General features: G+C 42.9%; 10 protein-coding genes across 15 annotated transcripts; 4 read left to right on the top strand and 6 right to left on the bottom strand.

The window, feature by feature from the left end:
• Positions 1-1,836: 1,836 nt before the first annotated feature.
• mtpn (myotrophin) lies at positions 1,837-20,425 on the bottom strand. Of its 2 annotated transcripts, XM_029495338.1 has the most exons (5): positions 20,403-20,425; positions 12,943-13,027; positions 10,637-10,750; positions 9,595-9,678; positions 1,837-3,225 (listed from the first exon to the last, which is right to left on the bottom strand). In XM_029495338.1, the coding sequence occupies exons 2-5, from the start codon at positions 13,012-13,014 to the stop codon at positions 3,139-3,141; spliced, it is 357 nt and encodes a 118-aa protein (XP_029351198.1). In that variant the 5' UTR covers positions 13,015-13,027; positions 20,403-20,425; the 3' UTR covers positions 1,837-3,138. The 2 variants fall into 2 exon arrangements, with proteins under 2 accessions (XP_029351198.1, XP_029351197.1); XM_029495337.1 differs by lacking the exon at positions 20,403-20,425 and having other exon boundaries at positions 12,943-13,312.
• A 69,337-nt stretch (positions 20,426-89,762) lies between these two features.
• On the top strand, positions 89,763-144,864 carry chrm2a (cholinergic receptor, muscarinic 2a). The gene is made up of 3 exons (XM_029495616.1): positions 89,763-89,892; positions 112,094-112,214; positions 143,278-144,864. Exon 3 carries the CDS (start codon positions 143,319-143,321, stop codon positions 144,825-144,827), a length of 1,509 nt encoding a protein of 502 aa, XP_029351476.1. The 5' UTR covers positions 89,763-89,892; positions 112,094-112,214; positions 143,278-143,318; the 3' UTR covers positions 144,828-144,864.
• Positions 144,865-151,006: 6,142 nt separating this feature from the next.
• Positions 151,007-185,934, bottom strand: ptn (pleiotrophin). Its single transcript, XM_029495298.1, has 5 exons — positions 185,802-185,934; positions 161,326-161,420; positions 160,598-160,771; positions 158,052-158,213; positions 151,007-151,792 (listed from the first exon to the last, which is right to left on the bottom strand). The coding sequence occupies exons 2-5, from the start codon at positions 161,417-161,419 to the stop codon at positions 151,737-151,739; spliced, it is 486 nt and encodes a 161-aa protein (XP_029351158.1). The 5' UTR covers position 161,420; positions 185,802-185,934; the 3' UTR covers positions 151,007-151,736.
• Positions 185,935-203,017: 17,083 nt separating this feature from the next.
• Positions 203,018-205,834, top strand: trim35-14 (tripartite motif containing 35-14). 2 transcript variants are annotated; one of them, XM_029495066.1, is made up of 7 exons: positions 203,018-203,074; positions 203,274-203,731; positions 203,881-203,976; positions 204,047-204,277; positions 204,362-204,384; positions 204,466-204,584; positions 204,762-205,834. In XM_029495066.1, exons 2-7 carry the CDS (start codon positions 203,303-203,305, stop codon positions 205,304-205,306), a joined length of 1,443 nt encoding a protein of 480 aa, XP_029350926.1. In that variant the 5' UTR covers positions 203,018-203,074; positions 203,274-203,302; the 3' UTR covers positions 205,307-205,834. The 2 variants fall into 2 exon arrangements, with proteins under 2 accessions (XP_029350926.1, XP_029350927.1); XM_029495067.1 differs by lacking the exon at positions 203,018-203,074 and having other exon boundaries at positions 203,084-203,731.
• Positions 205,835-206,686: 852 nt separating this feature from the next.
• Positions 206,687-209,048, top strand: LOC115037192 (protein mono-ADP-ribosyltransferase TIPARP-like). Its single transcript, XM_029495693.1, has 5 exons — positions 206,687-207,525; positions 207,610-207,778; positions 207,908-208,099; positions 208,249-208,505; positions 208,601-209,048. The coding sequence occupies exons 1-5, from the start codon at positions 206,687-206,689 to the stop codon at positions 209,046-209,048; spliced, it is 1,905 nt and encodes a 634-aa protein (XP_029351553.1).
• Positions 209,049-209,208: 160 nt separating this feature from the next.
• Positions 209,209-227,901, bottom strand: tulp3 (TUB like protein 3). Of its 4 annotated transcripts, none has more exons than XM_029495079.1 (13): positions 227,820-227,845; positions 222,362-222,403; positions 221,999-222,041; positions 220,280-220,331; positions 216,260-216,422; positions 215,940-216,158; positions 213,231-213,364; positions 212,928-213,119; positions 212,706-212,818; positions 212,252-212,369; positions 212,056-212,154; positions 211,337-211,508; positions 209,209-211,170 (listed from the first exon to the last, which is right to left on the bottom strand). In XM_029495079.1, exons 4-13 carry the CDS (start codon positions 220,301-220,303, stop codon positions 211,037-211,039), a joined length of 1,368 nt encoding a protein of 455 aa, XP_029350939.1. In that variant the 5' UTR covers positions 220,304-220,331; positions 221,999-222,041; positions 222,362-222,403; positions 227,820-227,845; the 3' UTR covers positions 209,209-211,036. The 4 variants fall into 4 exon arrangements, with proteins under 4 accessions (XP_029350939.1, XP_029350938.1, XP_029350937.1 ...); XM_029495078.1 differs by lacking the exons at positions 221,999-222,041; positions 227,820-227,845 and adding exons at positions 226,918-226,952; positions 227,510-227,574; XM_029495077.1 differs by lacking the exon at positions 221,999-222,041 and having other exon boundaries at positions 227,820-227,901.
• A 283-nt stretch (positions 227,902-228,184) lies between these two features.
• On the bottom strand, positions 228,185-230,057 carry rhno1 (RAD9-HUS1-RAD1 interacting nuclear orphan 1). The gene is made up of 3 exons (XM_029495520.1): positions 229,922-230,057; positions 229,574-229,761; positions 228,185-229,368 (listed from the first exon to the last, which is right to left on the bottom strand). The coding sequence occupies exons 2-3, from the start codon at positions 229,736-229,738 to the stop codon at positions 228,646-228,648; spliced, it is 888 nt and encodes a 295-aa protein (XP_029351380.1). The 5' UTR covers positions 229,739-229,761; positions 229,922-230,057; the 3' UTR covers positions 228,185-228,645.
• A 144-nt stretch (positions 230,058-230,201) lies between these two features.
• foxm1 (forkhead box M1) lies at positions 230,202-235,364 on the top strand. The gene is made up of 9 exons (XM_029495397.1): positions 230,202-230,344; positions 231,321-231,790; positions 231,886-232,034; positions 232,373-232,564; positions 232,651-232,779; positions 232,955-233,014; positions 233,460-233,508; positions 233,669-233,841; positions 233,956-235,364. Exons 2-9 carry the CDS (start codon positions 231,322-231,324, stop codon positions 234,781-234,783), a joined length of 2,049 nt encoding a protein of 682 aa, XP_029351257.1. The 5' UTR covers positions 230,202-230,344; position 231,321; the 3' UTR covers positions 234,784-235,364.
• A 532-nt stretch (positions 235,365-235,896) lies between these two features.
• On the bottom strand, positions 235,897-240,516 carry LOC115036841 (cystine/glutamate transporter-like). Its single transcript, XM_029495219.1, has 12 exons — positions 240,147-240,516; positions 239,072-239,198; positions 238,880-238,995; positions 238,657-238,782; positions 238,461-238,560; positions 238,301-238,345; positions 238,075-238,198; positions 237,875-237,978; positions 237,695-237,791; positions 237,122-237,271; positions 236,837-237,014; positions 235,897-236,609 (listed from the first exon to the last, which is right to left on the bottom strand). Exons 1-12 carry the CDS (start codon positions 240,373-240,375, stop codon positions 236,545-236,547), a joined length of 1,461 nt encoding a protein of 486 aa, XP_029351079.1. The 5' UTR covers positions 240,376-240,516; the 3' UTR covers positions 235,897-236,544.
• Positions 240,517-241,778: 1,262 nt separating this feature from the next.
• On the bottom strand, positions 241,779-245,013 carry LOC115037191 (cystine/glutamate transporter-like). The gene is made up of 12 exons (XM_029495692.1): positions 244,794-245,013; positions 243,997-244,123; positions 243,811-243,926; positions 243,590-243,715; positions 243,394-243,493; positions 243,234-243,278; positions 243,008-243,131; positions 242,804-242,907; positions 242,624-242,720; positions 242,347-242,496; positions 242,072-242,249; positions 241,779-241,843 (listed from the first exon to the last, which is right to left on the bottom strand). Exons 1-12 carry the CDS (start codon positions 245,011-245,013, stop codon positions 241,779-241,781), a joined length of 1,452 nt encoding a protein of 483 aa, XP_029351552.1.
• Between the last annotated feature and the right edge of the window lie 19,626 nt (positions 245,014-264,639).

Here is a 264,639-nt window from a genome sequence, read left to right as displayed (position 1 = left end):
GTGGGAGCAGAGTTCAACTCAAGTTGTGCGTGACGCCTCATCTTTTCTCCTCAAAAAGTCTGATAAGGCCAACAAGAAGCTGTGATCTCTGGGAATATATACTTTTTTTTTCTTTTTTTAATGGGCCAAGAAATACATAGCACACGCACGGAGTGTAAACGTGCTGGACTAACGAACCCTGACCAGGATCAGTGCCACCGTGAAGGCTGGGGAATTATCCTGCCAGCCAGTCGAGCCGCTAAAAAGGCAATTCACTGACTAAATGAAAATGCATTAGAGAAGAGAATCATCTCACATTTATCATCAGCCTGAATCACAGCCTTTCATCTGCAGAGTTGGAGATTATTTGCTGGCTCCACGAAGACAAAGGCAGAAAAAAAAAAAAAAAATAAATAAAAAATCCTGTTCTTTATAATCAAAGAATGTCACAGTCAGCCGGTAGCTGCTTTCTCTGGGTTATTCACTTTGAAAGAAATGTAAATGAGCAGAAATGAGAAGGTGTTGAGGGGGGAACGCAGGGACACAAGGCTTTTTCTCCATGAATCATGATGTTGGTCCACGCAGCAGTAACCGATTCCTTTTTTTTTTTTTTACTCTTTCTGTGGGAATCTGCAAGCACATCCCAGATCTTCCTCGCCACGTCTCAGTCTGCAGCTTCCTGTCGGACCGGCTCATTTGACAGGACCTGATGCAACTACTCGCCACACTGATCGCTCCCACACGCTCCTACCCCCGTAAGTCTCTCAGCGGGTCCAACGTTACTGACTCACAGCGTTCAACATAGATGCACAATTTTCGGCAAAATTGAAGTCAAGATCACAAAGTTTCCAAATGTATAAGTTTGAACTGAACTGATTTTAACATTTTCCACTGTGATGCAATGTTGAGGCCATCTCATTTTATTTTGGGCTCTGACTCAACACCAGTGTGATGTGGTCTAAATGAAGGGCTGGAAAAAAAAGTATTTACTTGTGTACAAAGTTGAAGACGTTTTCTGGACGGTTTCTCTGGCGAACTTCGAGGTCACATTCCACTGAGCTTGTTTTTAAATCTGCAGGCAGAAGCGTGGTGTAATGCCCCTCATAATTAAAACGGCCGTTCCTCTTGGTTTATTTCAGGTTAGAGGAAAGGTCCTCCCGTAACACCTGAAAGTTAAAAATCACTTCCATATAACTTTCCTGCCACGTTCACAACAGTTTTGCCTCATGCGAGACAAGTTTCATTTGAGATGGCTTGAACGAAACAGACTAAATCAATACCAGGTATGACTCCTCCAATTTCCTGTGGATGGTGCTGCATTTTTCTGTATTAGAACCGACTGTTGTAATAGAACATGGAGCTTATTTGAATCCATACAAACCTGGTGGGAGTCAAAGTCAGTTTGTGATTCATAATGAAACAGCTTGAGGCGAGAGATTGGTATGACAACAAAGATTAGAGTCTGCTGTTTTGTTTTGTTTCTGTTTGGGATGGAGTTGCTCAAGTTCGCAAATACTGATTAGTACGCCCAAGGCGACGAGAATACCAAAGGTAGCATCTGTCAAACAGCATGATACTCCTTCTACTGGAAAATTACCTGTTATTGAGTTATTCACCTGATTCTATAATAGAGAATGTATCATCTCAGCAACAGTTTACCAACAGACCAAATAATTATATTTATATTATACACTTTTGAATGTTTTGGCTACATGTAGGTGGTGTTTATACTTGGAAGAATAACACTTGTATTACGGAAATGATTGTGACAGTTTCCAAAAATTTTCAGAATAACCCCCCCCCCCCCAAAAAAAAAAAAAAAAAAATATATAATAATAAAATTATATAAAAAAAAAAGATGTTATAGATATTTTTATTTCATTTTTTTTACAGACTTTTTGTCACAACAAAGTCAGCAAGAGCAACTTTTTTTTTTTTAATCCATTACAATGTAGCAATTCATCTGAAAGCAACCGAGAGAGGACAGCAACCATTTCATAGCGTAAAAGCAGAGGCAGTTTTGACATGCAGCAAAACAGGCAGGGCTTCTAACCAAATCAAAGGCAATGGGGAATATTAGCCCCCCCACCCCTCTTCACCATCAACTCTAACCACCCCCCCCCCCATTTACCCGTCATTCAGAGCTCCAACAGCCTATCAGTTACAAAATACACAGAGAAGCAGCAACAAAAAAATGGGATTCTTGCTGTGAAAGATTAGTCTTGGGCTGAGAAAAACGAATCAAGTTCTAAAACTCTGCGTTCTATTCGGTGACGTCAACATCGCTTCGAAAGGGATTCAGTAACAGATTTTCAAAAATTGCAACATTCAAGTCTTTCTAGTTAGCCAGCATGGTGATTGGTCGAAGAATACACGATATCTTTTATGCATTACCAACGCAAAATTTGTCAAAAACACCGTCTGATATGTAAGTGATACAGGGCTAAGTAGAAAAGGAAAATCTGGCCTCGTGACCTCTCTCACCCAACATTTCCAAAAATCTGTATTAGACTGGAGGGATTGGTTGGTCTATTAAAAAAGAAAAAAAAAAATCAAGGTAGAGGACGAGGCCACACGTAATGAAAGGTTAATATAATGAAACTTTACAGCCTTTCTTTTCAAACTATCTAGTATAGTACAGTGCAATTACTGATCATGAGATTCAGCCCTGGCCATACGATACTCACACTGAAGTTGTAAAAAATATTAACACACTACTGATCTTTTACCATGTCATTACTTTACAGCTTTAAGAGACAACTGCAAATGAGATGTATATTTAAGTGCTAAGCTTTGCGTTTACGTTATAGAGTTTGAGTTCTAGTCTGCAGTGTTTGAGGATCCAGGTATGAGAGCCCTCCCTTAGTGATGGTCCCTAAGGGGAGACATTAACTGACAAGTCCTTCTGTTAAATGGCTACAAACAGAGGCCAAAAGAAGAGAAATCCTATCCCAAAAAACTTGGGTAAAAGAAATATAAAAAAAATTAAAGGAAAATCACTAGACAGACAAAATGATCCTCCAACAAACAGACAAAAGCAGTGTTAAGACAGAGGTTGGTGGGGGTAAAAGGGGCGAGTCCGTCTTCTGTCAGGGGACCACTGCCTCCATCTCTCTGTCTGTTCACCCACCTGTCCAGCCACCTCCCACACTGCCGCGTTTACTTGAGCAGAGCCTTTATGGCGTTGCTCTCGGCAGCTTCCAAGGCACTGATGCCGTCTGGTCCTTTCCGGTCTTTGTCAGCACCCTGTGGAGAAGAGGGGACATGAATATTCAATATGCTGAGTAGGGTCATCAACACTTGGTCAGGAGTTACAGCAGGGAGCAGAGTCCTTTTTGAAAAAGGTGTGCTCGCCCCTTCGCGTATACATTTCTGCAAAGCTAAACAAGATCAATTTTTTCCTTTTCGCATGCTAATAATTCATATGATTTTTACCCTAAAACATAGAAAGTGTCACTTCAGAAATACTACTAAAAGAAAATCAATGAAAAAGTAAATGAAATTAAAAAGGTTATGAAAGAGAGGGTAGTGCTGTTCAGAGGAAGGTGGAGGGAAGTGCAACAGCTGTTGGCTCTGAGTCGCCCAATTGTCACTAAACTTTCATACCCTGCTAATTTACTAAAACTAAGTGAAACTTCCATCACTGGCATTTTCCAACAATACAGCCACTCAGCACTTGCCTGTCAGCCTCTCTTTATCCAGAGAGCACACACAAAACAAAGTAACAGGCGCTGAGGCATAAATCATTTGAATCTCTTATGACAGAATGAAAGTCAAAGAGATGAGAGTGGACGCAATCATTCAGATTACCAAGGACAAAAATGAAACTTAAAGACAGAGGGCTGAGACAGACAATGTGTTGAATGCACATATAGTGACAACAGATTTAATGGGTGACGGAGGAGTGGAAGGGTATGTGGTAGAGAAACGTCCCTTTGTTTGTCCTGCCAACTTTAGCCTCTTAGCAAAAGGCTTACAGAGCCACGGCAGAGAGGGTCTATTGTTGCATGGAGAAGCAGGGCATCAAAAAAACAATGTAACTCAGTTCAAGTACCTCACATTGTGTGGATGGTTGTCTGGGTGCAAATTCCATGCCACTGGAGCAACAGAGCGCATCCCAAGCTAGAGAGATTTACCAGGGCCGAGTGGTTTACCCGTCAGATCTACATCTCTAATGTGCCAGGAGACCAAAGCCAAAACTCAAAGAGGGTTTAGTCAGTTTGTAACATGCTTCAAATCTGTAAGATGTGTGCACCTGTCAACATTCCTGTCATACTACAGCCCTGTTGTGTAACGTGAACTCTGATGACTCTGGTGGCCTAAAGTGGTTCAACAAAAAGGTTTTACAGGATCATACATGCATGTTGCTTAACTTTGGAAATAACAATATTGCTTTGTTTTCAAGAATTAGAAAAAGCATACTAAAGTTAAAAAAAAAAAAAAAAAAAAAAAAAAAAAAAAAAAAAGTGTCAGCAACCCTAAAGCTCACTTGTTAACTCTTGGTGTCTTTGCTTAATTTGTGCTCAAATATACTGTTAAATAGGAAGTTTACACGTGTGCTTTAGGTGGTTTTCGTCTGCCGAGAGCATTCAATAATTAAGGGCACAAAGTGTAAAGTTTACCCACGAAGGTGGGTCTTCAAATCTCAGAGATAAAAATAAATAATCATCTTTACTATACCTGCAAATGCACAGAGGGTTACTTCAGTGTAATCTGTCTTGTCAGATACAGGTCAGACTTTCCTGGAGGAAAACCCAAATGTTTCTTCTCCAATAATGTTTGAATGTTCCTGCAGAAACATTGCTGAACCATAACTATCAATAATGATAAAGAATTTGTAGTGCCGGTTTAACTTTTGAAACTGCTGCTGACTCATTCCTATTAGGTACCTGATGGCCCATCATTATGCTCTCTGTAGTACCGGATACATGGGGGAAAGAGGACAGAAGATGGGAGGACAGGACTCCTTATTCTTCAAGCTCTGGGGATATCATTAGTAACTGGTTCAAGACCATACGTAGGAGCCTGCTCCACAGGCCTTGTTTAGATGGCAGGAAATAGCAGCGCACCTTGAATCTAGCCTTTTGAAGATCAATACTGTGTCTGTCTGGGAGCCAACAAGTCATCCATCTGACAAATACAATTACATATCCTGAGTATACTGCAATTTCTGAGGTAAAATTCTCATAATGATCATTCCCTTCTGCTCACCATACACTTATGTTGTCCTAAAAAGTATTTTTTTTTGGGGGGGGGGGTTGCCATGGGTGGATTCTTCCTGTGGGTATTTATGGTGGAGTTATAATAATAGCACTGGCATTACTGCTGCCTGTTACTGCCTCTCAGGATACACCATTAAATTCCCAATGGCCATCAAGCCCAGTGGCATCCTCCTGACACCACTTACAGTAATGAGTTTTCCCCAACTTGAATAATGACCCTCATGAACGCCTCGCTGTCCAAACATTATCCAGTCAACAAGAAGCTAGTGGCCAAGTGAGAGACAGCCTAATGAATAAGAATAGACTCCCAGGGTGTCTGCAGTCAAACTAAGATGCATCATCATCCTGCATTACGGAGTCATACAAAGCAGCATTGGGTCAGTGATGTCATGCCACCCACCTGCCAAGTGTCCATTAAGTTCTTATTGTGCCAAAAGTGAATAGATCTTAAGGGTCTCCCATGCTAAGTCACCAAATATTGTGCCAGAATGTCACTCCAAACCCATTTGAAATGCAAAGCTTAGATTGGACTCCTAACCTGCTGGCACCAGTAACACATTACTGACCCGCAAGAGGGGAAATTTTATCACAGCATGCAATATCTGGATTACATTTGGAAAAATACAAAAAATTGGGGGTTGGTATAGCACCTGTGGCTACAGGTAATCTTTAGCCTATCTCAATCTTCAAATTGCAAGGCAAAGCCGATTCACTGATAAACAATGACAGAATTCACCAACGTTTATTCTTCGATCAACTTCGTTATTTGTCATAAAAACGTTGATCTGCTAAATACGGCTTCTCAGGTGAAAAGATTTAATACGAAACGTAGTCGCGTTGTAGAGCCATGCAAAGTTAGAATGCTTTTGCTTGTGCCATTTTCTGACATTACATAAACTGCTGGAAAAATCAATAAGATATCTGCCACATTAATCATGTAGAAACTGCAGTCCGTGCAATTGAACAATCCAAGTACAGAAGGCAAGTAACGTTTTTTTTTTATTTTTATTTTTTTTATTTTATAAGCCTTTGTGTGTGACGCACAAAATAGGTTGTATGAAATCGGATTTCATTCACTTATTCTCTAAAGCATACTTCCCTGGACTCAAGTTATTTTAGTGACAGTATCAAGGTAATGTATAGAACATACATCTACTGAATCAAAAATAAAGAGGAATTCAACTCCTGTTGAACTCCAACATGTGAAGGTGATATCTCTTAGCCTGTGCCATTTAAAATTTAATTTTTCAATTCAAGTCAAGTCTTTATTTCGAGCATGATGGCAGCATAAAATAAATATAAAAAATTCTTGTGGACAACTGAGGGGGAAAAAAAAAAAAAAAAAAAAAAAAAGCCCTCTGTGGATCAAGAGCACACAGAATAATAAAAGAGGAGACCTCACAAGGTCAATTTAAAAGAAAAGGCAACAAATGGGAGCCGATGTGACAAAATAACGCTGCCTTTCCTCCGGGTCACTGGTGTCCACAGTTCCTTATAGAATTAAAAAAAAGGATGTATGTATGCCCATGTGTGCCCTTTTATTGTTGACTTAAAATGAACTGACTGGCCTCTGTGTGTTGTAGTCAGCAGCCTTGGTGAGGATTTCAGAGTTGGGTCACCCACTGGGGTTAAAGCAGCCTTTTCATAATTCATTGCCAACAGTAGCTTTGCAAACAAGTCTAGTAGGGACAGTGAGTACATGTGAGGAGCAAACCCAGGGGTTAGTTGTTAGCTCACATATTCCCGTCCCACAATAATACCTATTCAGATAAGCTCTGGTAATCTTTTTTCTCTCTTATATCACAGAAAGGCTTTTTAAAAAGGGTCTTCCACCTTCCCCAAGGGGCCTTTCATTTCACTGTACAGACGGTACTTGCTTATCTTGCAAAATTTAAGATATACAAACCACGGACATTAGACTTGCAGCAAGGGAAATGTAAGATGGAAATCACAAAGACGAAAAAGAAAGCACATGATTATTTTGGTGCGAGTGTAACCTAGTGAGATATTACAGCTTGTGGACATAGAATGTCTCATCTGGCAGACAGCCCAGTCTGAAATACAGCCTGCATTTCCTCGTCGTACATCTGTTTCCAAGCCGAAGCATCACCACCACTCAGATGAAAATCTTCATTAACAGTAATGAAAATCAATACAGCTTGTGGACAATACCTTATAGTGACAAACCAGATCGCAAGAACGAAAAAAAAAAAAAAAAACAACAGATCAAGTTGCGGTCGAAACAGTGAACTTGCCCGTGCTTCCATGTTGCATGACGTGCTTTTATAGCAAAGAACTTAATGACAGGCAAACTTAAGTTTCTTCCTGTTGGCATTGGCTGCATCCTTCAGTTTATCTTTCTGCCAGCAGTACTGATGGCCAGCTGCTGGCCGATTGATGTGAGGACTGAGCGTGTGGCAGTGGAGGATTAATGGAGTCAACGCCAACACGATAACTAAGCAGGAGTACCAGTGTCTCTCTAACCTTACACCAGTGTTTCACATACACACACAAATTTCCTCTTTTTAAACGTCTGCTTCAAAGTGCATGAGAAACTGTGAACTGATTGAAAAGTGTGTCTGAATATGACTGTATTGTGTGTTTAATGGAGAGAGAGAAAAAAAAAAAAAACCCAAAACAAACAAACTTCCCTTGTTGATAGTGTGGCTGAGCTTGTGAATGCCTCCGCCCCTCTTCCCATCATTTCATTGAGCCAGGATGATGCCACCATGAAGCCACTCTGTCGTGGAGCTTCCATTTACACTGCCTCATTTAGCCTGGCTGGGAACAGACAGCTGCTTACTCACCCTGAGCCCCCAAAAGATCTCCCTTCATCTCTGCTGCTCATATACACATCTCGGTTTACAGCAGCAGAACTGTAAAGCATGGAAGCCAGCTATGTGACATCACGCTGCTATTTACGCTGTGGGTGTTTTTCCCACTGCAGTGCTGACCTTATGCCATTCACTAACAAAAGGAAATAAAATGTATAAAGTAGAATAACAAAAAGAGCAATGATTAAAAAAAAAAAAAAAGACTAACTTTTCAAACTCGTTTGATTGTACAATGTTGACAGTTAATGGTCCGTACCAGCCACAAAGACAACTGATGGGGTATTCAAAGACAAGCAGCTATTGTGGGTCCCATTTGTATGACAGTCACTGTCCACACTACCAACAACTCCACTGCCGCCTGGCTCAATTAGGCTACAGAAAAACAGAGCTCCACCAGTCTAGACGGACAGGTGATGTGTTATTTATGTGCACGACTGGTGTGAATGTTCTGATAAGCAAGACATCCAAGAAAAGGCGCTGGCTTTCCAAAATAAAACCACTCCACCTATAAATGAGGCTTTATATTTGCAGAACTGCACAAACCTGTTTTCTGTCACTTTTATTACAGTATAGCTGTTAATCAGCTGCATTACTACAGCTGATGCCAGCTGAGTCTCACCAAGTATGCTTTCTCAGGTCACAGAGACTTTGTGCATGTGCTTCTTTCTGACAGAGGCAGCATTTAAGATACAGATGTGAGATAAATTACATGAAAAACCAACACAAAGGTCAGAACAGCGTCTAGTCTCTTTGGCATTGATCCCACACGTCTCTGACTTTTTATGACCACCATTCAAAGATATTCCCTCATCTGGTGTTTAGATGATTTGGAGAGCAATGTCCAACACACAAGTCCAATGTCTCCCATGGGTGTTTAATCGGGTTTCAGTTGTACAAGTGCATCCACACCTCAAAATGTCCACAAAGGTTTAATAGGGAATACAGTGGATTGTCTGACCATTTTTTTCACATCTCTGTAGACCAGTAACTCAGTTTTTTGCACCACTGAACTCAAATGTTTTCTTTGCCATAGGTCTACATGTCACTGTTACTACTGAATCTCCAGAAACCCAAGGTCCCAATAAAAGCCTTTCAGTCACTTGTCTTTTGACTTCTTGCTCAAGAGTTTTTATACCTGCATGACTAGATCTTAATTGGTTCATTATACCATATGTTGCATGTGTGTGGAAGCAAATGCACTCATTATGTTAGGTTTTTCCTGCGTACACTCTCTGTAGTTCTAGAGTTTAACAACAGAGAGGATGAGTTGGAAGGATGGGGCAGAGATTTACATGGAACAGGCCTGAATGGTGCTGCTTAAAAACACAGACACAAAACAAATGAACAGTACCAACACAGTATGTGATGTTGTATGAACATTCCAGCACAGCCTCCACAGGATGGTGTTAAAGGGCCTTTGTCCAATGAGTTACCTCATCAGCAGTCACGGCTCACACGGAGCTTCTGATACATCAACAAGCATTGATGGGTGAAGGACACCTGGACACTTCTGTGTGCAGATGGGTGTATTTGAAAGCGTGAATGAATGCTGTACCAACCTTTTCTAGAAGGACCTTGACACAGGGAAGATGACCCTCAAAACAGGCGGAGATCAGTGGAGTGAGCCCGTGTTTATCAGGAGCCTGTAGAAGGAGTGCAAAGTAAAGGCATCAGTGACAGACAGAAAACAAAGAAAAGCTGATTTAACAGTGGAGCGTAGGAAAATCCAACACAAGGGCACATCCATCTTTTCTTTTCTTTTTTTTTTTTTTTTAAATCAAAGATAAATCTGAAACTCCTGAGAGAGGTTTTTACTTTATCATGCCCAAAAATTATACCAGCTCACACTGCGGTTAAACACTACATTTATCTCTCGTGTTTCAGTAGCTGAGCCAGTTAACAAGAGAAATAGAGAGTTACGTAAACGCTTTTGGGCTTGGGAGGCCAGGCGAAGAAGTATTTCACTACAAATTTCACCTTCCGTCTCTGAAGACCAGACCTGAAAGTGCTGTGAAGATGAGTTGTTGTATTCAGGTGATCTAAGATGTACCTTTGCAAATATGGGTGCTCTGAGCATATGTAAGCACCTTGAAAACTTTTTATAGAACACTATTAGTCAACAATTAACCTTTTAGGCCTAGTAAATTGTTTCTCCAAAGTTAGTTTCACCCTTATGACCAAATAAGCCAGAGTTCAAATGCTAACCTTTGCTGCTTTGCACACACAGTTTTGAGTTACTGAACAGGCATTAAAAGTTTTATACTAATGGATGAGGGAGTGCCCAAATGAATGGATACTAATCAATTTAGTACTACAAGAGCAGACTATTGAGGCTCACAGTCACAATCAAGGTAAATGTTGGATCTGGCAAACCTAGACAACTACTAAGTGGACAATGTGTGAAACAGCACACACAACTGGTTTTACCAGACAGCCATATTTTGTTCAAACAAACTGTGAGCACTCACATAGCATCGAGCATTTCAATAATGGGTTCAGGTGGTGCAGGGATGCAGAAAGACACACTGTTCTTTTTTTGCAGACCAGGATAGTAGGCAAATGAAAGCAAAGATATGGCAATCTGGTTCTTGTGGCTCTTACATTGACATCAGCACCCTTAGAAATGAGGAACTCCACCACATCTGTTTGACCAAAGTCTGCAGCATAGTGCAGAGGCTTCCTCCCACCTTCCAGGGTCCGGTTTGCATCTTCAGCCTGAAGAGGAGAAAAAGTGCTTAAAATAATGCCAATGTTACAACAAGCCAACAGCACGCATTGAACAGAGATAGGAAGAGTCAATTTTATTTGAAACAGGGACAATCGCTGTTGACAAACTAGCAATGAAATTTAGTGTCTACGCCTTACGAGCACATGATCCTCTGCCCCTTATGTTACTGCTGAGGTGCTGTTAAACTTAAGATGGAGCGAAGTAACATCCCCGTAAGTATCAAGGTAGATTTTACTGAAATGTCTGACAAGGTACAAGTATATCTTGTTACACCTGAGCTGGGGATGACAGAGCTACCTTGGCCACCTGGTTCCCCTGGGGCCACATAGAGAAAATGCAATTCAGCTGACAGGAGAGCACAGAAAGAGCAAATGCCAGATTTAGACACCGTGCATCACATCATACTGATGAACAATACATAATCAGCAATATCTTCCTTCCCTGCTCCTAGTTCCTATATCCGAGTTAAATGATGAATAGTTATACTCTGACAGTTGCCATACAATTTAGACAACTCATTCATTGTTGCTCTACAAGTTATTAGTACATGTTATGACCCTGACTGTGTCATTGCCAAAGATGCCTATGAATTAAATGTATTGTTTTTCTTAAAATTTATTGCATGGACACAGAACTGTCTGCACACAATGTCTTCAACTTCACTACAAGCTGCCGCCATTCGCTCACCTTTACTCCAGACTACATTGAAGGTCAAGTACAACACACTGAAGACAATTCATTTTGCACTCATTCCCACTGAATGCATTAGCAATGATGGATGTTGATTATTCCTTGGAGATGAAAAATTCCTCCATCCAACTGCTGCAAACACAAAAGTCTGATCTGGCTCAAAAATCAGCTCAGTGATTTTTTTATTACTTATATTCAATGATAGTTAACAAGTTCCTCCAGGGCTTGTAAGGTTATCTCATACCTGAGTATCCTGAAATGTATCTGTCACACATGTCAAAATGAACAAAATTTAAAACGCTTAGTTTTGTGAAAATTGTCATTGTTGGAAATTCCTGCAGCTAATTTAAAATCAATTTCACTAAAATCTTGTTTGGTTGATGATTTTGAGTGAAGAGTGAAAAAGACATAACCTGACAGTCTTCCAAAAAGCTTTTAACTTAAACTAGAAAGCGTATGTGCAGTAAAAATTATAGACTAGCAGAACTAATTAGCCAACTTGATGTTTTAAGATATCATAGTAATAGTGCAGTAAATAAAAATCATACAGCTTTTGTTTAACTAAAAGATAATATCCAGTTAATGTTTACAATATCTTAATGTTGAGCTTGTAAAAGAAAATATGGCCTCTTCTTGCATAGGCAAGCACACAAGCCTTTACTGAAGCAAGAGACACTCTAGGCTGTTTAGTGAGATCAGTTTTAGCCTCAGAGCCATTTTTGAGTTTATGCCTCCATATTTTCCAAACAGATTATGCTGGATTGCATTGAAGGAGCCTCCAGCTGAGACCCCCGCCCACCAACCTCAGCTGCAGGCTGGGCCCGGGTGGTGTGTTAGCTCGCTAGCAATAAGCCAGCACCAGCCTGGCTGTGTGTCATCAGAGATACACTCTCCTGCTGACAGTCGGTATGGTGAAATAACACACGCGTTGTTAACAGCTTATTGTTGCTGTCTCCTTGTTGTACCACGTACCAGCTGATGCTATCGGTGGTTAGCTTACCAACAGGTTGCTCCGTGCGGAAGCAGCTTACGGCAGTGGCCGCAGTCAAAGCTGTTTCACGGACCAAACTCGCTGTGTTTAAGAGGAGCCATCATGGATCCGGAACCGAGACTGTTAGCAAACGGCTCAGCCTCCACCTGTTCTCCAGGTGAGAGCTGCACGGCACGCCGCTAACGGTGCTAACGGTGCTAACTGTGCATTATGGCTTCATTTTCTGGTCCATGACAGAGCATGATTTTTTTTTTTTGTTTTTTTATATATACACATACACCTGCACAGTGAAAGCCTCATACAGAAAACAAGGCAGCTTGTCACCGCTATCTTGCCTAACTTCACATTACTCAACTCCAGATACCGTTACCTAGCTAGCTAGCTGGTTAGCCCCCCGCTCGCCGTTAGTAACTTTAGCTCAAGAGCCTCTTGCCTGAAATAAAAATATAAATATTGCATTGCATGAACCGAAAAAAAAAAAAATTCTCATTGTCTTACCGTAACCAGTTTGGCTTTGACCTCATCCAGGTCCCCGGTCTTCAACGCCCACATCAGTTCTTTATCTCCCATCTTCCCGTGTCGGCTCCGGTGTCAGCCTGTCCGGTTATGTGCTGCTGGGCGGCTGTCAAGCTAAATGCTAAGCGGCGTTCAAAGTTAGCTTAGCCGGAGCTGGAAAAGTCTTCGTGTCGCCGCCGGGCCGGGGACGGATTTCAGAGCTCGACCGAAGACAAAGTCGTCTCGGAGCAGTTCGAGTTAGAGTTGACGCTTTGCTGAAACCCACCGAGGATCAACAGAAGTTCTGCAAGCCAAAGAAGCAGACAGGGATCCGCCTTTCTGCGAGTCTGAAGTGTTTCCGACGTCACCCGGAAATCAACGTTTAGGGCTGCGTTTAAGTAACACAGCGTTAAAACGACTGCTATTCTTGCTTTCTTTTTCTTTTTTAAAGAAGCACATGAAAACACGCGACCCGAGCGATAATAAACAATTAATGACGGTGAAAGTATTGATATTTCATATTATTTCCACTGTTAAAACGTGCGCGATCAACGATTTGGCTCGCCAAATGCTGACAGTTGGGGGAATTCCCACCTTTATAATGGGACGTGATGGCATCATTGTATTTCTGGGTCAACACAATGTCCAAAGCATTTTCTTATCACCTCATCGGTCCCTGCAGTTCTCCTTTCCGGGGCACACCCAGCTTGATACTGCAGTTTTAAACTTCTTTTTCCTGTTTTGCACTGTACAGTATTTCAGGCGCATACAAACGTACAGTAAATGTATCATCGGCTCCTTGAATGCGTGAGCGTTTGTGGAAACTGATTTAGAAAAAGGCCCCTATCATAACAAGTGTGAATGGGTGAATGCCTAAAGTAAAACACTTTTATGTGGCAGAAAATCTCTATGTAAATGCATTCTATTTAAACAATGTACATATTATTTTCAGATCTGTAAATGATAAAACACTTTAAGCTATGTGAAAGTTACAAAAGAGATAAACTAACCGTAGTGACCCAAAGCTACTTCACATATCTTGTTTAGTGACAGCCCACCAACACTTTCTAATGCATCTTTAAATAGCTATGACCACACGCAGTGGGTTTTGATCTTAGTACACTTGCTTAGTCATACACTTCCTTTTTTTTATTCTTTTGTACTTGCTGCTGGGCTTGAGCAACATTATTTTATTCTTTTTTTTTTTTTCAATAAAAGTGTGTGAAAATGTCCTCAGTCAACTATGTAGCCATAGTTCAATAGTTTTTAAGTGTTTGCCTATTTTACTCTTCATTGTTTGTATTAGAAATACAAGAAAATTCTGTCAGCCAAGTCAAAAGTAATACAAGCTAATGAAAAGCATTACAAGCAGGTTGATCTTTGCAGTCAACCTGCATTGTTTTTTCATGGCTATAGTTTAAAAAGAGTGCATCGACAACTACAATGAATGTTTTCAGACAAATTGCATTAAATCAAATATTTTGATTCCAGTACAGATCTTACTTTGGCAATTCTCTGCTGCATTTTCAGCCTAAAACTGTGCACTTCAGGTGCTGGTGGTTTAATAAATATTCCATGTGCATATCAGCATTGTAGATGAATCCATTTTAAAATACTAACACTGAATGAGTTCATCTCCTTCAGCTGTATCTATGTTTCACCTCTGAGCAAAGATCAGTGAAGTACATTTGTACATGCATATGTATCAGAGCGTGAGAGATCCTTGTGAGTGATGATGTTTTAGCTGCGTGAGGCATGCGCATCATTATTTGCAAGCCACTTTGGAAACAGTAGCATTCAGTGTCTTACCTGTTGGAAGCAATCTGCTCTTTCAGCTGCCCCTTGAAGAATTCTTCAATCAGTCCTTGACAAACAGTGGATCAGCAGCTTCTGAAAGACACACCAGCAAGAGGTGGTGGAAAAAAAAAACCAATCATTATTCCATCTTGATTTGTAAAGGTTGAAGGACAGAACAAAGAAGCTGAAAGCCATATAACAGCTTTTATTTTTTGCTACAGCATCACCGCTCATGCCTCTCTTGCCTGCTTTATCCCCTTATTTTCCATTCCAACATCACTCTCTCATTCAACCCAACCATATAGATGCTCTCCTTGCGAACTATAGGTGATGAAATGTTGTTAAATTCTCATTAGATTAAGTCAGCGGTTCCCTGGAAAAACCAATCTATCCAGAGGATGAAGCAAACAATAAAATACACCATTTCAAAAAAAATTTTATGTGGCACTATGAAGGGAATAGAAACTGCATTGATGATATTCGGGCTCTCTCCCGTCCTCCTCCTCATACGGCTCCCCTTTACAACCCCCCACCCGCCTCATCAGACACTTCCCTTACTCACACAAGTGTGTTCGTAATAAACTGTCATGCCAGTCTTGTACTCACACATGAGTAAGAGTGAGAGAGAGACAGACTGGCATGACAGTTTATTACGAACACATAAAAGAGTTTGATACCTGAGCGTAAGCTGCACAGTGTATATTGGAGATTTTACACAGAAAATGGTAATAAGGACAGAGGTGATTACTGCTCACACTTCTTCTGCCTATTATGCTAATGTAACATTGACTATGACTGAAGCATCTCGTAGAATGGGTAATTGCAAGTACATATGTGGCTTAAATCAATCGCAGTTTATCTATTCCTGCCTGCAATAATGATGCCTGCATACTAATGTACTTTGGGCGCCTTAGAAGTTTCTGCTTTAGTATAGCAATGTTCTTTAAAGAGGAAAAAGAAAGATCAAATAAGTGAAACGAAATAAGTGGATGGCATGATGGGATTTAATTTTTAATTTATTTTTTTTAATCTAGGCACGTCAGAGTGAAAGTTTTTTACCTGACAGAAATGTAAAGTAATTCTATCCACAGGCATGACAGCATGGCTTCCATTTTTCAGTCGATTAGCAGCACTCAGGCAGCAGATCTACGCTATGCTGGTGTGTCCATTAAAAAAAAAAGATCAGGAGGGGCTTCCTAAAACGAACTCTCTCCTGCCTGAGCTTTTCAAAACATCCCTGAAACTCGGAACACATACTAAGGGAACACTAAACCTGCACGGAGTAATTCATCAAAATAAAATAATTTATATAAAGAAACTTTGCAGGAAGTCAGTTAGATTTTAGATAAAACATAATTGAGGATTAAGACTGTCTGTTCTCCTTTAGGATAATCATTGATGTTTAAAAAAAAAAAAAAATGCAATAGTACATTCTGGGCATGAATGGAAAGAATTTTTTTTAAATGATAGCCAGAAATATTAAACTAGTGATGCTTCATTTAGAGATTTTGAGGCCTTTTAGACATTCTTACTTCACTACACACTACTTTGAGGGCAACACTTTACTTTCTGCTCTGCTACATTCGCTTATCTGACAGCTGAAATCGGTAATTACTTTGCACATTAAAACACATAATGAGCTCATAAAACCTGATATGTTATTTGAATTCAATGTAGTTACCAGTATGGAGTCATTGGACCAGCTATACTATTAAAATACTGCCTAGAGGAAAAGGCTGTAATCACATATGACACAATTCTTGCTGCTTGAACCACAGTTACCAAATTAATGTTACAATGTGAAAGGGAGCTAACTAACTGTAACTTTACTTATCTGCTATTGAACTTAATGGAGAAACCAAACTGCAACCGATGGTCCATAAAACCAGGTCAGAGATCGGAGGATGTTGAAGTGTGAGCTGCAGAATGAAATGATAATTCTGTGGGAATTCATCGCTATGTGAGACTTCTTTCACATCATGCGCTTGATTACTGTTGAAATATTAAAAGTGTTAAATACTCTATTTTTTAATTGGAATATCAACATGGCCAACCTTTTCCGGCTCAAGGCCCACTTGAAATCTGAAAAATGCCCACATCTGCCCCCTTAACAATATGGAGGCCAAGCAAACCCTTCAGAGCACCTTTCACTTTAATGATAACAATCACCCATTGGGGACTGAACTGAAATCTGTGGAAACGTTTATGGAGGTTTAATTGCTGACTGAAGCTTTGCTCTCTTTCCTCTTTAATTCGTTCCATTGCTAACAAGACAGCCCTTTTGATCGTTCATTTTGCATTTGAAGAAAACTGTATTTTTAAGCAATTTGAAAGAGATTATCATTGAGAAGAAACAATCTGTCACACACTCTTACTCAGTGTGGATATTGAGCAGCATTGAGGCAGACCCAAATGGACAAAAGCAAAAAATCTGCTTTCATGTCAGCAATTGCAAAGTCTGCAAAACATGAATGGCGACAAAGTTGCTTGAAACCTAATCAAATCTGAATAAAGAACCCCCGCACAGAAAAAAAAAAAAAAAAAAAAAAAAAAAAAAATCTTCCTCAAACCGTACAACAAGTTATGCAACCAGCATCACTCAATCAGCATACAAAAAACTGTAAAATAAGAAAATGGTCAAAAATTTCTTACAACAATTAAAATAAAAAAAAAAAAACTAATCAAATGAGTTGTATAAGTTTATAAATTTATTTGGTAAAACCAGAAAAAAAAACAACTTCCTGCTGCTACCAGAGAACAGAACCAATAAAAGCATCAAACCAAAAGAATGAGCTGAATAAAAGTAAATCTTGGAAAATATTTCTTTGTCCAGCTTGAAAGTAAAAAAAAAAAAAGGAAATAAATTGATTACTATCAAAAATAGCAAACAAAAATGGAAATTATTTAAATATTGACAAAATTTTTAAATCTAGTTTTTAAAATACCACAGCTTAGGTGGTTTCATTTTAGTATCCAAAAGCACACATTCCTTTTTTTTTTGTTCAACTCACACTGAACTTGTTTAGATCTTTGTTATCTCACTTGTTCAATGCAAAAGCACCATGACCAAGTTAGAGATGAAAGCATTCTCTGTAACTTCCAGTAAGACGCCACCCGTGATTGATATAGCCCTCCAACCGCTCAATCACAGGCGGCCTGTTGTACTCAAATATTACACACAGAGCAGATTTAGTTTCTAACTTGGGAACACATTATGATCGAGAGGGCGGGCATCATCTGGTTTCTCAGCTTCACTATTTCAAAATTTTTGATAAAGACAGAACAACTACTCTGATGAATTTGTAGTGAGGGTGAAAAAAAAAACAAAAAACCTGCAGTTTGGAAAACGTAATAAAAAGTGGTAACTGCAGGAGGGGGTGTTATATATTTTGAGGACAGAGGAAGCAGTGGTAAATGATTTTCCATCCAATAGACTCTTACGCTGTGGAGCACAACCTGAAGAGAAATTAAACCTGTCAAAGCCTGCAATGCAGAGATAAAGGAATATTATTTCATGAAGCAATGGGCAGTCAAAGGTGGATGGCTGCCATCACAAATACTCTTTAACAGAACACCTGTGGAAAAGTTACAGTTAAAAAAAAAAAAAAGGCTGTAAAAGGCTGTTTTAGGAAGTCAAGACACAAGCAGCAATTGAGTGACCTCTCAGGGGACTGAAGCCATCTGGGTCTTACTTCCAGCAAATTGACACCACTGATGGCTCTGAATATCCTATTTGACAGGCATGTGTGGCCCCCTGTGGGCAGACGTGCCTCCCTCAGACTCCACATGCTGCCTCCCTCTAGAGTTCAGGCTGAAGAAACAGCCCTCCATAACGGGAGTGTGGGCAAGAGGAAATAAGCAAGGCAGAGAACAGGACCTGTCTTCAAGCAGAGGAGCGGTGGCATGAAACATTCATATGCTCCGGCTGTGAGGACATTGTTGTCTGAGAAATGTTCCCTGTCACTTCAAGAAAGTGGATGGGCCTCGAACAATTCCCTTGTGTTTTAATGGAGCCGGCAGTGAAGCTGTTATCAGGAGGCTGGGGTTATTAAGGTGATTTTTGGTTCCTTATAACCGCTAATAAATCGTGCAGGTCATTCCGGTCATTCCTCCGGCTTTCTATTGTCTGCCCGTATCACCCTCCATCATCTGGACCTCACTTCCATCAGGGGATGCTGTCTCCGAACATCCATCACGCAGAGGTGTTGTCCACTACTGGCTGCCCCTGATCACCCCTGACTAGCACTGACTGGGGGCCTGTACTTTCTGTCGTAGATGTGAGCGGTGATAGGATGTGACAACTTTATTAGGCACCAATCAGGCGGCCGCAGTTTCATTCTCTGCTGGACGTGCGAGCGAAGCACGCCCTGAGCTGCGGTTTTCGTCACGGGTGGGATTCTCTCTCTCCTTATCCATCTCTTTTTATTCCAAGCCTCTGGGTCTTTCTCATCTGTTGTCTGCCCCCCTCACCATCTACTACAGGAACCTTCGGGGGACTGGCTCGGACTGTTGATCCCGTCATTGGCGGATAGTATCGAGCCCATCACGTAAATGAGGGCGCGTGCCAACGGGGCACATCGTTAGCTAGGAGTAACATCGACCTGCCCACGCCATGCTGAATATGTAACACTAGGCTGGCTGTAAAATACTTAATCCTCCTAATAATTTCTTTTGGCTGTCATGGATTAGGATGAATAAATCTGAAGGTAGCTTTGGTTTTAATGGCAATAAAGGTGTACAAGTATAAATAGCGATTTTCTATATCTCTAGTGTGTGCCATTTGTGTCAGGTTAGATGATTTATTTCAGCGCAGCCGAGAAAGGAGAAATCCCTTTGTCAGTATGTCACAGTGCTGAGTTAAACAGAGGGAATCCTGAGGAGATTATCAAAAGGTATGATCCCTAAACTACTGGCTCGAGAGCAAAACATGGAAATCATCCAACTTCTCTGAGAAAAGTTTCAGCAAATTGAAGTGTTCTGGACGGAGAGGAAAGGATTCGGCACCAACATTTTTCTCTGCACTTCAGAAGAGTCATTCACTCCTGCTTTGTTAACAGTTCATCCCTGGGGGGGTCAGGAAAGAAAGACGTGAGGACAGTTGCTCCTTCTCTTTTCAAATATATTCAAGTGAAAGTATATTGTCTCAAAACACGCAAGTGATAAGTCCTTTTTTTTTTTACACTTAAAGTGAAGGCATGTTCTATTTTCAGATCTTAACAGATGTTAGCAGGGCTTGTTGATTTCAGCTAAAGCAGAATATAAACGCCAACAATAATGTTATTCTAAGAGGTAAATTCATTGCCAATAAACACCAAGTCTGCAGTGAATCTTGTAAGAGATTTACAGCATACCTCGAGGATTTGTGATACAGCCATGGGGGATAGAGCGTCTTTCCTCTGCACTGCTTTCATCACAGCGGATAAACTTTGTTTTCCATGAAAACAGAAATAAATAAGAGATCAACGCGCTGAAGATCAAGAACACAGCCTCACGTGACATGCTTTGCCCCCTCAGAGGAAATAGCAAGCTGTTTTTGGTTTTTGTTTTTTTTTTTTTCTTTTTTCTGGCAGATTTCCATTTCATTTAACAGTGGCAAGAGGAAATAATAAGTTTTCCTTCTGTTTTCTTGCATCCATTAGGCTCACAAATGTTTAAATAAACAGCACAAACAAGAGATGAGATGCAGTTTTTCCCCCAACTCTACACCAGTGATGTGATTTTTTTTTTCCCCTTTTGGAAATGACTTCCAAAACCATTTGTTCATCCTTTTGTTTTAAAAGCTCAGTTTCAGCGATATTGGATTTGTAATGCTTTTTTCGTTGGGGAGAGACACATTAACAGTCGAAAATGATCGCTGTCCATAATCTGATCAGGATATTAGAAATGCTGAGGATTGGCACTGGGAATTTTTCACCCTGACCTTCACTTTGTCGTTCAGCTCAGTTGTCAGTATTCAGTGTTTTCAAATGTTGATTCTCCTCTGCTGATTTGGTGATGATTCACCGATCCAAAGACAGATGATGATGGCACAATAAAAGCGATAAAGGGAAGTGATTAGTTGGATAAGGACCATTACATTTAAGGAGGTTAATAAAAAGAGGTGCTATCGTATTTAAAATAAAACACCTTTCTCAACGTTGGCCCTCCCTTGTATTTCTGCGCAGCTAACTGAACATCTGTGTGTTATGATTGTACCGTAGAGGAGGGGCAACTCCTCCTGGGTGTGCAAATCAATGCTCGTCCATTTATTGGATGTTTCATCCGGACATATAAAACACAAGATGTGTGTCGCAAAAGTGTGCATGTAAGCAAAGGTGGACTTTTGCCCACAGCAGACTGTGGAGCTGCTTCGAAGTCTACGCACCCTGCAAGTAGCAGGAGCAGCAAAGCAAAAGAGCCGGAGCTGTGGCTGCGTGGAAGAGCCAGCACCCGAAATGAAATTAACCGGGATGAGTTCATTAGCAGTCGGCTGGTTGCTCGGGGAGCTTTCCAGCATGTACGTGTATATGCTACAGGCGATCCAGGTGAGGCAGATCTGCTGAGGCTCCTCATGTATTTGGACTATGCCTGTAAAAGCTGTCCAATCCAGGCCTCTTGGGAAAATGGTGAAATAAATAAAACTAGATGCTTTTTTGGAAGTATATGAAAGAATAATTGGAATTCAATGATGAATTGCACCTCAGAATGAAGCTGTGGGACCAAAGGTTATTTTCTCAGCACACTCACACTTCCGACAAAAAGATAAGAGCACATATTACATTTCCAATATCTGCGTGTGTCCCAGTCAGCCTTGACAGCGTGACATTGGCTCAGCATGCATAGCAGAAGGACCCCGAAAGTTAAACTTCAAGGACTTCAGATTTAATTTTATTATTCATATATAACACTTTTGATTTGCCAATGTCTAGTCATTTTTTTTTTATTATTTTCAAAAAGAGGACAGAGGCCCTTGTGACCTTTAATTCAACATTTAAAGAATGAGGAGAAGATTCAATAAACTATATGAACTAATTAGTTTGAATTCAAAATGCAACACGACTATGATGCCAAGAACGAGTGTATGTTACTGCATCATTATGCACGTCACCCTGGCTGCTGCCTTTCTCTTTGCTAACGTGACAAAGGTATGGCCTGTGCTGATGCTAATGTAAACTAAGGAAGTACATTCGATTTTGCAGCATGAACAGAAAATGGCGGCTTGATGCCGTTTGCTTACCGCCGCCAATAGTAAGGCGAGTTTGTCTATCAGCTGGGACAAACATTCAAGGAAACCGCGTCAGTTGAAAGAAGATATTGGTAAGTTTTGTTAATGCTACATAGCCAGCAATCGTATGAACAACTGCTTGGCCAAAGCTTCAGCCATTGTTGGATTGACAAGACAAGAGTTTTGACTACTTTCTCCAGGAACGATTCAAGACTGAATCAGTATCGGAAAGTGACAAGATGTCATGATAGATTCAATATTTTCAATACTAATTTGATCCATACATGGGAATGTTACCCATAAATGTGTATTCCTGTGATTATTTGTGTTTGATGATCGGTTTTTGTATCATTTCTAAGGTGATAGAAATATTGGACATTAGTATTCGAGGAACGCTTGGCAGCTGATTGACTTGCTTTGGTGGTACGTTCAGTAATGATTGAACACGGCCCTCTCATCAGCTGAACTTCAAAAGGTTGCAGTCCAAAACTCATCACCTCTTTGTAGCTTTCTCTTTTCCCTCCTCATCTCCACTCCCACCAATCTCCTGCTAAAGCAATCTAACAGGCTGATGCCGGAACAAGACTGAGAAGATTGCGGGCCATTCAGAGAGTGATTCCTGGGGAAGACTTCTTATCCCCCCCCCCTCACACACAAGCATCTACATTGGCACTCATTTCTTCATATTGTGCGTTGCGCTGAAATGATTATTAACTCAAGGTATTGGGGTGCATTAGCATGATAATGCACATGTATCTGCTTCTGCATGTATTTAAATGTACAGGTGAGGCAGCTTGAGGCTTTCGGTGTGTGTACATGGCATTGCTTTTGTTCCAGGGCCCGACTGTGCGCCTCATTTACATAAATGTAATTACCCGTGTGAGCGGAGGACCGGCTGCTGCCCCAGGTAACTATCAGATGAGCCCGTTTCTCCCCTCGTCTTCCTTGTTCAGATGTGAATCACTTAAATTGCCCAGGCCAAACACCTTGCACAATCTGGGAAAGCTACAACTTCAGAAGGCCTCCTTTCCTTAATGACACATTTAGCTGAATGCTGTCTGAGCTGCTTTTTTTGATGTTGAGGAGGAAAATTACAGCTTTTTTTATTTTAATATTATTATTTATTCATTCATATTTATTTTTAAATCGATGCTGGCCAAACACTTTCCCTCTGACTTGATGCATTACTCCTTGGTTGCTTCTGATCTGCTCCACTGTTATTTTCCATTGAGCGTTTCTATTAAGTGGGCTGGTGGCAAAGATAGGCCAGTTACAGGCCACGATGGCTAATGAGCAACACATCAGATAAATCATAGTCATGTACATGGCCTGAAGTTCCAATACCTTTCTGGAATTATTGTTTTTGTGTCACCAGAAAACAAAAACACTATTGTTCACTCAAGCTGCATAACATAGATGAGCGGGCCAGACTTAACAAGCTTGTCCCAGTTCAGCCTTCTCTGCTCATGACTAAACACTTACGGGAAAGAAAGAAGAAAAAATGATCTGCATCATTTTCATGGGAAATGTGTTGATTGGAAAAAAAAAAAAAAAAAAAAAAAAAAAAAACTCACTACACTTCTTTTTTATACAGACAGATATGGATGCAGATAACTTTATACATCCCCAAAAGGCAATTCAGCTTCTCCAGTCCACCGACCGCATACAACCATTCATACAACACAGTTTCAGAGTAGGAATGGAAGCTTGATATGGAGTAAGGGAGAATAGTACAAGTCCACCATGAATACACGTATATACGAAAAACTACCTGCTGAAACAAACGTGATCAAAGCAAAGGCAGAAGATCGGATAAAAACAAGAGTGAAAGGCTAAAAGGACTGAAAACTGCCCCAAATAAGTATATAGATGTAAATAAACAGACCCAGTATTCATAAGGATATTGCACAAACAGATTACATGACTGCTGTACTGCAATCATATGGAACGTGCAAAAACACTCTGAGGTCCAGAGCATTATAGCAAATAGAAAAAAAAGGACTTTGAGCAGCGACTGGTCTTTCTGAGAGGCTGTGTGTTACACCGCACTGATGACATTAATGCAAAAATCACTGTCAAGAACATGATCTTGATTAATAATACATTTTGCCTTTTTGAGGGCACGCTTCTCCCAGCAAAAGTTCAAAATCCTCCATTTGAGTTAAACCAACCCATAGAGGTAAAAAAAAAAAATAATAAAAAAAATATAGGGGTAGATTTGTTGCAGCTCAAAGTGGAAATAAGTCTGGTGTTCACCTTTGGAATGCAAATCAGGAACTTTCGACATGATTTAATCAGTTGGAGCATGACAGAGCGAGGACACTCATCATTTAGGGGCGCTCTGAAGATTGAGATAAACACTGGCTTCCCTATTTGCCCCACAGAATATGCCCACCCACTCTTAAAATGAGCCTTGATTCATTGGCAATGAGAGAGCTCAAATATTTACTGTGCTGTACAGATACCTGGAGATGTGAGAGGATGAGCTGATGAGAGGTAGACACACAGTCTAATTGACTGATAAATATGCAGGGACATTTTCCTCTGGAGGCTTGGGGAAGGTTTAATGTGAAAAAACAAAACAAATAAAACAATAAAAAAAAATGCTTTGCTATCAAAAGCCGAAGCCCAGTCATAGCAGCGTTAGAAAACTCAAATGCTTCCTGCTTGAGTTAATTCCTCTCGCCCACCCGGTCACCAAACACACCGAAGTATCTGAAGAGCTGAAAAATTATTCCCAACTTCTCCTCATTTGTCTCTGGTTCCTTTTTATGCATCTCCACAGTCTGAAGTGCGTTTGTGTTTCAGCACATCTCCACGAGGAGGCGGTCGACGTGGGTGATGGCTTTGTCTGATAAATTTAGCCGGATGAAAACACCTGGAATCTCCACTCCACACATACAGTACATATGCTGCTCTTCTGCAGGGATACCGCTCTCTACTCCCAAGCATCAATATCAGATGCACCTACGGGGACCAGCCAGGAAATGGCTCCAGGCTAGACCGAGTCCCTTCCCACCCATTTTCTATATATAAAACTGGCCTGGCATATAATGAAAAACATTACCTGCCATCAGGGCACATAACTCTACCAGCAGCAGATGGACGAGTTATGGAGTGCGAGCCAAAGAATGATCAAACTACACAAATAGTATTTTTACACCAGAGGATCATTTATCGTGGTGTTGAATAGAGATAAATCAACTGCAGCACTTTGTTTTGAGATAAAACTCCCAGAAATCACTTGATAATAGGAGATAAGGAGCCCATCGTGATATAAGTGAACCTGGCCTCACTGTTTTGACATTCGATTATCTGTGTATTTCTTTACACACACACACACACACACACACACACACACACACACACACACTAAGCCAATGCATATGTGTGTGTATGGTGGATCAACATGGCAACCAACGTGTAGGTATGAGGTCTCTATAGCGACAAACCTGCTTCCCCTCCTAAAGATAGGAGGCTTCAGCTCCAGTAATTCTCTGGAGAGAGCGTCTCCATCCCCCAGAGGTGCTGCCTTGTTCCTGATAAACAAACATATGACAACTGTCAGCACGTTGCCTGCCAGCTCTAGAATGCGTCTGCTTCTCCCTGACACCTCAATGTTCAATGCTCAATGTGCAGGCATCTCAGGGCAGAGCTACTAGGCTCGGTCATCTGCTTAAAAAAAAAAAAGCCCCTTCGGAGAGAGCCGAGGGCAAATAAACTGCCCGGGAAACAAATCCACCAGTGATGGATCGAACTAATACTAATAATTTCTGAGTTTTATTTTTGTACTCTGGCCATCCTCCAAGAAATAACACCATATTCTTTGAGAGGCAAAGATAAATTCAAAGAGTCAAAAGATCAGAGTCAAAAACAAAAGAAAGAAAAAACTGTCAAAAGCACTTCCATAAGAATTTCACCTGTGGTGATGCACAGTCCAGGGATGTTAATGAATGCAAATCAATCACTGCAGATGATCAGACATTTCAACCTGATCCTTTAACAGTTGCACAGATGATCTGCCGACTCATTTGAGTTGACAAATCATGTTATCATTTCATTTAGGTTGGCTCTGTATACATTATTGGCAGGTAAACATATGTATGAGGAGTCATTGGAATGAAATCAGCAGACGATAATTTTGCCACAAATGAAACTAAAGATATATTGAACAAAAATATAAAATATATATATATTTTTTTCTTCCTTTCCTTTTAAAGAAATGTCACACCAAAAAAAAAAAAAAAATCATTCTAGAAATATTTGGCAATGACTCAACTGCACTATAAAGTCTGACCTCAAGGCACTAAAGAGCAGACTGCAACCATATTAGCCTTGTGTAATGGATGACGAGGTATTTCAATGGCCACGTTTCAGCCATGTTTATGGGTCTAATGCAGTGGAGGCAAATCAAGAAACCTCTGACCGCCAAATGCATAACTAATAAAGCTGTCCTGGCATGCTGATCAATATGGATGGGATCCATTTTTATAATATCCTGGGAATGGGGCCAACTGGAATGGATCTGTTGCAAAGAAATGTTCAAGTGTATACACACCCTGGTGCTCCATTTTCCACAACGATTCAAGGTTTCAGTCAAAGCCCCCCCCCCCACGCCCCCTCCTGTTCCTCCCTCCAGGCAGGTGGCAGCGCTTGCATTGGATCAGCATCAGTGCTGCTCTCTCAGCATGTAGCCTGCGCCCTTTGTTGAGTTATGTTGATGCCTACGTAATGAGCAGGAACTCAAATCATGTTGAACACACATCATTCCCCGGCAGTGATGATGGGGGGGGGGGTCACACAGGGGGAGGGAGGGTTAAATATTCTACAGCGTGGTCCAATCTTGCCAGGCTTTTGAGAGTAATGAAGCAGCGCCACAGATCCGCCACATGCACCCCTTTCTCTACCACCTAATGAACGAATGAGCCGCGCCCAGGTGAAAAATGAGCACGCTTGTGCAGCCCCTTAAGACGAAAAAAAAAAAAAAAAAAGAGGGATTCCTTTCCATCGCAAAACATCTCACATTCCCACCTACTATAGTGTTCACCCCCTCCCCTCCTTCAACCTCTGATTTCAGTAGGGGATGATTGATTAAACTCAAAATGGCCCCCTTCCCCTCGTCTCCTTGAACCACAATCCTCAATCCACCGCTGCATCTCTAACTAAATTGGTTTGTGCTGTTGCAGTGGGCATGTGTTCACAGCTTTGTGATTTCACCTACGGAGACATTTATGCAACCCAGGTGCGGCGGCTCAGGCATTTCCCAGTGAAATGGAAGTCCGTCATCATTAGGACGCAGTCAAAAGGTTAATTTCTGACAGTCAGCTGACTCAGTGAATGTGAAACGAAACAACAGGCCGAGTCATCAGAACGCGCTGGCAGAAAAAAAAAAAAGTTTTTCCAACCAAATGTAGTCCAAAGCCTTTGAGGTTGTTTGTGATTTAGTTTGACCAACATAATATTAGAAAGCCTCTGGGGGAAGCATTTGAAGCAGCTAGGAGAGAAAAATCCAAAAAAATTGCTAGGTTCAGCATTCACACAAGCACATGGCCTGGAAAGTCAGTGAATGCCGTGCTTTGGCACCCCTCAGGCTCCGACAACAGCAAAATGCACACCAGCACAAAGCAGTTGGAGCGTCCTCTCCCCGCCATGCTGAAGTCGCTGACATCAGCGGGGAGGCCTCTTCATTCAAAATCCTGCCATCTAGAAACCGTCTGTGCTTTTTTCCATGCAGAAGAAGACCAAGAAGAAAGGGAGAGAGAAACCAGTTGACCTGAAAAGGGTCCTTGGCTCTCATATCAGCCCGATCACCTGGAGCTCAGGTTGACCTCACCACATCAGCTTCTTTCCCTTTGATTACCTCACAGGATCTGAGGTGTAACATTAGCTGACTCACACAACGTTCTTAAGCAGGATGGAGCTTCTGATAAGCTGAATGGGCTGCTGGATCAAAAAGAAAAATAAAAAAATATATATAAAAAAAAAATATATATCGTAATCTCATCTCCCATCAGCAGAATGAACACGTTTTTAAAACAGGTGACGGCTGCTGGAATACGGTTTCATGCAAATGAGACGTAGATCAGGCACCTCGGTGTATTAAATGCGGAAAAAAGGATTAAAATGATGCGATTGTTGTGAAAATCCAAAGTGAGAATCATTTCCTCATTGCTGAGGCACTCTGGGTCAATTGCTGCAGGTTTTTAATAACCCAGCCTGTCTCTGGCGAACATAAATCTCCAGCTTTAATATTTTCTGTTGCCTCCTAAGATATTATGGACTTGGTTTGTTTCTGAACAGTGACGCCATTTTTATTCCAACTCAAACCTCTCAACAATGAGACGAAGCTATAGAGTGTAAATTAAAGTATCGGCAGTTCTGGGTCTGGTGAATGAAGCCGATGCGCTTTAAACCTGCGTTATATCTAATTATGATCAGGGTGCAGCTCCTCTGGTGAAAAAGGGAGACTGGATACATTGAAGTCTATGGGAAAATACTTCTCACATGATTTATTACTGCAATAAAAGTTTTCCTAATGAGGTCTGCAGTCTAAATCACCAGTTTTGTTGCCTCTTCAGTACAACGAAATTTGATTTTATTTGATTGTGTGTTTTGTAGATGATGTGCCAATATGTGCTTTAGGGTGTGGCTACCATGTGATTGACAAACTGTACCACACAATCAGGACACAGTACAGAGCAGGTCAGCTCCGCCTTCTTCAAATATTGCTTCTTTTGGTTACAGAAAAACAAACTAAATGGAAAATCTAAATTACAAACAGAACCGAAACCAATGGGTGTCAACATAACATGACATTGTGACACACAACATTCAACAAAGAGTCTTATCAACACGGCCATACATAAAAACTCTAACTGCCCCCACAACCACGTATAGACAAAGTATACATATGTTACTGTGCGGCATAGTGAACAGCCCTCAGGTCCACCTCTGCAGGTCAACCAACTGAGAGCTGGAATGATAATAAGTCGGCCTCAGAGGGTCAAACCCCGGGGCTGCACAGAGTTCAGCGGACATCTTGAAAACACCCGTTAGCAGCTGTGCCACTTACAAACAGCGGGCGAACGGCTCGATGCTACAAGCAATTCATACGGAGCGGAGTTGTACACTTATTTTCGTTTACTCACAACGGATGTGCATCATTGGCCGTGCTTTGTTTGTTTGTTTGAACCTGTGAACCAGTGAAGTGCCCATCTCTCTCCCTTTGCTCTCGGTTGTCTTTGTTGCGGAGAAGGCAGATGACGCTCCTGTAAATGAGTTTGGGGAACGAGCGCCGGTCACAAGTGAAGAAGATGAGGCCGCTGGCAGATGAGGTCATTTTTCACCTGAATGAGAGCGAACCTCTGGGCCTCGTGGGGGCGCTCTACATGAGCGGCGCCCGACGTGAGCTTGTTTGCGCCACATGCTCCGCACGAGGAGAGGCCGTGGCTGATTTTGGCACATTTAGGCATCATATTCGTTTGATTACACAGGTTGTGCAGCAGCCGTGACCGGTGACTCATTGCTCACTTTCTGTGCACTTTGCAAATCATATTCTGTTGTGTATTAAAAATATTACACTGAATCATCCCTCCTAATTGCAAACCCTCGTTATCCCCCCACACGCCGGGCTCGGATGATATTATCATTCTGTGTTTGAATTAATGGGCAGCAACTGTTTTTAGCGGTTGCCAAATGACCAGATTCATAACGGACTAGGCCAATTATTCGCTGCTTTGCTGTGAATGAATCACTGTCTCATACATGGATGAATTCATTCATTCATTCATTCATAATCCAGCATTGTGGTAAAATTTCACATTAAAACTGATATAATTTGTATTCAAAGCCAACACTAAAGATCACTGAAAATAGTTTTTAAAAATAGGCCAACTGAGAAATTAAACATGCTAAGACTCTTTTTTTTTTTTCCCCAGCTAAGCAACATTTATGTCCTTTAGCAAATTTAGAAAATCAAAGAGTTTATTCAACGGATGAATAAAGACGAAGAAATAGTGGAAGGAACGTTTCTTCGCTTGCTTTGGGCTCCCAAACACAAGGCTAATGACAGCCTTGGGGAAAGGACACAGATGGCCTCGACATCCAAATGTCCAACCTCAACCTCTGACTTTATTGTACGGCCGACGCATTAAGAAGACAGGCATATCTTTCACTGTACAGGTTTTGATAATATAGCGGTCTGTAAGGGTGAGGGACTCCAGCCTTGGCTTAGAGGATGTACCACTGACATCCTTATCTGTTCCCTGGCAGCCCTTCTCGGCAAGACAATCACACTCCAGTACACCCTGAATTACTTTGAACAAAACAAATGGCATTTGCCATTCCAGGAGATAAGCAAAAGGGGGGCATGGAAGGAAATAAACAAACAAACAAACAAACAAACAAAGGGGAGAGTTAGAGGCAGCACAGAAGTTAATCTTGGTCCGGGGCCAGATTAACAGCCATGCTTGGGTTTTCTTGGAGAATAATGGAAAGGGTCCTGTCCAAAAAAGGAGGCACTTCTGGAAAGAAAAGCTGCAGAGAGTCAACGAAGAAAGAAATAACTAGGAAGAAAGAGGACGGGCTTTAACTGGATGAGTCCAGATTTTCATTTCATGGCCGGTGGGGGAAGTTGTGGACGTGATGCAGAAACTGATCTTGTCACTGTGCCTGTTATTCACACCACGGTGTACATATCTATTTCTATTTCATTTCAGCGCTGCCAACACTTTTGTGACTGACAGTTCTTTAAAGAAACAAGTGAACTTTTTTAAAAATTGAGCCGCCTGTCAACAACCATGTATTTCTTCCCTTTCACGCCCTCTCGTATTGTTGAGCCTTCTACGCCTGAGGTCTTTCCGAGATCACTTCGGGCCGCCAAAACGGCACCGTCCAATCATCACCTTACCGAGGCAGGCTTCTCTGTGAAGCCACAGGATGCGCGCTGATTAAGACCAGAGCAGTGACAGGAGGAGAGAAGTGCTAGACTTCTCTGCCGCTCTAAATTTTGAAAACCAAACAAACAAACAAACCCCCCCCCAGTGCATAGTTTGGCTGTCTGCACCAAGATGAAGGTAGACGGTGCAGGACTGTGCAGCAGTAAGTGAACCTGTCTGACATTTGCCATTCTTGTTAGTCATGCTGTGCTTTCTCAATGGAGCAGACTCGTATTGGTTCATGAAGAGTGACTGGCTGATCAATATCTTGTGCCAAAGGGATTGTGCATCTAAATACCCTTTAGATTAATTCCTGGAAAGTGCAAATGAACGTATGAAGAAGAAGCAGTTATCACTTCCAAGCTGCAGTTTGTAGACAGCAGTGTCTGGAGGAGATCATCAAATGTAATAAATGGCTATTAAATAATTTCACAATTTCACAGCATTATCTTACAACTACTAACTGACATTAAACTTCAAGATGGCGAAAACACCTGATTGCCACCCACCGCATTTTTAAGCTAAGCCCTTCCTTTAATAGTCTCACTGTATGGAAATTTGCATCAAATGCTGAAATAAATGTGTGCAAGCTTTCATCCTTGCACAGTAGGAGCAAGAAGCCAGATACCTCTGTGTCATGCCCTCTTGGACCATTTCTCTCTGTCATGGCCAAAAGGGCCTCGGCTCACTTACAGGTCAGCCCACTTGTGTTTTATGTTCCAGTATAATTTTAATCTAATTACATTTTTTGTCGGCTGTTTAGCATAATGCAAAAGAGCCGAAAGAGCACATTTATTCCAACTCAAAGATGGCACCGATCAGCAGTTTCTATATGAACAAAGAAAAAAAAAAAAAAAAAAGTTTCATTAATTAATTTCAAATGACATCTCCAAAATATTGTATTATTTCGCCCCAGTGCGCTGATACTCTGCAAAGCAGTTTCTTTAGAAGTGAACACGTGCCGTTACAGTTTCGAACCCCTCCATGTAACGATTATAAGAGAAAGTAATCAAGCCATGAACCACTCACTCACCTCCTATTACTCAGAAGATGATGGAGAACAGAAGGAAAACTGTTTTGTGTCTTCTCTCAGCTGCTGTCATAAATCAAAACGTGTGCCACGGCGAGCGGCTGTCAGCCAGGTCCAGCGTGGTAATTAACACACTCGTGCACGCTTTTGCTCTCGTGCAGAGGAGAGGATCGTTTGTTTCAGCAACGGCACGGACTTCTGATGAATCACCATGCGGCCATATTATTTAGCTCTGTGTGATTAAAGGAAGTTTAAACAAATAAACTTGTCCCCCATTATGGTTGCCGTTCAACTCTTTTCACTCTGCTCCCAAAACAGAGTTGTAATACACAATACCAAGCAGAATGAAAAATGCCTCAAATTAAAAAGCCGCGCCGAGAATGAATGCGGACATTGTGGTTATTGAAAGGATTGAGGATGTGAAAGCTGTTTGGGGAACCTCAGGGCGCAGCAAAGCAGAGGTGAGGAGTGTTGAAGTCTGAACAATTGCTTGCCTTCTACTGATTGTTCTCGTCCCAGAGGACTTCATGTTGGTCATTGTTTGCGAAACCAGCAGCACTGCTGGCCTTTCTGCATTTATATTGATGATGCGATCTTTTTCTCGGCAAGTAATCAGACCTGTACGGAACGTGATGGTGGGAGCAATACACCTTTTTACTTTCATTAGAAGAAGAAAGAAGAAAACCCTCAAAAACCTCTCGGTCTGATTTATGAATCCAATATCAGACCTCAGTAGCTGCTCAGCAGGACGCCTGCTGGGCTGAATAAGACCTGATGTCGGCTAACCTACCATGCAGTAATCGTCCTAATGCCACTAATTATGAATATTGTCAGCTGGTGAGTAGATGAAATAAGAGAATTACAGTTCATTGCTAATGACTTCACCTCATTAGGCCATTCATTAATTCCAGAAGAGGCACATTATGGGAGGGGGAACTTCGCTGCATAGGCATTTTCATGATGAGTCACATGAAACGGGGATTAATAGACATGCAGGAATGCACCCAAATACGGCTTTGTCCAGTCATCTTTGTATAGTCCAGGCAAAGGGATAGACCCAATTCTTGCCAAATTGAGGCTTAGGTTTTCAAGTTCCAAACCTGGGAGGTGCATGTGATTATACGGTCCATTTTCTTTTATACGCCGTTGCATAAAAAAAAAAAAAGTTTGGCAACATTGGTGTTTAATTCCCCATTTTACAAGCAGTCCGTAGTACAGTTTAGGATTAGTTGGCTTACATTAAATACCAACTATAAAGGATAAATGAAAGGTGGCCTTCAAAAAGATTTACCTCAAATCCAATATTCTTATGTCAGACTGAAAAACTGCTGAGCTGCTTGCTGACTTGCGGGAGTAAAAATATAGATGGATGCCACCGAGACAAGTTAGGCCCATAATTTATTCAAAAAGACTTATTCAGGAAAGCATTCAATTGATTCAATCACAATAACTCAGAGTGAGCGACTCGATTCACATTGACATTATTTTTGTGCGTCTCTACAGTTTCCACAGAGAACAGCACCATTAAAAGTTCCCATAATAATCCTTTTGCCACCCTCAGACAGTTCCAGACGTGGGGTCAGATAATTGTTCAGGGACTGCAGATCGCCTCAAGGGTCAACTCCGTTCCACACTCTCTGCATCCTTACACTCTCTTTAATTCAATTGCAGAAAGTGAAGTTAATTAAGTGATTAACACCGAGAGCATGGAGGATAGCAGAGAACAGGAAGGCTCCCTGATGGTGGACGGTGCGGCCGCTGACCTTCTCTGGGGGAATCCGTCTCTGCCTCAAAAAGTTGATTTGGAGTCTGCTGTGCACTCCAGGGCTGTTCCTTATCATTATTTACTTTTCCGTAGATACGGGCATATAGCTGGCGACTACATGTGGAGATAAATGTCAACAACGCTTGAAGCCGTTGTCTGCTTAAAAAGGATTTACTACAGTAAAAAAATCCGCATTTTAGATTTCACTTTTATGTGGAATTTGTCCCACGGGTTCGATGAATCCACAATCTGATGCTCAGTGAAGGGCTCCCGATGCAAAACCGGCACCTTAGTGAAGTGTGCTTAACAATCCTAAGGTCTTTTGATGTGGAAGGAAGTGGAGCGCTCTGAGGAAATCCTCACAAGTGTGATGAGAACACGCAGCCCCACAGAGAAAGGCCCCCGTGGGGTTTGAACTGAGGTCTTTCCTGCTGAGAAAGAACTGCTGTGCCAGCGTGCCATAAAATGACCCCAAATGTGAGCGTTAAAAACAAAAATGGCCTCTCGAGCTGCAGCGGTAAGGAAAAAGTTTCTCCAACCGGTTCGGTTAACACGATTTTACACATGCAGATGAAGATAAAGAAACATTAAAGAAATGCAGCTTTTGGTGTGTTTGTTCAATCAGGCTCACACAACAACAAACTTCATCATCTCAGGTGTTTGCTGCACACTACGGCCTGCCAAAGTGCGTTTCCATTTGTCCGCTGTCATCTTCATCAAGTGTGCTGCTTCAGGCCTCAGCCACTTCAACATCAAGACCTCCTGCATGGCTCCCAAAGGAGGGGGGGGGGGGGGTCACCCCAAGTTAATTAATTTACAAGGCTTTACCCCCCTATAAATAGTTCCTGCGACGTGTTTCACACCAAAGCTCTTGCCATACATATTTTAACAAGCATCTGATCTTTTGCTCCAGTTTCTCCGTCTCCCCTGATGGAGTACATTCACACTTTTCTTCTTAATTTGACCAAATATGTTGGAGCGTGGCCTCCAGTGAGGTTTTGATCTTTGCTGCCTCTCAGGCGCATCTAACACAGACTCTGCTTCGTCTCTTTGCTATCTTTGATTACAATGATGCATCATAATGCCAGGGAGAGGTAAGGTTATTGACTTAGATGTGCAAAAAGGGGAGAAAGTGGGTTGCTGGGAGATTTCAGCCCAGACACAGACACACAGATTGCGTCTGGCCTGGTGTCTGCCATCATAATGAAGTATCTAGAGAGAGGCTGGGGCGCCATTATACAGACAGATGTGAGGGACGGCGGCGGTGACACGGGGTGAACATGGGCAGTGCATCTGCAGTCCGCCGTCAGAACAGGATCAACCAAACTGGATGTCAGAGCTGAGAGATCACATTCACTGTTAGCCACACAGCTCCCACGGCTGGGAGCGCGAGGGCACGAGAGATGTCATCATGCAACTCGCTGCAATACTGCAGAAAAATGGCTGAATTCTCTCCGTAAAAACAGAAGTGCGAAGAATGATGCAATTTGCCAAATATATTTTGATTATTCGCATTATCATTCAGTGTGTAACTTATCAGAAGAACGGGGGGGGACGCCCTTCAATGCCACTCAGATAAGTCCACGACCATGAGGCTGGGAGGACACATCGGAGAAATAAGTTTCAAAAGATAATGTGTCTTTGCTGGAAGTCACGAAAAGTCTAAAAGTCAGCCAAGAGGAAGGCTAAGAGAAGAAATAGATGCAACGCACAAAGACGACGGACAACCTGGAACCAGACAAAGTGAAGACAGTGATTGAATAACTTTAGAGACAGGAGACAATGAGACACCGGTGCTGGACATTAAGGCAACGCAGGAAGTGACCTTGAAATGAGAGGGAGAGTCTGGGATTTCAAAATAAAATGGTTGACATTATGGAAGAGGAGTCAATAGATGCATCGAAAACGACCTTTAAACTGAGCTCTTCCTCTCTCACCGAAGATTATCTGCTTCACAGGTGGACAAATGCACAGAAATGTGTTTCTAAGAAGAGAGGGAACTCCTAAATTAATCCTCGATTTCTTTCATAATCACTTATTTATTCTAATGTGAAAATTCCTCCAGGCAAAACTGTCAGCATCTTTTCAGAGTCAGGATTTGATATAAAAAAAACAAACAAAACAAAAGCGCATTAACAATGATAATTCCCACAGCAGAGCCTTCTTTAAAAGCCTCCGTCAGGAAGAGAAATGTAGTCTTTGAAGGCATTATAAGATGGGATTCCCCATTTTCCAAGACTCCTCCAGCCGCTCTTTTCTAACGATGACTAATAAGACCCGTCCTTCACTTAAATGTACTTTCGGAGATGACAAAAGGTGCTTCATACTTTCCACCCCCCAATCACCAAAAGCCTGACATGCTCTCTGCGACTCGCCGACTTTGACTGACACCTGCATCATTCGGTGGAAAAATTCTGTTTAAAATGAGGCCTGGTTTACATGTATAATTAATCGGGCTCGTCTCACAGCCCAGGCATGGCAGGTAATCAATAATGGCAACCGGTAGCCTGGAGAGCAGCTGCCTGAAAATGGGTGACTTTGCACATGATGGGCATACGGCGCGATAATGACTGGGCGGCTTTCATAGACAGAAGGGGTGTATGTAGATAATAAGGCGGCTCTTTTGGGAAAAAGGCAAAAAAGGCAAATAGGTCAGCCTTTTATGATGTATCCTTATCAGAGACTCCCTGTAGGAGTCATTCTGAATCCAGACTTCGCACATGACTGGGTTTGGTAGATTAGGCTTTTTAACTGGGGCTCTCAGGATGGCTTCGCCTCTTGAGCCGAGCCGTTTCAGCGTACTAAAAGGACATGTGATGGGGCCCGCCTAATTAGAGAAAGGACATCCTATTCATGTTGACTCTAAGCTGGAGTGCTCAGGCCTCGGCCTCCTGTGATCAGGCTAAGTTGTCCGCGTATTCTGACACCTCGTCCCCGACTGCCCAAGATGAAAGACTAGACGTCTTGCCAAACTGCTGGAGTCTTACAGGGCGTGCTCGTTGGTCTGCTCACCGACTGTGACATAACTCGGGGGGTCAGCACGTTAACACATAACCTGTATCCTGTGGTCACGCCTCAAGTTTGGCATAATACAGCATTTACCCGAACACAAGCCAGAGTGAGGACTCCTCCAGGAGAAAACTTTAGCAGTTTAGCTCTGCATAAAAATGTTTTCATATTCTAATTTTGATATAAAAGGCTGGGCATGTGATGTGTGGGATACCATCTAAGTGGTAAATGTCTCATGGTTGTTGAGGGATTCAAACCAACATCATAGCGAGTGAGCAGCTGGAGTTGGTAGAAGTTTATGATGTGGACAAGAAGCACAGAGAGCTATAACCGGCTACACAGTGCACATATAACATAACTGCTCCTGGACAACTAAATACATTTAGAAAATGTTGTAATAATTATGTTTTTACTGCCCTTATGTATATCATGTACACACACACACAAAAAAAAAATAAATTATAAGACAGATATGCAACAGGCAAAGGGTAACAATGGGAAGCAGAGCTGTGGTAGGTCACCGCCCGGGGCGTTAATACACCGGTGCTCATGAATTAAAGAGCCAGAGTGAATCGCTCCCTGGTCACATGCAGCGGGGGAAACCTGATCTTCAGATCTACCGTACATACAGATGGGTGATGTAAAATCGATTGTGGCAGCACGTCAAAGTTGCTGACAGATCTCCAGAATGTCTTTCTTAAGCCGCCAAAATAATCTGAATGCACAGGCAACTTTAACGCCAAGTTAGTTCTTTGAACCATGAAGGGGATTTTTCCTCTTTGCAAAATCCAGCTGTACTTCCCATCATCATTAAGGCCCTTCATTTTATACCGTTGTTTACGTGTAATCCTCTCTGCCTGTAGTTTTTGCTGCCACGTTATTTTTATTCTTGGCCACCCAAAGGCCGCAGGAAATGGTTTGTCGGCTGAGGTTTCAAAGTGAGGCGCCCTGGTCGTCCTACTGTGAAATAATGTGTCTTCAGATTCAGTCTCTGAAGGACGCAGACAGAAAAAGGCTGTTGAATGTAGGATTTGGAGTTTCTTGCATATTTCGGTACAGCAACAACCATCTGCCCCGTTGGAGGACTTGTTCACCAGGTAAACAAACCGACAAAACAGAAATCTGATAAGCTAGGGAACACATCGCTCAAGCCTCCAAAATGTAGTTTTACTTTTCTGAGAGGAGCACAAAAGCCAATAAAGAGGTGCAGCAATACCTGCATTATTTGCTGAGTGCACCTTTTGACCCCTAAAATTTATCATGAAATATAACGTGAGATGAAGTTAGAGAGACACGAGGACGCCCTGCAAACAAAAGCCGCCACAGCAGCACATGAGAAACGCCGGAGCTGAGGGCAATATTGAGGGAGTTTTGAGCTGTAAATTAATTTCTTTGAACACGAGGTCTGCTCAAGGTTTTGGTTGATTCTTTCATGAATAAGAGAGAAGTTATTCAATGGCTGCTGTGCCACAGCAATACAGCCTACTTATAAAGGGAGCGTTTGAAGTTACATTGTGATGCTCTCTCATTGTTATTAATGAACCCAGTTCATTGCTCCTCTGGCAAAATCCCTTAAAATCAATCATTTTGCTTCTTTCTCCCACCACCTCCCTCCTCCTCCTGTAAACCAAACTCTGGTACAAAGAGACGAGAGAAAAAGTAAATCAGCTAATCAAACCGTAGCGTTCATTCAGATCCAATTCATTACTTGAGTCCATTGGGGAGAGGGATCTGTTGGATCGTGCAAGTCAGCCAAACTGCTCATCGCCCGCTAATAAACAGCGCTGCATGTGCAAGCGAGGAAGGATCGAAAGAGCTCGCATTCAGATCACAGCTGCCCTCGACCTTCGTTGTGGATGGCGAACGCCGTTCGGGCAAACGCTTGACACGCGCTGCTGTTTTAACCCAAATTACCTCCACGCTTGAGATCTCCCAATTGCCTAATTAACAAGGCGGGGAGAGTCTGAAGCCTTTCAAGTTCTGCACTTAAAACAAAAACCAGTGAGCTATGTGGTGAGCCTGCTCCTCACTTGTGCACCTGGAGGGAGGAAGCACTGCTAATGTAAGAAAGCAAAGGGTCATCAGAGCAAAGCAGCCCCCCCCCCCCCCCCCCTCAAAGCTGTTCCACATTTCTCTTTGAGTATTTCTATCTTAATGATATGCGAGGCCTGAGGATCCCTGAGGGGGCTCGAAGGTGTTCAGGAAGGAACCCGCAAAATGAGGGAGACTTTTTTTTTTTTTTTTTTTTTGGAGTGGTATTTGAACACAGGACACTGAGAAGGATTCAGGAATACGATCTAATGAGGTGTTGGGCTCGCCACCGCCATCTCCCCTCCTGTTGTGTGTTTTGACTTAAATGGCTTCGTAGGATTTAGATCAGTGACTCCAGGCCTTTTTTAGCACCCGTCTCTGTCCGAATGTTTTGGCGTTAAAGTGGACGTTAAGCAAGATTACACACGAGCAGATGCTGCTGCACTGATGTTCTATAGCTGTAATTGAATTTAGGCTAGTTATCCATTATTCCTTATCATTGCTATCAAATACATCTGTAAACGGTTGTTATTACTTTTACCTGCTAACTGGGTTATTGCTTTTTAGAGTAGGATATAACCAACCTTTATTACTCTCAGTTGCATCAAAACATGCACCAAAAACCACCTGTAGCCAATAACATGCTTGTTCCGCTTCAATCAGCAACACAATAATGCTGTATTCCTCCAAAACTGAAAATTTGTGATTATAATTTCCTTTAAATCATAATTACAACTGTAAAATAAGTGCAGCAACTCCAGAATGTATATCCTGGCAGGGAGCTATAGGTTCAGACGAGAACCTGTTGGAGTATTATCTGTTTGCATCTTCATCTGTGATTTTAAAAAAAGAAAAAGAAAAAAAAAAAAAAGAAAGGAGAGGAGTTGCAATAATTTCTCACACTTGCATCAAAATCATTGGATACCTTGTTATTGTACTCGAGAAAGGAGATGAAAATTGGAAATGTAAGCGAACAACGTGAGAGGAGAAAATAAAAGGAGCACGCAAAAAAAAATTCCCTTTGGGATTAGAAGTCGCATTTACAGAAGTCTTTGATGTCTAAGAACTTATGTTTTTCATTTATTCCCGCTCTTCATCTTTGCTCACAGACCCGACCTCATGTTATTCTTTTCAATCGTCACCTTCCACAGGCTGCCAGTTTTCTCCGGTCAGAGAGAGCTGGAGCCTGAAAAATTAGCACAACCAAAACCAGCCAAACACAGAAAGCAACAATGTGAGAAATGACAGATATCGATGCAGAATTCCAACTTATACCCCCCCCAAAGGATGCTACAGAAGAAAGGATGACTGAGAAGCAGCAGGAGTCTGAACACGGACGAGCGAGCAGATAACTGAAGGGAGGACAACTCGGCTTCTAGTAGCATTATCCGATGATCTCTGTTGTAGACACTGTGTGGTGCACACGCACTATCAGGGAGAGCTGGAGGTGACGGAGGAAAAAAAAAAAAAAAATGTGTGTTCAAATCACTGGAGGAGCAACAACCGATCATGAACTCCAGAATATAGAGTGATAGTTCAGTTTTGGCCTGTTCTGGTCTTCATTTTTCGGTTTTACTCACAGTCACAGAGACAAGACATCTAAAAATTAGATATTCTTTTATTTACGATCCGTTTTTTTATGCTGACCTTTAACAAACTAAGTTAAATTATGTCCCTCGAAGCAGGTGGAAAATATCACAGCAGTATTTTAGGAAAAAGGACATGCTGTCACCTGTGTTATAAATTAATGTCTCATTTACTGATTCCCCAAAATTTTCAGAATTTTCTATGTGCTGGCCTTAATTTACGATTCAGCTCTAATTTTACAGGTTTTTATGCACAAAGAGGGTTTTAAATGTTTAAACAGATTTCATCAAGGAAAACCATGTATTTTGTATTCTACAGTCTGAAGGATTAATCTGTTGTTGATCATTAACATTGCTGGCATTTTATTAAGGAAAGTGTTTAGAGTTTTCAGTGTTAAATCATGGCAACAATCAGGAATAAAATGCTTGGGCATGATGAATTTCCACTAACAGGCTAATTTTGTTTGTAATATTGCAAAACAGTGGATGGTAGATTTTATTTGCAGTCGCAAATAATCCAGTTTAGAAGACAATTTAAAGTTGGCTTTTGTTTACAGCACAGCGGTCCAAGCCACCACAACTGTAGTTTTTCAGAGGGGAAAAGGAGTTAATACACAAGCTGCTTATGTTTTAGAAGAAAAATGGCGCCTTTTGCAAACTGCAGGAAATGATGTAACTTAAATGTTAAAGTGCAATCTCCGAAAAGGCACGCATCAGTGACCCATCATGACAGGTATCATCCCCCAAAAGCACAGAGTGGGGATCGTTATGTCATTACATAAAGCAGGCCTCATGTGAGTGAGACCCGACGAGCAAAAGAGGGTGATGATAAAGTGGCGAGGAAATGTCACAGGGAGACTTTCGGTGACAGACCATCTCTCTATCTCTTCTCCACCCTCCCTTCTGCACACGCACAGCAAATAAATCCATAAGCGCCATGTTGGAGTGCACTGCCATTTTCTCCTGTCACCATCATTTTATTCTCCTGTTAATATTTCCCTGACTCCCTCTCTGTCTTTTTCTCCCGCAGGCCCTGGTTGCCAGATTTGCTCCACAAGCATAATATCCACCTGCTCCTGTCATACCGCCTGGCTTTTCACACCAACAGCAAGGTAGGTATGGGGGGGGCGGGGGGCGTAATTGAATTGCTCTGTGTATATAAATTTCTGTAATTACATTCGATAGGTTTATGTGAACATCTAAAACGTGCAGCCTCCTGAATGTGGAATGATGCACTTCCCATGAGCCTCTGCATGTTTCTGTTTCTGTTTCTGTACGTGCGATGGATCCGTTCCCGGCCTGGGATGCCGGCACTCCTAATGAGCCAACTGTTGACAAATATATGCATCACCACTGTGGGTCATACCGGTGACCTGGTTGGTAATGAGGAGAGAGGGAAGAATAGGGGATGAGGGAGAGGACAGAAGTCAGGCTGTTCTCTACTCAGAACGAGAGCTAAAATAATCTGGAGGTGTCACTGCAGGATGTGTTTGGTTCAGCTGATGGAGAGTCTGATAGGAGCGGCTCATCAGGTACGCAGAAACTAACAGGAGCTGTTAAAGGGAAACGTGAATTCACTAATGTAGAAATAATATGATCCAACAGAAATCAACATGTCTGCCGCCTGTTGTTTGTCCTTTTTTGGATTAGTTCAGGAGTTCTAAGCTTCAAAACGGCCGTCTTCATTATCAGTTATATGCTTTAGCTGTGCATCTAGCAGCTGAAGAGACAGATAATTCCCCTGGTGTAGACCAAAAGAACTCAAAGTGGGAAACTTTAACGTTACTGCAAGTGAATGTGATTATTGTCAAAAAGTGCTTCCTGCTCTGCCCCCAATAGTCAAAAAAAAGAAAAAAGCCACATCTCAAGAAAGAACTAATAACGTCATTTAAAAAAAAAAAAAAAAAAGACGTTTCCAGTAACTGCCATTTTTTTTTTGAGGACGTCTGCTAAAATTCAGCTCTTTTTATACTTGTTCATGCTTTTTGCAAATCAAAAGGGATGATTAAAATGAAAGTACAAAGAAAGAAATGACAATCCTCAGCACAAACGAGGAAAGCACATGTAGTATGATTTGAATCAGCCCATTTTATCGTGAAGAAATTGCTTTCCTGATCGATAAATATTTTCACTACATCATCATGGTGTGTGTGGCGCCGCAGCCCCAGCTGGCCTCTATCCTCCTGCTGAAGCTCCACACAAACCGCCGCCTGCCGATGGAGTGACACCTTTAAGCTTTAAGCTCCTCTTGCGTACGTGGAGAGCTTGTGAAAGTGCTAAAAGCGTGAGGTGTCTTCTAAAAGCATTGGAAGCTGACCTTGAAGCCATTAATGCACTAATTTGACTGATAAGCGCAGCCACCGAGTCATTATCATCTCTTAATCCTTATCGTCCCGTGACCACCTGATTGTGTCGCAGTGGCTGGTTGTGTTTGTGAGCAAATGGCGGACGGGGAAGGAGGAGAAGGAGGCGCTTTGAATAGAAGTACAGCTGCACACGAGGCGGTCCAATGTGATGCACCTTCCTCACCATATTAGGAAGGAGCAACGGCGACCACTTGATGCCAATTCGAGACTTGAGGTGTGCGTGAAACTGGCCGGGAAGCTGCTGCTATATTGGGATATGAATTGTCGCGCTATCTGGTCACATGAAAAGGGCAGTTGTGGCTGACAGACAGAGCCGAAGAGCGACACCACGCCAGGCATTGCATGCTCATGATCAGGCAGGGGAAGGCTGAGAGATGAAGGCCTTCGTGGGGGGTAACAGGTTATAAGCGCCTTTCACTCCCAAATGAAATCCCACCATCTCCACCTCTCTCCTGGGAAATGCGGTAAATGGCGTTAAAAATAGTCAGTTCTATACTGGGTCACTGTATCACACGCTGCTGCCTTCAATAATGCATAAACAAAGCTTAAAAAGGAGTTCCAGAGACCCCGTTATTGGTCGCTGTATGACAGATTGGTGGCCTCAATCATTTTCCCACCAGCTTCCCGTTCAAAATGATTAATACGGCATGAAATCAGAACTCGAATCTTCGCATACACAATATGAGGCAACTGTCAATGAAATAGTCACATTTTGCACATTTAATATACCCATAAAACGTCAAACATTTCCTTTCATCAAGATATGAGCAAAGAGTGCAAACCTGAATTATTATTCTAGTTGGTTTTCAGAAATTAAAAGGGAAAGCCAGCAGGGTTCATCCTCTGGGCACCATGAATGCACAAAATTTCACGCCTATCCCTTTAATACATGGGGCTCTTGTCTCTGTTGGGGCTTCTTACAGCCGAGCCGGCAGCAAGGCAGCGTGCAACGTACACATTTAGGTCAAAGGTAAAAAACAAACAAACAAAAAAAAACTAAACTTGCAGGCGTGGCTTGTTATCAGCTCTACTCTCATGCCTCGGTGAGAGCGGCTGAGCTAAATCGAGGGTCGTGACTTCATAACAATAACCATTACCAGGCAGAAACTCTGCGGACTTACAGGAGCAAGGTCAAACTGAGCTGCATTAGCAGGCGTAAGCTGCAATGTTATAGAGGAGCTTTCCACGAGTCAAGGTTGGTGGAAACACAAACACACAGTGGCGACGAGTGAATTACGGGTAGATCCTCTGGCCCGAGCAGCCGTGGCCCAGAGCTACCAAGTCATTACTGTAACGGGGAATAACGTCGGGAGGAGATTTTCACATTCTGCACAGAGCACATTAAAAATAAATCAAGCATCAGCAACACATTACTGTCTTTCTAATTAGCAGGTTGTTGGAACGAAACACTTTCCCACCACATAAATAATCTCATCTCTCCATCAGCTGCCAGAATTGTGCAGAAAATAAAAATCACACAAGGTGTTTGTTTTTTTCTTTCCTCTTCCATTTTCAAATCTTTTTGATGAGTGAACGGCGCCTAAATTGAATCCCGTCCTTCCCCTTTCCAAGTGCACGTGCTCGTTTTGTCATTTCTCTGAACGCTGACGCCATCTCTGCGTCTCCCGTCGTTCTGTTCCATTCAGGATTTATCAGGCCGCGGCGAAGACGCTCGATGCTTGAGTGGCCCTCGTCAACGGCTCTCTGCGTTGGCCGTACGGTGCCAAGAGACAAGAGCCTGAGTGATGAGTAAAAGGTGAGCGATATGTGCCGACATGTAGGATTAACACAGCCAACAACGTAATGTTTACAGCATAAATAAAGAAAAGGCAAGGCATGCCGGTGGCGATAGAAATAAAGCCTGTGCGTTTAGATCTTGTTGTCGCCCCTTGTGATGACAACTGAGTGCAGCTATTGATCAACAGGCAGTCTGACAGCTTGGCTGCAGCCATTAGGATTATGGAGGTGTAAACAATGAAGTACAAAAGCCGCGTCAGTCGGCTCCAGGTGCAGAAAATGATCGTCTGCGGGCAGGAGAGCAGGAAAGCATCAAAGCAACACGGCGACTGATTTTTACTGACAGTAACAACCAAACAAACACGCCAACAGTACGTCTGCAGATGATTTTTTTCAGTCCCGATGAATGCTACATATAAAAAAAACAAACAAACAAACAAAACAAAAAAACAACAACCACAAAAAAAAAAAAAAAAAAAAACGTTTCCCTCTCCCTGGTTGTTGCTCAGTGATTGAAATGTCTTTTATAAAAGCATGTAATTGTTGATTCCATCTCCTTTGGGCGTGCACTCCACTGCTCTGAGGGAAATGCGGCACTTAGCATGTATGAAATCATTCATGTGGTGATAAATGCTCCGGTGGAATCTCAGGAGCTGCTGCAGCAGCACTGCCCTGACTTCTATAGGTGGACTCCATAAGAATCACATGACCTTAATGTGTTCAATTTATGGCTCAGCAGTCGGCGCGTGCATAAAGGATGTCGAAGGTGTCACTGCACCTTCAGCTCAAGGCCTGCCGTTCAGGATGACAGGCTGGGTGTGTGTCAGTTAAGGCGAGTGTGGGTGGATAAACCTGCTTTAACACTTCATTAATAAAAGTAGAGCAGAAAGATGTGCTTGGAGCCAACTCAAAAAAGGCAGGTTTGATAGATTCAGATATTAAACTGCAGCCTGAACCCCCCCCCCCCAAACATTTCTCTACAACTGTTACTTTAAGGTAAATATATGTACACTGTTTCTATATTGCAATTGTGAGATGCGAGATTTTATTTGAAACTGGTCATTTTTGCATTTAAACGTTTGGAGAGTATGATAAAAATCCTGGTTCCTGTGATTTGAGTGTTTTGATTAATTTGTAGCCTGTGGAATTTTCTCACAGCGTTCAAACTTTCTGCATTGTGTTTTATTAATTTAAGGTTAATGGGGAAACTAATACCAGCAATCAGTACAACAATTCTGCTCAGAACGGACCGGTTCACCTTTCCTGGCTGGTGAGTCTCCTCCTCAGAGTCCAAAATCATATCCAGGAACTGGACAAACCCAGATATTTTTCTCAGGTAGGCAGTCTCAAACATGGAAAGCGGGCCAATAGTGGCTGATCAACAAAAATGTTAATAACTAATGAGCAGTGTCTCTACAGAAAAATAAAAAATTAGATTTACATACAACAACAACAAAAACACGGTTGGGGGAGATGGTAATATTAAAGCAGTTTAGAAATCACTAGCAAAACTACAAAATTTAGTTTTCACTCATTTTAATCTGTTGCTGTGAGCCTTTAAAGATAACATAACTGAAATCAACAATTTTGTTTACACAGGTTTCTTGAATTTGGAATTCCAGCCCGTAAGCTGGGCTACGTTTCAGCTAATGCCAGCGGGAAAACATTTCAAACCTGTGGACCTGCTTTCATAGCAGTGTGAATGAAAACGGTCCATTACTTCGACAACGCTGCAGCATTGTGACGTATTGTAGCTTCTCCTGAGGATTAGGGACCACATTATCGTGTCAGCTGGTAGCACACTGTATAATGGGATATAATAGAGAGAGAGCGGCGGGGGGGGGGGTTTGTTGGTGTTGTGCCATTCAAAAAAAAAAAAAAATCCTGCTCAGTGCCAGAGAGCCTCAGCAGCACAGATTTATACAATAAAAGCATTTTTTCCTTTACTGCTAGGGAATGAAATGAAAAAGGAAAAAAAAAAATAAAATACAATCACGAGGATGTTAGCTATGCACACAATCGGTCGGTCAGCAGTTGCAGCTGTTGACGCTGAACTGGCAACGCAGGGGAGGTAAAAATCTATCAACTCTCCAGCTAACTCCTCGGGCGCCGCAGCTACCTGTTTCCTGGAGCTTGATGATAATGCACATGGGTGTGAAGACGCAGTCACAGGAGACTGTGACGACAGAGCCTTTCATAATTCAGCCTCCATCGGCTCAGTGAGTAATGCTCAGGCGTGTCACAACAGTTTTTATTTTGTCCTCCGCATGACTCATCTGCAGATTGGCCCCACTCACGTTCAGAACAGTAGAGCTAATGGCTTTGATTGAGCGACTTGGGGGCAGGATGCTCCAGCCATGCCGAGCACTTAGTAACGCATCCATATGGAGAGGCATTTGCTGCTTGTTTTTCACCCCCCTCGACACCCGTTGGGGTCCATGATAGTATCAGTTGAAAGCTTTGAAAGCAAATACTGACACTACCCGTTGGAGGGAGGAGGACGGTGGGAAGGCTGCATAGAAGGAAAAGCGGGACAGGAGACGCGTCAAGTCATTTCCTCGCCCACCGCGGAGCTGCAGCCAGGACGCTCTGGTAACCAGATGGATGTACTGTGAGGCATATTTCACACAGCAGCCAGCCCAATGTGTTGGGCACTGCTTTGGCGATGCTTGGTGGCAACAACTGATACTCTGCTGTGTTGGTGCAGATGTGGATTTTATTGGTTAGCATATAAACAGGATTTTGACGTAAACTCCTCTTCGTCCATAAAGTGTGTTTTTTATTTGTCTGAGTTTCCCTGGCTAATCTCCACCCCACTCGGACTGGCTGATGACAGCCTCGCCCTCGCCTTTACCGGCCACTACAGCGGGGTGCGACATGTGGCCCAGCTCTACCTTTCAGAGTGGGCAGATGTCGGACACTTGGCAGTGCTCCGACATCCCCAGATTCTGCTGCTGAATATTTCAGACACTTCCCTCTCCCTCCTTTCAGGTTTCACATGGTTGGCTCCACTTTTAATAACACACATAATCAAGTGATAAAAACTGGGTTTTGACCAAGCCGCTGATCACTAATGAAGGTCACATCAATCTGCACTTTTCAGCTGCTCACAGCTCCTCTCTTCTCTCCCTTCCTCCTGCAGTGAGCGATTGTGTATTAAATCATTAACAGTTGTCCTAACAATGCACGTTCCCCCACGAGCCGGGATCAGTCTGCAGCAGCTCTCGGCTCCGCAGACACGACGAAGCAGAGAGTGCAGTAACGGGAGCTCATGAATAAATGAACCTGACATTTCACGCTTTGAAGATGCTCACCATCTCCATTGTTATGAATATTTTCATTTGTAACTCAATTATTTTCAAAAAGGAGTCGTGCCCCTGCCGACTCTCCTGCCTACTGACAGCCAACCTACATTCAACCTACAAATTTTAGCCTGGGGAGTTGTTACCAAGGTTAAAGTCACTGCAGCGTGTAGGTTTCTCCCAGTGCTGATATTTGACAATCTTTGCATTTATTGTGATAGAAGTTTTCTTTTACAAAAAGGTAAATATGTTTGTGACCATCATGAATGGCAACCAAAGGCTGCTTTGACATCAGTGGTCTCCAAAATTGATGCAATTTTCAAATAAAAAAGTGATATTATGCCAGATAGGCCGCTCGGTGCAACTGGGAGGGGAAGAAATGCAAATTGTTAGCGGCTTGTTATTCCTCGGTTTTGAAGAGGAGGGGGTTCCGTAGGCAGCTTCCTCTTGCCATATGCTCAGCCAGCTCAGCTCCGTCCTGCAGGAGCCACCTCAGCCCTGCAAGTCTGCAGAGGAAGTTGACATAATAGCCCAGAGTCACACATGACACAAAAACCCGAATAAGACAGAAACTCTGCCACAACTGCTTCCAGCTACAGAGGGTTTGTGTGTGTGTGTGTGTGTGTGTGTGTGTGTGTGTGTGTGTGTGTGTGTGTGCTGGTGCTCGTTTTGTCTGGAAATGCAGCATCTGCTCAGTCCTATTTTCTGAATCATAATGGCAGTGAGCTGTGTTTAGGGATGAGGCGATAGACACGGGGCAAGTGTCTTTTTGCTCCAATACATGACAGTTTCTTGGCAAACAGCAACCACAGAGAGGCATGAACTAAAACTCTAGTAACTAGAGGAAAGGCCTAATGTGTGATTTAAAAAAAAAACAACAAAAAAAAAACGTTAGAGACGAAGGCAACATTTGTTCCGACACCGCTGTAATGTTAGCTCACCGGGTTAGTCACAGCCGACCCTTATGGGTATTTCCCCTCTAAGGAGTTCAGCCACGGGTGACATTCAAGTGAGTGACTGAATCGACGTGATCTGATTGTGGGGCTCTTGATGAACTCTCAGGAAAGCTGGCTCCTGATGAATGCCCTGGAGGTGAAATGAAGATACTTTAAAGTCTGACAGCAACCAGACGATAAAATAAAAACCTGATCAGTCGAAGTAAAAGTCTGCAGACTGATTTGTAAGCAGGGCAGGGAAAGATAAATAAGATAAATAAACAGAAAGGATTGACTGTAAACCTCGTGACTTACAGTTCAGATATATTCCATTTGGTGTTGGGTTTTTTTTTTTTTATTAGGTCTTTTTATCTCCCTTTGCCTCAGGAGATGCTACAGTGGACCCAAGAGCTCACTGCAACTTAAGGAAATACATGCAAACATACAAAACACAAGCGAAATCAGGAAATACCGCAACACTTTGACATCACACATGCTTTAAATGCACAACTAAGCAGAACTACCTGCTGCAAGCACAACACAATGCCGACACGTGCCACAAGTTGTTTTTCAAATTCTCACAACTCAAAGTATCGAGAGAGCTCATCCAGGTCCATCACTGTGTTGTGTCCACCAGTGAGATTCAGAAATCTCTATTTGCAGAGTTTTTTATGCATTTGCAGCACATCGGCAGTCAAATGGATGATGTTTTGATGATGCGTTTCATTGCACTGGGCAGGTTCACCAAAGAAAATGCTGCATCCTACAATTCCCACAATGCCAATTAGCATCTTCCCCTTGTAAATTAAATATGTACAATCGGCCTCTATAAAGAGGACTCTCCAGGAAGTCTCTAGAGTCACAAATCAGGTGTCTGTCAGAGCACATTGGTATCATCACAGCAACATAATAAGGGGGCTCCCTGTGAGCCGGATTGACAAACTGGATTTTGACCTGTCCCCAAGATAAATATGCTCTGCCTAGAAAAACAAAATCAGACGACAGACTGAGCAAACACAGGCAGAGCGGCGAGGTGAGGAGTTGAAACAGGTGTTTGGTTTGGTCTGTTTAGTTTTCAAAAACATAAATCATGCTCAATAAGAGCAAATACAGCAAGGACGTGACTTTGGACTTGGCACCATCAGATGCAGAAAGGAAAGCGACCTCCAGTGTTTTGTTTGTTTGGTTGTTTACTGTTGTGACTTAATCTTTGAAATGGCTCTGGCCACTATATAAAGACCAAATTGAGCGGCATGTCTTTTCAATGGAAAGGCGCTCTTAGGAGAGCTTCTTCTCAAAAACATGCATTGAAAAGTGGGAACTGTGGTGCAGAAAGCATACAGCACGGGCATTTTCTGTGCGCATGTTCGTTACCTCGGGCTGCAGCCCTGCGGATGGAGAAAGGAAGGGACAGTCATGGAAAGTGAGGTTAAAAGGGGCAAAAGAGAAGGAGGGCAAAAGCAATGATAGAGGTGGCAAAGTGCAATGAGGTGAGGTTTGAGAAACACTAAATCATTCTCAGGGATCAGTCGCTTCGCTCGCCATTGCTTTTGTCTCTCCCTTGAGAATAGTTAAAATCCAGAGCGTGACCTGTTCTCGCAGTGTTTTCATAAATAACTCTGGCGGTCAAAAAAAAAAAAAAAAAAAAAAAAAAAGGTGTTTTACTGCCGGCTCAGTAATGCACACCTCCCCGTGTCAACGACCGGAAAGGCCGTACTGTACCGCCATTTGCTGAAGATGGCGTGGAACGTGTCGATGCCATTAAAGGGAGAGCTGCTGAAACGTAAAAGGTGAAAGTGGCTGAAGTGAGGACTTTCAGTATTGGACTTGCCGGTGACAAACGAGGAGGAGATGGAGGATTTAAAACCCTTGTGGGTCAAGGAAAGACGATTACACCCAGGATTCATAGCGCGACTTTGGGGTGGAGGACCGCCGGGAGGTCGACACTTGTTTTGGCAAAGTGCTTTACAGGTCCTGGGGAAATCACGAGCGGATACCCCAGCTAGTTGGCTCACCTACCAAGAGCGGCACGGACAGCTCAGAGTAATCTCCCTTCTTAACAACCACAACGTGGATGAAGGTGAACTGTAATGAAAGTGGAAAAAAATACGTGGGACTTTGAAAAAGCAAATTTCACCCAAGGCAGAAAATCCAGCTCCTATCTGAAGCTGAACACAAAGGATTAGAGGGGTGTGTTTCATAAGGAAGTACTATCACAATGCTCATGTGTGCACATATGGGTGAATGTGTTACGCTGGACAGATGTGTCGAAGGAGAAGGAATTTAGAGAGAGAAAGAAAAAAAAAAAAAAAAAAAAAAAGAAGCTCCGAGGTTCAGATGAAGAGTTTTTGTGCGGAGGCCAGGTGGCAGATTGCTGCAGTTGGGAGATGAAAGCGGGAAGAGGACCACTGATCTCGCTGTACAGTACAGCGCTGCAGGAGATGGATAGTGCCTGTTTCTTCTATTTTCTCCCTCTCTCTGCTCCCTGCTTCACTCCACCATGCCTGTGAGCGAGTGATGCATCAGGGGTCAGGCGTGGTTGGGCTGATGGGAGGATCAGAGCAGGCCAGAGGAGTATTTGGAAAGAATGCCAAAAAAAAATAAAAAATTAAAATTAGGATCCAAGAACAATGTTGCTCAATGCGTCTGCTATTAATGTATTCTTAGTTCTTTTTATACTGAGCCGGTGTAATATTTATAAAAGATGCAAGGTAAGAAAGCCAAGTGTGACCTTCGACCTTTTCCACAGAGCTCTTTAACACTCCGCTGCAGGAAATCACGACGCCCCCCTCACCTGCACTCATTTGCATACCTGCCTTCACCATCTTGCATAATCCAATAACAAATGAATGACGAGTGGTTTGGGGGGGGGAAATCACCTTAAAGGTGACAGTAAAGAAGAGAAGACGGCCATTTGCATTGGTGATGAGTTCTGGGGCATCTGGCAGGGCAGGTAGTTCATATTTTGTGTATGACGGTGGATGCAAGTTGTAAAATCTCAGCTGGCATCCAGCTGTTCACTTTACCTCCCCCATGATGCGCCTCGTATCTTTCAATCTCAGGTGAGCTGACTGACATGTATGGCCCACAATCAAACACAAAAACGACACACAATGCTACATTTCAAAGTAATACATTCAAATTCAGGAGAATTTTGTATTTTTCCTTAATTAAACAAGACAGCGAGACAAGGCACTTGGCTTCTACTCTTGAGAACTATCTGGTTTGTATCCAGAAGACAATTTCCTTAATGAAAGTAAATTTATCATGATAGCATTAGCATAAAAATGCGAAAGGAGCACCGTCATTAAGAATAACTCAGAGCACTGCTTTAAAAACAATCTTCAGACACTGACTTGAACAGTTTTGGGGATTTTCTTTTACCATCATTTTGTAGGAAGGGGAGAAAAGATGGGAAAGGCTGGGACAGAGAGACGGGAGAGGACATGCAGCTGGAAGGGAGTCAAACTAAGTACTCTGGGTATCTGCACACATGAGGTATGCACCCGAACCACTTGGCTGCAGGGCTGAGCCTGAAGCAAAATTCACTCCATGATTTCAGAAATTATGTCCAATGAAAATTGAATAGTGAGAATCTGAAAAGAGTTGGTTTTTTTTTTCCCCCTCAGCATGTGCTCCCAGTGAGCAACTTTCATCAGAGCGCAAATTTTGCCAAGGCCGAGGGAATCACTTAGGCAAAAATACGGTTTCCATAATAAATCCACCAAGAGTGAACGCTGAATGAGTCCTTTCAACATTGATACGATAATTTCCTTGAAAAGAGTGCTGGGTGACTGGACTTATTATTTTCTTCCAGCTCTTGGGGGGGGGGAATGCAACAGCTCTTGGGGGGGGGGGGGGGATGCAACAGCTCTTGGCTGTTTCTAGAAGTCATTGTATGAACTCATGAAATTCATGATCCCTCTCCACTGACTCACAACTATAGCGGCCCTGGGGGTCGGCTGACAAGGCCTGTCTTTACAGTGTTACATCACAGCAGCAGAGGCAGCAGCGTGTGCTGTCTCTCTCTGGGGAGCAAGCATAAGACAAAGGAAGAGAGGGTGGAAAAGATTTAGCAGGAGAGATTAAAATCTCTCAGGGTGGGTGAAAAAAAAAAAAAAAAACAGAAAAAAAATGACCTCTTTGCTGTTCAATACAACAAAAGGTTGGTGGCGGACTTTATTATTTATATTCTTATTTACAGGCTGCTTTGACATTTTTATCTCCATTCCCACCAGCCAGGCGCAGTCAGTGTGACCTTGGTGGAAGAATTCCTCACAGTTAAACTTTCTGCATCCAAAATAAAAAAAAAAAAAAAAAAAAAAAGAAATAAAATAAATCACAACTTTGCAATTATGTTTTTGTGATGCCAGGACAAGAAACTGCGCTCTGCCATGCGTCGGCCTATTCCGGGGAGAGCCGAGGAGCTTGTTACACAGCTGAATAACTAATACTCTTTATTGTCACAGGAAAGTGAGCGCCAGAGATGAGGATCACCATTGTGCTCTCTCCTTTTGTGCATCTCAGCTATTGTCATCAAGCGGTAATTAGCAAATAAGAGCTGTTAACACGTTGCTGCACAGTGCTAATGAACATAAGAGGTGTTAAACCACAGGAGAAGCAGCCACAGCTGCGTATTGGAGGTGGATGGTGAAACGGCCAAATGGCAGTGTGTATGTAAAGTGTGCTGACAGAAGCAGAGAGGCCACACACACTTGCAGAAATGGCACATCTGATTGGACATCACAACAACGGACGATGTAATGCTGCTGTAAAACGCCTGTGTGAGCTTCAGACTGGTGGCTTATGGGTATTCACGAGCCGAGCGACCTCCCGCAGCTTTATGGGATGGTGGTGATGTGATTTGAGAGGCGCCGCTCTGATTGAGACGCTAACTTTTGCGAGCTGCCGCCTGCTGGAATGAACGCCTTTCAGGGAAGGAGAGTGGATGGCTTTTGGGACATGGGAGGGGAGGGGAGGGGTGAGGAGGGGGAAGAGGGAGGGGAGATAGGAGATCTGCCAGGTATAGAGGGGAAGCAAAACAATAGTGCAAATGAGGAACAGGGCTGCCGGGTAGCTGACAGAGAGACATCAGTCCTTGGTGACAAGGACAAAAACCCTTATCAAAGAGCTGCACTCTGCAGAGACAGAGAAAAGGGGGTGGGGTGAGCTGCAAAGAGTTTGTTTTCCACCCATGAAAATCCACTAAAGTCTCTGCCATGCCTGGACAGTGTGGATTTACTCTGGAGCTGCAGTTTGTCCAAACAGAGCATCACCTTACAGTGAAACCATGGTATGTTCAACGTTCCCTGAAATTGTGGGAAACAGTCCCCCCCCTTTTCTTTTGTCTAAATCGTCACTGTTTTCACTATTTGTGCTGGTTCATTTTAGCACTGATGTGAAGGAAGTTTGCACACGTGGTGACCTGAAAGGAGGTGAGATTATTAAAAGTAACTGTCAGCTGCACACGAAGACCTATTTTTATGAAATCCTAATTCATTTTAACGCGGTCCTGAAGGGGTTAACAGCTCTGTATATCTGGGTGACTCATCCTAATGGTTAGATAAGCTCTGGGATTCGTCAGACTGCGTTGAAGGAAATATTCCTGAGCAAGATAAATTTTAATGTAAAGTCACGTTCCGTGTTTTTAAATGCAGCCGTATTCGGAGGGCTCCCTTCCATTTTGATAAATGAACACATTTTGTGAAATGCCAACACCAAGCAGCACATCTACTAATCACACTCAGAGGATTTCTCCACATATCCAGGAGCACAGGTACCACTGAAGACCTCACAGAGGTCCACATTGCCCCCCCACCTCACCCCCCCATCAGTATTCTGGTTGGCTCCTCCGCCACTAAACTGAAGACCAGCGAACACTCTGTAATCTGCTGTGAAATGCCGAGTCCTATGAAGGAACCATCTCAAGCGTTCAGCAGGCGACGGCTGTCTGCTCCTTTTGCTAAAGTCAATCTCCCGCTTGACTCTCCTTCCCTGCTCTGATGGATGTGTGTGTGTGTGTGTGTGTGTTACAAAGAAACAAGTGCACACCTACACACAAGCAGGTGGAAATGCCTGTGCACAAATGCACAAACAGAAAATCTTGTGAGTCATCCATGCAGGGATGGTGCCCAAAAGGCTGTCAGTGTGGGGCCAGTGGATGGTGTGTGTGTGTGTGTGTGTGTGTGTGTGTGTGTGTGTGTGTGTGTGTGTGTGTGTGTGTGTGTGTGCGGCTGGAGGTGGAAGGTGGGGGTCTGAATTTCTCTGGCTGAAAATGTCCCCCAAGCTCCCATGAGCAGGTAATTGATCAATCTGTGGATGTCACAGTGGCTTCCAGCAAAAACAATGACAGGTTGTCAGAGAAGATCTGAAAAAAAAAAAACCAAACAAAAAAAAAAAAAACAAAACAAGAACAGCAAAAAATAAATCTGATTTTTATTTTTGCAGCTTCGGTCATCATTCCTGCAAGTTGGGGCAACGCATGAACTTCACACCAGTGAGACCGATCGTTGGGGAGACCATGCAAAGTTCATGAACTTGCAATGTGAAACTAAAAAACTAAAAACCACAACCAAAACTTGAGAAATGAATGTCGTTCCACATGAGGAGCCCCAGAGAGCTTTAACACTGTTTTCTGGGGCTGCACCACGAGGAGTCGGGTGGTGAAGCCACTCGGGGGGAAAGAATCTGATTGTGGAAGTGAACCTGGGCTGAAACGCCAGCATAAACGTGGTTATGGGACCGCTTGTCACAAACCACACCTACCCTCCGAATGTGTCAGTGCTTCGTGGTGCGTGATCGCAGCGAACCCATCTGTTCTTTAAAATCTACTTCACCTGCCGTGCTGTTTGTTCTAGAGAGTCCACACAAGAAGAGTAATAATAAATAAATGGCTCATGACCTGGAGTGTGTATTGATTTATTGCCCCGGCGTTATTGATGAACGACTTGTTGTCGTTCACTTGAGCATTTTCCTGCAAAGTTTCAGCTGCCACATGTTGGACAGAGTTTTTGGCCGAATTCCCCGTTGGGTGGGGAGGAGAAAAAAAAAAAAAAAAAAAAAAAATCCAGCAGGGTCTGAAATGAAGGGTTTAGTCTGAGTAGATGGGTTTGTCAAAGACAGAGAGATAAACATTCAGAGAAAAACATACATACAGGGACAGAATGTACAAACTATGGAGAGGATGCAGCTTGTGTGTGTGTGTGTGGTACGGATTGATAGAGTGTGTCGGAGAAACCCAGGGGAGAACAGCAAGACAGCTGGATGGAGTGGAGAATACAGTCTTAGATTCACAGCACAGCAACAAGCAGCCTCTCTCTAAATAAATAAATAAAAAGGCAAACAACCCTACAAGCACCTGAAAGCTGACAATCGGTGCTGCAAATACACCGCCAGCCTTTAACCCGCATCCAAAGTCAGGGCGGGACAAGTGAAGCCAAACACCTGGAGGGTCAGCATAGGTGGGGGGGGGGTTCTTATTTCCAACATGAAAGCACTGCTGAGTACCACTATGCTACACAAATCCTGCCCACCCTGGAGAGGGGGAGCGTGCGCAGGTCAGCCTCTGCTGACCCAACAAAACTCAAGTGAAATCAGCCAATCGTCCGCTCTCACCCGTCACGCCAACATCAAAGGCCATTCCCTGCGTTCACGCCCCGTCCGACTCGGCCGTCATTCTCACCGGGATGGATAACTTAAGTCATGTGATTGTGACTACAGGTGAAGGCGTGACTTCAGTTCACATCCAGTTTAATTCAAGATGTCTACCTAAACCCAAAAAACAGAAAAAAACAACAAAAAAAACAGAAAGCAGCAATTCAGAACTTCACTGGATAAAATTTTTTACACACAGGCGGTATTCAGAGCCACTGACCCAAACAAAGGAGGCAGAAATAATCAATAGCCACACAATAACCCTCTACTGTTAAATTGCCCAGGAGACGGCGTTGCTGCTATAAGAACCAGTGAAGTTATCGTTTAGAGAAACTAATCCACAATCGAGGCACATGTGATTTTGCTCACCTTCTCTGTCAGCAGCTGTTGTGTTCTCAGTAGTGAGACACATTTAAAAAGCACATGTGAGCAATTACATAATCTTGCAGAGCTTGTTGTAGCCTCTTTTGATATCTAGCTGCTCAGACAAGGGCACTTTCCTCTCCTCCCATGTTTCTAATTAGCAGCGGCTGTGAGGTGGCCTCGCCGTCGTCATTAATCCTCCTGCAGAACAGCGCCGGACCCAACAGGCCGGCGGGGGTCACAGGTCACCCACTGGTGGCCCTCATCTGGCCTGTTCGGTGTGCAGCCCTGGGGACTCAGCATGTTGCCTGGCAGTGAGCAGCACCCCCCTCAGCTCTTAGCTGGCTGGTGTCGGCTTTCATGGCTCTGAAACGGGCACGTTGATGAAAAAGGACATTTCATTGCACACAACGCCCCCCCCCCCCCACTGTGGCACTTTGTGTCTCCCACTTTTGCTGCACTGATAAAACAATTAATTTTTTTTTTTGCCAGCTCAAATTAGCTGTATATGAGCATAATTTGTAAGAAGCAGGACATGAAGTAGATGCTTCAAAAGGTTTTTTTTTTTTGGGCACCATTGCATATACGCTGTCTGCTTTGATGAAAAAAACAAACAAACCAAAAAAAAAAAAAAAAAAAACACATGCTGCAAGGGAGGGAAAGACAATATCACAGACAGATGATGTCCTAAGTCCTGAGCCCTTGACTCGCACAATAAAATCCCTGCAACGTCCGAAAAGAATAATCAAGAAATGTCAGAACATTTCGGCCTATGGCCAAAAAGTGAACTGGTGAGTGAGCAATAACAGACAGATAAGCGGGAGGTGAACACTGCACCCGAAAGCAGGATTCAGGTGTAAATCTCGGGTTTATGTGGCGTATAAAAGGAAGGTTGGAGAATGAGATTTGAGGCTGGTATCTGATTCTGTGAGGCAGAGACTGAGCTGGAGGGCTGAGCTGAGGCAGCCCCTTTGCTGTGAATCTGGACGTGGGGGGAGAAGGGGAGCGGAGGAAAGCTAGGACAGAGAAACAGAAGACAGGGGGGGGGGGGGGGGGGGGGGGGGGGGGCATGAAATGAAGAAATGCTGACAGTGAAGCTGAGTGGAGGGAAAGGAGAAGATGGAGAAGGGACCAGAAGCACAGGAGGCTAAAATTACAGAAATATGGTTGAAATATGTCCAGAATATACTAAGCAGGAGGCAGTATTTTCTTTAACTCAGACAGACTGTGTGTGTGTGTGTGTGTGTGAGTCAGCATAGCCTGAGGCTGTACCCGCTGAGAACAGTTAGACCGGCAGTCAGACGGCTTGCTGGAGACAGATCAGCACAGACCAGGACAGATACTTGAATATAAACCTCGGCAGCAGCGCAGCCTATTTGCAGCAGATACTCACTCTCACACGACTGCAGTTTTGTCACACAAAGGACTCATAACACGAGACCTGACCGATTACGCTCATACCTAAAAACACCATCCACTGTCTGTCATGCAGTTAAAGGGGGGGGGGGTGGTAAGGAGAAGGCACAGGAGCAGCAGATGGTGTTTTTGCTTGGAGGACTATCTGTGTGTGACACACAGAGAGAGAGAGACAGATAAATTCCTGCAGAGGGTCACCAGATCTCCAAATGCATTATTAAAAACTTGTCGCAATAACACCTGTCCAATGGCTCCAGTGAGAGCGTGTGCTCTTTGTGTAATGAATAATTAGAGAACAATTAAACACTATAAGGAGACATAATTGGCCCGAGTAAATGTCAGACGCATTTGAGTGGACTGATGAAAGGTTTACGTCAAAATTCACATCAAAAGGAGCTTTTACTGAGAAAAAGTGGGCGTCTTGGACGAACCGGGGAGTTGTTTATTTCAAGGTTCTTGGCTCATACGGATATCGTGACGCAGCGCTTCTTCGGCATTATAAATCCCTTTCATTTAATACTTCTTAACTAACCCCTTCTTTGTGCTTAATCAAATTCTGCCCATTTTGGAATTTACTCTCTCAGCACACCAACACGTGGTTGGCCAACTTTAGAAAACCAAACAAAAACAAGTGTCCATAATATTCGTTTGATTAAGCATGTGTCAGACTTAGCCTAGTACACTAAAATGTCTTAATCTATTATACCCAGCTGCTGCCAGCAGGCAGAGTGTCTGTCTTTCTTCTCCAAATTCAGCAGCTGACTTCATCTGTGTGTGGTTTGCCGAACTGAATGGCTGCTATGCAACTGTAATTGGTGCTCTGCATCATCGAAAGCTACCCGCTGCCTATCGGAGATTTGATTAAACCCAGAAGTTTGAACAGTCTGTGCAGCACCGATGAGCAAATCACTAAAGTTGCACCGGCAGTGAGAGTTCTAACGGGCTCGTGTCACTAGCTTTTGCTTATTAACGCTAACGTTTTGAGGATCGGGAAAGTCGTCTCGTGGAAAATCCAAAACTTGCTGAAATGTTTCACTGGAAATAACCAACATCATCCCTCTTGTGGTGCAAGAGAAAGTGTCAAATAGCCGGACTCGGCAGGCTTCATCCTGCGGGGATCATGAATGCAGGAGCTAAGTTTTCTTCCACGTCATGAAGAAGAGTGTTGGAGGATAAAGGGGAAAAACTTTTAGCTCCTGCTGATATTGGATCAGAAGTCAAAGGATGAGCAGGTGAGGTGTCTTCATTCCCTGAGTGCCACTTTTAAAAAGGTTATCATTTCTTATTTCCATTTTTTTTTTAGGCCTTCTGTAAAGTGAGCTGGTTTCTCAGATGTCGACACTAAAAGAGCCGTGCACCGACACTGTAATGGGCAATAAATAATAACTGCCATCACTGCTTTGTTTATATTCAGTTTTGGCCCCCCCGTAGTTAAGATGTGTTCTCAGGATTCATCTAAAGGGACTTTTATCTGCTGATTTTGTGACAGCTTGGCTGAACATCACTCTCTACTTGCCCTCTCTTCTGTCATAAAGCAGGCATCTGTTGGTGTCATCCATCGAGGCCAAACCATCTCGTTCCACCTCACAACACCATATGGTCCAGTGTAAGGATTTTATACAGAATCTGGGAAGTGTTCCTACAAACGCTGATTTAAAAAAGACATGACATTACAGGCCGGCCGCCTAGACGAAGATTTTATGACCGTCTCTACGAAGCCAAATGAGATAAATGTTCGCTCTAATAAAAATCTAAATAGCGCCATCTTGTCTTTATTTGAAGATAATGCTGTGCCAAAATTCCTCTGAATAGAGTAAAAAAAAAACAACAAACCTGTCTTCTTCTGCTGTGAAAATGTGAAAATGGAGTGCGAGCAAGACGATACAAAGTGGAACAAAACAACAAGAGCAGAATAAAAGTTGACTTTAGAGCTCCGGAGTAAAATAATATCAGGCTACTTGTTATCACTGCATCTCTGACGCCTGATTTAAAAAAAAAAAAAAAAAAAAAAAGGACACCAGCTACTATGTTGGGTTTGGCACCGTCAGTGGAACACGGTGAGTTGTCACAGTGAGGAAGTTTAAAATTGGAAAAACAAACTCACCCAAGACTCACGATGACACAGAAGGTAAAAGAGCAAAAGTTGGACTTAAAGGCACTGCTGAGTGTGAGCGGCTGAACGGTTTATAATGCTCAACAGCATTCTTTGTTTCTGTTGTCGCTGTATCTGATTTACTCCCAACTCTCAATTTTATTTACTGCAGACTGAGAATCTTTTCAGGAAATTCAACTTAGTATCTGTCAAAACAGGAGTGCTGCTTCACTTTTTCACATTTCAACTGTTCATTAATTTTTTCTGGCTGAGAGCAGACACGAGCGGACCCAGACCAATCATCTGATACCATGTACTAATAAACCGAGCATGTCAAGCCATTTACATTTTTTTTTTTGACATCAGACTTTGGCTCTGCTGGGCATAGATGAATTCTCACGAACATTCATTTCTTTCCTCCACAGTCCAAACTGAAGTTTTGAGAGCTTGCGGTATGCAGCTTTTTCTTTAATGCCACTATTAATGGATCCCAGTGGGCTCACTCATATCCCAATAGCTGAGGCAAGATTTTTATAAACAATACATACGGTGGGTGGGTGGGTGGTCATTTCTACTGTTACAGGGCACAAATTAATGAGTAAAGCATAGAAAAACCAACAAATGACCAATCATCCATTGCGAGAACTGTTTGCATTCAGAGAAACGGAGTGTCCTGGCCCTGCTGAGACCCATTAATGGTGTCAGCTCGATCAAAAACCTTAATGTGAACTTTCTCAAATCAGGAACTTTGGCCATTAAAATTGTTAGTTTGGGAACTTTTGGTCCACTTGAGACCAAAACAACCACATCAAAAAAAAAAAAGCTTTGAAATACACCTTACCTTTACATCAGATACTGCATCATGTTTTAATCCATGAGTGCTTGGAGGCGGTCAGGCAGTGTTAAGATTGAATCCAAAAGTAAATCCAACAAAGACGAGACCCAAAGAGATGCACCAGGAGGAGGCCGGCAGAAAACTGGAGCCAGAGCACCGAAAGCTTTTTCCAACCAAGACCAAGACCGGCTGGGTGTGTTACCACGAGGGCCAACAAACTGGGGAAACCTGAAGAGCTGAATGGGGCTTGCTTAAGTGCAGGTGAGCCAGCGGCTTGATTGCTTGAATGGGAACAGGTGAGCTGAAGGCGGAGCCTGTCAAGCAGAGAGACTCCGCCCACCTTGGGACATAAACAAACATGCCACAAGAGGGGAGGGGGGGCGCAAAGGGACACACAGGGGAAATGAGGGGGCTGGTCAGCTCTGCCGATCCATTCTTTCTTTTTCTGTCCCAATGATGTCGACATGTCAGTTTATTTCTTTCTACTAAAGTCTTGACTCTATTCGTTTTTGGATACAAATCCTCCTAAATCATCCAATGTGGATGTTCCGCCCTGTCAGGGTGCACATCAGAGGAGGCAGAAGAGCTTGGACAGAAATAATTTTGGCTTTGCAGAAACAGAAAAAGGAAAACTGACCTGCAAATGTTAGAATGTGTAGATATGTTTTCAGTGAAACAAGAAACAAAATGTTCCTCTTCTACTAAAAATCAATTCATCAGTCAAAAAGTATTTCTACAGTCTGCAACTGCAACTTTTTTGTATTAAAATACAGTATTTACTTCATTTTTATGGATTGTTGGACATAATGCATGAAATACCTTACTCATTATTGCCTGAAAATATTCCCCGGGCTCATTTGTAATGTTCCTCCTTTATCACTTTAAATGGACTGGACTGTATATCCAGCTTAGAGTTATGAGAACTCTCTTGTTTCTTCCGTATAATGTATAACCCCGCAGCGCCCAGGCAGAGAGATTAATCTGTCAATTCCCACCATATCAACCTTCACCTGAATGTGGACGGAGACTTTTCAGCAGAACATCGCTGCAGGGGAGCTCCCTGACCGCTTGGCCTCCCTCCATGTGAGCCTTTAGGCTACGACTGCTGTTAGCCCGGGCTGATACGGAGCGCTCGGTGTCCCTGCTGGACAGGAGACAGACACTTCATCCATCGGGTGAACAACAGTTGTAGTTGTGCGGGGCAATATGTTTTCCTTATGCGCCTCCAAACTCTGCCAGTAGCTCTTTGGACTCGGCCCTTTTCAAACACGAGCTGTGCAATAGTTTGTGTTTTGGTCTCCTCCGACATCACACAGTAAGATTACAACATCCTCAGTATTTGAGATCAGTGTATTAGGAAACAGTGGCCTGACATCAAAGAAGAAACGCCCGTTTTTGTTAACTCCTGCTAAATGTTCCTAACCATTTCATAATTTATTTAAAAGAGCAACAATTCAGCTAAAGGCTGAAACCGACCTTCACTGAAAAAAACTAATTGCTTCTGATAATGCAACAAACAAGCTAAAACCTAAATGGGAAGCACAATGGAGCAGCGCTAAAATAAATACTTATAGACATTATAATCCCTCGTGATATTAGTTACTGCAAAGAAAGAAACAATTCAGGAATGTGTTGCACTGAATGTTATTTTATAAAGTAGATGATTTCTGGTTATATCATCGGTTTATGGTCAAACCCGCTCATATACCATTAAGTGACTTTGGCCACAGCTTCCTGTTTCACCATGATGCTCCTCCTGCACTGTACTTGTATTATTCTTAGTTTAGGTGACACTTACTGACACAGTGAAAACAGGAGCATGTGAGGTAAGGCTCAGACGCCATCACAGCTCAGAGAGTTTCAGGATGGATAAAAAGATAAGTGGTGGAAAGCTTTGCAGATCAGAAGTGGGGGGGGGGAGAGAGAGAAAAGCATTTAAAGGTTTAGAGGAGCTTTATTTTTTCCATGTGTGTTTATGTGCGCTTCTCTTTTAAAATTATTTCCTTAATATAAACTTTAGAGATCTTTTGGGCACAGATGCAAGATTTAGCTGTCACTGCACTTCACCAATTGCCATATCCACTTTACAAAAAGCAGAAAGCAGAAGCCTGAGGAAGATGAAACAGCCGCATTTCTTTTTGTGGCAGCCTTATTTTGAAATTGCTCACAGCTGACTGGAATACAGCCACTGCAGCTGGTTTCTGATGTGACTTTTGTCGAACAGCAGCCAGGTGTAACTTGTGGGAAATGGGAATATGCCTAAAACACCTGCCAGATAATTTTATGGACCAGCATGATAAAATAAGTTGCACAGCTTCCGAGTGCCACTCCAGCTTTGAAAGCGCCGTTTCCAAAATAAGTTTACTGTCTTGAGAGTCGTATTTTCGCATCTCTTTTTCTAATTTGCTATCAGAAAGTCGATTTCCAGCGCTTCCTCTTAATAAACATTCACTCACATGCCTGCATATGTCCCCTCTCCTGCTGCAGACATTTATTGCTCATTCAGGAAAGTCTCTCACCTAATGCCCCCCACTGCCTTTGTGCCGGGCTTCAACATTTGATGTCAGCTTTGTGTTTGTAAACCCCCTGCTTCCAAACTAATGGATGAGGTGCTGCCTGATGAGCTGTCTTGAAAAGAGCTGTGCAGTGGACTGAGCCAGCGTGTCGGTGAAATCAAGATAATGGCCTTTATCTCTTTACCGCTTCCCTTAATTGCCAGATGTCCGATGACCCCTCCCTCCAGGTATGCTCGGCTTGGTCTCCCCTGCTGCCTCCAGCTGAGGAGAAGATGAGCCGTGAGCTCTGTGCAGTCTCTTTGCATCAGCAAGTGCCATCAATCAACGAGCTGTTGTGTTTGCTTGCTGCAGAATGCTAATTTGAAATGGACTCTCTTAAAGCTAAGAGTCTGTATACGTCTGTGAAGTCTTTTTTTGTTTGCCATCACATTGACAAACAGAAAGGAATATCCCTTCATCGTGCTGTGAGGAATAAGTGTGTGTGTGTGTGTGTGTCTGTTTGGAGGATGTGCTCCTCAAAATGGAAAAATGAATCACTCAAATAGGAGGAGCTTCATTTAAGTGTTTCAAACCTAATTCCCTGTTTGTTCTTTGGAGGGATGCAACTAAAACAGTATCGGATGCTGTTGCTAGGAGACACCAGTCGTGGCCCACAGATAAAGTGAGCGACGAGTGCTGGCAGCGACTTCAGACCAGTATCAGCGGCACCGTGAAGCAGCAGCAGCATTTGATGGATGGAGACAAAGTGTGTTAGAGCAAGGTTGAGGAAAATATGCAGACGCAAAATAATAAAAAATAATGAGGACAAGAAGCAGATTCGAATTCCTCCGCCGCTGTTTAATGTGGCTTTGTGCTTCACATAAATCGCGCTCTACCTTTTGGAATTTGAACTTTAGCAAACCAGACAAGCATCTCGGCCTTTGATGCACTGCCTCCCAATAAATTCTTCACATCTGGCAATCAAATAAGCGTGAATTATTCAGCGTTACCAAACAATCCACACATAATCATTTGATTAGTTTTTCTGCTATCATTTTGCTCCCACATTCTTGGATGAAGATAACTTCCACGTATATATACATATATTTTTGTATGTATGTATGTATATGCTTGATTGTTCAGTTGTTCATCTGATTTACTTTTTTGTTTGCCCCCCCAGCAGATATTAACAGCGTTTGCTTTTCTCCAAAAGGGCTCATCTCATTCATCACACGGCGACTGTTGCAGATTGTTGGAGAGAACAAAAAGAAACACACTTATCTGCGGCGCTCGATATATCATAACCAAACAGAAACATGACAAGATCTGCAGGAGTGATTTAGATGTTTGTCTTATAGAAAGAAAGGAAAAGTTAAACACTGAAAACAAGGCAGAGAAAGTTGGGGCTTTCAGTAAATATCCTCTTGTTATTAATTGGATGATTAATTGGATTCATGAAAGGACACTCGAACCATACCTCAGCTGGAACATGCCTCTGATGGCACCGGCATAAAAATATAATATCCATAATACATCTAATAAAGTTCAGACGGTTTATTTTGCAGTCTGCTATTATGGTTTGACGGGAGTTATTTTCCTGCCAGTGTCATCTCTGTTCAGTGGATGAATAAACAGTCGAATATCTGGTTTATCACTGAAATAACAACATGATGAAATAAGAGTTCACAAATCCGGTCAAAATGCAGCGATGGCTCCTACACTTAGTAAGTTTGTGTGTCTTGTCTGTCTGAATACAGCGAATGGCTAAAACCTGTCATACATTTTAACACATTACCTCTTTAGGAACATTTAAACTGACAATTCAGATGATTTTGTCTACATCAGTCAGTTTTTCACTTTATTTTGAATGAATTTGTGTATTTTGCCGGGATTGTCGCCACTTGGCTTTATACTTTATACTAATCGTTTCTGTATTTTCTTTTCTTTTCTTTTCTTTCAGAACAAATATTCAGATTGTGATATGTTGTTTCTATTCTATTATTGTTTTCTTCCCACAATAGATGAAAATTTTCTTGTTTGGAGTTAACTGGTGCATGAACATTTTAAATGACAAGTAAAAGAAAAGACCATTAGAGAGTGTCCTTCTGAGTTTAGATCACATGACTCCTTGTTCTTTGTCATTGGTGGCGATCTCACAAATGTTGATCACGATGGCGCCTTCTCGCCAAAGGCTCTTCCTCTAACTTCCATCTTGTTTTGCACGTAGCAATGGAGGTTTATTCTTTCCTCTCCTGGAATAAGTTTCATTTATCTGATGAAATCCTTGTGACAAATAGTCAGGCAGTCCGCGGCAGCAACACAGAAAACCTTTTACTCAAAATCACAGCACATCAGCGAGAAGAAGCCTCAACAGTCATGTAAAGAAAAATTGCACTAACTAGAAAATAAAAAAAAAAATCCCACCCCCAACCAAAAAAGCTAAACTAAACTTTTGACAACAGCAGCAGTTATTGCGGCAGCTGGAGAATGAAGCTGCTAATTAAGTGGAAGTGTGTCAGGGACACAAAAATGCAGAGAGACACGTCAGTGCAGGTGAGAGGAGACGAAGGGAATCAGCTTTTTCTTCACACTGTTGGTTTACAGCTGGAGCTGGTGGAGCTGAGGAGCAGACAGCTTTGGCACTGAAGACAACAGATTGATCTTATGGAGGATAAACAGCATGATTTATTAATAACTTTATATGATAAGTAGAGAAGCAGCGTACTGTAACAATTAACAGCACAGCCGCAGTCGTTAAATTGTGGATGGACGCGTGCATAATGAATAAGAACATACAGGTTGCAGAATGGATCAGATGAACACTGTGGATACTCCCCACTTCTGCTTATCATCCTCTTAGGCCACTAACGTAATTTCTCCACTATCAATTATGTATATATAACCTAATTGAAATCTCTGTTGGATATTACTCTGCGTCCTCAAATGTTAGAGCCACACATGCACAACTTAAAGTAGGTTGCCTCCTCCTGATGGGACATTATATATATATATGCTTCCTCCACTGGAAATAGAGGCCAGGGTGTTTGAAATGAAGGAATGGGCGTCAGTGAAGTGATTGGGAGATTCCTTTATGGACCAAAAGGTTGGGTATTTGTCTGGAATTAGAAATGAGATGTTATCGTCTGCGGACGATGACAATCTGAGAAGTTGCTTTGGAGTAATTTGTAAAAATGAGCGCACCGTGGAGCTGACTAAGCAGCCTTAGGCAACACTACCAGCAGGAAAAACAACAAGAAAACTTTAAAAAGGAAGTACACCGACCTAAACAGGATGAGAGTGTGTTATTTCTGCGCTCGGCGGCTGTAACACCGTGCATTAGGACCCAAAGGTGCCACACGAGTGACGCACCTACATGACCGAGCCCTCAGGGGCCATCTCAAACCTGCTGTCCTTGGTATCTAATAACAAGCTTCGGCAGCCAGTCAATCAGGTGTCTTACCAAGAATTTGATTACCCAGTAATTGCGCATGTCGACCAAAATGTAATTTAATATCATAGTGTGTCTTTATTTAGCAATTAATTAACATAGCTGCGAGCAGAACACCACGCCACCAGCCTCCCTGATGGCCCTGCTGATTTATCACTCAGATACTGTTATCCACTGAAATCCTAACCCTTTTTTCCCTCCACATCAAAGCGCCATCTTATTAATTTCTTTTGGGATCCCTCATCTTATTGGTGTCAAACAAAGTTAGATAAAAAATTGATGGCGAATCGTGACAGTTTCAGCAAAGTAGTTTATGAAGACCATTAAAACTGAAAGAACTAACAAAAAGAGAGATCAATTGATATCCACTTGCAGCTGTTTAAATTTTTCATTTTTACTTAGAATAATCTCATGAATGTATTTCTTTGTCACTTCTGACAGCCATTATTTCGCTTCTTATTTTGACAGTTTTGGTGAAAAATAGTGCGTTCCCTTGAAGGAACAGGTATGAGGCTGGCAAATCAGAGCTCCTCTCCTCTTCTCTCCCCAAAGATGTAATCGCCTGTGAGATATTTAACAAAGCTCATTTTCTTTTGCAGATAGTGGATCTGGCATTTTTCTAACCTGCAAGACTCTCTCCAGAAGATCAGCGGAAAGCACATCATAAATCTTCTTATGTAACTTCCCTTTCAGATAAACAGCACTCGGGGATTTAGGCAAAACGGGCAACTTTCTCGTTCCTTACATTTGAAGGGCGACGTTGGAGCCACAATACAGCAGACGATAAGAGGCGAGACGGGAGGCACTATCAGTATTTACAAAGGGGAAGTACATACTGTGTTTGGAGATGAACATATAGATGCATTTCTAATTGGCCCACTGCAGACACCAGGGGCGTTTGCATGCAGCGAGGCAGCCCTTCAGTAGTAATGATGCTGAAATGATGGATGTCGAGGCTGGCAGCGAAGATAAAAAGCACACAAAAAGATGTAGGTGAGAAAGGAGCGGCGGAGTCAGGGGAGGGAAAGCAATGATAGATGCTGTTTGGGTGAGAAATTAAGATAAGGCGGCGGATGCATATCAGTTGAAACACATTTAACAGTGAGAATGAGCCAAACTGAGAGCAGCATGTTGGAGAGACTCAAAGCAGTGCAATTCACAACTTTTAAGAGATATTTGAAGGAAAATCATCATCATTCAGGAGGAGACAACTGGGACAGATGTGAGAGACAAGGGAGCATTATTCCATCAGCAAAAACGACATCAATGCCAAAACTAACATACAAATAATTCACAATTTGCCAAATCACACTGGACGTGTCAAAGTTTCCCAGAAATCAATTCACTGTGCCGCTGCAAAGGACCTTTGAAAATCTAAATTAGCAGCACACTCAGGCCTATTAGCATTTTTTAAAGGAAGCCTTTTCTCCAGCTGAGTTGAGCGTTTCAACACATCTGTGTTTTGCGTCTTATTTTCTTATGCAAGAAGTGTATCAAGACTGTGAAGCGTTGCAGCCAGACAGCAGTAGAATAAGCCAGGAGGTATTTGTGAGAGTCTCCTTCCAAGTTTAAACAATCTATATTGAATTAATCTTCTCCTCAACCCCACCCTCACCCTAAACCTTTATTTTATTTAATCATGGGGCGGGTGACTAATAACGTTTCCGGGAAGGCAGTCCCACACATAATGAAGTCCCTCCTGTCTGTTAGATCTATGCAAGCATCACAGAGTGGAAGTGGAGGCATTTCTTGTTCTCTGTCTGGCACACTGTGTGCGATTTGTCTCATGAAATACCAAATAAAGTTTAAGGTATATCAGATAATTTGACATAAGGCAGGAAATAAAGAAGAGAGATGGGCAGTGAGGTCCCTGAGCAGATCCGGAGTGGAGCGCTGCAACATTGTGAGAACGTGCTCCCAGATTTCTTCCACTCAGAAGCAAATATGCAAGCTGTCAAGGTTTGGTATTAGTCCACCAGAGGTCCAGAGATCAATGCACGGCTGCAACTCTGATATGAATCGATTTTCCACAAATAGCCAAAGGACTGACTGATAAAACATTCCAATGTGAAGAATAGGCCTTTTGTCAGATCATACAAAAGGAAGCGATCCTATCAGTAACAATATTTTAGCTGCTGAAATGCCCAAATATGCATCCACAACTATAATGAAATGTCAGCAGCTGAGAACACAGCGAGAGAAGGTGACCCGACCCCGTGGCCGATAATAACACAAAAACCTTAAATCGACCAAACTCTCAGGCGAAAACCTCCCGGCAGCTTTTGCACATCAGAGAAAATTGTGAATATCAGTTTTAGAGAGCTGGAACCTCCACGTTAGCACATACAAACAAACCCTGAGATATTCTATACTAAGGAGCTAATGAAAATGAGATCTGCATGCAGAGGAGAGGGAAAAAAAAAATCAACTTTTAATCTTTTCTCATTACTCTTAACTGTTTCAATCAGAGCTCATTGATATCGGGGACGAAGCTCCAGCGACTGGAAACGTATTCGATGGGGGCCTGAAGAAGAAATGTGTCGGTTGTTCTTATTAACCATATTATTGCATGATTAGGTGTGAAATACGACAGAGACCTGGATTCTGATGAATCCTCCAGGAAATCATGAGTAAACTGCAAGAGGGTATAAACAGTTAAAGTGTAAAAATCTGTTTTAAGGCCTGTTCACCTAATGCACGGCTCTCAGTGCCTTTTCTCTCCCAGCTGCTGCTGTTCTAACAGCCTGAGCAGTATTAAAAGTCATTTCGAGCTCAGTGAGAGCAGCTTTACATGATACTTTACGCCAAAGAACAGTAGAGGGTGGGGATAGTTAAAGCGCAAGAGACAGCGGATCAGACTGCGCATTTGATCAAAGACCAAAAATATTTGAATTCGAAGGAGGAACAGATGGGCAACATAATAAACTGAACGCAGCGTTAACGGCAAATGTTTTTGCATCCGTTTAGAATTTAAAAAAAAAGAAGAAGAGAGAGAGACACAAGAAGAAGGGTTTAACGAGGGAAACAGAAATAGAGAAAAAAAAAAAAAAAAATGGCCAGTCACATCTATAGCCATCTGTGCTGGCTATAGATGTCACCGGTCTTTTTTTTTTTTTCCCCTTTCATTATTGAATCCTGACACTTCATTGCCTATCAGTTTGTGCTTTGGCTCTGTGATGAACTGGCGACCTGTCTGGGGTGACCCCGCCCCCCGCCCAGAGTGAGCTGGCTTGCTGCGACCTTCAAAGTGGAATGGTAGAAGATGACTGATTGAATGAACAGCACTGTTTGCGCTCTTCTTTGTAATCACCATCATTTCCCTAAGCGCCTGCTGCTCCGCTTGCTCTGTTTGTCTTCATTTCTGACATTTCTATTGCGTGGCGTTCGTTTGTCAAATGAAAGTGGCAACATCTTTCCGAGCTACGCTTCAATTCCATTGTCTTTGTCACTTTAGATCATATTATTTGTCATCTTTATTGCCTTGAGACAGCTTCCTTAATAAATCCATTGTCATACATTTCTGGGGCACAAACAAATCATCCCGTTTACAGCTTTGATTTTCCAGCAGCATCCTGGACAAACGAAGCCCCTCGGGTCAAATTCAAGCTGCCTCTGCCAGCCTGTCCTCACAAAATCACTCTGCCTCATGTACCGGACCTCAAAGTCCCTCAGCGTGGATGCAGGAGATGCAAAACCTTCATCATGGAGCGCCACGTTATGCTTTTTCAGTACATATCCTTCTGTTTTTGACTCAACTCTTTCCAGTAAAGTTGGTTTGAAGTTGAAATAAACACACACTTTTTCAGTGTTTGGTCGCTCAGGTTCGCACAAGCAATCCAGCGATGTAATTATGCCTTATTAAGAGCTAGCTTTATTAACTTCCATGAATATTTCATCGCTGTCTTCCATTAACGAACACCAGAGAGATGTGAGTAATTTGAAACAGCTGGTTGAGAGAAAAGCTACAGTGTTTAACACTCACGAGGGTCCCCAGCATCCTGCACGACTGTGTCTGCTGTAATAAATCAATTAAATTAAAGTGGAGCGACGCTGACAGCTGAAACTATGCTGTAACTTACATGTTTTCCGCCGAGAGCAGGCCCGACAACAGAAGTTTTTTTTGTTTTTGTTTTGTTTTGTTTTTGTGGGAAACATCAGATATCAGATGACTGTGTTGTGAAAACTTCTCAGAACAGAATAGAAAAATTCCTCCACGGTCAGTTCTGGAGCCGCTTTTCTGACGGTTTAGATGGCAACAGGTTGATAGAAGTTGTGTTTCCTGACGATCTCAGGACATTTTAGCACAATGAATCTAAAAGGGCAACAACTACAAGTCAGTACCAGGATTCAGGTGTTACAGATTGTGGGGCCTCCCTAAATGTAAAAAAAAAAAAAAAGAATAAAAAAACAAGAAAAAGCTTTGCACTTTTAATTTCACAAATATTAATATATTAATGGACTGCTCTGTAGAAACATCAACAAATCAGCTTCGTTACTTTGAAAAAGATCCACCACTAAGAGTTTTATGTGCTGCCAAGAGCGAAGGTTACTTTGCCCTTGTCCAAATCCGTACGCCAGGCGGTCTTAATCTGGATCTGAGGACACCAGCACATCATCGGTCGCTTGCTTAAAGCTCACTCTTTCTCCGGCGTTAGTCTGATGTTAATATTCAGTTCTTATATTGTTTACATCGGCGACCTCGTTTTTGGACTCTCATCTGAGCGCTGGAATCAATCAATCAGTCGGTCGGGTCCAAGATACACACAAACGTATTACCAATTCAGATGATGCTCACTTCTCATTCAAAGCCGGAGGGCATCCAGTTTTTATGTGATGTATCCAATAAACTTCTCTTTGCACAAGCCCCCCCCCCTCCTCCCTCCCCAATAACTTCCTCAATAACAATAAAAACGCAGCGTACAGACTTCATGGCCTGTGACATCACAATATCTGGTTACAGTACAGGAAGCTTTTCATCTCCCTGTACTGTTTTAATGTGCAAATATTCTGAATTCTTTTTCTGGTAAACAAGCCCAAGGGGAATATATGCGTAGATAGACGACATATTTTCTTTTATATGTGATTCTACCCTTTTTTTTTTGGAGTTATCTTATGTGTGGGTGTAAAAGACGATTATTCTTAATCATTGCTCTGCAGTTCCGTTGCATTGCCCATTTCCCTCAGACACTAATCACGAATGATTAGCTGATGGGTTCTGAGATTGGTGTCACAATTAATACATTCCTAAATTTAACTCAAAAGCACAGTTGGAAACGTTGCTGTTCCCTGAGCTTGCTTCATTACTCCCCGTTCTTGTTTCTGGCTCGTATAGAACAACACGTAGGTTCCGTTCAGTTTCGTAAGAGGAAGGACTATTCTGCCGACAAAAAACTGTTTTAGAGCCGAAAATTTTGTCAGAAATCCTTTTAGCAGTGGGACACGCTGGCTCCTGTGGGGATTTTATTGGATGTGGTCACATTTTATGGTTCGTAACTGTCGGCAGGATAATAAAATGAAGGTTATGTTGATTTAAAAGCTCATACAAACGTTTTATTAGTGCACAAGGTCAGTTCATTCCCATTGGAAGGGAAACTTAATTTGTCCCTCGGTGAACGGAGGCATGGGGCGGCATAGTGGTTAGCGCTGTCGCTCCACGGGTTTGGTTCCCGGCCTGGGGCCTTTCTGTGCCTGTGTGGGGTTCCAACCCCCCGTCCAAAGTGAGTGGTTGTTGGTCTCTGTGTGTTGGCTCTGTGATGGAGTGGCGACCTGTCCAGGGTGACCCAGCGTGAGCCGGGATTGGCTCCAGCTACCCCCGCGACCCGGAAACGGAAACGCAGTAGAAGATGAACGAATGAGCGGAGGGAGTGTTGTTTTAAATGCAGATTAACCTGTGTTAGAAATATCATTAGGTTTCTATTTCAGGTGGGGACGTGCTCCTTCTAACCACAACACTGTGCTTCCTCCTGCTCCGTGTTGCTCCCGTTTGCACTGTGTCCTGTGAACAAGCGACGCTCTTAAATATGATTCCTTATCCGCTCGCCCTATTGAGTGAACCCGGGTGCTCCTGGATCGAGAAATTACAAGTAACCCCGAGGCGAGACGTCACAGATCAATGTGAACTGCTTCCGATTCCCGTGGCCTCATAATTTTGCAAAGCAAGTGATCAAGAGAAGTGATCCAAAACATTATCAGGTTTTTTTTTTTTTAAACGTGCAGCCGGGTGAGATTCAATATCGATTCTCCACACAGGGCAGCCAGAGATGAACGTGCGTAAAGACATTCCCCACATGTTCCATTCACACTAACATCAGTCTTTTAAATGGAGCTCTGCAGGATTCTGATGGTGTATGTATTGATGTGCAACGAATATAAAAAAGGAACACCTACAGCATTATAGATTGCCCTTTCAGTTCAACTCGATTTATTAAAACAATAAATATATTAACAGGGGTTTTTCCCCACACCCTCAGACGAACATGTTAACAGCTGCCAACCATGTACAATAACACATACATGCCTCATTACAGAGAAAAGCACTGCCGCCACAGTTTGTCAGAGATTTAATCAATGAAGCCCATTCTTTCGTTGTTTTCCAGCCCTTCAGACAGCAGTCTTGTAAATATCAGATAAACGAGATGCTTAAAGTCTTGACGCCGAGGCTTTCAACCGAACTGACGTGTTTAAAGTTTACATGCAGACGCAACAAGACACATAAACCATCTGAAAAGAGACTGAAGAGCGATACAAGGAGACGAGGAGTCCCCGAGCGCCGACGTCGAAGCCGCACTGTGCCTGTTTCATCCTTTATTATTGTGGTAGTTTTGTGATTTGTTGTCATTTGTGGCAGAAATTTCTGTCTCTTTGGTCTGGTTGCAACCCTTCCACCAATTGGGACCATTATGGGTCCCCTCAGAGTTGTTCTTTAGCAGCTTTGTGTGTTATTATGGTCGCTGCCCAGCTGTTTTCAATCTTTTTGTACTTATTTCTCCATCTCTTTATAGTCACTTAATATACATTAGCAGTCATTTTACTTCTCATTTGGTTGCTTTGCCTCCTTCAAGGCCAGTACCTGACAGGGCCGGCTCAATAATTCAGCCATGGCTATGAGCAGTAATGATGCTCCCATGGAAAGAATTTGTTGCTTTTGCGTCTTCTTCTCTTTGTGTAAAGTCAGAACGCGTTAAAAAGATAGAATCATTTTTAAATGACTGTGATGGATTACACGATATTTTCAGTGTGTGAAAGCACCTGAACTGGTTCATGCTTTCATGCTCTGATAAAACTTAGCTTTGTGAAGAGTTTACCGAAATTGAATTTTGATGAATCACACGCATGTGCTCATCTTTTGTGCTTTAAGATGCAACCAGTCGAGTGCAATCAATAAAACACCTCGTTCATACAGAATAACAAATGAGTTTCATGTATCTCTTTCTGCTGGACACAGGAAATCCATAAATTTATCATACCTTTCGCTTTTGTTTTCATTACCTTTTTAAATAACAGGAAAACTAAGTATTTTTATGCACAGAACAAAAAAGTACAGACCATTAATCATCAAACTGAAACCTCTGGCCTTAATTGCTCCTTCTGCTGTTCGCCTGCGCCGGCAATAGCAGCTGTCACAACGGGACAATATGCGTGAGTGGATTCCCATCAGCCCTCTCTGCACACGCGCTCGGTTGGAGAGGAACGACTATCCGCGTCCCGAACTTCATTTCGGGAAAATTCATAATTACCCATCGACTCCAAAAGTAAGCACAATGGGCCTCTTGGTGCTGCAGCTGTTTGAGTACATGGATGTAAACTCGAGTGTCAAACACGAGGGGGGAACAACGCCATGGCATTTCATTTAATGACAGAACTCTTAGTATTTTACAAAAATTCATTTGGATGTTTGGAGCAGTGTTTCACTGTTCGTACTCAGAGATAGAAAGCTGAAAACATTGACTGGGATCCATTTTTTTTTACCCCAAGCTCTACGAATCTTAAAGCACTTAAACAGACGCCGCTTCTCTTTTTAGTTCAGCTGCCTTAGAGCCAATCACGTCTGTTCTCCCCGTATTTTCTCTTTTACTGTCCTTCACACTCAGCGGCTGCAGCACAATGAGGCCATCACTGCAGTGCGTTAATGTGATATTATCCGCCCTTATGACAGGCGATGACCCGCGGGGAAACCCCGGCCTCGTATGAAAATATCGCCGTGCACATAATGTCTCCAGGTAATCGAATCATGTCTTACATTGTGTGCTCAGCCTTCGTCCTGTGCCATGTAAATATTCATTTAATGGTTTGGAACGATGTTAATGTGTTTAGAGCATTGGGTATGACAGAGCTACTGACCCATAGGGTACTTTGTAGGTGGAAGTAGGTTTGCAGGAAATGTGATGGTGCCAAGCCAGCGCTAAGGGAGCAGTTACTAAACGTGAGCATATGTAGCTGATACAGAAATAAACATGAGGTGAAAAGAGTGTATTACTTTTTATGACAAAGTAGCAGCAAAAGCTTTGAATGTTGAATTTAACGGAATCGGGAGCAACAAAGATCGTGCCGGCAGCGTTACAGTTTAAAACAAAAACTGTTCCACTAGTTCAGAATTTTATTCCAAAAATAAGACAAATAGGATTAAACTATAACTCTAACCTGAAGCAGTTTGTGTTATGTGTGTTAGGTGCTGGCTGGTTGTGTTCTGTCCTTTGATATTCCAACAATGAGGACGGTGAGGAACCACTAATGAAATGCCAGCTCGTTACATTTTTTATTTTTTTTATTTTTATAAGTGGATCCTTTATGTTTTTTTTTTTTTTGTGGGGCCTGCTCAGGACAGTCTGTAAATCTGCATACTGTGCAAAAAGGGTTGTCAATAAAAGTATCACCCTCCAGATGAAGTCTGACTTTTGAATGCCTTTTTTTTTTTTTTTTTTTCAAGTTTTCAATAAAAGTGGATAAAGCCTGTTTGTTGAGCTCGAAGGTTACTCTCCTCATACCAGCCACTCCAAAGGCAGCACACTCTATTCTGCTTTGTCATCCTGTCAGCATCGAAACTCAGTCACTTCCCATTTTAGTTCTTGAAGCCTTTTTTAATGCTCACAGTTGATTTCAGGTCTCTTTGTGTGATCGTGGATTTAAAGGAGGTTTTGCTTTAAAATTTCTTGATGCAATCTCTACCTTGATTTGCTGTGAAAGCGCCCGAAGGTTTCCTGCTGTTTCAAGTGTGAACTGCCTTTGATGGATATATTTAAATGAGTCCACGGTACATTTTTAATTAGTGTGTAGGATTTGCTCTAGAAAGCAGAGGTGCACAGAGACACATGGCTGCAGATGGGACCCAATCACTACCAAAAAGCTCTGCTGAGGAGCCAACAGTCTCTGTGGATCACAACAATTTTCCTCTCTAACTTGTTAAATGAGACCTGAAAGGTATGTTGAGTGGGTGTGCAGAAGAAAGTGAGAGTTCCACACTTTGAAATTAGATAAGACTCACTGTTGACTCCTTTTGTAAAGCAAGACGTGGCATTAACGCCACGAAGAGACTGGTTCTCTTTGGTTTTCATGGCTTGGCAAGATAAATAACTAAATAAAAAACACCAAAGAAGGGAAGTGTGAAGAGTAGAAAAATGCTATTTGGAAATGTGCTAATGGGAAACAAAAGTATTTAGCAGGAATATGGAGCAAGATGAGTTTTATCAACTTAACACCTCATCTCACGTAGGGACATGGCAACACAGAAATCTGCTGCTTTTGAACAAATATATATTTTAATGAGGATACGATGTCTTTTTCAGGCTGTAGATGTAAGAAATGAATAACGTGATGATATTAACTGTGATGCTTGTGTGTTTGCCAAAGTACAAGGGGGGGGGGCGATCAGGTGAAAACACTGCAGGGAAACTGAAGTTATTTAACAGGCTGCCTGGATTATGTTCAAATAAAAGGCAGTGTAATTTAACACATTGTGAGAAGAAACATGCTGCTGAATGAGTCAGCTGGAGGGTGAAATAAAGAGGCTGCAGAATCTGTGCATCGGCGTGCTGTAAAATAAATACATAACCAACGCTGCGTAATTGTTTTAAAGTGAGCGCTAATAGCTGCATATTTGATTTAAAAAAAAAAATCCTATTTTCACTCACAAAGAGAAACCGTTTTTGAGAAATGCCAGCTAATTTGGCATTTGATCAAGTGTTGAGAGGCTGAGTGGCTCGTTTACAATTGGATGATATACAATAAAACTAAAATGACAACAACCAAACAAACAAACAACACACACACAAAGTCACAAGACACAGCATGCAAACAAACGCAGCATGCAAGCAGACACAACGATAACCCCCGATTTAACACAGCGACAAAAATACGCCTGATGAGAGGTCGGACAGAAAGTTATTAAAACAAAATAAGTTAGTTTAAGTGTGTTTAGGCACACTGGAGAGCAAAGAAGGCCACAAACCGTGATGCTAAAACTGCTAATAATAATTAACCGAGTAAATCATCCCAGTCCTTCTCTCCCAGTTTAACCATCGTGAAATCAGCTCAAACTGCTTCAGGCAACTAGCTTCACTTGGCTGAAGCTCTTTTCAAGTTAGGGAATAATTAAGCAGCATCCTGCTGGAGAAACGTCATGAATCTCACACTTCTGAGTGAATTCTGACAACGTGATTGCTGCTGTTCGTAATATTCTGATGTTACGTTCAGGCACCATCTTGCACTAATCAGATGTCTCATTTATCTGTCAAATTAATTCTAACATGATGAGCAGCACCTATAGAAAAGGGATCATTTCTGCAAAGTGCTAAGTGATAAATGCAAATAGTTTGATGTCAGCAAATGTTCTTTTTCCTCAGTTGTGATTATATATGTTGCACCTGCAATTCAATTTAAATCAGAAACTACATTATCTCAGGACATTTCAAAGGATGAGATGAACGCCTCTGTTTTCATTACAGCATCCATGTTAACGGGTGTCTCAAGGTCAAGGCTAAATCTGAAAGTTTCTGTCAAAAATACATTTGAATAAAATAACAGCTGTTGGTGCGGACACACACACACACACACACACACACACACGTATGTTCAGCGACGTGTAGCTGCATCGCACAACACGCACAAGCAGGCAGTGTATTCCCAGTGCGAGACTTAACTATTTTAGTGAGATGGTCAAAGAGGTAATATTGAATTTAGCTTCTCTGACAGCTGCAGAGTACTTGAGCCTCAGCTGTCTGAAAGATAGCTCATAAGAACCACCTTTGTTGTACCAGGCCAGAGCCTGAGCTTCTTCTCTGGGGTAAGTTAGAAAGCTCAACGGTGAACAAGGGATTGGAGAACCATCTTGTTCGCGTCTAAACTGAGCCCAGAAAACAATGTGGGACTATTGTGCTGCAGGCTGGATATTTCTAGGCCTTACAAGTTAATACTAAGTCAATTAACCCTGACTTTGAGAAGTCAAATTGGTGCAAAATTAAGATTATGAAAAAAAAAAAAAGTTCTTGAAGATTATTAGATGTGATGTTCAGCCAGTTGAAATTGAGATCACAGAGGATAATTGCCCCGTGATCAATCAGTGGTGCAATAACCAAAGAGTCAGATATTTCCCTGAGGAGTTGTTGGAGGTTAGAGCTGAATGGAGTCTGAATATTGGACCTCACAAACATGAGTCCAGATGAATAATAATGCTGCTCCTGATCATCTAAATGGGCAGTTTCTTAAGATTTCAAAACGCTTATTCCTCTGATAAAATAATATCCTGGTTCCTTTTTTGTGTTGTCACTTAGTAATCAATATTTCAGCCTTTTTTTTTTTTTTAAACAGTGTTATGGCTTTTGGAGCTAATTGGTTAGCACGGCAGCATAAATGGTAATCCGTTTTTAGTTTTTAAAATTAAGAACAAAACTCTGAAGAGAGGGCAAAAAGTTAAAGCAAGAAATTATAAAATTGGATTGCACCAAAAAAAAAAAAAAAAAAAAAAGCTTTTTAAATTATAATCTACGTGGCAGAAAGTGTGTATTTGAGGGATGATGCCAACCTGTTCGGCTGTGAGACACATCGACATGCTTTCAGAAATGCCCCCTCTTCGGTGGCGCCAATGAAAGTGGGAACTGGATCGATCTCCTAGCTCCTCCAAGTGTCTCAAGTATTGAGTGGTCCAACTTTATTTTTTTCTTCTTCTCCCCCATGAGAAACTACTTCGCTGACTCGGTGCAAAGTCGGCGTGTCTCGTTATCTCCCTCGCCGGACCCAGAACAAACAAAACTCTTGTATAAGTTTACAGCCATTTTAAACATTGACGTATGGGGGAGGAAACAGTTTCCCCACTTGAATAGTCACGACACAAGCTCATTAATAGCCGTTGCTCTTGATTTTATGACAGCTACCGTTTCCCAACTTGCTCTGTACTTCAGGTATAGTTGCAATGTGAACAGTGTTGACTGCAGGTGAGCAATGAGTAAAGGAGGAGAAGAATAAGGTGATGAGCACGGGGTGGGGGGGGGGGGTAACAAAAAGACGTCAAGAGCAGAGAGGAAGTGTGGACGTGCTGGAAATGTACCAGGAGACAATAGGCGCTACCAATTAACTCGCAATAAGAGTTACGACTTTCACTTGAGCTCTCACGTTGGCTTCAACCTTTTGACCGCTCATCTATAACTTAGAGACCATTAAGTGCCTCGCAAAAGTAAGCCTCTCATTATAATTGCTTTAAATATTCATGAAATCCTCACAATCAACAGTCGCTTTTCTCAACAGGGTGGGTCGTATGTACAGCTGCTTTTTTTTTTTTTTTTTTTCTATCATTCAAAATCTATTGACCAGACAGCTCTCAGTACCTGGCGCATCTCCAAAAGCGGGATATAAACCCTAATGATCTTAAAACCCTAATCCTCTCAAATGTTGGCCCCCGTGGGCTTTGATAGCAAGCTGTTGAAGTCCTTCATGCAAAACAGTAGCTCGTAATTGTCCTCCATCAGTTTCAGGGTGGTGGTTCATTGCTCACGACATGTACGACAGCCGAGCTTTTCCCACTTTGACAGGTCAAAGTGAAAATTGAAAAAAAAAAAAAAGTTTAATGTCACCTAAGAGAAAAAGGTCAGCATAGGCAGCTCTGACCTGAGTGGTTCAATCCCCGGCTCCTCCTGATCATAATTTATTCACAAGCTGTCTGTCAAATGAATTAATGCACACATTAAACCTCTTCTGCTGTATGATCTGCATCACTGTTCATTTTCACGCTCAACATTTTACAGTTTCCTCAGATTCCAATAAAAGAGGTTGGCATCAATTCGAGCGACCAGAAGATTGACAAACAAGGAAGTTTTATTTTCTAAAAAATGTGGCACACCTGAAAGGTCTCTTAGTACGTCCTCAAGAATCTAAGCCAAGCTAGCAAGCGAGCGAGTTTCCTTTTGACTTCAGGGTATTTGCTGAATCTGAGAGGAAAGTTTTCTAATTTTTATTTATTTTTTTAAACCACCATCTCTCATCCACAACAGCTTGTCCCTTTTTTAACAGAGCGAGTCCCTTTAGAGCTGTGCGAAGGCAGCAGGTATGCTTTCCATCTGCGGTGTCTAATTTCAGCGGCCATCTTTGTCAAAGTGGGATTACTCACACCGTTTCCACTGCGGATACTTGATTATAGGTACACAAACTTTGGTACGCTTGTGTTCTACTTTTGATTTAAAATAACACGCTCACATCACAGCTACAGCACATTATCAGCTTCCTGTCGCTGCCGATGTCATCGAACTGCTGTATGCCAAAAAATACAAAATGATCTTTTCTTTTTTCCTTTCAGCGTGTCGGCTGTTTTCCAACTAGCTCTCCTCAGAGATTTCTGACGCGCTGCGAAAGAGCATCGACGCTATAGAGCACCTCTCACGTCTCAGGGAGACTGTAGTCACAAGGACAGCTATTGTTTCCTCACATCCGACACACACGCTTATTCAGACACCACAAATAAGATCCGCTGTCTGTTGCCTAATGAGGAATCAGGAGGCGTCCATGTGAATCGTAGTCAGCAGGGTGAGTTCAAAAATGCAATAAATCCTCTCACTTTTGGAAAAAGAAAAGAAAAGAAAAAAAAATGGGATTAGTGCCGACTGTTCAGGGCCGTGGAGAATGAATCTGTCTCTAATTTTGCAAGAAGAGGTCCACTACGTCTCTGTGATAATTTGTGGTCTCTTTATAACAAACAATTGCTGCGTAAACTCAGTTAGAACTGCTGATCTTTGTGGTAGTTCAAACACGATGCAATAAAATTACAATCCAACCATAAATATAAAACATACAAGGCTCGAGTATCTCCCTGATCCCTAATTAATTGTGCTGTATGATTTCCCTTCAGAGTTTGTCAGTGATACTTAATGCTACCACTCAAATTTACATTATAATTAGTGTACAATAAAAGCTGCTCCCGTCTCCCGTCCGTCCTCTGGTGGTTTCTTATTACCCTCATCGCAGTGAGTGATTTAAAACTCAACGCTGGGCGCCAGCACTCCTCAGCAGCCGTTCTTCAATTACGCTGCCACTGTCTGTATTGCTGAACTTCACAGTGACCATAAAAACCCAACAGCGTTCCCGACGCCATCGAAAACAAACAAGAACTCACAACTCACAAGAGGACAAGAACTCACACAGACAATGTTTTGTTTTGTTGACCTGCACCTGAAAAAGTTACAGCCGCTGCAACACATGGTTAGCTATGGTGAGTATTGATTTCTCTGGGGATAAATTACTGATTGTTTGTTTGTTTGTTAGATATCTAAAATGTATTTTATTTGTTTCTGATTTAAGGGCAGGTACACATGTTGTTTAGGGCACAGGAGGATTTTCTCTAGGTCCTAAAAATTAAGTTGTTGCTCTCCGAGTAGAAAACACTCTTTGGTTGAAAATGCTGAAGTTTTCCAATATGTATTAAAAAGACTTAACTCTTGATTAAAGCATTGACCTACGACCCGAAATTTCCTCTCAACAAAGCCACCCGTTCCTTTCATGACAGATATGAAACTAAGAAAGGAAAGAAAATTGCAGAAGAGAATTATGTTTATGCTGAAATATTAGCGATTCATAATTTTTTTTGACTGAATAGCTTTCGGTGCCTCCTGGATTTGGTTTTCTTACCTACAGTTTCCTCTTGTGACATATTTTTTGTTCATCGAAAGTAAAGTCTGATTGGTTACGCCTAGAAACGCACCGAACTTGGATAAGATTTAGGGCAAGATCTCGAGATGACTTTGACCTCCACTCGAAACCACAACCTTTCGCCATTTGTGTACTTCCAACGGTATAAAAAGAAAATTGTTGCCAGGCCACAACAATTTCCATTCGAATCCTAATTGGGGAAAAACTAATTTGTAGTACATAAACGTAACCTCTAACAGGCCGCGGTTATGAGGGCATAGCCTGCTCCTGGATGCCTTCAATAAACAAAGACAGAGATGTATCATCATGGACCCATAATCACTGTGTGGTTCGTCCTCAGTCTGTTAAATTAGCTGAGTTCTACCCCCCCCCACTCAGTCGCCTGCAATAATATCCAATTTCTTTTCCAATGTCTTGCGCCACTTGGCATAATCAATTTCAATTTCTTATTATTTAGAGACAAAAAGACACACGCTTGGCCGAGGATCTTTGACGTGCCGCCGTTTTACTACACATCTCTTCATATTTGCACCGCTGACGTGAAGCACCCTCTCCATCTCGTCCTCCACTTCACATTAGCTGACGGAGCTCGTCGCGGGGTCAGATTCGATTTCGAGAGCGAGAAGATTGGAGCCAAGTCAAGTTGTGTTGTGTAAACACAGCCATTTGATGATACGCTTCACTGCTCCCATTTCTAGCTTCTTGTTTTTCCCGGATGTGGATTTGCTCTCGTGAAACTGCTCTGAATTGGACTCCTAACTTAATGACGTATCAGGAGCAGATAAAAGTGTTGATGCTCAACTGTGCCGACAAAAGATTCAGTGAATAATTCAGTGAGAAACTTTTTTCAAACATCTCCTGCTGCTGCTTGCACACAATTTGCATACACACAAATTGTTTTTGAAGGTTTTTGTAGCATTTTCAGTGAGTGAATCATCCCTAACTGATACTTAGATAATGTTCTTGTTCCCATCATTCATGCTTTTTAATGCAAATTACACTTATCCAGGGACAGTTAAGTTAAAAGGGATAGGACAAGACCAAAAGTCTGAGAAGAGACACATCGAATTTTAACTTTTAAATATCCCCTTCTTCTTTAAAACATGTATTTTGAGTGTTTGCCTCTCAGCTCGGAGCACCTTAAGGTCAAATTGCGTCTTATGGAGCATATTGATATCAAAACAACTGTCACATGAGTCAGTGCAGAGGAGGGCTTTTGCTCTTTGTGAGGTTTTCAGAGGCTCCAATAAGCTCTTCACAAATACAAAAGCGGTGTCCTGTTATTGTCCCCTCTGTGCAGTCACAGGTGGAGGCGCCGTTTAAAAATGGAATTTGAGTATCTTCAACAAAACAGACCAAGAGTAAAGCCAAAAGACAGCTTGCGCAGCCAAGACATATAGTGTTTTTTTGTTTTTATTGTTGTAGCAAAGCGAGAGCTGGACCACTTCCAAGTAAAGATGAACAACCGTTCATGTGATGCAGCTGCATGAGCTCAAAAGTTTACAAATCAAAATGAAATAAAAGTACGGTATGCTTGGATAATCACTGCCTGGTCCTTTTTTTCCCAATCCAAGCATTAGCCGTCCAGGTTTTGGAAGTAATTCCAGCCTGTTTTTCTGTCACACCCTTTCAGACCTCAACAGGCGTGTGATATAAAAGACACAATGCACATCTTCTTTCACTTATCCGATTCCAGCTCACTCAGGGCGAAGGTGGGGTCACCCTGGACAGGCCTCCAGTCCATCACAGGTCCAAAAGACAGACCAACAACCACTCACCACAACCAACACCTACGGACAGTTTAGAGTCACCAGTCAACCCAAACGTGATGTCTTTGGACGGTGGGAGGAAACCGGAGGAAACCCACGCAGGCACAGAAAGGTGCCAGGCTGGGAACAGAACCTACAAACTTCTTATTGTGAGGCAACATTTCTAACCTAACTATGCCGACCCTTTAGCCTCTGATGCAAATGTGCGGATTAAATTCGCTCTTTTCGTGGGTAATTTTAGTTTTAGTGGTTTTTACTGCAAATGGTATAGCTCCTCTGAGATTTGTGCGAGCTTCAGGTCCACGAGGCGTGACGCCGAGGGTCCAAATCCTGTTGGTCTGCACCATTTCAACAAAGCTCTGCTGCACATCTGCACTCCGCTATAGCATTCATCTCTGTCACAATTACCCGCACTTATTTAAATAACAAAAAACAACAACAACAACAAAAAAACATTTCAGGCAAATGAACACAGCGCTCATCTAAAGCTTTGGCACAATCAGAGGTTGCGGGCTTATTCTCGAGTGTCACCATTAATGACAATATTCATGCATGCAACACCTCCTAGCAGGGGTTTTGATGCTTTGTCCATCAATCCATTAATGCCATCACTTCACTTAATTACCCTCAATTAAGACTATAAAAGAATCGTTGCAAAGAATTGCTGATGAATAAATTTGGGAACATGAAAACATTCAAATGGAGATTCTGAATTCAAGGCGATTAACACCGTGCATCATGGATAAGCCACCTACAGCGAGAAATCGTGAGCTTAAAGTGACAATCGACAAGAAAATACAAGGCAGCTCAATCAATATTTGAAGGTTAATATCTGCTCAGTGAACCACAATTTAATAAGTGACCTTGTGGATCCTGAATGATTACAGCCTCACGTGTTGCTATAACTAATCAATGCTGAAAGACGTCAACCGGAAAGCCTTAGTTTTCGAACACAATCTGCTTTTTAGCCTCCTTTGTCCCCCACGAGGTGCGTGCAATGAATCAATTTCATTCACCTTTTATGGCTGAAGTAAAAGCAGGCGTGCTTGGCCGCAAGTCTGATCTGAACTGCCCAATATCATCAACAACACGATCTGAACACGCAACAGGAGGTGGGGGTAACGTCGTTAAAGGTGCGTTTATAGATTCTCTTTGTCACTTGGACGAGGTGGAACTGAAATAACGACCTTAGAAACACACACACGTATGATTTGCATAGAAAAGTGATGCGCCAGCAAGCAATTGCTGTTTGGCTTGAGAGAAGCCGACATTCAGGCCTGTGTTTGTACGGATGGTGAGTTTGAGTCAACCTCCTTTAAACTCTTGTTGCAACTCCAACACCTACTGAGGAAGGAATCTGGCTTTTTATTGCCCCGCTCCCATATTATACCTTTTTTGGTTTTTCCCCAGACGTACGATACTAGTTTTGTCGTTCAGGGCCTGCGGGTTCTATATACCTCTAGTTCAGCTGCCGTCTGTGTCTGAAAGCAAAATTTATGGGGGAAAAGTTTGAATTGGGTTTGTTAGCATGAGTGAAACCTCATCCATTTCTCAAATGCTGATCGGTGGCACTGAAAAATTGTGTCTCCAGGGGAAAAAAAAAAAAAAAAAAGAAAGCTCTGTAAATGCTAAGTGTCACCAAAAACAAGGGGGAAAACATGAGACGCAGATGGATGTGGTGACAAACATCTTTGGCTTTCCAGTCAGGGCGTGTCCATCAGCAGGTTGGATACCGCTGAAGCGGTGGATCTGTCACGCTCACGCCAAATACTAAAAGCTCAGCAGAACGTACGCAGACGGGGGCCACCAGACGTCTTGTGAAACATTCAAAATGCTGATGCATACAGAACGGCCCACTTCGCTTATTGTTGTGCCAAACAGCAAACAGCCACGAACCAAATTAGCATAGCAGGGGTGACCAGGACTGAACAGCTGCGTCTGAGCTTTGACTGAACTAAGCACAAAGACACAAAGAGCAGAATGAAGACTTTGTCTTCCCGCGCTGAAATGTGATAGAGACGAATTGTGACAGTTATTTGGCCTGTCCCCTTGATCTCTTTATTGATTTGTGCGTATTGTATATTTTCCATTGCTGCCTTTTTCTTCGGTCTTTTATTCTCGCTGCTCCTGAGAGGACCGTGGAAGCATCAGCGACTTGCCAAACCCGATGAAGACAAACTGGTTCATTCCCTCAATATTGCCGCACAAATTTTCCTCTGAGGTCAAATGTTAGTTGTTGAAAATTTCGAAAACGTCATTTGGCAATGAGATCAAAGTATGACGTCCAAGTTTGAAATTTACAAAAGAAAAAAAACAACTTTTGTAATTTTAAAACGTGAGTCAGCAAATTTTAAATAAAGTTTTTGAACCACAAGTGCAAATTTTTAAGAATTTTCCACGATCCTCCGGAGTTTCTGCTTTATTTTTATCGAGCAATCAAAGAATCAGCCTTCGTACATCTGCCGCCAGAAGACTTCACGAAGGACGCCGTGGCCGAGGGCTGCTTAGGAACACCAGCAGAATTATTTCATCCTTCTGTTTCATAAAATGGCACGTCTGGATTTCCAAAAGCAAGTTGGAGTCTCTCGACAGTTGTTCCCGTTGATTGACAGTCCGTTAATCGATAGGCACTCTAGACTTCATCGTGCCTGACTTGACGGTTGTGAGCAATTTAGGGAACATTTGAAAAAGAAAGTACGGTGATAAATGAATGTTAATCAGGATTTTAACTGGAGATACTTGGTGAAGAGAAAACACGACTCTGCTGCTGAATCGATGCTTGTACTTTTAGTGCCTTTATTAAATGGAGCTGTTTACCACTTCACCAAACTGGACTATTCTCCTGCATTTTATTATCAAACACTTATATAAAGCCACCATATAAAAAAAGGGGCAAACATAATTATGTAAAAAAATCTTCAAGAAAGTGTAAAATAACATTTAAAAAAAAAAATTATGTATTTCATAAAGAAAGGTGAAATACAGAGATTTGCATCTAAGTTTTTTTTTTTTTTTTCACCTGGCATCTGAAATGAAGCAAATTAAGTTCCAAGTATTAAAAGATTTTTTTTTTTCTTTTTTGCCAATTGCACAACAAAATAAAACCAAATGTGGCTTTTTACGGACACTTAAGGAACAGATAATATTATCAGTCCTTGTCCTAAACATTAAGGCTCACGCAGCGATATAAAACCTTATTAAAAATTAAATGAGTTGTGCTGTGTTATTACCGTTATTACATTTTGAGATTTTGGTTGGAGTTAAAAAATGAAAATCTTGTCAACGTATGATTGACAGGATTGGACAAACTCTTTTTTCAAACAATTTATTAAAATCAGTCGCACACAGCAACAAGTGAGATAAGCTTTTTCTTCCCTCGTGAGATAAGGAGGGGAATTTAATGCATAAATAAAATCCAGCTGCAACAGAAGAAACAAGGGCACATCGCAACCTTGACAGGTCTCTGCTGCCAGAGACGACAACTACATTAATGCACAATTTCATACACACACTTTGATGTACCTGCCATTAACGGGAAGGAGCAACATGCCTCGCTTACATTGCTAACAGGGAACCCATTAAAAAAATGTTCCTGAGGTAATTGCGGTGCACTCGAGCCAGACTCTGGGGCTTTCCAATTCATCAGCATGACAAAGGTGAATATAAAACACATAGGCTGCTCATGGCCATTTACAGTGACACACACTGATACAAGTGACGAACGCCATAGTGCTGATACCGTGAATCGTGAATACAGTAGGAATAACTATAGCATCTGGTAGGTGCTTTGACTGACACACAACACGTTTGTAGGCTCTGGCCATCAGATGGGATTTAGCAATGAGAACAGACAAGTGTTATTTTGCTGCTAATAACATATCGGCCTCTGTGGAACCTTTACATGAACCGTTATTCTCCATCCATCCATCTATCCATCATCTATACAGCTTATCCATGTTTCTTATTGGGGTCTCTGGAGCCAATCACCGCTGGCATTGGGTGAAATCACCTCAGACAAGTCCGACAAGGCCGACATTAAACATACCGAGATAAACAACCCATTTAGAGTCACCGCAGCTTTGGACGGTGGGAGGAAGCTGGAGAACCCGGAGAGAACCCGTGTAGGCGCACAACTGCCAGTCTACATTCTCTGAAAATTCAAATATCTCCTCTTACTGTTAAATATGCAACCTCTTCACGTCACAGCACACCAACTCAATTCAAACTCCTGTCGCCACATTCTTAAATAATTGAAGTACAATATAGAGATATATTTCTGGTAGAAGGGGTTCCCAAAGCCCAAATAATAGCACTAAATTTATTTAATTGACAGTTGAGGTTCAGAGGGGCACCATTCAAATTGGGCCTAATCACATAGAAGTCTAACAGTGATGGGATGAAATCTTGAGTGACAGTGTTGTGAAGCGGATTTTCTCTTTTTCTTATTAGGACAGATTCATTAAAATAAAGCGGATGTTGGCTGTCTATCAAAGCAGGGAGTGGAGCTGTGGGAAGATGGCTGATTGGTTTACGGGTAAGAAACTGGCTCCTTCCTGTTTGCTGATGACCTGTTAAGAGGCAAACACACTGACACACACACACACACACACACACACACACACACACACACACACACACACACACATACACTAACAGGGAGAGTCAGGTCTTCTGAGATTAACTTCCCCAGTAGATGTCAGTAAAACAACCTAATCTACTGTTTACCCCCCCACCCCCACCCACCAAACAATCTTTGCTCTGTGGGAGCTTCACAAAATAAATACCAAATAATGTCAAACCACTGTAAGCCTTTAATACCAGCCGCCCAGTTTTCAAACGCAGCATTGAAGTAAATCAGACAGGAATTCACCTTTCAAACAAGACTCCGGCGGGTAAATCTCAATAAGTGCAAGTCAGTCATGATAAAGGTGGGGGGGGGGGGGGGGGGGGGGGGGGGGGGGTCGCTCCGTTGTGTTCAGACAGGAGGAGGAAGGAGAGCAGCTCAGGACGTACAATGTACAGTATATACAACATGACACAGAGCAGGACTTGTTGGCCGTGTGTTCAGATAATCAACAGGCTGCTGGCGGTGGCCGAGTCCATGTAAAGGGATAAATCTTTAGGATGTGATTCATAAAAGCGCAATTCTTCTTTTTGTCTACTTTCCATTTAGAGTTAGAGTCAGGAATGTATTCAGCTGAGTGTAAATGTTTGGGGTGATTTATTCTGTTCTGCTCCCAGATACTCAGAAACTGATTTGCCTCCCTCCCACCGGCGGATGGACCCACCTCCCCTCCCCCTCCTCGCCCCATTTCACTGGAAATGGGATTATAAGGAATGAATATTAAATTTGCAAGACTTTGGTTGGGCTTGTTCTGCAGTGAGCTCTGGGGGAGGTGAGTGGTGGTGGTGGTGGTGGCTCCTGAAAACGACCCCCACCACTCAGGGCTTCGGATCTGCGCTCTCCTCGGTGCTGAAACTGGAAAAAGGCTGCGTAAAGCTGCCCCACAATCACCAACTACCCCCCCCCCATCAGTCCCAGTCCTAAACAGATCACACAGGAAATAGAAAGTTTTGTGTCTCTTCTAACATTTGAATGAATTGAGTCCTATTCATGAAATTATATTTGAACAAGTGTGCACGGGGGCTAAATGAGGGGATTGTATTTGAATTGAATTGAATTGGTGCACATTATATTTCATTTTATCTTAAAAGCACGTGTTGCTGGATTTTTGGTAAAAGCTGCAGTTGGTTTTCCCCCAAAAGTCTAAAAAAAAAGGACAAATAAATACTGTGATTATTGTCAAAGAAAGAAGTGCCTGCCTACTTATTATTGCTCTCTCTCTCCCTCTCTCTCTCTCTCTCTCTCTCTCTCTCCCCTACACACACAAACACAAACACATACACACTCCCTCCTCTCTACCTCTCCACTTTCTCTCGCTCAGCCGAGGCGCTCTCCGTCTCCAAAGCCCGTCTCCAGAAGAATGTCCTCAGACTGGCAACCACGGTGCGATGAAGCGGACCAAAAGACGCCACCAGCATGACAGTATGAAAGCAGGTAAGGAGGAACACACACACACAAACACACAATGTGAAATATTGGCTGTACACAAACAAACAAACAAAAGCGTGGTTATTTGTGCAGCTAGCAGGTTTTACCTGGAGCTCCGTCATCAGGAGACAGAGCGCTCCTGAACGGCAGCTTCTCGTTGAGATGTCCTGCTCGGTGTCGGGGATCGAACTTGAGACCCCCCCCCCCCCCCCTCAGAAACGGGACAGTGTGTCTCTCTTTGACTGTTGCTCCCGCAGCCGGGTCCACACCTGTGCGTAAAAAAACAGCCAAAACATCTATAAATCGGCAAATATGAGAGGACACTGACAAAATCAACCAAATCATGTGAAGAAAAGGTGTAGAAATATTTTAAGGTGGGAGGCTTTGCATTGGGGGGGGGGGGGGGGGGGTGACAGGGCAGGGCGGGGGGGGGAACAAACGAAATGTGTCATGCTTGTTCCACAGATGCTTGTGCCATATGGCGCATCGTGCAAAGAGACCCGAGAAGCAAGAACTTCATTTGTTCGTTATCTCATGTACTTTATCCCCCCCCCCCCCCACACACCATCACCACCACCCCCCCCCCCCCCCCCCCCCCCCCCAGCTGATTTTCTAGCAGGATCAAACCCTATCGTTTAAGGCCATCAGCAGTTCTCATTTTTCAGCCAATGCATCCATTTACCCGGAGTCTGCGCGCTGCCCCCCCCCCCCTTCATCTTTCTCCCTTTCTCAACCTACAAGCGTCTTTCAGAACTAATGTTATTTTGGAAATAAACGCCAAAGGAGGTTGTTTGTCATTCCTGCACTCCGTGGCACATGAACGCGCTTTGGCTAAACGCGCCCCCCCCTTCCTCCTCCTCCTCCTCCTTTCTTTCTTTCTTTCTTTCTCAGAGCAGCTGCTGTAGTTTCTCGCTGTCTTCCATCACAAAGCCAATAGCTACACAATCGTCAGATTCCCGGCATCTCGTGTCGCCTTCCTGGCGACAGAGACGATCTGCGTGAGTCTGTTTGTCGCCCGGAGGCTTTTTTCCTCCGCCGTCTCCTTCCGAGTCGCTCGTCCTCCGCCTGGTTTCCGCTCAGGAGGCTGCAGGAGAAGAAGAGGACAGACCGCACAAACACAAACAAACAAACAAACAAACAAACAAACAAACACAACGTTGTCATGCCGCTGTGGGTTCGTGTCAACAGAACAACGAAGTGATGTAATCACACACACACACACACACACACACACGCGCTCCTTAAGAATGAGCGCTGATGGCGCTCCGCAGTCTTTTCGTGCGTAAAAGCGCAACGCGGATCTGAGTGGAGACGGCAGGTCTGGTCGCTGCAGCTCAGCTGTTTTACGCGCAGACTGATTCACTGAAATCACTTTCTTCTTCTTCTTCTTCTTCTTCTTTTATTTTTTGGATATCGCGCAGTATTTTTTTTTTTTATTATTATTATTTTTTGCTCAGAAATCCACCGGAGGACTCCAAAAGAAATTCAGAGGTAAAGCTGCTTATTCATCACACGGCTGTATGTCTTCTCTTTTTTTTTCTCTCCCTCCTTCTTCTACCAGAATCAGGTTGACAGTTTCAGTTAGAATAGTTTATTCTGCGTCTGTGTGAACTGAAGCGCAGATGTCTGCTCCTCCTCTTGCTTGGCACCGTGAATTGCTCTGCTTGTGGTAGCTGGGTGCGGAATCTGGTTTTGGATCATTTTCTCTGATGTTATGGAAGAAAAAAAAAAAACAAAAACAAAACGATTTTTGTCATTTCTGAGGGGGAAAAAAAACTACAGGTGACGTCATAAGAGAGAGACGACGCAGGTTGTGATTATTAGCTGCTCGGGGTCGTTTATGAACACTTCCGTTACGGCTCACCTGTGGCACTAACATCTGCATGGAGGCTTGTCTTCATTTGACATTTGCTGTTGTGTGTTTGTTGTGTGTGTGTGTGTGTGTGTGTGAGTGACAGCTGTGGCTCGACCTTGATTAAGTCGCTGGCAGTAATTGGTTTTCCTCGACGAGGTGGCAGCTAAACAATAAGGGACTAATGTCGCCTTTAGTGGCTTTAATTGTGCTCCCACAGGTGGTGTAGGTCGATGTTGTTCTTCTTGTTTGTTTGTTCTTGCATATTCAGAGCGCAGAGCTGCAGTTCAGATGATCTGGTGGCGGGTCAAAGAGGAGAAGATTGCATTTTTTGCTCAGTTTTGGTTTATGGAGATTACACTGGAGAGGAGTCGGTGAGCTGACCCAAACTGGGTTAAAGGAGGAGATAAGGTGTAGCAAATAGGATTTTTTTGTTTGTTTGTTCTGGCACCTCATTTCTGTGTTCCAATGGCTGAACTAAAGGCGTTACAGTGGAGCCATTTGTTTGCCTGTAGATAAAGATTTTTGAAACCTATTACGTTCCAATAGAAAACACAATTTGCACAGCCACTAGGAAAAAAAAAAAAATTCAGGTTTCATAAATCACTCCACACAAATCTTTGAAACCACAGCTGGAGATGAAGAACCACCCCAGGCTCAGTTAATAGCGCCGTTTAGTGAGAAAGTAAGATATGAAGTTGTGTTTGTGTTGAAGATTCACATTATATTTCTGTTTTGTTGTGGAAAACCTGATTATGATGGTCAGAAGGGAAATCACTACACTCTTTCTAATTTTGCATTGTGTTAACTAAGCAGCATTTATTTCTCTTTACTACTCCTGTTTGGGCTTTTTTAGCTTCATGTCATTAGAGGATCATTTTTGGGAAAGCACTTTGTTTTTTTTGTTTAAGCAGTGCTGGAGACAAAACTGAGCTCCTTGTGAAGTTGATCATCTCTCAGTTCTACCTTTCCCTGAGGAAGTTTCCCCAGACTTGTTGTGTCCTGTTTGACATCCTGATGTTGATGGATGAGGTTTGGATGCGCCGGGACTGAACAGTTACTCGATTGTGGTTTCCCATTTTCTGCCAACTCTGCTGAAGGTTTACTGAGTGCCAGACGTGGCTTTGTTCTTCTTCCTCTCCCTCCACCCAACTATTGATGCTACATGAGGGATGCACTTATTATACATTGTGTGCAATTTACCACCAGGAGTGCCAATGTGCTCGAGTGGGAGAGCAGATCAGGGCATGCATTGATTCGTAGCTTCTGTGTGGCCGCAAATTATACATAAATATTTCCCATCGGCATGTTGGTTAATGCAGAGGAGAGTGAAGTGACGTGCGAGAGGAGCTGTGTGATTAATAGACTGTCTGCCAGTGACGGATCACTAAAGCATTTCCACAAGATATAAAACTTCTTGCAGATGAAGCAACTCTTGCCCTCTGTGGTGAAAACGCGACAGGTGGACAGGTGCGATGCTCACTTTCTGATTTCTGCCTTTTACATCACACAAGCAGGACTGAGAGAAGGGGAGACTCACCTAACATGGGTGCACTCGGGTAAAGCTGCGTTTTTGGCAGGGAGTGGGCGTCCGTGTTAGAGGCGAGGTTGCCTTTGTAAGAAGAAGAAAAAAAAAAAGAAAGTTAAATTTAGCCTGTGGGGTGTCTCATTCCATGGACATAATCTCCTCGGTTGTAGAGCGGCTGCACAGTGCATATTAGTGAATCTGTGTAGCTGGCACACACAGAAAGGAATGTCTAATTATCACGCTTTCAACCGCAGTAGGCTCCCATATTTGCACTGAGCTCCTGCTCTAATCGCTTTCTTTTTCTGTCATTACACACTTATTTATTTGTTTATTTATTTTATTTTGCAATTAAAGTGTTATTTATTACATTTTTGCTTCTGTGTGGATGAGGCAGGAAGTGGGCCGCGGCGCCGGAGAGAACTTCTAATTGAGCAGAGACGGAAGAAAGGTCCGGCTATAATGTGTGGAAATTTGGTGGAAGAGATGAAAAGGGATTCTGTGAAGGAGCTTTTATGTAACAGCGGGCGTGCTGTGTATGTGGGGATGAAGGTGATGCCGGGGATAAAGACTGGATGAGGACACGTTTGACTCATGCATTTATCTAAATGTGGTTTTACGAGCTTAAATCCACGTCAGTGCACCCGCACAGATTTCCACACGCTGATACTGAACCTCCAACTGGTGGTGGTCAATTTAGTGTGTGCTCCTTATCAGATGCTGAGTGATTGCAGAACTTCACAATATGAAGTGCCACCGAACCGCAGCACGAAGTGGCATTGATTGGAAAGGATGGGAGGAGGGAGTTTCCTCCTTAAGGCCATTATCTAGCAGACAGGGAGAGTTAGATGAAACAAACCAGCGTAATTGCATTTATAACAAAAGACTTGAGATCAATGGAATAAGCACTACTTACAGCATTGTGTCAGCGTATTTCATCAACATACAAATGGATCCGGTGACCCTGTAATTATGAAATCTAATCTATGAAATCAGCTCAGCATCTCCCCAAAGTATGACGTCTGCGCGGTCCCACGTTTCTGTCTGATCCAGAGAGCGCCTCTCAGTCTGAACACAGCGCATCTGAACATTTTGACATGCAGATGATATGAAAGAGACGTGTTTCACTCCAGAGCCCAGCTTTGATTTTTTATTTTATTTTCTGTGCATCAGAAAGGAAGGCAGTGAAAGTTTATTTTGCCTTCCTGGCAGCGGTGGTCGTCACAAATAGGCCTCAAAATATCCAAAAACCAGAACGAAGGGACTTTCAGGCCACATGGGGGCAGCAGAAACGATCCTAACTGCAGAGTTGACCCATTTCAACCCTTTAAGTTGGTATAAAACATATTAGACACATATGTGAAGTAAGCAGCATTAGCATTCATTTGTAGTTGAGTTTCTGCCCCCCTGATGAATCAAAGTCAAATGTGTTTGCTGCAAAGTTGCTAACTTCGCTGTTTGATTCCAGGCAGCTTTTATTTGTACTTAGATGGACCTGTAAAGCCTAAACTGAAAGGGAAAAATGTCTGAACTAGTTTGGAGATATTCCTAAACCCCCGAGTTGGCCCCGGTTTAAACATCTTCACACAACCTGTTTATATTTCTGGAGTAGGACATTTTTTTAAAGCTTGTCAGCATTTTCAGACGGTCGTTGAGACATTTGAAAGTTTAGAGTAGAGTAACTATCTTAAGTCTAGACCCTGTAGTCTGTTTGGAAGTGGAAATTTATCAGATATAGTTGATACTGAAGCTTCAGCCTCATCACAGTTCTAGTATTTAGATTAGAAAAAGGGTCGCCACAGTGATACTGAGTTTACGATCATTTAGATTCGCTAATTTATTAGTGAGCGGAAAATAACAGCTATGAGTAGAGCTGACTGTTGCGCCTTCACAAAAAGGACCAAAACATCAGTCATTGTGAAACTCTGTGCAGCGGCAGCAGCAGTTGTTGTACTACAACCATCAAAAATCTCTGGAGATCCCTTTGTATGTGCTTTGCTTCCAAAAGCCTCAGGTGTTGCTCAGTCTTGCCGCTCATCCAGCAATAATGTCGGGCAGCCATTCCCTGCTCTTAATTACTCTAAGCCTCAGCACCAGATAATTCCAGCCAGCTACTTCCAACTCTGGCTCAGCTTTTATCATCGGCTCCATAAGACATTCATTGTGGCTGTCTGCTCTTGTCGGACCTTGTCATGGAGGGGTTTCTGTAATTACCAGCAGGTCTGATTCCTCTTCATTGAGAGATAGTGAGATATGAGACCAAAAAAAAAAATACAGCAACATTTATCAAATAATAAAAGTAGTCTTTGCAAAGTTAGTGATTACTTTTATCATTTTTGTGCCACAGCTTGAACAACTTTTTTGGGGAAAACAGATGCTGCTTTTTGTGGCATTTCTGAAGCAGCCCTGTGTGACGTTTCTCTTCCTGTGGGCCATGAGCGCTAACAAGCAATTAGCCAAAAAGGAAGAGCGCCTGGTATTTTGGGGACACAATCTGAGCTTACACTAGGGCTGCATTCGGTCTTTTTGTTGTTGTTGTTTTTGGCGAGCGCTTTTGCTTGTTCTGGGTGACAAAAGCCAGAGCTGATACCAAAGAAACGAAAAAAACATTGAGACAGATACTCAATGCCGGAGGGGGAAACATACGACTGATTTTCTTTTTCATAAGGAAGCCCATAATGACCAAACACCCCCAGCGTGGCAGCACAAGCAAGAGCTTGAACTTCCCAGCGAGAGTTTGGAAGATTTAGCACAGATTACGCACCAGCGCGTGTGATGCATTCAAGGCAGCCGAGCGTTAATCTGTCCATTTTTAAGTGCAAGTCAATGAGCTGCTGGCAGCTGACTTCTATTTGAATGGGCAATAAAAGTCAGAACGTACTCCTGCAGGTATTGCTGTCCTAATTACAGGGCTGCCTGCAGCTGATAAACAGGAGTGATTGCCAAACAGAGGCACCTTGTGCTTAATGCTGATAACGAATCACCTCTTGTCATTGTGCTCGTCTTATTTTGCCACTTCAGTCCAGACTTTAGCAGCTCAACATACGCCGGACTGATTCTTTATGAGTTATAAGTGATCAAAACTTGAAGTTAAATCTGTATCAGATTATAATGCAGATTACATGATTCATTATTAAGGTCTTCCTTATCTGAGGCCTGGAGATATGACTGGTGCTACGAAGAAAATATGCTTTGTAATATCCTTATATTCCAAACGGGAAAGATTTGCCAAAGTTCCCATTTAGCCTCTGAGCTGCATTTGATTTTCTCTGACTCACAGTTTGTAAATGTCCCTAAAACCAAAACAAAACAAAACAAAAAACCCCTCATCATTCACATTATAGACAATTGTAGAATAGATGAGTGGAATTTAAAACGCACAATTGCCAAATCTGTACTTAATTTCTTCTGTACTCACAAGCTCAATCATTATTCTCCACAAGGAAAGCCCAGGGACACATTTTACTTAAAATTTTAAGAAATGTGCTCCCTTGTGACGGACGCAAGTTCATTAACCCAAAGCCGGCAGTAAAAATTAAACGGCACATTCACTCTCATTTTATTCCTGCATTTGGAGATATCTCTCTACGAGGCATTAACAAGGTATTTAATTCCTGTCCATTCCAAAGAAAGGGGGAAAAAAAAAAAAAACTACAGAAGTCTAGCTTTCCTCCCTGCCCTCGTCTTGATTATCACTCATTTTCAGAAAGCGTGTGGTGAAGAGGAAGAGAAAGAAAATGTCTTCTATGCATGCACAGGAAAGACAGCTTAAAAAAAAAAAAATTGTCTTGGCAGCCTACACATTGTGCTGAAGTGTATGAAACAGCCTCCCTCTTCACATTTCCAGGCAGAAAAAGACGTGTGTGTGCGTGAAATCAGAGCTGAATTAGAGCTGCTTCGGAGACAGATGGCTTGACACGGAGCTCAATACTGTGTACACACTCAACAGATAAACACTGGCCCTGACCCTGGACACTTTGGATCATATCAAAAACAAAAAACAGATACACGTCTTTCCCTCCACGCCTGCAGAGCTTGGACTGTTATGCATCCCATCCCGGGCCAATATTATAAAGCACAGTGACAATCATTGTCTGTTATTGTTATTAGATCCTGTGTCAGCTCTCAGTTTATTTCTGAAGTGAAGACCTGTTTATTCCCTCAGGTGTGATCGGGTTCATCCTGTGTTTCTCTAAATGCCCCTCAGACCCTGTAAACTGTTAGTTTTCCTTTATGCGGTCAGCCGGTTTTCGATTTATGGACTCTGTCTCCGCTGTCCTTTTTAAAGTAAACGTGAGACAGAGCGCAGATAATGGCTGTAAATACCACTGTCTGCTTTGATGGCATTTGGTGGATGTCCCCCCCGCCCCCCCCCCCCCCCCCGTTCCCTTCCCAATCAGAAAAGACAACTGTCCTGCTTTTGCGGCGCCTCAGGTGATGGCAGAGGAAATCACACTATTCCAAGTCGCACAGGAAAAAAGGGGCTCATAAAATACTTCCACAGGATAAACATGACCAGGTTATTTAAAGAGACAAAACATAGCCTGAGATTACATGTACGCTCGATAAGTGCAGCGCGGCTGACGTCTCGCTTTCTCCCCTCAGGCCTCGGGTTGAGAAGCCAGTGGACGTCGTATTCCGTCCACAGCTTTGTACAGATTCATGGTTTTGCTTTGACATTCTCAGAGAAGCTCCCTGAGGGCCCGTGTAACTTGTTCCAGGTGAATGATTTGACATTTTGGAAGAAATTCCACGCAAGAGGGAAAGTGGGCGCTTCTCAGGTGAACAGAGCTTGTGGACGCAGACTGTTTGGGGAACTTGTGGGGCCTCTTCTGCATTCTGCACCACACGCCAGTCGACTTCTGTAAATTTCTCAACCAGTGTTTTTTTTCTTTCTTTTTTTTTTTTTTTTGTTTTGTTTGAACCTCTCTGGCCTCCCGTCGAGCCGGCTCGCTGTGTCAGAGCGAGGAGCCCATTTGAAATGCTGTTATTTGATTTGACAGGAACAGGACTGCCGACGGAGTCCAGAGACTACGCTGTGTCAGTGGAACACAAACAGACTGTGGGATGGATTCACTGTGTGAGGCACCCGCCGCCCCTCCGTTCACACTCTGATGGCCCTTTTTGACAGCCCTCTCACAAACAAAGCAGTCGCAGCAGAGCAAAGACACATCTGATCCTGCGTTGTTCTGCTATCACTGAGTTTTTTTTATAAGCAGCATCCAAGTCCTTCTTTTTGCTCTTAATTAAAGAGGCCTAAAGTCACCTCCAGTGGTTTAACTCCTCCCTTTTGTTGTGAGGATGTCTGTGGGATTGGGCCCCAGGGAGTCTAGAGTCGACCCCAGCTAACATTAGGTGGAGGCAGGCTACACCCTGGACAGAGCTGAACCCAGAACCTTCTTGCTGTGAGGCCACAATGCTAACCCACTGCTGCACCGTACCACATTCACCCCTACCCACGGTGTTTTGCTTCCTTTTGTGGCTGAACGTTTCACGAAGCATCATTTATGTTCGTTCACCTTGATGTCTCATTTCTGCGCTGAAGTAAGAAGCTGACACGAACTCGGTATCCAATCCAACAAGATCTGTGCAAACAGACAAGAAGCTCATAGTTTTAGCTATTTGAACAACATCGAGGTGTGTATCGGGGGCTCCTGAGTGGTAAAATCAAACTGCCAATTCACTGAGTCTTTAAAAATGCACTTTTCAGCTGCACAGTCTGAAAGCTCAAACATGGACCATACGTCTCAACAGCTGTCTGTCTCCACTTTGTTTGTCAGCCAGGAAAGCCGTACGAGAGACAAGATCATCCCACTTTTTTCCAATTTTACACAGTTTTCCAGTCCAATCAATACTGCCCAACATGGTGAAATCAGAGGGGTCTCATTCCCCAGACGCCTGATAATTCGAAGCAGTTAGCATAGAGGACGGGACCGGACTTTCAATTGGTTTGGTGTCTTGTTTTTCAATGAGACTCGGGGTTGATTTTCTTTGTTCTGAAAGTTTAAAGCAAAGCACTCAATATTTTTTAATGAAAATATCATACACTGGAGAAAAGAAATTAAAGCCCCCATGTGGACAGGGTTTAACGGAGTTAACTATTTTTTAAATATGCAGAAATTAAGAAACAATTATTTAAAAAAAAAAAAAAAAAAAAAAAATTCAAATGAACTTAAAACAAAAATGAAAGACTGAAATAGAGACGACCTGGGTCGCATGAAATTGTTTCCCAGATTACAGATGACCCTTCAAACTGTGCTCCTCAGTGAGTGCGATAGTATTCTGATCCTGAGACTCACACAGTAATTAGGGCTGTATTAAAAAGACAGCTGGACTGGAAAGGTCAGCTAGTTTTCACACTATTCATTGTAAGACAGAATATAGTTTCCACAGGTGCCCAATCACAGTGACTAAGGAGTAATTTTCAGTCTGATCCAGATAATATCCCACAAAAAAATGCAAATAAAGGTCTAAAAAGAGAGAGAGAAAAAAAAAGCTCAATTATTTTGGGAAAAGATGAAAATATGAAGCATTGCATTCATCTCTCTTTTTGTCTCTATAACTCGTCTTATTTTCAATTGCTGAGTTTGCAAAAGCTGTAAATGACAGAAAGTGACGACAAGAAGAAAATACTATAAAAACTTTAATACAATAGATAAGTGATATGACCTTGATGTTTCATTTCGGCGCGTCCCTTGAACATTATCGTCCCCTCATTGCTTTTTTCTTCACAGACGAGCAGGGCAGGAAAGTTTCCTGCCCTCGGACGAAGTTCCTTATTAAGAAATACATTTACCTTCTGTAGATAAACGAACGCAAAGCTTGTATCGTTGCGATGCTATCTTTAAATTACACTCTTATGTGCGTAGGCGAGCGGGAGCATCTCTGGCGTAATGAAGGCCTTGCTGAACGACCTCTGCTCAGAAGTGGCTGGAAGTTGAACGCGAGTGTTGGAAGAATCATCTCGTCCTCGAGGTCACTCGCTACTTACTATAGATGCAGACGCACGGAGAGAGAGAGAGAAACAGATAACAGAATAGCTCACTTTGAGAGCTGTAAATCATCAAAACTGCACACCAAACAAGCATAAAAATTACCCAGCCTCCTCGTACGGCCCTGTCGTGGTCGTACCTGTTAATTGCTCTGGGCCATTAGGTAGCGAGGTCTACCTCCAGGTCCAATTTGATACGTTTTCTGCTTCACAGATAGAGACATTTGCTCCCAAGAGAGCGGCGCCATCATACATGTTAAATAATGATAATGATTCCTGCAACCCAACAGATTCATTACGGCCACCATCTTGGCAGGTATCACATTCCTGGAATTAATCCAAAGGGAACTAAATCCCCATTCCTCCTCCAGGAGTTAATTGCAAATCACGGTGTCACTTTTCATGGTGCTGCAACCGTCCCCCGAGTGCAGCTCGTCCAATTATCTGTTGGCTGGTGATTTATTTGGTCACTTCTTTTCTCCTTCCGTCCTCATACCAGCATCCTTCATTCACACCCCCATCTTCCCCCCTCCTTCACTTTATCATTCCACTTATCCTATATCACACCTCACACCTCTTATTTTCCACCTCCCTCCGTCTCTGTGTGAGGACGCTTCAGAGCAGTAACGCTCTGGTCCAACCTGCTGGGGCTCAGTAATGAAGCTGCTGCCCTAGAAAAGCCGCGCTAATGTTGACTTTGGGATCAGATTCTGCTCTAAGACACATAGGATGGACAAATGAATGTGCCAATTTGAAGCGACTGAGCTCACTAAACGGCACATATAGATCCAACTCGGATCTGGGAGCTGAAATTCTCTGCAGACAGATTATGGATTTCAGAATATAGAAATTCAAATGAACACGGACACATGGAGGAAAAAAAAAGAGCTGACCAGTAAAAGCATTTTGGGTCATGTCTAAGTGTAGACGTGAGATGTGCTAATCAACAAGTATTGGCTCATCCATCTGGTTGTCAAGCATTGACAAGCTGTCTGCCTACTCCTGCTCTGCCTCTCTGACCTCCCTTAACCTCCTCAGTCCCGGTCTGACAGACAAGGATGTGTTGCGTTCACAGAGAGGTGTGTGCATCTGTCCATCTGCCACGTTGCTTAGCTGCATTTACATCTGAGGACTGCTTTGCCAGTGACCCCCTCGGCTGACGTACACTGGCAGACCAGGGAGTTTCCTCCCTGGCCCGCCGTCCCCACGTTTCTCCTGTCAGTATCTGTCTGTCTGCAGCCTGTGGAGCAGCCATGCATGCATTCCCTCCATCACAAAGATGGTCTGTGTCTGATATTCCCACCCGTGCTCCTGCAGTGTGATGTGCAATCCATTTAAACAGCTGAAAGCTATATTAAGCCTGTTTGAAGTGTCTCTCGTGGCCTGAAGCCCCTGCAGGACGTTGGCCAATTCATCCAATTAACACAAACAACTTAAAACACATGCACGTCCAACATTCCTCAGATTTTACATCACAAGATGAAAGTTGAATTTGCCTAAAGTCAAAACCGCAGCTGCAAACTTACTTCATCTAACACACTGAATGACTAGAACCTTTGTAACTGGCTACATCATAGATAGACAGATTGATGTCATTTCCTGCTGGATAAAAATCTTCAGGTTTGAGGCTGCTTGAAGAAATACAATGAGAAAGTGGCACCCAGCTGAGATATTTTCAAACACTAAGAAGATGCATCAAATGCCGTTTTCACGTTTTTCATTTTCTACTGATTATAAAGATACAGATTGTGCCAACTTCAAGAAAATTACTGCTAAAGATAATAAGAACCTATAATGTTGTTTTTTTGTTTTTTTTTTGCCAAATCAAATGGTTTCCTTTCAGCCCGGTTGCTCGGCATCAACCTGCAGTCCGGGGGTCGGGAACGGCAGCAGTAGAAGAGGAGCAAATTGCCATGAGCCGAAAGTAACCGAAAAAAGTCCTTTGACAACAGTAATTTGGAAGCACTGCTTGCTAACACAAAGAGTGTTAATGTGCAGTTGCACAAATGATGGATTCCCACAAATTGCAGATATATCAGGGCTCTCCAGTTCTCGTGCACCAACTCCCGATGTGCTCTTTATTTCCCTCAGCGAAAATGACCCACAACCAAAATTACCTCATGTTGAAAATTGCAGGTTGCATGCAAATGAAATGAAATGCATCTAAGATTACTGTAGTTGATTTAAAACCAGAAATATATCTGCTTATGTATGTCTGAACTTACTTAAACCCAGGATAGGTATAAGGCAGACCTTTAAAACATTTCAGTGTACCAGCCTCCTGTTGAAACCTAATTTGGTTATCTCACTAAAGCTGCAGTAATGTGTAATTCCCTGCATCTTTTATTCAGCTGGACTGAAAAAAAAAAAAAACAGCTGTTGAAATGAGGTAAAACGTCTGGGGCCTGTTTCACAAATGATCGTTCTCACAAATCGCAAATAAATGCATGCGCTCATTCACGGGCCACAAGTGTAGCGGTTGTTTTGATTAGCGAACTCGTGTTTAAATTAACAGGAGAGAAAATCATCCCAGGTTGCAGATCGCAGCTTGCGTGCTGTAAATTTGGTGAAACAGTTCAGAACAAATGCGGATAGGCTTTATTTGCAGCAGGCTATGTTTGCAATTCAGTTAAACAGCATTTAGAAAGTCCCACCAAATGATGAAATGTAGAATTTGAGAGTGACCAATGCGTTCCTGCATAAGAAGACACCAGGCAACCATCTTGGAAAAGGGGGCGCCAATTTTGCTCTGCTCTCCTGACACGGACGTTTTGTTTGTTTTTGTAGCAGTATCAGCGGAATTGGCACGTAAAACTCTAGCTGTGGCGGTGCTGCTCGTTCTCCGGCACTCGAGGCTTGGAAAGCTGCATCCGTCATGCAAAGATCATCCCCACCCTGCCTCTTTGAAGTGTCGGGTTGGATTTGGTGAGGCAACACGGCTTCAGCCACACAATTTTCCCCCAACTGAGAGACACCAGCAAGGCTAAATAAATAAATAAATAAATAAAATATTCCGCAGTCACGGAGCGGCTTATTGAAAAAGGCATCGAACTCACCTATGCGTGAAGGATGTGAAATGTTAGGAGGCCAGGTGTAACGCGGCCAAGTCAATCAATTTCCAATTATCCTCAGTCATCCATAATTCTTCATAGCATGTAAGTGGCTTTTTAATCTTTTCGTACAGGAGGTGTGCTTAACCCGTGCACCCTCTGTGAAAAATGTCGAGTGCAGGAGGAATTAATTAAAAGTGGGAAAAGTGTCTGATGGAGAACGATGACATTTTTTTTTTTTTTTTTCCTGGTGAAAAATATAGTCCATTCATTTTCATTTTAATCTGTGTTTTCAAATCAGGATGACATTTCCTTGAGGCCCATCCCATCCATTTACAGTTCAGGGACCCCAGAGATTTATACTGTCCTCTTACTTGCCCGCATGAATTATTTATTACAATTTAATCTCTCAAGCGGAACCCAAGAAACTCTGATTGGTATCAGATTGTATTATGTGGAGATGCAAAAACCAAAATGCTGTGTTAATAAATTTCACTTTTAGCCCTGTATTTGTTGCAAAGAGAGCCTCAGATCGACAGTGATGCATTGCTCAACTCTGGAGGGATAAGAAGGCCTGGTTTTCCAAGTAAAAGCTGTCAGTTTGCTGAGTACGGACAATGTGATTGAACATGTCTGGTGGCTGCTTAAGCTGCCTCGATGTGCCGATTGATTAGGTCGTCCCCATCGGAGACTTCATTGGCTCGTTGCCCGTTCCTGGGGGCCAAAATACACCTGCTTGCCCTGTCACCTGCTAAAATTATGACATCATGAGGCCCCTCATCAGGCACCGCCATTGTTTTGAAACGAAGGCACATCAATTTCACAGGCTCCACTGCCCAGCTGATGATTTGTGAGTGCTATTATACCTTGAAATTGCTCCGGAAAATAGCTGCAGTGTGAAGACAGGAGTTGGTGACGGAAAGGGTGGTGCAGGATGAGCACAGACAGGCAGCGGGGGCGGGGGGGGGGGGGGGGGGGGGGGGGGGGGGGGGTTGCACGGAAATGGTTCGTTGGTGTACATAGACAATAACAGTAAAAAGCAAGGTCAGAATATGTTTCCATGGAGGAACTCATTATCACATCAAAGTTTTTTTCAGGCACTTTGAAAGCACTTCATAAACTTCACATCCAGCAAACACTAACAGACTTAAGGCGTAGAAGAAGGCGGGGTGGGGTGGCGGGGAAGAGTGACCAATAACCTAGTTACAAAATCAGCATGCAATCACACCCCCCCCCCCTCGTAGGGAGAGCGAGAACAGGTCCAACTGCCATCCAGCTGACAGCAGAAGTTTTCATTTCCGAGCTTGACTAATTCATTATAAAGCCATTTGAGTATCTGAACTCTCCGTTGTTATGACTTGAATCTGAGAAAAAGAAACTGCTGACTGTTTGAAATAACAATTTCAGGACCTGACCGCATTGGAGGCGTTAATGCAAATGCAAAAATGCATCTCTTAAGGAATTTACCTCACTCCCCACAACGCACGAGCGATTCAATTTGTCTGAAACTTCCACCGACTTTGCAACTTAACAAAATAACCAAATCTGTGATAAGAAATGCTCATTAATCAAACCGTCGCAGCAATGCAACCGAGTCCGCCATCTATTTCCTTTTCAAGAATTTTTAGGACACGAAGCCGTGCGGTAAACAAATATGTGACTGTTTGAGGAGGAGAAGCGTCGCCGGCGTGCTTTCTTAAGCTGCAGCAGCACAATACGTGGTCAAATGTTAAAGTTATCAGTGGAGTGCAGAAGTTAGGGAGCCTCTTCGCCACTCAGCTTTCCCCACCTGGAATGAATGATTTCAATTCTCCGGCAAAGTCCTCCGAGACATCGCTCAGTCATTCTGCCGGCCCGAGATAAAGCACAACGTTCAAGAAGAGTTAAATAATCAATTCCAATTACATGTCTCTGTATTAATCCAGAACATGCTGCTGGGTGGCACCTCCCAAAGGTTTGCAAGTTGATTTGTAAAGGGATTCGGTAAATGGTCCACTACCTGTGACAAAGGTTATGTAGCAATTCATAATAAATATTGGATCAGAGCCTTAATTCATTGCTAAATCATTTGAATGAATATATTCAAAACTGAATCTTTGTTCAGAAATGTGACTTCAGATCAACTCAGTGACTGAGAGCTCCATCTTGTTCCTTCCCAAAGAGAAGAAAGATGACGAGCAACATAAATGTGTGTAGAAGGGCCGGCGTTTTCGCCCCAGGTGTCATTAAGTCAGATCCTCCTCAGCCATCACAGTCAAATGGCTCCAAGTCCACAGACATGAAGCGAAACTCCCCCCCCACCCCCCCTGCTTTTTCATTTCGCTGTGACAGCTGTGTCCTGTGTGGGTTAACGTCATGAAACGTGGCCTTGGCAGTTGTCAAAATATGTTAGAGAAGACATTAAAACTTCATGACACGATCGCCCTTTCTGCGCTGTTATGATTCCCCAAATGGGATCAAATGAGTTGCTTTTAAACAAAGAAAATAAAACCGGACAAAACCAAAACAAAAGTCCAACTACAGTCTCTGCTACAGTTGCTATTTATCATGTGAATAAATTTATGATGGGAGAAGGAAAGGAAACTGCTAAATCTGTGCTGATGCTTTGCAGCAATTTGAAAAACAAGCCTAAACTTGTTTTTGACCATTTCAAACTTTGTTTATCAACATCACAGGTTCCTTTTTTTAAAAATTATTTTCACGTTGAAATGCCCATCATGGGGCTGCTGACATGTTGTCTGAATTCGGCAGTGCACGCTTCACTTGCTCACTTAGAGGTGTCAGTGAACTGTACTGTGCACTGGTAAACACCATACTCATTTTACCCCATGGGAAGAGGCAATACATTTCACACAACAGACTTGTATGGGCTCTGAAGTGGCTCCCTGTGCTTCACTGCATATTCAGTAACAGCCACATTCCCCTCTCAAACATGAACGTTAGAATTTCTGCTGGACGCCGTTGCGTGCAGATTCAGAAAAGACAAGTAAAGTACACGAAATCCCCAAAACTAACAACTCATCAAAGGATTTATCTGTTTGATTCAAAAAAGCTGCTGAAACCACGTCAAAGTCATACTTTCTTCAAAAAAAAAATACTGCTCCTAATCCTCCAATAGGATTAAAGTGATGAGGAGTGGTTTGGAATGTACCTCTGAGCTGTTGTAAAGCCAGATGGACCGTCCCGTGAAATGGATGTAAGAAGGATGACAAATTTACATCAGAAATGACAAATTAAATCCCTTCTCCTGCGTGTGAGCTGCCAACTGAAATTTAAGAATGACCACAAAAACTTCCTAATATCTGCCTAATCTGGCTTTTCTTTGCTTTTCTTTGTCAACACATCTCCCTGCTGTCAGACGTCTTGTAAAAAAGGAATCTACAATGGAAGTCTCTCACACAAAAAAAAAAGGAAAAAATATATTTATAATATTCAATAATAAGCTTTCAAATTCACAGCCAGACATGCATGATCAAAAACCCTGATGACATTTTGTGAAAGGTCCAGCAAGCTGCCATCGAGGTTACTGTTGAATCAAAGCACAGTGGGATTTCATGTAATTCTTGTAAAGTGTGGCGTTAACCTTTATGTGATCCCCACCAAGCGTTTATTCAGTTTATTCAGAGTTGGATAACCTTCGCTTCGTTCCCTCTGAAGCCACGTCCTGAACTTTTTGGCCCACATTCCTTTCTATCCTCTCCTGAGATTCTGAGCTCGGCTGAGAAAGTGATGAGTTCCACCGAAGACACGATGACCCGAGTCAGGATTTCCATGCAGAGGTGGTGCTTTTTTTTTTTGTTAAGGGGCTACAACTAAATTGGTCCGCTTATCGTTTATGTGCAGGGAAAAAGTTATGCAACAGATTAATGTCTACACCTTGCACATTTTCTGATGCAATTAAAATCTCTGAATCCACATCGCACACATAACCGTAATCTCAAGCGAAGACTTCTCCATCTGCATGTCTCACTTCACCAGCCCTAGAGGTATAACAAATTCTTGCAATGCAGCGTATTTGTTCTTTTTGCCTTTTACTCACAACCTGGCCCCAATAAACGTGCATTTGTTTTAAGTTAAAAAAAAAAAAAAAAAAACAGCGTGAGAGACTTCTCTGTGGCGGCAGCCTGGTTAAAAAAGCAGCAGCAGCTTGAAGTGCGGTGAAGCCTCAAACTCATTACAATATCATTATAGTCTGATGATATCTATACAGAGACCATGCTGTGTTATTCACAGAAATTAATAAACATGGCAGTGATAACCAGCACAATTGCATTAGTCATGAGAATGCATTTGGAAATGTGAGATGTGATTACGGATGTTCTGTTTACATCCTTAAAAAAAAAAAATGAATGAAAATAAGAAAAATGACAATGACTCAAAGTGAGAATGAAGACAAACTACCTCACCGCGTTTACATACTATCAACACAAAGTGGCATTTCTGACGGGAGTCCAAGCAACAAGTTGGCCCGGTGAAGCACTATTCAGTGTTACAACGTGATGCTGCCGACAGGCACATTTTTAATTGCAATCTTCAATTCACATTGTGAGCCGGTGAAGAGTAGCAAAGAAGAAGCAAAGAAAATGGGAAGTTATTTTTGCAGGGTTCCATTTGACATGCAAAGATAAGAAAAACAGGAAGAATGATAAAAAAATATCACACCTCATTTTCTACGTGTAAATAAGAGCAGAGAGAAGTCACAGCCATGAAAGCGCGAGTCTGACTTTAGAGGCATTCAACAACAACATCAACAACGAGCTGAACAATGCTAAAATAATGACTGAAAAAAAAAAAAAAAAACAACTCAAAAAAGATTCTGACAGATTCTAAAGCTGCTACTTCACTGCTAATAAATGGTTTGTTTCCACACTTCACACTAACAACAGACAATGCGATGGCAAAACCCGCTAGTGCACTTTATGCAAATGACCTTGCTCGCTCCCTAATGAGCGCGGGTGTGCTGCAGCAGGAGAGAACCTTAGGAGGGCAGACGGCTGTGCAAATATCTGAGTAAACTCCCCGGTCTAATAACGGCAGCCTTCCGCCCTGAGGTTAAACAGACCCACTAATCACTCACCTTGTTTGGTTTAGGCTCTGCATTCATCTGGGTATCACCCAGAGCAATGGCCGTGCTGCTCTGCCTCCTCTGTCTCTTAAGCTGGAACATTTGGCCATTTATATATATACACACATATATATATGTATACACAAACACACACACAGGCGTAGAAACAGCCAGCCACTGAAAATAAGAGCGATGGACACATCAATGGATTTCATAAATGCTGCCACTTGTTCTTATTTAGATTTCTTGATCAATCGGAGCAGACACCCATTACCAGCCGACCGTGCGCACAGATCCGTCATGTACAGTGGAAGCGTAAGTCTTATATAGTTTAAAGCGATGGAGGAAGATTGATGCCTTGGCCTGTAAATGGGCTGACTGCCAGCCTCTCAGATGGTTTCACAAACTAGCCTTTTTATCCAGACAACCCTGTCTCCTATTCCCCCGCTTGGATGTTGGCTGAGAGGAGATAATGAAGAGCCGGTGTAGATGTCCACTGAGATCTATGACCAGGTTTAAACTTGAGGCCCCCCCCCCCCCCCTCACACACTCCTTCCAATCATAATGCTGATGTTGCAATAAAGCAGCAACCCACACTTGCAGGAGGGCCCCGGCAGAAGCAGCCAGGGGACACCAAGTACGAGGAAATTGCATTACAGACGTTCCCCTCGGAGTATTTAAAAATGGAAACACTAGAAGGCTTGTTTTATTGCTTGTGCTTTCGACGAGGCTTCTCCAAAGTGCTTCCGACAGTTCGTAGCAGTGTGAACATGTTTTTGTTATAAGACAGTTGAAACGGCACTCTTAGGGGGATCTCGTGGCGATGCACAAGTCATCAGACATAAAACAGCAATCTCACGGAGGGGTATCTTGAGGTCAAGTTGTGATAAGTGAAGATGTGATATAAATGGTTTCATCTCTGTGGATATCAAATTTTGCTTGGTGAGAACCTTTTCTAATTTTCCCATCACACACGCCACATCGTTCTTCTGTCTACACATCTCTGCTTAATAGAATTTTATTATATTGCCATTTAGAGGTGATCCACAATGAACCATATTCATAATAAAAAGCCATTCAAAATGGGCCATAAAGTGGCTGAAGCCTTTCCTGCAATCTCAATATGGCCTACATTTAGATCAAGTATAGCTCCAGGCCTCCTGATGCCCAATGTCCATTTGTTCTCGTGAATATTAAAAAGAAGCTATTTTCATTGTTTTCCACATATAAATGGATCTCAAAAACATCTGTGACGTCTTGTAATATTTGGCCTTTAATGACCAGAACCCAAAGATATCCAGATCACCATCAGATAAGAACGAAAACGGCATTTAAAACCGAGAAACTAAACTTCTGGAATTTAAAAAATATGATCGTTTTTCAAATGCTGGATATATTTTTAAAACCCACAAAAACAAACAACAACGGCTGAGGCTGGTTGAGCTGGAAGCTGGCAATCATTTCTGAGCTGGTAAACTACAAATCTCCTTCTTCATCTTTACGGGGCTTAGACACATTTCTGGACTTCATGGTCTGTGTAACATCTGAGCTCGAGTTCACCAAATGCTAAGTGCTTCTCACTGATGACGGTGTTCTGCACAGGTTGGTCATTTTATTCAATAAGAGGTGCCCCCCCCCCACCAGCACCACCACCTCCTCCCTGAAGGCTGATGTAATTTATCTGAGGTTAAGGTGATGGAGTGTGGATTAAGACGGCCGCTCGGGTCAAACTGTGCCCAGGGAGAACACACAGTTCCTTATAACCTTGGTGGACTCTTTTTTTTTTTTTTAACCATCACACACAAAGTCAGACGCTCGGCGCAGAGGAGGAACTTATCTGAGATCATGCCCCCCCCCGGCCAGTTAGTGTGCAGCACATCTCATCTGTATGTTCAGCCTTACAGCACATTTATTCAGATTGCTCAGATTTGCTTGTGGGGAAATTAACTGTCGGTCGTTGAGGGAGATTGAAAGTCACGCACAGGGCTGCCTATTAGGTATTTTAAACTCTTATTACAATCTGACAATTTTTCTGAATAATTTTCATCATGAAATGACGTAGCAAAATTGCAAGAAGCCTTCAAATTCTCCTATTCACGCACGATTAGCGCACTTATGTTTGTGCACGGTCTGATCGTTCTCAACGGGCCCTTCCCATTAGCATAATAAATGAATTTGAGCTCTAGAGTCAAAGATCATTAGGCAGATTTTCACCACCAGGGAAATCATCTGGACAATGTACTGTCTAACTACGTGAGACAAGAGCGATGCGTCACTCAGGCTCAACATGTTTCTGCCTTCGAGCCCTCCACTTGCTCAAAGTACGCTAGTTGTTTTTGCGTTCTGTCACAATGACCTTCGTTTCCTCACGGCGCCTGCGACTGAGTGGGGGGGGCTCTGTGATTAGTCATAACACTGAGTGGTGTGCTGTAGGAAGAGACGTGTAATGTGCCCATGCAGCAACATGCTATAAACACAAGTTTGTTTGTTTGGGATTTTTTTTTTTTTAATCGTGACACCACATCTGTTCTCCAGCACACACTGGCTTAGTGTACTAAACACCGCAGCCTCGGGGTTGATCCCTTTTATCAGCTGCTCCCGCCCGTCCCTCAACTTCTTCAGGTCAAGTTATTTTTCCGCCTGCAGTTCAAAGGCAGCGGTGACATAATTTGGTTCTTTGCTTCATCGTATGCTAAAAGACGTAAACACCGTCTCGCTAAGAGTTGTTCTTAATAAGCACGCGAGGCTTCGTTAAAGGGATTTCTCCACAGGCCGCTCCCCCCCTGAAATTTACATTTAAACATGAGCTATGCTTGTTAGTCGCTCATCTGGAAATATGAGCTGCAGCACAGGAGAATAATGGCCTCAGAGGGCTGTCACTTCCATACAGTGTGCTGGACGTATAGTGAACTTAAGCCACATTCATTTACATTGGAGGCAGAGCCACCATCATTTTCTTTGATTGTCATGCAGGAGGTCTAAATTATGTATACCTGGTGTTAACAGCTCTACAGGGATTGTGGACTGTTATTTACGGAGTGAAGACTGACACTTAAGTCCCAGGCCAGCATCATGATGCCTTCACACCCCTGAGGAATCTCGGGCACGTGACCATGGCTGACTGGAGCTGAATCCCAAAGAAATACAGCGATATCGGATGCTCTTTGTTCACTGCAGTCTTTCCTGAATTTTGACTAACCTTGACTACATCCATTCCTGAGCATTAGAGGAAATGGATGACATCTTAGGGAATAAAGCTTTTGCCAAAGTTTGCGTGAGATCAAACGGCATGCTTACATTCAATATGATGCCACAGACAGAAAATGGGCAGCTGCTGTTCTGCCATCTCTTGATAGAGCCATCGAAGCGCCTCCCCTCCCATCTTTACACTAAATCTCCTCTAAATCTCGGCAGGAGTGCAAATATGTATGTCTCTAAAATGTATTTTCAAATTTATTGAAAAAAATTGCAGCCATTTGTATGCTTTGTTTCTGTGAAACAGTCTGAATTAGCATCCAGAAGTGTTCACTGCTAGCCCAGCAGCCTTGCCATGAAATTAGACATCATTGTGTTCACAGGACAAGAGGTTTTTTTTTTATGCGTCCTCTGAGCAGCGTTTCTCTCTCAGGACATACCGGGTGCTGCTGTAACTCGATTGGAAAGAGACGAGATGCATCCACTGCTCATTCTGACTGACTTCTCCTCTTTCCCCCCCCTCACACAGTGACCATGGTTGTTAATCATGAAGCTGGAGCCCGTTACCTCCTCGTGTCAACATTGACGGCACACACGCTGATTATGCCATGCTAGTGCGAGAAAGCCCGACGGACCTCTTAACACCTGCTGTAAGTACCAATATACTCTGACTTCGAGTGTTTACTCACGACACTCACACCAAGCAAAAGCCAAAAAGATCAAACTCGCCCTCCGCTCTGATTTCTGAATGAGTCTTTGCCCCTTTTCTGTTCCCATACCGAGGCATCGCACTCACGCTCTGAACACATGGATCTCACCTCTCTTTAGGTTTGGTTTGAAAACAGTTATATCCGACTTGGTAATTCGTTGCCAAGTGGCGGGTTCACATTAATGCCGCCAAAATCTTGGCAGATCAAAATTTATGTACACAAGCATTTTTTATTCCAACTGCAGTCATCATACAGGAAATAATGTGTTCATTATTAGCATGATGTTTTTATTACATGTTTATGCTGACACTTTTGTGCGTTCAACGCTGACTTTGGTTGTATCTTTGGAGACGATTAAGATACAAGAGCTTGTCCTACATGATACTAATGAGATCTGGCCATGAAGTGAAGACTGAACATTGACGTTTTTTTGAGTCAGGAGGGAGCAGAGAACCAGGTGGGTGGGGGTAATGCATGAGGAAAATTCAGATAATCTCAGGTAAGTAGCCATTCATCATAATCCATACTAAACCGACAGGAAATACTTTATATCCAGTATTTAGCTGTTACCATTTCATCTTTACGGTGCTGCTGATTCTGATTTGAATCATTCATCAGTTTAGGTCCAAGATTCTTACTGACTGATTTCTCATTTGGCTTTCCAAAGTCATAAAAAATTATATTTCTTTTATTAACAGGAAAAAAAGTGGAATATTGAAAGGATACTTTTCTCATTCAACTTTCATTGAGGCATTGTAAGAGGGGATGGTGGAGACCAAAGCAGAGCTTAGGAATACTGTTGCTGGATGTTTTGGGGTTTGTGAAATGGGCAGCTGGCTTCAGTTCAGTCTCGTTTGCTTTATAATGTTGATTAACAGTTTATAGACCACCTAACTGCCGCAGTATTATTATATGACCATTTCTGTAGTTTTTGCATTATTTTCACTGCGGTATACTCAGCTGATGCTGAATCTCCAACCAAAAAAAAGCGCTGAACTGAATACACCAAGCTTGAAGAGCGGGGAGATTCATTAGTAAATCCTTCCCATCCGTCTCCCACTTCAACATATTTGCATGTTAGATCTGACAATATGCATCTGAGGCCGTTTCATGTTCACAAGTTTCCAAAGGCATCAGATCGGCTGTCAGTCCGTCATGCCAGACAATCTCTACAGACAAAAAGGATGTCATGTATAGCAATGTGCGAGCACTTGATAACAACAACCTCACTTTTCGCTCACTCTGGGAGTGTGTGTGAACATTATCAGCAGACATGGCAACTGCTCACACACACACACATACACACCGCTGTTTGATGCAGTTCCACCAACAACACTGTCAAGTGCTCTCCCTCTTCATCACAGGCAACGCTGTCCAGAGCCATATCTCAAATAGAGTTTCAGCTCTTTGAACTGAGATTGTGTGTGTGTGTGTGTGTGTGCCTGTCTTCCTCTCTCCCGCAGCATATCTGTGTCTCCCATTTGCATACGACTATGTATCTGGGTGTGCGTGCTCTTGTGTTTAAGTGACTGTACATTCATCTGCCCGAGTGTGTGTTTGTTCACATAACAGCCCCGAAGGACAGTCAGGTCACTTCTGTGTCAAGCCAGCCAAATCCCTGGCACAGATTAACAGGAGAGGACAATGCCAGCCTTTGAGGGCAACAGCAGAGGGGAGCAGTCGCTTCAGTTAGGAGGCGGCAGCCCGACCACCCGGCGCTGTGCTCACCCTGGCTGGCTCCAGATAACACGGTCGACACACATACACACACACACACACACGCTCAGACAGATAGGCACAGACACAGACATGCACTCTCTCCGCACACCCACTCATAACTTGGTACCTAATACATATGCAACAGCGAGCCAAACATCATCCATTAGCTGCAACAGGGGCCTGAGCGGCACGCTCCAAGTGTCAAATATACATGAGGGACTGGAGTTGTGCGTCTCATAGTCCTCCAAGCAATTAACACAACCATTTCCAGGTCCGAGCACCCAGATGCACAAACTTCTCCTTGGGCTTTTTGAATCTTTTAGGGAGACTAATTTACAGGTACCCTGGCCAGGGGCTTGCTTTTATGGATTGGAGCCATTGAGAAGGAGACAGCTGGGCATACAGTGGGAATGGTCCACAGTGATGTATGGGACCGTGGGGACGACACGGAGCTGCAGCCGCCGTAGAGGCTGTATTTAAAGATAGGGAGCTCTCTCAGTGACTTTAGTTTAAATTCAGGTTCGACTAGTTGTGGCAGGTTAAAATAATTCACACTGTAGCTGTTTCCAGAAAAAGAAAAAAAAAAACTCGAGGTAGAATCTTGATTCATTTATCGTTTACGACATACAAACCCGGGATTTGGGGACTCAACTGTAACAGAATTGCACTGCTGATCCTGCAGAGATGTTGCACAGTGTGGTGTCATCTTCAATATATTGTAAAGCATGTAATTCTGCCAAGATTTTCTTTTTCTTTTTCTTTTTTCGGCCGTGTGTGTAGCTTCTGCAGATGTTTTTAGCCTCCAGTCAGATATTGACTGAAATGTTCAGCCTAGTGTGAGGAGAGTGGGGGCTGGTATTCAGAGGCGTTCGGGTTTGGTGGGGAAGCCGTATTGATTGCACTTAAAGTGACAAGATTGAGGAGGCCCACTTTGACACGTTATCCCTACTGCCGCCAACAGACAAAACAGGGACCAGCGGAGCAGCGCCGATGGATTTCTGTGATCGTGAATGGCCTAAGACCTACGAATCAGTCGGCCGAGCTATACGATGCTTGAAAATAAGTCAACAATTTTTCATGGCACTGTGTGTAATTTAAGGACTGGCGGCCTATTTCATTTAAAAGGACAAGTAAATAGTGTGGTAATGAATAGGCCTCATGGACATACTGACAAGGTGAAAAATCCTCACAGCTCTGGCAATAATAACGCAGCGTGTAAAGCACATAGGCTGGCGGTGTATTTAATGTGGCAGGCATTGCGGGGAGCCCGCTCGGGCATCCATGGGATTTTTGTCGTGCATAATTCACCGCCGAGGCAAGAAGCTGATATAGCCTCTCTGCTTCTTATGATCATCCATCAGGTAGAATAGCTTTTTTTTTTTTTTTCTTCTAACATTAGCCTGTCAGTGAGAAATAACGAATGTAGCCATGCAGAGCAACGCATGATTACAAGGTAATAATGCCCCGAGGTCAAAGGAATGTGACCTCATTCAGAGCGGCTCGGTGAAGGGAGCAAGTGAAATACTTGTCGCACTAGATGAAGAGTCACTGGGGAATGGCTCATCTTCATTTGAGGAGGCTGTTGTCAGTCCCCCCCCCCACCACCACCACACGCACACACACACACACACACACACACACAAAGACACACAAATACATTCAGCCAAGTGCTGCTGTGATGTCTGAAGATCATCGGGACTGCATGTTTGGTATAATTGAAAAGATGCAAATTTAGCCGTGGTGAAAATGGAGGGGGAAGCCCGGGTAAGGGCTCGTGACGACGGGCCCTCCAACTTGGGTCGCCTGGCCTTACCAGAGCGCAGCCAGGACCTCTGTTGTCATGGCAACAATACTGGATTCAACCTCGAAAAACCACCCGGTTATGTTGAAGAATAAGATTGCGGTTTGGGTTAAAGGTTGGAGGACATTTGTCGTCATGGTTACAGTATTAAAAATGTCATTAAGGATATTGACTGGCCATCCACACACCCACGGCCTCTGACTGTTGCTCTTTGTACGACACCCTCCTCCTTTCTTTAGCACAGCAGCTAGAAGAAACGCGCTCAAGTGTGATTGAAAACGTCTGTTTCTGGTGGGCTCCTTGACCACAGTGAGAAGGGAAAAAAAAAACAAAACATCTTTCCAATAGTGATCGGGCTTCATCAAGCCTCAACATTTGCTCTGATTGATATTGCACGAATCTATCAAGAATAATCTCCCAAGAAATTGCACTGGCCCTTTTTGCAGAGAGTCTCATCGAGATATGGATGCACTCACAGACTGAGTGGGAGTGAGAATGGAGAGGGAAATTGAGGAGAAGGAGAAGCATATATATAATATATAGTCATATAGGTATGGTGACAGCTGGGCAGAGGAACAGGAGAGCAGAAAAATTAATGAGTGCACAACAAGAAGGAGTAATTGAATGGAAGGTTGGGGGAGGAAAGCAAAAGAAAGATTGACATGTTTCACTGGTAACACTTATTTTTTTTTCCATCCTCCTGTTCTCTTTCTTGTGTGTAGCCTGCAGGTCTCTGGTTCCATGTGCTGCACAGCCAATTACCCATGAAAATAAGAGAGGGAGAGCCACTTGGAAGCCATTAAACACACACAAGCTGAGATGTGGATTCACGTGAAACGGCGAAAAACCTCGTCCCGATATATCCTAAAAGGCGATTCTTTTGTGAAGGAAGTCACTTCTTTATCTGTGTAATTTCGTATCACAGCATTTAATCAAGGCACATTTTTTGTAGCCTAATATTGTGTTAAGTGAGAAAAAAAAAGCAGCAGCGCTGACGCAGACTACTGGCTTATTTTGTGATTCTACTTTATTTTTCTTCAGCTGACATACAGGGAGCGTCATGAGAGGAGGCTCTGCACAAGCAAACACAGCATGGCATGTCGTTGCAGCAAGTGTTTGCACATGTGGTTGTGGGCAGGAGGGGGTGGGGGGTGTGTAACTGAACTGTGAGATTTAGATGGTATTGTTCTTCGCAGGGGAGGACTCAAAGGACATTTTAATGAATGGAGCTCAGGGAATGTAGCGGGACCGACTGTCACAGCAGAAGGAGAAATATACTGGCTCTGAATTATTGAAAGCAATCTCTGCACTGATTAAACTCTCTAAAGGCCCCAAAACTCTCCACACTCGCTGAATTACAGCCGATTGAAAAGTTCCAGATTATTAGAATTTTGGTTCCCAGTTCATATTGGAGTTTTATCTAAACTTTTTTTTTTTTTAAAACACAAAGCTGCTCTACATTTCATTCTCTTTGATTAAAGAAAAGAAGAATAAAAAAAGAAAAGTCCTCTCCCCTGAAGACCAGAGCTCAGCTTATGACCACTGTTGTCAGCAGGACTGAACCAAGTGGCTGAGAGGCATGTCACTGGTTGATAAGTTCGATCTGACAGCACTCTGCACTCTGTCTTTGGCAGCTCAGCGTGCATCTGCACAATGCTGTGCAAATATACTCTCATAATTTTTCTCTGCTTAAAATTCCACCTTTGACACATTTTTATTTGTTACCTACATTTTCCTCTCAGCTCGTAATCAAAACACGGGAGGCCCCGGAGAATTTATGTGCATATATTCATCTTTAATATTATGAGTATGAATTTCTCTGACACTGTGATATATTTTAATCATCTAAAGGATTTCATTGATTCAAAGGCTTTTTTTTTGCAGGCTGGGATTAGAAATCCTCGGCTGAATGCGTGTGGAGCAGCTAAACGCTGCAAGTTTTCAGCGCAAGTGCTCGGAGAGTTATGTGTTTTGTGTATAGCCGACTAAGCGTAATGAGTGTCTGACCTGGCGTGGATCAAGTCCCTTCTTGGTTTTAATTAGGTTGTAAATGTCAACACGTGGCATGAACCCTCCTCTAACTCCATGTGTGGGCAGCCCTCGCTCCAACGAAGGACTGCTGTTCATCTTTTGTCGTACATTGAGTCACCGGACAATTAAGAGAATGTGAATGACTCAAAGGCACGGCCAAGAATAGCTGCCCGGGGTGTCTCACACTTCCCGACTGCCATTCCTCCCAGCATGTATCACAAAAGAAGGCAGATAGGCGTCCTGGCAACCACCAATTAAGGCCACATATCCTTCACATGGAGGGCTATTGGTTAATCAAAGCTCTGAGAATAATGAGCTAAAGTAAACAGTAATTAGTGGAACCAGGTCATTGATTACAGTTCTGTGTCCGACCGGTCCGATGGGAATATCTAAGCAAGAGAACATCTCCAAATATCTACTTGATAGCTACATGTGACCTGACAGCTTATTCTGAACTGTCATTCATCTTCCTGAATTTGCTTCAAGTATTATTCATATTGCTTTCCAGTGGACACATATTGCCAAATCAGGCTGCGTTCAGAGATGGAAAATCGATGATGACGCCTCTGCAACCGAAACATACATTTTCGCTCCAGCATTTATTTAGTGTGTGATGATTAATCTAGTCATGGGGGCTGTATCGGCAGCGTGAATTATGCATGTCGTATAGATTTTTGCCCTCTGCATGAGTAAGTGTGAAGAGGGAGAAATGGCTGCACAAGCTGCAGTTGCATTAGGCAGACGTCGGCGTGGACTTGAGAATAGCTGATTAGTGGAAGTTATTCTGATATGAGACATAATTGAACCGTCTACCAGGAGGGAGCCGCAGGGGTTAACAATACGAATCAACAACATTCAACTGAACAGTCATTAGCACAAGTAGAAACAGTGTGAAGTCTGTAGAACTTGTGCAAAGCCTGAAATGCGTGTGTCCACTTGCACGATTTCATTGACTTTGCCTCTGTCTGCAATTCACCTTAAAACGAGAACATTGCTGAGCAAAAAAAAAAACAAAAAAAAGAACAAGTGACCTTCGAGACCGTGTTTACATCCCACATCTTTCCAACAGTTGATGGCTGTCTCTTGAGGCAGCTGTGTTAAGTTTCCGAGTCGAACATTGAACAAGAGCTGCTAATTCAACTGCACAAGGGAGACACTTATGCTGCTGGGAGTTGGGGAGTTTACAGTATCTTAGAACCAGCAGAGAAAGACATTAGCACCGGGCCAGTCACGCTGCAATGACAAAAAGGTATTGAATTATCGAAGTATGGTGTTTGTCTGCGAGGGGGAGGGTGAAGGCCATTGTTCGTGGTGGCTGGTCAGCGTGGACGTGAAAAGGCCGTTACCATTCATCAATGTAATCATTTCAATAGGTGCTCTCATAAAAAGCGAGACGTTACCTCCTGGTGTGTGCGCACACACACATATAAACACGCTGCAACATATACACACTCTCCCCATCATGAGATCTGTTTATGTGCCGGTTCAAGCCGGTGACAGAAACGTTGTCTAGATGCCAGAATTTGCATACATGCTGAGTCTAGTCGGTGTGTGGGTAACATCAGAAATGCAATTTTCTGGGTGGCTTGTCGCTCTTCAAGTTCGCAGCTCTGTGTGTGTGTGCAGCCTTTAATTCCTCTTCTGTTGACATTTCTCACGCTTTTGACTGCCGGTTTTAAAGTTTGCTTCTGAAAAGTATCGACCTCCAATAAAAGAAATGCACCACTAAGAAAACCTTTTTGTATCAGTCTTTGCTCATAACCCAGAGGGCTGAGCAGGAAAGTGCCACTTTTATATTTTTTCTTTTTTTTAAACGACGAAGTGACCTTCCAAAACAGCAGCGTCAGGGAAAATAGAGATAACTGAAGATTTTAGAAAAAATAAAAAACATCATCTCAGTTATTTTCCACGTATTGTTTTCTGCTTTTAACTCTTAATGGCTCAATGCCATGCTTTTCCAGATGTGGCCAATAGAAACACTGAATGTCCATTTAGCTCTATGTCATATATGCAGCAAAGCTGTGGTGGTGAATGAGTTTGGAGGATATCTGGAGTTCACCTCCGGTGGGCTTTTATTTGGCATAATCTTAATCCTTAGAGCAGTTGCCTTTTGCTGATTGTAGGAAGTAAAAGTTGCCTGTGGATTTTGTAGAATATTTCAATACCGTCATTGCCGAGTGACTGGGTTGAGATCCCAGATAGCGAAATAAATGAATCCAGCTTTTTTCCCCCTCTAGGTCCGGCACACAGCTGGTTCCATGAGATTAGCCGAAAAAACTGTAAACAGTGTGTTAGATATAACAATGCAAGTGGAAGAACGTACATGCAAGGATGAGCCCAATGCAACCTGGTTGGGTGAGGCGGTTTTATCGACTTCCATCAACTCTATGAGCTTAGTTCTACTGTGACCTCATTGTGGCTGATGGTCACCGCGCTGGCTCTGCTCTGTGGAGGATTTAATGGGCCATTTGGGAATTTGTCATTTCATGGGTGCAAATTCTAAAAAAATAAAATAATAATAAATCAGAACATTTCAGATTTCATGCCAGGTTACGTGTCCTGAGCTGACTATTTCATCCAGTAGCGTACCCAAAACATCCTTGTTCCTCTGACATAACAGGGAAAGAAGGGATGTGTTCCAGGGTCACATCTGGCTCCCTGTTATTTTGGATCTAGATATTCATTCATCTGAAAAATATGTCAACCACTGGAGTTAATGCTGTCTCTGAGGCCGAGTCAAACACATCAGTGACAGTCTTTTCTCAACTTTTCGCTCCACATAGACAAACCTTGGGCTTCCCTTGTTAGATCAATGTTTTGACATGAATATAGCCCCATAGAGAGTCTCAGACACCCTCTGTGTTCAAAATGTTCAATTTATGACAGCCCTTGTCCCCATGAAGGTTTCGATTCAACACATCAATAGCTCTCAGTAATTTCTAAACAGAATGAAGGAGTAGTCAGGGGGGAGTCTGGAAGAAGAGACTACATATTCTCTCACAAGCAGCTCGTTTTTGTTCGGCTGCATTTTCGGTGACAGGATTACTCCCGGCATGGGGACCCACAATAAATGTAACAGTTTTTGTCTTTGCTCTCTGCCGAGGGGGGGGGGGGTGTGTGTGCAGCCTCAAAGCATTTCTGCAGCACATTCATGGGAATAAAAGTGTAATGAAGGGGCTGAGATACAAGAGTCTTAACATGGCGCTTTTTGGATTTTCGGCGCATGTTCTCTGCCCTTTCCCCCCCTCGTTTTCTTTGAACGCGGTTCCAGAGCAATCCTCCAGCTGTCTGATGTTGGCACACAGCAGCAGAAGGGGGGGGTTTTAAATCTGCAGCCAGGGAGCTTCGACAGGGCAATGAAGATATTTGGGCAGGGAGAAAAGGGTACACGTCTCCATCCTGAATGTGAGGTGTCAGCGTTTGATTAATACCTGACATCGCTGTGTGTTCCGACTTGGTCAGGCTGATAAACTGAGAGAAATTGTTGATGGATGGCCACCTTGCGGTGAGATAAGGCCAATCTCTCTCCTTGGAAAACAGACCATACAAAAACTAGAGATTTCTATTTTGACATTAAAAGGCCTTGGATGTATCACACTGGGGATCTTATTGCCATCCTGCTGCAGTGGGTGCACTGTAACAAAGATGACCCTGACTTTTGTGTACTCTTTCCTGAAACAGCTCTGGCATCAGCTGACAGATGGACTCGTGCAGCTTTCGGGGGCGCAGATTGCATTTTCTCGCAAAACGATGAGATGCCAGGTAGCGAGTGAAACATGTGCGACGGCTCATTTACGTGGCGACCCAGTGAACGTGCCACGTGCCCCCTGAATGATGAATCAGGTTGTTTGTGTTATTTAGACACCAGAACTACAATAATTCCCCCCTCAGAAATTAACTATGATGGTTTATATATGATCAGAAATAAGACACAAGACATGAAGAATAAAAGATTCATAGAAATCAAAGGACTAAAACTTAACATAATATATATATTGCACAAGTTTCTGCTAAAATAACATGCTCACCCTGAAGAACTACTTCAAGACTGACAGTGAAGATATACATGTCACCTAGATAACACTTGTCAATTGATATTCAGACAGCCTAATCGATAGTGTAGATGGATGATGATTAGGAGGCTAAGCATCAATTACATGTGCAGTGGTTTCAATTGGGAGTGAAAATAAACTTATAGAAAATAAAAGAGTCCCAAATTACTCCTCACCTCCCGACTGACGAGCTCTCCAATCACACAGCACCAGGGAGAAACTCTCTGGTTCCATGAAGAGATAAAGGGAATGCTGCTCACACCAGTGAGATCAGCAAAACGTGCCGGTTCAACGTGTTACAGTCAGTGGAAATTTACCTCAAGAGGCCGCATCATTCACTTTGGTGTAGCCACACGGAGCGCCTGTTAGGAAGGTTCGCCGCATCCTCCAGGTGGTTACGATTGATTTTGAGGCAATTCTCGGTGGATTGAAATGTCAACATCTATGTGACGTGATGAACTATTAAATGGTGTCCCACATGGGAGAAAGCGATAGCAAAAGGGGGATTTGGCTGTCATGTTCGATTCTTACAAACTGATTGAAGTGAAATCTTTACTTACAACTTATCACTCATTTCCCAATAGGCTTAATTTATTGTGTTTAGTTTTTTTTTTTTTTTTGTGGGGGGGGGGGGGTCGTTTTTTTGTGTGTTTTGTGGAAGCAAAGAGTGTTTTAAAACAGGAGCTGGAGATAAAACTGAGCTAAAAGATCATTGAAATTCCTCCCTTTTAGAGCTGTAAAGATGTGGCCACTTTTTAGGTCGCAACTTTCTGAAACACACGCCACGCTGTCATCACTCAGCAAATCAAGCGGCACTTGACTGCGCTTTGAGCCAGGCAGGGGAGCAGATTGAGAATGGCTCACTGGAGTTCACCTTTTCTAATCTCTGTCATACACCTTCCTCATCTTCTCGCTGTAATTACGGGCCGCATTCACCACGCTTGATTTGGCGGAGCTGGTAATCGTATTAAGTAATCCCACCACTGAATTGTAGCAACAGGACATTGTTCAAGAACTTTTTTGTTAAGATGCTTAGGCTGGCGCCGGGCCAAACATAGCTCTATTCCACTGCAATAATTTCTTCCCTTTCTACTGAATGTCAGTTCACCTTGATCTGGTCTGAGGGTGTCGTCAGCTCCAGTCACAATTTATAGGCTTTTCATAAGCTGAACAAAAGGCTGTGATAAAAAAAAAAAAAGGACAAATACTCAGTAAAATGTCTTTTAACCTTCTTAAAGTGAATATTACTGATGTTTCAGTGCTGGCTTTACTCTATAGTTTTCTTCACTGTCAATTTCATCTGTGATGGTAAAATACTTGTACCGGAGCTGGTGGTGTTGACAGCAGCAACAGCTAAATTATTAAAGTAAGGAGACAGTTAATCTACCAGCGCCTCATACCGCATTCTAATATTGAGAGATCAGCTACCAATATTAAGATTGAAGCCCGATGAGCACACAAGGTGGGACAGGAACCCCCGTGGATCTAAAGCCTGGTGGAAAATGAAATCTCTCAGTTGAATCTCATCAAATAATGTGAAGATGAAGGTGGAGATAGAGGAGCTGGGGGCTGTGCACCATGTCATAAAAAAGAGTGAGCCTACAGCCGCTTACAGCTGGAGAGACCAAATGTCGCAGCCTGATTGGGTCCCGTCGGCCTCCACTACAAGGGGGTGAAAGCCACGTGGACAAGGAGTTACTGTTGTCTTTCCAAGTAGCTACTGAGCAGGGAAATGATGTATTTTCATGTTAATGTCCTTCTTCTTTTTCAAACATCGGTCATATTCAAGTTTTTTATTTATTTATTTTTTTTTTTTTTTTAATCGAAGGAGATGCGTAAACATAAGAGCATTTCCCAAAATGTTAAACTACTTCTTTAGTTACCCTCTGCATGTGCATGCAGTGAATACTTTCCTTTAAGTGTTAAAACAATGGCAGAGGGTAATTTGAACATTTCTTGTGATTCCTGCACAGTAGTTACTGGCATGAAACCACAGAATGATCAGAAACTGCTTGTGCTGTCTGCTTGTTTCCCCCCCGATGACTTTGTGTTTCAGATGCTAAAGTCTTTTGGGTTTGTCTGATGCTGCCTTGGCTGAGGGAGCAAAGCGTTTTTAGTTAATTAGATTTAATCCACATTGTCCACTTTGGTCATTTCACCAAACGCCCTCCCCTCCTTTTGTTTGACTCTGGCATAATGGAAAAAGTCACTCCCATTTCAAAGAGCCATTAACCCACAGCCCCATTCATCTCAGCCAATCCAAGGCCCAGCTGAGAGGAAAAAAAAAAATTCTGTATGATCGATATCCAGCGGAGGACATAAAATACCATCAAATACACAGTTCAGACACATTCATTTTCCATTGCATGATTTTGTGCGACTACATTTGGAATGATTGCATCTAATCAGGGTTACATCAATAGCAATTATTGTTTGCTTCAGAATGAATTGTTCAGGTGTTTCGTCATGCAGCAGTAGGGGATTTATTTCGTGGCCATACTCAGATGTGACCCGGGACGTGTTGCATGTTCTGCTGCAGCCTAAATCCGTCTCTACACCAACTATAAATATAAGCTAATAGAGTGGTTGTAAGGTGTTGATGACGGGGCTGGAGAACAGCACGCCTCTCATCCATCTTTGTCACCGCTAGTTCAGTCACTGTATGTTAATTTAGCTGGGATGTTTGAATAGAAGCGAAACTTTTTTTTCTTTTGATAAACTGTAGCTGTCCGCACCCTGAATAATTCACATGGCAGGCTGATGGGTGACTTAAATCATTTTTTGGCTGTCACATTAAAAATCGCAGGCCACGGACAGAATCATATCATAACCGCCCCATAATCTCGAATTAGAGTTGTGAATGGGACTGTAAAATTGCCTTCTGTCTGTGACAAAAATGTTCCCAATGGTGGTAAAGCATCATTAGAGGTCATTTTAAGTCACATAATTTTTTTTTGGATATACATTTTGCAGTTGAGACGGAATATTCCCTCTTGAGGAAATTTATATTTCAATAGATTTAGTAATGGATGAGTTTGTGTGGAACAGCTAGAGATATTTGCAAAGTTATACGTTTTAAACGTAAAAGTTGAAAGTTAATATTTCTCTAGCTAACCGTGCTGTGCTGCTCATTACCGACTGGCTTTGATTCTAAATGCTCGAGCGTAAACAGCTACCCAGCACAGCAGGTTTGGTGTTCCAGGTAAACATCCAGCAGTTTGAAGTCATTTTCAGCTTTAAATTTCCCATATATATATATATTAAAAAAAAAAAAAAAAAGGGGTGGGGGGGGTAACATTTTATTACTGTCTCAAATTATTGAAGCAGTCTCTACAATTTTATCAGCAGGACCATACAACTGTACCAATTTGCCTCAAACCAAAAAGGAAAAATATGCATGGCTGAACTTCTGACAATTACATCATTGAAATCTGTAGCGAGAAAAGCATTTTCGGATGACGGAAGCTGGCAGTGGAGGAAGACTTTGAGGAGCTCTCTGTTAAGAGTGTGCACTGACCCATTGCTGAAGTCTGGCCTCTATGGCTGCTCACGACAGCCTTCCAAGGCTTTCACGCATAAAGACAGTGTTTTTATTGCTGCAGGGGTCATTGATAATAGTCCTTTCATGACTGTGTCTGAGAGCAAAGGGCCGACCTGGTGCGCGCTGTCCACAAGGTTGTTCATTTTCAGATACGCACACACACAAGCAGGAGGATGTGCAACAATAAAGGTTCTGCACACACACACACACACGCCAGATCTTAGTTAAAATTCAACGTGCAAATTTCCTCAATACCTTCCTCATTCCCTAAGAGCATCTCTCCATATGCACAAGAGGATGGCAACTTCCAGCCTCTGATGCAGCTGCTAATCTGGGGCTATAAATCAAATTCACAAAGCCACTCCCCTCCCTCAGAACCGCCACATAAAGGCGGCGTCGCTGAGTGTAGCATACTGATGCCAGTCCCTTGGAGTCTAGCTGCGGCCGTCCAGCTGGACCGGCGCCTGGCAGTGCTTCTGCTCGCTTCCTGCCATTGCGGGCACACACGGCGCTTTAGCAGTGGCTTATCAAACCCAGAGCGCCATGAAAGCATGAGAGCATGAGGCCTGCAGATTAAAAGCACTCAGCGCTCCATCACTGCAAGAAGAAACACACAAACACCCTCAATAGATTTGACAAAAGTCATAGCTCTGGGTCACTGCCAGATGGAATTAGCATTTTCATTCTGTTTGCCTCAGCTGGAAAAAAGAATTTTTAAAATGACGAAAATTAAACCAAAAAGCTATATTCACTCCACAAACTATGAGCGTGCATACAAATTTGCAGAGGTTAGTCACATCTGTTTGATACGTTTCATAGATGCAACTCCATTTGAATCTTTTTTGTTTTTTAGCAACACATTAACCAATAACTTGTCCTCAGTATTTGTTTTCTTTCCATTATAATGTCCAAGCAGAACACGATTAGCATCCCCCTCAGTATTAATTTCCAAAAACCGGGAAGAAGCAGCAGAAATGAAGTTGTTATGCAAGAGGCAGAGCAGAAAACAAGCCTTTTAGCTCCTGTGTGGCGGCTAACTCCTACGAGTCCGGCAAGCTCATGGGGGAGTAAACAGATCAATAGTCCCACCTGAAAGAGGAACGCTCACCTCCGAGCAGCAGTGATCAGGCAGATTCTCCAACCTCGCCTTTCAGCTGCAGCCTAATGACACTAATGGGTAGAAATGCTCTCAGAGACCCTTTATTACCCTGATTAATGCCAACGACCTGAAATATAATGTCCTTATCTGATTAAGAGATGGACACAGCTGAGCCGGGGGGGGGGGGGGGGGGGCACAGAGGGGACAGACAGAGGCAGCAGACTAGTAGAGATGTTTTTGCTTCTTTTTCAGCAGAAGAGGTTTATGGTCATGTGACAAGTTCTAGAAAATTGACCTATTTCCAAAGGCACTGCTGAGACTGATAGGAAGACTACTTGAGCTGGACCTCCTGGAGGAGCTGCAGAGTTATTGTCTCCATCAGCTTTGTTCGGTTCGTAACAAATATACTGATCTGGCACACACACTGATTTTGTAACTCGGCAGAGTTACACAAAGCAGAAGGGCATTTTATTCCTCTTAACACTTCCATATTTTTATTGCACAAATTGTTTTTAGCTTCTCCTCTGCCTTTACTGATGCTGTGCTACAGTTCCACGAATCCTCAAAAATTAGTGTACCTTTTGAATTTGGCCATTTCTTGAAAAGGAAATACCTTATTTCACATTCACAAACATTTTTGTCCTCATGATGAACGATTCAACCTGAGAAAACACTCAGTGCTTACGTTACAAATTAAGTGTTTGGAGTTTGCGATTCAGTGAGCGATGCCGTCAAGTGGCATCATGAGAATTGCAGTATTTTTGGAGCTTCAGCCGTAGAAAGTAGTGAAAAGATGCTCAATGGAAGTGGAATACAAAACATTACTTGGCTTTGCTTGAGCCTTTCTTAATCAGACTGATTAGCAGACATGTAAGGAGCCCATTATTGGCCTAAACTGTCCGATCTGCAGATCAGTCTCAAAGGCAGTTTATCCATCTAAACACTGACAAAATCGTGCAACCAGGCTTGTTTAGTCACAAGAGAGCAATCAAAGCTCTTTATGTTCCCTCATTTTAAGGATTTCATAAAAACAAGACAAAAAGGCACAATTTAGCTGTGAAATTTCATATGAACTTGGATCACCTAAAACTCAGTCACGACCGCTGGGACAAAACCTCCAGTGACTGATACAGAACTGCCTCCCGCCCCGGCTCACTGTGAAACAAGAATGCCACTTTTATTGTGCGTTTGTGTGTGTGTGTGTGTGTGTGAAGACCACACTTCATTTAGCACTGCTCCACAGGGGACCCAGCAAAACTCACACAGACACACAGAGAGAGAATGCACAAACAAATCAAAAGCATTACACCAAGCCAACACAACATAGGAAGGGTTTTGTTTTTTCTAGAGGGTTTGTAAAACCCCAATTATCCTCCTCAAATTAAGTGTCTTCCCCCCCCGTTATCCTCATTTCACCCCATTAACTCAAATTTCAGTTTATCTCATCACACCAGCTTTTCGTTTTGATAAGTGCATGGAGCAAATGTGCTGCTCTCAATCTCCAGAAACACAAGTTATCCCATTTTTAGGTTTAAAAAAAAAAAAAAAAAAAAAAAAAAAAGGTGTCTTTTAAGCACACAAGCGTTTCCATTTCAAGCCCTCTTCAGTCTGCAAACACGGCCCAGTGTGTGCGCACCGACTCCTCAGTCAACGCCTGCAGTCTGAATTCATTTGACCACACCCACCGCTGTACAGCTGCAGGCACTCCACTCAGCTGACGATCCAATTAGATGCTACGAGCTACCTACAGAGTTTAGAAGAGGTACAAATCTATTAAATTTAGCAGCAGCAAGTTTCATTCAGGAAACAGGCTTCTGAAGTCACTTTTTTTTAGTATCTGTGTAAGAAAAATGTTTAAAAGTTAAATTTGTTTGTTGTTGAGCTAATTATGCATGATTTTAATGTTGTACAGTCTAAAATCACATGGCTCTACTCAGCATGTTTATATTTATCTCTTGATGGTCTACATTTCAGTTTGGGGATAGTATTTAACAACAATCCATCATTTTTGTTGAATTTGACGCACAAATAAGAAGATGGTGAGCTCAAAAACTTAACAAGAGTGCTATTTGATATGAATAACTCCTTCCACGTTTTATTGAAGGCTTTGAAGAACAACTATCCGAGTTAGGGCTGAGGATAGTTTGGGGTTTAGGGGATAGTTTCACCTGGTCATGGACTCATTAGTTTGAGTAATAGACTGAAGCTCACAGAATAATGTAGAGAAGCATTTCTTTTCACTATGATTATTCCCAAATAAGTCATTTCTGCCATTAGAGCTGACATTACTCAGCTTAAATGAGTTTGATCTCATCCCTCCATTTGATAGATGGCTAAAGATTTTTTTAAATTCTTGTCCTGAGTGCAATAAACTTATAAACCCATTAAATAAATGTTAAATTACTCAGATTACTATCATTCAAAAAAGTAAAGAACAAAATTAACAGGTTTCTTTTTTAATTCAGACATATTTATGATGTAGTCTTAATTGTATGTTTTTGTTTAGAGGACCACTAAATCTCTGGTCTGTCTGCGTGGGGACCGGAGTTGATAGAAACCACGTGGGACGTGAGCCACTTCTTTTGCTTTTGTGGCACCTGGTTTAGTTGGAGCCACTGAACTGAAAATACCTGACACAAGTTGTTTTTGTAGCTGCCTGTACTTCCTCCTTAGGCCGGTGAATCTTCCATATTGCTCAGACAGCAAATTATACCCATCCTGCACAATCCCTTGTGAAACTTGCAGCTTAGGTCGAACCGGATGCGTGCGTTGTGAGCCTCAATCGGAAATCTCTTTGACTCCACAGTGGCCACAATTTTCCAGGTTGACATTTCAGTTGAATGGATAGAAAACAGGCCATAGAAACTGAAGGTTACAGGACAAAAATAGGCAGGGAAAAAAAAAAAAAAAAAAAAAAAAAAAATCTTCAGTGCTTCTGGGTGGTGTATTGAAATTGTGAATTGCACGTTGGAAGTATAATCCGGGTCTTGGAATCCACTAGCTGGATTTTAAATGTTGTTGTTGTTTGGCTGCGTGGATTCCAGCTATCACAAAGAATGGCTTCCTGAAATGTGATATAAAAGTTGAAGGAAATAAACCCGAAGCCATCCCAGCTCCACTATCATCCATCTCTACCAATGGCTACTGGGGAAAACAAATGCACCCTCCACCCCAATGGGATGTGAATCCCGCCTTTATTTTTTCTGGCAATAAAACAGTATTGTTGTGTGACAGGCAGACTCATGGGAAAAGCATTCTGAATGTCATTACATTGTGCAATCATAATAAGTTAAAGCAAATAGCCTTGTCTATTGCCGGCTTCACGTGAACTAAATGTTCAGCTGAGAAAACGTACTCATTTCCAAGCCCATTTTGCTTTTGATCGTAACGAAGGACTCAGCGCAGAAGCAAGAGTAAAAGGGAAACACAAATAATTCAAATCCACTGATGTGAAAGCTGTAATGGGGCGAAATATTATTTTCAACAAACCAAACAATGCAATTTTCACTTTCAGAGAACATGATTATTTTTATTTATTTATTTTGCTACAAAGACCCATTTTCTCCCAATAACCCAAACAGGAAAAAAAAAAAAAAAAAACTATTGCCAAAAGCCTTTTGAATGAAATGGCATGCAATAGTGACAGTTACATTACAGCACGCTGTCTGAAGCTCTCTTTGCCTGTTGGTGGTCTATATGCAGATTATGCAATTTATTTACAGTGCGTATGAGCAAACATGCAGTTAATGAAAATTAAACAACATCAAAGGAGTAAGTCACACTGAAACGTGTGACGTTGTGGAAGAGATTCAAGATCTGTATAAATGAGTGAAGGAAACAAGATTGTTCAGTGTAACCGCACAGAGCATTGCACATTTCTTCCCCTCTTAACATAATGAACTGCTACACCGGCTTCTTCTGCTGCTCTCCACCTTCTCGCGCTGATTGACACCATGATGGCAGCATAATGGTACACCGAGACAGATTTTAATCTAATTGCATGAGACGGGGACGTTCGGGCCCTTTCACTGCAGTCAATTATTCCTTTTTGTGTAACAAGCAGCCATCTGATTTAAATTATAACAAAGGGGATCAAAATTTGCCCCCTGTTTTTCTTTTTTTTTCCCTCTTCTAAATTATACACCATGACAAAGTTTGAGCAGACACGTGGAATGAATCCATTGGAATTAATCCGAATTCTCCATCATCACTGTCACACTTGCGTAGGCATTCAAGCGCCCAGAAGCTGTCTGTGCTCAATCTCTGTTGGAGGCAGAGTTTGAAGAGAATGCTTTTGGATTTTTGAGGTCAGATTTTCCCCCATTAAGCTGGAAAAAGCTTTATCCAATTTGTAAAAAGGACATGTTTTTGGCATCCATAATGATTGCAGAGATTTCCAATCCGAATTAAAATAAGAGCATTTCCTGTTCACTTTCACTTTTATTCATTTTTTTCCTATGCAACAATACATAACTGTACGTTAACACAGTCGAAAACAAGTGTTGTGATATCACAAAGTTGCCCTCAGTGTCTGTGTTGTAATCTAAAAAGATGTGGCAATCACACTTTCTCCAAAATGAGCCTTTTAAATAAGAAATCTGGTGTAATGGATACTTTATATCAAGAGTGAAATGATGCAAGTGAATTTGTTTCTAAATCAAAAGGTGGACCAACATCAGATCTATGTCTGCCTCTGTTTCATGGCTCTGAACAACTCAGTGATTGCTACCTGTTGGCTGTTTATTCTCTGTCTGCAAATAATCCTTTCAATGCATCCACACCAGCGTCATTAACTCGTACATTTCATCATGTCGAGGGAACAAAACAATCCAAACAAAGATATGTGTGCCTCAAACAAAGTGCAATCGGCATTTAACTTGTCACCCATCAATATGTTTTTATGACCACAGGCAGCATTTAAAAAAAAAAATAAATAAACACCATAAACACCAATCTAACCAAAGTAAAGCAGATGGATGCCATCTTTATTGACTTCACAAAAAAAGAAGCCTGATTTAGTATTGTGTCAATCTGTCAGACTGAGTAAATAGCAAAATTCTCCAATTTGCATGAAAAAAGAAACTGAGGGATGTATGCCAGTTGTTGACTGTGTTGAATGAGGGTGGCCATAAAAGCAATGGTGCGAATGTTGCAGCTAAATCTGGCAGCAGAGACGTTTCTTTCCAATTCGGCTGATTTCTCTGTATGCTGCCTCTGTGCCTGAGGCGCCGATGACTCCACCAAACAGCAGACTGAGTAAGATGTGAATACTGTGTCATCAAGCAGAGGTACAAGTGCTCAGGCGGGATCGTGGCCCAGACTAAAAACTTCATCTTTGCTGATTTGTGGTAAAAAAAAAAAATAATAATAATAATAAAATAATTGCAAACTGAAGCTAAACTGTTGCATAATAATCTCTCAACATTTTGTAACTGCGTTGCAAAACGCGCAGGGTTCGCTGTGTTGCAGGACAGAAAGTGGTCCAACTCTACACGAGTCCCCGGTGCAGCGACGAGTGCTGCAAGTTGTTGGTCTGTCGACGTGTATTCGTATATCATGCCGAGTAATGTGGCATAATCTTGTTTGGAGCAGCGCTGCCAAAAATTTAATTTAGTGGGAGCTCAAAGGCACTGCAACACTCGGTGAGTGACAAATTTAGTTGGCCTATTAACATAATTTGGCTGAATGTGGGCATAATTCTCCAAATTACTATGGTACCACTAATGTGTGCCACCACTGTTAGTATGCATGTCTTGAATCGGCTCATTTGGATCCTCATAACTGAGTTCACACTGTAGTTTTTCAGGGGTTTGATCAAATCTTATGAAATGAGCTCTAATCAAAATGGATTAAGCCATGGACTTTTTTTTTTTTTTTTATTTTGGAAGCAAACTGTGCTTTAGTGCAATTAAAATCCATTACACACTACCTATTTTTATCTAGTCATTTAATTAAACGAGCTGTCAGTCATTTATAAACAGAACTGTGCCTGTTTAATGCCCATTCCTCTACATGCTGAGCTATAAAATTAGTAATTAGTGTTACATTTAACCAGTTACGATGTTTACAACGTTTGCTCAGTCAGGTTTGTGGATAGCCGAAGTATCCTCATGTGATTGACTAGCACATACAATTACCATCACACGGATGTCGGTACATATGGAAGGATGCCTTAGGGCAAAAAGGAAATGAAGGAAAACACTCAGCTGGATAAGTTGTGTACACAGATGATGGTTTAAAGGACCAACTGTTGTTGAGGTTTATATAAATGATGTATCCACTCAGTTATCCAGCATAATGGAAAAGTGGGTCACATATTGGCCTTCTCTATGGATTGTTGCTACAAGCAACACAAACATCAAAATTAGCGAATTAACAGAATCAGAAATGACAGCATGTTCCCCTGGGCTCATTCCCTTTCGGTATAATGTCAACAAAATAGCGGCAGGTCTGCTAATGAATGTTCGGTGCGAAGGATGTGATTGGCTCTAGGCGCGGTGTTTTGATGAGACGTTGGCTTTGGTGGACTGATGTTGTTCCAGCAAAATGTGAAAGATCAATTAGCCCCGTTCATAATGGGGGAGAGCGGCTTTCTTTTCAGGACAAAAGTCCGGTGGCCATCGTCCCCTGCAGGAAGTGAGATTTTGAAAGAAAGGGGGAGGACAAACTGAAGAGGGCTAATTACATAGCTGAGACCTCTTACCTTCAAACACCATTTTTTCCTTCCACTTTGCCATAGAAATTTCACAATGGTGGCCTTGTTTGGGTGGGCATTCCTGTCTTAACGTGTGTTTTGGCCCATTATTTTAAAGCCGTAGCTTCATTAGAGGGACAGAAATGGTGTGACACATGCAGCGAGCACGACACAATGTGTTTCAGTCTCCAGTGCTCAGAACAGAAAGACAGATGTCTTAAATAAAAATCAAATATGCCACCTCTCGTCTTTCAAAAGTCTTCTTTCCAGTAGCAGCGGTATCAAAATGTCTCTCTTGTCTCTCCCGTGTGGTCCTGTTTTCAGAAAATTAAGCCCTGAGATGATCATTTATCTTTTTTTTTTTGTTTTAAACTTCACAAAAATCGTTTAACTAAGCGGTCGCCATTATGAATGGTTATTCCAGGCGGGACAGCCTCTCGAGGCAATGCAAATAAGAGGAGGGCACATAGTGAAGCTGGAGTATTTAATATACAACATGTATAATTGATGATAGTGGCTGTGAAATATAGTGGAGATTCGGCGGGGGAAGCTTATTAGAATTTTACTCTGGAAAGAAGCCGAACGGTGGCCTCCAATGTGTCTTTAAGGATTTTGCATAAATTCAAGCTCTAAACTGGAGTAGCAGAAGTTGATGTGAAAACAGATTTCCATTTCAGAAAGGCCATTGAGGTGAAATATCAAAAAGATGACAAATTGACGGCCATGTTATTGCATTAGTCCACTATTAATTTCTTTTCATCAGCAGATAAATCAGAGCCAGTGACAAAGGAACTGAACCAAGAAAGCTACATAAGTGGGTCTTGTCGAAATCGCCCGTCTCTGAGACAACATGGCTTGACAGGCCATCAGGTTTGAATGCTTTCAGTTTTGGATGATGGTGCATCTGTTATCTGGATCAAGGTTGACTGTCACGGATTAGCATCTGTCAGCTTTATTTCCAACTCCACTGATAGGCTTCAGATTAATGCCAGGACTGCTGATGGCCACTTGTGCCTCGCTGCGGCGCGCCGCGTTCCCCGTCTCATCTGACACAGCCGAAGCCGCCTCGTTACAAATGCGAGACAGATCCCACCACATGTGCACAGCTGCAGAGAGCCTTCATACGTCACTGGTCCTCTGATTGAAGGTCCCATCAGGCCGCGCTGAAATAGGCAGTTTGTAGTTTCCCATGTTTCCCTTGTTCTTTATAATAATAAAAATAAAAAGAATTTAGGGGCAAGAAATTGCACCAAACTTCGGCAGACACTTTTACCCAAAGCAACACTCAAATTGATGGCCTGACTAAGAGTCTCCATAATGTTTGAAGATAAAGAGAGATGGCCCCACTCTGTAACCATTGGGGGGAAGGAAATTCTTGGGCTCCTGGGTTTTTCACAACCTTGGCTGTGGCACGCGATGGACAGATGATTTTGAGATCGACATTGCGATGGAGAGATTAATTAGCCAGCTTGGACCGAACTTTAGTCTTGAAGTTTTAGTTAAAAAAAAAAAAAAAAAAAAAGTGGCTACATATGAGAATTGGGCCAACCCTGAAAGGATGTCGATAGTTGGGTATCATCTGGGTAAGTCTGTTGTTCCCCCTGAATGCTGCTCTGGATTAATGTGTGCTGTAATGTAAATCATTTCCTGGCCTACTGTAACATGACAAAACTGGAACAGGTACTGTAAATAGAACAACCTGTCCAAGGGCAACATAGCTCTGCTTTTTATCACTAAACTCTGAATCACAGGAGAAAGAGAGCGGGGGGGGGAGGGTGAATACAGAAACAATGAAGTAGAACAAATCCAGCAGACACACACTTTATCTCGTTCCCTTCGCCTTCCCTGTTTTTTTCCCCCCATTTTTGCTATCTTGCGCCATCTTAATGAGCACCACAGCTTTCTATCGAAGGATGGTGCCGGCGTGATACATCACAGGCAGGACACAAACGAGGGAATGAGGACAGGACGGTACCGGGGTGACAGTGATGGTGGCAGAGTGATTAGGAGTCCTTAGACTGACATGCTGATGCAGAAAGTGTGAGCAAAAAGAAGCACCATCATGCTGGGCTGAGGCACCTGTCGGAGGCTGAAGGTGTTTCAGCTTTTGTTTCTTTGAAAGTGGTCAGTTCTAAAACGTCCCCTCAAGTTTGAGTCAAGATGACAAAGAGCGTCTTCTGAGCACTGACACCTGATTAGTCCCCCCCACTTATTTTTTTTTTTTAAATGCATAAATAACAAAACTTAAAAGGCACTATGTGTCCACAGATCCAACCCAAGCACAAAGGAGGGAGAACAAACCAGAACAAACCAGAACATCTGTAGAATTTGAAAGAGGACACCGTTACAAGGAAACAGGAAACTGCAAAGTCAACCTCCAGTGCTGAATTCATGAAGGTATCCTTGAGACAGGACTCAGATATAATGAGACTCAGGCCCCAGAGGGAGCGTGTGTTATCACATGACATTTCTTGAATGATCCTGATCTACTCAACGTAAACTAAAGCACTTGACACCTTTTTCGATGGTGTTAAACCTTTATGAGGGTGTCACATTCAGTGAATGACATTAACAGGCTTATGTTCTTCCCCCTAAACACACTCTAGTCAAAAGGTTTAGTTATAATTGCTCATCGGCCTGAGATAAAATGTCTGGTCATAAAGTCAGTCAGCACACAGAGCCGGTGGCGCGATCAGAGCCACTCACTGCACCGAGAGTCTGAGAGCTCGGTTGCATAACGGAGCCTCATTATTCAGAGGCAACGTTGCACCACATTAATAGAAGGTGACCTTTCCATTTGTTTGCAGCAGATGCTGCTTCACATTTTATTTTTACTCCTCTTAGCTAGCCGTTGCATGCTCTCCACCAGATCAAAAGTGAAGTATGTCTATTTCTGTCGCACCTTGTCTGTCCTTTTTAAATTTCCATACTAGGTAATGTGACACTACACACTTTGTTCACCGGTGGCAGCTGAGAGCAGGGCTTAATTGAACAAAGCCTGTGAGAGGACGCCCCAGAGCTGCACCAGCAGGGCTCTTCCTCACCTGCGTGAGGTGATTACTGAGCTGCCACATGAATGCAGAGGCTCGGTGGAGAGTGTATCCATGTCTGTGCTCTATACGAGATCAGTAATGAGCCGGCAACTGAGGCTAGCAGGCCGTCTCATTGCCATGCATAGTACGAAGGAGCAGGGACAGCAGGGGAGCCCCAGAGGCAATATAGAAAAGGAAATGGGATATATTGTCACTGTCATGGGGGGGTATATTGCGTGGGAGCTGTTCTTACCAGATAACAACAAAATGGTAAGACGCCATATTGCCATATAATGTGGCGCATGATGGTGTTCCCAGGCCGAGTGACGCTCACCAGCAGCTCCCTTTTTCTTTGGAGACGTGTGAATCACAGCCTTGAGCAGAAAGGCATGCACTGTATCATGCAGGAAACAATCAGATGTTCTATTTTTGCCCACATGAGACACAGATTAGATAATCAAAAGTGTGCATGTTTTTATGGAAATGTCAATACATTTATTCCAGCGCAAAGGATTTCTCCACGGCACACATTTACGTTATTCTTTCAGTGGCACGCACACACACGCTTGTCTGTTACGAGCTGGCAATGTCCTGCAGCATTTCACCACCAAAATGACTCCCCCAGCAGATGTTGGTGTACTGCGTCTGCCTGTTGATTATAACTTGTTTCAGAGCAGCTGCAGATGCCTTTGGTTGCCTAACCAGTGACAAAAACGTTTTTCAGCCACCTGTGAAGATTTTCCACGAGGACAAAAGCAAAAAGAGACGATTTCCAAGCTGTAATGTTTCCTGATCTGCGTTGGGGTTCAGTTAACGTGGTGCCTTGTTCCTGGCAGATAATAATAACATTATTTTTAGATTAAGTTTATTGATATTCACAGTATATTTGTACTCATATTGGAAGCACAGCCAACTTTAAACTATAATAAGACAATGAAACTCTCCACTGAGACTCAGACTAATGAAATTGTATTAGGTGGTACACAACTCGTACCACTGCTTGCACTCTTGAGAGGCAATTATGATTAGAACTATGGAAATGCGCTAATTAAAGCCAAATCAACAGAGGATACATGGTGCTGGGTTTTCTTCTGTCTTAGGTTAAATATTTTGCTTGAAATAAAACGTTCGGTGCAAAGTGAGGCAAAGATGGTGAGCATTTGAGTAGGTGGAGCGACTGTCAAGTCGTATCTGCTGCTTTAAAGAAAGTGACTCATCTCTTTTACCTTCCCAGCTTGCTTCAAAACTTTGAGGACTGAGCTCCAGCATTTATTGCCTCCCAGAAGGCCGTCAGCTGTGGTTAGAGCTTTCCATTGACCTGCATCTGTTCAAAATAAGTGACTTGGCTCTTGTGAGATTGTTCAGTCCACGCTCAGCAAAAGGCTCAAAGCTGCTTTCAGTAATTTTTTTTAAGCTTCAAAAGAAATGTGGTTATCTAACAGATTTTTGTTTCTGGGGTTGAATGTCGCAACCTACAGTGAATCAGGAGTCGTTGGCCGAGCTGCCTGGCAGAACAGCAGAGGTCGTATGCGACACTGTCATTTTTCACAGATGGTGTGGAGGCCGCCGTAGCAAAGTAGCTGCAATATCACAACACTGATCTGAGCATTCTCAGAAGAGGTGAGGAGAGGGATGGGGGGGAACGTATCTGATAGAGGGCACCTTAAAGACGTCTCTGTACGGCTGAAGATAATTTGCGGTAAATCAGTATGAATTCAATTTCTATGAAGTGGCGTTTAAAGGTCACAGTGAAAGAAATGTAGGCCTCTCACTATTGAGGCTTGAGACAATTCATACACAGAAATAAAGAGGGAGCCGAGCAAGTCACTTAGTTTTCATTTTGATTGGGATCTGAAGTGGGAGGAGTGCCTGGCCAAGCCCACGTTCATACACCCCCCTTCCTCCGTTCTTAATCAAAATTATATGCACACCCACTCACACAAACAGCCATGTAAATCCTCCTGTGTACATTTTGAGCTCATTTCCCCTCACTCAGCACGCAGTGACACATGGCCACCTACAGGTTCTCTGGGGAATCTCTGGGTAGTTGACTGTTTGCAGATTATCACAGCTTGTTTTTCTGCCCGCCTGAATGCCATTTCCTGCTTATTAACTCCCCATTAATGTCCCGACACAAGCGCTGGCAGAGAGGTCTTAGGTTCGAGGGGTTTCATCACACCTGCAGAATGCTCCAGTCTAACTTATGAAAACACCATTATCAGTGCCACTATCCATCCATGAATCAAAAACAGACTGGACCTGAACTGAAATGTCTTTTTTAGCTCACATCACTGAGGTGACAGAAAATGCGATATGATAGAGACAAGCAGCCAGGACCACAAGAAGCTCAGACATCCACAGTTAACCTGAAGCACTTAAGCAACTGCTTCTCTTATCATGAAAGGAGACTGAAAGTTTTGGACCTGTTCGGACCGTAAAGCTGGATGCCACTGACCTGGAGCAGGCGCTGACTGCAGGGCTGCGAACGGGCTGGGCCATCCGGGGGAGGGGAGCAGAGAATAGGCGAGGCCAGGATCAGAAGGCTGGTCAGATTTCCAGGTCAGAGACAGTCACATTTGGTAACAGGAAGTCAGTCCAGAGAAAAATGATGGCAGGTCTCATGAGAGCTAAGAAGACGCTGGAAAGGAGGCTGCAGGCAGGAGAGACTTATATAATTATGGTGATTAGGACCAGCTGAGTGCAGCAGGTGAGGGGAAGAGTCCAGGTGAGGGCAATTATCCTGATGAGGTGGGCGTGGCTGTGAGGTGAGGTGAGCAGAGTCCAACAGGGACTGTGACAGAGACAGTTGTGCTGAACTGTATTTCTGAGGTTCGGCCTATTCTATCTAACCCACTGCCATTATGATCCATTACCCAAACAAGTGGCTGAAAATGGTTGGCTAAATTATTTTGATCGCTGTCTGAATAAATATTCATGCAGATTCTCTACAGGCAACTGTCAGGACCTATCCCTCACAGTTTGATACCCTTGAGACAGTGGAAAGAGCTCAAGGAAGTGATTATTATTATTATTTTTTTTTTGCGGCCTTGTTTCATCAGTGCATAGAGACGGTGTGTTTGTGTGATGCTTATCAGAACCTTTTTCATTTCCTGCCAAACATTGCTCCAAATATCTGTGTACATTTTCTTTTCTGTGCATCCGTGTGTGTAGCTCAGTGCTTTGTCAGCCTGCCTGAGTGATAGCCCCGCTGGAAAGCAGTTTACGCTCACTTTGGATTAAATGAGCCAATATTTACCTAAGCAAGCAGTTAACCTCCGAGGGGAGCCCAAAAAGATGCGGGAGATTGTCTCAGCCACAAAAAAAAAAAAAAAGCATCCACATCCATCACTATTATTATCACATTAAATTGGAGGTGTTGTATTTACAGCACCTCCTTTAACATTTGCCAGAGATGCACATCTGTGTTTTTTGTTTGAAGCAGGAAAGGCTTGATCTGAGGTTGAGCGCCTCGTGCTTTTGTCCTTTTTCTTCTCAAACTTGCTCATATCCACGAGCTGTAACACCGCTGAGAGGGGAGAAAATGGACCGCCACCCCAGGTGTACTGAATGCGATGATTGCAGGTTTTGCATTCCAGCCATGCTTTCAGACAACCAGTGAATGAAGAAAGGCCTAACCCCGTGCACACTTGTGGAGCCGCTGCAATGAAAATGTATGTAATCATCAAAAGCATGGGGCAAGTGCCCAAGGCTTCACCTTGGTTGAGTGCGCCAAGAAATAAATGTGTATCAGGACACAAGGGAGCCGGTTTAAGTGCAACTGCACAGCTGCCGCTCTTGGTAACAGTGTGTCTTATATATGTGCTTGAAGCTACATCAACACCTGTTGGGCTGTCCATGCCAAAGCCAGTGACCTGTGTAAAAGGATATATTTGTTTGAAATAGAAGGCACTGCAGTTATTGTGCTTGAAGCAATATCCAATGATTGTTTCTGACTTTTTGTTCTGTTTCTTGGGATTTGTCCACTGGACATCTGGCCAGCCTGGACTTTGCAGCAAAAGACAAAGAGAGGACAGAAGTTTTGGAGAAAGGCAGAGGACTGGTCCCCTCACTGCTTCCCAGAGGGCACAAGCAATTTTCAGCTCTAGTGAGCCAGCTCCAGAAATTCCTAAGTCTGAACACTGAACAATGCTCACACTCATTTATTCACTTCCTCCCAAGGCAGCAACTGAAGTGTCTCAAGTTTCCAACACACATCAACAAATCAACAAACAAACAAACAAAAAGGCAAACTCAGGCTTGTGAAATCTACTCACACGCAATTAACTGCGAGCTTCATCGTGAAAGACTGAAACCACGATGCCAAGTCGGGTCTATTGAGTGTGCTAATTTGTCAGGAAAGAAGTTCACCTGTTGAGATAATGATGAAGGTGTCGCTCAGGTCCTGACTGGGCTCCATCAGTCGCACCGGCACAGACCGCTGTCGCACTGAGACTTTTGGGCAAACTGTGTGATGGATAGCCGGGTTAAACCTGCCTGTTCCTGTTGAACCAAACTCCCTCTATCTTCAAATAAAGAAATTTTAGGGCGAAAAAACCTGATTGCAAAACTTTAAAACTGCAGTTGAATTAAATATTAATGACTTTTCTGCAACAGCTTCCTGCTAATGTGACGCTTTAAAAATCCAGACTCCCTTCAGACCGTGTTTGAAACCAAATGGCTGTCCACACTGAACTAAAAAGGATTTGCACATCTTTAGTTGACTCCAGCCGGGGCACGGCTTTTTGTTGTGTTATGGCAGAGATTGCAGGTGTGGCACGAGGCTTATGGCAGCAGGAGGTGGACAAAGAGCAGCGAGGGGAGTTAACTGACTCCACTGTGCTATGACCATCTATGCTGATCCACTTTACTTCCCTAATCCACTTGTATTGTATGAGCCACAAGTGTGTCCCATTGGTATTGTTGGTATTTTTGAATATAAAATGGTGGACTTAAACACTTTATGGGGATTAGGCCAGCTTAGCTCCATGGCTAATGCAATGATTAGGGATTTCTGGCACAGCAGATAAGTGAATGCTCACTAGTTACTATGTAACTGCGTTCAACTGTTCAAGTCCTTAAGCCAAAATGGCAAAGTCTTGGACAAGATGGCTCTGCAGCTGCACTACTGCAGCTACCCACGAGTTTCTAACTGGTCATCAAACAAATCTAACAATGTGATCTCAACAGGTGTTAGTCTACATATGTTTTATAATTAAACTCCAGATGTTGCCTGAACTATGATAAACGGATTGCCCTCAACTTTGATTTGATGAAATAACCAAATCAAGATGCCCCCCCCCAAGGATTTGGATTTAACGTTTCAATGAAGTTTGATTAGTTTTTGTTTCTTTCCCAAAACACTGAGCATGACGGAAAAACTGCAGCAGCCCTCTACCATGCCAATATTTATGTCAAACTTGAGGCATGAAAAGCCAAACAAGTACGACGTTTAATCTGAACTCAGGCATCCGATGCAACTGCAAAGAATTTGGAAGACGCGGAGCAGACAACCTGCATTAGTCCAAATATCAGAACTGAGCAGTGTATGAATCAAAGCAACGTCTACCACAAAGTGTTTAAGGTAAAAAGAAGGAACTAGTAGGTCACTTGGGGATCAAACTAATTTTGCTGTTTCGGGAGGATTTTCAAGTGCAAGTCAGAAATGGACCTTTGAAGATAAAATGCCAGGTCCAATTTTGTCAGTAATTCCTTTTAAAGTTTTTAGTGAACTCTTGGTAGCGTGGACCGTGCAATGAAGGAAAAACTGACATAGAAATGTGCATCAACTGCTAATATGGCGGTGTCGGGGTGGAGAAAAGCACAAAACAAAAGAAATGGAGAGGTGGTATTTGGTCTGAAGGCTTTATGTGTTCGAAAATGTATCTGTCAAAGTGGATCGGCAGGCGACGCCTCGAGCGCTCTGCGTGGGAAAAATAAGCGCCATGCAGATAACAGCGGAGGTGCACATGCTTTGAAATGACAGGTGGTTGTTGTTGTTGTTTTTTAGACATCACCTGGATTAGTACCTGAAGGAATTCACTGCCTCTGTCAGTTTTTAATCATCCTTAAAAGTCTGCTGTTAAACGAGTTTCAAACTCAACATTTGGGAACAGACAAAATGAATCTTACAAAACTGATTCCTCCAGCAAGTAAAAAAAAAAAAAAAACCCACAACAAAAAGTCCTCCTTCCATTGATTCATTTGTAATCAATCATGCTTTATTTTAAACTTTGTGACACCACGCTGAGCCATCGCTGTAACATCCTAAATTTCATCACACATTAATGTCCTCAGGTCATGCAATCTCTCTCTTTTTATCTCTTCGCCACCCCCCCAATGAAGCAGGTGTCTTCTGGAGCGATGTTATTTACGCGGTGATGATGGGAAAAAAATCAGTGCCAGATATCTGTGCTTCTAATTACCAGTCTAATTGGTGTATAGACGAAATTGTCAGTGTTGCTTTTAGACTAAAAGCTGATCCGACAGAGAAAAGGTCGCCGATTTAGAGGGGTGTATGTGCGTCGATAATCTCTGCTCACACCTTTAGGCATTAAAAGATTGCAATGGATTCTTTTTTTTTTTTGTTGTTGTTGTTGTTGTTGCATTTGGAAGGTTTGTGGTGTAATGGAAGACTAAAATAAGTAAAACTAGATGATCCAAAGAGACGATGTGTCATCAGTCACCATTGTGCTCTTTTATTTGTTTGGTGTTATTTCTTTTCTCTTTCCAATTCTTTAACAATGTTGTTTTGTTTTATGTCGTTGTGTTAAGTTAGTAAATCATCACTAACAACCGCAATTCTCCCATAAAATCACTGTTTGGACTTAGTGAACATGGAGGAGGCTTGAGAATGTCATTGGATTTCAGATTTCTGGCATTAAACAAGACAAGCAAGTGTTGTTGGCATTCAACGTTCTCATCAATCTAAATGTTTTCTTCTTAACTGAGAAAAGTCGACCACAAAAAGCTAATTTACATGCTTTTTAAAAATCCGATGCACTTCGTTACAGATCTTCTCTTTTGTTCTCTTTCAGATTCCATCTTAGTAGGAGGTGGCACCAAGAGACCAAATGCCATGGATGTATTCAATTTCACCTACTGGAATGCCTCTGAAGGCAACGGCACAGAAGCCGTGGAAGCGAATGAAAGTCCCTACAAGACAGTGGAGGTGGTGTTCATCGTGCTGGTGGCCGGCTCCCTCAGTCTGGTCACGGTTATCGGGAATATCCTCGTCATGCTTTCCATCAAGGTTAACAGGAACTTACAGACTGTCAACAACTATTTTTTATTCAGCCTCGCATGCGCTGACCTGATTATCGGACTGTGCTCCATGAACTTGTACACAGTCTACATTGTGATAGGCTACTGGCCCCTGGGGCCGGTGGTCTGCGATCTGTGGTTAGCCTTGGACTATGTTGTTAGCAACGCGTCTGTCATGAATCTTCTCATCATAAGCTTTGACAGATATTTCTGTGTCACCAAGCCCCTCAGCTATCCTGTCAAAAGAACCACCAAGATGGCGGGGATGATGATTGCTGCAGCCTGGGTTCTGTCTTTCATCCTCTGGGCACCGGCCATTCTCTTCTGGCAGTTCATCGTAGGCGGGCGGACGGTGCCCGAGAAGGAGTGCTACATCCAGTTCTTCTCTAACGCCGCCGTCACTTTCGGCACTGCCATCGCCGCCTTTTACCTGCCCGTCATCATCATGATCCAGCTCTACTGGCAGATCTCCAGGGCAAGCAAGAGCCGCGTGAAGAAGGATAACCGAAAGCCGTCGGGGGCAAACCCAGAACCTGCGTCACCTGGCCAGAGGGCGAACAATACGCCAAAACCCAACAACAACAACATGCCAGGTGAAGACGCAGGGGGGTCACAGAACCAGAATGCTGAGGATGGGACCAGCCAGCATGACGGGAAACTGCAAAACGGTAAAGGACCCTCCTCAAACACCGCTGAAGGAGAGACCGACGGCGATGACGGGGCAAGAGAGAACTGCGCTGCAGGGGAAGAAAAGGAGAGCTCCAACGACTCGACATCCGGCAGCGTGGCTGCGTCCAACCAGAAGGACGAGGAGGCGGCGGCGTCCACAGCCAACTCCATCGTCGAGCCCAGCCAGCCAGCCCCACGTCAGCGAGCCAAGGCGGGCGGCTCGAAGCTCACCTGCATCAAGATCAAGACTAAATCACCCAAGGGTGACTGCTACACGCCGTCCAACGCCACCGTGGAGATCGTCCCAGCCACAGAGCGGCAGAATCACGTGGCGCGGAAGATCGTCAAGATGACAAAGCAACCTCCCAAGAAGAAGAAGAAAGCGGCGCCGTCGCGGGAGAAAAAAGTGACACGCACCATCATGGCCATCCTGGTGGCTTTTGTCGCCACCTGGACTCCTTATAATGTGATGGTGCTTATTAACACCTTCTGCTCCAGCTGCATCCCCACCACAGTGTGGACTATTGGTTACTGGCTGTGCTACATCAACAGCACCATCAACCCGGCCTGTTACGCCCTGTGCAATGTCACTTTTAAAAAGACATTCAAGCATCTCCTCCTCTGTCAGTATAAAAATATAAGATCGGCCAGATAAATAGTGGCCAGAGCGTACCAGTGCCCGTGTGTGTGTGTGTGTGTGTGTGTGTGTGCGTTTGTGTGCCATTCATGAACATGTTTGTGGCTGTTTGAGAAAGAGGTTCGTGAGCACGAGAAGGACTGCAAGAGTGTATATGTGTATACAGTCCATCATTACTTTTTTCAGTTCTTCTCTAAAGAACCGGTTGTAGCACTCTACACAAATTCAACTGATGTTGTGTTGGGATGTGTCGTGCACAAGCAGCGTAGATAAGGAAGGCTCTGAAAAATTCAGTTTCATTCGTTGAAGATTTAAGCGAAACATAAATAAATAAATACATAGAAATCAAAGTACAGAAATGAAAAAAGAGGGTGTGTAAAGCAGAGAGCACTTGGAAATATCAATGAGCTGATTAAAAAACAGAAATAAGATAAAGAGTGGAGGAAGATCTACGCTGTACAAAAACAAGAAAACTTCAAAATGGGAAAATAGGGCTGACTGAAATTTCCAAACCGCACAAGGTTGAAGTTCAGTGAAGATACTTGTAGATAACTGTACATATCAGTGTACATCTCCATTTGTGTGTGCACATGTTGGAGTGTGTCGGCTGGGAGTTTGTGTGTGTGTGTGTGTGTGTGTGTGTGTGTGTGTATCCTATGTGCGTCCTCTTTCTTTCTGTCCGTCTCTGATCACCATCATCATGACACCTCCAACCAGCAGCGTGTAGATAAATGGCCTCTGGCACGGTCACATCGGCGCCGGAGGACGTCCCATCAGCCGGTGAGCCCCCCGTGGGAGTAAGCTGCCATCAATACATAATGCTTTTTAATTTAATTATATTTTAAAAAAATATATATATTAAAGCGACGCTTGTCACGTTTCGAAAACAATTGGTCACCATCGGTCATTTCACACTTTAGCAAAACAACTAAACAGTTTCTCTCTTTCATCGGCTGGTGGTGTTTAACCACGTACATTTAAGTTTCTGCTTTCAGCCCAGAACAGCTTAGGAGTGAAAAATGTGAAAAAGTAAACATCAGCAGCAACCCGACCCCACATAAACTTTCCTCTAATGAACAAAAAGTATTTTTGTACGGTTGACAGCTGAGGAAATGTTCTCTTTTTTTCTGATTATAAATTTATACTATGTATACTGAATGTCTGTGCAGCAGAGTTTAGACTCACTGCAGATACCATCAGATCAGCTTCAGAGGAACATTTTAATATTTTGGGACGTAATGATTTACTTCTCATGTCGACAAAAACCTTATCTTAGCATAAAGACTGCATACAAAGGGAAACGGCTAGCGTGGCTTTGTTGAAAATTAAATCATCCACCTGCCAGCCTCTCTGAAGCTCCCATTTTTGTAATCAATATGGAACCTGAAGTGCACCGGAAATAGAAATAGTCCCCCATGAAACCCAAGCCTTGTTTTGAGAATTTGGATTTTGTTCGGATTAAACTTTTATGGATAGAAAACTTGCTGAACACAACCTGTCATGCACCATCACAACCGCGGAAAACCAAAGCATTGTGAAGAACAACAGATACCATCCAAACAAAATTTAGAAAGAAAAAAAAAAGACATGACGTGAGATTGTTCAGCGAGGCTCTTTGATTCGCCCACATCACTTCGGCTTCTCCTACTGCTGAGGGGTTGTCTGGTTTTTATTTTATGGTGGTTATAAAGATATTTATGTTTTCTGTCAAGTTGTTTGCCCACTGTGATGATCCCTCCTACTCGGAGCGTAAAACAGGTGGCTGGAGCTCAGAGCTGAGGTTCGTGGGCAGGCGTGTTCCTGCTTTGTGTGTGTAAGAGTGGGAGACATCGTTTTATCTGGCTGATTAGCGAATTTAAAGACTGAGGACCTGTGTGTGTGTGTGTGTGTGTGTGTGTGTTTGCTCCAAGAGTGGAGTTTACTTCTGATCACAGGTTACTACCTCGTGATTTAAATAAGGGCTATTTTCTGCGTCTTTTGCATATTTTGTAAACCATTCTGTTATTTTTGAAAATCAACATGCGAGATAATGAGTTCCATGAAATCATGTTCTTAAATTGAAGGTGATAAATAGTTGTGATTATTTAAATGAAAAAAAAGAAAAGAAAAGAAATTAGGAAAATATCAATTAAGCGTAAGATATGTTCCTGTCATCCATCATGTCATAGCATTAGAGTCATCGGATCCATTACTGCGCTCTCTCGCCACTCGGAGTGATCAATATGCAGAAGCATTTGCCACGAGGAGGCTTGTGCAGTGGCTGGTGGGGGATGCTTTAGAGAGAATTACGCCCGCACTGAGCAGCTCCTCGAGGCCGTTTCCTTAAAGAGAGTATTGGGAGTGATCCTATAATGAAAGCTCACCATGAGGCTGATCAGTTTATAGAACGACACGGAACACCTACATTTTAGATTAAAAATGGCCCACTTACACGCTCATGGGCCACGTGCTCCACTTAGCGCTCCACTCAGTCTGGAGTTCATGAAATGTAAATATCGCATGCACATTCATTAACTTGTTCTATAATTAATAACCTTTTTTTTCCCCCCTCTTTGTCCTGCACTTCCTTCCTTCCCGCTGCGTTGTACACCGTGCAGAATGAGACATCCTTGCATTTGCATTCAGATTCTGTAGTTGTGTGTATGCTGACATTTACATTTCCTTGTTGTAACCTACAGCAAAATCATAAATGTTAATTCGAAATACCAGACGTCCAGAAGCTCTGGCTGCCTCTCCATTAGCCTTTTCCCACTGCAACTCCACTTGACTTGACTCTACTCTTTTATTAGTTTACCGTCGGGAAGTCCACGATAGCACCTCAAATCACCTTCCCTGAGGTTTAAAGTAAACTGAGATGACGCCAATAGGCCATATGAAAGTACGTCAAAGATAATCAGCGTTGCTTTTGTGTGAGTTAGGATGTTCTGAGCGTAGCCGCCATTTCGAAACGGCGTCCAGTGTTGAAGATGCAACAAACGCTCATTGAGAGGTCACTGCCTGGCATGAAGAAAGTAGGACAACTCTCTGATCGTTGTTAAAAAAATACAAAACAGAGAAAGCAAAAGACAAATCAATCAGTCATGCAATAATTGTCAGAAACTGATTGTCATACATCAAGCTCAGCTGAAACTGAGCTTTATTTCCCGCAACTGGCGCGTGTACGTGGATGGTCCAAATTTATCCATCCGAGCCATTACAGCCATCCGTCACAGTGATAAATGGAGCGATGTCTGTCTGACATCTGTCACACATCTCGGTAGTGGGGAAAGAGCTTTCCAGAATATCTGATTAATCTTTGCTAAGCTGTCGTTTGAGTGATACCAGCAGGGACAGTAAGTGGCCCGCAGCCAGAGCGCTGGTCCGGGAGGTCCCAGTTCGAGCAGCTGCTTGGGTGTTTGATGGAAGGCGATGGCAGTTTATCACCTGCTGGACTCGGGAGGAGGGCGAGAGGCTTTAAAAAAAGAAGACCATAAAGTGCTTACAGTAGTTATCTACACGCCGTGCATTAATAACATCAAGAGCTGTGAAGTTCCCGTAAAGTGTTCCTGTCCCGCCGCCCTCGTTGACAAATTGTTAGATGGACGAGAACGCAACGCTGTTTGTGTATCAGGTCATTCGCTTGTGCTGATATTCGACAGTAAGGGGCAGGTCTGGCTGACAGACCCCCGAGGTGTTTGGCTTTGTACGTATAAAAACAGATAAGCCTGCCTTTTGTAGTCATGGCGACCGCGGGGGTCGAGAGGGTCGGGGAGGAGGTGGAGGGAGGTCTGTCGGTGACAAAATCCAAAGCCTGGAGGATCACGCTGCATGTGGACCATGTTTGGAGAAATCACAGCTGTTCCGTGCAGGTCAGCCAAAGGTTCTGCTGCAGGAATCTGACCGTCCCAGACAGAACCTGCCGCCTGGCGTAAACACAGCCCTTCTTATTTTCACTCCATCTCATTTACCCCCATTTACACGTCTACTCAACAGATCATGATGTGCCGTCAGAGCTAACTGGGCTCCTCTTCATACGGCTTATGTCAAAGGGCTACGCTCCTTTTACGGAGTACATACGACACGTAACATTTATGGAAGATGGCTTCGAACGTGAGGTGTTTCTCTCTGGTTTCACTCCTTCGGGCTGTTGCTGAGAATAATCTGTAGGAGTTAAAACGCAGCAGCTTTGCATGTGCTGCAGGATGGAAAGTATATATAAGTATATATACACATACACACATCGCCAGATTGTACAGAGCAATTTGCAGTGCCTTAGTCAGAGTGACAAAAACAGATTGCTCTCCTATCCTAAAAAAGAATCTCCTGGTGTATCTTTTGTGTGTCTGTGCTGAAGGTTGTAGTGCTGTATTGTGTTTTTCAGCTCTGAGTTCCCATCACTGTAATTTCCATCTTAACAGCCAAATGTCTGATCTCAGAGGCAATCAAAGTTTGGGCTGAACAATCTGAATCATCATCTCAATGCCTTTTGAAATCATTTATCAGGACCCTTACGGTGCACGGTCCCAGCAGTGACATATTTCAATAGTCTCCTGCAGGCGCTGAAGGTTATTTTGGTATTTTTCCACCTTATGTGTGTATTTGTGTGCGTTTTCACATTTGTCAAATGGGAAATTGCCCTCCCCTGCGCAAACCCCTGTGTGTCTGTCATTATATCAAGACCAGTGTTGCCATTTGTTTGGGAGTGTTTGTGTGTGTGTGCGTGTGCGTTCAGCTCGTTGTGTGGTGTTTTTATTTCATCCAATTGGCATCCTCGGCACAAACACATCAGATTGGACAAAGTATCATGGCACACATCAGGGAAGATGTGCACAGTGTGATCTAGTCTATTTCTCAGCCATCACTCCTTCCTCTTTTAAAAAGTGCATCAGGCGTCCAAAGACTCAGCTTTGTGTGGTACCGGAATAACATTAAATACATTATATTGTACATTTTCTATCACATTTTATAAACCTGTTTCTTTTATCGTTGTACAAAGTACAAATGTAGTATTACAAATTAGATCACGATTCTCCGTGTACAGCCAGAAAGTTTCTTTTTCTTTTCTTTTTTTCAAATAAAAAATGTAATTTAAAATCTATAAAGAAAATTATGACTGATGAAAGAGTATAATTACAAAAGGTGAAGGTATAAATATATGTGCATTTCTGGAGGCATGATTTGCTAAAAAAAATTGATTCTTGTCTGGAAAATGAGCGACTGGATCAAGAATTTTGAACTGTGGAGCAGCGGCTCAGGAGACTTTTGCAACTGAAAAGAAGAAAAAAAAAAATGCAGGAGCTGGACGAAAGCTAAAAGTAGTTTCAGTGTGAGCCAGAAGTGTAAAGGCAAGGCCTTCACTTTGATTCCACCCGTACATTTCGAAGGCTTCACACTTGGAAAGAATCTGGTCACCTGCTTCGATCTCACTGGACACAATTTATAACTTTTGCAATTTGCAAAATTTTTTGCTCTTTTTTTTTTTTTTTTTTTTTTTTTTGACCCAATCTGAAGTTTAAAGGGTCATGATGAATAAAATAAAAATAATAATAATTTAAAAAAAAAAAAAAAAAAAAAAAAAACAATCAGTAGCCTGCTGCAAATGTTAAATGTCCATACAAGTGTTCATTTTTCATTTGCTTCTGTACATAGATGTTCTTTGTGTAATCACTCATCGTGGCTTGTGGCTTCTCTTGCAATAGGAAAAAAGAAAATAAATGAATTTAACGGTCTATTGTTTGCTTTGTATATATCTAATATGATAATACATTATATGTAATTCGGATGCGGTACATTTGGAATGTACATACATGTGTTCAATAGCTACTCTGAATGTTTCCCCTCCCCTCTCTTGAGAAATGCCCCATTTACCCCCCCCCACTATGATAATTCCTGTACAGTAAACAATGGTATTGATTTCCCCCTCACCCCTCCTTTTTAATGCTTTCTTGATTAATTATTTGTTCTGGACAATGAATCTGAGTGTTACTATCACTGGCCACCTATGACGCTGTAAGATGAACTGCATTACGTGGTTACATTGTGCCATATCCTCTCAGAATGAAGTTCAAATAAAAATATATGAAATGTGTTTGGAGTTATTTGACAGCGAGGAAGCATTTTCTGGGGATCGCCTAGCTTTTTATTATTATTATTATTATTATTATTATTATTACTTTCCTTTTTTGGGAAATGTGACAAGAAATGTTAAAAAGTCCAGCTGAGGACTACAACAGTGAGGGCTTTAATTTTTATAGGAAGGATGTGGGGGGTAAAAATTGGGGAATAAACAGAGCAGCAGGAGCAAAAAACAAATCAAATTAACACAGAGTTTGCACACACGTAGAGCTGACAGGACTCGTGCTCATGTTTGTTCTTAAAGGAAAGGAAAAGACAGACAACACAGTGACAAGAGAGAAAATGCTACAAGCAACTTGAGCCGCGTGAAAAATTTCAAATGCACAACTTTTTTTCTTCTTCTTCTTCTTCTTCTTCTTCTTCGTTTTTGTTCAAATTAATGAAGTGAAGATGTTTAAAACTTCACTTTGAAGAAAATGCTTCATTAAATCCAAAGAGTTTTCCAAATTAGAGCAAGGCTATGCGACTGTAAAACAAATCCTATCCAATTTGCTGTTCTCAGAATATAATCCTAGAAACAACATCATTAGGTGAAAACGCTAGTAAACAAGTTTCCATATTCATTATTTGCGCCTAACACTGAGTATTACATCTCCTATCGCAGCAAAAAAGTTCATATCAGGTGCTAGAAAGAGAAAAACAGTAAAACATCTTGTGACTAAAAGTCGTATTTCCACTGGTTTGTGTCAAAGCTCTATTGGCTCCTACTGTAAACCTACAGGACAAACAAAGAGGAACCGTGTAGAAACAGGGCAGTGGACTTTTCTTTTTTCCACCCTCTTCTTCCTTCCTCCCCCGTGACAAACAACCTCATCAGTCCATTTGGGCGCGCTCTCGCTTCTTGCCTTCTTTCTTTTGTTTCTTTGCATCTGTGGGAACAGAAAAGGAACAAAGAGTTACAAACCACGGCGCCAACCTTCTTTAGATTTTCCCATCATCTCCACGAAGAGCTCCCCGTTCGCCGCTTCGTGTTGTAAAAATAAACAGTTTTTAGTTGAGTTGTTTTGCCAGACTGCAGGTTTTTAGCACCTAAAGCAGTCACGTTCTCTCCCGGGGGGGATTGATCCGGTGGCCTGGAGTGTGTGGCCCCATGAAAAAGCAACACAAAACACCTTATCAACTTTTCACGACACTGTATTGGTGCCACAGTCCACGGCTTCCCTTTTCTGCCCCCCAGCCTCTCCTCCGTGACGAACAGGGAGGAAGCTTGACGTAATTGGCTATTTAGCTCCTGGAGTGTCAATCTGCCGGGATGTTTCTGTTTGTGTCTCACTCTCATTATCTGAACACACACACACCTACAGACGGGCGGCGAGTTAAAGGAAGAAGCTGAATAAATGAGCTCAGTCCAAAGAAAATGTCCTTTTTCCTTTTTGTCTCCATTTTGATTTGAAAAGGTCACAGCTAAGTGAAGAGACTATGGAGACAGTACATAAAGCCTTTGATATAACCCGAGTGAAACCCTCAGTGTCCTTCAGTCGACACAGATCAAAACCTGTGAGAGATTTTGGTGTGACGTGTTGTGAGGCAGCACATGGGAAGGAGCACACTGCCCTGCTCCAACACACCTGATTCGATTGATCATCGACTCATCAAGCTCAGCTGCGGTCTGACGAGGAGCCTCTCATTTCACGTAGTATTTCTGTGCCTCCTTTTTGCACCCCTTCTTCACAAGTTGAAATGAAAGATGAGAGAATTTTACTCACAAATGTGTCGAAATGCGTGTTTGTGAACATTTCTCCTTTGCTAAGATCATCGTCCACGAAGGGATGGCCAATTCTGTGGGTGTGATTTTCAACAAGACATACATAACCTACCAAACATAACCCTCCATGACCTTCAGGTAAAAACAAAGTCAGTCCAGTTTTCTCTATTCTTCTGTTTCAGTGTCAATAAAAGGATGCTGATATTTTCCTGTGTGCTCAGTATACTGGATCATGTACTTAACAAATCCATGTTTATTTGGGTTTGTAGATGCTACTAATCCCCAACTGTAAGTGCTGTTCTCACACAAGCTTTGCAGCTTATGCCACTCTGAACAGAGATGTCAGCCCAGCTAATCCGTCCATCCCTCCTTTTTTTTTTTTCTAAATCTATAAACCATAGATTCTCAGACCGGGAAGGTCAGATTTGATATACCATGCCTGAAAAATCGAATAAAAGGACAGTAACATATGGAAGACAACATCTCTGTGTATTTTTAAAGAAGTTTGATGATACGAGAATGCCGATGCTTAAATCCCGTCTTAACACCGCCACAGCTCACAAATTCTCTATTGACATGCCGCCAAGCAGTTCAGAGTCAATGAGATTTCAATTGACTTTCCACCTTTTAACATTCTGACGGGGCCCTTTGAGGAAATCTTTGAAATTTGTTCTTGCAAACTTTCTACTCCGTGCAAACACGGAGATAGCACCTCCGTGCCGTTTGTTTGCTTGTTTTCGTTTATTTCAGTGTTTTCTCAGGCTTCTTCTTCGTCCCTCTTGTGTTTTGTCAGCATATTCTGCTCCTCGGGGAGGGAGTTGGAGGAAAAGAGGATCCATCCTTTCTCCGTTATAGCTGCTTCACACATGAGATGGAGACTTTCAAACCAGCCAGGAGTACTTTCTGCTGCCCTTGCACACTACGTGACGCTGCTCACTCCCCTCGTCGCCTCCGATACACACTCACTGCTCCAATCTGCCCTCAGCTGAATTACGGATTTGTTCCAAGTGGAGTTTAAGAGGCGACTCTGACGTTTAATCAGTGCTTGAAATTTCGCAGAGTTCATTTACTCAAGTGTACATATGCATAAGTATAATTTCAAGCTTATGTTACTTTATATTTACAATATTTGTTACTTTGCAGACTATTATATTCTAAATATGATGTCACCTAATAAAAATGGTGCACTACTTTTAATTAAATCAGCATAATTAGTACTCTTGCCTCGGAACATTTGGCCCATAAAACATAAACACTTTTACGTCAGTAAGGACTGCCGCGTTCATTTTCTCATATGAAAAAGTGTGTTATAAAACTGTGTCACTTCTATTTTCCAGATGACCTTTTTAAGTCACTGACTATTAACTGCAGCATCCTGCTTTGGCTGCACGTCGTTCCCCATCCGCATCGCCTGCTCGGCTCATTTCCTGTTGTCTCTCGACCGTGATTACTAATGACAACATTAATGCCCTGCAAATATTGTGCTTGAAAATCTATGTATTTAAAAGTATCGATGTAAACTTGCAGCGTAGTGTGTTACTGTCACGGAGCGGCTGGAGGCCGTCCCAGCTGACTTTTTGGCGAGGCTATGCTGCAGACACGTTGTCGGTCTAATACAGGGATGATGTCCAGATACAAACATTTTCACGCTCACACGGAGCTGCAGAAGGAAGAGTAGTATCCATTTCGATCCTAGAATCTTTCACTGTAGGTTCGTCAGTGCAAATGGACAAAGTCTGGCCTTTGCCTTGCACTTTGACCTGAGATCGAAAGGCAGACATTTTACGAAGAAAAACGTCTGCTCATAAAAAGTCATAAAATTAAGCATCAAGAGCTTCAGTATTTGTGCTGCAGTTTGGTCGATCAGCAGCAAACTTCAAACTTTGAACTTCCCTTCTTAACTTCTGTGCCGTCATCAATCTATGACATGGTAAAGCACAAATATCGGCTTTTTATAATCGTAATGAAATAATGCGTAGCTGTGAAGACGTGTGATTGATTCAAAAGCCGGAATCACCTGTCTGTGCAGGAGGAAGGAAGGAAACAAACGGGCTCCAAACAAAGTTAAAGATGCCAAATTTATCCTGGACAAAGCTTTTGGTTCAGCCCGAAATCAACTCGGGGGACCTTGAGGTTTCCACAGGCATTCATAATGTTTCATTTCTGTCACCGTTTGTTCCCTCTTTCGCTTCACAGGGTCTGTGTTTCACCTGCGCTAGACAGCCGAGACACACATCTGCATCCCGCATCGCTCCCGAGGCGCCTCGTAGCATTGTCTCCTCCAGAATCCGCAAATGACAGATGCTGCCTCCATCACAAGAACCTGCTGCAGTCAGGGGAAACCTATCTCCCAAACCCAAGGTGGCTGCTCAGAATTGCAGATTTGGCCGGGCAGATCTCTGCTCCCCAGCCTGGGGTTAGATAGCCTCTTCTCTCTCCGTCTCCGTCACTCTGAAGCCAAACATTTCTGTTTTGTCTCCTAAGCCCTCTGATCCCGCTGCTGTGGACTGTATCTCTGCCATCCCCTGAAACACACGGGAAAGCATACACACCTCATTGTGCACAGCACCTCCGTCTTTCTTTACCCGTAACCCCTCTGCTTCCCGGGGCTTATCTTCCAACCGGCAGACGTGGGAAATCACAGCTCGCCTCGATAGCGGGTCTCTCTTCCCAACTGCCTCCCTTCATCTCAGCCACTGTCATCCTCGCTCTGCTTCTCTTTCGCCCTCGGCTCTCACACCTCTTAGCCTGTCATTCCTCATCCACGCATCCGGCCCTCATTAGGATTGATGCGCACAGGTACACAGCACTAAACACGCCCGGGAACTCTCCCCACACACACACACTTTTCCTCCTCAGATGCTGATAGTAGTTGAGTTTTTATTTGCATTTTTTTTTTTTCCCCAAACACAAAATTTTCATGGTCTACCTCCATACGGTGCACGTGTATCGGCATAATTAAACAGAAACGAAATGAGAAAAGCAGCATGATGTGGGAAAGACGTTCCTGGATTTCTGTGGCACTTCTCAAATGATTGATTCCCCGTATTTGCAATAAAACATCAGGGCTACGTTGGCTGTAGGTGTAAATGTGTGATATATTGGAAACCTGTCTGCCGTTCTCACCCACCGTAACCCCGCCAAACTCTGAACAGCATAAATCGATGTAGGAAATGTGCAGATTGATGAATAGATATCAACCATCATCCAAATTTGACAGCAAAGCAGGTTATTTTTCAATGTCTAGTACAGACATGTAATAAAATATACCAGCAGCGATGTTACGATATATAATAACTATATATTTATGTTATCGCTCACAGATTCATCTTCTGGATACACAGACAAAGATAAGTGCAGTTACAGCTCAACAAACTTCCCATCTCGATGTGCCACTGTCGTGCAAAACTGAGAACTTTATACATTCCTCCTTCATGAAAGTAAAATCTTCAGACAGACAGCGGAGCAGGCAGACATGACACAGCTGGCAGCGGCGCGGCTGCAGACATCCTGTCTCAGAGGTGTTTACGCAGTCTTCACTGCATAATTTGGGGATTCATCTGACTCGGGGGTTGCTCGGCGAAGCGACAGTAAGGTTAAACAAACTCGGCGTGTGTGCACGCGTCATCTGCCGAGCGTGAGAAGGGCGCCGTTTATGACCGCTGGCAGGACTTCTGCACTCATTGTCATCGTGTTTGGACAGCGTGGGTCTATTACTTCCTTGTTTACAACATTAACAGAGGGCATGGATATATATTCCACGTGTGTCCATTTGGGTGTTTAGTAGCCTCCAATTAGCTGAAATCTTACATCAAATCAGGTTTTCTGAGGGAAAGAGGAAGGACTGACTTCAGTGACTTTGACATGACTAAAGAGAAGTAAAAGACTGTAATTACATCTGAACTGTGAGTTAACCTATTCACCCCTGCTTTAAGACTGTCATTCGCCACTTCAGCTCGGCACTTAAGTAGGTGGATTTCCATCCTGCTCACGGTGGATTGAATATGAATTAGACTCACAGCCGTCATCGCCTGACATGAAATCATTTGCGAGGATTTGTTGGATTTAGCAAAGATGCAATCAGCGTGAGATGTTGATAAACATCTACACAGCAATTACAATCGAGAAGACAGAAGTTCACTTTCGGACCCCATGCATAAGCTGACGCTGATTTAAAAATCTGATTTTGTTGTTGTTTTAACTTATTTTTAAAGATGGAACAAACAAACAAAATGACACAAGACATTACAAGTTTGTCAGTGGGAGAAATCAGCAGAGAAACACGGACGCCCGACTGATAAACATCCCTTCAGCTAGAATTAATTAACAAACCAACTAATCTAACCTTCCAGGGAACTGTTTGCAATAATTTGGCGGAAAAAATCCTCCCGCAAATTTTCAGTTTGCTTCTGCTTTTGATCCAAACTGATCTAATGTCCTGTAAGCGTAAATAAACACATTTCCAGCGGTCACGTCATTCCACAGTCTGTCTGGTTTATGTTACAGAGTCTGTGCACAACTCGACTTCTTTCTGTGTGGCTGCGCTTAAATTTGTACGTTATACTTGGTCTGCTCTTGGGTGAGTTGTGATTCCATTAAAATCTTATTGAACAAGAACAAACCGTTCGGACTTGCCGATGTGTTCGGCAGGTCACACAGAGGAAATAAAACAGTTCTCCAAGCACATTGACGCATCAAGAGCTCGTTTCATTGTTAGTCAGAAATGCATTGGACTAATTACACCATAAAGTTTTTTTAGTTATTCACACAGTATTTGCATTTATAGAGTTATACAACAGTTTTGCTTTGTTCCTTCGATAGTTTGGGGTTCATCCATACGGTGAAGACATCGGCTGATGTATATTTCGTTTCTAAAGGAGCCCTTTGTCAGTTTTGCTGCTGCTACATAGCCACTGTTTGATTTGAGAGCTGTTTACCAACCAGTCTAGAAGAAATGTGGAGGAAGCTCCAGACAGAAACCAGAAAACGTAATAGTAAATGGATCCACTGCTTACGCTACTTCATGTCCTCACCGACTGTCTGTTCTGTCTGGTATTAGTCTCAAAGTTCTGGAGTCACGGAAAATAAAAACCCGTGGCTGCCTCTGAAACGGAGGCTGGCTGCTTATTAAACTATGTCTCATTTTCTATTTCTATGTACGCTAAATACAGAACATGCGACATGTGGGTGTGGATTTTGTGCAGGATAATTTAAGTCACTTGGCCAGCCTGAGGAAAGCAGCGCCAGCATCAGTATGTTGCCTCTGAGCGGAAAAATCATTCATTTACAGAAAACCTTATGCTGCTTTTTTTTTTTTTTTTAAGACATGGTGATTCATCAACAGGAATCCCGCTGCTGCTGACAGCCGTGTCCGGCGAGGGTTGCACTTTATCTGGTGATGATTTATCCCACTCAGGCTTTACCTTGCAGCTTGGTCTTGGGGATTTTCCCACAGGGCTTGGTGGCTGTGACGGTGGCGGCGCAGGTTGCATCCATGAGCGCTCGCTTCAGAACACCCGTCCTGTTCTTCTTGCCCGTCACCAGATCGCACTCCCCCCACGCCTGGAAGTCGTACTTGCATTCTCCTGCAGAACACAAGAGGGTCAGATGTTTTTGTTTGGTGAAGGAGCCGAGTTAAAGGGGTGATTGAGCAAACAAGCTTGTAAAATAATGAACGCCTCCTTTTGAATTTACTTTAAAGAGCGGTCAACTGCAATCAGCCAGCCTGATGAGTTAAATCACGCTCTTTCAATGCCTATTTGATGAGCAGTTATAGTTTACTCGACTGTTATTTCCCTTTCGTCAATACAAAGTGTCCAGAGATCACCGGTTCAACAAAAGACCCCTGACGAAGGCTGTATAGCTTTTGGCCAACAAGAACAGATGGCACTAAATGGTGTCGGTCTATATATTTCCCATATGATGAAACCTGCTAAAAAATGAACGTAATCAAAAGCAGTCTGGCTGCTGCTCGGCCTGAAAATAGGAGAGATACAATCTCTGAAGAAGCACCGTGGCGAAAACACTTTAGGCAGCAACTCAAATAAATTTCACGTGCGCTTTCATTTGATATTAAATTCACCTTAACTCAACCCCTGAGGATGCAGGATAGCTCCGGAAAATAGCAGCAGTGGTTGATGTATAGTATGTTGTAGAAACGTATCTTGAAGAAGCGCATGCGTGCCAGTGTGCGTTCGTGCGCTGTGGCCATGTCCATAATATCTCCTTCCATTATTTTGTTGCCACTCTAGCTGGGCTCTCCGGAGGCCGTGACACTCATTCGTCAGCTTCCTCTCACATGAAAAGCATCAAACCCACTGTCGCACCTCTGAAAGCCCAGGGTGCTCATCAGAGGAGAGGACGGGGAGAGAGAAAGGGGTGAGGAGGCCGGGGAGAGGGGGCGACGGGGCCATTGTTGCAGGAATCCCATCGGGACTTTCTGAGCATCCAACTTTCAAAACCCAGCCTGCCTCCATTCCTGTAATTTGTCTCTGACAGAGAGCGTCCTTTCGGGCTCGGGGGGATTTGGCAGCATCTTTAAGGCGTCACATACAAGATGTTTAAAAAAAAAAAAAAAAAATGGTTGTAGAAAAGCGAACACGCCTTCTTGGCATTGACCCAACATCCGAGCAGATTACCATATGCTGCTGCAAAAAGGTCAACTTTGAGAAGCTGTCATTTAATCTACCATCAGCTGGGATTTTACTCGTGACTTTTTTGAGCCACGTTAGCAGACTGCATGATTATTTCTAGAGTTTACTGCGTAGAAACTCATGAGCAGGAGTGTTTACTAAAGAGATGCCCTCTTTTCTGGGTCATGCTGCAGGAAACCCAGACTCCATATCATTGTGCACTCATTCCTATTTTTAGCACAACAATGTTTCAGTCTGCATTGCTGTGCCATACTTTTGCAAGTTGCAAAAAAAAAAAAAAAAAAAAAAAAACCAACAACAACAGCAACTATTTGGGCTACGTGCTGCAAACTGAAACAGTTAACCTAATTTTCAGTTGTTTGTTTTTTTCAGGATCTTTCGGGGTTTGATATTATTACAGTGTAACAGTTTTGCCAAATGGGATGCCAAATCTTTCCAGCTCCAGATCTTACAACTGCACTCAAGAGAAAAACCCCAAGTTTATTCCAAGTTTAGATTTTTTTTTTTTACGGTTTTTTGTAAAATAATACCTTGAGCCACCTGATGTTGTTCCCGAGTGCAGTATGTTCACCTCACCTTCAAATCTGCTCAAAAAATTCTCTTCACATCAATGATAGTCATTTCTTACTGAATCCAGATTTAGCTTTTAGGATTAAACTTTTGGGTCTTTTCACACCACTTTTTAACACATCATGTGGGTTGTGAGTAACCAAATGTTGCAGCATTTATTCAACTGTAAGAATTCCAAATTAGAGTTTTGCAGATCTCGTCATCTTTTACACTTGTCTTTTCTCATGTAACTTTCCACAGGCGTTGAACTTACTTCCTCCTCTCCCAAACTTCTGCTGTCGTAATCTATATGGCTGGAAAGCGGGACCATTATTTCCTGCAGCAAGTTCATCACTCATGAACAGGCTTGTTGCAGAGCAGCAGGCTCCGTGCCTGACAGGCCTTACTGGGGGAACAAAAGTCCCTGAGGCTTGTCAATGCAAGACGTTTCAGCTGGGAAGGCTGCAGACACTCAAGCCCCAAAAACAGCAAATGGTGAAGCATTATTCCTACGATTTCAATGACAATGCAAGACGCCGCTGTTGTACCTCTGATTAGCAAGCATTCTCCTTCCTATTGTGAAAATGGGAGCATTGTTTGTGTAAATGACAGGCTGCTATACATCATGTGGAGATGCTGGTTGTGTTATGTGTAAACAATGATTATGTCGATTCTTCATATACCAAAAAAAAAATTAAATAAAATAAAAACTGTATTCCCCGCAGCGCATCTTGTTAATATTCTGAGCCTTAATATTCCTCCCACACCTCCAAACTTCTTCTTCCAGTTGCAGGGGATCTTGCAGCGTTGGGTCTTGATGGTCTGCTTGCAGTCGGTGCCGGTGCGCGTTCCCTCCCTGGTGCCGAGGCCGCAGTCGCCTTCGTTGGCCACGCACACGCTCCACTGCCACTCCCCGCAGTCCGACTTACGCTCCTTCTTTCCTGCACAACCAAAACGCACACTGTCACACTGTCACGCCTGGAAAAGGGGATCAGACATTTGCAGTTTCAGATCACGTGTCACACCGGTCGAACTCGTGTCAGGTCTGAGGTTCCCATTCATCGTTTTTATGAAAACAAGACATGAAAGAGCTCCTTCTTATGCAATGTCAACAGAAGTACTTACTCTTTCATATTCTTTCAAGGCAGTTGTAATGGGCTTAGGTGCTAGCACTAATTTCCAATGCAAATGAACAATTTCCTTTGAATTTAAATTAGGCTAAATGCTGTTTTCTTTCCCCAAGAGGGATTTATCAGGCTTATTTTTCATTTTTTCGCAAGATATTGCTATTTGTTTCTGGTAAACTCTCAAAGGACACAGCTTACTTTAAGGCCCCTTGGCATAAAATTTTTTTTTTTCATATGTTTCTAAAAGTTGTCTCTAGTTAATAAGTTTTTAAGAGAGTCCAGCCTGTTGGGGAGGATGTCACCGTGTGTCACTTCAAGTCTTCTTTTAATAACCATGATTTAAAGATGACAGAAACGGCGAGGCTCACCTTGTTTCTCCGCTTTGCCTCCTTCAGCTGCCATCACCGTCAGCACCAGGAGCGCCAACACAGCCACCCTCGTCCACTGCTTCTGTCCATTCATCCTGAAAGGCAAAAAAAAGGCGACTGCTGGAGAATCGTCACGTTTCTCTCAGTGCAAGCGAAGCCTGTTGAAGCCTAACTTTTCTACTTCACTCTCAATTAATGATTTTCTTGTATTTTAAAACTCTACTTGGAGAACTCACGACTTTTGGGAGGAAAAGAAAGAAAGAGAAGTTGAACCTGAACTTGAACTTGACACATTTGACTGATCAGAATGAGGAGCGAAAATCCAATAGTTGCCTCCTGAGACGGAGGGAAATAGCCTGGGGAATTTCCTTGTCTCGTCTTGTGTCATTTGCACTGTGCTGGATTCCAATATGAACACTTTGATTGTCTTTGCTGCCACGACGCTGTCAGTCACAGGCATATCCTCTGTCAATCTCTGTGAAATCACGTCAGGGGTAGATGGAGTCGACGTATGATTTAATTTGTCGAAACTCTTTCCCACCTCCTAAAACGATGCACTAAATTCTTGCATTGCACAAGGCTGCAATGTAAATCAGCTTTTGTCGAAGATATCGGTCTACCTTAATGCTGAAGGACTGACAGAATCTTTAATGCTGCAGCAGCTATGGCCTGAGAGTTGGAAATCACCCGGGTTATATTGTTCTCTAACAGTTGGGAGCAATATCGGCCTTATTAAAAGGCGTCCTGCGGAGAATTTGACAAATGAAGCATTCCCTGGTCTTTTACCAGCCTGGATAAACTCATTTTAAACTATGCTGAGAGAAATTGCTATCTGCTCATGTTGAGGTTGTGGTAGAGAAAAGTCGGACCTGTGCATCTCTAATTTAGGAAAGGAAATGAAGAACCCAACAACCAACATACTAGAAGGTGCAAAATATTTCAGAAACATCTGCTTTTGTCTCGACTTCTCCTCTGAAAGACTTCCTGCAGCAGACAACATTCTGTGAGAGGAGGATTACTACGTTTGACTCCAAAAAACGTGCCTCGGTGCTCAAATGATCATCTGGCAGGGAAATAGTATCCATTTGTCATTTTTTAATTGATCTCTATCCCATTGTGTGATGAACTTGTGCTCCAAACTTTCCATTTCCCCCGTTAAAGAAATTGCATGAGTTAAATATGTCTGTGAAAGTTAAATAAGGTATTCACACCTTATATTTAACTGTTCAATGTTATAGCAGTAGATTTCATCTTGGATTTATAATGAGCCCTGCGGGCAGCACCTCCACTTTGTCTGGCAGGAAAAGTCATTTGACTCCTTTACAGGATTGATTTTGTACTCTTCTGACTCTGCCAGTGCAGCCAAACCCTGTTTTGATTAAACACTTCACACTTCATCATCCAGTTTTTATGTGGACTCTTTTTCCCAAACGATTCATTTCCACAACCCGAGAACAGGAAGGGGGGGTAAAAGAAGAAAAAAAAAAAAAAAAAAGCATTGAATCCCGACTGTATGAAGTGCATACAATGAGTTCTAAGAGTTTCAGAGAGAAAACCCAATGAAAGCGTCACGATAAGGATCATTTTCCTAGAAAAGGCATTGTGGCCCATTTGAAGATAAGAATGTCTTTTCCGCAGGAAGTCACACAAAGCGATGGGCTTTTGGCGCAGCACGAGAATCAAAGGAGGCGAGGTTGATGACTTGGAATGAGCGCCCCATGCAGCAGAAGACAGCTATGAGAGTTGGATTTGAACTGAGTTAACCATTTCATTTGTAGCCACAAATCAACCGCTGGGCAGCAGGTTTCCCCTCCTCCTCCCTGAGGTCAGTGAATTAAATGGAAGTCTCCCATGTCGTTCCCATTTCTGGAGCATGACAGCACCTATAGAGATGACTGAGTGTTTGGGAGCATTCAACTGTCAGTCGGCGAGTGTGTGCGTTTCCTGTGTGGCGCAGAGGGATTTCCAAATTAAAGGATGTCCACTTGTGCTTTTCCGTAAACGCTCTGCCTCCCTCAGCCCACGACTCGCACTCCCGTCATTTGACTAAACCTTCGAATGATTACAGACTTTCAATGCAATCCTTCATCATCGAGGTGGGTGTTGAAAATGCACTTTATCTTTAGAAGATACTGATGAATATTGTAAAATTCTTGGACATATTTCAATGTTCTCCTAAAGCTGATACCCGAGCATTCGGGCAAATGGGAAGAAGAGTCATCAATCACCGCTCAACTTTTTCCCCAGATTCTCAGGGAGATACTTGGCGAAGTGAAGCACTTCAAATACGAGAAAGTCATTTACTGCCTTTTACTGCGAAGTTTTAGAGCAAGAACATAAGTTTGTGAATTTTTTCATGAAGTTTCAGTGCCTTTGAGTACGTCTCCCAAGACGAGCGCCTGGCTGCAACTGGACACTGTTTTTAAAATTGCAGGTCAAGTGATGACCTGGAACTTATTAAGAAATTCTGAGATACACATCAGGCGCAAAAGAAATAACTAGAAACATTTGAGTCCTGAATCCTTTAATACCTTAACAGGTCTCAATGAGATATGGACACTTGAGTTCAGTGACTTAATACAGTTTATATATTGACATCCATTAAAAATGACAGATTTATATTCTAGGTTTTCACATTCCACAAAAGCGATTAATAAGTACAATAATCAGCTGAAATGTAACAACGAAATTAGATTATGTCTTTGTAGCTTCTTTGTATTTCAGTTAAAATGTCCTTTCGCCCGATAGATAAACCTTCCGTCGCATATTTGTGGCTGAAAAGCACAGCGGCTGCAAATCAAGGTGATAAACTGAGGCTGTGCAAAGATTTGCCGCAGGACTTTGCCACATTTTCTAGTTCGCTTTTTATTTCCCTTCTTGCAGAAAAATAAATCTGCATCTGTTTCGATTCCTCATCATTGTTTTAATGAAGGGGATGGAGTGGCAGTGCGTGCTCATAGGTAACTGGATACACGTTTCTTTTGCAACAACTCTCTCTCAAGAATAAAACTGATATGGAACTGAATTAATGAACAAGCTAAGTAAGATAAGTATCTTTTATCGTCTTGAGGCCTATTTTCCTCTGCACGTCTTAATGAGAGAGTCACATGAGCCATTTAGCAGCTGCCGAGAAGATCCCAGGAGTGAGGAAGACACGACGTGCGGAGGTGGGGGGGCCGTGACTTGAACTTTAGAGGCATCCAATGGTCAGTGCGGCTCATAAGCCAGCGAGAATCCGTCCTATCAAACCCTCCATTTGCCTCATTGATCCAGGCACATCTGTGGCTTCTGGTGAGGGCAGCGGAGGAGGAAAGCCAATAGTGGTCGCAGATCGATGGACCTCCAGTGACTCCCTGTTTGCCTCGGCAAACACACACACACACACACACACACACATGCACGCACAGGCAAAATGATCCACCACTCTGGAGCCTCTAGACAAACACCAGATGCAAAACGCTCGCCATCTCTCTCCTCTGTCTCATTAGGACTGACATTATTCCTGCCGAGTGCATAAAGGGGAGTTATTTATATTATCTGATCCTTTCGCCTCTGCCTGATGCACAAAGGCAGGAGGCAATGGTGCAGGTATAAAACAGAGAGCAGGTTAATGAAACAGTTATAAGGTCTGAGAAATCGTTTGGTTTAGTTGCTGTCTGGTTCACGAGAAAAAAGATTCCGAACATTGTTGTTCTGTGGAGGACAGCGTTTATTTACTCAGTTTAAAACGTTAACCACTCAAAATCAAAGTTCTTAATCACGGAAATATCTGGAGAGCAAGCAGTTAAGCAGCAGACCCCTGTGGTGTGCTAATGAAGAATGCAAATATTATTATAAGACATGTGTATGCTTCCAATATCACTTAGCTGCACATGAATTATACATGTTTTGTTTTTTTTATAACTCTTTACCCCTGGAGGCAACAAATCAAAGAACGAGGTTTCCCTGCTGCCTTTGACTCAATGCAATATTTAAAGTTGTGCTAATGGGAAGTATAATCCTTTTTTAACATTTGTTTTACATATGAGCCTTTAGTCCAAATGGGTATTTGACTTGGGTCCTGAATTTCATTAAAGCACTTTTGGCAAAATAAAAAGCCAAGACAAGACGGAAAGAAACTTTAAAGTGAAGGCAATCATTGCTTTCATAATACAAATGCAGCGGAAACACGGTGGACACTTTCACGAAAACATTATTTTAAATATTCAGCTTCAGACACACAATCGTACACAGTCTATAGTCCGTAGCAAAGATGCCCTTGCTTGTTTCAAGCCGCAGACTTGTCTTTACGATCACAGTCAATGGGAACTCCCAACAACCACTAGGAGAGTGGGCTCGGTTACCCATGTTTGAGTGTCATCATTCGAGCTGTACGAAGCGTGATTAGCAGAATGGCAGGTAAAGCTGTTAGGGGACCTGCCTGACTGTTCAGATTCAAACAGCCTGCAAAAAAAAAAAAACAAAATGGGGTCTGACAGCAGGTCAGACAGGAACAAGCCACTACCTATCTCATCTGCTAAGTAAAAAGAGGGACGGCAGCCAAACGTGTTCCATGACGTAAGGCTGATAGGCTGCACAACAGGACAGCGAGAACAAAAACATAACTTCTCATGTACTTGGTGCACAAAGGAGAGAGCTGTGTGGCAAAACATGCTGCAATAAGCATGCATCATCTTGTGCAATAAGCTTTTTTCCTCAGCTCTCCCTCCAGCTTTTCCGCCTTTTTTTTTTTTTTTTTTTTTGTTACCGCCGCTTTCAATTTTGGAGCCATGATTTGCATGAATCGGAAGGAAAAAGCAGCATCCATTTGATAAACACTGGTCTCCTGTGGAAAAAGTTCCTCGGGACATCGGTAGCTTTATTTCAAAGTGCAGAGGTGGACCTGGACTGACTATGCCTGACTGTCTCTCTGGTATTCAGAAGGTAAACGGGCCAAGCGGAGAAACAAGCACATGCAGCAGAAATGGGGCCAAATAACACAAAACACAAAATCATTCAATCTTATAGTGAATGTTGTTGATTCTGTGCTTGAGCAGGTGTTTGCCAAACAAGCATATCCATAAAACAGGAAAAATAAGCTTTGGTGTGTTCTCTCTGAACCTTCGGGCTCCACATCACATCCATAGATGCTGTTTTTCCTGCTTTCTGGAGACCATTTTGGGGAAGTTGGAGAGTGTCTATTCCATCTAAGCCAGAAAACAAGCTCTAAAACTTGAAAGCTGCACTAATCAATATCTTTATATCAACAATGGATCAAATGACGAAGCACAATGTGAAAGGGGGGGGTCATCCGTGGCGACGAATGTGCAGGGGATCCTCATCGCGTGGCCGTGTTTTTCATTTACGACCCGCCGTTTCACAGTGTTGGTTCACTTTTACCGCTCACACTCATCAGCCTTGTTTACAGCCGGAGCAGACGGGTGCTTCCAATGAAAAAAAGCCAAGATGTACCGACTTCATGCCGCCTGCCCACCACAACTCGACAGAAAGACAGAGTGTGGAACTAGCTGGTCAACATTTCGGAGATGGAAGAGTCTGATTTCTTCCCCCCACAGGTCAGTGAGAAACCGAGACAGAGCTGCAAGGAGAGCAAATATTAGCCTTATATTTCAAAGCTAGCCAGTAACACAGTGAGTACCAGCATTTCGTTGTAGCACTTGCTAATATACAGCTTGTGTTTCAACCAAAAAGTTTAAAATGCTATTTTAAGCGTTCTTGCTCAGAGAAGTATTTAAAGTGATCAGCGCAATCACCAACACAACGGACTTAAAGACTGTTGGAGAAATTTGGCGCAATGCTTCTTAGCTCGGAGTTAAGATCATCTTCGTTTCATGTATTTTCTTATTCTGACTACAGTGAGAGAACAACAGGAAGTAAGGAGAGGGGAACGACGTACAATGAGTCGAACCTGTTAGACTGGCGCAGCCATCTTTTGTTGGATTTGACCTTTTCTTATACAGTTTTGGTTTGGACCCTTGTTACTTGCTAAACTTCTGCTGATGTTGGTTAGTTTGAAAGTTCTCTCTCCAGAGAATTGACAACACCTGCTTGGAAAATAAAACAGCAATAAATTGAGTTCAAAAAGCATCTCAAAGCTTCACCCGGATGAATGTTTCTATTCCCGTTCTGTCCTTCCTGTAATTTAGAAAAACAAAAGAAGGCACATTTTATTGAACGATTTCTTTCCGCGGCTTCACTGCTCGTCTTTCATTCCAGACAGAGAATTCAGAAATATGTCCTTGGTAAAAGACGGGCAGAAAAATTCACTTCAGTGCGGCTTTCCCATCTCGGTAGTTGCAATTCAGAGGAGAAGTGAATACCTCACTGAGACACAGGGCATATTGAAAGGATTTATGTAGGAGCTTCTCAGTCTGTGTTCCTTGAAGTGAGCTTTTGAGATTCAAGCACAGACGAAATGAGAAGCGTATTGACTAGAGGACGCGGGAAAGGGACCGGCATGTAAAGCACGAGAAGTCAGACACACAACCACAGAATGCAGCAAACAGCGGATTACAGAGCGAAGGGTCCCAGCGTACAGAATATACCGGAGATAACTGTGTGTTGAAAGCTGAGAGCAATAATACCTCCGGCTTAGATAACGACCACCACTGAAGAAAAGTGAATCATCTCTCGTGGGGCGGTGGGGGACGCCCCTTAATTGAGGCACGGCACCATTTCTCGTGCGTTTAGGTGCAGATGATTAGAGGAAAATGCCACGCATTTTCTGACTTGTGTTCTGTAAAGGTCAAACAGTGGGGGAGAAAGTGTGTGGAGAGGGTCGGCCCCTGCTATCGCTCAGAACAGCCCCGGGGGAGCCACGCATGTGCGGTGATCAGCGTGTGCGTGTGTGTCGTGCGTTTCAGGTCACATGTTGAACGCAGAGCTCAGTTTGAACTGCGTCGTGGGATGACGGGCTCGCTTAATGACAAAAACACAATAGGAACGATGACAAATAATAGCTCAGCGAGCACACCGGAGCCGAAACCCTCTGAAATTGAAGACTTCAGTTTATGCATGAATTCCTCCATTACACTCATCATATTATATCAACTCCTCCAAGCACCCACTCAGTAGTTTATCCCCCGACTCATCTCTCTGCCCCCTCTTTTTTCTTTATTATTAGCACTCATACGAGGATATTATGGGCCCCACGCTGTCACAGCTACAATGAACTCCAGGTTATCAGTTACCCTCCTTTTTTCAGGAACAGATGGACCACCCTTCACAAATACAACCCCACTTCCCTCATACATTTCTTTTTTTTTTTTTTCTTTAAATCTCAGGCTCTATACATCTTCATAACATTTTAGCCACGTTTTCAAAGAAAAAGAAAAAGGGCTTCACCGAGAGAGCCAGGGGTGTGTGTGTGGGGAGGGCTGGATTAAAACTTTCAACAAGGGCCTCTCTTCACATGAGACAGGTTGGCAAAAGGAAAAAAGAAAAGGGCTTAAGGGGTAAACATTTCAAACAAATGTAAAAGAATGTTCTAATTTAGGACACAGCCGACGATGGCACTCAAGTGTGAAAGATTACCACTATTGAATTCTAAAAAGTTTGTTTGGAAGTTTTAACAAGTGGTGTGCTCAAAGCAGACCAACCCCTCCCACCCCCCCACCATCTGTTTTTTTTATTTTATGGGGAAGGTTAGATGTTTCATCACGGAAAGTGGGACCAAAATAGAGCCACATTTCACTATTGTTTTGCTCTGTTGGGTGGGAAAATATTGGCATTGAATGGTGAAATTACTGCTCGTCTTTCTGACGACCCCCCAGGAGCGCTCCACACTTTAAAAACACTGCTCTGTACAATGTGCCTCTGAATAGATTGCATACATTTGAAATAATTAAGAAGGAGCAAAAATCAAACAAATGTTGAGCTTTTGGTTTTGCGTCTTCGTGGAGGATGTTATTTTGCAGAATCATGGGCTGGCGATGCACTTTGGGAAATATGCTGAAAAGGGAGCCCACGTGCTGTGAATATTTGGAGTCAGCAGATCCTGATTTTTTTTCCGATATAGCTGATATGGCTTTCATGCTCGCACCTATTTTCCTCCTGCCCATTAATCTCAATTCCTCTCAGCGAAGTGAGCTACAGCTGAATCACCTGTGTGCAGGAGAAGTCTAATCACAAATCCTCGTCCCTGTGCCTTTTTTTTTTTTTTTTTTTGGGTTGCCTTTTGCTGGATTGCTGGAAATAGCCAGGCTCATTCCCTTTCAGATCCTGGCTGTCTGGTGGGTGGACCTGTGCAGTCTGACCCCCTCCCCTTACCCCTTGGCAGCTGCTGACAACCTAGAAACTGAGCTCCATCCGTGAAGCCCCCACGCTGTTACCATCAGCACTCGCCGCCTCCTTCTCACCTCTCGGACTCCCTCACTCTCTCTCTGACTTTCCAAAGGCGCCAATTCTGAGGTGTCTGTCTAATTGAATGGGCAGCATCTCTCTGTATGTGTGTTTGCTGCAGGGATTTACTTAAAGCATCTCTAACTACGTGTCCATTAAAGTGCGCTGTATGAGAAAGCCTCTGCACACAGCGTGGGCAGTTTTGTTTGTTTTGTTATTCTCACCCTTTGATTAAGCCATCCTCCCTCCTCCTCTCTCTCCCGCCCTGTCTGCCTCCCTCTCTCCTTCTCTCTCTATTACTCAATAGAGATATACATAGAATTTGTATTTCTGTCCACTTGAGCGCCGCCATGTCTCTGTGTATTTAATTTAGCTGGTAAACAGGCTGTGGAAGTCGCAGCAGAGGAGCAGTGACAGCTTATTAAAGAGCCCGGAAATCACAAGTCGTCTTCAGCCTTTAATGTGCCCGGATTAAGATAAATAATGCTGTAGCAGATACGCCTGCCAGTCATGACTCACTCGCGAATAATACAGTGAAGATGTTGCGTGTGAAAAACATTTTGATCTATTAAGTTCAAGTTCGAATCCGAAAAGTGCATCATTCAGCAGAGTCAGATATATGTGTTCATTTCCACGCCATTTGTTCCCTTCATGTTAAAGAGAGAGTCCAATTGAAATGTCTAGAATCTTTTTCCTGTCTTCAGGTACTTTAGAATAAAAGCAGCTTTCGAATTCAGCTGGTTGATGGTTTGAACTTTTAAATCCAGTTCAGCATCAAATGAATTATAAAAACTGCAGGTAAACAAGCACAGACCTGCAGCAGCGTTGTCACATCAGTGTTTTTGTGGATTCCACAAGAATAAATATCTGTCAGTCAACTTCCAGCCCTTTATTGACTGCTGCTTTGTTTTACTTGTTCCTACTCGAGGAAGGTGACGAGCCTTTTTTCTTTTGGCTTTAGCAAGAACCGCAACGTCCACAGAAAGTTTTCAAACTGCTATTGCAGCATAATCCACTTGTCTTCTCTCCCTCCATCCTCCACACTCAGTGTGTTTCTAACGCTCACAGTTTTGCCAAAATGTGGTTGAACTCATTCCTTCCAGCCCAAGAATCTCAGTCACACTTCTGCAAAGGTCCACTTTACGAGCTCCAAATGTACATTTCATACATTTAATTCAACCGCATTCCCTGCAATGAGTTTTTATAGACTCAATCTCAGTTGAAGACAAAAATATCATGCCGATAACTCTCTTCTACTACAACATCACCGAAGTTATTCAGGGTATCTTTCTTTGCCAAATGTTAAGTTTGGGTTTATGTTTCTGAAAGCAAAAGGCACAAAGTAAAATTTCAGACTAAATAACCAACAGCTCAGGGAAAAGGTTCAGGCGTCTTGGTCAAAAAAATAAATAAATAAAATAAACTAAATAAATGAAAAATATTTTTCTGAGTACTTTAGTTTGAGAAAACAACTTTTGAACACTGAAAGTGTTTCTCAAACCCTCCAGTGAGGGAGAAGTTCGGCTCTGATTGTCGTACAGTTGAGCCAAAATGCACAGAGCTGCACCAAGTAAAACTTTGACTGACTGACTCTGGTGAAAAAAAGACTGCGTGTCACGTCCTGCTTTAAATTCTGTACACAAATCCAACTTGGAAAATTTGAAATCTAAAAATAAGTTGAAACTGTCTTTCTGTCACAGTCCCTGTTGGATTCTGCTCACCTCACCTGGACTCTCCCTCACCTGCTGCACTCAGCTGCTCCTCATCACCAATCAAGTCCTTATATAAGCCTCTCCTGCCCGCTCGCTCCTTCTTAGCTCTCATGTGAGATTTTCCAGCCTGTCTCTGCCCCAGAAGACTGACCTCACCTTCTCTCTGCTCCCGGCAGCCGTGTCCCCCACCTCCCGTTCAGAGCTGCGCAGTCAGCACCTGCTCCAGGTCAGTGACGTCCAGCTTTTGGGTCCAAACCCAGAACCTGTTCTGTACTGTTCTTCCCTGCGTTAAATTTCTTCATAGTTATATGATCTCAAACATTCTCTGGTTGTTTTACCAACAAACCCAAAATTTTGGGTTACAAAAATCACTAATTTGGGGAAACGTTTACTGTGACGACACTGAGCAGAGGAACAATCTGATTGAGGTGTAGAAGAGTTTTGTTTTTTGTGTGTGTGTGTGTGTTGTGCTGCCTCTAAAGCACCGATTTAAATGATAATGCCAGCAGGCTGTTTGATGCACCGCTATAGTCTGCACAGTAGGACCTCCCATTCCCCTCCACACATTTCATCTGGCTCATCAGTGAGAGGAGATATCGCTCATCCTTTGGATTTACCCATGATTCCAGCCTCAGATAACCTACATCTTAACACCTACGCAGACGCCAACATTTCCCCACAGAGGTTTCCCACCCCGCCCACAAAAAAAAAAGGCAGGCATCACGCTGCGAGGCTGAGAGGGAGCACAACTACAGCAGCCAACGGCGAGATAACGGCACCAGGTTTAGCAACGAACATGCTTTCTGAGGGGACGATCGAACATTATTATGAAAATGTCGCCATATCAACGTTTTGTTGTAGTGTAAGAACTTTTGATTGTCCGACCTGCTGAGTCTGTGAAACCCACAGACTGGACTAAACTGCTCGCTGCAGTCACAAAGTAATATAACCTTTGCCTTTTTTTTTTTCCAAACACATCACAGCACCTGCTAGTCTCTACAGACAGATCCATTAGAAAAAAAAAAAGGCTTCCTGCATCAAGTCTGCAGGAAATGAGGATGAATGTTGTTTGTGGTAAAGTCAAAGATGGAATAATTTGCTTTTATGTTTGCCACCATCTGGGATTTGTCTTTGCACCGTACTGAGGTGGAAGATGTGAGTGAAGCTGTCAGAGGATTCATTAATGTTCCTCTGCTGCCGCTCTTCCTGCAGAATCTCATCTCCCCTTTTGCGTCTCTTCTGAGGGGGAAGCCTCGCTGACAGTGGCGGCGTTGGAGCTCGCCAGGCATCCTAAACTGTGCTGTCACCCAGACACACGAGCGAGATGAGAGGCTCAGAGGTGGAAAAAGAAAGACAATAACTGAGAAAGTGGAGGCGGGACCCTGTTTATTCACTTTAGCAAAGCAAATTGCGGTGGACAGCTCTGACAGCTCGTCCCACCATTTTCAGATGTGACGTTGTGTTTACAGTATTAATGTCACTGGAGAACATCTACAGTGTATTTCTGTTATGTATATATATATATACCTGCATTGACACGGCTTCTCTCTTGAGCCCACATGCTGTGATTCAGCGGTGCTTGTATGTGTGTCTGCTTCTTGCCTTCCTGAAATAGACATTAGTGTTGCAGGCCGACTCAGTGTTGAGGAACACAGATACAGGATGGTTTCTTTGTTTTGCTGGAACCACACGCCTGCCAGCAGCTTGTGTGGCACAGCGCGATTGCACGTTACGAAAGAGGCGAGGCGAGGCGCTGTAGTAAATATCTCCTCCAGGCTGATTCTCACCTCAGATCACACGACGGCAGAGAGAAATAGTTACAGCTCAGCATCCACGGGACACACGTCACCCCCTCCCCACCTCGCCAACCCCAGAGAGCAATGACCAAAAAAAAAAACACCTATTGATTTTAAAATAACAATAATAGTTGGACTCTACTGCCCTGTGAGTCACAGCATTGCCTTGATATCTGTCCAATTTCAGGGATGAGTGCAACTGAGTGAGTTTTGGCCGTTTTTAATCACTAACCTGTTAGATTTGGTGCGAAGCAATCGTCAGTGGTCGTTTTAAACACTTTCTGTCAAGGACACCAGTGGGTGACCCTTCAGTTTGCACCAAACGCGTCCAACACCTTCACCCTTTGCGACAGTTAGAGCATGCACCATCTCCAAACCCTCCCTCTGATTCTCATCTCGGGCTGGTTTATAGTCAGCAGGTGGACGACCCGCAGAGAGGCGGGAGTTTTGGGTGTCAGTAACGGTGCGTCTGTGCTGCTTAGGTTGGGGATTTGTTCCTTCTTGGCAGTTTTTCTTTGACTTTATTTATTTTTTTGGCTTTCTTCAGCTTCCCCTGGCAGCTTGTCTGAAAAGTGAAAGATAGTCCAACAAGTTGAGGTGAAGTTGGACTGGAATGTGAAGTTGTTGTTTTTGGCCTTTCCAGTGTTCATGAAATCTGGCTGAATGCGGAACGTGTCAGCAGGATTGTGAAGCTCTGAAGATATCCAGTCCTTGAGTTTTTAAATAAACCTGTTGGTGTGAAACGGCACTATAAGTATCTTTATATTAATTTTGATCACAGTTTTCTGGAGTAACTGAAAACAAAATTTTCGTCTCTGCACCTTGCTGTTTTCATAAAGATGGATGTAAATGCCAGAGGTGGACCCTTAGACCTGCATTCTGGCTCATGACCATCAGGGGGCGACCCCACTGGTAAAAATTTATTTGTTTGACTTGAAATCTATGGGAGAATGCTCCAGCTTATCATCTCGGGCACTCGCCTAATAATTTGATGGTCTCTGTAACTTTGTTCAAGTTTCAAATTCTGGAAAAAAAAAGCAGGATATGCTTTAGTGGCTAGTTTTACATGGCGACCTCAAAGCGTGATGTCATGTTGATCTGTGCCAGAAATGCGCATCACATCACCGTTGGCAGACAAAGATAAATACATCTGATATCCATGTGCCAGACTGAAACACTCACAGTGAAGACCTTCATCTGAAAACAGTCAGTGGTCACTCCTAAGGGCTGTGAACAACTTCAGCATATTTCCACTAATCAGCATTTGGCACAAACACCTCATTCTAAAGAGGGAGATAAAGATTAGAATTTCCCAGTATTACGTCAATTCTTGTCAAGAACGAGTGAATAAAAGAGAAAAGGAGCTCATCTCTGATGACCCAACTGCTGGAAATAAGTCAGTTTCTTCTCGATGTGGTTCTGTTGTGGTTTCTTGATTTCACTGTCAGTAGAGGGCTCTCATGATCTATCCATAACCCTGACCTCTCAGCTGCCCTCCACTGGTGTAACTGTATTTAATGCCCCCCCCACACCACCTCCATCAGCGTCCTTTCATGGCGATATCGAGCAGTGCTTTCCTCTCTTTCTGCTGTTTGCAGCTCGAACAATACTGAAGATTGCCTGAACATGTAGCTCACCTCACAATCAAACACTGTGTGTGTGTGTGTGCGTGTGTCTTTGTTTTCCTGCTGCTCAGTCGCTCCATCGATTTCTTTGTGTTTCTCCCATTTTGACAGAGTTAAATGATGTGTGTAGTCTCCTCTTTGGTGTGACCTACATGTGAAGGTCTTCAACCCCTTCCTCCCCCATTTCTGTTTTTTTTTTTTTTTTTAAATCCTTTATTTGCAGTGTGGCTGTCATATCGAACGAATGACCTCATCAACTACACACTGGCCTCTGCTGGGTGAAATAAGTTATTGCCCAAGGAAAGGAAAGGAATGGTAGAGATGGATTTTGTGGACGGGGTGCAGGGGAACGCAGGATTATTTCCCTTTTCTTTACAGATGGAAGGTGTCAGTTGCGTTACAGGTTTATCTAAAAGCACTACACATGTTGATCGGTAGTTTTGGAGTCTTGCACCAGCACAGAACTGAAAGGAAAAGTATTTTCTCTGCTGCTGTTTGTCCTCTCATCCTCCCAAAACACCCTTTTTTTTTTATTTATTTATTTTTTTTTTTTATCCTGCCTAAATTGTTCAAATATGTTAGAAGTTGATCAAACAGGAAAGGCTTTCAACCGACAGCTTCCCCTCCGTGGGCTGTTTGGAAATCCGACACAAAACCAGGGAGAGAAGAAAGGCCGTTAAAGACGAGTGGACCCGAGCAGCCCTTCAAAATTCATTCAGTCAAACAGCCATTAAATACTGAAAGCACCACAAACCCCCGATACGTCCCTCAGAAAATGTGCCAAACTGGGGAAGATAGTTAAATAAGAGACATGAGGGCTTTACTTGCTCTTTATCTTTGCCTCCGTGAGACTTGATTTTATCAGTGAATAATTCACCAACGTGGTTATTTTACTCTTTAGTTTATTTTTTATTTAAAAGAAACTAAAGCGTTTAGTATTTGCAAGGTTTGATCCTGTTCTCACAAATTAGATTTTGACTGCCTTCAATAGAAACTACTGTAAAGCTGCACTAATCAATTTCTTTGATTTTTAACAACCAGTCAAATGACTGCATGTAAGATAAAAGGGGAAATGACAGAATTATCACCAGAGCTGGAGTTCATCGCAGGGTTACCATCTCTGAGCTCATTGTGTTGGTTTTACTGCTTTAACTTCAGCGTAGTTTCCAGCCCATAACTGCTTTTATCGACTAGAGCCTGTTTCACGCCGCCCACCCCGCCACCCTTCGGCAGAGAGACGAGGTTAGCGACGTCCTCGTCGACATAATAGAGCAGCTATGCAGTGAAATATTTTCACAGAAGCTTAAAGCTAGATTCTCTTGACGTCGTTGAGGGGCCTGAAACTTTTTTGCATCCTTCTCTCAAACAGTTGAACTGTTTGCATTGTGCTTGGTGGATGGCAGGATAATTGGGAAATGACAATGGGGAACAAACTGAATTGAACTTTCCTAAGTTTTGGCAGATGCTGGCAGAAGTTTGCATTCTCCTTTTGTTTTAATTTAGTTTTGATGTTTTGCTTGACTTTGAAAATCACAGATTAATTGTAAATGTGAGACGAAACGTCACCTTTACTTATTCATTTCCACGGTGAAGTGACAGAATAAAATACAATTAAGATAAAAGTGGCTACAATTAATTATTATGACGGGTTCCTGGTGTTTCTTACATTTATTGTGCTGCTCATGGTTTGTGCTTGGAATATAATGACCAATTTATCTTACTTTCATTCAAAGTGCGGCGACTAGACACCGTGGAAACGCTTCTACAGCAGACTGCTATTTTTAACTTGTTTTCACCAGTTTTCAATGATAGTGTCACTCAGTTCCTACTCTGCTGGGCTCCCAGAAACCCTCAATGAATCAAACATAGCTTGCGACACGTTATATTCCAGGAGCCGGTGACAGTCTTATTTCCAGACATCGTGGAAGCAGGGGCAAAGTTATTTACCGAGAATGGTGGACAGAAGAAGATTGAACATCCTTGATCTGTCAAGGACGTGACTTTTGGCTGAGGAAATCCTTCACTTTTATTGGATTGTCTTTGGGGCCATTTGGCACGAGGAGATGGCCAGCGTGGTGTGCTGCCCTCATCAAGCACTTTCTTCCCCTGCTAAGTTTCCTGGAGAGATATAAAGTCCAATCTATAACCTGTAGAGTCTGGAAGCACTCAAACAGTCCTTCATTGAGTCTGGCTTCTCTCTGCAGAGCGAACTGCTGATCCGTGACTAACAATCATTAGACCTGCTGGTATTAGATGATGCATTGTCTGGTTGTCAGTCACTGTTTTTAAAAAAAAAAAAAAAAAAAAAAAAAAGACGGCAAACAACTCAAGCAGTCGGCTTTAAAACATTTCTGATAACAGCTGGATGAAAATGAATTGAACACAAATCTTGCCATAACACCTGACTTAATAAACATGTAATAACTCTGTATTGTGGCATTGTTTTGTGGAAAAAGAACAGAAAAAAGAGGATAATAATTAGAATGTAATTGGTAGAGAGTTCTCAGGGGGGAACAAAACAGGCTGCGCGTGGATTTTTGAGAGGGAGTTTTAAATGGAGAGCAGTCACCGAGGAGGTCACGTGCACCCACCGCAGAGATCCACCGCCTGAGGTCCTCTGACGTCAGCAGGAGAGGCTGATGGGAATTCAATACACAGCATTCACCACCACCTAATTTATTCCACAATAAAAATCGGCTGCAGCTCGTTTGTCTGCAGCACCATCGACGCGGCTCGGGCCAATTGAGAGTCACTGAAGTTCGCTGGCAGATTCCTCAAAGCTAAAGAGGTTTGTGAGAATCGGCTGTCCATTTGTTAAATGGAGAACAGTTGAGCAAAAATAAAGGCGGGTTAAGAGGTATCTGCTGCAGTGGTGCAATAAAATAGGACACTGAAGGAGAGTGGAAGCATCTGTAATGTAATGTAATAACTGATTTTCACTCCTTGCAAAAATATTAGTGTTTTCCAACCACATTCATTTCTTTTGTTGGTGAAGTCCACCTCTCAGATCTATTCTGTTCCCATCACTCTGCCTCTGCAATAAGCTATTTCTATCCACCAGGAACGCAACCCACCACATTTCTTATGTGCTGGCTGCTGTTATTGTCTACATTCATCCGCACAAAACACTATTTGCTCCGGCTTTATTTACCAAACCACAACTGAGGAGGTGCAATATGTGACACAATTTCCAGATAAATAAGAGGAGCTCCATTGTTGCTGTGTTCACGGATACGGTCGTTCCCTTCCCAAAAACGAAAACACAACCAAGAAGCTGCCGCTTGGATGTCAGTGGCTCTTATGCGACTCGTCCGTGCTCAGCTGTGGGGTCAAGCGGAGGGAGGAGGTGGAACTGGCTCTTGCCCTCAGTTACAGCCAAAGGCATTAAATGTGACCTTTCACCTTGCCACTGAGCATTAGAACAGTTAGAGGAAACGTCGAGCCCTCGTGTACGAACGCTGCAGAGTGGGGCAGGCCGGCTGCCTCCGCTGACAACCTGTTTTACTGTAATGTGTGTCAGACAAGCCTCTGCAGTGAAGGTAGTCTCCCCCTCCCCCGGTGAAAAGAGCAGACAAGTGCCCAAAAGTGACATCCAGTTAATTTGATAACTCGAGCGCGGGGCTGGTTGTCTCTGCAGGGTGAACAGTCAGTCGATTTACAGAAAAGTGCAACTGCCCCCACTGAGGAAGGAGAAACGAGACATTGGTGGTGGTGATTCCTGGAGATGAATGTATCAGAGAATTAAAAGAGAAAAATAACGAACGCACAAAGTGCGACAAAGCGTTCTAAAGTAAAATATTTTAGCGTTAGTAAATATATTTCCTCTCTCAGCCTTAGTAAAGCTCTGTGAGACAATCAAAAGAGCGGGATTCATCCTCTGTGTCCTGGTTGGCTGGACTGACTGCTTCGCTGTGACATCACAAAGTTACAGAAGTCCCGACGGCTGGTTTTAGGTTTTGTGATGCAATGTGATCCTCTAAGTCAGCAAGCAGTTTCTTCTACTGATGAGTAGAAATTAGTTTGAGTTCACTGTAAAGTGAAGGGGAATCAAATGTCACGTTCTTACGGTCTGCCGGGAAAGTGTGCTGATTAAAGTCGCACTCAGCCAAGGGGGGTTCAGCGCCCAGATGTTTGAACCCAGTTGGCAGTATCGAAGTGACATCACGTCCCTGTCACCACGTGAACGACCAGCAGACAGCAGCAGAGGATATCTAAAGGTCACCTGGATGCATAATTGTACTTTTCAAAGATACAAAAAACGGAGGAGGTTCAGCGAGAAAGGGTGTTTGTGAGAGTGCTGCTCCGTGGACAAGAAGGAGCCGCCAAAAAATAAGAACAGAGCAGAGGGGGGTCATCACATCTGCTTTTGTATCACTGTGACAAAAATACCAGAGGGTGGATGTGAATCAGAGACGTACTAATTCATTAAAAGTCCCAAATGCCGTCTTATGTGGGAAGCACCGCTGATGTGCTTTAATACAGAGTTACTCACCCTCCATTAATTATATAAGCTTGCCATGTCCTCAGGAAAGTTTTTGCATATGAAGATATTTGATGCACTAATGGAGGCACGGCAGAGACTGTGTCAAAGCCTCTTCATGTTTAATATCTGAATGCCAGCTGAGTACAAGTTGCCGCCTCCCCCCGGAGCTCAGGGATTTTTTTCTAGATTTTTTTTTTTTTTTTTTTGGGGGGGGGCTGTTGATGTGTACCGACTATCTCAAGGGCAGAGAGATGCCTCTTTAACCTTAAACTGCACGAGTTTTTGGTACAGGGGCGAAATCCAAAACACTCAGAGAACTGAACAATACGAATTCACATTGTGTTGTTGTTTCTGTGCCGTCCTCTTCTTGTGTGGAACAGCATGTGAAATGTTGCTCTACCAGCCCCGCTAACAACACTAAAGTCCCGCGGAGAGAGAGGGCAAGGCCACAGCGCTGGCCTGGTGTTTATGGTCGGACGGAATGTGAACTCCGGGTGAGAAAAAAGGGTGGAAGCTATAATGAGGCGTCCCCCCTCTGCTGGTTGTTTATTTGGACAGACCGGCTGTCTCGGAGCACAAGCTGTGGATGGAATACTAATGGATATGACTAATGATTCTCTCTCACGCCGCTCCCTTTCTCCCGATTCCTTCCCGCTCCGACTCCCTTCACTCACGTCTCCGTCACTTTTTTTTTTTTTTTTTTTTGCCTCCCCGGATGAAAGTTTCAACTCTTAAGTCGGGGAGTCGAAATGCATAATTAATCGAGAACTGAGGGGATAGGTCCAACCTGTGTGGACATTTGGGAGTATTTAGGTGTTACTCCTACCCTTACTGATCCTTGATCCTCATCACTTATAGATGGGTGGACAGAAAACCATCCTTGGTGACTGCATCCATAGTGTGGGCCCTATTTAATCCTCCCCCCATCCATCATAGGTGTTTAATTCTCCAAATCATACTCTCTCCAAAAATGTGGCGCCTGAGGGGCGGAACAGGAAGAAACTGTCCACTGGACCTGATTAAAACCTGCTAAGATTTACCAAAGGATTAGACACCCCCTTTGGCACAAGCAGGCTGTATAAACTGTGTGAAATAATTCAGGAATTAAGTAGTGAGGATTTGGTGCTCTAAGCAGCCTGGCAACCACAATTTGGCCTAAAAATTGAGCTGCAGTAGAGAAAAGGCAGATATTTTCTCTCCTAAACTTGTCATTTTGGATCAACTTGAGAGTAATATTAAGAAGTTGGATCTCTTTTCGTGTGATCTGAGGTTGACAAACTACACTTAATCTGATAATCAGAGAAGTTCCTCGCCTCGGTGCAACGTTACCATTTGCAATCCAAGTGGGATCGGAGTAGAGTCAATAAGTGGCAGACGGACTTCCACAGTGATGCTCACCATCAATTTAATCTTCCATTCAACATCAGCGGCCACAACAACCCCCTGTGAGTGGGAGAACCTGCTGCCGCCAGTCTCTGAATGCTCTTCTTATTTCTTCTTGTAACCTACGGACTGTCCACGCTGTACACTCGGTAGAAGTAATTATAATGTTGCCAATAATTCTGCAGGCTAGGTTGGATTCACTCCGGGCTTCGAGGCGGGCACAGAGTGGCTCTAAATAAAATGAGGTTGCATTGATTGAACCAATAGATTACACCATTTAGGCGGGGCTTTGGCAGCGTATTGGCTGTATGTTATGTAATAGCCCCCTCAGGGTTTACCTTTGAGCCATTTAGCAACAGTCTGCATTGGGGGAGAAAGTTTTCCTTGTCGATAACGCGGCGTAGTTTTATTTTATTTATTTATCACCAGGAGAAAGATTCACAAACCAGTGGCTAAATTATCATTATTAAAAAAGGCTCTATGTTCATTGAAATCTCCCTTTTTGTCTGAGTTCCTGTCTTTTTCTCTCTTTTTCTGACAACACGGTGCATGAGAGAGACAAAATCTTCCCTCAGTTCATTAGAGGAATACAAACACTACCCATTCCCTTGTGCTTCACACTCCGAAGCTTGGACACACACAAATTAGTGGTTGGGGAGCTGAGGATGCAAATTCCCTGTATGACATTTGCTAAAGATACACAACTGCTGCCTCTCTGTCCGAAGCGCCTGCCTTGCTGCACTGCAATCGCCGTTTAATGTGTATGTGTGGAACCAAATTGCAGCCAAGCAAACATACGAAATTGCAAGTTTTAGCTCTGTAAGTACACGTTATACCAACTTAAAGCTGCTGCCATCAATATTTTTATGCTACAAATAGGTCCGATGATTATGTGTGATGTGAAAGGGGTTGCTTGTAGTGACAGACCTGCAGGATGCATCACCCAGCCCTGCTCTGTGGAGCTTTTTTCGTCCCTTCAAGCTCATTTTTTCAGAATCAGGGAATCTCCAAAAACCTGCCCAGCACCAAACGGCACACAAAGACGACGTTCTACTGCAGTTAACTGTGTTCGAGCTCTGATGTTATTTCCATTGGGAGATGAATGGCTGAGCGCTTCTCATATTAACTTTACAAATGCTAATGTGTTTGTGGTGAATTTGTTGCTTCCTGTTCTGCCCCAAAAACAGACAACCTAATCAGTGCAAAAAAAAAAAAAAAAGTAAATTTTTAAGATGCATAATTTTGGCTTGCAGCCAGAGTAAGAACTATGTTTGTATGTTGTTGTTTTCATTTGTCCTCATAATTTAAACCACAAAAATGTGTTTCAACTTTTTATGAGCTGCACTTTATCTCTTGCAGCTAAATATTTCATTATTTCGGTGCGTGCGTGGGACCTTCACCAGCTCTCCCTGGAAGCTAGTTTGTCGATCTTTGACTGAAATGGCCTTGTGAGACAGGGAGGGCAGTGCTACACTTCGGTGACTATCGGAGGGGAACAAAAGACAGACAAGATGCAGGAGGATGGACAGGGGAAGGGAAGCAGGTGGTGCTGGGAGGAATGAGTTGAACGAAGGATGATGTGCTTTTGCTGCCACCTCACCAGAATTATGAGGCTCTGGAGGATTTCTGTGTAGATCTCTGGAGAGATGGGAATCCAGATAGGTGAAGGTGTCCCACCAGAAAATCAAGTCAAAGACAAGGTACATGAAGAAATGAAAGAACGGCTCAGCCCATTTTTGGCAGGATTCATCAGTTCTTCGTGATGTGATGCAACACAAGCTGGCAAGTGACAGCGCACATGCATGTGGGCATTCCCTAAATGAGCGAGACTCTCACCGAGGCCAAACCTGAGGTGCCAAACCCAGAGAGCCAGGGGGGCAACGGCCAGCACCATTCAACTGCCCAAGACGGTACACGTGGGAGCAGGACAGGAGGCCCCCCCCCCACCCATCCACCATCCAGCCAGCCACCACTGCCAACCGCCACCACACATCATCTCCCATCCACCAGATGTGCCAGAGGAACCCTCACGGCCAAAGAGACCCACCTGGGGGCCGAAGCAATGCCACGAGGTACTGGCCCCACGCCCATGACGCACAAAGACCGAGGAGACCGCGGCAGAGGGGAAATCTTCCAAGCCCCAGGAACAGTCGCAGAGAAGAAGCAGCGAGCCATCGCACACAGGACAGCATGCTGTGGGTTATGCTGTTATTTTCATTAGCAGAGATACGGCTCACTTAAAAACCAGTGAACGTTCACTGTGACAGAGTGCACGACAACTTTGAACTTGGCATTAAAAGAATTTTTATATCTCGCAAAGGATGTCAGAAAGCATTAGAAAGACATATCAAATGGTCCCATAATCTATAAAACGATTTTTGGCTGTGCGACTGTGTTGGACACTAATGAGCTGAATGATTACAGTGGAAGGCCTCAGGTTATCATTAGCTCTCGGAGGATCAAACATCAGATCAAGTGAACAGCAGAGCGGGGAGAGACAGGCCACAATTATGTATTTGTTTTTCCACAGGAAAAGTATAATTTAAGAAAGAGGGGAAATAAGCACCTTTTTTCATTTATGCTGCGAGGATGTTGATCATAAGGCGACTGAGGGATTCACAACATGCCTCAACACTTGTGTGCTAACACAAACCCTGACTCGTGTATTTGAATTCCCTCACAACAGGCATTAGTGGCCCCGTCAATGGGCTTCCTCGCACAATGGGAACCAACACCACACAAGAGGAACGTTCACTCATCGCCAGCTTAGAGGTTTTGCAGACAGCTTTGATTGTCTCGCCCATGCCTGTAATGAGATAGCTGCTTGTTTGACGTCCACATGAGAACGTTTACATTTCCACACATGGCTATTAACCCGGCAGCCTAAAAACGGGTGAGATTTCAGGGGCAAGCTCAGGCAATGTGATGGTGAGAGCCTCTGTATTTTCTGAATGACTGGGGGATCGGGGGGAAGGGGGGTTGCATCACAACTTAATCAGCTCTTGAATGAGTTCACAGATAAGACTGAAGTACTTATTTGCATGATCAGAAATAAAACTGAAAGAAACCAAAATGATGCACAAGAAAATCATAATTATGGCCGAAATTGAACCAGGAAGTGAGTCTGTAAACTGTGACTGGAGGACATGAGAAAGTAAGTTAAAAGAAGGAATAGACATACGGGAGGGTTTAGGATTCAGTGTTCAGCTTGACTTGTATAAGGAATTGACACTTTGGTGCTTTGCAGCCTGAATGATTTTCAGAATTGTTAAGAAAAAGCTGCAATGCACCTGAATCATCCTTTAACTGGCCACTTTAGGCGTTCCAGCCCACTACACAACAAACTGCGTAATGATGTTCAGAGCTGAATGTAAGGTAGGATGTTGCCCTGACAGGCCTCTCTCCTGGCATCCATCCCCTCCTCTTTTCTTCTACTACCCTCTTTTATCCTGTCCTCCCTTTTTCTGTGGAGGCCTCCGACCCCATCAAGGCTCGTTCTGTTCATCCCACATGTGAGGGGTCAGTGCGTACCCCACAAGAATAAACCAGCCACTCAATGTGAGGATCTTTGTGTACGTCCTCATCCCCCTACCCGCTTTTCTCTCTTTCTCTCTCACTTACTTGTGCCCTATAGATGAGAATTGGCTCCATTCACAGCGCTTCCCTCCCCCCTGGAGTGAACTTCTCAGGGCCCTAACAGCGCAATTCTATGCCTTATTGCTCCGGCTCCTCCATGGAGAACAGTCTGGTCAAAGCATTTGTGAGGACACGGACGGAAATGAACTGGCTTTGTGCTTAGTCTTGACATATAGGCAAGATCACGTGGTGAAGTCTGTGGGGCAGAGCATTTAACAAGAGAAAAGGGCAGAATGTGTAAAATGTCTCTTAAAGGCCTCCAAGTAGCCATCTTGGAAGGAAAATGCCAGGACCTATTTAGAAATGAAGCAGTGTTATGAGTTTGGCCCTGCTGGCTGTCATCCAGCTTAATCCACATTGTGTTCTGACTTCCTACGGTACCAAAGCTGGTTTCTCAAGCTCATCTCCACCTCGTGCTTAATCTCCCCCTGCTCTTTCATTAGGACCACACCATGTGTTGAATCTAAAGAAATGAAGCGGACACCTCATTTCGAGCAAGAATGAGCCGCAGAAAGCTTTTGTCCACGGCGGGAATGCCCGTAAGACAGAGAGGGACAGTGTTTGGCCTGACTCGGGTTGCTACACCCGGGCTGGAGAAAGCCATGGCAACGGGAAGCAGAAGGTCTACTGGACCACATAGCGCTGATACAATACGGCCGCTCGGGGTTTGTCATTCCAGTCAGGCCTGACCCAAATTACGACATCCTGGGAAAAAGTGGCCCACTTCAACTGGCACACATGCACAGACATGCTTAATTGGGCTTGGATATATTTGACTGATAGCGATAATAAACAAAACTTATGGATGCTTGAAGTCCCATCACTGAGGAGAAAGGCCCTGTTCATGATTTAACACCGCAGTCCGTAGCCCAGGGCTGCTGGATTATTGGGACTTTCCGATTGTTTACCCAATGTGTCTACAAGCTTCTTTCCCATCTGCGGTTATGATTCTCAGTATTTCAAGCTTAATGGTCTTTTGTGTTTTCATATGTTTATTATCTCTTGTCAACAGCCCCGGGGAAAAAATCTGCTTAAAATGGAAAGAGTAACAAAGAAGCGATTAGGAGCGTGACTACAGAAGCGTTTCACTTTTACTGTTGCATGTTTTACCAAAAGGCAAAAAAAAAAAAAAAAAGTCAGAAAAATGCACAAATGCTAAACATTGTGTTGATCACAAGTGATTTTTTTTTTTTTTTTTTTTAACTTCACCAAAAGTTGTTTTGTGAGTTTTTGTTTTGTTTTACTTTTTTGCTTCTTTTAAAGCAGAGCTGGGATTAATGTTGGCGGTTCTGCTGTCATGCACGACAGATACACGCGCACCAAAAACGGCCTTTCGTGCTGCACCGTTCATTCTGCCCAGAATAAAGTTTAAATCCAAACTTTTTTTTTTCTTGCCTGGCTTCCCGTGTAACCGCCTCATAATCACATCACACCTTCCCCAAGAAAAAAACGCAGCAGTAAGTGTGCACCAAAAAAAGAAAGAAAGAAAAATCTTACTTACTTTATTTTGGAGGTCTGTTAGTTGTAAATCAGAGCTTGAAGAAGTAGTTTCTCTAGACTCTTTTCATCTGCTCCTCTGCCCTGCTGCCCTGCCTCTCCAATACTATTTCTCTTTGTGGGCTGAGCATGCGATAGCTGTGTAGTCTTTTTTTTTTTTTTTTTTTCCTTTCTTTCATGCGTGTGTGTGTGTGTGTGTGTGTGTGTGCGCGTGTGTGTGTGTGTGTGTTTTGCATGGGGTGAGGGGAGGCTGGTTGGGTGGGTGTTGAATGCTGGGTTTCCTGACTCGTGATCAGGAGCTCATTACCCCCAAGGTCACTCCAGGGACGCCCCTGCCTGGCACTCTCCAAGACACCGGAGAGAAGATGTGAGATGGAGGATGAGAGTGATGGGGAGAGGAAGGGGAGAAGAGCAGTTAAGAGCTAAAATGCCTGGGAGATCCGCGGGGACGGAGGGAGGAAGTGCTGAGAGAGAACAGATACGGACGAGATACATATAAACAGAGAGGTGTGTGTGTGTGTGTGTGTGGGGGGGGGGTGTATGTTGAGGGGAACTGATCCAAATGCCAACAGAGAGGCGGATATATTCAGGAGAAGCGAGCAAACACACCAGCGGAATCCGACTGTTTGAGCCGCGGATGAGCCAGCAGAGCGGACAAGCTGGGAAAAGCGGCCCAGTCAAACCATAGAGTTATATAAAAATGCCATGTTGATCCGTGGAAAAGTGAGCCCAACCGCAGCAATCAATAGTGTATTGACAAACACCAGCTGGGCTCTGGATTCGTTTTTCAGCTTTTCATATTCTGGAAAAAAAAAAGTTACATTTACAGTAAAACTGAAAGCTCTCTTGATCTGAAGAAGGCTGTCTGCGTAAGTGAAGCGACCAAACTAAAGCGAATCTCTGACAGGGAGTTTTATGATGGCGCCACTTTTTACAGCACGTTATTCTTTCCTGTTCTAACACATTAAAAGAGTCCTTAAAAGCTACCACAGCTGTAACTGTGTAGTTATGTAGGAATCCGTAAAGCTGTGCAGGTCTAATTTATTTTCCCCTGCTGTGTAATTCATTATTGATTCCATTTTCCAAATAACTTACCCAACAATGATTTTCTGTTTGACCAATGGATTAATTGGCTAATTACATTTATTTCAAGCCTAAACAAAATACCAGTGTTCTACTTGATCTGAGATCTGAGTCCTGTCTCATTCATCACCGTAAAACAAGTCGATGAGACGAACGGTTTTAGAAATGTTTAAAAAAAACAAACAAACCCTGAAGGCTTCATTCAATAGTTAAATTTGAATATAGATAAAAAAATCATGGGTCATAAATCAAATCAAAACATCATTTAGCCTTTCTTCGACACTAGTTTGTGCTTTTATCTCTCAGGTCTCCTTTTTAGAGGCGGTGCAGCAGTAAGTCGAGGTTGTTCTCTCAGCAGATGGTGGGAGATGACCCTGTAGAGCTGGAACTGGCGCTCTGCCACAGCTGGACAAACCTGGATTGACAGATTACAGCGCGCACAATCAATAAAGTGCACCATTAGCTGTCCACAAAGCCCCTGCACGGTACTAATGTCAGACCGCCTCTGTAAACTCTCCATAGTCCGCACGCACAGAAATGGCCTCATATTTCACGTTATGAGGCTGTCGTTCCTGGCTCGGGTTATTGACTGAGTGTCTGGCATGGATTTCATTCAGCAGTAAAAAAAAACAAAAAAAAACTTCACAGCTCACGATTATTAGATACCCCCATTTCAGTGCCAGTATCAGTTGTTAAGCTGCTATTCATACGGCAATCACAATGTCGTTATGCACCGTTTGAGTACTTTAACGGTTATTTATAGTTAACAGTGTACCCAAAAGTCATTGTGATGAAGGCTCAGCATTATAATTATAATCAGTCTTCATTAGTCAACTTTGTTCAAGTCTCTTAAAATCAAATCTCCCAAGTATACAGGGTTTTGTGTTAAGGAGGTAAAGCACCATCTACATTTCTATAGTTTCCTGGGTCAAGATACCAAACCCCCAAAAATCCCCCAATATATCATTAGTGCGTGAATGGTGGAAAAGCACTCTGCATGGTCGATGAGACCAGAAAAAGCGCTTTATAAATGGAATCAATTCACCATTTGCAAGCAAATTGTAGGTCTTCAAAGTCGCTGAGCGATTGTCCATAAAAATGATACAGTTTGAATCAGTTTTCTGTCAAAGCTGAGTTAAAGGTTGGTCTAAAAAGACTCAACAACTTTCAGATTGATATAAAAAGTGGTGAGAAGGTGAGATGAGTTCAAGTCGAAGTGAAGTCCATAAAGGAGGATGAGGCATGCACTTAGAATACCTTTTGCAAAGAAACTTTCATTTGAAAGCTATCAAAGGGAAAAAAAAAAGGCAGAATTTATGAGCAATAGTTCAGCAGCAGAGTAATTGATTAGTTATCAGAGGGGCCTTCTGGATATATGTTGCATCTGCCCCTGAAATCTATGTAATAATAATCATAATAGTAAAATATTTATATCGCTCCTTTCAAAACAAGTGGTACAAAGTGCTGTACAGCAAACTGACAACCAAAGTCAACTAGAGTCTCAGTTAAGGCAGAAACTTTTTTTTTTTTTCAACTAGGTCAAGAAGTTGAGCAAAGCTGAGAAGCTAAGGATCCCTTCAGTTTTTATAAAATTTCTAAATCGGTATTAAATTGTATTTGTGCGTGTGCCTTTAGCTTTAGCCCATCGTTCATACCTGCTGCCCGACCCAGAGCCATCCTGATGCTCCACACGTTGAGCATCATATTGCACTGTTGAAGATTTTAACATCAGCCCCAACGATGGCCAGTAATTAGTCTGACTCATACTCCCCCCCGCCCCACTGATAACAATATAGTATTTCACTGCCGCTGTCTCAGATTCAACTCATTAATAATACATTTCTTCCATTTGCGTCTCCACCCAGCTCGACTCTAAGTGTGTGATATGCTTTAGCGCCATCCACAAGGAGCGCCTGCAATGATATCATTTCCCTCGTTTGATTAATTACGATGTAACAAAGGATGGGAGTAAACAGAAAAGATCTTTCATTGTGCTGAAAGCACAATAGGAGCTCCACAATATACATGCCGTTTGCACAGATATAGAAAAGTTTGAGTGAAATTTGATCTTTTTATCAAACCCTCCCATTTTATTTCTTACTCATCTTAAACTCGTCCCCTGTCATTGTGAGGCTGAACAGAGCCCGGCGTCGGAGCCGCTGTTAAGCCAAACTAACCCTGTTGGTTGAGCATGTCCAGTGGCAGCCCAATAAGAAGACGCCAGTAACTCGGCCTGTCTGTGGTGAGCGTCTGATGAAACCAAATGAAATCAGCCTGTCGAAGTCAGGCGCAGCATTTCTGGCCGTCTTTCTAATGTCTTTTTGTGTGTGTGTGTGTGTGTGTGCAACCACAACTCCATGGGCTCTGCTCCTCCATCCCATCATTCTCTTACACAAACACCACAAAGCATCTGCACGGATGACAGCGACAGGAAATGGCAGAAAACTAATTTTTCCATGTGTGAGATTTTTTTTTTTTTTTTTTTAACTCCAAAGCAAGAATTCAATTTGAGCATTGTGTCTGGAAGGAAATGGAAATCGAATTTATAGCTGTTAGAAGAGGAGAGAAACTACAAAAACATCAGATCAGTCAAAAACAGTTTAGATATGAGATAATCACATAAACAACATATTCCAGAGGCAGCGGGGAAACATTTGCATGTTTTGGTTTGTTTTTTGGCCGCACACTTCATTGTTCATACGGAGATACAGTGTGAGGACAAAATCCAGGAACAAAATGTCGTGACTCACAGAATGTACCCTGCTAGGCTGCAAGTCATACGAGACGCAGGACGGAAAACACACAGCTGAACAGCTGCGGGGCCGTGGCTCCTATTTAAATCTGTATTTAGCTAAACGCTGCGCGCAGCTGTCCGTCAAGTTTATTCATATCGCAAGTTTTTGTCTGAGAGCTTTGCAGCACGGGACTGACACAGATACGATACTATTAATAATAAAACCCTATCAGGAACAAGTGAGGAGTGAGTAATGTGAGGACAAGGAGAAAAGATATCCTTAATCAAGACTGACAATATACAAAAGTAAAGTATCCTGTATGAAGTTTCATCACCGATGCCATGACCGTGGTGGCAGCTCATAAAGGGGAAGTCTCCTGTCGTAAATAAAGGCAGCTTCGATACAAACCTGCTACATCTGAGAGAGGGGAAGAGGTGTCTCAGCAGTTATCATGTGATCAGATGGCTCTCTTCGTTCATGAAACAGGAGTGGGCGGTGGGGGCCAGATTCAGGGCAGACCAACAAGCTGCTAAACATCACTTGACTATTATCGAGGTCAGTTAACTAAAGGTCAGAAAAATGTGAGCCAAAGAAAAGAAAAGATGGTTTATACAGCCAACAGGCATGATTAGAATGGAAATCCAATAATTACTTTTATTTTAGCTCCATTTTGGTCTCCTCCAGCAGCTGCGTTGATAGTGTTGCCTGTCAGGCAGTTAAAACCAGACGAGTAGCACACAATGTCAAGCAGCGATGTTTTGCTGAAAACGGGCACAAAATGACTCAACAAGAGCAGTGAAAGTAACATTAACACAACTCAAGTTGTGGGCAAGAAAACTATAAAACATTGAGCTAACAGAGTTGGTCATTAATTCCCAGTGGGCCGCTTCCTCACTACATATAATCATCTGATCAATTGTTAATGTGAAAACACAGCAGTGCAGCTCGAAAGTCTTTTTTTTTTTTTTTTTTTTTCTATCCTGGCCGTTTTGTTCAGTGGAACTGATCAGTACAAACAACAACCTGTACTCTTACATAACTTAGATTAACCAGGCAGAAGCACAATGCAAACGTCTCGGTAAAGTCGATTCCCATCTCCATCCAGTCCTTATGAAAGCACAACCTTTAGTTCATGGCTCTCATCTATTGAGCTTCAGCATGAAGTAATGAACAGTATCCCATTATGCCCATTTCATTTCACAAGAAGCTCAGTTTCATTAATAAACCATAAGCTCTTGGGTGAATATTAATATTTATACATCTATGCTCTAGCTAATAAAAGTGAAGAGATTTTTACTTTCCAAAGATCGTCGTTGGAATACAGGCGACATGTTTTATTGTCCTCTTGATGTTGTTGTTGCCAACTTTGGGCGAGATGTTTGTTTGTTCGGTTGGTTTTTTTGATTAAGGATAAAGCAACGAGAGAGGTTTACTGCCAGTGCTCCCAAGTCCACAGCTGCATTTGTTATTCAGGGCTTAATGCAGTATTTAATCTCCATTTAAAATCCATTTGATGCTAATTACTCATCATACAGTTTCGGCGTCAGCAGTGCAATTGGTGAAAACCCATTGATTAGAAAGATAATCAGACTGAAAGTGAATGAATGCCGTTTCATTAGCCCGATGCTTTTATATGATAATGTAATTCCCTCCTTTTGGAAAGCAGGGATTCCTTGGGATCTTAGAATTTATGAAGTCTCCAGCTACACTCGGGTGTCATAGCGGAAGCTGCTGTCAGTCAAACAAATGGAAATCTGATACAGTACAGGGTTCATTTTGCTGCGAAACAATGCATGCAAAGTTTATTGGCTGAATTTCAATTCGACTCCAACCAGACAAATCAAACATGCCCTCTCCTATATCCAGTCATGCTGGACATCCCGGCCTCGACGCTGCAGAACTTAATTTATGGCTCACAATTAATCTGAAGGAGCCAAAACCCTCCAACGTGGCTGGCGGTGCGTGACGGCGTTGGCGAAAAAACAGCTCTGGTCTGATTCGTCTCCCAGCCAACAGTCTGGCCTCCGTCGCTCAGCGTTTATCTGCCTCCATACGCTTCCCCCCCAAAAAACTCATTAATCTTTAATGGCTTAATTCTGTGTTCCCAGTATGGCCGGCGCATGTTCTCATTAATGGCTTTTCAGTCTTATGCTATGGAGCAGAAGCAAGATTATAAAATGTCTGTTTCTTAAAAAAAAAAAAAAGAATAAGTAAAAAGGAAGCTTAGATTGAAAACGGAAAATGTACGTGATCCTTCTTGTGATTATTTGATGTCGAGCGCTGCAGATAATCGAGTGTGAGATCTGGCAGGAGGGATGATGACAGAAAATGAAAATGCATAAAAGCGAGTCGCAGTTCAGACAAAAATTAAGAACTTGTGAAAGACACTGAAAGACGGGGCGAACCAAGTTCAAAGAGGGCGACGGATTCTCCGCTGCTGAAGAGTTCGGCTGCTTGGTAATGATGAAAATATTAAGACGGTTTGTATTTGCCAGGTGAGCAGGTTGTGGACCTCAACAAGAGTGCAGAGTGATCGGTCTCAAAACAGAACGCAGCCTTCTACATTTCCTCCCCTCTCTAAACATAAAGTACACTCCTCCGATATCCGGGGGGGTCCGGGAATACAACAATCCCAACTTTGAGTTGTCAAAACAACCCAAAGCCTCTGAAAATGAAGTGTGCACTTCAGTGTATCTCTCACGCATGTTGCACAATAGCTTCAGGGCCAATTAGGGGGTGAATTGTTTTGAAAATACTACAGAGAAAGGACGAAGGCGGGGGAAAGGGGAAGTGGAGAAAAACTCAAATGACACATGATCAGCCCAGTTCTGCAAAAGTAAAGTTTGTGCTGTCACCCAAAGAGAAAATTAAAAAAAAAAGGAGACAAAGAAGGAGGAAAACACAGCGCTTTGTACTTGAGCTTGCAGCGTCTCAGAGTTCCCAGAAGTTACCTTTAACAATAGGATTAGCGCCAAGCTGCGTAGCCAAAAAAAAAAAAAAAAAAGACGAGGAGAGGGAGGATGAAAACTGCCTGGGATCGCTGCTATCACTGATGGGCCCTGAACCCCCCGAGGGAGCACGTGTCTTTCTGTTTGATTTGTTCTGTCATCTAGTCTGTAGCCAGTTGGCCGGGGGCTGTTTGCTTGGCACCGCGCCGCCCTTTTATCTGCCGATTGAAGGAAGGGAAACAGCTCTGTCACAAAGCAGAGAACCTTCCCCACCCGTCCGCCTCCTCCTCCTCCGAGAAGCAGCTCGGTCCCCAGGACGTCGGGTCGTGTTGCCTCATACCTGATACCGCACGGCCGCTTGATGATGAAGGTCCCGTGGTGGGACTGCACAAATTCGAGCGTCTAATTCTTCTCTCCGTTTTATCCGTGGTACTTAAGCGAATTTAGATAGAAGTCAATATCCTCATAATAAAACACCTCTGTCTCACTTCAGCTGATCACTAGTTGTCAGTGTTTGAAAAGGCCTGCAGTCCCAATCAATAAGAAAATAAATTACAGCTGGAAACCTCGCCAGAGGGCTGAGCAGAGAGGTTGAGCCACAGCTGCAATTCAACTACAGTTCCCTTCTTGCCAAAAACAAACAAACAAACCATAAAGAGATGGACAAATACTCTCAGCAATGAGATAGCATCTGTGTGACAGGGGCCGTATGCAAACACGACGGATTTCTCTCCACGTTCGACGCTCCCAATCTTCGAGGGATTTAGCAACACAGCTAAAGTAGCAGTTAATGGCAACGGGCCCCTCGGCCTCATTTCTCCACTCGCCGGCTTCTCTCTGAATCAGCCGAGCGTGTAAACAGACATCAGCTTAGCCTGGCTGCGGTCCTGCCCTTTGCAGGTGCTCACTGTCAATCCAGGAGGTGGTAAAGTAAATAAAAGTCCATCTGACAACACAGCTCGGACCATCTGCAATCAGCTCTGTAGACCGCAGGGTTTACACTCGGCCTTGGTAACTCGCACTGTAGCTCTTCATGCACAATATTGAAAGCAGCACAGGTTAGCAGACTTGTTATTAAACTTGAGCGTCTACCTGCACTATTTGATTTTGAATCGCTGTAAAAGGTGATTTAGTCCCATCGGTGGGGAAAATGCAATCAATCCCGATTAAATGAGACTCACTTGTTTGCAAATGAGAGGGACAGTTATCGGCGTCGAAGACTTCGAAACGGGAATGTCCAGCTCAAATCAGGGACCAGGCAAAGTAAACTCTCTTCAAACAGGGACCTGCAGCTCGTTTTGATTAACATCCATTTTTTATGAAACAGCGGCAGCTGCAGCTGCAGCCTCGGCAGGAGCGAGCTGCAGCAGTGAACAGTTTGTCACGGATGGAAATGGACGTTCTCGCAGAGATAAAACGTGAGGGTTATCCACTGCATTGCAGTCATGTTTGCTGTTCACTTTTTATCCATCAACAAGCTATACCACAGTATTCTCATTAGCAGGCTTTAAATGTGATGCATTACAATGCAGCCTCCCGAACAGTTTCCATTATTGTAATTGGAAGAGTGGGTTCATACGTTTAACTACAAAGCTATATCTTTAACACATTTTTTCAAATCTCTTCTAAAACTTTGGTGTTTTTTTTTTGTTGTTGTTGTTTTTTTTTTTAAGATAAGCCTTTAACTTGAAGAGAATTTGCATCAGGCGTATGAATATTGATCACAGGCATTAAAGATGAACCAATTTGAGCCATTTGCATTCATAAAGTCAATTTATGACCGGCAATATGAGGAAAAGCACCCGAGCAAAGCAGCCGCAGTGGTGTGTGCTTCTTCGTGTGTTTTACTTCGCAGACCGCACTGATGCCTGTGTTAGTGTCTTCTGTCATATCAAAGGAAATGAGGGCGAGTCTGCTCCAAAAGCAGCTGTGTGATTTCCACTTAATGAGGTGAGAAAAGCACCCAACTTTGAGCAGGTAAAGCCGGAGTGTTGACCTTTAACATCCCATAAGCATCAGTCACAGAAGCCTGACAGACTGCAAACAACTGACCTCTCACTGGCCGAGATCATGCGTATCACTCACGGCGAAGAGGCGTCAAGCTGTCAGCGCAGAGAAGATATTTGGGTGAAATCAATTAGCCATTCATCTAACTACATCAATCAAATAATGTCTCTTCAGATTTACTGCAATCTAAATATATTAAAATAAGAATATTTGAAACACTTTTAGTAGCTTGCATGTACAATGTGACATTTATTATAATGCAATTTGAATCTGAGAAAAAATCTACATTGAGTTTGGCGTCATACCTGATAAACTGCAGCAGGAAGGCGGAAGTCATTGACTGTGAAAGTGCATTTTAAGGCAGCAGTATCACGTAGTAGTAAATAATACCTGTTTATGTTCCAATGTGATTCTCTGTACACTTTAAAGCGTCTTTTTCTACCCCACCTCTCTGCCAGCGTCTTGGCAGTGTGACTTTACACAACATAAAAGATTCCTTTTTACGACCCATTTGCGAACGTTATGAAGTTCGCTTTTCAAAAGCTACAACCGGCCTCCATCGATGTCACAGCACCGCGTAGCTGCACGCTGATGGTCCCAAGTGCTAAACATTCAATAAGACGGGAACTTCACAGAGGGCGCCGCGTGGTCAGAAGCCCGACAAAACAATTATCTCAGCTCGTCCCCCCCCCATTGGTCAGCTGCCTTCAACATCATTGTTTTCATCAAAATCGAAAAGAGGCCTGACTGAATGCAGCTACGGAAAACTCCTGCATCTTTGGATCGATGGCTGATTGCACTGCCAGCTCTGGTTTAAGCACCTCCCATCGAAAGCCAGGCGCAGCGAGTCGATACAGATGGTTCCCGTATTATAGGTCACGTTACAGCCATCACGTTAACAGAATGGAGGCTGAAGTCTGAGTTATTGTGCACTGTTCATAGTAAAAAGGCTTAGCTTGCTGCCATGCAGAGAAACTCCCATTCTGTTATATTGAGGAAGCAAACGTTGCTCAGAGCGGAGAGTGGAACCCCCCCGGCTTCAAATAGATCTGACATTCATCAGATTTAGGCCATCGCCTAGTTATTAATATTGAAAAGATAAAATGACGGACCACAACAAAGACTTCAAACACGGCATTGTTCGGTCTCGCCCACGCTAAAACCTGTGATTTTTCAAGTTGAGAACTCAGCCAAGCTGCAGGATAGTCTCATTATGCAACCGCTATCATCAAATGCACTCAGTCGGGGCTTCGAATGAAGAGTTTGCTGTGTCTTCTCTTCTTGAAAGGAGCCGCCTTGATAAAGAAGGGTCTCTTATCAGTTTCTCCTCTCATTCTACAATCTGCACTTTTCTACACCATCTCCTCTCTCTTTTTTTTTTTTTTTTTTTTCCCTCCCACTTTCATAAACACATTAAAACATGTCAAGACATAAAAGTCATTAGCCCTTGTAGTCTGGCATTTAAAGGCAGCCAGTTCTCTGAGTCATCTGGGGACACCATCCTCCTCCTGTAGAAATGTCAAACTAATAAGGTACAAACAGCCGCCGTAATCCGATTCAGTGTACGTCTTTAAGCATGAGATGCAATCACTTTATTCAGCCCTCTTGTCTCCCAGCAACATGTCTGTCTCTGAGTCTTTTCTTCTAACCTATACATGAGGGAGTTAGGAGGGAAACTGTGCTCGTTTCTGTTGTTGTTGATGTTGAAAGCCGGCTCATTTAAAGTCAAGGGAAAGCGTCTCTCTCTTCTGACATTTGCAGCAACAATCCTATCACAAGTCTGAGGAAAATAGTCGATCTCAAGTGCCAATTGTGTGAGGTTTGCCAAGGTCAAGTCTCCTCAGAGACATATTTAATGTATTTTACAGAAGAAAACAGCCACAATAGCCAAGCACACCATAAGAGCCAAAGCCCCTTATTAAAGTGCACATGAACATGCTTTTCAATCGCGTCACATGGTCTTCATCGGTATGTGTTGCCTTCTGTTTATGATTTCATCCATCACTTTCACATTCATTCACTCCACTAAAACAGCAATTTCCTGCAACGGTGAAATAAAATATACGTAGCGTGCACACACACCATCTGAACACACTCAGAAATATGCTGAACCATCCTGTAGTATATTACGGAAAATCACAGATTAAAGAGTTTTTAGTAGCCATATTCAACATCCTTTACATTTTCATTTAATAAGGCCGCATTACCTGGCTCTGCTAATGATCAGCATCATTTCAGTCATTCCCTTTCTACGTTAGTTTTCTAAGCAGATGCTTGATGGCCCTTTAAATCGTTTTGTTTTTTCTGTATTAGAATCAGGTTTAGATTTATACATAAACAGAATTTCCTTTTTGAAAATATAGCTATTAAAAAAAGCCAACTAATCAGGAAAGAACAGGTTAGATTGCTTAAACATTGAGAGAAAGATGTTGCAGTGCAATATTTATAGTGATGGAAATGAGAGCGTGATATGACTGACTGTTAACTACGCAGAGGCCTATTTACTCCGAATATAAACCATCTATACAGGACGATAAAGCGACAGACATAAAATCTAAACAAGACGTGGAGTGGGAGTTAAAGTGTATGTGAAAGTATTTACGACGAACAACGCACCTGAGCTCTCGTCATTGGAGGATAAAGGGTTGGGATAATGGGACGGAGTAGATGTGAACGATGCTGCAGTGTTTCTGTTTTTTCCATCAGTCATTGTGCGTCCGTCTGTGTTTGCGTGTGTTGCACACACTCGTAGTGAACACCTCTGGAGTTGCTGCTGACTGCCCAGATTACAGGATTACTGCTGTTGCGGACTGTTTGACACCTTTAATTCAGCCGAAAGCTCCAATCCTGTTTCTGACTGCGGGGATTTATATCATTTAAATCCTCCCTGTGGCTAAGATTTAGAAAAAAAAAAAGTATTTTAATCTGATGGTTTGAAGACACTGTAATGCATGCAGCCTCAGGAATGTTAATTAACGTTCAGGTCACAGAAAGTCCTTTGAGGAAGTCGGGTAAATATTTGAACCACTGGGGAGTGTTTGATTTATCTACCAAGACACACAGCCTCACAAAGAAAATTAAAACCCATGTATCTTTTAAGTGGGATCTGGATTCTGCGACTGTTTTGTCCAGACTGTGGCCATCAGGTCGTTTATCAGGCAAATTAGTGCATTACACACCCTTTGATGCGTTGTCTTGTGCTTTTATCACACCCAGTAGGAGCACAAACCGATAAACACACACACGCATGTACACACATAGAGGGCTTGTCGGAGTCAACGGGGGATTCTTCCGCCTCCATCCGGCAATCTATATTTTATATCTGCCCCAACATAGAGCCATCAAAGGCGGGATATCCGTCTCCCAGATCAGCTTTTAATGTTCACTATCATGTGATGGAGGCCCGTTGGGTGTCATGCTGGTGAGGCAAGCACATCTATCTGAGCCCTAAAGAGACCCCGGCCTCCCTTCAGTCAATGAAACGCATGGAAGCCCGGGGCTTGTTCCTCGTTCCTGGAGAACAGAGCCACATGCAGTCTCTGCACTCGTTAAATTGTTTTCTGATCCACCAGATAAAACCAGCAGCTGTGCAGGTTATGATGACTCAAAGCCCAAACGCTGAGCTTGACGACGACGCCGCTTCATCGCCGGCGAGATCTGTGGCATCAGCCCTGCATCCACTCATGCCACGCCACAGTTGACTTGACGCATCGCTGGCCAAGGGCGGCTGCGGCCCCATCGGAGTCCTCCTGGTGCTCCAACCGCCAACACCCAACTTCAGATTCTGTGATTTCATCTCCTCGATCTGATTGCGGTTCCCCAACAGCGATGCCAGAGGAAACCCACACAGGCTCGGGGAGAACATGCAAACTCAGCACAGAAGGGCTCCAGGCCTGGAGCTGAACCCACGACCTTGCTGTTGCGGGGAAACAGCGCTAACCACTATGTCGCCTTGCTGCCTCCCCATTAATACCCCACATCTGCAATTCAAGATCACATAAAATAGTGAGAAGATGAAGAAAATAAAAAAAAAGCTACATAACTCAGTTCCAGCTGAAAGTGGTTTCAAGCAATTCGCTGACATGGGAATCCATTTCCTGACTCCCCCTCTAACATTTATGATTGAAGAGCAGTGAGGAAAAAAAAAAAAATCTAATAAAGATTTGGGTCATCACAGACAGCAGATTCATCCAGCTAAAACAAAATTGTCATCGCTCTGCTTTACTGAGGCGGAGTTTAAAGGGTAGTGAAGAAGCCAGAAGGGGAAATGGGTTAGCGGAGAGCAGCCGAGCTGTGGTGTATTGCGCTCTCCCTGTCAGACGGAGCTTATTGAATTGATGTCACTCCTTTAAACTCCGGCGGCGACGTGCTGACGTGTGCAGGTGTATGTGTGTGGAAGAGGCAAACACGGATAACTGTGGCTTTCCTGTGAATCTGGAGGGCCTGGCGACCTTCTCGAAGTTCAAGGAGCCTCTCCAACAAGATTAAATTCACTTCTAAATCACTGCACATTTCTGTTTCTGAAAAATATTGGGGGTGCTTAAATGTAGTCTTTTTGCCACATGCACATTTCAAATGTGGGTGTGGGTGAGCAACACGCAAGTTTGTCTTTGCAGTCAAGCCCCTCCTACACACTTCCAAATACACAACCAGGGAAAGGACCGCAACTACATCACATTTCCTTTCAATATCTGAGAGTGTTGCCAAAGGTTTCTCGGTTATTACCAAAGAGAAAAGTCGACGAGACCGAAAGAAGGAAAGGAAAAAAGAAAAAGGTCTGGTCTTTGGTGAGAGTGCCTTGGAAGTAATAGTCAAATTGTGTATTTAATCTAATTTATATGGAGCACTCAAGATGTGTGTGAAAGGGGAGATGGAGTAAAAGCATCCTCTGATGAAATGGATGTGCAGTATTTCCCGTTGACTCGGCGCTCGCTGCTCACAGGTCGTGATGTGAAGAGCATGAAAATGATTTGTCAGTGCAAGTATTTTAATCTGAAAAGATCAAATATTGATAGAACAGAAAGTATGTTTCCCTTCTGTCCTATCTCTCTTTCTCTTGTCTCTCTGGTAGCAATTACAACTATGACTAACTTTGGAGATTAATCAGATACACTGCTTCACTGAATCAGCTGGTGTTGACTGACTAATCTTTTTATTTTTTTTTTTTTGAGATTGAGGCTAGAAGTCAAAAAGCTAAATTTGACGCTCGAGTCTCAGATAAGGATCTTGCAGTTAAATGCAAAAGTGTGAGATCAAATACTGCTGATACTGAAACGTGGTTTGCGTGAATTTTGGCTTTGGCTGCACATTGATGCTGGGACGATTTCTTGGCTACGTATTTGTTTCCAAACAAACCATGAAGTGAAAGTGAAGGAGAAAAAAGGACTGGAGGCCTTTCATGATGGAAAAGCTGTTTTCAACTGGCCTTGGTGATGGTTTGATTTTTTTTTTTTTTTTTTTTTTTTTTCTATTCAAGATGCACAATCTGATTGGCTAAAGTTAGCCCGGAGAAGACTGTCATCGTCAGATGGTTCAGCCAATCACCTGCCAGGTTTTTGAAAGGACCTGCTCTTTTCCAAACTGTTTCTAACTGCACCTTCCCAGATGGTTCGGTTTAACAATCCATCTGGCACATCAGGGCAAAGTCAGGAGGAAAAGGAAACAGATCCGAAGAATCTGAATTCCAGATAAGTTGAGACAGCTCAAAAACTGAGGTGTCACACAAACACAATGCATACAACACCAAAATAACAACCAGCTGGATCTAATCTCAATTTCTGTTGTTGGTGGAGGCCAAAAATGGAGCAAAAAGGAGAATAAATATTGGAGTTAAATGGACAGGCAGGATAATTGATGTATTGCTTTAACCAGGCACCTTTTCTAATATCAGTTAAAGAGGTGGATGATTGTATATTGTTCTCAAGAAGATAGTTAATGCAGGTGTTGATGACTTAATTTACCTCCAGTTAAAACAAAAACACTTACACAATGAGCATGTGGCGCCTTCATACGAAGATACTAATTACTATCTCTGCAGCAGAAAACCTGCTCAGGTGTGTAATCATGCAGCTGGTTGTGAAACAGACAGGAGTCTGGGAAAAACTACCGCACAATCCCGATCCATAAAATAAAATATCTCTCTATTTGTTTTAACCTCTCTGTTTTATTCCTCCTTCATTTCTTCCTCGCGTGGCCCACCATTGATCACCAGCTTCCATTTGCTTTTTATCGTCCATCCTAACTGCGTAGCACAGCAGAGTAATAGACTATTGACTTTTTTTGTCACATATTTGCAAGTAGGCTTGTACGAGGGTGAGATAAATATGAAACTGTTACGCTGCACTGATAATGTTTCTAGTGCTCCCTCTCAGCTGCCGTCATCAATACTTCTCTTTGGAACCAAGAAGCGGCGCACAGAGACGCCATTTGCACATCAGCTTTGTAAAATGACACCAGAGCAGCCGTCTCTCTTAAGTAAAGTGTTAGACGGCGAGATAGTTCCAACTGGTGTTGTCTCTGCTGTGTGTTCCCGTCCTCATTAGACGTTGATAGACTGACACATCACCCCGCTTCCCTTCTCCCTCCAGGCCAGATGAAGCCCTATGAACATTTGCTGGGTGTGAGCAATAATGAATCACTATTAGCCTGGGTCACAATGGCTGACAACCAATTTACAGGCCAGGTAAATGTAAAGGTTTAAACTGCTTTCATCCCGAGGTAGCAGGTATTTTTCAAAGCCTCAGTAATACACTGAAACAGATCCCATCTTATATCCTGATATTTGCCTCTTCACCTCAAGACATTTTGAGGCGAAACAGTGACGTTTCTGCATGAATGCCACGAGATGAGTCGAGGATCTTCTGGCAAGTTGTTGGACTTTTCAATAAACATGCACATTCTGACATCTAGTGGTATGAAATAATTTCAACCAAAGGGAAACAAACTTTGCAGAAAGTGAGAGCTAAAGCACGTAAGCTGCAGATGACAGCTCACTTGCAAAAGAAATAATCTTCAAGGCAAGAGAGGTCCCGAACACGCCGCACCATCAGCTCTTAACAGAAAAAGTTAAGCTTATTGTCCAAGTGAAGCAAAACCCCAGCAGGTCATTCCAGGGAAGACATCAACCAGAGCATCTGCTGGAGACTCAAAATCCTCCTTTATGGATGACAAACAGACCATCTGCGTTTCCAGTCTCATGACAGGAAAGCATAGAGGGCACGAACACCACGAGCTGAGGAAAAATTATTGAAATAACTTTCAGAAAAACTTGGCTCAACTTCCTCTTGAAGGTGAAAAGCTGCAGGTTTTCATGCAAATCAGTTACTAAAATGTCATAAAATCTCTCTAAAGTGTTATGTCATTGCACAAATAACAGAGCTAATAAATTATTCATAGAATTTATGTTAATTAAATGCAATGTAATCAAAAGTAGGAAGTGAAAAAGCTTTACTTAATTGTTTTCTGGCAAACATCAGCAGCCACCTGAGGTCTTGTGTGTGTTTCCTACAGCTCTCGATGGCCTTCATTTAAATGCAGCTGGTGCAGCACTGAATGGGGAGACTTAGCTATAAGTCAGCATAACTCCAGAGACCGTAGCATTAACCTGCTGGAGAGTCCAGGAACCTACAAGTGGACAGAATGAAAAATATAGATAAACAGACTCGGCTCATTGATGCAGCACATTTATCAAAGAGCAAGCAGCCGTGCGAGCAGGCTCTGTTTTTCTCTGTTTGTCGGTGGGTGTTCTTCGGATGTCAGAGAAAGAAAATAAATACCAAAAAGAAGACAGTCCTGAGAGACAAGGTGAAAAACCAAATTGTGACTCGGGAATTGACCTCAACAACAGACTTCATGACTGACACGTTGACTGAGATGTGTCAGTCTGAATGGAGCTTAACGACACGAGACAGGTTGGAGGTTCTTTGGCTGCAGTCGGGAAAGTCAGACAGGACAGCAGTTCTGGACATAAGTTGAGCAGCCTGAGTAAATTTTCTTGTTGTCTTTAAATGTTTTGAATTATTTAGCGTGGTCAGATTTTCTCGATCTAACTTCAGCTGTTTGTTGGACCAGTTCTTGCCAAACTCTCCGGCTTGAGAGTCTTGAAACCTAAATAAAAATGTACTTGTTGACCTTTTCACGAAAAGGCCGATGAGCATCTACTGAAGAATATGGGAATTATTTATTGTCTGTTTTGATTTCAGCTCCAAAGTCAAAACAGCTGAGTGTAAATTGTATTTCACAAGAAAAAAAGGGAAAATTTTGCAAGACAAGAGAGAAGAAATGCTGTATTTCGATTCTAAATTCATAATCCTGAACTCATCTGGCAACCCTTGATACTTTTCTCCCAACGTTGGAAATTGTGACTAAGATGTTGGGGTAAGTTAAGGGTTAAAAATGCCTCCTCTGCCTCTAAGACTCCGCCCCCTTTGAGTGACTCAGCATAGCAGGAAGTAGGAAGTGGTCACAGTTGGATACGTATCTCTGTCACAGGACTCTGTTGTCAGGTTTGTGCAGCTCTGACTGTTTTTCTATGCAACTAACAGTTTCTCAGTTTATGTCGTCGAGGTTTAAATGCTGTTTTGTGTTCAGTGGTCTCCTTGTGGTGCAGTAAACAGACTGCAAAGAAAGGAATTGTGGGAGTAAATAAGAGCCTGTGCCAGTGTTTATTTATAAGCCGGACCTTTGGCTCACTTTAATTTTCAGGGTAAATCAGGAGCGTCAGAAGCGTCAGAATGGCAGGCAGGTTCTCTCTCCCGGAGGTCGACCTCTCCTGCCCCATCTGTTGCGACATCTTCAGGGACCCGGTGGTGCTCAAGTGCAGCCACAGCTTCTGCGCGCCTTGCCTGCAGGAATACTGGGGTCCGGCAAGGGGACGAAGCCGGGTCTGCCCCCTGTGCAGGAGCCAGAGCGTGGACGACCCCGTGCCCAGCCTGACCCTGAAGAACCTGTGCGAGTCCTACGTCAGTCTGGAGGGCAACGACCCGGAGGAAAAGGCGGGAGAGCTGTACTGTGACCCGGGCCAGATGTGTCCTCACCATGGGGAGAAGCTCAAGCTCTTTTGCTTGCAGGACAAGGAGCCCATCTGCGTGGTCTGTCACACCTCCAGGAGGCACAAACAGCACGACTGCTGCCCCGTCAGCGAGGCTTTAGTGGATGTGAAGGTACATTCTTCAAGATTAAATAAACCAAAGACGGATAGTGATATACTTCATAATGAGTTCCCCAAATAGCTGTGATGAGCTTGATGTTGGATTAATCTGTTTCTGTTTAACGGGGCTTCAAACTAACTTCATCTTAATTATCTGCTCAGGAGAAAATGAAGTCGGCCCTCAGCTCGCTGCAGGAGAAGAGGGATGCGTTTGACAAGATGAAGAAAAACTATGAAGACACTGTTGCCCATATTCAGGTGACATTCGTCATAAACATCATGACATTCACTTTTTCGGGGCCGTGCTTATGCCGGTTTTTAATTTCAGGTGCAGGCTCAGTTTGTGGAAAGACGAACCCGAGAGGAGTTTGAAAAACTGCACAGTTTCCTTCAGGCAGAGGAGGAAGCTAAGATGGAGGAGCTGAGGAGGGAAAAAGAGCAGAAAAGTGAAGAGATGAGGCAGAAGATCGAAGAAATGGAGAGAAACATAATGGCCACATCTGCGTCTATCAGAGACTTGGAGGAGGAGATGGCTTTAGACGACATCTGTGTCCTTCATGTGAGTTTGGAAATGTGACATATGGATTGTTACATTAAGAAGTTTCTGAAATAGTGTTTATCTTTTTTCTTTTTTTTTTTCCAGAAATGCAAGAGCACACTGGCAAGGTAGAAAAACATTTATATTTTACACTTTTCAACTCTTTTGCACTGTGAGGTATAAATAGCACATTATTCTGTTTTCTGCAGAGCTAACTGTCCAATTGAAGATCCAGTTATGGCTCCAGGAGCGCTCATAGATGTTGCCAAATATGTGGGCTCTTTATCTTACCACGTTTGGGAGAAGATGCATGCAATCATCAAGTACAGTGAGTACATACTCTACCTTACTTTTCAGGCCATGTTTGGATTTCTTCTTCAAAGTTTGAGCTGCAGTTTCACTGCCTTCGGGGGTTCCCAAGGAGGAGAACAGGTTGTTAATTTGTATGAGATGCAGTCAAAGTGTGTAACCGCAGACAGCTGACAATCTGCCATGTTTTCTTCAGCCCCGGTGACCCTGGACCCGAACACCGCTGCCCCGTGGCTCATCCTGTCAGACGACCTCAGCAGCGTCCGTGACAGTGATGAGAAGCAGAAGCTGCCCAACAACCCGGAGCGTTTCGACCCCGACACCAGCGTACTGGGCCGCGATGGCTTCACCTTTGGCAAACACACCTGGGACGTCAACGTGGGCAACAACACGGCGTGGGTCGTCGGCGTGGCTAAAGAATCTGTCAAGAAGAAGGAGAAAGTGTCTTCGGTGCTGGGGAACGGCTACCTGTGTGTGTACTTCTACCACAAGATGTACTTCGCAGGTACGTCTCCTCTAACACGACTGAGCCTGAAGAAGAACCCAGGGAGGATCACGGTGCTGCTGGACTGTGACAAGGGCAGAGTGTCTTTCCACAACGCCGACGATGGCTCTCACATGTACACCTTCAAACACAGCATCACCGAGAAAGTCTTTCCGTACTTCTGGGTGGGCTGTCAGCAGTGTCCCCTGACGGTCGAACCACGGGAGCCGCCTGTGACGGTTGCTGAGTATTGTTGATGTTGCAGCTTCACAACTCTTGGCACAAAAAGGATGAAGAACATTTTTTGAATTTCAAACTGCACAAGGAAAGAATCTGAAATCAAAATATTGTCACGTGTGCTTTTCTTTCCCGATTAAGTGCAGGGTCCTCCAAACTTTTCAGAGTGAAACACAACAAATGCCTTATCACTACATTAAAGACAAAGTTATTTCATCCTTCAGATTGATTTCTTCGCTGCATAAGCTCCTACTATTTCTGCACAAAAATATTGTCTGGGTTTTAACATACAGTTGAACAGTTTGTATTTAGATCCATTCTAACTTTAGAGGAGAAAAAAAATCACTTTAATCATAAACTCTAATTTATATGGGTTCAAGTTTTCATAATAATTCTGCCTTTGCATGCCAAACTCTGAATGCCTTTTTGTTCAGTCTTCTTTTTTTAGACTTATTTGGTCCAGACACTAAAAAGCTTTATTTGAATACAATAATGCTGTTGGAATAACAAATAAAGACATTTCAGATCAATATAATGAATGTCTGAGTTAAGTTTGTAGATCCTCTCACCTCACAGTTATAAAGATTAGTATAAAGTCAGAAACTTTTAAATGGAGTTTTGTGTCATTTTTGATTTATATAGTAAATACTACAGTGCTACACAACATTCAGCATTATAATTTCAAGGTGATGATTGTGTAATTGCATGTTGAAAAAGTAAGCAATATACACATATATAAAATAAATGAATTATTGAATTGTATTCATAAGTTGAATGTATGCTACAGTGTTAAAATATTAATATTAATTTATTATTAATTTATTATTGTTATCGTAGTTGGTGTATTTCTTTTTTCTACTTTTTCTTTTTTTATGTATTAATTGGAGCAGCAGTTTGACGCCTCCCAGTCTCTGACCCCCCCCCCCACCGCAGAAAGCTCCGGAGGCCGCTCCCGACTTTTCTAAATGAACTTCAAATGTTTATTTCGCTGCAGAGAGTCCAGACAGTTGTTACAGATGATTTGCATGAAGCAGCTTTTTGTCCACTGAGGTGACTACAGGAGGACTACAGGAGGACTACAGGAGGACTACAGGTACCGACAGCCTCTCGGCTCGTTTCGGTTAATTAACTGCGACGCTGATTGTGCACGATTAGGAAGACTGTTTCACATCCACAAGTAGGTCCAAAAGTTAAAGTTTGGAGTTAAATTAAGTAAATTATGAGCTTCAGTCGATGGACATCGACACAGTCCCTGTAATAAATTAACAATGTAGATTGTTTGCTCTTTCTTCTATCATGATAACATCCATCAGTCTTAATTATTTGCTGTTTAACTTCCGGCATTTTATTGATGCCAGTTCAGTAAAATGGAATAGTTTACATGTTTCAGGAAGTTCAATATGGCTGATGACACACCCAGCCAAGCAATGAAGAGGAAAATGGCAAGTGTTTTAGAGCCCCAACCCAAAACCTCCAAAGTGGCCTTCCTGAGTCCGTCGCTCCTCGTCCTGGAGATCCCTGCTGACACCAACACCAGTCTGCCGGTGTGGGAGGCCCTGACGTCCCAGCAGGTGGACATCGCCTGGACGGTCAGTCCCTACAGCATCAGCGTTCAGTTAACTCCCACAACCACAAAGCTACGCAAGAGCAAAACTTCCAGCAAAAGTGCCTCGGGTGGCGTGCAGAACTCACCTGCATCTTCCGGAGTCCCGCGGCCTCAGATGGTCGTCCAGTCCATCCCTCAGCAACATAACTCCTCCTCCCAGGACGCCTCCTGCGTCGTACTCACCTTCTCCCCCGACACCACCCAGCTTTTGCCGTGCCCTCCATGTCTACCGCAGACAATGACACCAGCCACCTCTCTCACTGTCTGCCTTCCTCTTCTCATCACCCAACCCCAGACTGCCCGTCAGCCCGGCACCATTACCAAAAATCCAGCCCTCCCCACGTCCCAGACGCCAACAACCACACCCACCAGGCCGCAAACCCGTTCCAGAGCGCCAGCCGCCTTTTCCTTTCATACTCGGGGGCCTGAAGTCCAGATCTGTGACAACTTCCTCTTAAGCTCGTGCTGCTCTGGGACGACAGAGCGTAACCTGCACCACACACCCTTCCCCTTTCGCTGGCAGCTGTGGTGCACGACCACCTATCAATGGGTCGACATCTCGCCTCGCTCTCAGATTTTACTGGAGAAGATCTACTGTGATGTCGAACAGGACAAGGTCTGCATCAAAGATGGGTGAGTACGAAGGAAAACCTGGTTCACGTTACTGTTTTACAGCTCAAAGACTGCTGATGCTTTCTTTTGCTCTAAATCATCCAGGGATTTGCGCTACGAGCTGAACTTTGACTCGATGGAGTTGGACGGCTCATTGAAGTACAACGGAGTGAGACGACTGTCCAACTCTGACAGTCTGGAGAGGAACCATTACTTCCCAAGTGAATGGAAAATCTACTGGTGGGGCGACTTGACCTGGGAAGAGTACAATAAGGTAAAGGTTATTTTATTTAGGTTATTAAGGTTATTTTCTTTTTCTCTATTTTTGTTTTTCCTTTTCCCTCACCGCTCCTCGGTGCATTGATGTTTTTGCTTGTTCAATGGCCGGTCCATCTCTTGGTAGAGGATCTCCACCCTCCTGCTGAAGAACATGAGCGAGAAGGAACCCGAATGCTCCTTCCACATCAACTCTTTGGAGTACAAGTTGGACTTCACCACCATGACCCAAACCAACATCACCACGGGGTTCCAGAGGGAGGTGCGCTGCAGACCGGTCTACCACTCTCCTTACTCCTTGTACCCTCACCTGGAGTTAGTATCCTGGAGCTTTTAACCAAGTTTAATTTTAAAGTCTTACCCATGAACTGCTCAAATTTAAATTGAATGATAAAGCTCATAGCACTTGTGAATATCTCCACTTCTTCTCTCCTTTCCTCTACGCTGACACTCAGGACAGGATTACAGACTGACTCCACTGAGCGTGCTGGTGATCCTCCAGAAGCAAACTTTAGCATCGACCCTCTGGAGGAGTTCACATCCTGGTATCCTCCGGTTTGGCGCCTGGCTTCAAAAGAAGATTACAGCCTAATAGATGTCCCAGCAGGAACAAAGACCTACTGGAAGGTCCAAAGCGTTTTCTATGAGAGCATGTCTGAGACCAGGGTGGACATCGTCAGCATCCAACAGCTTCAGAATCTCCTCCACTGGGACAAGTACCAAAGGTCCAGTTGCTTTGTGTGTCTCGTCGCGTTTGTTGTCCAAGACTATCAAAATCCATCCATGACATCACAAACTTGTATCTGCGTTGATGTTGCAGGCACAAGGCGCACATGCAGAAGCAGCACGTGAAGTCCAAGGAGCCTCTGGAGAGACATCTCTTCCATGGGACGAGCAAAGAAGCCTCAGAGGACATCTGCCACAACAACTTTGACCCTCGCTTGGCCGGGATCAACGGCGTGTCCTTCGGTTTTGGAACCTACTTCGCCACCACCGCTGCCTACTCCAACACGTTCTCTGTCAGGATGAGTTCGGCTCAGCTTCACCACATGTTCCTGGCAAAGGTCCTGGTGGGGAAGAAGAGTGTGGGAAGGCACAAATACCGCCGCCCGCCACCTCTCGACCCCATGACGAAGCAGTACCGTCTCTACGACAGCTGTGTGGACAGCATAGACAAGCCCAGCATCTTTGTTGTTTTCGATAGCTGTCAGTGCTACCCGTACTACCTGATCAAATACAAAGACATTCCCAAAGAGATTGATATTTGATGAAACACGTCAGAGTAGCAGCGGTGTTAGACGATGTTAAACGTGTTAAAGTCGTCACATGTTGAGTTTGCTCTCATAAAATTTACAATATATAGGTTATGCGAAATCAAGTTCTCTGACAGCAAGACCTCATTTTTCTCAAAATCTCTTTATTTTGGCTATTTAAACATTTTACACTGATGGAAATAAGCACTTCTGTTTTTCTGTTAAGTTATTTAGAATCAAATTGACTTCTGTCAAGTTTCTGAAAATAAACTGTTCACCAAATACATTAATCTTTCTGTGTATTCACATGATAAACAAGTTCGATCATCCTCTGTCCTGCTTTCAGCTGTTCAAATGCCTGATTGTATGTTTTGACAGGAATGTGTTTCACCAAAGTCTCTTGTACTAAATATATATTTCAAAATAGCCTCTATAAATCTTTTTCTTGCTTCAAAATCAAATTGCACACGTCCTTTACAAGATCCTGACAACAAAATGACAACATTTCCATAAACTGCTGACACGCAGTTATTTTGAAAACGTTCATGACATAAATTGCTTGAAAACAAAATATGTGAAGGAGGGCTAACTGATGCAGGGCTCTGACAGGCCCATTCCAAGAGCAGGACAGAAGACTTGTTCTGTAAAGGATCCAGACAATTGGATTTTAAATATGGGTCATATACAGATGTTCAATTTCAAGTTTCCTTCACAGACATAGTGTACACTGACTGTACAAACCATTAAGACACACTTCGTAAAGCCCTGTAAACTTTACTTCCCTTTACTCATATCCCTTAATTTGCCCTCATTTCTCAAAATGTAGGAGACAAAGAGCTAATGTAAATTTAAGGTGGGCTGCACAAAATTAGCCTCCTACTTCAGCTCAGCCCAAAAAAAAGGTCACTTCAATCTTGTGCACTCAATGTAAATACAGCACAGACCTTGTTTTCTTTTGGGAGCATAAAAGCATCAGTTTTTCTATTTGTGTAGCCACAGATATATAATCTCTAATGTCATTGGAATGATTGATGTTTTTTAAGAACTGCAAGAATAAATCACAGAAGGCATTACCTTATATTTTATGTACATAATGTATATCTTTTCTCTTAAAATGTGCAATTCTGCATTTGTTTTCGTTGTTATGGTAATCCAACTTTAAGACAAAGGAAAATCACAGTCACAAGATAAAAATTACACTTAATCACAGAAAAAAACACTAAAACCAAAAGACAGGTCCGTACTGAATGCACCTTCCACACAAGAATAGAAAAAGTCAGGACAACAACTTGATAATAAAGAATAATGTCAAAAGAAGTTAGAAGTAAATGGCAGATTAAATCATGCAGTCACATTTTAAGATGTAAACAAGATTAAGCTCTGTGGCCACACTAGCAGCAAGACTAAAGTTCATTACTCACCAGTGAGGAAAATGTTAGATAGATGAAAAACTAAGTCTAGAGTTTGGTCTGTAGATGGCAGCAGAGGAGAAGCCCTGTCGTGGTTGGGCATTAACATTCTCAGAGATGCACTGCTCGGGAAGTGGAAAACACTGACCAAAATGAAAATTAAAGGCAACCGAAAAACACGATTAATACACTTAACACATATGTTCAAACAGGGCCTTATATTTAACATCGGATTTTTTTGCACTGGATCTTTTTTTTAAAAGCACCTGTCTCCAGTACAGATGAGAGCAACATATTTCTCTCTCCCTTTCTGTTTGTGTACATCTGTATGTATAAATGTATACTGCACACAATGGGTAAACCAATAAACTTACTGTAAAATGACATTAAAAACAGAAATCAGAAATCTGTTTTGTCATCAAAGGGATGACACCTCTGACAAAATGTCAGTCCTGTAAGTCCCACATTTACTTAGTTTCATTAGTGTGGACTGATTCCTGGTTCTGTAAGCAGTGTTGCTGCTGAACCACTCATGGGAGGAGGTTCAAGGACGGACAGGAAAAGAAGCGGCTGTGAAAGTAACTCGGTAGAGCCTCATTCACAGGCCAGCTTGCTGTCAAAGCTGGAAAGGCCAATGGCAAAGGCTTGAAGAGCACACATGGGATAGTTGTAGTCCAGAGTGAAAATGTCTTCAGCCACTCTGCCAAACTGCATGACGATGTAGTCAGCTGTGTAGAGGGGAGACAGAGTCATCAATGGAGTGATCACTAATGTAAGAAGAAACAGTGCAGAGGCCAAATGGCAAATGCTTAAATATGTTGGCGGAAGTTTCCTCTAGCGCTTCTGCTAGCTGGTGTAAAAGCAACATATACACGGAGAGGAGGAGATACTTACGGTCGTTGTCGTGAACTATTTGAAAGTTCTTGACTGAAGCTTGAGTGACGCGGCCGTGGAAGTTGAGCACGTAAGACTGGGTGTCGTCATTCCACACAGGGGCCTTGTTGTGCAGCTCTATCAGGTTGTCCAGTGAGTGATTCTGCCACCTGCTCAGGAGGCTCTCCTGCTCCTGTCATACAAAACACATTCATTTTGAAACAAGCTGTGTGCAGACATACATAACAGATTTGCATTGGTTACCAAAAAAACATATGCTTGCAATCAGAAATGCTCAACATTTTAAGGATTTATCATTTGAAGTTTTTTCAAAGAGCAAAATTCTGCTTTAGGTGACTTCTGTATGGGTTAAGTGATACATAAACTCAACACAGAAAATACATGATGTAGTATAATGTATATTTATTCAATCCTTATATAATGTTTTTAAAGTTTTCTACCAGTTTTTTGGCCTAAAGTGGAGGTGAACCATAATTAAGTCTTTGGGAACTCCATAATGATCTTTGATTTGCTTCAGCTGTGATGCAGGAGTTAAACCCCACCCATGAAGGTATTTAAGGTGCGTTCCAGTCATGAAAGAGACAAAGGAAAGGATCACAAAAAGCTGAGAGAGGAGGCTATGTCAGAGCATGTGAAGGGCTTTGGGGAGAAGACAATTTCCAAAACAATGTACCCTTACAGCGCCCACAATCTTAGACTAATGTGTCTGATTAGCTCACATTTTGAGGTCTGACAGGAACTCTTTCGAAGTTCATGTTCATGCCCGGGATGACTACAGTCATTTTACGTGGCCCTTTGAATCCCAGCACATTGGTTTCCTGCCAAACAGTACAGAAAAGGTGACAATTTCACTTCATGAAATGAATGAACGGTGTAAAAGCTGAAGCGCATTCCTTGTCTTTGCCCTTCGCTCACATAGCAGATGGCTGCCAGTTCCTGTCGCGTGTTGCTCTCTTCCAGCAGAGCCCCAGGGTTCTTGGAGGGATTGGTGCCGTTGTCATAGACCGTGAATTTGGTTCCCATGAGGTTGGACCTATAAGAATGTGCACCCTGGTGGTGAAATGTTCATACCATCTCTGTGCCTGGGCCTGTTTGAGACCAACCAAGCATAACATCTAGGAAGTACAAGTTAAAACTTTGCACCCAGTTTAAGACAATAGTGGCTATGAACAGTTAACAAAGAGCTGAAAGCTGCAGTTCAGGCTAATACAGCTATTTGTCACAGACATTTAGGCTGTGTAATTCCTTTCATTTTGTAAGAAAAATAATCATTTTAGGAGAATTTTAGGCATTCATTATTTTTATAATTCAGAAATGTCATTTTCATCCTCCTTTGACATAGTAGATCTAAAGGCAAGTGTGGTTTTACCTCAGTTTACCGATGAAACTCTCCCCTTCTCGTGACAGATCAGTCGCATCCACTGAGATAAGGTAGTTGGATGTCTTGCTCTTCTTCCTCTTCCTTCCTGCCAGCAGAAACACCTGGAAACAGAAATGTTCCCCTTATATTCTGTAAAAACATCTATGGTTATACTTGTGTTTCTCTCTCTGACTTAATTCAAATAACTACAATAACTGGACCCACACTCACCCTCTTGCCATCCTCTCGCTCCATGTGCATGAAATATGTGGGGTACAGGCCACGGTCCATGCCCTTCTTGTCCCTTGTGATTCTACATTTAACAGTGATGCCACGTGGAGCTGGACGCAGTACAAACTCTTCTAAGTTAGCCACATCGATTAGCGAGCTCTCTGCTGTGGGGGATCCCGGAGTTACCACCTCCTGGTTCATGGGACAAACAAACACGCATGAAGATAGCTAGATGCTTTTTAAATCTTTATTTGGGACTATGCACTCTGTGTTAGAGGCTTGTTGGTGGGAGAATGTACTCACTGAAGCATCCTTGCCACTGGCAGCAGACGCAGGTCTGGTGTTGTTCGTGTGGGGGGACAGAGAACGTGACCGCTCTTCCTCTGCAACATCTTCGTGCTCGCTGGATTCGTCGAAGTTCAAACTGCCAGACAGACCTGATGGGAAAGAGGGGTGAAAAGTTTTAATGATCCATGACATACCATTACCGTTCTTCCTGCTGGGAAGCTTATCCACATGAGACACACGAGAGGAAGAAAATGAGTCCCAGAGGCTCTGCGCATTTCTCCAACTACAAACGAATCTCTCAGACTTCATTTAATTTCTTCCCAGGGGGTTGTGCCAGATAATTGTCCCTGAAGTGTCTTCTAAGGTTTCTGGCTCATCTATGGATTTTGATATGTGATGACATATTTCTGCAATAGTTGAGACGAAAATGTGTGCGATATTATGATCACCCTCTTCTGTATTTCTCTGAAATATTCACAGCCAATGCATCTTTTTATTAATTTGTTTCTTTAGGGGTGAGGTTAATATCAGGAAATGTGGCTGACGTCCTTCTATGCCACACATATGTAGTCGACTGCAGCCAGTGAAGATGGCTCGAGACATCTGTCTCTTTGCTGATAATTGCATTTTGCAGCCAGGATGCAACTCTTGGCTGCAGCTACGGTCCATCTGAATGTGCTGTCAGAGGATGACAGCGGCTCACTGGCATGGAAACATCCCAGTGAGCAGAGGAAACTATATCATCCAAAACTCTGCAGTGTACTTCACCAGAAATAGTATTAATGCTAAAGTCTGCCTAATTACTCTACCCCTGTGTTCAGCTTTGAGCCAAGCAAAGCCTAATTTCTTTGCACGCTGGTTCTTTTTAACTTGGCATCTCTCTGACTCCAGACATCTTTGCTGCTTCTTCCTGGTACCAATCACATGGACTAACACACCTTCAGCAGATTAGAATGAAGCAGGGAAGGGAATGGAAAGAATCAGTGAATAATGCAACAGACATTCACAGCCAAACACAATATTTATACTCGAGTGTTTGCAAGAGATGAACCCTGGATATGCAGCTGTCCCCGAGAGAAAGTACAAGTCATTGTGACATACAGATTGCAAATGTTAGCTCCCCTCGAACTGTCACTCCAGGGCTCCAATTAAAACAACAAACAAAGTTGTGTGAGCCAGTGGTTTATGAAATCAACCATCTGGAAATGTCAGAGAGGACTTGCAATGGACTAACCAGCAACCTGCTAAATAAAAAACAACATCAACAACAAAAAAAACGGTACATCCATAAGATAATTGCCACATAACCCCTTAAAGCCAAAAATACTTTGAACGAATGAGCTGATCAAATATGAATATACCTCAAATGTCTATTTCTTGTGTTCCCTCGAGTGATATGCAAGGACGGGAAGCCAAAAATACCTGCTGGAACTCCTGAGGACATATTCATCTGCTAAACTGGACTGACATTAACATTGGGGCTTTGCATTATTGAGAGGGATGGTGGCATTTATGACTGCTGCATCCCATCACATTAAAACTCAGAGAAAAGTTCAGTGATGTAGCTTTTCATTCAGTTTCATCAAAGACATGTAACAGGCAACATGTCCTCAATGCAACTGTTTCCATGATCTTTTCTATCGTTATATAATTTTCTGTAAGACCAATTTAATTTTTGTTTTACTTTGTAAGCTGAAAGTTGTAATTTGAATCTTGTTGGACTGCTCTCCCATCGATTGGTAGCTTATCAGCAAGGATGAACATTATTTTTGGGCCTACAGACCTTCAAAAACTTTTACTCTCTTTTTGCAGCACACAGCCAACATTTTATTTGTTTTCTTCTGGTTTATTTTAGTCGGTCAAATATCATTCTCCATTCTCCTAAGATCATGTTTATGTGGAGTTAATCAGGAACAAGAAAACCACTTGTGTTTGTCTTTATTTTGAGGGAACAATAATCAGCCTTTGGAAACTACTACAAACGGCAAAGTGGTTCAACAATGCCAACATTGTTGGCCATCAATAGCGCTTTTTCAAACTTTTTAATGGTTTGAATTGAAATTAAAGTGAACATGTTTTTTATTGAGGTGCTTTTTGCTTGACGTTGGCAAACGGACTGAAAAAAGAGCACAACCCAGCCTGGGCTAGATTTTCATGCACTTTCCATAAACTTTTATAAAGCCCTGCCAGCTGGCTGCCGAGTGTGGGTGGCAGTAGCTATAAGGATGTTATAGTTGAGCACCGCAGTGTGAACAATGATCTGGCCTATTATTAAATGACCCATTTCTCACTGCATCACCGTCAATCACCTTGCCGTCTGCATCCTTCCTCGTCCACCCGCTGTGCTTCTTCGGATATCATAATATCTAACTGTGTTTGACAATAGCTGGTAATCATGCAATCACATGAACAAAAAGCTTTGTCTTGTGTCTGTGTTGCTTTGGCCTTGTATCTCTTCCAGGTGTGCATGCCAACCTGTTTCTCCATAGTATTTCTAGATTGTATTTAACTATCTCACACAACAACACAAAGCCAACAGCCCAGCAGAATTGTTGTCTGGCTCTCCATTTGATGCATGTAAAACTTTTTTGTCATAGAGCGCAGTCTGGGAATTAACGTATTCATCTAATACAGACCATATTATATGGAATACAGTAGAAATGGACGTTCTCTAAATCTAAAACTTTGTGTAAAGTCCAGGTGCTAAGTTCTGCCCAGACCCACCTTGTTTTTGCAGTAATTCATGGATGTCTGTCTTCGGTTCCAGCAATGTCTCAGTGTCTCCGTCTCTCTCGGGCTCCTCAGCAGCAGGTGACTGGGGCTGGGACTGTAGCTGGACCTGAGACTGAGACTGGGACTGGGACTGGTTCACTGAGAGGATTTGGATTTTCATTCCCATGTCAGGGGCTTCAGAACCCATGAAGGCTGCTGGCCCATCAATGCCTACAATAAGTGAAAATAGTTTTAAGCCAGTTGTATTATGACCCAATCTCCTGTCTGAATGAATGAAATAAATCTCTCCACTCGTGAGATTGTTTCCTCACCATCCATGATGACATCATTGATGATACTGAGTTGAGACTCCACCAGTGGGGCCTGCTCTTCACCACGTCGTGTCCTCGAGCGCCGGGGCCAGGCCTCCGTGTTGGGTTGGACCATCAGAGGTTCTTGACGTTTCCGTCGCTGCTTCTGTTCCAGCAGCGCCCTCTGTGGACGGAGTAATAGAAAAGAAATGATGGGAAAGTTATTTCTATCATCTTGTAGCCATGTGACCAGAGACACAAATCCATACATGTACCACAGTCTTGTATTAAATGGTGGAAGAGGTTAAGAGCACTTAGCCAAGCTTTTGAAAAACAGTGACTCCATGAGCTGAGGCTAATTGCATTAGTATGCATGATAAGCCACAACCTGTGCCTGTCAGTCAGCCTGTGCTGCAAATGTCCAAGAGGATAACATTAGAGATGATATCCTGGTAAAAGGCACAGGTGACAGGTGAACTGCACAATTAGTGTAGTAATGAACTGAACCATTCGACATGCTGCTATTTCAGACATGTTTGAATCTATACATCTCCATCCGGTGCTTTCAAAGAATTTACACAGAACCAAACCACCAAGAGAAAGATAAAGCATCCTGTCTAGACCTTAGGGAGGAGGATAAATCTTAGATAGCTATATGATGGAATGAGTCACTAAAAAGATGAATATTTTACATAGAAATGGCAACCCTGAATTCAAAAAACTTTAAACGCACAGGAAAATGTAAATCATCTTAATTAAGTCGTGCCTACAGTAATAAACACTCACACTGCATGGGCAACTCGACGTACAATAGAGATGATGTTTCTGTGACAACTCAACATAATGACTAACCTGTAGGGTGAAATGAAAAGAGAGAATGGGTGGCTGGTAGGGTTGGGGGACTGTTGTGGAGGGGAAACCATAATAAAAACAATTAAGCCAAGGCTGGAACAGCTCTGAGTGTACTGAATGGGCAAAGTAATGAGTGCTTTGAGTGTCAATGTTGGCTTTTTTATTGAAGAGAACTGAAATTCTACACCAAGGATTTGGTCTCTCTTAGTCCCCAGAATGATGTGTATGTGTTGTTCTTTTTTTTTTTTTTTTTTTTATCGTGACACCATAAAGACTTGAAAATTCACTGGTCATGTCGTTGCGACTCCCTCTGAGCTTCAGCCTGTGTGGTTGGGGCAGCCGATGGATTACGCAAGTGCACTAATTAGTGCGTCAAATGCACAACAAGTCCTGTTTGGCTATGCTGCTTAGTGAGCTGGAAGAGACCGGGAGCCTTTGTTTCATATTTGTCAGACGAAAAATCTTTTAATAACTCACTAACTGTTTTACCCCTGCTCCCACTACTCTGACCTACGAGTGGAACATCTGGATTAATGTGACTTATAAAATTTAAAAAAAGAAAATTACAGGGGAGAAAGGAAACGGGTAACATTTTTAGAGGGAAAAAAAGAATATTACTATATCCTGGTGCTTTATAAACCAGACTCTGAAGCATTATCATTTCAAAAGACCGGGAAGAAAGAGAGCCGGCATTTGCATGCTTGCTTTACGGCTATAAATAAAGACAACAGATGAATAAAAAGCATCAAAGCATTATCATAATCATAATCATTACTGCTGGTCTAATACATGGAGCTGGAATTAGTGGCAAATTTTAAAAGGTACATAAATGATGTAGAAAAAAAAAAAATCACACATACAAATGAGTTTTTAATTTCACCATCTAAAAAACTCATTTATTCCTGCCTCAATCAAATTTTTAAAATAGATAGTTGGCTCAGTCAGCCATGTTTTTTAGAGCTTTCACTATGATTGTTTTAGCATTCTTAGGGTTTTAATAGTGTTGTGTTCCTGCCGAGGGGTGTGTGTATGTACAATGTGTGTCATATGAAATGGTCTCCTATGGGATGTGTACAACACTGACATGCAACATGCAGTACTGATGTGTAATTTACTCCTGATCATACTGCTAGTGATGCTTGTTTTTATTGTCTCATTGAGTATCTGTAACTGTCATTGTGGCTGTCAGGGCCTTTATGGGCACACTGCTGAGTCCAAAACCAATTTCCCTAAAGGCACAGCAAAGTATATTGTATTGTATTATATTGTATCATATCATACACATCCAGTTGTTTATGTGTGAAAATTCAAATGATTGCTGCGCATTTATTCCCAAATTTTGTGGTCTATATTTGTGAGTATTCTTTTTAAGAGGAATATGTGTTGACAGTATTTTGATAAAGCATTGTTATCATCTACACACTGGACGAATTCTTCATACAGTCAAAAGCTGACCAGTGTGTTTTCCTTCCGTCCAAGTGCAACTTTCATCTTATTTATCGTAATGTTCCCTTCTTTGGAAAATGCTTGGCATTTTCACAGCAGGATGTGACTTCATCCATCCTTTTACAGTTCTTCCTTTGTCTTCCAAAACATAGGAAGTGGAGCAGACTTTCAGATATTTTCTACTTATTGGCGTCCTGGTAACAGTGATATAAAAATACATGAGAAGAAAAAACCAGGCCATTTCAACAAACAACTGAGAAGTTAATGTAAATGTTCTATCTATTGGATATTCCTGGTTACCTTAGTTTAAGTCTGGATTTCTCTTTCCAGAAATAGCCAGATGAGAGGGCTAAATACATAAATAGCAAACATGATATATAATGAACAAAGAATAACGTATTAAAATAATTATGCTGAGTCTAAGTATATCAGAAGAAATATAAAAAGTCACAAACCCGTTCCATTGACATCTTGAACAAGCGTGGGGCAAAGATAACAAGTTTCTCTAAAGGAATAATACAACAGGTCCCATTTGGTTGAAGATCAGAAGAGGTTGTGTTCTCCTCCAGACAGCAGCAGTCCTGCTGGGCATGACTCTGTCTCGCTGCCCCTCATTCCTCCTCTGGAGCTCAGCTTGAGGTTCAGTAAACCAACAGCCTCCTCTGCACTATGTGGTCCTCTGGCAGAAGCGGGTCTGCCTCTCCAGCCAAACACTGAGCGCTGAGTGTGTGTGTGTGTGTGTGTGTGTGTGTGTGTGTGTGTGTGTGTGTGCGTGTGTGACCATTGCTAACTGAATCAGTAGTCATTAGCACTTCAGCAGGAGAGGGAGAGAAACAGAAGGAGAGAGAGGATGGGAGGTGCTCTCCACGTGAGATGCCCTCATGGAATGACTAAATGTTTTTCATTTTTTGTAGGAAAATGCTAAATTTAATAAAAGTAGTAAAAAGGATGACATAACTGTACTGCTCAACAGTTTTTCATTTTTTATATTTCCAGTAACCTGAATCTGATCTCCCTCTGGGCATGAGTGCATATGTGTTTATCTTCATAAGTTATGTAAGAACAGACAACTCTAATGTGAGGCTGTTTGGACTCAACTGAAACTGTGCAGCTCAACTGAGCCTCAGTGGGACCACGGGACACACACAGACACACACACGCAAAGCCAGACACCCCTTAATAAATCCTCTCTGCCTCTTTGAACTCATCAATCTGACACTCATGTTTCTTTCTGCCTAATGTGTGAGATAGTAGAGCACAGCTTCCAGCTTAAATCAAAGCTCTGAGCTGCAACGCCACAGCAAGGTTGGGATAAAGGGTGTCACAGAGTCTCAGGAGGAAAGGATGAAGAGAGTGCAAATGTTGTATGGAAGACAGGGACTGTGTGAGGTATTTGGTAACAGGAGGAGAGCATTTAGCTTCAGGGATAAGGAAGCAGTAAAATTCCAAGTGACTGGGCAGGTGAAAAACAGGAGATTTCCTAATATTAATTGCTTTGTGCACATGATGTTGAGGCAGCTCTTGCCAGTTGCAGTTGCAGACTACAAACGCAGACGGATTTAATCAGGCTACTGCTGCAACAAAACAACAATGAACTACAAAACATGCAGTTAACTATAAAACATGCAAATGTGACATGTTGATGACAAATTAATAGAGACACCAAAGTCTCTGGAAGAAATAAACAGCAACAACAGCAATGTGAATTGCAAAAAGCACGTTTTGTGAAGTTTAGTTTCATACCTGTTTTTGCAGCTTCTGTTGCATTAGACTCCCGCTGTCATCTTCAATGCCACTGCAGAAAAAGGGAGGATATTAAAAAGAGAGATTAATCTCCAACAGCATCCACTCTTAATTTGCTTTTCCTTATCAATCCAGTAGAGGGCAGCACTAATTACATTGATATAAGGTTAAAAAGACTTTATAATCTATTTACTTCTATCAAATAAACAATTTAATACGTTAAAGTATAGGCACAAAAGAGTTAAAAAGAACTTTAATAATTCTACCACACAGTATGATTAAAACAAATGGTGACTCTACAGAGGCGTGTACTTAAAACCAAATCATGGCAGGTCAAAAATTGAACTTCTGATCCATGGAATGAGTCACTGTGTGAAAACAGGATGAAAAACAAAGAGTTGGTGCTGCAAAGAGAAGGCTGAAAAAAGGACAAAGCTCCAGCTGCGAGAATGCCTTGCACTCTGGGTCCCCTGGGCATTTCCCCTGGACACCTATCTGAAGGGACCGGGTCTGTGTTGCTTAGCTACAGTGAGGAGAGAGAAGGGCAGCAGCAGGAGTCTGTGCTATGAGTGTCTGAGTCAGAGACCTAGTATCTCCAGTCTTGTCCTCTTTGTCAAACACACAGACAAAGAAGTTATACAGGCTGATTCATTCAGGTCACTGAGTATATTTCTCATATCTTTAATTTCTCACCGTCAAGTAAATCTTTATCATGACATGGCCCTCTGGGATTATATGAGTTTTTTTTTTTAGAAAAGGATTAAGGGTAGAGGCTGAGATGTCTTCAAATCACTCTTCCAATCTCCCCATCAAGTATAAGCTCATCAGATGCCCGACTCACTAAGCTTCACTCTCTATTCCCTCAGCGAGTCTCAACATCCTCCCTGCAGCTTCTTGTATGCAGGAGATGACATGTGCTACTTAAGGACCTGGCATAACAGCTCATCTCTCAAGGACAGTCACTGAATGCCAAAAGATGACAAGCACCGGAAACTTGTTCACACCAAGAAACACACAAGTGCTTCACTAAGCCCCCTCATCTCTTAATAAGCCCACAGAGTGAGTCTTCTGCGGCCCAACAGGCTGTATGCTGTATGGGCTTGAACCGTGATCTAATTCTATGTCAGAATTAGTCATCTTTTATCAGCGTTTCATACCATCCCTCAATAATCCTTCCTCCACGTATCACTCACTGTTGACACTGGCAGACAGATGGGTGTCCTGGGAGACCATTGTGGTACCTGAGAACAGGTGCTGATGAGAGGGAGAGCTAGACAGTGGAGGATAATGGGCGGTTTTGCTCACATACACACAGCTGCTATTGAGGATGGCAAGGAGAGAGATGGGAGATTGCTAACTTTTGCCAAAGTGGCTTTTATCCAAGGCCATGAAAGATGTACAAACTGTTTGTATCAAAGTAATGTGATTATCCAATAATCAGACCAAGTCATGAATAACTTTGATTAAAATGTTTACAGAGATTTCCCATTGGGCTGTGCCATTGATATTGCTGTTTTCATGCCACAAAACACAGTCTGATTAATGACTAAAGACACACCCTCAACATCACAACACAAAATGAGATTTTCCCTGATGTTTCCAGCCTCTAACACAATCTTTCTGTTGTAATAGTGCTGTGTTATCTCCCCAAGGTCATCCTCATCTGAATATTTTATGAGAGCTTTGACACAGAAAATGTTTTCCTGGATAAAGACCTACCACTTGGTAGCGGCAGATGAAGCACATTAAATCAGTTGGTAGCCTAGAGAGAGCAATCACAACTGATGAATGAGGGAGAAGCTGTATTGGTGTTTGTCTAAAAATGTAGCAAAATAATAAAAAAAAAGGGAATCATGGATAATTTAAAACACAAAGAAATTAAAACTCCTCCTCATATTTTACTGTGACTCTTATTCTAACAACAAGCATGATTATAAGGCCATAATCAGAACTGGTTTACATGGCTTTCATCATACTCAACGTAATTCAGTCACGTTATAACATTTATGATTATTGATATGAAAGAAGCGGCTTTGTGTGTGTTGGTGTGAGATGCTGAGTTTTTGGTGTGTTGCTGCTTACCTCATAGTTGGATTAGAGGAGAAGCTGGCAGAACTGGAGGGTCTTCAAGTGGCGATTTGGCACCAAGGGAACCATAAGCACAGGACATGCAAAAAATAAAAGCGTAATATGAATTAATAACAAGATTTTAACATCTGTGGGCCGTTAAGAAAACTCATGTCGTGTTTTTTTGACTTTTTTGGCAATTACATTCAATAACTAAACTATTGAATTACATTCAAATCCTAAGTTTACCTTTAGTGGCCAGTAATGATCATGTCAAGTCAAACCCTAACCCTATCTTTGCGAGGTATATAGCCCCATAAAGGAAGCTCAATCATTGCAATCCAATGCGAGAGTCTAAACCTCATTATAACCAAGCCTTCTCCAACTTGTGGGGACCACCATTTTGGTTCCCCATAAGTGTAGTAAAATAAGGCCACACTCTCCCACAGCAATACACATAAACGTACATGGACTGATTCATCACAGCTGTGAGTGATCAATGTTTCATCGGTCTATCACCGCTTGGGGGACAAGAAAAGAACATGCTACATTGTGTCCTTCCTTGTATGTCAGACTGGGGTAACCATGGAGATTCCTTCTCCGTCAACAACACACCTCAAACGGCATTGATTAAGAACCTACAGCCAACTCAGTAAAGCTTCATAGTAATCGGACGCCTCAGCACTGTGCTGTAAAGATTTACCGACAGGCAGACAGAGGGGTGGAACCACGGCTTCAAAATATAAACATTTATTTATGGCGTAATGAGATTTTAATGCTATTAATAATCTGAATTATGAAAAGGTAATTACCGTTAATCACACCTCCCTTGAGGACAAGTTGACCAGTGACTTTTTTACAGTTTAGACAATAATATATAATTGCGGTTATATATCATTAACTAGAGCGGTATTATTATAGTAGCAGAATCCATTTTGTCTGTTGTTCATTATAACTAAAAGCCTTCCACTTTTCCACTTCAAAAAGATATCTAAAAGTTGAAAGAGTGAACCTAGTTTCTGCCAGAGGGAATTCCAACTTGGAGAGGACACAGAATAAAATGAAGACCGATGAGAATAAATGGTTGATTCCCTGTGGCCCAGAGCATGGCTATCAGAAAGAGTGAAATCGTACCAAAGTACCTGCGTAAAAGAAGGACAGTATCAGTAAAAAGCCAGACAGTCTCTTGAGATGTCTAGGTTTTTACCCAGATGGTTTATTTGTGTAAAATTAAGAAAATCCCCAACTTGCTTCCAGGCTTCATGTTGGGTTGGGTTTTTTAAATTGAAGAAAAGAAACCCAGCATCCGATCCAAAATCCAACATCATTTCACTCTTCAAATGTATTTCAACACTTTTGGTTTTTACTTTAAAGCAGCTTCTCAACGTCACTTTTCTAAGATCGCTTCAATGGATGTTATTTGTTTATAAGGAAGAAAGAGCCAAATGCAGTTAACTTAATCATGAATAAAGATAAGAGTATGGGTTGTAATTACAACACACAAATCATAAACTCTGGTTACAGCACACACAGTCGTAGTCTCATGCCCTGAATAAGTAAAGAAACATGAGAAAGAGGCACATGTTTGACTGCAGGTCAGCAATTCAGTTGGACGAAGGGATGGAGCAGTGATACAATATGTGTGTCCATGTGTGCACATAAATTAACTAGTTAGGAGTCCTCTTCAAAGACTTCAAACTAGTTCTGAAGAATGCACCACATAGCAGATGTTATGTTTGTTACAGCGTGTAGATGCAGATTATATTGTCGGCATATGTGCGGCTACCTGTATGACCAGCGACTGTAGACAGGCTGGGATCCCCCATTCCTTACAGTGTCCATGAATGTGGCTGCAGAAATGCTAGTAGTCCAAGGTTCTTCAATAGTCCTAACCAGCAGTGAGCCCTGCAGGCTTCAAGGTCTCTGCTATTATGTCACTGAGAAAGAGTAGCTATGTCCCACCCAGGGGAGTGATGTCTACCAGTACTGAGGCACTCTAAGGTCGGGAGCCTTGGAGCTGTTACCATGACTTCACACTTCAGGCAACACACAAGGATTTGGCTAAGAGATAAGTATGACAGCGGCAGGCTTAAATGATAGAGCATCACCTGATCAAACTTAAAAATGTAAAGTCTGAATTTTACATGAACTGGACAGGCGTAGACAACTTGAGCGAGGAGGTAACCAGCTTGAAATAAAGCCTCAGTTTCATTGAGACTGGAAATGTTTCTAAGAATAACTGTCATACCTAAGTTCCAATATTTCAATTCAGTAATTTTCTGAGAGAACCAGCAGTCAGTTACTGTTCATTTCCTCTGACTCATAAAATGGGAACCACATATATCCAACCATAAATACACACTCTGTCTAGCAGAGTTATGTATGCAATAGCTTTAAATGTCATGTATGCATTAGCTTTAAATGGCCAAAACCTCCTCTAAAAACATTAATACATTAATCTGTATTCAACTTTTAGCAGATGGCTAAAGTATTCCAGTCTATGGTCCCAATTATAAAAGGGTCATTTTGTAGAAGTAATTCAATAAAACAAAACCTATAGATTATCCTGTCTAAAAACAGGAGAGAATCTAATCTAGTTGCTAGGAGACTGGAGTCTATCGTCATTTTTTTGTGCCCGTTTACAGGAGCAACAGGATGAAATCAAGGAGAAAATGAGCTGTATGTTTGTGTATGTTTGCCTTAAGAGACAGTTCGTAAAATGGCATATAAGTCAATGGAGGATAAGCAAGGGAATCATTCACCAGAGGGAGTAATTATTGAGCTCAAAACAAATGATGGAAATAAGCTACAAGAGTTGATAATAATACTATTTCCCTTAGGGGCTCCGAGGGGGGTTCTCTCCACTCATCTCCTATAATGATGCTTTATGTTGTTTAGGCAACTTTAAAAAAAAATGTGAGCTGTTGCCCATCAAATGTTTGCCAGTTGCAATCTTCCCATGCTAAAAGTAGCTACTCTGCCATGGGAGAGATCGGTATGAACTTTAAGCAGAAATGATACATTTGGTAAAACGTATGTAATGCTGGTAATGCTGTATATTTAAAAATATGAGGGTGATAAACAGCAAGTGTTTTCATTCTCACCACATGATTAACAGTGTGTTGCCTAGGCCAGCTGGGCCATGTGTTTGAAATGTGCTGGACAACCAAAGTAAATCACAACTCAGCCACAAGCTGCAGAGGTCAATAGCGCTGACTTCAATAGCACACCATTTCCTTTTAGTAGGTTCAACTACATGCTCCAACTGCTCACAAACCCTGTATACCACAGATATATATTTCTGGCTGAAAAGCAGCTTAGTCCCTTGCTAAATCTTGTTGCAATAAGGGAAGCCTGCTAGTGATTTTTCTGTCCTCGTTCAATAATGCAATCTGCAAAATCTGTACACTCTGCATGATATTCTGCACACAAATAATTGATGCTTTTTTGATTGTGATGCTGATCGTGATACTATACTGCATAGCTGCTGTTCCCATTATCACAGCATATGAAACTGTGGTATGGCATCAAAGAGCTTGCTAGCTCTGCTTCAGTTGTCGGTAATAGTGACCTAGTTATCACCAAACTTCAGGCTGACACATGAGTTCTTTACATTCCATTTAACACAGGTCCCATTTCTCATTCATTATGTGTGTTGGTCTACTCAGTGGCCCTGGTGATGTTACCAAGGTGCAACAAAGCATATGAAAAGTTCATAATTCTCCCACTTTCAACACTGTACATACATAATCGGTTTTTGCAATATTACACTTGGGATGCTGCTATCAAAACCGTCACTCCAGATATGTCATATGTCAAGCAGAGTCTAAGATTTGTAAACGCCTCACACTGTCAAGTAACCTCAAAAAACCCATGCTCCAATAAATCAGAATAAATATGTTAATGAATACATTTGTTAAAGATAAATAATAAAATGGAATTGTTAACACAGAAAGGCCTCTTATTCAGCTCTGTTTCAAGGTCGACCATTTGAGTTCTGAGTCAGACTGTGAGCTTGTACACAACACAAACTGTGTGCATCAAAGCTGGCATGCTGATCAGGAATGAGTCCATTGCTGCATCTCACATTACTAACCTAACACAGTAACAAGGCCAAGACTTTTGCTTGTGTATAATAGCAGTGCTTGTGAGACATCCTTAGATAACATGCACAGAGTGGAAGTCTGGCCGAGTAATTTTCAATCCAATGAACTAATTCATGCTGACAGGCACCACTTATAGTATGAATTTATGTATTACAAAACCAATGTAATTAATTACTCCTGGATAATGCATGAAACATGCTTATTTGTAGTGAGATTGTACCATCATTGCCACTGTAAAAACATCTAGCATTGTGAGCCGATGTGGATAAAATCAACTAATTGCAATGCCACTGTAACAGGAAAGGTTGGTAGCTACCCCTGATTTTATCTCAGAAAAATAAAAGCAGACCTCCTCCTCAGCATCATGGAGTCCATCATGCACACACACAAGCAAACTCATCTGCACGACCAACAGAGTGCATGTTTACATTGCAGATGTTTACAGACAAAGAGTTATTTCCTTACCAAGTTGTTATTGGATCCACAGCTTTATAGCTCATCTGGGTGGAAAGCATTAACAGAGTAGAGACAAAAGGCTGGAGAATGGCAAGCTCAAACACGACATGCACGACATCTCACTCACTGTATTCAAAGGCCAGCCTTGAAACAGCTTTGACGGGGATGAATGCCCGATGCTGACTATTTGACACATCGTTATTAGACAGAGCCGGATGGATCTGGGGCTTGTCGTCTTGCATTTAAATTGAATCCATTCAGGGCAACGGGGTTTTACTTGTTTTACCTCCACTGCAACGAGGAAAAAATGTCAGTCGGATATATTTGTAAGGAAAAAAAAAAAGAGGGGGTGCTACATAAATGAAGAATGACTCATATTGTACACGGATCGCTTTTCAGATATCTGCGATTGAAGTTCGCTTTCAGATCGTTGCTCCAGTCCCATCGAATAGGACTCAAGCTATATATATTTATGTGAGTTCGAGATGACCCATCGATTAACCCCAAAGATCTGTGTTTTTCTCTTGTTCTTTTCTATTGTGCTACTAAGACGCTCAGAAATGTCCGAAGCGATATATAGCTGTAATATCCCGGCTATTACCTCGCCAGCTGAGCTTAGCCTTCAAGGAGTAACGTTCACGGTTAAGATGAGAAAATAAGCCGATGCTGCTGTCATTTGTTTTTGTCTGCCAGCTGCGGAATGTAATAGCTAGCGTATTAGCATTAAAAGCTAACCTTAGCTTCGGGTTACAGTGCCTTTATTAAAAAAAAAAAAAAAAAAAAAAGTTGTTGGCGACAGTTTTAAGTTTTTCGGGTGAATGAAAACGGCAGGTTGGCTTGATATCCCGCCGCTGGCCGAAAAGAACAAATATGAACACAACTTAAACAAAAGGCGTCTTTAATTTTTTTACCTTATGCTGTAGTAACTCATGTTTGTCCACCGTTGCTAAGGAAGATCCTCGTGCGGCGGTACACTTTCAGCAGAGAACAGTTACTCGGTCCTTAGTTACCGAACACACTAACAACCGGCGCTGCGATTGGTCCGCCGTTTATTTAAGTGGACGTTGATTGGAGGGTTTTCTCCTAGTAGGGCGGAGAGCCGAGCACTGCTCTTCTTTTTACCAGTTACCCGTTTTACCTCAAATATATAGTCAAAGAAAATAGACATAAATAAACACAAATAATTCAACAGGATCGAGTAATGCAGAATTTCTTACAATGAACAAAAACCAGTGTTCAAATGGCCCATCTGCTTTTTAATCCAGTGGCACAAGATTTCTTGGTTGATGATATTATAGTTAGCTCAATGTTGACATTGTAATGTCTACAGCTTGCATTTGATACATGAAAGACTGAGTTTGATTTTCAACAAAATTCATGATGATGTATAAATTCAATCCATCCAAACATATTCTCATTTATGGGGGGAACAAAAGTATAGGTAAGGGGATATTTCTGCAATTAAACAGCAATTTCTATTTACTTCTCATTTAATTTGACTCTACAATTCTAACAATATTCTGCTGATGAGATAGATGAGCATTATTTCATTACCTCCTTGGCTTATCATTATTAACTTCAGTCAAATTAAAATGAAATTAACTGTCACTGAGGTAAAAAAAAAAAAAATTGATCATTCTCTCTGCCAAGTTTAATGAAAATAGTTAATATCAAGAATTCTGAGTCGTTTTTCTGATTGACATTATTTCGAGGTCATCTTCTGGCCAAATCTCAACATCAGCTTTGAATTAGCACATCTGAATCGGCGAGATGGCCCCTCTCTTTTAATAACAACATCTGACCCCTCCTTCTCCTCCATGTCACCTTCAGCCCATAATCCCCCTCTGGTGTGTCAGGCACTAAAATGTCAGGTGGCTGATTACATGGTGGTGTACATGGTTCAGCCAGTAGCAGGTGCACAGTGGGGGAGGGCGGGCAACTACTTCCATCTTGTATTACTTTTGGAGTGTCCACATCGGGTGCTGGGCTGACACTGCTGAACTCACTAGTGTTGAATTCACTAGAGGCAGGTGTTGAAGCACCGTCCTCTTGAAGTCTACATCTCGCCCCTTGAATAGAAAGGGTTTTAGGTTGATCCAAGCATCTGCTGGAGGATGTGGCACCATCAGAAGATCTTGCCACATTCTTCTTTCTGTTTGAGACTGACTGTCTCTTTGGTGCACTTGAAACTGTCTTTTTAATTTGGCATAATCCCTGAGGTCTATTTCCTGAGTCAGACTCAGCAGTTGACTCTGCGGCTTTCTTTGTGCGTGCACTCTTTGGTTGATGAGACTGAGCTCTTGACCTTGTCTGAAATGATAATGCGGGGAATTTGCACACACTGTTCTTCTTGGATAGCGGACTGCAAGTGCCAAGGATGCTCGTGGCAGATTGGCATTTTCTCTTCCCTCGTCTCACTACTGTTGCAGCTTCAACTGAAGAGTCAAATTGTGGGCTTACCTGAAAGATGAAACATACAACAAATAAAAACAGGAATAACATTTGAGCCATATGCATATTCTCATGATGTCTAACTATAAGGGACATTCAGATTTGTCAGCAGAACCTCTGGATCTACTATCTAATCAGAGACTCTATCAGAGTCAATCGCAATGTTTTCAACCACAGAACCGTGTCAGATCATCAAAACAAATGAACAACTTACCCAGGAGCTGGAAGCTGAGCTGTTGTGTTCTTGAGTCTCTGTGAAATATTCTTTTGGGTTGAGTGCTGCTCGGACTTCAGGCACATGTTGGAGTTTGGCTCCACACAAAGGCCGTTCAAGAAAATGCAGGGAAGGCTTCTCTGTCCTTATGGCTTTGCGGGGCATTAATATAAATCATTCCGGACCAGCTGGTGGAGCAAACCATGATTAAAGCCATAAAACCGTCTTATTAAACTGTAAGAGTTTCACAGTTCCCAAATGATTTCCATTGTTTACGTCAACAACCAGCTGTATACATAAACATTATGTTTGTATTTATGGCAACGAGACAGGCATTTTTATATTTACCTTAATGCCGTTCTTTGCGAAAGATACCGCCATCATTACAATAAATCAGTAAATGATACATGCCTACATTTGTAAACATGTAGTTAGTCCATTTACGTTGTCTGCTCTCAACTTTTTCTTTTCCGATTTATTTCCCGGGTTCCAGCATCGTCGTCTCTGATTGGCTCCATCGCACTCTCTTTCTCCAGCTGCCATTGGTGCGCTTTCATACCACGTGATCGCAGTGACAGGGGCGAGTCCCCACAGCGCCAAAATTCAAAAACGTTCGAGCCGACCGGACGGCATGTAAATAACGACATAACAAAGTGTGATTAGCGGATACCATGGGTTATTTGATTTATTTTCCAACATCAGTAGCCGGTGTCAACGGACTGTAGCAGATCAGCCGAGCGGAATCACCAGAAAAACCGTAGTAATATGAAGGTTTGGCTTTATCTGCATTCGCAGTTCGTCACAATGGCTTTGGTGACTAGCCACCTAGCTAACTTAGCTTAGCTTCCAACCACAGTTAACTGAAGTCGGAAAAAACGTTGTATTAGCTCATTTAGACTCGATTGGTGTCATATCTAAGCGGTGCTTTTTTCAGGGATTAGTAAGACAAAACAAATGTTTCCCAAAATAATTGTAAAATCTTTAGGAACGATGCGCGTGCCTTTCTTCTGCGTCAATGAATGCCACACAGAACTCCATTGACATTATGCGGCATTTTAATATTTTCTCAAAATTTTCTTTAGTTTAACCCCGAAAGTGAAACAATGTGGGGTTTATCTGGACAATTACAAACAAGTATTCAATTCGGCGTAAACAAATGCAGTCTTGTTCAAATAGTAATTGTATTTTCATGACTTGCACTGCTCTTATTGACAGCTCTGCTATTAGAAATTGCTTTCAGGCAGAAGGGGTTACGGCTTAGCGGCTTTCAAAGGATTGTCGGGCCAAAATTAGAGTCGAATAAGCCACATGTAACTTAATTTCACTTCATTTTCTGGATGCCTGCCAGAAAACGTTAGTTGACACGTTGTCAACTGCTGACATCCAACGACTGTTATTCTAGAAGGCAACATCTCCAACTGCCATCTGAAAATACGCTGCCAAAAAAAAGCCGAAACACGGATAATGTGGAGATATATTTCCCCTTCAGGACCAATGTACAGTATGTCGTGGCTGGTGTTTGATATTTATCGGATTATTTATGGATAACCGTACAGAGGAGCGGTTTGAATCCGTGCCAAATTAACAATTTGATTAGTTTAGCATTGACCCCACATCTTCTGTCCGGTAAACGTTAGTCTACCGGTTATGGCTGTTAGCTCGGTCTATAGATGCACTGCAATTATATATCTGGCTTTGGAGCATTTATCAACTGCTGGTATTTTTCTATATGTTGTTTTTTGTACAGAATGCCGGTAAAGACCAAAGTGCTTTTCGATGATCCGGTGACCATGAGACGGAGCCCAAGGAGACCTCTGATTCTCAAAAGAAGGAAGTTGCCTTTTCAGCAAAATGATCCCCCAGCTGCTGAATCGGGCTCCCAAGCACCATCGAAACAGGCAGCGAGTCAGTGCTTTCCTGATGGGATCCGTATTATGAATCACCCCTCTATGTCTGACACTCAGGTGGTGGTCATTCCCAAAACAGCTGACCTTCAGAGTGTTATTGGGGCCCTCACTGCTAAAGGCAAAGAGTGTGGTGTCCAGGGACCAAACAAGTTCATTCTTCTGAGTGAGAGCAGTGGCTGCGACAATGGATCCCTTTGTCAGCAGGCTGTAGAAGAGGATGACAGCTCAAAAAATACAGATGGACAACCAGTGAATGCAGACGTTGTGCATAGCTCCCCTGATGCTAAACCTCTTACTGGAATCAAACCATGTACGGAAATACTGATCATACATCTGATTTAATACTGCAGTTGTCGTTACTCTTTCCATTGTGTAAGCAGTGACACTTTTTGCTTTTCTTGTTAGTGAATAAGGAATTGGATTGTGGTCCTTTAGATGACAGCCTCACCAACATTCAATGGCTTGGCAAAATGAGCACATGCGCCTTAGACCCAGATCCCACCAAGCAGTTGACCAACAAAGAGAACCAAAACTTGGACTCGCAGATTTTGCAGGTAATCCGTTCCTTCCTGTCATCACTGTGATTTACAGTAACCGAGTAATGAGCTTAAATTAAAACTTTTCCTTGTAGATTTTAGTTTTAGTTTGTTTTCCACCTCAATTATTGGGGCATTAGTACATTGCAAGTTGTTATGTATGTGTACTGCTGAGATTTGTTCAGTTAAAACAAATATTGTGTGGGAAGGAGTGACATCAATGCATATGTTAAAGTCTGCAATGTCGCATTTACTTACTAAATAACTACTTTTTCTGAAATTGATTAGACCAATCTGAAATGATCAGTGCCTCTACATGCACCTTATTCCATGCATCTGTCTCTTTTTCTGCACAGGCACACAGTACACAAATGGATGCAGAAACTGTTCAACAGCCCATGTCAGAGAGGCCACCATATTCCTACATGGCTATGATCCAGTTTGCTATCAACAGTAGGAGGAACAGGAGGATGACACTGAAAGAGATTTACACATGGATCGAGGACCACTTCCCTTATTTTAGAGAGGTGGCCAAACCAGGATGGAAGGTACTATAGAACTTCTGGACATATTCACTGCAACAGACAGATGAAACCCCTAAATAATGACCCTTTTCACAAATTTCCTGTTGCAGAATTCCATTCGCCATAACCTCTCTCTGCACGACATGTTCATTCGTGAGACATCAACAGATGGTAAAATTTCTTTTTGGACGATCCGGCCTGAAGCCAATCGATGTCTCACTCTTGATCAAGTCTACAAGGTGAGCACACCTGTCTCTCTTTTCAAGAAAAAGCCACCAGAGGTAATTTTTGTTGAAGTTTTTGCTATTCTTTATGTTTCTGGGGAAATTTTGTGTCACTCTGAACTTATTTTTGATTTAGTTTTTCCAGTATTTATATTTTCCCCGCCTTCTCATTTCAAACCCCTCTCCACAGCCTGGTTGTGACCCAATGACTGCGCCTGTCCCGGTGCCAATGCTTTTATTTTCCAACCAAGTAAGATTTTATTTACCCTTTTCTCAGTTCTCTTCACTGTTGCGGTCAGGCAGCAGACAGCAGACAGCAAAGGAGGGACAGAACAGTATGAAGATCTCAGTCACCTCTTGGACCCAAAGAGTGGAGCTGGAGCTGGTGACCTGAGGTCTAGGGAAATGTTTTTGTTGCAGGAGCAGATGGCATGAACAGCAAAGAGGCTAATGTCACATTTACTGACTAGTCTGCTGTCAGACTAACAATCCTTGACCATCAAGGAACACTTGGAGTCAAATTAATGTATCATTACTCTGTTAGTTAGGGGCAGCATTCAAATTTTGGCTTTCCTCATATCTTAACTTCATCCTTGTGCTCTTTTCACATCTTGGCACTGAAGCATAGTCAGCGATGAGAGAAATCAGTTAATATAAAAAGATAGCTAACTTATACACTTATTTTATTTTTACAGCAACAAAAGAGGATGCTTCCCGATTCAAGAAAGACGCCAACTGGCTCTGGTAAGTTAACAGACATGAAAGAACTTTATAATTAAATTGGGAGAGTGGGAGAGCAGCTTGGAGCTGGCCATTGGACAGAAATAGATTTATTTATTTTAATTTTTGAAAATGTCATTGCAGTGCCTGCCTCTGAGTTGTTGCTTGTCTTTTCTGTGTCCAGAGAGAAGGATGAAGCCACTTCTCCCTCGAACAGACTCTTACTTGGTCCCTATCCAGCTTCCCGTTGCCTCCTCTGTGTACCTGCCATCCTCGGCAGCCCCCTTTCAACCTGCTGGCTCGCAGCAGAAACAGAACATTTCACGGGGAGCCAAGAGGGTGCGGATAGCTCCTAAGGTAAAAACTCTGAGAAGTATTACAGCCAAATCCAACTGCGAACTATTAGAACTATTAGATTTCATGAGGTATTTGAGTATGTGGAGTTCAAATGTGAATTGCGTTGTCTGACAGGTGACACAAAGTGATACCCCGGCTGTGGCAGTGTATCCTCAGAGGAGCAATGGCCAGGAGATAAAGGCAGAGATTAAGGAGGAGCCAGTGTGTGTCCCGATTACATGTGAGACTCCTAGAGCCCTTCCGAAGAGACAGGCCAGCAGCTCTAGGCGTAAACAGCGCCTGGTTCACTCTGTACATGAGGAGCCCGTCCTCCTCTGCCCTGAAAACACTTTCTTTGACTCTGGTGTTGCCTCTGACGCTTCCACTTTCCATGACATGCAAGATAGCGAACTAGATGAGAACCGGCATGTGGCGCACAGCCCCGATCGAGAGTTCTCCTTCAAGACCCCCATAAAAAGTAGCAGCCACCTGGCCTCCTCAACGCCCAGCAAGTGCCCTTCAAATGTCTTAGCCGAGCCCTGGAAAGTGACCCCTGTGGGAAAAGGGAGCCAGAACTTGTTGGACTTCAGCCCCATTCGCACACCAGGTGGTCCAGCTGTCACCCCGCGGCATGACTACACCACGTTCAGCTTCAGCAGCACCCCCTTTAAAGACTGGCCTCTGTTTAACTCCCCCAGAGAGCTGCTCACATCTGTTCCCCCGAGAGCAACCGGACCGACTGACTCTCCCATCGAACACCTCAGAAGTAGCTGCTCCAGAGAGCTGCTTCAGACGGGAAGCGTCACGCCGGTTAACCGCTCGATCACAGAGGGCCTTGTTTTGGATACCATGAACGATAGCCTGAGCAAAATACTGGTGGACATTAGCTTCCCTGGTTTGGACGATGAAGACCTAGATATGGCTAACATCAGCTGGTCTGAGTTCATCCCACAGTTTAAGTAGCCCTGGGGCCAAAATCACATTTCAATTTATTTACATGGCACAGTCCTATCCTTTCCAAAACACTATGGGCGGGACGGCCCACACCGAAACAGCAAAGCAGATGCAAATGTAGGGAAAATTATCAACTACTGAACTTTGGATTGTTGATCTATTGGGGCTATAACAACTAGATAAAGAAAATATTGCACGGATGTTTCGTCATAAGTGAGGTTCATCAACCTGTTCAGCGAGAGACGCCAAGGAGACAAATACATGCAGATATGTTAAGCCAAATAAGCATATCAACAAGAACAGGAAGCATAATCTTACTATAGATTCTTTGCTTTTTGTTTGGAGGTTGAGTTAATTGGCTTGGAGATAAATGTTAAGACTAAATGTCTATAATTTAACATATTGTTGTTTCATCTGGTGGAGCGCCCAATAAAAACAGTCTGGTATGCTGCAGTCTTGGTGCTGTTGCTTTTGCTCTGGCTTTAATTTAGGACACAACTTTGGATTCAATTTGGCCAGTTTGACGCTTTTTTGTGTGTCTGTGTTCTTAAAATTCAAATTTGTGCTGAAATGTAATGCTTCTTTTGGTTTAGAACAGTTTGCTTTCTTTTGCATCTGCTTTGCTTTTTTTTTTTTGGGGGGGGGGGTGTTTTGGCTGCCGTTGGAAATTATTTTTGTCTTGTGTGTAAAGAATGACAGGAACACTTTAATTTTGATTGCAAAGTCAAATTAGCAAGCTGCTCACATGCCATTGGATGTTTCTCTTCACCTCTTTGGTTTTTCATTGGTTGGTGAACCTGGATTTCTTATCTGTTTGAACAAATCTGTCTGTAGCCTTGAAGGATTTGCTAGAGAAGATAAATACTGTATGTCTGAGTCTATGTATATGTATATGTATGTTGATTTGCACATCTTTAATATATAATTTAGCTTCTACACATGTAAATGGTAAGACTATATATTTCCTGATCAGCCAGCGAGATGCTTTTCTGCCATTCGGTTCAGTGAGCTTCCTGGAGTTGATGTTTAGATTTTTAGATTGTGACACAGGATTGATAGCAATTTAAAAAAGAAAAAATGTCAAAGTAAGTACAAGTAGCACTAACAGAAATAGGATGGTTATCTTTATTACCAAACACTTTACTTGACTTTAAATTCCTCATAGTGTTTGTTCTTCAGAATGCAAGGTTCAGCTTGTATGCCAACACTTCACAGTCAACAAATTTAACATCATCTTGAAAACACAAATGCTTCATATATACTTTTTATTGAGCGCAGATTGTATTTTCAATCGGAACAAATGTGTCATAAAATTATATACTTGCTACTGGTTTGTTAGCACGCGTTTGATTATGTGGGAGAGTTTTAACGTTGCAGTAACTTGAACAGTTTACAGCTGACGTTGAATGATGTGGGAAGTGGAGCAGCGTGGTTTCAGGGCCCCTTTCATAGCATGTTGGTGTTCCTATGACTTTACAATAAAACTCTGGTGTTGATGACTTGTACATCATGAAGCGCTTTGATTCAGTTACATTTACAACCCCAGGAGTGGCACGGTTTATCAGTGTATGTTAACAGTGTGATGATGTTGAACCAGTGTTAAAAACAACACTTTACTTCAGTTTGAATAAACACTGCCCATAGTTTCTGAAGACTTTCGTCTAATTTTGTCTAAAGCGCTACGAGTCAGATACTCTGACTGTTTCCAGCGAACTATACTTGTAAACAAAAGAACTGTTCAAGGGCTTGTTGAGGTGGTTTGGGTCATCTTCAGTACGTCTGGACCTCCTGCCGAGCCACCTCCAGGAGGATCTGCAGCTGCTTGCTGCAGTAGTCTGGAAACAGAGCAGAGTCCCAGTCAGGCTTTTCATTAAGAGTACATTTTAATAAACTGTTTTTTCTTTAGCTGGAGAATGGATGATGTCTTTGGCCCCCCTTCATCAAACTGTGAGACGCATCTTTCCTTTTCATTGTCATGCACAAACGTGTCACATGTCCAAGCAGCTGACATCTCATTTTCACTCATTTAGCAGCAACAAGCTGAGAAGATCCTGCTCCTTACCAAAGAAGCGTCTCCATCTCCGGGGCAAGCGGTAGCGGTGGACAGTCAGATAGTAGACGGGGACTCCAGTCAGGGTGAGAGCGAAGCTCCGGCCTGTGTTCCAGGGGTCTGAATACAGAGACAGGCCCACGATGAAGAAACACACCGCTGTGAAGGAGACGCCGATGAGCAGAGGTACCTGTCCATCAGGGAAAAGAGCAAACAACGTCAAAGTATTGGCTTTGTGTACAGAATGATTAATGCACATATTGCGCAGTGCAGCACATCAGCTACAGACAATCGTACCTTGAAAGGTCGTGGCTGGAGAGGGAAGCGATACCGATGGATGAGCATCCCCAGGGTTGCCAAGGCGATGAAGAACCAGCGAGCGAAAGAGGCAAAGTTGATGAGCTGGTAGATCTCTCCAGTGATCAACATCAGCACCACCAAAGGGTACTGGACACAGGTATAATCACATTCTCAATCTTCTTCTGGTCATATAGATAAATAAACAGTGACATTTATCTTTTTCAAACTTTTTTCTTGGCAATATACTGAAAATTATTCATTCTAATTGCTATTTATGGATTTCTGAATGTATAATTTGTGGATGATCGCAAAGTATTTTATATAATGTAAGAATACATGTGAATATTTATTTCTTACAAGTAATATATTTGTAAAGAACGGAAAAGCATGACCTTGTCATTTATGCTATTACATGATTTTAAGTTACTTCAGGACATTGAACAGTAAATAGTAGTAATGACGAAACTCTATTCTCTGTTTAAGTGTATGAGATGTGGCTGAAACCCCAGAAAACAAAAATTGTGTTGACATACTCTTGCTACATTTCACAGTGTCAAGTTACTGTTTTACCAGCAGCAGCACAGCAGGCAAAGGTGTGTGTCTGCGGATGTGAATCATGGAAAAGATGGCCGGCCAGTGGCCCTCCCTGGCTCCCACAAACAGCATCCTACAGCACAGCCAGCGGGGAAGATTTGCAGTCAGCGTTCAGGCCTCCATCAGACAATTCTGATCTTTCTGCACCTGCTTTACCTGGGTGACCCAAAGAAGCCTCCGTTCAGAGCCCCAAGGCAGGACAGGGCCACAAGGATCGGGATAACGGAGGATAATCCCTGGAGGGCACGGTTAGCAAACGTCTGCGCGCGCACACACACACACACACACACACACACACAGGATCAGACTCTTTTCCTTCCATTTGATTTCAGGATCCATCTGAGTGCAGCACTGACCACGGCCACGGCATCCGACAGTAGGAGCTCAGCGGGAGTCATCACGGTGTAGTAGGCCACGTTCACAAGCACATAAAGAAATGTCACCGTCACCATGGAGCAGATTATTGCCAGCGGGATGTTTCTGCCAAGACAGGATGTGCAAAGGGAGACATGACGGCCCCTTTTAGGAAACATGGCTGGTATGGACAAAGTGAGTGGAGAGCCGATAACAAACGGCAATTACCTGTTTGGGTTAATGACCTCTTCTGTGACAAAGTTCAGATAAAACCTGAAGGAAGAACCACATAGGTAACATTTGGATGAAATTTGTTCTTCGTGTTAATTAACAAAGGGAAGCTGGTTGAATTTGTACTTGTGCTCATGCTGCATTAGGTGTGTTTTACCATCCACCGTAGGCATATAGACCATTATAAAAGGCCAGTGGCAGCTTATCCAGTGTTATTAAATCAACTTCAAAACCATTCTGGAAGTTTTCTGTCTTTCCTGAGAAGAAAGAGACAGAGTAAGAAGGTGAGCGTTACCAATAAAGGTTCTAACAATCATTGCTTCCTGTGTCCTTTGAGGTGACGATGCTCTCACCTTTGGCCAGAGCGATGATGCCAGGGATGATGATGAGGAGCAGAGCGAACGTTTTAATGAAGGTCAAGGTGACCTGAGCGCGAGAGGCCAAGGTCACGCTCCAGCAGTTGATGGCTACAACAAATGCTGTGAACACAAAGAGGTTTGTCATTGCATTCGGAGGCAGAAAGGTATTGTGGGTTAAAAAAAAAAAAAACAAAAGAGGATGCATAAAGCCACTCACTCACTCCGAGGATGCTGACAAGTTTGATCAGCACCACAGGAGCAGCACAGGGGGCGAAGAACGGCTCCACCACATAGCGGCCAAAAGCCAGAGACACATAGGAAGCCACCGCCGGCCTGGGAGGAGGAGAACGCTGATCTAACCAGAAGTCCTTTTTGTTTGTTTGTTTGTTTTTTTTAAAAGGAAACCAACCTGATGAATATGAATTCCACCCAGAGTCGTAAAAAGGCCGGGAGGGGCCCCAGCGTCTCCAGCAGGTAAGTGTAGTGGCCCCCGGATTTAGTAAAAGTGGTGCCCAGTTCAGCATAACACAGAGCCCCTGATGGATCAGACAGTTATATTTGTTCTCAAGCACTATATGCTCAGTTGGCGGGAATTCACTTTGTCTGTAAAACAGCAAAAGCGGCACCCATAGCAAGAAAATTACAGAGAACGTATATGAACATATAGATGACAATAATATTTCCCCGAAGGTTGACACATGGCAACAACACTGTTGACATAGCAATCAATGTGCCATATTTTATATTTCTGCATGAGAAAGGTCATGAACAAGTTTCTAACAGAGGCCACATTTATTTTCAATGAGTTTGATTCTGTCAAATAAATGTGTCTTGAACTATACTGGCTTTTGTTTCTAGCCTTGTAATTGTGGTGAAACCTGTTTGAGGTTTAATACAGGATAAGCGTCCATGCACATTTGATTTTCTTAATTTCTGTTCTTCTTTATTGAAGTGTTTCAGGTAATGATGTCTCCCAGACACCTTCCTGTGAAGGATTTGTTCAGCTGGAAGGAGACCTCAGGGTCATTGGAGGGACAATGTGTCCCATCTGGCCTGGGAATGTCTGAGGATGCCCCCAGGAGGAGACAGAAAGTGTTACTGGGAAGAGGGATGTCTGGAATTTCTTGCCTAGCCTGCTGCAATCACGACCCAACCCAAAATTACCATGAGAGGATTGATGGGTAGATGGATGTTTGTTTGTTTGTTTGTTTTTTTTTACAAAAGCACACACACCCAGCCAAACATCCAACCACTGCCTTGTCACCGGAATTCATACTCATTGAAGCATCCCTGGGAGGTATGTCTGTCACCAATATTCATCGAAGTTAGCAATAATTAGTTAGATTTATCTTATTTTTTATTTAAAAACAGTTTTTCGACAAATGTGATGAGTAATTATTTTTCTCGTCATCGTACTCCATGTAAATTTAAAAAAACGGAGCTTTGGGTTTTTACCATGACTTTACTACAGGCATGCCTCTTACCAAACAAAGAGAGGACTCCGCACAGCACCCACACCAGCAGGGAGAGTCCCACGCTCCCACTGTTTATCAGCACTCCCTTGGGCGCGATGAAGATGCCACTTCCCACCACTGTCCCAATGATGAAGGACACGGCAGGCAGCAGGCCTATCTCTCTGTGGAGGTGCACCACCTCCTCTTCTGTCGTCCTCTTCTTGTCATCCTCCTCCTTCTTCCTCTGTGTCCCGTCCATTTTTCTGCAGCTTCAGAGTTTCTGCTTCTGAGAAAAGTTGTCAAATGTTGCTCAGCAGCGCAACAACAGAAGAAACCTTTTTTCTTTCTCCCTCTTATTTTTTTGCTCGACAGTCAACCCTCCGGGCACGAGTTCCCAGTGGTTGAGTGACTGTGCAAAAAGCTGAGATAGAAAGGTGAAATGCTGTCCAAAATCTGGGCCCCACACTTTCCCCATAGTGTCTGTTGCATGCTTTTTTTCCCCTCCTCATTGGTTTTCTACGACATCCGCCCACTCTGAGCAGGGAACAAAGCCAGCACTCTTCCAGGCGGGGGAATTGGGCAGTTTTCAGGCTTTGCTTGCATCATGTTGTTTGCATGTTTGCATGTGCTCCCACATTTGTGTGTACAGCCTGACTGAGGCCTTCTGGATACAGGGGGCGGGGATAAAAAGGTCAGGGTGTTGTAGAGGCAGCTGTAAAGACTGCAGGAGGGCGGCTTTCAACCACAAGAGATATTTTCATCCTGTCCCGTCTCAAGCCATGCGCAGGTGGCTTGATTTTTTTGTTTTTTTAATTTTCAGTAACTCTTTCGCTCAGATTTCACACACAGCTGTTGCTTTAACCGGAGCTAAAATACGTTTACATTCCTGCTAGCTCGAAATAGGCCACAGAACAGAAGGCAACAAAAAGCAACAGCAGCACAAAAAAAGAAGGAGGCCTCTATTAGCTTGTTTTCCACAGTTTTCACTTGACTGATCACTGTACTGACAGCTTCACTTCATCAGCGAGTGGCCTTGCTTGTTAAAATTCCTCCACATGCAGCACATACCAAAGAGTCAGGATAATCTGCAGTAATATGTCAGGAGACGTCAAAAACCCAAAGCTGACGTATGAACGAGGACGCTGGTGTGAAATAACTCTCATGTGTCTTCCATTCAGGATCATATAATACCCTTGTTTGGCTTGGAGAACAAGCAGCTGAGTGTCTCAGTAATTGGGGGCGGGTTTACAGAGAATTCCTCTTTTTCAACACTTAAGAACAGACAGTTGAGTTCAAAGTTTTATTCATTTTCAGCAGAGGAATGTTGTATCTTCATATACAAGCCATTATGTCAAGCAGTTGTTGATCGAATGAGGGAGATATGATGAAAAGCGTCTTTCCTCTACAGATTATGGATATTTAACTCTGCCGGTTTCTACTGTGTCCACCCAGAGTCAAATGTTAGTGAAAGCCCAGCTGAGATGTTCTACCTCCAATTTAAGTTTTCTACTTTTTCATTATTTGACCACACTTTGCTTTATTTCCACAGGATGGCAATGCTGTCTCGTTCTTTCCTCTTAAAACATTTCAAACACACTTAAAACTCAACAAGTCATGTTTCTTGCAAACTCATCAACTTTGTTGAGGCGGTTTGGCTCGTCTTCAGCACGTCTGGACTTCCTGCTGAATCACCTCCAGCAGGATCTGAAGTTGCTTGCAGCAGTAGTCTGCAGAGCAGAGCAGAGTCAGAAACATGCGAGAGCTGAAGAGATTTTTCATACCTCCCTTTCTTACCGATGATCCAATCCAAGGCTTCGTCTCCAGAGGCCAGAAGCCCGGGGCTAAAGTAGTAGCCCATTGTATTGACTGAACAGTTGTGTATTTATCTATTTGTCTTTTTCTCATGCTACTGTGGCAAACAGGTTCATTTCTCCTCTGCAGATCCTGCTACTTACCAAAGAAGCGTCTCCATCTCCGGGGCAAGCGGTAGCGGTGGACAGTCAGATAGTAGACAGGAACTCCAGTCAGGGTGAGAGCGAAGCTTCGGCCTGTGTTCCAGGGGTCTGAATACAGAGACAGGCCCACGATGAAGAAACACACCGCTGTGAAGGAGACGCCGATGAGCAGAGGTACCTGTCCATCAGGGAAAAGAGCAAACAACGTCAAAGTATTGGCTTTGTGTACAGAATGATTAATGCACATATTCCGCAGTGCGTACAGACAATCGTACCTTGAAAGGTCGTGGCTGGAGAGGGAAGCGATACCGATGGATGAGCATCCCCAGGGTTGCCAAGGTGATGAAGAACCAGTCAGCAAAAGATGCAAAGTTGATGAGCTGGTAGATCTCTCCAGTGATCAACATCAGCACCACCAAAGGGTACTAGAGTAAAAAGACATGTAAGTTAAGGCGGGCTCATTGTTGGCGCTAAATTGCTTGGTTGATTGCCCAGCAATTTGTATGAAATTAGAATCCGGCAGCTTGCTTAATGGTGCTAGTTTAGTTTTACCAGTAAGAACAGAGCAGGCAAAGGTGTGTGTCTGCGGATGTGAATCATGGAAAAGATGGCCGGCCAGTGGCCCTCCCTGGCTCCCACAAACAGCATCCTACAGCACAGCCAGCGGGGAAGATTTGCAGTCAGCGTTCAGGCCTCCATCAGACAATTCTGATCTTTCTGCACCTGCTTTACCTGGGTGACCCAATGAAGCCTCCGTTCAGAGCCCCAAGGCAGGACAGGGCCACAAGGATCGGGATAACGGAGGATAATCCCTGGAGGGCACGGTTAGCAAACGTCTGCGCACACACACACACACACACACACACACACACACACACAGGATCAGACTCTTTTCCTTCCATTTGATTTCAGGATCCATCTGAGTGCAGCACTGACCACGGCTACGGCATCTGACAGTAGGAGCTCAGCGGGAGTCAACACGGTGTAGTAGGCCACGTTCACAAGCACATAAAGAAATGTCACCGTCACCATGGAGCAGATTATTGCCAGCGGGATGTTTCTGCCAAGACAGGATGTGCAAAGGGAGACATGACGGCCCCTTTTAGGAAACATGGCTGGTATGGACAAAGTGAGTGGAGAGCCGATAAAAAACGGCAATTACCTATTTGGGTTAATGACCTCTTCTGTGACAAAGTTCAGATAAAACCTGAAGGAAGAACCACATAGGTAACATTTGGATGAAATTTGTTCTTCGTGTTAATTAACAAAGGGAAGCTGGTTGAATTTGTACTCGTGCTCATGCTGCATTAGGTGTGTTTTACCATCCACCGTAGGCATATAGACCATTATAAAAGGCCAGTGGCAGCTTATCCAGTGTTATTAAATCAACTTCAAAACCATTCTGGAAGTTTTCTGTCTTTCCTGAGAAGAAAGAGACAGAGTAAGAAGGTGAGCGTTACCAATAAAGGTTCTAACAATCATTGCTTCCTGTGTCCTTTGAGGTGACGATGCTCTCACCTTTGGCCAGAGCGATGATGCCAGGGATGATGATGAGGAGCAGAGCGAACGTTTTAATGAAGGTCAAGGTGACCTGAGCGCGAGAGGCCAAGGTCACGCTCCAGCAGTTGATGGCTACAACAAATGCTGTGAACACAAAGAGGTTTGTCATTGCATTCGGAGGCAGAAAGGTATTGTGGGTTAAAAAAAAAAAACAAAAGAGGATGCATAAAGCCACTCACTCACTCCGAGGATGCTGGCAAGTTTGATCAGCACCACAGGAGCAGCACAAGGGGCGAAGAACGGCTCCACCACATAGCGGCCAAAAGCCAGAGACACATAGGAAGCCACCGCCGGCCTGGGAGGAGGAGAACGCTGATCTAACAGGAACTCCACTTTCTTTTTATGGAAGTCAAAAGGAAACCAACCTGATCAGTATGTACTCTGCCCAGAGCCGCAAGAAGGCCGGGAGGGGCCCCAGCGTCTCCAGCACGTAAATGTAGTCACTCCCGGATTTGCTAAAAGTGGTGCCCAGCTCAGCATAACACAGAGCCCCTAAAAAGATTTTGAAGAAGAATTCGTGCTCCATATATGATGTCAGCCATGTTGAGAAATTGTCACACAACCTGAAAATATAATTCCTCCAACTCTGAAGTCATAATTGTAAAACAAATGTAAAATCTAAAAACGTTTTCTGAAGGGGTTTAGGTTTCAACATATTGTGGATTTCCACATCCCTTTTGATACAGGGACATTTATCTGCTATATTACATTTCTGTATGGAACTAGATCTTGCAGTTGGCACATTTCTTGTAACTAAGCATTATCATAATTTTTTAATAAGGAAAAACTGTTTGGACAGGTAATACTTATCCAAACAACAAACAGCTACACTGAGATCTACATGTACCCAAAGGTGTTCACTAAAAACTTCTATGTGTCTGTCTGTGACATAGATTATAAACTTTTCAGGGGTAAGAAATAATCAGTTATTGCATTTACATACACTTCATGAGATTAAATTCTCCAAAAACGATTTAAATGTTGGAAATGAACATTAAATGTGATGAATAATAATTCTATTTAATTATCGTCTATGTCAGAGGTCTCCAACTCCGGTCCTGGACAGCTACTGTCCTGCATGTTTTAGATGTTTCCTGCACACCTCTCCAGCAGTTGGTGACCCCTGCTCTATGTGCATGACAGACGATAGAGGAAGACTTACCAAACAGAGAGAGGACTCCGCTCAGCGCCCACACCAGCAGGGACAGTCCCACACTCCCACTGTTCATCAGGATTCCTGTGGGTGCGATGAAGATGCCGCTTCCCACCACCATGCCAATGATGAACGACACAGCGGGCAGCAGGCCTATCTCCCTGCGGAGATACACTGCTTCCTTTTCAGTCCCGTCACCTTCTTCATTTTTCAGCTTAGGCCTCTGCATAACTCTGCTTTTGCTCAGCAGCACAACAATTTCGCCCTTTTCAACTCCTCAGGACAGAAATTTTGTGCAGTTGTGTGACTTTCTGCTGCATGTCGTTGGCTCCGTCAACACCCGCCCAGCCTGAGCAAAGCCAGAAGCCTTCCAGGCGATGACAAGTGAACTGCAGCACATTTAGGGTTGGATGAGTTCCTGCACTGAACTCATGTAAGGGTAACTTATTTCTGATGCTTTAATCCAAGCGAACAACTGTACCGTTTGTGAAAGGATTCCCTTGACAAGTTCTTAGATTATTGTCTTCACAGGGCAACAGCCATAATTTAGGAGGTCACCTTGAAGTTTGGGTGAAAGCTGCATTAATTCCCTGAAGATGTTTCTGCAAATGAAAAGATATGATACAACTAAGTTCAGTATGTCAATTAAATTATAGAATTGAATGCGTCAATCATGACACCAGTCTAAATAAGCCCAATGTTATTTCTGAAAAAGTGAAATCGTAGCTGGGCTGTTTGTCTTTCTTTGGCCAGCAGAGGGAACTCTTTCATTGACTATAAACATCTGAACCTTGATGAAAATCCCATCCCGCTTCATCTTCATACTCACAACTAGTTTATTCCTGATTTAGTCCGTTGTGGTTGAAAGTACAACTTGAGCTTCGCAGTGGGAATATCCCGGCACATATTTGTGAATTTTAAGCCGTCTGTCAGGGAGGAAACCTCCCCCAAAGCTGTCACACCGGCCCCCGGAGACGTGAGCCTGGCTCCTCTGCCTCTGCTGGGATCCCCAACAGTCCTCAGCCCAGTCGACTAGAGGCCAACAGGGCCTCAGACACTCGCTCCCAGCCGCCACTCCCCTCAACTCATCTCACGCAAAGTTGAACACAAAGGGAATATACCCCCAACGTTTCCCTTGAGTCACTGACAGGAGGCTCCTGGAGGTTCTTCCATTCTGTACATCAGCTGCTGTAAACTTTAAGGTTTCAGGACAAAGACATACAGGGGAGGCTTTCTGGACAAACTGAGATTTTATTATAATTGAATTAGAAAATTACCATGTTAATTACAGGATTTATCCTCAAAAGTTCTGGATCTGAATGTGACGTGACATGAAAACATGCTGAGCTCTTGCTGATTCATCTCTGTGCTTGTGGATGACCCCCACCCTGGAAGTGAACAAGAAGAGAAGTCACCCTTCATGCCCTCATGGAGACTTCGTATGTCTTTGTATGCATGGAGCACATTACAAGCCTTATTCTCACACAGTGTGTGTGTGTGTGTGTCCTGGGAGTTAATTAACCCTCACACACAGATGTATACTGTTCTGTTAATGCATACACCAACAGCACCGGTGAACGCTTGGGGATATGGAAAGAAAATAAATGATCACATGAAAGCGTAAACAAGTTCTGCCTCTTTGCAGAGAAAGACGTGTTTCATTTGGAGGCCATTTTAATCAGCAACACACAGGCGCATATATATATATATTTATATATATTTGTAGCACCAGGCGTTTTCCTTTAAAATCTGCTTCCAGGCCAGTTTCTGTTCCAGCACTGTCTTTGATTTGCTTTATTTACTGCTGAACCCGTCTGACAGTTCAAAAAGAGGCTGGCTTCTGCTCCTCCTCTTTACCTGGTCTTATAATCCAGCCATCTATATACAAAAAGACATTATCATGAGTGGAAATAATGTTAAATACTTACCAAAAAGCTCACTGTGAGCCTTGAACTGACAGTCAGGTGGCAGAGATGTGAGCCGTGCTTTTAGCATTCAGGTCACGTCTGATAGCCCATCTGTTATTGCGCTGACTCTGGCTCACATATGCACACTTCACCTTCCAGAACGCTTCAAACAGAAATTTAGCAGAGCATGTGGAACAGGATCATCACATAAGGCCATATGCATTAGATGTGATGGATGCGAGGTGGTGGAGGGGTGATACTACAAAGATGCAACCAGTCGACAGGTTCCAGCCCAGAGTGTGGTTTGATTTAGTACTTAAGTACCAACGTATGCAGATGTCGGAGTGATAAATCTGCAATAAGCTGAGACGCGCTGCCCAAAATTTTGGGGGCAAATTTGATGCGGCGGTCTCTTGAGCCCTCAGACAGAAAAGAAAGGCTGTGATTCAAAGCCTTCTCTGGCAAACGGAGGTCTCTCCCATATCTGAAGTGTCCATAAACACCAAGGTCTCTGCTGCCTGGCGATACAGACCCCAGCGGTCCAGACGGCAGTTAATACAGTTAATAATTCACCGCTTTCTCTACGAAATGGCCAGCAGTGACTGCAATCATTTGTCGTGAAGGTACTCCTCTTTCACAGATGGCCCCCTGACTCATGGATGTAATTGTCACGTTTACATGTTTGCGCCACTGTTTTTGAAATCCATCAGCCTGTAACAGTGTCGTCGGGCATTTCATGGGCCTCCAGCTGAATTCAGTGTCTTCAAAAGCACCTGTTGTTCACCAGCAGAATGAGCTGCAGAGACGTTTTGCATGTTGCCCTGCAGGCCGTTCATGTGTTCTAGTCGTGCCAATTTGCTCTGGCAGCCGACGTTTACCTGACTGACACGTTTTATCATATTTTTAAGTAGAAATAAATACAAACGTCTTGGTGTCCTGCCCGACAAGCAGGGTACAGCAAGTCGGATCCACCTGAGCAGCGCTTTCTACTCCAAATCTGGTTTGTTCTGGATTCAAAGCAGCCGTTAATAAACCAACAGGTGACAGCTTGTTATTTGTTCTGCACACAATTTGCGATTGCGGTTCAGTTTGGTTCAGTTTCTTCATGAGAAAGTGAAACATAGTTAAAATAGAGTACAGCCCAATTAATTTAGTGTAGTTGTTCCCTCAGAAGACTCCTTTGTGAACTTACGTGAGCATTAAAGAAGGCATGAACGCTGTCCATTTAAATGCAACATAATATATTACTTGTTAAAGCTCATTCTCATTCAGCAGATATTGATTTCGCCTGAGTGAAACTGTAATTACACGGTGTTACTTACACTGTGATGGAGTCTGGGGGTGGCAGATTCATCTCTGCTCACATCTCAGCCTGCCAATGCAAATGTCAATGACCTGGATGCATTTCAAGGACTTGAAATAAAACTAAAAGAGACTCTAATTGCTTTTATTTGGCTGTTTGTTCGCAAAGGACACAGATCCAGAGGTGAGCGTCCAAACACACGTTGTTCAGTCTTGTAGCTTTTAGGACAGAAGTATTTTCCATTTCCTGCCATGTAATAGTTTTTTTTTTTGGCTTTGTTTTGTTTTTTCTATTCCACAGAGGAGGCTGGATTTTATCGACGTCTGTTTGGTGGTTTGCTTGTTTGCTTGTCAGATGAATGATGCAAAAAGCCCTCATCCAATTTTGCTGATCTTAGTCACAGGATTGGATCTTGATGGAGGAAGTACCTTTAAAATTTTGAGCCAGGTTTGTATAATTTACGTTAAATATGATGGGGTTTTTTTTTTATTGACTCGTCTATGATGCGAATGGCAACTGTGGTGACTTAAACATTTCATTTTCTGCTCCATTTCTAAACACAATGTCTTTTTCTTCTTTTCAATATTTAATCATGTACATTTGTAACCACAACTACGGCTTTTTAAGCACGAAGATGTCTAATGCCGAACTAAGCCTTTACCACAGTCATTAAGACAGACAGAAATAGCTGTCAAAAAAATTAGCTGGTGAATTTGTACACTCGTCATTTTCCCTTTTAGTTCCCTTTAATGTTAGAGCTCTTTTTGGAGATTCAATCTGGCAATGTTCTGTTTGCCCTCATCGAATTTCAAGAGGCTCACAGTTCTTTAGGAATTTAATATGGATTCAAATATATCGTATTTGAAATGGCATCATGTATTTATCATTGTTTGGTTTACCTCTGACCTTTTCTGCTGTATCCATCAAATATCCAGAGCCAACCACATGATGCACAAAGCGTCATTTATTACAATTTTACAGAGACATCAAGTGTGCATCTTGGTGATAAATGACTATTTGTCGGAGCGTCTGTGGAGGGCACATGCCATATATAAGGCAGAAAAAGCTCGAAGCGGTGTCATGGACACGTGTGTGATTCACAGCATGTATAAAATCCTTCAGTGAGCTGTAAAAGGTTTGGTATTCGTCGAGCATATTAAAGAGTCTGGGCATCACAAGTCTGACATGCAGACTACAAATCGAACAGCGACGATAAGAACAAAGATCCTCAGAAGACATAAATACCGCTTTCAAATCGAATATGCATCATTACACACATTAAATAAAGCTTGAGGGTAAACAGGCCTTTTGCAGGCAGGGTGGATGTCAAATGTCAAACCACCTTTTTTCAGGGTTAGTGAATGTCTCGTTCCGGAAAGGGAGGAGCTACTGAGTCACCACGGTGATGTTGGCGTGGTTTTGATCGTTTTAAAAGACTAAATGGGCCTGAAACACACAAACACACGAGAGCACTCTCTTTGCTTTCCCACTGTGAGACACCTCACTTTCTTTGGAGGCAGCTGGCTCAGATCTGCGGCCAGGCTGAAGTGAAACGGCCCGAGACTTAACTTATCTGTCCAGGTTTATCAGATGAGCCAAAACTGCTTGAGACGAAGAGAGAGAGGGAGTGTTTTGGCTCCTGTGAATGGATCTCTAAAGGCCGTGTTGTTCTCGCTCTCCGGATTAGACCCTAATAACACCCCGTTCTGTCCAGACTCTCAGCTTGCTGAACTCCTTGTCCTAACATTAACAGAGCTTTGCATTCCTCTCACTCCACAGTGCGCATACGGCCGGACAGCTTGTATAGGAAGCTGCTCGACGGGCCCTGGATGAGCCGGGGGTACAGCTGTGATGACGGTCTGATGGGTGATTGACTGTGGCACTTTACTACCTGAGGGGGCTGTGTTCAGCTCATCTCAGTGTGCTCAATCAATGTAAATCTGTCCAGCCGGGGATTTTATGTCCTGCATGATGAAGGGCTTTGCTTTACTGTGCTGCATTAATTTGACGGAGCTGTGATATAGTCAACGACACCATTTCCCCCTCATTGCTGGGAATAATAGGTGAGGCATAACTCATTCAATACGCTACCCTTCATCTAGTCCTCCTGGGTCTGTGTGGTCCTAAGAATTACTTGTTTGTTAAATTTTAACCTTATTTACTTTCCTTTTTGTTGAACACGTGTGAATTAATCCTTGGGAGAGTTCATCAGACTCGCCACAGCGCTGTGCCAGAGTACTCTACTCCAGGGAAAAAAAAAAAAAAAAAACGCTGGATGACCAAATGCATCATCTTGGATACAGTTGCTAGGAGACGCCTCCTCCCTGCCCAGCGGATGTCTGAGTTGGCTGGACTGAAAATACAGAGAGCAAAAAAAAAAAAAAAGGCAGAGACAGATGCTACTAACTTCCTGCTACATTGCAGTTTTGTTTTTTTTTGTTTTTTTTTTTACAAATAAAACTGCTGATGAAATATCACACTGGAAACATCTGCACCGCGCCGGCGCCGTAATTTAATCCCCTCCTGCAAATGGACATTTCTGGCTGTCCGCTGAAGCCATAGGCAGGAATAAGGCAACAAGTGGAGAGTGCAAGACAGATGTTTTAGGTGTGACACAGCAGGAGTGACTGCAAACATCTGGAGCCGCTCCCACTGTTTCTTTAATCTCTCCGCTGGATTTGGAGGCTTGAACTGATGTGAACATAAACAATGAAGAAGAAAAAAAAACTAAATGCACTGAATTGTTGGACACCATTTTGGACGTTTTTTTTTTTTTTTGGTCTATCAGCATTGTAAAAATGCTTTTGTGTTTCTTGTTTAACATCAGTAATCATCTTCCTTACCCTCACAAAACAATATGTTTAGACTTGTTTTTGTCTTTCTGAGATCCTTTTGAATGGATCCGTGTTGTTTCTGTTTGTGCATCACTTTGCTCTGCTGCCTGCTGGCTGTGAAGTAGTATTTGTCCGTCATCAAATGTGTGACCTTGATCCAAAGAAACTGATGTTCTCCATCAGTTTCCTCTCTGGATGTATTTCTATAATGGACGCAGTGAAGATCCCATTGAACATAAACAGAATTAAAGGTTTCGTCACCCAAAAAGGCCGAGAGCGGCGCATCAACGCATTCATCTCCAGTAGACTTGATTTCTGTGATGGAGATCAGAGCACATTTCTCCAGTAGAACGGTTCGGGACCAGAATACATCTTTGATATGTTTGGAGAATGTAAACCTCAGTTTAGTCCGGACTCAGGTCAGCTAGTCCAGACCAGAGTCCTGACTAAACATGGTGAAGCAGCATTTATCTTTTATGCTGCAGACAAGTGGAACAAACTGCCAGTGGAGGTGAAATCAGCACTGCACTTCTCTGAACTTATCCAAACAGCTACTTATTCATTAATATAATGAAACGTGCTTTATAAATAAACTTGCCTTGCCTAGAATCCACCCACCGCTAAGAGTCAAGCCCGACAAACAATTGCTCTTCCAACACGGCTGTGCAGCATAGGTCATGTTTATTTCCCTCTGCAGCCTCTTAATCTGAATCGACCAGCGGCAGAGGCTGAATTATCTGTTATTTGGTCAAGATACTTGGGAGGCTGCTTATGAAACATGTTTGCGATGATGGAGGGGACCGAGCTCATAAAAGCCAGTGAGCACTAATATCAAACACACGCCTCATAACTGAGATTAAATCACAGTGTCTGTGGTGAAGCCTGCTGCAACAAAGCACTTCCCCTCGCTAACACTCTGAAATACTGTCGATGAACCAATGTGAGAGCAGCGTTCGCTTTTATGTTGTGATTTGGTTTATAACTTTTCCCGCCTGTCTGAACCTGACAAGCTTGATTTAATGATGCGTAACAAGATAATAATAATGATTTAATAATCGTATTACTTAAAGCGGCTGCAATCTACATCACAGTTAAATCACCGTATGTGAGAATGACTAATCCCTTAAATTTGTTTTTCAGTTTGTTCATTGTTTTCATTGCATTCCTTTTCCTTAGGTCCTGAGAAGAGATTAAAAAAAAAAAAAAAAATTCCACACCTCCTCAAATAGGAATGTACTTCCAGTCTGGTTCAAAATTAGATAAAGACCCTCCTTTCTGTTTGTTGTTGCAGAAAAACACTTAAACTAGATAAATAAACAATGGGAGCATCAATGGAGTATCGAGCCACATTGTGTTTGTTCCCATGAATAAAAGGTGTAAAATTTTTGCTGTAGTTTGTTAGTTTGGAGTGCGATATGTGAAGCAGAAAAAAAGTAAAACAGTTTAAAGTGTGAATATGTGACTCCAACTAAATATGTGAATATAATAATGAAGCCAGTGATAGCATATAAGGAGGTGGATATGTGTTTTTGGATAAAACTGTGATTTAGAGTAAAATAAAATTGATAGAAATAGTGAAGAAGACAAATAAACAAAAAAAAAGTTGTTTTCCACATCAAATAGTAGTGCCGTATGCTTTCGGAGCACATTTAGATTATAAATACAATGAAATGAATGAATTCTTTAGCGTGCTTCAGAAGTATAACATGAATCCCTCAGCGCGGTGATTAAACACTCTCAGGGGTTCACCAATGTTTGTGCAGAACTGGGTGTGAGTTTTTCCTAATTCCAGTTTCGTCATGGCTCTCCAGTTCTCTCCGGCTGCCCCCCAGCCAGCACAGATTAAAGCCTGCTTTCTTCCCCTGACCCCGTGTGCTGACTCATTCATTCAGAGTGTCTTTGTTCCAAAATCACCACTATCTGCTCCGAGGACTTTAAACACAATAATCCACTTTTATGTGAGCGATCTCTGAAGTGCTGCTAGCATGCTATTGAATGATGCACCGCTTGTAATGTGGAGCTAAAGACACCGATGTTTGAATATAGAAATAATATTCTATACTAAACATAAATATCACAAATTGAAAGCAAAATGCCACAAAATAAATAAATAAGCTGTCACCAATTCTACCTTTTCAGATCAATAGCAGCTGTTTGAAGTCCATCTCTGTCTGGTGTGTCAGGGTTGATGGACGGTCTGTCTGTCTACCTGTCCATCTTCATGGCGTTGCTGTGTCATTCTGGGAAAATAAAGCGCTCGCAGACAGGTGGACGGATGGCGGGACATATCAACAATACTTAATGTGAGGTAAAGGCCGATTTCATCAGCGTACTGTTTTCAGATAGCTGTCATGTTCCCTGGGACAAACTGGTGGACTGCAGCCTGCTTTGGGTAAAATATGATTCACCTCTTCTTATTTTTTTTAATATCCCTATTTTTTTCCTTCTATTTTTTAGTCTTTGGCATTAAAACCAATAACCTTTGAACCTCAAACAAAGGAGGAAACCTGATGTGAATTCCCCTCTCTCTCGCACCAATCAATCCTTGAAGTCAGCGTTTTCTTGGGTTTCTGTGAAGCAGCAGAAATATTGCTGTGAATGCACACTGACGGCAAAACCGTCAAAGAAATGCATTGAAGATACTTCAAAAACAAGGAGCTTATATTGAATTCACATGACGTGGGATTCCAGAAAATGATTTGCTATGTAAAATATTGCATCTTTCAGTTTTTGTAGGAAGAAAGTGTATAAACTCATAATACAGTTGGAGAAAAACTGTATGCTTTTAGTTTAGACTTGGAAGTCTAACATCAATAATATTTTAAAGTAATTCCCATTTTATGTGGAGCCAAATGAGACGTCGCTCAGTGTGAAGTGGGCAGCAGTTTCAAAAATAATAATAACTAATAACTAAAAAGAAGTGATTCACATACAAGCAAAGTTTCGAAAAAGTTGTGTTCCTCTAGAGACAGCTCTTAGTACGACTGAAATTTATTTATGAAATAAATTTGGAGAGAGAAGGGAGAGCTTTTCTTATTGTCAGCCTCTATTGATTCTCCTCCTGCCTTTCCTGTGAGGATGGCCTGACCAGAAGGTATAGTCATGAATAAATTATGGGGGGCAGCAAAGTATGGAGGAAAAATGGAAACGAGGACTCGAGTACCTAAAGGTGAGCAGATCTGCTAACTTCTCTGGATCGTGGTTCTTCACAGATAGCAGCGGCAGGTTTGTTCTGCCTGATCCAAACAGGATCATATCTGTCTATGAAGAGCAGAGTTGCCTTTAAAGGTTTGCTTTCGAGCTATAGTCCGCGCCCCCCCCCCCCTCCAGGCAGCCCCACCAAGAGAGCGCTGTTTGATTGTGCTCAACAGGCTTCTCTCTGGCTTCCACGTGGGGTTTCTAGTCGACCGGCGGGTTATTAAAATTCTCTGCAGCCACGGCGACTGACCTTTACTTCTCCATACGTCGTTGTGCTGTTAATGAGGAGGAAGTCGATTTCATCCTGTTTCCCAGAGCTGTGTGTGTGTTCACTGCTGCACAACACGGGCCTGACAGAATAGATCGCTGCCAACTGTTTGGATCAGACCTCAGTCTGCCGTCTCCGTCAGCCAGAGCAGGAGATCAAGAGGCTAATAGCTTAGCATCAAATGGAGCTCCAGATGAAACGCTTTGGCGGGAAGTACATTTTTATGTCATTGGCTTTGGTCAGTCGCTACAACAAAAACTTTGTTTTTAATTCCTAACATGAAAAAATGGCTTTAAACCAGGTATACAAGTCCTTGGTCTTTGCCAATCAGTTTCCAGTCAAACACATATGTAGTCTGGTCACTGGGGGCCTGAGTGGAAGGCACCCGCCATGGTCAGGGTATAAATCCACTGCAATGAGCTCGACCCTGGGCAAAGGCCGCCACGGATCAATAAAGTCTGACCTGCCGTGATTAAGTAGCAAATGTTCAGGGCTTTAAAACGCATTTAGCTCTCTTCCTGCTCTGGATCGTCTCAAGGGAAGGAAGGACTACCGAATGACCTTCTACCACTGGAGGCGACAACTTTAAATCCTACGTTTCCCCTGACGATTTGCCACTTAAAGGCCTCAATTTGAAATTGCAAATCACCGAAAATCACACCATTACTGGCGGAGACGAGGATTAGCAGTGAGAGCCGTCGGCAATTATTCAGTTAGCATGGTCTGCTAGGTGGCGCTAACCAGTACAACGCATGACAACTTGACAGTCTTTATGCTAAGTTAAGCTGCAGGCCTCCTGGCTCCATGCTAAGCACCCATACGTGAGAGAGGCATTCATCCTCTCATCTAAAAGCATAAAAGCATATTATCCAAAATGCCAAATCATATCTTTAAGAGGAAACGTGAATCATGTGTTAATTACATGACCTTTTGCGGATCATCAAAGCTGTTGCCTTACATTAGAGGAGCTGTTGCAGCCTCTTCAAAGTAAAAACAAAGCCTTCAGACGGACGGACGTGGGCTCCGTTTTGGTTTTTCTCTGCTCTTTGAACAGACGAGAAAAAAGGAAAGAGGCCAGAGAAAAGCGTCTCCTGCAGCAGGGAGCCTAAATTTAATGTGGCTTAGGGCTGATGTGGTTGGGAGAGGAAAGTAAAAGCGCCATGGCTGTATGGACAGAAGAGTTGTGTGTTGATACAGAAACACTGAGGATCAGAGGTTACATGCTCGGATGCCTCTGCACCAGACTCCCATTGCTGTCGCCCTCCTCTTAATTGTCTCTTCCTTTTGAATTAGTTCACCTATTTAGGTATGAGGTTTGTAATGTGATTTATTTTTTTTTATTCCTTTTGAATATGCTCATCATAATACTGAGCTATAGGTGCAGACCACCCACGGCCATATTTAAATGATGCATTTTGCAAAGGTGTCTGCCTGAAAGGGGTTTTAAATCACACAGTTGTTTCTAGGTGGCTGCGACCTAGAAGTCCATTTCTGTGACTGAAACAAACTCAGAAATTCTTCCTTGGAGCCGGGCCAGGCTGGTGGCAGAGGGACACTGGGGTTTAGACCGGGAAGTGAGTGACAGTATACTGTATCTGTCAGATTCTTGGCACCGACAGCGAGGAGAGACCGTCGGCCAGACCGCCACAGTACATGATGAAGTTTGGAGACAATACTTCCCTGGCTGCTCGCACAGCCACAGATTTATGGTATGGTATAATTTACAGCTTTTATTCAGAGGTAAATATTTCTTAGCAGCTTTGTTTGCTAGAAACAATTCACCTTTTTGTCTGTCTTCTTTTTGGAGACGACCTTTTTTTGTTCTTTTCTTCTTCTTTTTTTTTTTTCAAATATTTTCTCCATACCAAGCAGAGACCGTGTTCATGCTAACCAATTTCTCAAATTAGCACCAACAGCTCAGGTTCATTCTGACCTGAAGAACCATTAGATTATTTCATGATGTTGTTTTACGCCATGATGGAGTTTTAACCACTCCACGTGGTGCGGTCTTGGAAATTTCCCCCCAATGACAAAAGAATAAGTTCCATTTTGTCGCAGATCAGTTGTCTTTTGTTCTTTCTTCATCAAGCTCATTTTTATTTCCAGTCAAAGGAAACTTCCATTCTCTTTAATCCTGCTCTCCGGGGCAGAAACCATGAGGGTCAAGAGATAAAATGGTTCTGTAATTGAACTGACCCTTTAACAACTCTGACACACCAAACCACATGGAAATTGAATAAACGCTGCGATTTCCACCTTGATGTCTTCAGGGTTCAAGGAAGCAAACATCAATGAGCGCCAACTTGTTTGGCCGCTTCCTTCCACGGCGATATCTCTTGATTACATGTCGACAGCAGTTTTGCATGCATGCATCTACTGAGTCACATGTTGTGCCAAGCTTTGCTCCCATTTCATGGCTGAAGGCTTTGGCTAATTAGGCTTTCTGTTCAATTCTGAAGTTTTGCACTCTTGAGAAGACTTAATCAGCCTGCCTGGGCGTGTTATTTATACTTCTGCTGTGAGAACTATATATAGTGTCCGGTGCTGCTGCTGCTGGAGGAAGGATGCACTTTTGGAGTCCATCGGAGGGGAATGGAAGTTCCTTGGCAGCGGATTCGAGTAACGTTTCTTCGGCGTTACAGATGACTCATAATTATCTGCTCATTCATTGTTCCATTATCCTTCTTTCCTTGAGGTTCTCCCATTTTCTTCTTCCTCTGGTGCTTTCGCTGCGCTCATACTGATGTTTCAGTGTCTTGACCTGCCATCACATGAAACTATTGTCACCCATCCCTAAAGGATAGAGCGCTTCTGTTCATTTTGCCGACTGGAAGCCTCTCTCCAAAATATTGCACCTCCTTCCCCTCCAGCAGCACATGCAGGTAATCACCTCGCTGCGGGCTTTTTTTTTTTTTTTTTTTTTTTTCTGTTTGTAGTACCAAGCATATTCTCTAACCAGGACTTTAGCTCCAGCCAATTACATCCTCAGCTGCGGGTAGCTCTTGTTCCCTTAATAAAGTCTGCAGTATTATTTTACATACAAGAATCATCCTGCATCGAAACCTTCCAGAGGCCTCTGAGGAAGACGCAAGAGCTCCTTCCCTCACTGCACCAGTCCAAATAACCAGTGGAGCACTGGTGAAACGTTCTGGTTTCCAGTCTCCCAGGACTCTGTGTGTATCCTGCCCTTGCTACTCCTTGAATTATTTATATCTGCTGCCTATCAGGCGTCGCAGCAGCCCCAAGACATTTTGTCTTTGAAACCCAGAGCACAAAATGTTCAGGAGGAAATAATGCATTGTTGAGAGGACGGTGGGATGAGACCACTCGCGCATTTTATACATGCCATCTGTTGAAAATTACCACAAAAAAAAATTAAATAATAACAATAATTCATGTTAGTTTGATGGGCCATATAAGGAGCCTAAGCTTTAATGGCTGTGACGTGATTATAAAAACAATCCAGTTGTTGGACAAGGAAATATGTTGCACGGACGCTTTACAGGGAGAATAAAAAGAAACACACATCCAGGTTACTCTGAAATATATGACATGGATAACTATTCCTTCCCTTGTTGCATATTCCCACGATAAACCAGACAGGTGGTCCATCCTTTCTCTGAAACGTACAAATCACAGCAGGTGAGAGTACAAGGCCTTTTGACATTGGCATCATAAAACCTTTATGGGCCGTCATCAATCATTTTGTTGGCTCCAGTGAGATGGAGTGCTGAAAGACCTTGAGGGGCCGGACCCTCATCCAACAAGCGGCCCGGCAATCTTGTTTATCCCACGTAACAAGATTCATCGCATGTGGAAGATGTCAGACATGGTGCAAGGAGCTGATCTTGATCATCCATATATTTTGTCAAATAAGGAGGAATGAGGCTCAGATGGACAGACAAACATATGGAGGGGTTTATGGGGATATTATACTGAGCAATGTGTCACTCTCATGCCCTGGAGGTTGTGTGCTGCTTGCCTTTGTGAAATATAACCTGGGGTGAGTTTCAGACACTGATTATATGATGATTCCAAATGATGGATGTCGTGTTTTGCAAATTACTGTTGAATGCTAATGTGCGGAAAAATCTGTGCAAGTTTGATTGCATCTGGTGCAGTGCACTGGATATTCAGTGAACCATTCCTGTGAGGCGAAGAATAAATGCTGAGTGAATCTCGTCTACAAAAACAGATACTGCCAGGTATCAGGTTCTGCCACTGACATTGTGTGGAGACCGCCTGGCAGTGTAAGAATTACCCCGAAATCTGAGCTTTGATCCATTTGCACCATTTGCTGCGCAGAGAGCCACACAGACTCAAACGCAGGCCACATTAAAGACAGTGTCTTTTATCACGCGTCCCCAAAATGTGCAACAGCAGCATCGGGAGCATTGGGACGAACAATAAAAGTAGTATAACACTGCATCACCATAGCAACGCATGGATGCAGCGTCAGGGACCTTAAAGTGATAGTTTGGGTTATTCGACGTGGGGCTGTGTGATGGATTTATCTGCTGTCAGCAGCCTTTTCTTTGGTTCCGTTTGGGAACAATTGAAGTAGCCCTACTGTATGTGTGGGCATAAATATTGTAGTTGAACTGTTAAAGAAGATGTAGTTCTTTTAAAGCTAAGCTGGAGTCGTGAAAATATTCTAAATAATGCAAAGCCTTCACTTCAAAGTAAACTCTTTGCCCCTTAGCCTTCAGTGTCCCCGGCTGTTGCTCTAAAGGTGGAGCAAGCTGATCTGAATCTGTTGGACGTGATACCTCACACTATCACAAGTCAAATAACCCCAAACGATCACTTCAAAGCAAAATTAAACACTTCAATGGTCAGCGTGCCGGAGAGCGTACTGCAACGACTGGAAATAAGAATGGAAGTCGCTTCTGCGGCTTCTGCCCTCATTTAATTTCTGAGCGGGATGCTCGCTGTGCAGGATCTGTAAGTGTGACCTGAGCGTGACTCATGCACAGCAATCAACACTCCACCCCGTGGTTGTCATGTTTGTGTGGATGCCATCTGTGTCTTTACACCTCCGTGTCCTCCATGTTTCGAAAAAGAAAAACCTCAAATGCGGCAGAGCGAAAGAGGAGACGTTTCTGAGACCGTGTGCCGTGCTTACGTTTTCTGTTCGTTCCCCTCGCTGTGTAAATATTAGTCAGTGGCTGGTGGTGTAAGAGGCGGGGGATGTCTAAGTCTAACCTGATTGCATTGACCCCCCGTGGGAGGACACTTCACACATAATAAGGAAGCGAATTAATGATGTGTGTGGTATACGTGAGCGCTGGTGTCGGGGACCTCAGGACATGCGAGGCATGTGAAAAGGGGGTCGGACAACCCTTTCCTGCCTCTGCCCGCCGCCCCGGATTCATCAGCAGCTGTCTGTCAGCTGGGCCCCATACGCCGCTGGCTGGTTGCCTGGCAACTGGGACCCTGCTCGGCCAATCAGGACAGGATGCAACAGGAGTTCTTTTCTTGGCACATAAAGGGGAACGAGTTCTGCTCCAATTCAGCTGATTTTCCTTCAGTGTCGCTCACTTCAGGGGCCCAGCCAAGGAACAAGTGATTCAGACAAGCAAACTTTTGGTTCCGTCAGGAGGGTTTTTTTTTTTTTTTTACTGGTTTTCCTGTAGCCCTCGTGAAGATTCTTCTTCCAGCCTGATGGATTTGTGAAAATCTCCACGTAAGAGGCCCCGCTCTTCATCGACGACGTTGATGCACAGCAGCAGAAGAAAAAGCTCAACATCCACACATGATTCATCTGTGACTCCTGGGGCCATTCGCTCCAGATAACGGGCTCATAGATTGGATGGTAAAGACGAGCCCCTGTTTGTTGGATCAGTTCTAACCACGGCCACCAGCTGAAGGGCCACAGATGACTCTTGGGACTATTATCTACAACACATTTCTCCCTTGGTTGCATTTCCACGGTTGTCCCGGCCTATCAACTCAGCTACATGGTATATTATAATTAAATGGAGAGCGGAGCCATGGAGCTTCATTTCTTAAAGGCCTACCTGCGCTGATGTTGCTAAGAGACTGCAGGATATTACTTGATACTCCCACATGTGTAAAATACCTGAGCTAAATCACTGCATCAGCTTTTTACCCCCCGCAGTAAAGGTTATGTTGTCACCCATATTTTCTGTAGATTGTTGGTTTGTCAGTCGGATTACACAAAAAAAGGTCAGAGCCGAACTGCACTGTACTTCTTGGAGGGGCGAATCAAAGACCGGGGAAGAATCCCTTCAACTTTGTGCCGGATTGTGGTGATTTTAAGTTTCTAATCAGCCAACAAATGTGCTGGCTGATGTTTTAGTCAGCATCCAGGCCACCAGCTCCAATCGCAAATGGAACCATTTACACACACACATGCGAGCAAGCTGTAAACACCGACACCACGTGCTGCAGAGCACATTTACAGTATATGATATATAACAGCAGCCGTAATTACTCAGTGAGGACTTTCTGTTCTGTCTGTTCGCCATTCAACACACTGTAGTCGTCGTGGATCGAAGCGTCTTCCCACACGCTGGGTGTGTTTGTCATAAAAAAATAAAAGACCACTCATGAGGGCAGTAAACTCGACCACGGCCATAACTAAACTCTCTCCCATTTAGATTAATGGCTAATGGCATGAAGCACATAATCCCCCAAGAAACGGGAGCATATGGTTGTAAACACCACGTGAATGGTTAGCAGCTATAAGTAACTGCGTCCGTGTTGACGATGAAGCACTGAGCAAAAAGCGCAACAATCTGGACTCCAGCAGCGAGTTCAGATTAGCTGATTTGAAGCCGAGGGTTTTACGTTTGTCCTCGTGACAGGAAGTATCAGCCAACCGGTGAAAACACTTGCTTCATCTCAACTACAGCTTTTGGGCCGTAGGTGTAGATGCATGAAGTTTGAAAGAGCAGGGAGAATCTAACAAGAAGATGCAATCAATGTTGCATCATGGGAATTGTTGGATCAAGGGGATTTTGCAGTTTGTGTAGTCAGAGGCTGATATATCGCTGCTTTTAGTGCCTATTACAGAACAAGAGCTTAAAAAAAAACAAAAAAAAAAAACTGAGTATTCACGTAGGCTATCACGGATATCTCAACAACATTACTTTCTTGAGGGATGGAACGGGCATGTGAAGAGATTTATTTCCTTTTTTCATTTTTTTTGTATCTGTAACACTTCTTGCACTCTGGCCTGGGCTCATCTCTGCTATCAGTGTGTCAAGCTTGCTGCTTGCCACCATTTCTGATTGAGCCGGCTTTAAAGAAAACCAGAAAGTTCAAGCAGACCTCTGGCAGCTCCGGCTTTGTACAGACTGATGTGTGTGTTTTCTTTTTTCTTTTGTCCAGCCTCAGCAGGAGAAGACAGAGAAAATGGAGGCAGTGACGATGGACTTAGATAGGAAAGCCTGCAAAAAGAAAAAAAAACAAGCAGATGTGTAAAACATCAGGCTCTTTGATCTCCTGTGAAACAAACCAGGAAACAAACTCATCAGAGCATTTTCTCGGCTCTCGCATCTCATGGATGTGCTGTTTATTTTAACTTTCAGTCATTAATATTCACCGCCGTGCGAAGTCCCTCCATCATGCTGGGCGAACATTTAGGATTAGCATTCCTGGAGTCTGACAAGCGGATGTGTAATTGGCCACGAGAAACTCGACTGCTTGGCCTTTGAGATCATTGAGATTTTGATGTGAGATTTGCATACACTAACCCTTACGCATGAAAAGAGGGCCATTTGCATGACGAACGGGTGTGGAGGAGGGCGACTGACTTAATGGCATTCACACATTCGCCATGTCAAGCTATGAGGAGGAGGATTAGATTTGAGCAGCATCGCAGGTCTCTTCTCTTTTTATAGGCCTCTTTTTATAGCTTACCCTTATTGCTTTGATCATTGCCTTTTAACTGGCTCCCGTTTTAGCATCACTTCCCGTGATAGCGCAGTCAGGAGGTGTATCAAACAAATTGCTTCACCAGTGCAACTGTCTGTGAGATAGAGTGGCCAACGTCTTTCACTTATCGACAGTCAGATATGAGAAGGTTTTCATCACCTGGCTGCATTACAAGCGTTCACATCCAGAGGTATACTGACCCCTCAGGGGAAATTAACATGCAAACAACTGAATGATATGACACGACTAGTAGAAGAGCAGGTGTGACATAGGAGGTCAATATAGTGGGTGGGATGTTGCATCATAAACAGACAACTGCAATGTTTTTATCTTCACCATAGCTAAGAGGAGATTTTACCCAGAAATAATAATATCATAAATCAAAAATATGTTCAAACACAAACTAAGATTTGACACTATTCTCTCTCTCTGGGTGTGTCAGCATCTACTCAGTGTGCTCATGCAGGAGTATTTTTTTCACTCCAGAGCACAGCCAGCACCGCTTTGCCACTTAACAGCATGTTTGTTTTGGTCTTTTATCGGACAAGAGAGAAAGAATTGTGTATGTGTGTGGAGGGGGGAGTCATCTGAATGCATTTTCACAGGTGGCATTCTCTAAAACGTGGAAAGCAAGACAGGAAACACCAAACCAACGCATTATGTATGTTAATTAAAATATCCCAGGAGGTGACGGGCAGATAAATGATCCAAGATGGACGTTTTCCCAGAATCCAGAGACAGTTGACTCCTACGAGTGGACTCAACGGTGATACACACAATTAAAGATCTGATATGATTAACACAAAGCAGGCTGTAATGCCCTGCAGAAAAGTCTCCAGGGTTCAGCACCATGGACAGTGGCGTCCACAGGCGAGCCCACGGGGCTGCTGGGAAAACGCCACAGCGGTTTCTCTCATACGTTTGTATTTGGTGATGTATTTATTACTGTCTGTATGACTGAGTGAGTGAGTGATGAAGTGACGCTGTTGGTCAGCCAAATACAGCCGAGTGACCGACTTAGTGTTAAAGTGTTGGTCGGGTGGACGAGTGTTGGCGTCACCTCATCAGTTCCTGCTCTGTCAAAAAGTTTTTCGCAGAAAGAAACAGCATTTACGGTGATCCAGAGAGATCAACGCAACAAAGCACAAACAAATACGCAAAACAAGTTCAACAGTTGGACAACCTGTGCACTGCAAAATTCACACAACACGAGGAAATACAGAGATGCATCTCAGCACAAAGCCGCTGTTGTCTATTCCATATGACTGCACATTCAAATGAGCTTCATACTTTCTTCAGTTCAGTTGTCATTTTACATGAAAGCATCAGCTCGAAATTCCTCGTCAAGTTAACACACCACATTTCCTACTTGTTGCATTGTCCGACAACAGAAACAGGAGGAAGCAGCTGCAGAGAGTTGGACAGATGAAGGGCTAAAACCAGCTGCCACTGACCTGAAAAGCAGTCCAGGCATTCGGTCCTCAGTCAGGTGAAATGTTGAGGCTTTTACTGCCTCCTCCAGCAGCTTTTTATTTTTATGTGCAAGCTGCCACAGGTGCTAGATGTCCACTGTGAGGCAAGAAATCGGTTTTTCGTGGGTCACCGTGAGTGATGTTTATTTCTGAAAACGTGAGTTCGATTATACAAATCATTTATTTTCACCGGTAGTCCTTCAGCGTAGAATGGCTGAGAGAACAACTGCAACAACGCTGAAGGAGTTTTATAACGGTGACCCCTCAGCTGCAGCAGATGTCCAGTGGTGTGTGAACATTAAACCTGCCTGTTGATGTTGGGCGAATGGGAGTGAGGTCCAGGAAAGTTTTTCTCTTAACTTTTCCTCAGTTGAGTCTCAAACGAAGAAAACCACAAAAAAAAAAACAAAACAAAACACAATAATATGAATATAATATGAATATTTTTATCACTTTTTTTTTATTTTAAGAGAGGGTAAGACAAACCCTTTTGTTTTTTTGTTTTTTTTTTTGGGGGGGGGCAGAATCAGAAGAAAGGCCCTTCTAAATTTTTGTGTCATTTTTCCAAAAATATGGCGAAACAGTCAGTCAGCTACAACAATCCCAGAACAATCAATACAATTTCAACGCTGGCAGAGACCATCTGTGTGCCAGGAAGAGGTGAGCAGCCTGAAGTGGTGGTTACTTCACTGACTCTGGATAAGAAGCAGGACGAATTCAGCTGAATGGAGCCAGAATGGAAAAGAAAACAGGAAATTCATTTCATTTTAAGAGCCATTTTATTTGTTTTTATATTATTATTATTATTATTATTGGGGAAATATTATTGTATCTGAAATATCTTTTTAACTTAAAATTTCAGCCCATTTATTTCTTTAACAGGAACATTTGAGATGATTTTATTGTTATAATTTATTATTATTATCTGCCCAGTCGCCCACAGATGGGGAAGAATTGCACAGCTGTAACTT

The sequence above is a fragment of the Echeneis naucrates genome, chromosome 23, assembly GCF_900963305.1.
Source record: "Echeneis naucrates chromosome 23, fEcheNa1.1, whole genome shotgun sequence".
Taxonomy (NCBI): Eukaryota; Metazoa; Chordata; class Actinopteri; order Carangiformes; family Echeneidae; genus Echeneis; species Echeneis naucrates.
The sequence above is the reverse complement of the archived record's forward strand: the minus strand, read 5'-3'. Positions and strand labels throughout refer to the sequence as shown.

What these genes read in the sequence shown, in the direction of transcription:
- LOC115037191 (XM_029495692.1), bottom strand. Translation starts at nt 245,013, where the DNA reads ATGCAGAGGCCTAAGCTGAAAAATGAAGAAGGTGACGGGACTGAAAAG. An exon ending in GGCTTCATTGGGTCACCCAG is followed by an intron (nt 242,721 to 242,803) that starts GTAAAGCAGGTG and finishes GCTGTGCTGTAG; the next exon opens with GATGCTGTTTGTGGGAGCCA. An exon ending in TCCAGCCACGACCTTTCAAG is followed by an intron (nt 242,250 to 242,346) that starts GTACGATTGTCT and finishes CCTGATGGACAG; the next exon opens with GTACCTCTGCTCATCGGCGT.
- foxm1 (XM_029495397.1), top strand. Translation starts at nt 231,322, where the DNA reads ATGCCGGTAAAGACCAAAGTGCTTTTCGATGATCCGGTGACCATGAGA. An exon ending in CTCTTGATCAAGTCTACAAG is followed by an intron (nt 232,780 to 232,954) that starts GTGAGCACACCT and finishes CCCTCTCCACAG; the next exon opens with CCTGGTTGTGACCCAATGAC. An exon ending in TGCTTTTATTTTCCAACCAA is followed by an intron (nt 233,015 to 233,459) that starts GTAAGATTTTAT and finishes TTATTTTTACAG; the next exon opens with CAACAAAAGAGGATGCTTCC.
- trim35-14 (XM_029495066.1), top strand. Translation starts at nt 203,303, where the DNA reads ATGGCAGGCAGGTTCTCTCTCCCGGAGGTCGACCTCTCCTGCCCCATC. An exon ending in ACGACATCTGTGTCCTTCAT is followed by an intron (nt 204,278 to 204,361) that starts GTGAGTTTGGAA and finishes TTTTTTTTCCAG; the next exon opens with AAATGCAAGAGCACACTGGC. An exon ending in TGCAAGAGCACACTGGCAAG is followed by an intron (nt 204,385 to 204,465) that starts GTAGAAAAACAT and finishes TGTTTTCTGCAG; the next exon opens with AGCTAACTGTCCAATTGAAG.
- tulp3 (XM_029495077.1), bottom strand. Translation starts at nt 227,839, where the DNA reads ATGAGTTACTACAGCATAAG. An exon ending in AGTTTCATCGGTAAACTGAG is followed by an intron (nt 212,370 to 212,705) that starts GTAAAACCACAC and finishes ACATTCTTATAG; the next exon opens with GTCCAACCTCATGGGAACCA. An exon ending in TTCCTGTCAGACCTCAAAAT is followed by an intron (nt 211,509 to 212,055) that starts GTGAGCTAATCA and finishes TTTGTATGACAG; the next exon opens with GAGCAGGAGAGCCTCCTGAG.
- rhno1 (XM_029495520.1), bottom strand. Translation starts at nt 229,738, where the DNA reads ATGCCCCGCAAAGCCATAAGGACAGAGAAGCCTTCCCTGCATTTTCTT. An exon ending in GCTCAGCTTCCAGCTCCTGG is followed by an intron (nt 229,369 to 229,573) that starts GTAAGTTGTTCA and finishes TTCATCTTTCAG; the next exon opens with GTAAGCCCACAATTTGACTC.
- LOC115036841 (XM_029495219.1), bottom strand. Translation starts at nt 240,375, where the DNA reads ATGGACGGGACACAGAGGAAGAAGGAGGAGGATGACAAGAAGAGGACG. An exon ending in GAGGTCATTAACCCAAACAG is followed by an intron (nt 238,199 to 238,300) that starts GTAATTGCCGTT and finishes CTGTCTTGGCAG; the next exon opens with AAACATCCCGCTGGCAATAA. An exon ending in GGCTTCTTTGGGTCACCCAG is followed by an intron (nt 237,792 to 237,874) that starts GTAAAGCAGGTG and finishes GCTGTGCTGTAG; the next exon opens with GATGCTGTTTGTGGGAGCCA.
- LOC115037192 (XM_029495693.1), top strand. Translation starts at nt 206,687, where the DNA reads ATGGCTGATGACACACCCAGCCAAGCAATGAAGAGGAAAATGGCAAGT. An exon ending in AAGGTCTGCATCAAAGATGG is followed by an intron (nt 207,526 to 207,609) that starts GTGAGTACGAAG and finishes TAAATCATCCAG; the next exon opens with GGATTTGCGCTACGAGCTGA. An exon ending in CCTGGGAAGAGTACAATAAG is followed by an intron (nt 207,779 to 207,907) that starts GTAAAGGTTATT and finishes ATCTCTTGGTAG; the next exon opens with AGGATCTCCACCCTCCTGCT.
- chrm2a (XM_029495616.1), top strand. Translation starts at nt 143,319, where the DNA reads ATGGATGTATTCAATTTCACCTACTGGAATGCCTCTGAAGGCAACGGC.
- ptn (XM_029495298.1), bottom strand. Translation starts at nt 161,419, where the DNA reads ATGAATGGACAGAAGCAGTGGACGAGGGTGGCTGTGTTGGCGCTCCTG. An exon ending in AGGCAAAGCGGAGAAACAAG is followed by an intron (nt 160,772 to 161,325) that starts GTGAGCCTCGCC and finishes TTGGTTGTGCAG; the next exon opens with GAAAGAAGGAGCGTAAGTCG. An exon ending in CTGGAAGAAGAAGTTTGGAG is followed by an intron (nt 158,214 to 160,597) that starts GTGTGGGAGGAA and finishes TGTGTTCTGCAG; the next exon opens with GAGAATGCAAGTACGACTTC.
- mtpn (XM_029495338.1), bottom strand. Translation starts at nt 13,014, where the DNA reads ATGGGAGATAAAGAACTGATGTGGGCGTTGAAGACCGGGGACCTGGAT. An exon ending in TCAAAGCCAAACTGGTTACG is followed by an intron (nt 10,751 to 12,942) that starts GTAAGACAATGA and finishes TCTCCTCTTCAG; the next exon opens with GCTGAAGATGCAAACCGGAC. An exon ending in TCAAGGTCCTTCTAGAAAAG is followed by an intron (nt 3,226 to 9,594) that starts GTTGGTACAGCA and finishes TCTTCTCCACAG; the next exon opens with GGTGCTGACAAAGACCGGAA.